The following is a 288,358-nucleotide window of genomic DNA, read 5'->3' on the forward strand; positions in this document are numbered from 1 at the left end:
ATTGGTTAAGCACATCTGATGGCGGTTGTGTGATCCGCTTCTCCCAAAATCTGATTGCCACTTGGAAATTATTTCATATACGTTCGTGTGCCGTGTGTTACGAAGACTACGCGATTAGAAATGTAGACTTGGCCTGTACGTCATGCTCGTAAAATCATTCGTTTGCATTGTGGCATCTGATAATAGATCCGCTTTTCGCGAAGGCTTTGTATTATCTCCCAGGCACTGAACCGAATGCGATTTTAAAAGTCGATGACACTGTGTCGCGAACGCTTTGAGTTATCCCGCCGCAATCAGTTATCTTGCCTTATTTCCTGTTTTGCCATATCTTGGACGGCTCATTTTTCCTATCCAGTCATACAAACGAACAACTGTCTTGACAAAAATATTTATTTATTTGTTCCGCACTCCAATCGGGTTGCTTGTCAAAGACATCTTTTCTTCTTTTACTAAGTCTGGGATAGTGCAACTGATTGAGAAATATACATGCACTGTGGAATTTAATTCATGAAATATGATAAGTTTTCACATGATTAGTGATCCTTTTTGTAATCATAGACCGATGTATCATGTCTCTAAATTTCAATGACCAATCCTTCTCCGGCAATTCTATCCATCGGGTGTTGAATTTGTACAGAGTGTAGTCGAGTGAAACCTATTTGGTGGTCAGGTCTCATTCCATATGAGAATTCTTACACAACTTGTGGAATATTCGTTCCCTTAGCGATCACTGTTCTCAGTCTAGCCATGCTAAACGCAAGGTGTTTTTCATTGTGATGCGTAGAATTTATTATAATGATGACAAAGATTACATTTATTGTTTCAGTTATACACTTGTTTATTTCGATAAATTACAGTTCTATTTCAAACTCTGAAGTTTTCGTTTGTTGTCTTCATTGATGAATTCCGAAGACATTAAATAGTTTATTCTGATTATTTGGCGCTTGAATCCAGCGTTGATGAACGCAGGCGCTATGTTGTCGCCGTGTTTGTATCGCTTCAACAACTTGCACCTTGTCGCGATGAACTTGCACAGTCTCTTATTGATGTTTCCCTTCTTTGTATGAAGACTCTTGAATGGCGTACAAGAGAGTATTAGATGAAAATCGTCTGGTGGTCCACCACAATTGATATGTTTGTTGAGTTTCAACAGGTGATAATACATCAGACCTTGCACGACAATATTGAACTTCTGCTGATTCGACATCACTGAGTGGTAGAATAAAGTAACTGCGATGCCATGGTAGTGGACATATCATGTGATCAGATTTTATGTACAGTGCTGGACAAAAGTTTACGGAACGCGCGAGCGGCGTATTTTCTCTGGGCAGAGACACCCTAGCGGCGAGCTGAAGCGGGCGAGTCCACTCGGTCAGAGGGATGGAAGAGTGCGCTTGTGGCGACCCTCCGTGGTAGTAGTGGTAACTTTGATTTCCAGTGTAACGAACGCCAAAATGGTTTCGTTTTCGGTCTACTGCACCGAGCGCGAGTGGCTAACGCGGGAAGGAAGTCTCTCCGCTATCGGAGAGATAACAGGGCGCTAAGATGTATTAAGGTGACAACGGGCTGCAATGCCAAGTATTTTTCTTTTTTATTATTAGGCAAACACAGAAGAACGCTGTACGCTTGAACACACACACACAAAGAGGCGGGGGAAGCGATAGTGTCAATACCTTGTCGGCCCCCCTTTCGCAGCAATAACTGAGGCCATGCGCACAGGACAGGAAGCCCATAGTCGACGGGCAACGTCCACGTCTTCACGTACCAAGGACCACTCTGCTTCTATAGATTCGCACAGTGCGGCCTCACTCCTTGTAGGCGTCCGTCAATTTTCTCATCCTATTCTTCAGGATGCCCCAGACGTTTTCGATGATGTTTAAGTCTGGGCTCTGCGCAGACCATGTCAGCTGCATTACGCTGAGGTCGTCGAGAAGGCGTGGGACAGTTTTACTACGATGGACGGAGCTGCCATCATGCTGGTAATGGTAGCACCCATCCAGGAACGGCCCATCCAGAGCATAGGGGAGCAGCGTCCTCTCGACGACCTCAGCGTAATGCAGCTGACATGGACTGCGCAGAGCCTGCACTTAAACATAATCGAAAACGTCTGGGGTTTCCTGAAGGTATAGGATGAGCAAGAGACGGACGCCTACAAGGAGCAAGGACGCACTCTGGGAATTTATAGAAGCAGAGTGATCCTTGCTAAGTGAAGACGTGGACCTTGTCCGTCGACTATACGCTTCCCTTCCTGTGCGCATGGCCTGAGTTATTGCTGCGAAAGGGGGGCCAACAAAGTATTGAGACAGTGTCATCTCCCCCGCCTCTTTTTTTTTGTGTGTGTTCAAGGGTACACGCTCTTTTCTTCTGTTTTTGTCTAATAATAAAAAAGAAAAACTATGCACTGCAGCCCGTTGTCACCTGAATTCATCTTAGCGCCCTGTTATCTCTCCGATAGCGGAGAGACTTCCTTCCCGCGGTAGCCAATCGTGCTCGGTGCAGTAGACCGAAAACGAAACCATTTGGCGCTCGTTACACTCAAAAAGCAAAGTTACCACTGCTACCACGGCGGGTCGCCACAAGCGCACTTTTCCATCCCTCTGAACGAGTGGACTCGCCCGCTTCCGCTCGCCGCTAGGGTCTCTCTGCCCAGAGAGAATACGCAGCTCGCGCGTTCCGTAAACTTTTGTCCAGCACTGTACTTCCCATCTCAGATATGTGTAATTTCAACAAATCCGAAATAAATCGTGCGACATAGACCGCTTGTATATGATAATTTGATCCGACTGCTTTCTTGATGAACGCAATGCCCATTGCAATGATTACAATTACATCTGGTCTAGTGTATTTCAAGTCTTCGTTAGCAAACCTCAAAAACTCCGCCGTCAATCCCAGGGGCCCTTCCGACGTTGATGTGCAGATATTTTTATAAGTATTGTAGATTCGGCATATAAATTCTTGGACCTTCAGTTCTGTAGTTTGTACCATATCTCCGAATACGACCATGTCTAGGACGTATTGAAATGCAGCGATAATGAAATCGTTTCGCGGCTCCTCCTTTTCGAAGCAGTTTTTTATCACATCTTCCCATGACTTATGGTATCGAGTACAAAATCTATCCATCTTTTCAATGTAGAGCAATTGTCTCTTCTGTTTTCAAATGCACGTCTACACTTAATTAAAAGCATATCTATGTTTATTAAATTTTATTATCTGGTTTAAAATGCTATAATCTCCACCTGTCGTGAGAATTATTGTTTTGATTTTGTTTCAAGCATTCACTCGACTGATATTCTATGAGTTGTGAACTTACTGCCTGAAATAATTATTGTCATGTATTTGTTTCAAATGTTCACTCGATTGACATAAGTAACTACATCTGAGTTGGGAATGCCTCATAACTCTGAGTTGCATTTCACATTTGATATTTCTGTGTGGTTCATTAGAAATTTCTGTTGCAAGATATTACAAAAATGGATGTAATTAAATTTGTTTCTCGTTTTTGATTGAGTATCGTTGCTACCAATTAATAATTTGAACTTTCTCTACATGTTCAATAACAATATCGCATCTCTACAAACTTAGTCGACTTGTCAACCACTTTGACGAAAGATTTCCATTTCACGGAAAGGATGCGAAAAGATAGTGATCCCCGCAAGTGATATCGACATCTATTTGCGCTGCACAATAAAATATATCGCCTTTGAACTCTCTTATCTGACCTCTAGAGAGCCCCGTTTGCTTGGCGAAGTAATATAGCCCCCTAACCCTTTGAGTGATAAAGCATGCGCGGTGCTATGGTCACATAGATGGAGACATAAAGTCTCCCGGCTTTGAGGAAAAGAGTGAAAACAGTGCATATTTTCTACGTCTTGGATACCTCCATCAAGGTTCGTAGTGATTGTTAGAATGAAAATTGTATTTTGGTCGATTTTATGATGGTTCAATGATAGATTATTTTCCTCTGTTGTTGTTTACGTGTCGCCGCGTGTTCCTCTGTTCTTCAGCGTTATGTCTGTGCTATATTGTAATATTTCGCCTTTTGATAGATTGATTAGCTATTATTTCTCTATGTGTTGAATGGTGCACAGGTTTGGCTCTCTATTAATTGTAGCTGTTCATTGTGGTGTTTCTGGTTATTTCCTTACGTCTATGGTGTTCACTTAATAAGAAATTAAAAGTTGAGTAATGTTGGAATATGAAATTGAGATTCCCTATTGCGCTCGAAATGTTATGACAGATATTCACGCTATTGCAATGATGGTTCTCACGTATAGGAATATTAGACTTTTTATAATACAACTTGTAATTTGATTGTCATCATATTGATTAAGAATATCTTCTTTGTAGTGGTATAGATTTTATTTCCTCTTGTGTTCTTGTCATTCGTGTTCCATGGTCTTCCATACATCTATCGGCACCCGTCTTCAACAAATCAGGGTAGATATCATTAGATCTGGTTGTTGGCTAGGAGCGTGCTATGTGGTGAAGTTCATTTTTAACATGTCTATTTTCTGATGAGTTTGATTTTTTCTTCTGATTTTCTGAGTGATAGATTACTCTGTTGTTTTGATTAAGGATATCTTCTTTGTAGTGGTATAGATTTTATTTCCTCTTGTGTTCTTGTCGTTCATGTTCCATGGTCTTCCATACATCTATCGGCACCCGTCTTCAACAAATCAGGGTAGATATCATTAGATCTGGTTGTTGGCTAGGAGCGTGCTATGTGGTGAAGTTCATTTTTAACATGTATATTTTCTGATGAGTTTGATTTTTTCTTTTGATTTTCTGAATGATAGATTACTCTGTTGTTTTGATTAGGAATATCTTCTTTGTAGTGGTATAGATTTTATTTCTTCTTGTGTTCGTGTCGTTCGTGTTCCATAGTCTTTCATACATCTATTGGCATGCGTCTTCAACAAATCAGGGCAGATATCATTAGTTCTGTTTGTTGGCTAGGAGCTTGCTATGTGGTGAAGTTCATTTTTAACATGTCTATTTTCTGATGAGTTTGATTTTTTCTTCTGGTTTTCTGAATGATAGATTACTCTGTTGCTTTGATTAAGAATAACTTCTTTGTAGTGGTATAGATTTTTCCTGTCTGTTGTTTACACACTGGCAGATGTGCCGTTTAGAGTGTTTCTCTGCTATTCAGTGCTAGCTCCGTGCATGTTTCTCGTTCTGATAGATTCTTTTTCAATTATTTTCCTGCATGTTTCTGTTGTTTACATGTTGGATTGTGCATTGTTTTGGCTCTCTATTAATGCTAGCTCTTGATTGTTTTGTTTCTCATTATTTCTGTATGTCTATGCTGTTTACTTACTAAGAAATTGATTAATTGTGTAATGTTGAAATAATCAACTTATCTTCCCTATTGCGCTCGAAAATGTTCATAACTGTCACAAAACAGCGTACGCCTCGCGCCTTCAACAAATCAGGGCAGATATTATTAGAGCTGGTTGTTGGCTAGGAGCGTGCTATGTGGTGAAGTTCATTTTTAACATGTCTATTTTCTGATGAGTTTGATTTTTTCTTCTGATTTCCTGAATGATAGATTACTATGTAGTTTTGATTAACCAATGTAGTGGTATAGATTTTATTTCCTCTTGTGTTCGTGTCCCATCCCAGCAAACCACAGATATCCCAGCGATATCCCAGTAACATCCCGGCGTGGATGTTCGGATATCCCAGGGATTTGCCCAGAGAGCCCGTAGAAGTCCTTTGTACATCCATAGGACTAGCAAAAGACCCGCTTTTGTACGTTTCAGGAACGTCCTATAAATATCGCGACGGGATATTCGGACGTTCAGAGGATATTCCCGTTTGCATGCTTCTTGTCGTTTGGAATATTTATAGTGGTTTATGCTGACATTTACCCAAAATGAAACAAGAATATGCTGTAACATATCTTTTATTGTACCACACATAATTTTTTGCAGTGTATCGTATAACATTTTTTAACATAGTTACGGGTGCAGAAACTCAAAATCCCGTCACGCTCAGCTTCTCACTGTCCGCTCGGAACGAGAATTGCCCTGTTCCCGATTCACTTCCCGTTCCCGTCCACTTTTGTTCCAATAAAGCGTAACTATAACAGAACTAATAACACACTTCACGTAAGATTTTGAAAATATGGAAGCAGGATAGCGGGGACGTTCGTTAGGCCTAAAGTTTCGGATTACAATTCATCTGCATAGCTCACACACAATTCCTAGTTTGTTTTACACACAACTGTGGAGAGGAACATTTACATTGTTTGCTGCAGGATTCATTCTTGTTTGGCACAAACGGAAATGGATTCTTGAGAAGCACAACACCGAGCACCAATATATGCACATCGTACATCCCGCTCCAAAGTGGTAGAGTGGCAGTGGATTGTGGTGGCGGTAGCTTGCGCCCCCTTGCCTAATAAAGCGTTAGGTAACAGGTGGAAACTGATGATTTTTTGTGTACTCGTATGTAATAAACCTACCAACACATTTTGCGATCACGTAATCGACGCATATGGCACTATCGACGTCTTCAAGCAAACCCGAATGAACCGAAGGTTTCAGTGGTTAAGTGCAAATGGGACTTTTACGAACGAAGAATGGACTACGGAGGCCATCTTCAGTCATGTTGTGTACAAAACGATCAGAGAGTTGGTCTGAAAAAAATATCAGGAATATATAGGCGATTCTCAGAAGAGTGTGTGATGCCACATTCCTTTTCTCGACCAAGTCCAGAAATATCTATCACCACTGCTGCACGCATAACACTATAGGATCAAGGAAGAAATTCACCGTACGTAATGCAAAATAAACAATTCTTATTCATGATTAAAACAGTCCGGGATGTCCCAGGGATGTTCATGGGATGTTGAAATTTTGGAACGTCTGCGACGTATTTGGGATCATGTCATGGATGTCCACTGGACGTGCGGACAACATTGCGACATTCGAGACGTTCGCGACCTATTCTGGACATCGATGGGATATTAGTGGTTTGCTGGGATAGTCTTCCAGAGTCTCTGCTGTTCACAGTTAATTACATACAACTATCAGAACTTCCCGGTATTGCACTGATGGTTCTCACGCATAGGAATATTAGACTTTTTATAATACGACTTATAATTTTGTTTGTAATCATATTGATTAAGAATATCTTCTTTGATTAAATGTTGTGACTGTTTCTCGTTTTGATATGATGTAGCTATTATTTCCTTACATGTTGGATGATTTGTTCTATATTAATGCTATGTGTTGATTCAAATTATTTCCTTATGTCTGCACTATTCACTTCATAAGAAACTGATTAATTGTGTCATACTGGAATATTAAAGTTAGCTTCCATATCATGCTCCAAATTACTTACACCAATCAGGTTCTCACGTCTCAGACTTTTTATAATAAAACTTGTAATTTTGATTGTAATCGTATTGATTAAGAACATCTTCTTTGATTAAATGTGCTACTGCATTCCGATTCATTGAAAACTTGTATGGTTAGAGTTAATAAAAATATTGTGTTTGATCTGTGATACCTATTCAATGCTGTTGTATCATACCTTTAATAAGTATATTCTTCGTTGCGTGTATTGTGTTCCTTCTGCTTCACGTTTTTTGGCTGGGATTTTCCCATTCACACAGAGCCACAGCATAATTCCTTGCACTATTGATTTTAATAAATAAATTTTCACTTGTACTTTTGTGTATGGCTATCCTTTGCATGTCTCTGCATGTAAACCGTTCACCTGTTTTATCAGAAAAAATATGTGAAGTCGGCCCACATATGGCCAAAGAAGTCCGCCCATGCTGAAAAATACGCTACGATAAGCGCACGCGCAGCCCCGCCGATACTCGCGCGGACAACCCTCCGCACACGCGCCGCGCGGGGAAAAATACGCGCAGGGCTCAGGGCAGGGGTCAGGGGTCCAGGTTTCTAAGTTGACCCCATGCTTATACTGCACCCCCTATTACTACTAACTCCCCACCCATCATTTCGCAATAAAGTTCTTGTTGTTGTTGTCGCAGCGTCTCCTGCAATCGATCGCTGCTGCACCATTCACATTCGTAACCATCCTTGGTCTTGGTCTAACCAGATCGACCATCGCCAAGCTCTTGAGTACTCCGATTTTTCTCCGGGACACTGGTCTCTTCCCTACCCTATGATGTGCCCCTGCGTACCTGTGCTGTGTGTGTATGTGTTTGTGTGTGGTGTTTTAGCATAGCGTTCTATTGATCTTGCCGCACTGACTCCATTGGCTCTCGACCCCTCTTCAACGTCGTTCATCATCTCATCATCAGGACACGTCTTATCCTGCCCATTGTGGCTTGGGGTAGTGGCCGCACCTCACGCAGTGAATTTCCTCATTCATCATCTTTAATTTATCTGTTGTTGTTGCTGCTCACGGTTACCAATAGGTATGAAAGGAGCATCCTCTGCTTGTTTGACATGTGTTCAACTATTTTCAACCCAAAGAATCAGTAACTCGTGCTCCGTAAGCCGGTGGTTTGCCCCCAAAGAAATCCCCGGTCGTAACGCATTATCATTCAAGAAAAGTGCCTTAGGTGTGGAGACACTACCTGCAAGATTACCCAAACCTCTTTTGTGCCAAATCTATGTTTCACTTGAATGGTTTCGGAATTCATAAGTGAACGTTCTACAAATAAATTCTCCATGCTTTGAGAGAGAGAGAGAGAAAAAAAAGGGGGGTGAGCCTTGGTGAGCCTTGGTAAAGTTCATCTATGCTGCCGTCTAAACGACGTTTCCTTTCAATGACAAATTATAAACTGAGTCTGCTTTCGGTGGAACTTGGAACGGGGTTACAAGTGCAGAGAAACGACATTTACGAATGTCGAAGCTTTATCTCTGAAAAAGGGAAGTAGCCTTAGCACCTAGAACGGCTAGGATAATTTCCCTTCTATGTTTCCCTAGTATAAACGGCAACATTCGTTCAGATTAGTTTACCAATAGAAAAATGTCAGTCGTCGAAAAAGCCAAAGGGCGGTGGGAATCAAACCACACACCTCTTGATTGCTGCTCACGCGCTAACCACTACGCTACCATGGCCTCTGCTTTTCGTCGGCTTAGGTGCATTAAAGCTGGCGTTGTGTTCGTCAGTTTGTGTGTCCCAGCCTCAGAACGGTTGCTATCCACCTGATTACATGACAAACAGTCAACGACTACTAGAAGTATGTCGTCCTTCCTGCGGGACAAGAGGAGTGCTGAAGGAGAGACAACTTTTGCAGCGGAGTTTGTCTTGCATTCACTGTGGTAATGTTACGCCATGTTAATTATTGATACGGGTATATACGCAGGAAAAATAAGAACTAACATGTGTTGTTCTCAAATAATGATTCGGGAGCTTTGCCTATGGAATAAGAAAGGGGAAAAAGAACACATGCAGAAGTAAACTAATGTAAGTTAGACATGGGGCCTGAGGTGGCTAAGGAGCAGCGGCTGCCCTAACCTTTTACTTACTTCGTTAACTATAGCAGTCAGAAACCACGGAGCTAAGAGAAAACTCTCTGAATCTCAACTTATTTGTAACAGACCAGAAGTGACTCCACAACAAAAAAGATCACATACAAAGCAGACCACAATTGTCACAAAAGCGCACGGTTCAACCCGCTATCAAGGCTGGCATCATAAACGAGAATACATGTAAAAAAAAAGGTATCCTACGGGTATCTTACGTGACACGTTCCCTTTCCTTTCGTAGTTCGTAAGAATAATTGGCTGGATAATAACGTTGCTCGTAATGGTTTCTGGCTGCTACACTGAAATGTGCGTCATTCGATCAGGCCTCAATTACGGTTTCGCGAGAATGAAAGTACACGATGTAATTTCTCCGGCAACAGCTCCGCTATTCATCCACAACTGGTAACACAATACACTATCATACGAAATAGTGACACAATACAGTAGTGACGAAATTGAGCGAAAACTTCCAGATTTCGTGACATTGCCACCTTTAAATTACAGGAAAGGTTTCACGAGAACCAAAGTACACAATCGTTCGCAGAATTCCCGGTAACCGGTCCCGGCGCGCTCGGCTGCTATGCTCAGCTGCAATGCGGGAAGGCGGCCTTGCAGTGGAAAATTGCGTTTATGCCAATTAACGGCGAAACAGAATAAAAATTTTAAAATGTCGTCGTCTAACACGGGAGAACACCATATAAAGAAGCACTGGAAACATGGAAGGCACTAACAGGATATAAATGTAGTGCACCCTGGTCAAATGAATTTTAATGCATTGTGCCTATGGGATTCCGTCTATTTTTGAACAGTGCCCATGTTTAGAGTATGATTTTTCGACAAAGAAAATCAAATTTTTGAAGTGGCCTCTCCCGTCTTGAATAAGTACGTTTCCAGGGGAGATGCCAACCACAGCACGACTTGTAAGTGTTAACCCTGATGTACCCAGGGCCTTCCAAAAGATGCGACACAGACACGACTTCCCTCCTAGGCGCTCCACGGATGAAGTCCCAGTCTTATCGTAATGCGCATGCGGCCGATCCGATGGTGTTCTAAAGGCGTAGGGGCATTGTTTGTGGATCTCCGAAGGGCCCGCAGAATAGAGAATAGAGCCGCCATTGAGTGCTTAAAAGCAAAATCTCTCTATCGCTTTTATACCAAGCTATACAACTTGATAAAATTGTCCATGTGACCCATCAGAGTCAGAGGCGGACCCAGACTCGCGCTTTTGGGGGGTCTCGTCGTCGAAGCACGCAATTGGGGAGGGGAGAGGAGGAAAACGAATGTATAACATAGCGTTTTTCGTGCGGGGACAGTTGGGGGGGGGGCACTGGTCAGAGTGCATGTCTTGGAGGCAATCTTGTCAAACGCTACCTCTCAGGTGGAACCAGAGGAAACAGGTATGCTTGGCACCGTGATTAAAGGGGTTTCGCACGTTTCAAAGGGCTCTGCTGCCGCCTTTTCCGAACTTTGCGGTCGCCTCTGTAACAATCCCAAGCAGTGATGGACAGTACTTGAAGTACCAAGTACTCAAGTGGTACTTTAAGTACATTCCTGTGTACTTGTACTTTACTTTAAGTACATTTTAAATCGTGTACTTTGTACTGTAGTTAAAGTACATTTTTTTGGGTACTTTCCCATCAAGTACTCAAGTACCCAAATTTGGACTCGAGACAAAAAATCTCAAAAGAGTACCAAAGATGCGCCCTACTAAAAGCGCTAAGATGACAACACGAAAAACGAAAACACACAGGTAGCGCTATGTGTGTGTTTTCGTCTTCTTTCCATCATTTTAACGCTTTTAGTGGAATGCACTACCAAGAGTCCCAGCCTGATATTTTACCAAAAAGGATTTGTACTACTACTAAAGAGCATATTTGTTGAAGCAAATTTACCGTTGAGAGGCTTGATATGTTGAAAAAGTATCAACGCTTCTACGATTATGTAAAACGAATGGAATGCAAAGACACGCACACGTTATGACACTGCAACCGGCAGCACAATGACTTAGTAAATTGTCATTTCATTTCTCCCAATGCAGGGTTCTATGCTTTTTTTTATATTGTTTCCTTCATTGGCAATTAATAATCATGGCATGGATTTTATATCACATTGTGTGATTGCATTACATGATGGACACTCTGAACGACACACATGCTTTCATTTTTACATTTTACGTTTTTTTTTTTAATTGGTCTCATGGATTACATTGCTGCAGATCACAGTCATATAAAAATGATGGCTTATATTGTGCTTCATACGTTTTTACTTTCTTCATATTCTTTTTCAAACATGCTGCAATTCAAAAAGCAGCATGGAATGCCGAGAAATATGTAATCTCTGTTGGCCTGACCAGCTCCGGTGGCGCAGCGGTAACGCGTGCGCTTGGAGACTGGGAGGTCCGCGGTTCGAATCCGCGGGCTGGCTGAGCGGTCTGGGGTTTTTCCTGGGTTTCCCTCAGATGTGTAATAGGCGTATTATTTATTTGAAAGATACTGCCGGCCATCTCTTGATGGCCATGGCAGAGGAGGTGAGTACACTACATACAACACATACAACATACAGCTATACACAGTGCAAAATGTCAAGTGTTAAACATCTGAAGTCAAGAAAGAAAATTAGTCTACAAGACCTTGTAAAAACCGGGTTGGTGATGAAATTTGTGTAACACAAGAGGGCAATTTGTTCCATTCTCGTACAGTGCGTGGAAAAAAAGAAAATTTAAACACATCTTTATTGCAACGAAACTCACGGATTAATTTACTATGTTTCAGTCTTGTGGATCGGCTCGAATTGTAAGTTAAGTAATCGCAGAACTTGAGCCCATTAGTACCGCTGACTATATCGTGCAAAAACTTGAGACGCCGAATTTTCCTTCGTTGAGCCAAGGTTGGCAAACCAGATTTAGCATAGAGTGAAGTCGAAGATGTGTGCTGACCATATGCATTATATATAAATCGAAGGGCTTTTTTCTGCACAGATTCTAGCATGTTAGTATGCGTCTGTACGTAGGGATCCCAAAGAATATCGGCGTACTCTAAAATTGGCCGCACTAACGTAGTGTAAGCCGTCAGCTTCGTTGCAGACGTACAGTGGCGCATCGTCCTCCTCAGTGACCAAAGTTTACGGGATGCTTTGGTAGCAACTTGTTCAACATGCTCGGCCCAGCTTAGGTTTGATGCTATTGATACACCAAGGTATTTTTGGTTCTCCACTTTACTCAACACAGTAGTGTTAATGCTATACGGAAAGGACAATGACGTTTTCTTCGTTGTAACACACATGAACACGCACTTTTTCACATTGAGCTCCATCTGCCACATTTCACACCACGTAACAATAGATTGCAGACAGTTGTTTAATTTGACTTGGTCGTTAGTAGTGTTTATACTAGAATACAAAATGCAATCATCAGCAAAGAAACGACACTGGATTCCCGGAATGGCGATGCAGAGGTCATTTATAAAAATTAGAAACAACAACGGTCCAAGCACGGAGCCCTGTGGTACTCCGGAGAGAACTGCCAAGGAATGCGAATGGGCATGTATGCCGGCACAGTTCCCCTGAAGTCGGCCCATGGACGCAGCTATCCTCCCCCCGAGCGGATTCCGCTCGGTCTTCCACTTCGCCCTTTCCTCTCCTCCTCTCCACCACCTTTCCCTTCCCGAGAAACATGCCGCCTAATCAGGCAGGCAGACCTCTCGGGTTCCTCCCAACGACACTCCTCCTCCCTCCTCCTCCTCTGTTGGCCTGTACTCTTTTCCTTTGAAATTTTCTATCCTGTTATAGCAGAATATTAGTACCGGAACACTACACCAAGGGAGGGGGGTGATCTTGGATCAGTCAGGGTATAATACATAATCACAGCACAGCTGACTGATTACCTCTCTACATGTAACTGCAAATTATGTCATTAAGTGATTAAGTTCATATTCACGGGTTAGCACTTAACCCTGGGCTTTATGGCTTTAGAGCGTTTGTCAAGAATGCTCGCTAAACTTTTGCCAAAAAAGCAAGACACAGATACTAAACAGTGAAATACAAAAGTGATACAAATTAAATTCGCAATGTATTGATGAATACTTGAAGTACTTTGCTTAGTACTTTGTATTTTTTATTGCGTGTTAGCGCCGCGAAGCAACTGGGGCTATGAGCGGCGTACAGATGTGGACAGACGGAGAGAGGACAGCAGGAAGGAGTGGGGGACAGGGGGGATATGTTTATTAAGAAAAAGAAAGGAAAGGTCAGCCAGACGAAGGTCCGCTTGCTATTCCAAACAAAAAAAGGCAAAGAAGGGAAGAAGGAAAGAAAAGGGGACGAAAAGAAAAATAAGAAAAGAAAAGGGAAGAAAAGGAAAAGAAGAAAAGAAAAAGAAGGAAAAAAGGAAAAGAAAGAAAGAGTTAAGAACAAAGGAGATCAGGTAAGGAAAGGAAGAACACAAAACTAAAACTGAAAGTCACACACACAGTCACAATGCGTTGACAAGGTTCGAAGTGTGGAGAAAGCGGACGAGCGCTGTGGTGACTGCCCACTGGGTCGAGAGAGAAACACAGGGCTCACAGGGAGCCCAGGAGACCCGTGTTACGCAGAAAGCGAAGCAACGCTTTTGTGACTCTCCACTGGTTAGCTCGCTGCACAGGGGCAAGTAGTGTTGCGAGAGAAACGTCTGTCCGTCCGTCCGTGCACCCAAGCTCTGACAGATGTTGCCAGAGCACGGCCCGATGATGGTGGTGACGCTGACAGTGGAGGAGCTGATGAGAGATATCGTCTTCTACACCGCAGCAGGGGCAAGTGGGAGATGAGACGCGGCCCATTTTGAACAGGAGTGAACGGGTGAGGGCAACGTTGAGCCGGAGACGATGTAGAAGGGTCTCCTCCTCGCGGGTACAGCGGCAGCCGATGACAAACTCCGAGGGGTCGATGGACTGCAGGAACGCATTAGGTCGGATAGTGTCTACAACAAACTGGCGGGTGCCGTCGCCGCAGAGACGCCGTATAAGCAGGCGGCACGCAGACGCCGGGAAAGGGGACAGGGGGATTAGTGTGCGTCCTAGGCCGACTTCAGGGGGAACTGTGCCGACATTCGTCTGGAAAGACGAATGGAAAACCCAGGGAAAACCTCAGACAGCACAGCCGGCGGTAGGATTCGAACCCACCACCTCCCAGCCTACAGCACGACCTTGGTTACCACCAACGAGCGGACGCCTTAGCCCACTCGGCCATGCCGCTGGTGCTTAGTACTTTGTACTTTACTTGAAGTACATTTGGAATTCGGTATTTCGTACTGTACTTGAAGTACTAATGATGCCAGGTACTTGGTACTTTACTTTAAGTATAATTTTGAGGTAGTTTGCCCATCACTGATCCCAAGAAATCAAATTGGGAGTTGATTTATACGTAAGGAATCAGCCTATTTGTGTGGCGACATGCTGCACGTGCCGCATGGTAGGTCTGAGGATAATTTCGACCGCCTGTGGTTCTTTTGACGTGCGCCGGAAACCTCCGACACACGGTGCTGTAAGCAATGTTTACCTCCCCCAAATTTCTACCAATCCGAGTAGAACGGCATAGCACAAGCCGTTGATAATATCCCTTTGGTGCCATAATACAAGTCGTTTCGGTCGCTTAGGACATCTTTAATTTTATTGTTATATCACATAATATTAAGCGCAAAAGTTGATGAAGTTTGCCATTTTACCCTGACCAGTGCAGTTTTGGAAACGATTTCGTCAGACGCGACCTCTCAAGGTACAACAGGGGAAAGTAGTACGGGGCTCAAACTCCGCGATCTTAATGTCACATATCCATATCGCAAAATCAAATTAGTACCAGGGTGTCGAACCGCAAAAAACACGGTTCGGTTCAGGATCGCGTTGCTTTGATTTCGTTCCGGTTCAGTTCTGATTCGGCCACGCCAAAAAACGAACCGGTTCGGAGCCCCGAACCGGTCCAACGCTTCCATTTTATATGTTCCATAAAACTGCTTTTATCAGGAAATGCGTGGATAATAGCTTACTGCTGTTGTCTGCATTGACGTTTTTAGCGGTCAGGTACTCCCTTTAGCGAGAGAAAGGAGAAATGCATGAACGCTTATTGCAAATAGAGTCCACGCTGATGAAGCGGTGTAATCCTGCTACTTGCTGTTCCCGAAATCTTTTTTTCACACGCTAGTGCCAGCGAGATACACTTAAAAGAAGCCTAATAAGATGGACACCGTTACATAAACAACGGTACTTGCCGGCACACTGTATTCGCAGCGTGGATCTATCTGAAACCGTCCAGAAGCATGCCAAAAATAAGCCTGCCAGCCTTACTCTGTCCGCGCTCACTCCAGTGTACTAGACAATCCACAACACAAAGGCGGTGGTGGTGGTGGTGATGGTGATAGGGCTTGCCGTCACAACACAAAGGCGGTGGTGGTGGTGGTGGTGATAGGCAAAGGCAATGTGTCACGACACAATTGCACTACAATAAGGAGAACTGCATTTACTTTTCAAACCACGACCAACCAAACAGGTACCGTTCTGCGTACGCTCTTTCTCCACTTCTCATGTTTCTGACTTGTTTAATTTCTACTGCTCACGTGTAAAGGGCAATGTTGGGCGCTTACTTGATCACATATTCGTCCTAACAACAACAACAACAACTTTATTTCGGGATGATGGGTGGGGAGTTTCATCGCCGGGGACGATACTCTACCCCATTGCTAGAGGTGGTGCGGGGAATGAAATAACGAGCCTCTTCGCAGTAAGGATCGGAGTCCTGTGGTGTCCAGAAAGGTTAAGACTTAAGAGAGCCTGGAGGGCAGAGGGTTGGTGTGCTGGATGTGGCCAGGGACCAAGCAGTTTTGTGAGTGAGAGGGGGCGGGAGTCTAGCTCGTTGAGGGATGCGGAGAGTACGGTTCGGGAAGGTTGGTAGTGCGGGCAATGGAGAAGAATGGGCTCGAGATCTTCAACAGCACCGCAGTGGCTGCAGCGGGGAGAGGCAGCTTGTCTCAAGCGGTAGCGCCAGGGATTTCCCTACACCTCCCCAGGGGGGGTGTACACTTTTCCTGCATTTCTTCAACACCCCCCGTGAAATTTCTCAGGTGACCCCAACCAGCTGGCCATGAACACGTTCTGGTAGTGAGTCCGGCGCAGCGAATTACATTCTGTACTATCAAACATGGGCTGTAGGACCACAGACATGCAGATGATCGTAACATGCATTTGTCCAAAATAATTTGAAAGTGACTGTTCAATGCATATATTGCACGCACATACGAGCAAAAATGCGTGCAGGCACGCAAACTCAATGTGGATCATCAAGAACCATTTGCGCCCAACTCAATCAAGCGAGGTATTCTGCTTTTTTCGTCTAAAGTTTTCACCATTAGTTGCTAGGTATTCATTGAGCTTCGTGAAACAAGGCGCTAATATTTTTTCTTTGTCTGTCGTGTGATTATGCATCTTAATGTTGAAATGCCGTTCATAATGAATCTGTATTCTACTGTACTGTGTTCTAACGTAATAACATGTACAAATAAAACGGGAAAGCTGTCCAGATATGTCAGCATTGTGCCACGATTATTTCCGTGTCTAAGAAAAATTCCGCAAGTGGAACCTTCACCAAGCATACCCCCCCCCCCCCCACCTTGAAAGCTCGGCACCCCCCACCCCCCAGCAGTGAATTTCTGGTGAAATTACTGGGTAGGGCCACTGTGCCGTGAAGGCCACGTTGAGGCGAATTCGATGAACTAATGCGGCATCTTGGCGAGAGATATGTGCTGGCATGCGGAAAGTGAGCGCTGGGTCAACCCTGCTCAGCATGGCAGGGGGTAGAATGTCAGCGGCCCGTTGGCGGGTAGCCAGCGGAGTCACGAGGCGTCGAAGTATGGACCGACGATCTCCTCTCAGCAGTGTAATACGCGTCCGTCTCCGAGACGAGCGAGCTGCTTCGGCGGCGCTGTCAGCCTGTTCATTGCCTTCGACACCGCAATGGGCAGGAACCCATTGGAGAACGAGCCTGTGCCCTGCTTCGTAGACAAGTTTGTAAGCCATTAACGCATCCATAACCAACGGTGCGGAGGAGCCTCGAATGCCAGAGTTTCCAATTGCTTGCAGTGCAGATGTTCAGTCAGTGAAGACCACCCAATTCCGTGGGGTAAAGTGAACGATGTGCTGCAGAAAGAAAAGTATGGCGTAGAGTACCCCAACTGTGGATGAGGTATGATACCAAAGGCGACGTCCTTCAACTACGCCTTCGGAGGGAATGACGAATGCCGACGCGGACTTGCCATTTCGAGGTGCGCCGTCGATTATGCGGGGGCAGAGGTAGAAAACTTCGCGTCTACGAGAGCATAAAAATGGGCAGGGAGGCCTTGAGGGGGAACCTGATCTCTGCGGTCGTGGAATATTCGTCCTATAATGCTACATAACTGGCCTACCCGATTCCTGTTTCATTCGTCCGCGTGGCGCCTCGTCTCTGAAGAGTAGACGCGCAGCGCGAGTGGGGCGCTAGCCGCGGCGCTCACATGGACAGCTGCGCTTCAACGTGTCAAAAAGACGCTGAAAGTATACTTACTATAGGTGCTGGTTTGGCTACTAGGTGAAAATTTCCGAAGTCCGTGGTATGGACGCGTGATGATGAAACCAATGCGTCTTCGTTCGGGGATTCAGAGGAACACTTCTGCTGACTCCTTTTATGTCCGAACCGTTTTGTTGCGAACCGGTTATTATTTTTTTGCGGTTCTCCTCCGGTTCGGGTGCAACAGTGTCATGAAAATTTTGGTTCGCGCAAAAATAACGGTTCGGGTTCGGTTCGACACCCTGATTAGTACATTTTTGATATCATTTCTATATCGAATGATATTCAGCGCTGAAGTTGATGAAATTGGCCATTTGACCCTGACGAGTGCAGTTTTGGAAACGATTTCGCCAAACGCGACCTCTCAGGGTGCAACAGGGGAAAGTAGTACGGGGCTCGAACTCCGCGATCTTAATGTCGCGTATCCATAGTACAAAATCAGATTAGTATATTTTTGCGATCATTTTTATATCAAATAATATTCAGCGCCGAAGTTGATGGAATTGTCCATTTCGGCCTGACCAGTGCCGTTTTGGAAAAATTTTGTCTCTAAGGATGCAGCAGGGTAAACTGTTACGGGGCTCAAACTCCATGACCTTAACTTAACATATCCATTTTACAAAATCGACTTAGGATCGACTTAGGATATTTTGATATATATTTTTATATCAGATGATATTAAGCCCAGAATTTGATAGCATTTTACATATTACACATATTACACGCCTTCGTTAGTGTCGTTTTGGAAGCAGTTTTGTCAAACGCGACCTCTCCAGGTATAAGGTAAACAGGTACGCCTTCGCACTATGATTAAAGGGGCTTGGCACGTTTTAAATGGCTCGATCTGATGCCGCCTTTCCCGAACGTTGCGGTCACCACTGTTACAACCCCAGTATAAGGGCATAGTATAAGCTGTTGGTAGTCTCTCTTTGGCACCATGATACAGTCGTTCGAGTCATTTTAAAGGGCTCTGCTGCAGCTTTTTCCAAATTTTGTGGTAGTCTCTGTTACAACCCCAGTAGAAGGGCATAACATAAGCCGTTGGGAATATTTCTTTGGCACCATGATAAAAGAGGTTTCCCTGTTTTACAGGGCTCTGCAACCGCCTTTTCCGGATTTTGCAGTCGCCTGCATTACAATCCCAGTAGAAGGGCAATAGCATAAGCCGTTGCGAATATGTCTTTGGCACCATGATACAAGTAGTAGTTACTGGACTCTCATAGTGCACAACGGTCAACTGTCCTGAACACGATTTAATTAGCAATTAGAGCTAATTGGGACCCCCACATTAATCAGCACCCTCCAGGGAGCCACCACACTAATTGGGGATCGTCTAACTCGTGTCCAGACCAGCTGAGCGTTGTGCACTATGAGAGTTCATAAAAAAGAAAAAAATAGATAGAGATATAGTGGAGAGAAGGAGTTTAGTTGAAGATCAACGACGCCATCTTGAAGAAAGTGGTCCGGAACCGCCGCTGACCGTCGCTGGGCAACGGAGCACAGAGGCAGGCTGCAAAGCATCGCAGCTATGACCACCAGTTCCGGACATCCTGTGACGTCAGCTGTGACGTCATCATGGCATGTCTGGGCAAGTTAGGACAGCTCTGGACATGCAAGGAGAAAAACACTCGTAATACAGAGGCTGGGAAAGCAAGAGTAAATATGTAAACCGTCAATAGCTAACAAGAAAATAGAACCAGTTACACAACAAATGATCCCACCACAACAGGAGCGCAGAACGATGCGACTGCTCTATCCGACAGCCAGGCAGAGAACTGACTCGTAATGGTTTTCTTCTCCTGTATAAAGCCCCACAGCTACACCCCCTAGCGGTTACTTTCTCAACTAATCTCACAACAAAATTATTAAGAATCACGCCAGCGCTACTCCCGTTCCCAAGGCAGAAGAAGATAGAAAATGGCGGGGATGCCCGGACAACAGCAACCAGCACCCGACGTGCACTGGCACGAAAATCGCAAACAAAGCGGGAACAAAGTTGGCGAAAGCATTAGTTACACAACAAATCAGCTCACCACAGCAGAAGTGCAGACCGATGCGACTGCTCTCCGCGACAGCCAGTGAGAAACTGACTGGGACGCCGCTCCGCGGCCGCTACGCATGCGCGCTCCTAGCACCCTCTGGGGTGACCACCTCCGAGAGGCTAAGAGAGAAGAGCATCCCTGCGCCCCCTGCTGGCCGTTCTCATTGGTCGTGACGTCATCCTATTGTCTCAGGGCTACACTGTTTTTTTTTTCATTAATGCTCCTTTGGAGAAGGTCAATCTACAATGAAGCCATGGCATGACGTCATCATGCACCTGCGTGGCTCAAGGACGCGTGCGCTGTAGACAGGGGACCTATTATTTATTGAATCACTATCCCAAGGTTATCTCGTTTATTCTTCTATAACGATTGAATAGGAAACTACTGCAGAAGAGCACCATGCATGAAAGCTGATCGTAGGAATTCCAAAGTCTTACTAAATGAGACTTGCAAAAGAACAAAATATCCTAACACGCAATTCCATCAACGGCTAATAAGAGGACTAGGCACTCAACACATCAACACAGAGTACGGGTAACAAGGAGCGCAGAACGATGCGTCTACTCCGTCCGACAGCCAGGCACGGAACTGAGTCGTACTGCTTTTTCTCCTCTAAAAAGTCATGCATCTATCCCTCTTGCGGTTGATTTCCGAACTAATTTAATCGCGAAATTATTAAGAATAGCACTTTTCCCATTCAGGGCAGCACTATCGTCAAGACAACAATGTTCCTTGTCAAAAACGAAAAAAATACAAAGCGTCAACAAAGGAAAGCATGCATATCGGGGCATCTCAGAACACGTCAGGACAAATCGCACGACTGCTGGGCAACAGAGGAAAACAAAGAGACACTTGAACAGAGTGAAAAAGACACTCACCATCATTTTTCACGTTCACAGCATTCCCTCATTGTAAATCCGTTCGTCACAAAATCCACCTGCATGGTCGAACACCATTCACCAGTGACGAACCACACATCCGCACCCCATCAGGTGCAGACAGAACCCCAGCGAAACTAAGCTCTTCCACTGACGGCCAACGCAATTGCCAGGAGCAGAATTAGCGTGCCCACACCCGTCAGTGTCCAAGAGAGAAGTGAATCCTTGCGCCCCCTGCAGGCCGTTGTCATTGGTCGTGACGTCATCCTATTATCTCACGGCTCAACTGTTTTTTTCCACTAATGCTCCTCTAGACAAGGTCAACCTGAAACAATAGTGTTGCGGTATGACGTCATCATGCAGGTGCGTGGCTCAAGGACGCTTACGCTGTAGACAGGGGACCTGTTATTTATTGAATCACTATCCCTAGATTATTTCCTTTATTCTACTATAATGATTGCATAGGGAACTATTGCAGAAAAACACCATAGATAAAAGGAGATTGTAGCATTTCATTCCCAAAGTCTTACTCTACAGGAAAAAACGATATAATGGTTCAGCAAGACATGTCCATCCCAGCCAAGAGCCATGCACCTAACTGAATAATGACACTTTGTTCCTCCTGAATAAAGTCACACACCTGTCCCTCTCGCGGTTACTCTCAGAACTAAATGAATCGCAAAATTATTAAGAATAGCTCTACTCCCATTCAAGGCAGCACTATCGTCATCGTCAAGAATATTCCTTGTACAAAAAGAAAAAAACTACATGTAGAAGGAAAGCATGTCAGAACAGGTCGGAGCATGTCAGCGCATGTTTGTCAGACAACAAGGGGGGAAAAGCGAAAAGACACAAAGAAGAAAACCAGCATCAAACTATTTCCAAGCACACGCACTCCCCTTATTCAAAAACAGTGCTCACCATAAATCCGTCCAGGACAATACACACCATTTTTCTATTGCTACACTTTTTTCCAGTAACGGTCAATGCATTGCTACAGACTGCGTGACGTCATCACATCCTGTCTGAAGAAGAAGACAGCGGCAAAGACTCCTATTATTTATTGAAACGCAAGATTACTTCCTTTGTCCTACTCTTAATGACATTCATTCTCTCATTAAAATTCAACAAAAAGCACCCTGCATATTAACGATTTTCACCCCAAAGGCTCATCATGGTCATTAGAATTACACTAAACTACCACTGCTTTTTTAAAATAATAAGTGAGACCAATCCACATCACCTCCAGGCTTATGTAATAGATGACCCTTTCTATTCTCATACATTCGTTGTCTGAGGCTACACCTGCGAGCAAAAATGCGCGAAAGCCGGGAGCAAAGTTCCATTCGCGCACGCCAAAGCACAAGACACAGAACGCCTTTAGGGGAAGATGATGGCATTCCCACCATATTAATGATTCTCTACCTTGCATTGCAGTTTACAAAAAACTACTACAAAACTATAATTTTAGGAGCCCACTAAAATTCTACTTTCTATGGAAACTATAATTGCCCTATTACTTGGATCGCTATTAATGAAGCGCTCCAATTTTTTCTCTCTTCTCATTTCAGCCTTGTCATGCAGTGAAGCAGACTCACATCCAAAATAATTAATTTACACTGAGGGTGCCATACTTCAGGAATTCCTATCCTGCGCTCAGATGCAAGCATTTCTTCACGGATACCTTGAACAGCTGACTTCCTCAACATACCGAGCTCCTAACAACATCTAACAAACAATCAGAGAAACCCTCTTCTCAGCTGCACCATGCGACTTTTTTCTGCGTAAAATCGGTGATTTGAGGAAGAGAGCAGCGAAAAATTGCGCGCACTTGTGCTTGACTTAAAAAACCTGAAGCATATGCTAATAAACTAAGAGAAAGACACTCATGTCTGGTATCTGATAGTGCCACATACACAGACGCATTGCCCTTGCGCAAAGAAAGCACAGGACAGGGATACACAAATTTCCTTAGGTGAGCAGGGAAAAGGCTTAAGACCTCAGGTCACCACACGTCGCCACGCGGCTAGCACAACATGACACCAACAAGATACTAGCAGCGGGAAGAACTGCAACACTGCTAAACAAGACAGACATGCCATGATGACGTCACAAATCAGGAAAAAAGCACACGCACGCACGCACAGAGGACAACGCATTAAACACACGGAGCGCTCAGGAATAATCGTAGCGTTACCGCACATCGCTACGAAGCTCGACGTATAACACAAGACGACAGCAACAAGATATTAGCGAAGGGTAAAAATTGCAACACTACCGATCAAGTCCAGTCATGCGACATCGCATACAAACACTGCTCATCGGGGAAAAGGCCTAAGCCTGCGGCGGATCATCATAGAGCATACTCAACTTCATTTTTTCTATTTTGCGTAAACTAAACGCGGTCTGCTTGGAAAACGACGTGCAAATTTTCTTAGGGAGCAGAGAAATATAGAAATTTCTACTTTGTGCTCAGATACCAGCATTTCTGCTCAAAAACCTGCAAAATTAAGCACTGCTTACTTCGTCAAGATATCGAACATCCAACAAAATCAAACAAACAACCCCACTTCCGCTGATAGAACACTATTCAGTTTTTACGCAGGAGGCTTTCTTCTACATAAAAGTAGAGAAAATAAGAAAAGAGCAGCGAAAAATTACACGCACTTTTGCTCGCATAGCTATAAGAGAGAAAAAATAAATAAAATAACGACGCACAGGCTAATAAACTGCGACAAAGACGCCCATTTCTGTTATCAGATAATTATTGCATAATGCTAAATACTCATTTGCATTGTCCCTGCGTGAAGAAAGCACAGGACAGGGATACACAATTTATCTTAAGCGAGCAGGGAAAGTCACTTCTACTCGAACAGCTTAATACCATAAAGCCTGAATTTTTGCGAAGAAAATAAAGCTTGAACAGCGCTACGAACACAAACAAACAAACAAACAAACAAACAAGCAAACAAACACTTCTATTCATTTCTATTGATAAAGGCGTAAACCACACTACAAGAACAAAGCGCGCTGCTTCAGGAAAGCGTATCAAATGCATCGCAACAGGACCGGCTCTCATAAAATAACCTGCCCAAAACGAAGACTTCACCAGGTTCGCGAGGTAATTCCATTAAAAACGCTCTCGGTCTATCCTACAGATAGCAATGCAAGCGCTGCTACCCTTATTTTTTAAACCACTATTCCAGGCAATAGTACATAAATGTATCACTCGTGTCACATGAAAAGGCACACACAAAGAACTTACTTGTCAAGTGGGATCCCTGGTTCAGGAAAGCGCGCACACCCAAACACACAGTCACATTTTCACACTCACAAACACAAAGTCTATTCTCACAACCACATAAATCCATATTATTCCTCAGGTCAATAATTATCCTACCATCGTCAAAAGATGGCTCACTCTTGTATGCGATCGCAAAGCGATAGGTCCTCGTTCCGGATGTAATAGATATCGCCACTCGACCGACGCGAACCAAAAAAGAAAGAAAGGAATGCACGTTCGCTATACCTCCACAAAGAAAACGGTGCCGTGCTTCTACGCAGCGTTCATCATACAGGAGTGAATAGTCTTCTTCGTTTCCCTTTTATTTTCTTGCACCCATATATTTTGCAAGAATACTATAGAGACCCAACAGAGCAGTGCGCTCCCATCAACACACCTTGGGCTGACCTTACACACCCGAAGCCTTTTCTGAATACATTCTGCTGGCGCTGGAATAAAAAGATTTATCGCCAGGGTACAACAATGTCAGCTCTGCTTCCGTTTAAGTGATAAAACAGTGCGCCTGCTCGGGGAAACGGATCGCGCGCGTCCAAACCGCGGGGCCCGCGTTGCGCTCGCACGGGAATCGCGCGTGTTGCGTCGCGAGAACGGGCCCGCGTGCGGCTCGCGTGGGGCACGGTTCGTGCGCACTGTTTTATCACTTAAACGGAAGCAGAGCTGACATTGTTGTACCCTGGCGATAAATCTTTTTAATCCTGTGCCAGCAGAATGTACTCAGAAAAGGCTTCGGGTGTGTAAGGCCAAGGTGTGTTGATGGGAGCGCACTGCTCTGTTGGGTCTCTATAGTATTCTTCCAAAATATATGGGTGCAAGAAAATAAAAGGAAAACGAAGAAGACAATTCACTCCTGTATGATGAGCGCTGCGTAGAAGCACGGCACCGTTTTCTTTGTGGAGGTATAGCGAACGTGCATTCCTTTCTTTCTTTTTTGGTTCGCGTCGGTCGAGTGGCGATATCCTATTACATCCGGAACGCGGACCTATCGCTTTGCGATCACATACAAGAGTGAGATCTTTTGACGATGGTAGGATAATTATTGACCTGAGGAATAATATGGATTTATGTGGTTGTGAGAATAGACTTTGTGTTTGTGAGTGTGAAAATGTGAGTGTGTGTCTGTGTGTGCACACGGGCGCGCGCGCTTTCCTGAACCAGGGATCCCACTTGACAAGTAAGTTCTTTGTGTGTGCCTTTTCATGTAACACGAGTGATACGTTTATGTACTATTGCGTGGAATAGTGGTTTAAAAAATAAGGGTAGCAGCGCTTGCATTGCTATCTGTAGGATAGACCGAGAGCGTTTTTAATGGAATTACCTCGCGAACCTGGTGAAGTCTTCGTTTTGGGTAGGCTATTTTATGAGAGCCGGTCCTGTTGCGATGCATTTGATACGCTTTCCTGAAGCAGCGTGCTTTGTTCTTGTAGTGTGGTTTACGCCTTTATCAATAGAAATGAATAGAAGTGTGTGTGTGTGTGTGTGTTTGTCTGTCTGTCTGTCTGTCTGTCACGTTCGTAGCGCTGTTCAAGCTTTATTTGCTTTGCAAAAATTCAGGCTTTATGGTATTAAGCTGTTCGAGTAGAGGTGACTTTCCCTGCTCGCTTAAGATAAATTGTGTATCCCTGTCCTGTGCTTTCTTCACGCAGGGACAATGCAAATGAGTATTTAGCATTATGCAATAATTATCTGATAGCAGAAATGAGTGTCTTTGTCACAGTTCAGTAGCGTGTGCGTCGATATTTTTCTTTTTTTTTCTCTGTTATAGCTATGCGAGCAAAAGTGCGTGTAATTTTTCGCTGCTCTTTTCTTATTTTCTCTACTTTTATGTAGAAGAAAGCCTACTGCGTAAAAGCTGAATTGTGTTCTACCAGTGGAAGTGGGGTTGTTTGTTTGATTTTGTTGGATGTTCGATATCTTGACGAAGTAAGCAGTGCTTAATTTTGCAGATTTTTGAGCAGAAATGCTGGTATCTGAGCACGGAGTGGAAATTTCTATATTTCTCTGCTCCCTAAGAAAATTTGTACGTCGTTTTCCAAGCAGACCGCGTTTAGTTTACGCAAAATAGAAAAAAAATGAAGTTGTGTATGCTCTATGATGATCCGCCGCAGGCTTAGGCCTTTTCCCTGATGAGCAGTGTTTTGTATGCGATGTCGCATGACTGGACTTGTTCGGTAGTGTTGCAATTTTTACCCTTCGCTAATATCTTGTTGCTGTCGTCTTGTGTTATACGTTGAGCTTCGTAGCGATATTTCACTGGCTTGCACTGTGGCACGGAGGAGTGCTCAGTCACCATTCCAGGTGTGTATCGCTCGCTGAGTGACCCCTGGTTTGCCAATTCCGAACGATGCGCAGCTACCCAGAGCTGACGAGCCGCAAACACGGCGAAACACGTGTCCTCTGGTGCTGTCGCATCGTTCCATGAGTATCTGTTTCTCTGCGTGCAGCCATAGAAGCCATCTTAATCTGTAATTTTGAATTTCAAACACGTCTAGTGTCATTTACTTGTCTCTTTAATTGCTTTTTCCGCACATTATATTTCACTGGCTTGCACTGTGGCACGGAAGAGTGCTCAGTCACCCTTCCAGGTGTGTATCGCTCGCTGAGTGACCCCTGGTTTGCCAATTCCGAACGATGCGCAGCTACCCAGAGCTGACGAGCCGCAAACACGGCAAAACACGTGTCCTCTGGTGCCGTCGCATCGTTCCATGAGTATCTGTTTCTCTGCGTGCCGCCATAGAAGCCATCTTAATCTGTAATTTTGAATTTCAAACACGTCTAGTGTAATTTACTTGTCTCTTTAATGGCTTTTTTCCGCACATTATAGTTCACTGGCTTGCAGTGTGGCACGGAGGAGTGCTCAGTCACCCTCCCAGGTGTGTATCGCTCGCTGAGTCACCCCTGGTTTGCCAATTCCGAACGATGCGCAGCTACCCAGAGCTGACGAGCCGCGAACACGGTGAAACACGTGTCCTCTGGTGCTCTCGCATCGTTCCATGAGTATCTGTTTCTCTGCGTGCAGCTATAGGAGCCATCTTAACCTGTGATTTTGAATTTCAAACACGTCTAATGTCATTTATTTGTCTCTTTAATGGCTTTTTTCCGCACATTATATTTCACTGGCTTGCACTGTGGCACACAGGAGTGCTCAGTCACCCTCCCAGGTGTGTATCGCTCGCTGAGTGACCCCTGGTTTGCCAATTCCGAACGATGCGCGGCTACCCAGGGCTGACGTGCCGGAAACACGGCGAAACACGTGTCCTCCGGTGCTGTCGCATCGTTCCATGAGTATCTGTTTCTCTGCGTGCAGCCATAGAAGCCATCCTAATCTGTAATTTTGAATTTCAAACACGTCTAGTGTCACTTACTTGTCTCTATGATGGCTTTTTTTCCGCGCATTATATTTCACTGGCTGGCACTGTGGCACGGAGGAGTGCTCAGTCACCGTTCCAGGTGTGCATCGCTCGCTGAGTGACCCCTGGTTTGCCAATTCCGAACGATGCGCAGCTACCCAGAGCTGATGAGCCGCAAACACGGCGAAACATGTGTCCTCTGGTGCTGTCGCATCGTTCCATGAGTATCTGTTTCTCTGCGTGCAGCCATAGAAGCCATCTTAATCTGTAATTTTGAATTTCAAACACGTCTAGTGTCATTTACCTGTCTCTTTAATGGCTTTTTCCGCACATTATATTTCACTGGCTTGCACTGTGGCACGGAGGAGTGCTCAGTCACCCTCCCAGGTGTGTATCGCTCGCTGAGTGACCCCTGGTTTGCCAATTCCGAACGATGCGCAGCTACCCAGAGCTGACGAGCCGCAAACACAGCGAAACACGTGTCCTCTGGTGCTGTCGCATCGTTCCATGAGTATCTGTTTCTCTGCGTGCAGATATAGAAGCCATCTTAACCTGTGATTTTGAATTTCAAACACATCTAATGTCATTTACTTGTCTCTTTAATGGCTTTTTTCCGCACATTATATTTCACTGGCTTGCACTGTGGCACGCAGAAGTGCTCAGTCACCCTCCCAGGTGTGTATCGCTCGCTGAGTGACCCCTGGTTTGCCAATTCCGAACGATGCGCAGCTACCCAGAGGTGACGAGCCGGAAACACGGCAAAACACGTGTCCTCTGGTGCTGTCGCATCGTTCCATGAGTATCTGTTTCTCTGCGTGCAGCCATAGAAGCCATCTTAATCTGTAATTTTGAATTTCAAACACGTCTAGTGTAATTTACTTGTCTCTTTAATGGCTTTTTTCCGCACATTATATTTCACTGGCTTACACTGTGGCATGGAGGAGTGCTCAGTCACCCTCCCAGGTGTGCATCGCTCGCTGAGTGACCCTTGGTTTGCCAATTCCGAACGATGCGCAGCTACCCAGAGCTGATGACCCGCAAACACGGCGAAACACGTGTCCTCTGGTGCTGTCGCATCGTTCCACGAGTATCTGTTTGCGTGCAGCCCTAGAAGCCATCTTAATCTGTAATTTTGAATTTCAAACACGTCTAGTGTCATTTACTTGTCTCTTTAATGGCTTTTTTCCGCACATTATATATATATATATATATACTAGTCTCGAAGAAGGCGGAGCCGAAGGAGCCCGAAGAAATCGAGAACTGGCTTAGGTTAGGTCTTGTCAAAAGTCATAGTCACACTATGTATCCCCAGTTTTCGTTGTTTATCAACCATTCTATCCGTCAACACCACATAGACTTGTTGTTAGTAACCGACTATATGAAAAAAAAAAAACGTCGAAAGAGTGTGTCGCATGCCTCAGATTGATGATACTGCTCGCAATGTGAGCAAAGGGCAATATCTTTCCACTATGGATATAAAGAAAGGTTATTAAAATACTAATATGTGGGAATCTGACCCACACAAGACAGCTTTCAGTACACCAGACGGTCTTTATGAATTCCTTAGAATGCTTTTTGGTCCAACCGGCGCTTCCGCTACTTGACACGCAGTTGTGATGTTCCACACACATTTTGTACATCTAAATTAAGAATTATGATCGTCGTCCACGGCCAGCCGTGTTACGGCTTATGTGTGTGCTCTGACTTACTTGTGGGGTACGGATCCGGCATTGTTTCGCCCTACGGGAAGGATCAACGACGGTCGACGAGCAGGGTTGTCTGTCTTCAGGGAATGAGTGGAGACCAGTTGGAGATCAGAGACAAGTTGCGATCTTAGTGCTTACAACAAACGTGCTCTAGCAAGAGCCTCCGGCACCAGACAATAATACAAGATTTGAACGACAGCCGTCCAGCTGACGTGGTGACGGCTGGCTCAACGAGGACATGAAGAAGCGTGGACAATTAGGGAGGAAAGGAGAACCCGTTGAGCCAATGCCGACCGCTGTTAGCAGAGCCTGCAAAAAGGTCCGGGGCCGAGAGCGAGGTGGAAAAAGGGAAGCGGCGACAGAATCAGCGTCATAGTCTCACGACGCGGTGGAGGAAGACGCCTTGGTTTGTTCAGCTCACATCCGAAGAAGCTGTCCACGGGCATCCCCAACCTAGACTTGCGATGTGGAGCCCCTTGGACTCAGACACCAGCCTTCTCCCTTCTACTTGCGAAGACGCTCGCGGTGACAGCAACGAGGCATCAAAGAGAACCAGCTTCAGCATCAGCTTCCGAAGTACCCGGGGAACCAAGGAACAATCACCGGAACCAAGTACTGCTGCTGAGTCCATAGCGCACTCTGAGTCAGGGCTGGTTATGGCGATTTGCATAGTAAATAAACAGTTCAAGTTTACGAACTGCATTGTCACTTACTCTTGGTCTCACTTAAAGGCGGCTCCACTAAATGTTCTGAATTTCTATAAGGGCTCTATTCACTCGGGATTGGCGACTTTTACACATTGATGGATGAATCATTTCACTCGCTTAAGTGGAAGGACGTTGTAATTGCGTATTTTAATGGCATCTGTATCTACACTTCCGCCATAGACTAACATCTCGATGTTCTTGACCAATCCGTGTCCATACTGGAAAATTATGGCTTCAAAATCGAGATCACTAAGTGTCAGTTCATTCAGGCACACAAAGTTTTTGGGTTACATTGTATCTCATGAGGGTAAGCTGCCAGATCCGGAGATGTCAGCTGCTGTCGATAAATACCCCGATACACTAAACACACTACAAACGTAAATAAATTTTTGGGCTTTGCTTCATACTTACTTTCGCAAGTTCATCAAATATTTTGCTGAAATTGCGCGACCTCTATCACTTCTCTTACGAAACAAGCAAGAGTCCAAGAACACTGGAAAAGCGAAGATTACGTAAGAGTGGACACCTACTCACACTGAGGCTGTTCGTAAGCTCAAATCCCTCTTGAAATCGCCTCCTATTTTGGCTTATTTTGATCCTGACAGGGAAACGCATGTCTAGGTTGACGCCTCGGAGATGCATCTAGGAGCGTTCATGTCACAGAAACACAATGTAAAGGGTATGTTGTAGAATGCGCCAGTAGAGCAAGCAATACTGCAGACGAAAAACTGCATTCAAACATGCGCGAATGCATTTTTCTTCATTGGGCACTTACAGAAAAATTTGGCATTTTTTGTTTACGGGTTGCCTGTCGTACGTGTTTTGACAGACAACTACCGGGTTTCTTTAATGACCAGTGCACAGCAAATCAATAGAAAATTTGCTGGCATGGTTCTCGATCTTCAGGAACTTCCTCTGAATCTACACCGTCGTTCGGGAAAAGCTAATGTTGTCGTTGAATCTCTATCACGAATCCCGCAACCAATGGTTGTGTCACTAATTCCTACAGCCGAGAATTCTCATCTTTCCATTTCATCAGCAATCCGATCCGTTTTTATTGGAGATTTTTGAAGTCTTCAAAAATCCCACTATTTCTTCTCGCAAAGCAGAGAACATGCGGAATACTTTCCTGTTGTCAAATGGCATACTCTGCCATAAAACCAGTTAAGGGTACGGACTGAGAAAAACAAGGACCCATAATCTCTTAGGAAAGAGGTATTGCTTAACTTTCATGATAAACACCGTCACATGGACATGTTCAAGAGCAAAGGCGGTATTCCAAGTAAATACTGGTATAATGGTACTGGTACTACTGGTATTGGTGTCCACTAATACGGACGACAAGGAGTACGTCCAGGGCTGTAAGACTTGTCAGCGCTTGAACAGACAAACATTAAAGCTCGTGGATACTCATAACCTCGATCGATTCCCACACAACCATTCACAACATTTCCTTTTGATCACAGTGATTCGGACACAGGAAATGGAAACAAGTATATAATTGTATGTGTCGATCAAACACTGCACGTTTTGTAGTAACACAGGCTGTCAAATCAACAGCATCGTCCCACATTACACAGTTTATCAAGGAAAAGATAAACACAAGTTTCGGCATTCCCATGACAGTTATTTCTGACCAAGGTTCAGGTTTCATGAGTCTGAACATGGAAAAATTCCTCACTAAAACAGGACAGGAATTGAACACCTATATCTGCTGGTAACACCTATCTAGAGCTTTGTGCATATCCAATGCCCTTTCGGATATGGGAATTGTTTCGTTTCTCGAAATTCATTGACTCTCGACAAATATCCAGTCCTTTTGAGTTTTTTTTTTTTTTTTGATTGCGTGTTAGCGCCGCGAAGCAACTCTGGCTATGAGCGGCGTACAGATATGGACGGACGGAGAGAGGACAGTAGGAAGGAGTGGGGGACAGGGGGATTAGTGTGCGTCCTGCGCCGACTTCAGAGGGAACTGTGCCGACATTGTGCTTGGGCGACATCGACGACCATGATTTTCTGATGCGTGCGCGCCGACTCATGCGCACCTGCGCACGACTGTTCTTGTCACAGTATCGTTGCTACAAGGCAGTTGCTTCCGTTCAATGCTTCCGCTGTACAAACCAGATTGCTGTTTATACCGACACTTGTTACATCACGTAGTTCCACTCAGCAGAACGTCCGACCGAAAATATTAGATTCGAAAGCCGCAGGTAGCGCTGTAGCTCAGGTGGTGTTCGCCATGTTCACGGAAGCACGGTCACTATCATGTATTTGGGTCACCCTGAGTAACCCATCGATTTGAACAGGTGGTACTGCACTTACGTTGCTGTTTTGCAATCGAAGGAGCAACCGAGTTTTCTGATCCCCACAAAATCCTCAAACCTAAACTGAAGGTTTCGTTTGGTACTACTGCTGTAACACCGTAGCGGACAGGTGTAATACACGTATCCACACACGTTCTCCTAAATCCAGACGATACAATGGCTGTTGCCATTTCATCTTTTCAGTTGTGCATGACGGATTGCATCCTGTGAAATACAGACCAAGGGATAGAACATATACGTTCGTAACTGATTTCGTTTAATTTTACGCTGTTGTTCACCTTCCACGACTGCCACCTTTAAAGGCTCAGCGATATCGTCAGACACGCAGAGGGACCGAAGTTGCAAGCAAGCACATTTGGCGAGTGGAGAGTGAGCGAAGAAATGAAGGCTATAGTTGTGTGGCTGTTTGCAGCCGCCGTACCTACAGCTTTTACCGAGGGTGCGTACCATCATTTTTTTTAAATTTTCACCTGTCAAAGCATGCCAACCTGGACATAGGTAGCGTATATCTAATTTGCTGTATAGAGCATGCGTGAGTAGAGAGCTGGCGCTCCTACTTTACTATTTAATTTATTACTTTGTAGTTACTTCTAAATTTTAATACTGTGATGAGTGTGTCGGTGTCCAAGTGTAGTTTTATGAATGCTTAGCTCAAGAAGCTTTGGTAGAAGTTTTGGTTCTGGTTTGGTAGATGTTGGTAGAATGTTTGATTGCGCTTCCGTTAAAGTTGTTCCCAACTTTGATGTATCGTGCCGTGCTGTGTCGGCTTTGCAAGGAGTTGGATATATATAGGGTTCAGCGTTTTCGGTTTTAATTTTTGGGTGAATTCGGCGTATGTTTTTCGATGTTTATAGATTTTCACGAAATAGGCGTTTTTCGATGTTTTTCCTGGCGCGTACATGGTTTACCCGACAGTTTTCGGCGAATAGAAATCCCCATGTAATTTCCGCACGACGCTCATTCAACATGGCGTTGTTCGCTGCGTGGCGCTTTACGGCTAACAAAAAAGTAAACGAACATTTTTCACAACCATCGTATTTCTGTATGGTTTTCTGACCTGCATCAACAACTTGCTGGCCCGGTGCAGCAATTTATCTCCATCATGTCCTGCTATGTCCATCAGTATTCGTCGGTTTTCGAATTAAAACCGAATGAGGGAAAATTTACCCGGCGTATGTTTTTCGGTGTTTTTCGATTAAAACCGAAAACGCGGAACCCTAGGTATAACTTAGCTTAGCTACATCGGTGCGCCTTGCGCACTCAGGGATTTAAGGCGGAATTGCAGTATGAATGTGCCGTAGACAGCGATGAAAACATATTAATTTGAAATTCTGCTAGTAACGGTGCGGGAAATAAGGGTTACTTACGTAGCGGACGCCCCGCTTTTGCAAAACGATCCATGATTTTGGTAATAACTCTCAGCTGCGCACCCTGCGGGCGAACTTCAGCAAAAGCTTCAGAAAGCTGCTCAGAGATAGCTGTACAGAGGCTATGCCTTTTTCTAGTCACTTATTGACACGACATCAATCTGCTAATGTCTTTATTTCATCTACAACGAGGTTCATTACTGAAGTTCCTAGCAGTAGCTTTTCAGGATTTGCATGGTCGTCCCCTTCTATCGCGCTCGCTCGCTGGCATAAATAGATAGTCTGGAATATATAGACTGACTTCGAAGTTAGAGTGCATTCAACTGTAAGTTGCTTGTAGGTGCAATGTAGGCACTTCCATCAAAAGATGACCACCGAAAAATTGTATACTGTGAGACATAAGCGAGCTCATACTCGCACCGTGCTCATCGACTGAGGTGGCACCACGATGCTCACGATATTCGTCTGCTTGATCAGCTTCCACCTCGTCCCGTTTCTGCCAAACAATACCAATTTCCTGGTCCCCCCTATAGGTCGAGCAGCAACTGAATGCAAATAGTAGCAAATATCAAGTAACCGGCGGTCGCTACTAGGGTAGAAGGAATCTCAGCTCTCGCGTGGCTACCTTTGACGGCTTCGCGGCCTCCGTAAGGTTCACGGATTACTGTGTGAATGTGACATGTTGACAGGCATTTTCGTCGTTCATGGGTTTCACGGCGTTCACTGCTGCAGTGTGAACGTAGAATAAGAACGTCCTCACAGAAAAACGGCTCAACTGCATGAACCGTTTGTCGAGCAGCAAGCCACAGCGGCGGCGAGCAATAGAGACGCGAAGCCGTCCAGTCCGAGACAAGCAGATCTATTGCACAGAGTTACACATAGAGATGTTCGCCGATGCCGTTTTTGTCGGCGGAGGCGTTGGGTCCATTTTGGGCCGGCGGCGGCGTTCAGCGCAGATCGGCGGCGTACTCATCCGCGCGTTAACCTAACCTCCATGGCTTGAACGAACGACATTTTAGCGACAAAGCAAGTGTGCTGGTGTGATACACCCAATGGTTTGAAATTAAAAGTGAACACTAATAATAAAGATCCCCCAAATGCAACTAGTTCACTGTCTTCATATTTAACGAAATATATTGTACTGTGAAATGCAGCCTCGTTATGAATTTCTAATACATGAGGTACACTGTGATGTGGTTCTACGTACCGGTGAATCGTTAGAGCCTCAATAAATGAGTTTTCAAGTGCCAGTTTAGCTTTAGTTTTGAGACTTAACGCCGTCCACTTGGACATCCCCTCCAAGATAGCTTCTGCTTGAAGATACGAACCCTAAATCCCACACATTTGATGTACGTGCTTCAATGTAACAATCTTTCCAGAATTATATATTGAAAGAACACAACAAATTGGTGCAACTCGGATTTATTGAAGGTAGAATGGCAGGTAGTAAGAAACTGCAAATAGTAAATGCAAAACGTACACAAAACGGATTACGCAGAACTCATGCTCCATATCGCCTAAGAGTGTACACAAAATACAGGGGTTCCATTGAGTCGCACTACATAATTCTGCATAATTTTGTCACGCAAAAATAAAAAAGGGAACACCATGACCAACACTTACACTGCTGACCTCCCTCCCCCAACAGGAAAGTCATCAAGTCGTATTAAAACTCCATCGCGAACCATATGCTCCAGATCCAAGAGTGTAGACACGCAACAAACACGCAATTGTCAAAGTGTCCAAGCGTACAGGAGCCTGTCCCTGTGTGGCTATTGCCTTGCCTAGAACCTTGCCGAGGCACTGTTTGCAGAAGTATGGTTATTAACGGACAGCGTCTGCTTCGCTGTAGACAACGAAGTATCCACAAACACGGTTGGCATGCAGTGTATAGTGTACGTCACCCGAATAGATTTCGACTAAATGCAAGAGTGTAACTAAACGGAATTGCAATGCGCACGAGAAACGTACCTACTTCCATCAGACGACACTTACGCGTCGAGCGAGGAGCAGGAGTCTTAGCGAGGGGGGACCCCCCTCCCCCTTCAGTCGCCAGATTGGCATTGGCCGAAGCCACTGCGTGACCACCAATGGCGTATCTTTCTCCCCCATATTACTGTTTTCTGTCTCCATTTGTTTATCACTTCGTACACACAGACACACACACATCAGTTCGTACATCCTTCTATGGTCATCCTCCTTTCTGGAATAGCTATACTGGTCCAAACTGGTCAAAACCATTGGACCAAAACCAACGGTTTTGGAAACGCGTGATGTACTAGAACCTTAGACAGACGTCTCCTTTCTGCGTCGGAAGTTGTGGTGGTTATGGGATGGGATGCATTTTCTCTTTCTCGGAGGCACGATGTCGGCAATCTCAATGTGCATAAAAGAGCATCTTTAAGTCACTTTATTCAAATAACATTTTTACTGAGTGCGTTCGCCTCTATGTGAGATTCTCTTTCGATAGATACGAAACATAACAGCAGTCTTTACTCGTGGCACAAAACGGTTATTTATGCCAACGATGTTTCGAACTGCGGGGAAATCAATTCCACAAAAGATATAACACAAATTCTGAACTGTGAAAACTAGTTGGATTATTTCGTCAAACCGTCGTTCAAGCTGGTGCTACATGCGCCGTCTCTATTACAGAGTCAATCAGCCCCCATAGCAGATTAAAAATTTGGTAGTCAGTGCGGTGAACTCAACATTTGTCCTCAAATTTATTTCAGACACTTCGTAGGTCACCAAGCCGCATTTTCATATCAATATTTGTATTTATGCTGGTCGCGTCACACATAAATGCTTCCACCGTGCGCGCTTTAATAGGAATTCGCAGGAATGCGCTGTTACGGTTTCTAATCGCTATACAGAAGCCCTCACGTGAAGAGAGAGAAAGAAAAAAAAGCAAAACTGTAAATGAGCTAAAAGAAGAACCATTACCGCTAGCTATTATTAAAAATCGGACACTGGAATAGTCCGCTAAATGTCGGTTTTTCAAATATCAAGTTTATTAGGCTATGTTAATAACATTTACTCATTCCATCCTTATGTAACGCAATATACTGGAATCTTCGAGACGCGTCCCTCGTTTCTGCGTCGGCAGTTATGGCGCGATGTTTTTTCTCTCTCTTTCTCGGTCGCACAATGGCGGCGCAGCTACTCTCAATGTGCATAAAAGTGCTTTTTGTACTCAGTGCTTTGGTCAAATTACACATTTACTGGCTGCGTCCGCCTCTCTGTGAGTGATTCACACTAAACACACAGTCCGATTCACACTAAACGCAGCAGGTATACAGGGTGTCCCAGAAAACGTGTCATTGAATTATAATAAAAAAAAACTACGCCACCTAGAATCATGCGGTCAACGGCATTTGTTCTTACTAGGTTTTTGCCAACTCCTGATGTGGATGTCGTGTATCGTAAGCTTAATTATGTAAATATTTGCGAACTGAACTCGGAAATTTGCCAAGTAAAGGTAACTTTTTTACCCCAACAATATGAAGAGCGTGCCGAATTCACTCAGGTTCATGGTAATTGACAGTGATATTCAACGAACATCATGCTTTTCGTAGCACCGAACGCGACGACTTTTTGAGCGCAATCGCTCTCAGTCCGACGAAAGAATATTCCAAACCCAGCCCACAGAGTGATAGTAAAAAAAGTGACAGTTCTTGAAAACGGGAGAGGGAGAGTGCGATGCCAGCCAAAGTAGGACGCGATAATATGGTGGCTAGATGAATATTGTCTGGTGTGAGGGGCGCCTCAGCCGGGGCGGCCTGTTCGCGGAAGACACCGTCAGGTGGCGCGCCAACACGGATGTATGCAGTGCCCTGTATGCCAAAGGGAGTCTGGCCATTAGGAGGAGCCCAAAAAAGAGGCTCGACCTGTCAATCAAACTTAGGCGCATTTTATTGGTTACCGTTTTCTATTGGAGCTGCCATGACACCAAATTTTTTCCAGAATGGAGGATGGTGCTTGGAACGGCGAAGCGGAGATTTGGTGACAAAACATTTTCACACACTACTTTAATTTCATAGTGTGAGTATGTATCCTCATGTACGCATGTGCAAAATCAGCTTCAACTTTCGCTGCCGCCATCATTATTTACGTGAAAATCGGATGTTTCGCCGCTAACGTTAGGCCTAATTAAGATCGCGATACCACGAAAAGCAAGAAGGATGACCCCTATACGTAGGATTTTGCATTATATAAGTCCATTTTATTTACGCATACATCTTTGCTCCTTTTTGATTCAATGTACTTACATTACGTGATATAAAACTTCATACCGGCTGTCGTCTGCTACGAAGAAGCGGTTGTACCGCCATCCTGGCCAATCACTTCTGCCAGCAACCATTTCCGCAATTCTGAGCCTTTCCAACATGTCTCTCTCCGTGCAGATGGCGTTGATAAAAGTGGGCGTAAAATCCGTCGTTTTGGTCTGTCACCAGTCATATCCGTTTCAATCCAAATCCATCAATTTTCTCCAAAATGGTAGCGCCCAGCAAATAAGTGTGAGGTATAAGTACTGGATGGATGTAATAATAGACAACTGTATTTCGACCTGTGATTGGCTAGATACCTGAAAAAGTGGGTGGAGCCTCAGGTATAAGCAGGTCCCATTAATGGCCAAACTCCCTTTGGCATACATGGCACTGGATGTATGCGAAGATTCTCCCGAACGCTCCCGAAGCGCGTCTGCTGAACGGGCCGTTTTCGCCCGTGTGGCCGAGAAGTTTTGCGGAGGAATGGTATCTCTTCCTATTATCAGGTTATTTTTCTTTGCTCATCTTTACTTTTTGTTTTGTTCCTCGATGTATAAAGTTTCCTATCAGTCAGTGAAGACACACTTCCAAATTTCAACCTGGCAATGACAAAACAACATTTATTATACACAGCAATAGAAACAACCTGTTTAGTCCACTCATCAATCATGATATATATGTACATACGTATGCACACAATAAAAACCAAAAACATCTGTACACGAGTGTGAATGCTCACATAAGTGTACACTGTAACAACTAACGTTGTACTTTCAGGATGATATTTTACAAAATTAAGATAGCATTACAAAAGATCAGGTTGCAGCGCAAATCTTGCTTTCATTATGTCTTGGATGTCGTAGGTCCGTGCTAATGCATATATGCATCGCTACCTCTTCTCGAGCAAGTGTAAGTGTCAACAATACTGTTCAACAGTGTTGAGATTTTTAATGAGTGAATATTTGGAGAACGGGCAATATGCGAGCAGAAAAAAGTCGTGCATAACCATAATCCATTATGAAATTAGAAAAATTACACCTTAAAAGGCGCCCGTCTTCAGTGTACTCACTGGAGACGCCTTTGAAAGTTTCTGCTTTTTGCTCCGCTCTCTGCGAGAACGGTTAATGCCCTTCACGAGGAAGTGCATTCTCATCATAGCATATAATTTCACAATGTTCATTGTGAGATATTCACTGTGGGACAGGCTTCGAGGCTCCAAGGCTTCCCCTAGCCAGTGATGGGCAATGTTCCTCAAAATTATACTTAAAGTAATAAATACAATATAGAAATCAATCAATCAAGAAAGTACAATAATTAATACAATTAATTTGCTTCAACAAATATAAGCTTGAAGACTGTGTCTGAACAGTAGCGTAGGCCGCACCTATACGGCTGTTTCCTGGAGAGCAGCTATCTTGCTTTACGTATCACAAAGTATGTGTCCTTTCAATCAACAGTTGCAGTAAAAGGATATTGCTAGAGATGTCGCAAGCCTCTTTCAAACTGCGAAGTTCGACGTCGAAGCTTGGGGTTTAATGGATTGACGAACTTCGAACTTTCAAGAGGCTCGCGGAGGTTTGCGTTCATCGAATGCGCCTCGACGTGGCCTTCGCAGCACAGTGGCGCTATATACCGCTTGAGACAAGTTGGCTCTCCCCACTGCAGCCACTGCGGTGCTGTTGAAGATCTAGAGCACATTCTTCTCCATTGCCAACACTACCAAGCTTCCAGAACCGTACTCTCCGCATTCCTCAACGAGCTAGACTCCCGCCCACTCTCTGTCACAAAATTGCTTGGTCCCTGGCCACATCCAGCACACCAACGCTCTGCCTTCAAGGCTCTCTTCACCTTTCTGGACACCACAGGACTTCGATCCTTATTGTGAAGGGGCTCATTATTCCTTTCCCCCCATCACAACCAGCAATGGGGTGAGTATCGCACCCGGCGATGAAACTCATAGCCATATCATATGGAGATCATAACCAGCTTGGAGCAACCTATTACACTGCTTTTCTAAGCTAGAAGTTATACGATGGATAGAGCTATTTGTGGTGGCAGCTCTCAACAACGAAGACACAACACCATTTTTCACAATTTGGGGGAGGGGGAATCTATTTATTTTGTCAGGAAAAGTCAGCCAGAAAGAACGGCTTGCTATTCCTTGTTAAATAATTCCTTAGTGCGAATACTCCAGGGGTAGTTAAGAGTAAGGCGATGAGCGGTCAGAGGTCTTTCGGCGTCCCACACACGATGGCACAGGCTGCTGAGGAGACCGGTATCACGCAGGCAATGGAGAAGCGCCACGGTTACACCACTGCTCCGTGTGTCAAGTATAGCGTTGGAATGGGAACTGGTATATGGGAGCCTTTGCCATACCGCCCGCAGAGACCATCTACGGATATCAGTGTGAGATCAAGAAATGTTAAGCATCCATGAGGTGGGTTTTTCCACGGTAAACTGAAACTCAGGCGCGGAAGAAATGACAACGTTGATTTATAATTTTTTTTTCGTTACAAACAAACAAACAAACAACGCTGATAAGATTATCAACGGATAGGGAATGAGGATGAAATATTACAATCATGTCCTCAACGTAACGTCTGATACAAGTGGCACCGTCATTGCATTGAATGATAAACAACTGTATAGCGAAAGCATGAGCATTAAAGGGGCACTAAAATGCAAAAACAACTTGCTCTCAAATGAAAGTCCGTGTTTCCATTAGTGCATTGCAAGCAAAATTAGTTCACACAGCGCTACCGTTTAGAAGAAGAACGCAATGAAAGCAGAGCCATCTTTGGCTGCAACGAATGGGATCCCCGGGAGGCAAAGATAGGCGGCATCCAATGAGGCAGCAGGAGAAGCGCGCGCATAGCTATCGTGGCCGTGTAGATTTGGAACGGGTCCGATCGTAGTGTTCCGTATATGCGCGGCGTGATGCGCACTACTGCATTTTTGAATACCGATTCACTGAATTGTAGCCCACAACAGTTCTCAAGAATGTTCCACTGACAACATTTATCCTCACATCCTTCGGACAGCGACGCCGGTCCGCCTCGCAACGCGCACTATGTTTTTCACAGAGACTGCTTCATTGCGTGGCACGTGCGTGCACGCGCAGCATGGGCTAAAAACACCGATGCACGAGCTGAAACGCAGTTCACTGCTTAGCACCTTAGGTCACAGCAGGACCCAATGCACACACCATTAGCTTGAATGAAACGGTTGTTTTGCCGGATAACAATCGTGCATTGTAAGTACATGAACGGCTAAAAAAGTGGCACCAGAAATACCTACAGTATTTTGAAAGGCCACAAGCTAATCATGGATGAGGTTGCAAATCTGTTTAAGCAAAAGGGGAACGTTAATCAAGTAATAAAGGTCCTTAATATCCAAAGTCCTTAATATCCAGTTCCCATTCCAAAATTGTAAAAAAATGGTATTGTGTCTTCGTTGTTGAGGGCCACAACAAAAAGCTGTATCCATTATATAACTTCTGACTTAGAAAAGCAGTGTAATAGATTGCTCCAAGGTGGTTATGATTTTCATATGGTTTTTTTCTCGAGCCACCTTAGAAATACTACGATTTTCCTGGTCTTCTTCCACACCACATGACAATGTTGACAAGCGGATGACAACTGTCGTCATTCCCTATTATCATTCGACCTCCCACAATATACTGGCTGTCGCAAGAAACTTTGGAATTAGAACTGTATTCTCAAACACTTTCAAACTGAGCAGGTCGTCGCCTTGTAGTTCTGTGAAGGCCGGTTCTCTGGTCACCCATAAAAGCCCTTTTGTGTGCTGTAAGGAGAACGTCGTATACTCCATTCCTTTGGAATGTGGTTAGGGTTGCCACCTTTCACTGTAAAAAATGCCGGCTGGTGGAGAGGAGGTGGAGTAGAGGGAAAGGCTCCTGGGAAAGGGCAAGTGGGTGAGGTGGTGGACCGGCACACAGAGAGAAAGGCAGTGCTTGCTCGCTCAAATACGAGGACACATAAGTTCCTGTCTGGGGCTGGATTATTGATGTCAGAAATTGCTATAAATATTGCTAGATTGCATTGGAGCAACCGGACTGGATTGCCACTCACTTTGAAAAACGCATCGACGCAAACTTGCAGGCGGGGATCCAATGATGGTTGTATACGGCCTAAGTCCTAGCTGGCTCGACACAACCACCAACAGCTTTGCACAACCACTGCTCTTGGCCCCTCTGAGTAATAAAGGACTAAGAAAACGACTGGTGATCGCGCGGTTGGGTCTGTGCTCCACAAGCTGTAGTGGAATGTTGAAGGGATAACACCGAAAAAGCTCAAGGTGGTGAGCCACAAATACCGGCAAAAGCTGCCGGTATCAGCTTTCTACCGGCAACCGGCAGAGCGAGCAATTAACCGGCCCTGCCGGTGTGATACCGGCAACCCTAAATGTGGTTTTTGTTACGTTGTTCAACCGGGTCGCTGTATCAATGAGCGTCTTAGAGAACACATGCTTAGCACCGAAAAGCACGTTAGCACGTTTCCAGTGAACTTGTGGGCCACCTTCGGGAGTGTAATGGCTGTCAGCCTATTTTCAGTGACACACAGTGACACAGTCACAATCTGCGTACAGAAAGGAGCAAATGGAAACGGTTGTTGTTGGAATCTTGGGAGGTGACCACGGGCGGAAACTGTTTGAGTGGTCCCTCGCTCATACCCCTTTCGCCACTTCGGAGGTTTTTGGGGATATAAGCGTTCGGTTCATAATAAACAGCTGCTGTGTCAGAGAAGATTTCTTTTGTTCTTCTGTGTCTCCGGTTCCAGCCCTGAGTATGCACCAGCTTGTCTGCGCTCTTTCACTTCTGTCGAAGAACCCTATATCCCGTGTCGCTCGTTCTGCTTTGCCTCTGCATGGTAGGGGCCTTTCCGGTGTAGGGGATACCCTTCTGTCGTACGCACTGCCTAGAGGCGTCGGCAGTAATCTCAGGTCCATTGTCGCAGACAGGTACCTTGGTGTTCGCAAACATCTCTCTCTCTCTCTCTCTCTCTCTCTCTCTCTCCATAAGTGCGATGACGCTGTAGGCATTGTGGGAGCTATATCAATAACGAAATTGACTGCTGGCAATGATAACCGTTTACTGGCATAGTTGCAATAATGTGAACTGGGATCGATTACTCGCGGATACTGCTGATCACGACCCGGTCTGTTAGCAACCACGCGTGTACACTCATCGATGGCCAGACGAAGTGACTGTGCTGCTCTGACACCTTCGCATTTCGTTTTAAGTTCAGCCAAGTTAAAGTGGGCCACTTCAGAGGCGACGCTAGAGTTCGTCAGAGTTAGAGTGTTCTGGTAGTGTCATTTCGTGTGTCTGTGGGTGGCACTTGATTTCGTACGTCTGGCACCTCTCGCATGACTGTACATATTGGGTGTCATCCTGTTTCATCTTGATCAAGTGAAGCGTTTGGATATATTTCGGTACGTGCGTCATACACCATCGTGTCCGCCCGGTTCGGGGCTGTCGTGGTACAAGTACAAAATCTTCGGTCGAAGCTTTTCTGGGGCTTCAAATCGACAATTTTTCTCTTCGACAACCTCTCTCCCTTCCCAATCAGCACAATGCACTGAAAGTCGAGTGCAATAGGGGTGGACGGGTTGGTGGAACGTCTTGAACAGACTCGTGAAACTAAAGAACATTCATAAGACACATACCGTCCACCCCTACTGTACTCGACTTTCAATACATTGTGCTGCTTGGGTTCCCAGAAACGGATATCGGCACGAAATTCACGACGTGCCTTTCTGTGGCTAGGCGAGATAACACATCAGCGCCGAGCGTGTGTTTTCCGGATTTATTATGCACCTCCACGTCGAGGTGTTGTATTTCGAAAATCCACCTTGCTAGCCTCTCCTTCAGGTAAGCAGACAGATGATGTGGCAACAGTGTACAATTTGTTTGTTTGTTGTTTGGAAGAGGAATACTCTCAAGAAATGCGTGTCAGTCGTCTTTCGGAGGCGCTGAATTCTCTGTGTGGACTCGTGCTTCGTAGTACTTGTCGGGTCGTCGAAAATGATGCCTCGGTAAACCACACTGGACTGAAGCAATATGTTCTCCTTAGGGTTTGTCTGAAGGTTGGTTTGGCGTAGTAGCTGAAGATCGTGCATCAGATGGGCGCTGTGTTAATCTGATGAGGGGGAATAGATCACTATGCCGTTAATATAGACGCGTACAAATTTTTCAATATATGGCTCTCGCACTGATGTCATGAGTTTCTGAAACCAGGCCGATGAGTTTTTTTTTTCATCCAAACGGCTCTCAGTTATATTCGTGCAGGTCAAAAGAATTAACGGAAGCCGTGTAAAGTTTTCTGTCTTCAGTTAAGGGCATCTGCCAAACGCCCTTGCAGAGATCGATGGTGTAAAATACCGTGCATTCTCCAGTACCATTAATGATGTCATCCGCTCGGGAAATGGAAAAGGAAAACAAAAGGACGTATGTCTCTCAATTTGTTGATTAGCCTGTAGAGTGATTTCATGCCGAGTCAGGCAGGGTTGTCCGGTCGACCTCTCAGATTTTTTTCCGTTCCAATATACATTGAAGCCTAGTGCTTAGGAAGTACATTGGCGGAGAACATGGCTGAAAATATATTATAGTTGCTTTAACAAAAATCTTCAAGAATGACCATTTCGAGCACTGCGCTTCCTCACAATTTTCATGCCTCGTATCTTCGTTACCGTGAACGCTATGCAGTCAATGTTTTTCAAACTTATTGCTTATGTGCTTCTGTACTGTTTGCTCCCTCTTTGAGGTTCTAGGCTTTGCAGATGTCAACATAAAACATCGCAAAGTCGCCTCATTTGCAAAAAATCGCACTTTTTCGGCGCGTAACTGCTTTTCTGCAAATACCAGAAAGTTCACATGAGTGACATCGTTCTGCTCGTCTTTAAAGGCTCTTTCCATTCGTATGAAACACGTGGTTGTAAAGTCTCGGACATACTTCCTAACACGCATTTAGTGAGTGGTGGTAAGGCAAAAACGCGCAACTTTGGTAGCGTACCCTCCATATTCGACCATTTGTGACGTGGTTAGCAACGGGCGCATTAAATTCTGTGGTGCTATTCACACATGCACAAGCGCGAACCAGCTGGTCTCTCGCCTCCTCTGTCTCTCAAAATTGCTTGGTCCCTGGCCAAATCCAGTCCACCAACGGTCTGCCCTCAAAGCTCTTTTGACATTTTTGAACACCATACGACTTATATCCTTATTGTGAAGCGGCTCATTATTTGGTTCACTACATCACTACCAGCAGTGAGGTAGATTATCGCTCCTGGAGGCAAAGCTCCCCATTCATCATCTCAAGTAAAGTTGTTAACGTGAATAAGAGCCAAGTTGAGAGTGTTTGTTCACGGACTATGTATCCGCGTGTCGAGAAACTCTCGGCGTGTCCTATTCTGGGCCGTTTTTTCTTGCACTCGGCTCGTCGTGCAGGTGCGCCCTTTTACACAACCGAATTCCTCGTCCGTGTGCATCCTGATACTGATAAAAGCAAGAGATAAATGAAGGAGAGGAAGAGGGTTTGTTTGTTTGTTTGTTTGTAAGGGAAAAAGAGAGGAGAAATTTAACTCGTCTCCCGATTTGTTCTGCTACTCCTAACATAAATTCTCCCCCCCCCCCCAAAAAAAATACTTCTCATGTGCTCTACTCGCAAGTTCGCTATTCACTATGCACATGTTCGCTATTCAGAAGAGGAAGAGAGTGTTCTTTGACGTAGGCTACCCTCCAGGACTGCGGCCTTGCAAGATAGGCGAGACGCCAGTTTCTGCTATTCTGTCCGTCTTTTTGACTTGCCGTTTCGCCATTCGGTGATTTCAAGCTATAACCACGGTCCCTTGATAGCTATGAAGGGACCGTGCTATAACTCTCAGATCTTCATACCGCATCCAAAACAATAACCACTTTACGTTGCGATGATAAATGCCCATGAATGGGCATACCGCGTCATTTTTGCCTGTGACAAGTGATTTGCGACAAGAAATGTTGCAAGCAGGGAACATCTTTAGTTACAGCCGAGGCAGCACACAATATTGGGCCCACATTGGCTGCGTGTTGGCGATACGGGTCCAATATGGGACCCGTTTTCCCAGGATTTTCCCTCTATTGGTTCAAACGGCAACATGTGACCCATATTCCCAAGCTTGAGCCAGCAATGCGGAAGATGTCGGCAATATGAGACCCATATTGCCCGTGTGCACCCCATATTGACTGAAAATGCGGAAAATGAGGCGTACCCGTATTGGTACTCGTACCAAATGCCCCAGAAGCACGGCACGACTGGACGTTGAAGCGTGTGGAATGTCCTACTCAGTATGTCGTTACATCCAACAACTTCCCGAAGAGGATACACATTGTTCGAAACAGTAAACATATCTGGCTCCAACCGTCATCAGGGTCGGCTATCAGGGAGGCAGACTGCTCATTTAAACCACGGTCCTTCAGAGACCTCCACCACAACCGGGTCGACTACGCGTTAGTTGTAGGCCACGAAAAAACATAGGAAAACATTTTTAGACACGGTAGTGCCACGGTGAACATGCGAGTGGTAGTGCAGCCCATTTATGTGGCACGGGTATACTAGTGAGTTAACAACGAAATGTTTCAAGTGGGACTTGCCGTGAAATAATGACAAAGCGCCGCGGTGAAGTCTTTCCGTGACACTTGTAGTTCCACCCTACAGGGCACAGTGACCACGATGTACCTCAAAGTACCGCCGAAACAATGCCTCACGGTGACGCAAGGGAATGCTGTTGTATTGCTGGTTGTACTGCACTCTCAGAAAAAAGGGAGGAGCAGTTATACCTTTTACGAGGTAACCGGTTTGTCGCATATGTTATGCCAAAAAGGTTGCAACATTACTCCTCTAGTGGCGGGTGTAAAGTTGTACACTATGCCAAGGGAGTAACGTTTCCACATGCAGCAGGTAACCATGCCTCCTCTAGGGAGGAAAGTACCGAGCTGAAGAAGTTTTACGGAACACCGCACATGTGTATTTCCTAGAAAAAAAAAATGACACGACAGCAGCGAATGGAACTGGTCCCACTAGCAGACATGTGACTGGACCTCGCTTACCCAGCCACCCATCTGTAAGTCTATCCAGTCCTATTTAGCGTCTCACTTTAAGGAAGGAATACACTGGTGCAGGGTTCCGTGAACGTTTGCCCAGCACTGTACTTCTATGAATGGCTGTAGCATATTAGGCAATAAGTACTATTCACAGTAATGTCACCTAGCTAACAATATGTCATCTAGCACAGCATTAAGACACAGACAGACAGAGATATGTTCCATGACAAACTCTTTATGTCATCTTGTGGACAGTATAGATCAACAGAAAACTCTGTCGCGTACGAAAATAACTGAACACTATCATAAATAGTCGCAATATAGTTCAATAAAGAAGGCGTTGTACGCTTAATAATATAACTCAACAATACATTTCTATGTTGTACGGTGCACAGTACAACTCTTGTTGTAGGGCAAAATGATGGACAATGTAAGATATTGAGAACTGAAGCAGCTACACTAATAGTCGCATATCGTGGGAGTACGACAGGGACCAGGAGCTACGAAAATTACAGCATTCTGTGCAAGTGGGAAAACTGGGCTACATCATGTAATCTAACAGCTGTTCATTTTCAGACATTTTTACTATAAAATTTATCCTGCATGGTTAGTGCATGCATGATAGTAATTAAAGTGTCCGAACAGTAAAGCATTCTGAACATTACACAAGAAAAATATCCGAACATGGAAAGCTGTTAGACAGCAGGATGCGGTATAGCTGTCTAGGATTTACCGTACGTACCCACATCTATTTCATGCAGCGGGCGACAACGGTATTTGTTTCTGTCCATCCTGTATCTCCATTGTCATGCACCCACCATGCATGGACGAGAGGATCCAAGATGGCCAAAATGCGTTGCATAAGACAATGAGTTCTATCCGTCGTACATACGAAGTGGATATGCAGAGTGCCGTGGGTTGTGATAGGAATACCATTCAGTTGAAAAATAATGGAAAATAGTGGTCCAGTTCAATTGTTTTGGCTGCAATCTTTTGTTGATCAAAAACATATCTATAGGGAGGGCACGCGTATGACAGATTTATCTGGAAGTAAGAACAAAAATATTGAGCACGATGCGATGTGATGTGATGTGAATAAAGAAAAAAATGGGGATGTGAGTTTCGACGAAGTCAAACTGGCTACCCCAGCATCCTTAATACAGCACGAGTTAGGTAAGATTTTGCATGATCCCTATACTACTGCAGGCCATACCAACAGTAGCGAATAAAACATAAGGGAATATCAAATATCAAACCAAAAACATACCTATATTAAGGGCACGCGGACGACAGATTTATGTGGAAGTAAGAACAAAAATATTGAGCACGAGTTAGGTAAAAATTCGCATGATCACTATACTGCTGCACACTACATCAACATTGCCGCATAAAACATATAGGAATGCCGTTATATATATATATAGTGTCAGAGCAACAGCAGCACAGGCTGAAAACATCTTTCAAACCAGCAAAATATGCTGTTGTACACACTACGGCCCTTGAACGTTACCCTTGAAGACCCTGGAAGAAAGGCACGTAATCTGAGACGATATATTGACATGATGATTTAGATGAGATTTGGAATTAGCTTACTCAGAAAAAGGCAGACTGTGCCGCTGAAATAAAATGTAATGTAAGAACATAGACGCTTAAATGGCATAAATCAGCCACCTTGATTTGAAAGCGTTTAGACCAGTCTCGGTTCCCTCTAATAAATGTATATCCCCCACCCCCACCCGAGTCTCGGCTGCAGAGACGCACGGACAGGCTGCAATGTGGCGCTCTGTTCCGCGTTGTTTTGCATTGTTATATCCGCCTAAAGGTAAATGCCTGTTAAAATTACGGCATTTTGTGACAATGTGGAGACGAATGTCATGCATCGCCACTCAGCAAATCTCGAAACACTTCTCAGTTGTCCGCTTCTCGATGCAACCCACTGCACCATTCACAAAGGAATTCCTGCTTACAGCTCCCTGCTGTTGTGGTGGTAACTTGAGCTGTTACACCCTTTTCGATTTTAGCCATCAGAGCGCATGTCTGCTAGGGTGGTAACCACCAGAGTTACCACCTTTTCACACCCTTTTTTCTGAGAGTGTGGGTTTATGTCATACACACTAGACTTTTCAGACCCTTTTTGGTGTCAGCTGGGTGCGTCATATCTCACACCCTTTCGAATGTAGAAGCTACACCCAACAAGGTGGGGGTAATGAAATACACCCACCTCTCAGAGTGTATTTCACAACACCTCCAAACTTTTACACTTAAAAGGGTGTGAGTTATGGTACACCCACATTACCTCTGAAAGGATGTGACATCTACTTAGCGGGTGTGCTGCTTGTTGGTCTACACTGGTAATTGGACGATACTCTGACTGGTATAATTTTTGATGTAGATCAACACCTTAAGCAACGGCGTAATGTGTGCCGCTTTGTTTCCATATTGAGTGTATCTTGCATATCAACCAAAGTAAATGCATAACATGAACACGTAATGCATTCTGTTGTCCCAATATAGCAATTCCAATCTGGTGCCATATTGGGCCAATATACGGGTCTCATATACTGATAAGGATATACGCGCTTAAATTTAGAGATAAATTTGAAACATCACATAAATGGGATGACGAACCAAAAGGTCACTTTGAAAGGCATTTCCTTTCTAAGAGGAAACAGGTACTATATACATTGCCTGTCTTGCGTGCGTCTGCAAATTCGATAGCCCTGCTGGCATTCCAGTCAAAACGAAGGTGAGCTGTCTAAGTTTCCTTTGATTATATACACGAAAAAACATTGAAGTAAGGAATGCTTGGTGTATCAACTCACCATCAAGATAACCTTTGTGTTTCTTACTGGTTTTGGTATAAGGGAAAATTAAGACTCAGTGCACCCACCATTCGTATACCACGACAATGTTAAACATTTTACAATAAGGCAAAACACCCTTAAACCATTGCACCCTTATTACACACTTACCACGCCCTTAACACACCAATGTAGATGTGCACCTAATTCACACCAATCTATGAAAGGGTCAGCCTCGAAGAGGTGTAATATGGGTGTGACCTGTGTGTATATTGCAAGATGCACCCTTCTTACACTAACATAAGTGTAAAAAAATGTAGTATGTACCTGGCAAGACGGGATCATTGTGGAGGGACAAAACGGGGGGGGATTAATGTTAACGCATTTCCCTCGCATAGTCATCGCCCTAAATTTTTCATTTCTTTCTGGCCGTTCACGGTATGCGAGCAAGAGTGCATGCAGTGACATGAAGGAAGTCTGAAAGAGGCGGTTCATTTGGAGACGTAATAAGAAATGAAGTGGATATTTGTTTTTTAAAATAATAATAAAGGTTTTGTTGTGTTAAACTGGGTAGCTGAGGAGGGGGACTCAAGCCCCGAATCCGCCGCGCAGTCTGCGCCTATGCCGACATCCGTGTGGAAAGTCTGCCGGAAAACCCAGGGAAAACCTCAGACAGCAAAGCCGGTGCGGAAATCGGACGCGCGTCACCTCCCAGTTCCGGCGTCGAAACCGGGCATCCTAACCATATGCCGCGGGAGCTGGTATATTCTTATTTTTACATGTACAAGTTATATTTTTGCTTCCGTGTTGACAAAAAACCGCAATAGAAAACGTTCCCTGCTTGCAACATTTCTTGTAAATCGTTTGCCACAGCCACAACAAGCAAAAATGACACAGTATGAAGGTCTGCAAGTCATTGCCTGAATTCACAAGATGGTGAAACGGCAGGCCAAAGAGACGGACCTTACAATTTTACAGAAACAGCAGAAAATGGTGTCTCGCCTGTCTTGTAAGGCCCTTGAGGCTGGCCTACGTCAAAGAAAACTCTATTCCCCTTTTTCATTTATGTCCTATTTTTACCAGTATATAAGGATGCACACGGACGAGGAAGGGCGCACCTGCACGGTGAGCCGAGTGCCTGAAAAACGGGGCCAGAACAGGACACGCCGAGAGTTTCTCGGGACGCACGCACGGTTCGTCAACAAACCTGCGGGTGTGAATAACACCGTAGACTTTAATGTGTCCGTTTTTCACCCGTGAAAAACACGGACGAGGAAAACCTTAGTGTGAAACCTGTCCTGAGGGATTCAGTGGCCCTCCTTTTCTCCTGGTTTTGGGGGTTTTGAAGCATTCAGCACGTTTCAGTACTTCAGCTTTTCAGCACTTTATAGAAGCTGAATTCGGCTTTCTGGGGGCACCTGCGAAAGATACAGCAGTTGGTAAGGCAACGTTCAGACGGGGCAACTTTTTCCAGCAACTATATGAGCAATTTTAGAGTTGCTGGCATTCGGCCGACAGCGGCAATCTCCAGCAACTAAAGTTGCTCGGAATAGCTCCTCGACCGAAATCTTGACAAGTTGCTCGCGCACCGACAAATCAGTGAGGGGATCATTGCCACGTGACTCCCGACAGCGTGTTGTAATTTCGTCAATTTTTTTAAGATAGCGATGAACTTTTGGCGTAATAAACTGTCTGAAATTTGATATACAGCAGCCAAAGAAAAGACACCATCTGTTCGATTCAAACCCACATTCTTTAATTGCCATAAGGTTGCTTGTGGGTGGAGCTACAGAGTTGCTACGTGTGAACGCGGTCTCGAAGTTGCTCATAAGACGTTGGTTCGAGTTGCTGGACAAAGTTGCCCGTGTGAACGCAACCTAAGGGTGGTGACGAGACCCATCTTGACGAATTTAGGTATTTTTTTTAGTTCCGTGGTAGTGCCGCGAAGCAATTGTGACTTTGAGCGGTGTACAGACGTAGACAGATTGAGAGAGGTCAGCAAGAAGGAGTAGCGGACAGGGTGGTTAATATACGTCCTGGGCCGACATCCGTTGTAACTGTCCCGAAATTCGTCTGGAATGTCTTCGGAAAACCCAGGGAAAACCTCAGACAACAAAGCCGGAGGTAGGATACGAACCCACCACCTCCCAGTCCTCAGCACGACCTTGGCTCCCACCAACGAGCGGGATGGGTCAACTCGCTCGACATGCTGTTGGTAAAATTTAGAATGATCCGAGTGGAATGGGAACACCGGTTTCTCCATCTTTTAAATGGTTATCCCAGGAAGTGTTAAACGTGTTTCATTGTGTTCTATTTTTTATTTCTCGATGGAAAGGTTGAAAGTACGACAACGTTTGTGTTAGTCCGTACAACATCTTATTCGTCGCTTCAACAGATTGAAGATGCTAACTGGACGTTGCGTTTTCTTCGTGTTTTCCAGTCAGTGTTGTACGTACCGTATCCGTTAGTTTTTTCGGTAGCGGAGTAGAGACCGCGCTACTTTTTTAAACTGCTAATGAAAGAAGTACTTCCGTTACAAATTTGCGGTTGAGCAATCTTTGAGCGCTACAGCTATTTTCTGAGCTCGGGTTCGTGACAACTCGACTTCGGCCTATCATCAAGCCTCCACTCTGCCTGCCTTCGAACAAGCTGCCCAATATCACAACTCATGCTGGGGAGACCGGAGGAGGGCACAGAGGCCGTTATCTTACAAAGAGGCTGTGTCCTCCACGTGTTCCCTATTTGGGATTAACCTTCTTGAAGATTCGGTGTATGGTCGGAGTTGTCTGCAAACTAACGTCACTCCCACTGCATTCTGGAGCCGTCCCCGCTAGCTATGAGTCATGACATTCCACATGACATTGCACTACGTGCACTACGTACGCTTAGGTGCTTAACTGTTATCATTTCCTGTCCGCTACAATGGAGGGACCATGGCCTGCTACAGCAAGTATCTTTGAGTATAAGGAGGAGAATGAAAACGGTAGCGTGGTGTTCAGATGTCTACTATGCGCCTCGGTGGGAAACCTTTATCTGTGCGTCAAGGAAGTCATCGTCCAATTTTAAAAATCACACCATTGTTTGTTTACTAACTTCTCGTTCCGGGCAATCTGAGTTCATTTTGTGACAAAGCTGTTGAGCCTTTATCGGTAGGCTTGCTTTGTGCTTTATTTGCTTTAGAGCAAGAGAAAAAGATATGCAGGATGTTGACCAAAACGGCTTTAGTAAATCTGTAAAACGGTTTTCTAAATTATAGCCTAAAGGCTACCTACATGTAACCTCCACTGGACGTCGATTTATTATTTTGGGATATTATTTTATTTTACTATTTATTCTTTTGAAATATTATTTAATTTTATTATTCTAAGACTTCCGAAGTACGTCATCAACGATAGCCTTTGTTTCTTTCCTAAAAGGTAGCGCATGAAGTATCGCGTTACTTTTTACGGGTAACGGTAGCGGTATTCCGCTACTTTTAGGTACGAGTAACGCTATCGAGATTTCGTTACTTTTTGCTCAGGTAGCGCGTATCGGTATTGCGCTACCTTTTTCGGATAGCGGGTACAACAATGGTTCCAGTACCTTGCGAAGCAGAATGGCATTCACCACAAGTGGCACTGACCGTATGCATTGATGCAATATATTGTTGATTATATATATTATCGGTGAAAAACACCTCTTATCAAGTCATGCGGAGTTTCTTTCCTTGAGATAGTACGGAAACGCTCGCCTGGAACGCCGTCCACCCACTCTTCTGGAAACACTGCACGCGGTTAGCTTTGGGCCCTTCCCGACAGCCCTGGGAAAGTACTGCATGCCTTTGGGCCTTAAAAAAATACATAAGCGCCTAGCCCTCTTATCGACATCGTATTAAATGTGCTCTTTGACGGTGTAATCTAATGGCGATATCTACTCATCGACCTGGAGCGACTGTTTTGCTTCCCGTCGGAGGATGTGTGTATCACCGCACGGCACTGCTAAATGATTTCTGCATTTCTGCGCCCTTGGTGGCAAGGGTACAAAAAGGACGACGAATAAACGAGCGTGCCTCTGTTTGATTCCTGGCAGCCGCTCAGCGCACACCTTTGTTCTGTCCAGCTTAATCCACAGTTCTTTTTCTGTGTTGTCACTGTAAACTGTGAGAACAGCCGTTCATATCATATTCTGCAGGTCTGGTGCTATTCCAAGTGACACTTTTCACCTACTGAATATCAAAACTAGGATCCCGCGTATTACACCAGGCCAGGAAGGATTCCTCTGCAGAAAGATTGTTCTGTACGTAGTTCACTTATACCAACAACAATGGTGCTCGCTACATGGCCTAGAATGAGCACGATGGATGGTGAAATGTAGAATCCTAAAAAAGTAAAATGTAAAAAGCAAAATCCTAATACACGTTTTGGCCATTGAATAATTCAGTCGTAGCTAGTGCAGTAACTTGAACATGTGGTCATTTTCATGTGCTCGTATAACCAAGGTAGTGTAATGACGACGGTTAGCTTGAACTGCTACGATCAGTTGCTGGCGCACAGCCTGACGGCCGATGGCAAGGATTTAAATTACTTCAAATTTGCACACTACACAAAACTGCCGTAGACGTAGCGTCTGCTACACTAGTAGGCTTTCAGTAATTATCCGAGAGCGTTGCCTTGTTCACGAGAATTTTGCGAAAATGAAACTTTTCCGTGAAATGAAACTCTTGCGGTAAATCAGTTTATAACGATGACAAAAAATTACAAGCGCTGGAATATGGAAGGAATGCATGATGAAACGTGCAGGCTGAGCAATTTATTGTAGCCATCTCATTCTGTTAGCACACCTTGCAAGTTTTCAATAATTGAATATCAATCTCATATCCATGTTCCTCACTTCCATGTAAGGTGCTTCCAAGGTGCATGTAAGGTTAAACATCGGCGTCAAGGTGACTAATGAAGGGTTCGCCCGTACAAGCCTAGACAGCGTCGTGTTAGAAATCATGAGCATGCGCCAGGGAGTTCAGAGCCAGAAAAATACACCCGTACTTGCCTTGAAGGCGGAGTGACTGCCTTTATAACCACAGAGAAGAAAAACAACTGCGTTCTAGGTGTGTGGTGTGACGTTTGCCTTCGAAAACGTGGTCCCCAGCAGCGCAAAGACGCTAAGGCATTTAAGCGTCCGAAGAAACAAGCAAACAAACAAACAAAAGGAAAGAAAAACCGGTCAAAATTTGTGGATGGCATGGAAGAAGCGGTTTCCCCTCACCTGGGGATAAGCGCATGGTGCACAAACTGGAAGATACTTATCAGATCCAGTGAACACGCACGTGAAAACGTCAGGCTCAACTAGACGAAGCAACGCGCCTGGACTATCACAGTGACAGAAGAGGCTGAAATATAATGGGAACTATAATACGCACTCTGGAAGAGAGAAAAATACAATTTGGTACACTGCGATAACACTGTAGCAGATGAAGGGCGATCCTAGCGCTGTGACCGCACATCATTTGCGTGCGGCCAACAGCAAACCCGATCACAGATTAATGTGGACTTCGTGAAGAAACATGGACCTCTCCTGCAGACGCGTTCACTTCTTGTTAAAGTCAACAACGCATTTCTGCATTGGTGCGAATTCCTGCAACGCACTGATGCGCATTTATGAACATCTGTTTTGTGGCACGCTTTGTCGCACGCGACTTTCTGGTATTATCGGCCGCACTCCAGTTACGTTCCTCATTTCTGTCCACGGCGTCTGCATCTCCCACAGCAATGGCGGTACATCTGCGAATTCTATACATGCCCAGACGACGTGGACGACATCACATGAGACGCGTTGTGCAGACAATGAGGGTCGATTCACACGATGGAACTTTAGTTGCGCGCAACCAGGTTGCGCCACCAAGTTGCACCGTGTGAACGGCGAAGCTCTGGTTGCGCAACCCGAGTTGCAGGAGTTGCACAGCCGATCGCTTCACGAGCGATTTCTCCTGCAACTCTAGCTGCAACCTGTCAATCACACGGCTCCGCGTTGCAAGCGCGACCAATCACGAAGACTTCGATGTATCTGTTATTGCAGCGGCAGTATGCGAGACCATGAAATTATCACTGACAAGTGGAAGTTATGTAAAATGACCAAACTCGCAACAGATTGAAGTCGTAACGAGCGGAAGCCGCAGTGCGAATGGACGAAAGTGATGACAATGATGTTTTTTCGCGCCATCTGGCGTGCTCGGTGACCACTACGGCATTCCGAGTTTGTCGTCGTGTGAAAAGGACCTTTTTGTTGCAACTTCGGTTGCGCGGAACTGTAGCGGGGACCAAGTTGCAGCAAAAAGTTGCATCGTGTGAACCGACCCAGAGCCACCAGCAGCATAGTTGAGTGGGTGAAAGCATCCGTTCGTTGGTGGTAGCCGAGGTCATGCGGAAGACTAGGAGGCGGTGGGTTCGAATCCTGCCACCGGATGTTCTGCCTAAGGTTGTCCCTGGGCTTTCCGGCAGACTTTCCAGACAAATTTCAGCACAGTTCCTATTGAAGTCGACGAAGACGCTCACCAACCCCTCATGACCCCCACTCCTTCCTGCTGTTTTTTTCTCTCTCTCTCTATAAGTCACTACACTCTGTGTAACGAACGGCTACGCTGACGTACGGATAGATGGTGAGTCAGTGATGCGGGGGTCGTCTAGGCGGTCTGGCATTCGGCCCCCCCATTTGCACACAGGGCTACTGAAACTGCCAAGGAGGGCTTAGACCTAAATGGCAGAAGGTTTAGGCTTCGCAGGGATAGCAAGGAGCAGAAGAACAATCGTCCGTCCGCGAACGAAGAAGGCAACTTTGCTACTGCAGGAGATGTGCATTGCTTGCAGTTTATCTGTAATGTTACATTTTTTTAATGCCATGCTATTGCTTGTTAGGAGTCTGCACGTTTCACTGGTATTTTCATAATATTCGCAGGAAGCTTCCTGAAAGAGGGCGTCAAGCCATGTGAAGACTTCTATGAAGCAGTCTGCGGTAGCTGGATTAAAAACGGATCTTTTACTGGCGAACCATATGGAAATGTACAAGAGTCGTTCTGGAAGGAAGTCGAAGGTATGACATCTCAACTGATTAAGCACCGTTACTGCACATGTTCATGGGAAGAGTTTGACAGAAGTGCATACATTTTCGACAATGTCATTGATGGATTGAATGAACTAAAAAAGAAAAATCTGGAGATGTGAGTCGGGACAAGTCGGCACAGGTTACTCCAGTACACGTAAATCGGTACGCTGCCTCTAGGTGTGCTCGACCAGAAAAAAGAACCGCCGCTTCCTCGCGGTTGCCATTAAGCTCGCTGCAGTCGCTGTTGGTGCGTGCGGGATGCTCGTCATTTTGAACGACGACAAGGTGGCCGGTGGGCTGTAAACAGTTGCGGGAATGGAATGGGCCTTGTAATTTGAGCCGTGCCGGTAACGTAATTAACGATAACGTTAATTAGCGCAAAATACATTGTACATGTTTATTCGAATTTCTAGTGTATCCTCACGTGTGTCTCACATTAAAAACACTTCATTCACATTTAAAACATTCACTGTGCGTTAGACCTGAGGAGACACTAGAAATTCAAATAAACACGTGTAATGCATTTTGCGCTGATTTACTTTCTAGTTAATTAATGTGTAGTGTTTTTCGAACTTAATTTTTTAAACTTAAACTTGAAACTAAAAAGTTCTTACCGCGTTTCGACATAATTTATATTGTAGAAGTGGAGGAGGAAGATATCAAGGAGAAGCAGAAGGAGGAGAGGGAAAATGCATTCTTCTTGCTTGTTTGGACGAGTAGATAATCTGGTCACAATTACGTACCAAAAAGGCGGCATGTACACGGTTGTATAAACACACGAAAGATAAATTCAGGCTGCCACGAAGTGATAAAAGCCAAGCTCACCTAAAACTACTACCTCTCTCACACGGACAAGACAAATGACATTAAGTGCGTAATGAGTTAAAGTGGTTGTAAGAGGTCATCCCATGTTATTCCAGAAAAACGTAAAAGGCGGTTCCTTGCACCGATGTGAACCTGCATTGAACATTTCACAGCGAAGATAATATGATATAACAAAAGATATATAGCTATATAAGATATCTAAGTAATATAAGATATTAAGATATAAGATATAAATACATATAAGATAAAATGATATAATAAAAGCGGAGAAAACCGGCACTGCGAGTACCGAAACTTGCGCTGCTGTCATCACAGCCCATGCCGCTGCCAGTGAGGCAGGGCACGAGAAGCCGCGTGCAGGGGCGCGAAGCTGTAGTAGAAATCTATTGTAGCTGAAAACTCACGTGACCTCCGGAGCTCGACCAATGACTGAGGACTAGCCATCCTATTTTTTTTTCTTTTTTGATTATGTCGCGAATGACGTAAATGACGTGTCATCCGTTTCTCTCTAACTACTTTCCTCCTCTCTGCTCTGCTTTCCGCCTTCTTTTGTTGTTCCTTTTTTTCTTCCATGCACTTTTTTTTGGTTCGCGTTTGTCGGAATGCAGTGGGAGTTACAGGAATACGACGGAGCCTAGGTTGTTTTTGTCCCATAAAGTATTTTATTGTGTGACATACGGTTATGCCAGCAAGACGTACACAGGATGACATTAATATTGCTCCAGAATTTGCTTGAAGAAGCCTGATAATGTCGGACTGCCTCTGGCAAGGACTGCTACTGGGAACTGGAGCACAGTGGCTGCAAGATGAAAAAAAAATGGTATCAGATATACGGCTATGCATGTGAAAGTTGCAATGTAAATAGAAAGAATAAAGGTGCTATTGAACGCGAAAAATAAGAACGGTGGTAGGGTTGCGAGAAGCTCGCGGCCATGGGGTGTGATGGGCGACCTTAGTACAAAAAATACCTTTTATTGTACTACTTCACAATGATATATTCAGACCGATTAGCCTGACAATCTTGGCTTTGGCGCTACGTACAGAAAAGCTACTAAGTCAACGCGTCTGACGAAACTTGTCGAGCGAAATCACCAAGAATCAGACTTACAGTAGCGTCATACCTTTATACAGTACGACGTGAACGGGTATTTAACCATAACATTTAGATGATATTGTTTCACGAAAAGAAATATAGTCTACCATCGTATCTGCAAAGCTACGCTGTCTGTCTCGATCACCGCGTATTCCGGTAACTGTTAAGCAACTTATTCACAATACACGAAGTGAATGCGGTGTTGTAAGGCAACAAGCAACGAAAAATGACTTACCTCTCGGCAGTCGTTGGCCAGGTATCGGGTACGAGGCGTTCGGACGCTCGAATAGTTTCAACACCAAGAAGCAGAGCACAAATGTTGCGCAGGCATCTTCCCTGGCAGCTGTGACTGTTCGAGGGCACTCACATGATACAGCTTGCGTTTTTAAACAGGAAAAATCAGAATTCATAGTCCAACACGACCGCTACACAACACGAGCCGTCCGATACGGACGCCGGCGACGCCGTGAACGCCGGTTCCAACCGGCACAGCCGCCGCGCTGTCGCCTGTTCGAGCGCTCGCGAACAAATTTGAAAACGGCCAATCATCGCTCAGAAACTCATGGGAACCACTATCAGATCACTAATCAGTAACACAAATCAGTAATCACTAGCCACCGGATGTCTCCATGACGTTCAATTTATGACGTTTTCTGACGTCCGATGACGTGAAACGCATGAAGCGCCTCACTTCATCCCGCAAAGGAACTGGCGAGATTCGGGCCCTTCCGCGTCCATACGATTGCCAATAAGAATAGACGCAACTCTGAGCTCTGTGACGTCTGCGCATTGCTTGGGAGTGTGTTCCAGGGCTTTTTTCTTGCTAAACACGACACGCAGAAGATAAGGGTAATTCTTTTGTCCTTAGTATTCTCGCGTACAGTAGAATGCGTTCATGATGTAATGAACAACATCTGTGAATGTGTCCCAACCCTTTTAAGCCTTACTATGATTCGTGCCGTGCTCTACGGAGACATTTTATGGCATGCGTCTGAATGACTACGCGTAATAAGATCGCCACAACTGATTCGCCCACGAAATGTATTGATCCCATTGTCTGGGTGCAAGAGCAATTCCACAACGTCACTCTGTAACCGGGCTTCGCGCAATTATTTTATGCATTACTCGAAAACAAGCATTATTTTTGGCAAAATGCATGGCGCTGTTAAGGATCGCTTTTTTGAATATTTGCTGTTGGCCTAGATTCCCGCCTCACAAGCAAGATAACAACAGTTTTCCGACATAGTACAGACCATAGATTATTAAATAAAGCAAATTCTCATTTTGTGGGATATTATGAGTATTTTCAATCTCTTTGAACACGTTTACGCTCTTCAAGTACCCCATGTGTTTGTTACGCAGCTAGTGGGAGACCCGCATCGACATCATCGCTTTTATTGTCATTCCAATCTGACGTGTAGCACGACTATCGGAAGAAATGGCATTCGGGACCTGACTGACCTTACACGCTAATGTCATATCTTTTATGCCTCTGTGGCACGGGCATAAAGCTCGAACGGGGTCTCGCCAACGAACAATGCCTTGTGGTGCTACATGCCAGTGCTAAACGCGAAGAGAACTCTGGTTAAGCGAGGCATAAATAAAACCGCCGAGTCGAAAAAGTTCAGAAGTTTAAAAGGCAGTGGACTAAACAAAGCATATTCCGTGTATTGCTCGGAGAGGAGGATCCTGCAACACCAAAGAAGCATTCTCTTACATGCAACGTCGTAGTGGAGAAGGCCATTAAACGTGGAAGGACAAACACAACACAGGCCTCAGACCACCCAGTTGCATACTTCCCTTACATGGTTCTTTGTGTTCCACTGTAGCATGTCCCGGAATATGCATGTCGATTGACTCACGTTACGTGTAGATCTACTCCAACTATATTGGATCGTGAGCCATGCGTGCCTTGTATGGCATTCACCGCACAGATGGAGTGTTACAGCCCGTTTGACAAATTGTAGAGAATCCTGTTGATATCTATTTGCGTATTCTTTTGATCTCGACGTTCATAATATCTATAACATTTCGGTCTAACCTGATGTTCGAAAGCTGCTCGCTCTGCTATGTCTTCGAAAAATAATAGGTAGTGACGGGCATTTTCGAAATGCGCTTTACGTATTTCACTCGTGTCACTTGCAGAACTTCTGACCAATGTGGCCCCTAATGGAGACACCAAGTTTAACAAGATGAAGTTAGCATATCAACAATGCACAAAACAAGGTAAGCGGTCCATATCAGTGTTGCGGATTTGAATCCACGGATTTGATTTAAATCCGGATTTAAATCCACCGGAGGGCTGGCGGATTTGGTTTGCGATTTGATTTGCGCTAAAAAATATGGGCAGGATTTGGATTTGGATTGAATCGCATTTTCCACTAATGATTTGGATTTGGATTCAATCGCATACTCCAGGTATGATTTGGATTTGGATTCAATCGCATTTTCCACGAATGATTTGGATTTGGATTGAATCGCCCCTTTTTCAGCGGATTTGCGCGTGGATTTCGCCAAGCTCCCTCACAAGATGCATGGATTTGAAATTGAGCGAAGCGCCGTTTCGCATTCTACGCGAATTGATGTGACCTTGTCTGAAATCTAGCGGCGTCCTCTCCCCAGAGCGACAGGAGTAGCCGTTTTGCTCCAATCACTTCCCCTCACCGCACCCAGGGAACACCAGGTGCAGTCCTTTGAACGCAGTTAACGTTATTCTGTCGATTGGACAGCACCTTTCCCGTGGACCTCTAGGCGAGTCTTCCAGCACGACCCGTTTCAAGCTTGCCAAATCATGTCGCGAAATTCTTGGTCTTCGCCATCATATTGAACGCATATGGGTACACCCATTCACGAAAAAACAAAGTGAAAACGAAAAATAAATATATCACGTCCTATCATTTCGTGATTTCGGGAAGGCAAGCCTTTCCTACTCGCACGGACAATCATGGCAAGATGTGCCACTCTTTCTCGCATACCCTTTCTTTTCTTCCTTGATTACAACAGCCTGTACTGCGCGAGGAAATTTTTTACAAAGCCCCGAAACGTCAGCATTAAAATAGACCCATGGGCTACATGTTTAGTATAAGTATTCGTAACATGTCCCACGATTTATTAATGATCCATTTAATTGTGACCCTCAGGGTATAGTAACCAACGACCTGTGGTCTTTTGAGTACTGATGATAGAAATCGATGCAGGCGTGTGTTTTTGGGCGTAGCTGAGCCTAGGCCCGCGATAGGAATTCCTTCACTCAGGCGTGTTCGCCCGGTGCTAAATGACGAGGAGGTTCCTGATCCAAAATCCGCTTTTGGGAAGGTGTACCATACCTACCAACTCCACACTGTTCATGCCCTGTGAAGCCCGAGTCAACACCAACACGATACGTGATGATGGAGATGGGGGTTGTGCACCGCCCCTCTCAGAGTGAGCCAATCATCTACGATTCAATACATTTTTATCAGTATCACTTTTTCTATTTTGGTGTAACACAAAAATTTAAGGGCACTTAACGAATTACGTGTTGGCAATGCAACAGAAAGTGCGGCTGATTTTCGATAAAGTTTTACTATTTTCTTTCTGGATGCCTTCAACTCAACTCCCATCATTCATCCATTACATGTATGTTCGTTGGGCTTCCCTTTGCGCCCCTCTTCCACTGACATTGCGCAATTCCGCGCGGCGGAGTGGCCAGCTGTCGGCTACGCGCCGGCGAGGAGAGCCGTCTGAGCCATCGGGGAATTAAATGACGGAGGACGAGTTTTTTTCGTGAGGAGGAATCTAATGCTATCACACTGCAGGCCGACGCAGCTCTGGGCTCGGGCAATGCTCGGGACTGCCTAGCTCTGGGGGAAGTACTCATGCCCTCCAAGACGCGGCCGGTGTTAGTTTCCAGCTAATCGTACGGCGGCTGGTCGCGCGTGAAATACAACATCCACATTCAACGATCCCAACGATCCGAAATGGCTGCGCGTCTTCAACCTCTAAAAGAGAGCACGCTCGGCATGCCCATTGCCCGCACGGGGCGTGCGAACGCTAGAAGTGGTAGAGCGAGCATACGGCTGTAAGTAGAAGCAACTCGTCAAATTGCCCCCCATTCGCCCCCCCAAAACGTCACTTTATACATTGAATTTCCCTCTCCCCCTCCCCCACTACGCGCTCCGACAAAGAACCCCCCCCCCCCCCAAACCGAGCGTCTGGATCCGCCCCTGACACAGGCTGATGCGTGGTGACTGATAGTCTGGTACACGCCGAGCAGGCGTGACCGAAAATGTCTTTCTAAACTCAAAAATTTGTCCTAAAATATGAATAAAATTTCGGCCAGCGAATTGATAGGTTGGCCCTTTATATCCTCGTCAATCAGACGAAATTTATTGCTCTTTGTGCCACGTCACGCTGTTATTTAAGCGTTGTTTAGTGAATACGTGCAGTATTAGTAATTTGTAGACACGGTTATTTATTTATTTATTTCAAAAAACCCCAAGGGTCCGGAGGACATTACATGGGGGGTGGGAACATTATATTGGAACACATCATGGAACATTGAGAATGGAAACAGTAATAACAGAAATAAACAGAAAACAGAAATAAGGAAACAAAATAACAACAACATCTTGGAATAACAGGATAAGAACAATACAAGTAAGTATACAAAGCGATAAACTCAGCAATACAACAGAACGAACACTAGTATTGAAGATGAAGAAAGTGAGAGAGGGAGCTACGGAAAACTGTATGGTCGTCAATGGTAGCGATTGATGATGGGAGGTTGTTCCACTCAATGGTAGTTGTGCAAAAAAACGATTTGGAGAACGCGTTAGTAATACAGAGGAACCGAGTAACCTTGTTAGTGTGATCAAAGCGAGGAAAAATGACACTCGAGCGTGTGATGGGTGATTGTCGAGCAGGCAAGGTGAAAAAAAATCTATGGTAGAGGGTTAACTTGGCGAAGCGACGACGATGTTCGAGCGGCTCGAGGTTGAGACTTAGTTTTAACGCGGAAACAGAGGTAGTGAAAGAGTAATCGTTGACAATGAAGCGGGCAGCTCGATTTTGAATGGCTTCGATTGCATGACAGAGATAGTTTTGAGGAGGGTCCCATATTGCGGATGCGTATTCAAGCTTGCTTCGTACCAGAGTGGTGAAAGTTAGAAGCTTGAGATGGACAGGTGCCGATCTTAGGGTGCGTCTGACAAAGCCCAAGGAGCGAGAAGCATTGGCCACGATGTGATTAATGTGTTCATTCCAAGTTAAGTTGGAAGAGAGATGAACGCCAAGATATTTGTAGGAATCTGCTCTGGTTAATACTAAATCGCTAATTGTGTAGCAGAAGGGAGGGAGATAAGAAACACGTCGGCGAGAAAATGTCACGATGCAGCACTTAGATATATTCAGGGGCATTTGCCACTCATCACACCAGCACTGAATTAGGGCAAGGTCGGTTTGTAAGGATTGTTGGTCAGTAGGAGAGTTGATCTGCCTGTATACAACGCAATCATCGGCGAATAGTCTGATAGTGGAAGATATGCCTGAAGGAAGGTCATTAATATATATGAGGAATAGGAGGGGACCAAGAACTGAACCCTGAGGAACTCCCGAAAGGACAGGGACAGATGGAGATATGCGGTTATTACATGAGACTGCGAACGAGCGCTTATAAAGAAATTGAGTTAGCCAACGGACGACAAGCGGGTCGAGATTCAGGAGAGAGATTTTGTACATAAGCTTCGGGTGAGGCACCATATCAAAGGCTTTGCGGAAATCTAAGAAGACGGCGTCAGTCTGATGGTTGTTGTCAGCGTTTAAAAATATGTCATGAACGAAACAAGCTAGTTGAGTTTCACAAGAATAGTATTTACGGAAACCATGCTGCAGCGGGTAGAAAAACACTTTTTCCTCAAGGAATTTGACTAAGTTTGAGAAGATTATGTGTTCAAGAATTTTGCATGCGATACAAGTTAGAGAAATGGGGCGGTAGTTATTAACGTACTGACTGTTACCGGATTTGAGAATGGGGACGACAATCGCTGTCTTCCAGTCCCGTGGCAACACGGATTCTTGAAGTGACTGTCTAAATATGCAACATAGCAGTTCGCTTGAAATCACTTTCGTGTTGTATAGTACTTTAGAGTTAATTGAGTCAGGACCAGAACTTGAGGACAGCTTGAGTGACTCAATGATCTTACAAATTCCGTGGGGGCTGATATCGATGGGCATCATGGGACAAGAAAGGTTCATGGAAGAAGGGATCACTGGTAATAAAACTTAAAAGTTATAGATCTAGTAATGCTACTGCACGAATTTTGGCTCCCGGATTTGTCAAAAGATTCGATAAATCCGGATTTAAAAGCGGATTTGATTTAGGTCCGGAAAAACAAATCCGGATTTAAAAGGATTTGATTTAACTTCTCAAAATTAAATCCGGACTTGATTTGGATTTGATTTACTACCTTTAGAAAAAATGCGGATTTGATTTAAATCCGATTTGAGCGGCCAAATCCGCAACACTGGTCCATATGCACGCTTTATGATGGTTTTAACCGATATTGTATCGTTGCTTTCTTTTGCCTGCCGCTATTTATATGTCGCAATCGGTCAAGAAAGGAATCGCCTCTCGAATACGTGTCTTCATATGGCCACCATGTCTCTAATGTTAGTGGATAACACCTTTCAACTACTTTCTCTTCCTTTTTGCGAGCAAGCAAAACCCAAACCGCTCGCTCTAAGGCACTCCTGTCATATTGGCTGCCATTTGAGCGCATGAGTTCTAATATGTGTACTTTTCGCAGATTATTGTTTGTGATTATTGGATAGATTTTACGAAAAATCTTCCCGGTAACAGCACCGCAAAGGATGCCCCGACCATCGTTTTATAGGCCGCGCAATCAAACACACATCCCACCCATGGGCGGACCGCGGTATCAAGGGGACCTTCTCGAATATTTGTTTATTTATTTAGCCAGCTACATCGCCCAAGGGGCATCACAGTAGCGGGGAACACAAAAGAAAAGCAATAACAGCAATTATCAATCACGACCACAATATATATGAAGGACCGGCTCCCATTTGCCCCCCTCCACGGTGTACGCTGATTTGAAGGGATACCAGTGCATGGATGAAGGGCGTTTATAAACAATGCGGGGACTTGTCGGGCATGCCCGCGTAATGAGACACACAAACAATACTTGTCTTCGTGGAGAAACAAATATTACGGTTTGCTATAAGACATTTCACTTGAACAATTTAATTAGATTTTTACGGCTTAATAATCGTTTAACAGAAGTACTGTGCGTATGTAAGCATACGTGTGTGAAATATTAGTGGTAATACGTGACAACATAAAACAGTCTATGAGAACAGTACTTTATTGCTTCAGGACGAAGATCTAGTACTAATAGGCTGCACAGTCTATTACGAAAACTTGGTATCCCTAAATGGCCAATGGTTCAAAGCTCGAACGGGGGTCTTGGGTGGATGGACCTTTTCGCCAATATTTTCACCGCACTGGACTTGAGTGTGCTGTTTGACATTACTGTGAAACCAGATGAAATAGATACATCTTCATATGCCATAAAGGTAAGAACCGTAGCTTCCTCAATCAAGTGTATTTGACTGTGTTTGGAGCAGATACGATCACCACTAAGCATCTTATTCTTAACTTTCCAGCGATTTTAGAGAAATTATGTGCATGTTCATTCTCATTCCGCTGTTCCCTACCGCGGATGTTTCCACTCACTTAGCTGGAACGCGAAATCATGACATGGTAGAAGTTTGCCTGACCTGCCATGCAACGTCAACTGATAGCATTGCTCAAGCTGGTTCTTTGCCCTCCGTCCTTGTTTCTGCAATCACCTACAATTCTATTGTATTTCTGTTACATTGTTTTTTTATTACCGACGTTGATATGTGCTATACAGGGTGTTTCACCTAAAGTGATAAAAAATTCTAACTGGCGACGTACTCGTCGCAGGATTGTGGGACTTTCGTCAATTACCTTCTGGGAACTTTTGCCATCATTGAGGAAGGCTTTGGGCAATTTTTAATTGCGGGAAATTAATTTTTTCAATTGAACCTTGAAAATTGCACAGCGGACCTCACTTTCTTTGCAGAAGTACTCCTCGGATAACTGCAGACCCAATCTAAACTATGCAAAGTTTCGCAACAGAAATAGCCGAAAAAAGTAAAAATTAAGTCTTAGCCCCGTCTGCTTGATTTTCGCAAAGAAGTGCGCGCGAAATGTACATCTAGAGGAGGAAGTGTCCCCGCCTGCATTTGCTTTGCCTTCTTTGTGATAAAACGGTTCTTTTGTTTTCTTGGTGATAAGATGGTCCTTATCAGCATCAAGGTCTAAGCGGGGGAAAGAAAGGTAAGACAAGAGGCGGGAACACTTCCTCCTCTCCCCGCACCTTCCGTGCGCTCTTCTTTGCGACTATCAAGCAGGCGGGGCTAAAGCGGAATTTTTACTAACATTTCCGACTAATTCTGTTGCAATACTGTGCGTAGTTTTTGTTGGGTATGTGGTTATCCGTGGAGGATTTAATAATTTCGTGAAAAAAGTGAGGTTCGCTTGGCAAGTTTCAAACTGCAATTGCAAAAATAAATTTTCCTCAATTAAAAATTGTCCAACGCCTTCCTAAGTTGCGGCAAAAGTTCCCAGAAGATAATTCCCGAAAGTCCCATAATCCTCCTGCGAGTTCGCCGCCAGGTAGAATTTTTTATCACTATAGGCGAAAATCCTTTATACTTGTTATGGCACATATGACACCTGGTGCGTAGCTTCGATCTGAAGTATTTGCGAGTCATCGCGGCTAAAAATATATGTCAGTTGTCAAAGAATTGTGTAGGAGCTACGGCTCGACGTTGGCAAAATATTGTTGGTTGTTTCCATTTCCTATAGAATTTTTCTATCGTTTAACGCGATAAGAATTGCCATTCTAAGCACGTTTATTTTGTGAGTGGTTAAAAAATTGAACGAAGCACAAAATTCAATTTTTTAATGTTCTAACCACTGTGTAGGAGATAAGGCCTATAGCACAAGCCTAGCTTGTTAGCACGAGTAATCACTGAAATGTACCAGGTAAGACATATTTCACGCAAATATTGCCTTTTCTTTCCCTTTTACCAATCAATCAGTCAGTCATGCAAATATCAGAATTCTTCGCAGAGTCTATACTATTTTCAAAATTCATGAGGGATCCAGTAGTATCTAGGGGTTGAGAAACTACGACAATGACAAAACTACGACATGGCCACCACGGCAGCGACACCGTCATTCGCGTAGTTTTTCCCCCCGCGGCACGAGTACGGATGGTTGTCCGTGCGCTTATCGGCGGGGGAGGGCTGCGTGCGCGCTTACCCTCTCACATTTTTCATCCTGGGCCGACTTCTTTTATCATTTTTCAATCTGTGTCGACTTCAATCGCAATTTTTTTCCCGCTACAACAGGTGTGCAGTAGGCAGTTTACATGCAACGGATAGCCATACACAAAAGTACAAGTGAAAATATATTTATTAAAGTCATTAGTGTCAGGAATTATGTTATGACTCTGTGTGAAGGAGAAAAACTTAGCCAAAAATCTGATGCAATAGCATTGAAGGGGTATCAAATTTTTTATTAGTGATGATCACACAAATTTTCAATTAAGCAGAAGGAGTAGCACATTTTAATTACAGAAGATATTTTTAATCAATACGATTACAATCAAAATTGAAAAGTTTTATTATAAAAAGTCTCACATTATTATACGTGAGCACTCTAGCGGAGTTTTAATTACAGAGTTCTGACAGATGTACGTAACTTCATGCATAACAGCTAATATTTCATTATGACACATTTAATCAAAGAAGATATTTTTAATCAATATGATTACAATCAAAATTAAAAGTTTTATTATAAAAAGTCTAACATTATTATACATGACCACCATAATGGAGCTTTAATTACAAGTGCCGATAGATGTAGTTAATTGTGGACAGCAGAGAACCTCGAAGACCATGGGACACGAATGAGACAAACAAAAGAGGAAATAAAATCTATAACACTACACTGAACCAAAGAAGATATTCTTAATCGAACCAACAGAGGAGGACAATAATCTATCATTTCAACTATCATAAAATCATCCTCGTCACTTAATCTAGTCAAACCCCATACAATTTTCATTCTAAGAGACACTACAAACCTTACTTTGTTTTATGAATCCAACACAGAAAATATATTAAAAAATGAACTTCACCGCATAGCACGCTCCAAGCCAACAACCAGCTCTAATAATATCTGCCCTGATTTGTTGAAGACGGGAGGCGTACACCTGTTTTGTGACAGTTATAAACATTTTCGAGCACAGTAGGGAAGATAAGTTGATTATTCCAATATTACACAATTAATCATTTTCTTATTAAGTAAGCAGCATAGACATACGAAAATAATGAGAAACAAAACGATCAACAGCTAATAGAGAACCAAAACCCATCACGTAAACAAGAGGTACACAAAGGATTAATAATTGAAAAACAATCTATCAAAACGAGAAACATGCACGGATGAATAGCGGAGAAACACTCTCAACGGTGCATCTGCCAACGTGTAAACAACAGACACATGCAGGAAACAATTGAAAAACAATCTATCAAAACGATAAACATCCACGGATGAACAGCAGAGAAACATTTTGAACGGCACACCATCCACACGTAAACAATAGGTACATGCAATGAAATAATGAGAAATACAATCAACAGCTAATAGAGAACCAAACAAATGCACCACAGCAATCAAGAGGTACACAAAAGGAAATAATTGAAAAACAATCCAACAAAACGAGAAACATGCACGGATGAATAGCAGAGAAACACACTGAACAGCACACCATCCACACGTAAACAATAGGTACATACAATGAAATAATAAGAAATACAATCATCAGCTAATAGAGAACCAAAACCCATCACATAAACAAAAGGTACACAAAAGAAAATAATTGAAAAAACAATCTATTAAAACGAAAAACATGCACGGATGAATAGCAGAGAAACGCTTTGAACGATGCATCTGCCAACATGTAAACAACACACAGGAAAATAATAGCGAAACAAACTATCAAACATTACAAATTGAAATGGAAATAATATATCTTTTGAACTATCATAAAATCAGCCTTGCGGCCTAACAATATAGAATTTTCATCGTACTCGGGCACTATAAACATTACCTTGACATAGGTATCCAAACACGCAGCACAGCTATACTTTACACAGTACAACCAGACTCGAGACCTGTGGGGTCACTCTCTCCCTCTATACACCCCAAAAGCAAAGAATCTGTTGTCAATCTATGGGGTGGGGAAACCCTCTCTCTTTTTCACATTCTTTCCTCCAGAAGGAAATATTCTTAGGACCGGTGTACAGAGACGAAATTTTTTATTGATCGCAAATAGACATTGGAATTATTCGACTCTCAAGAACACAATAAGAATTCTATCAACAAACAATAGCACCCGAAAAATCTAAGAATAGACTTTTATGTCAGTGCAAACTGGTTTTAGAGAAACATTATCTAAGCCAATGAGAAATATTATCGGCGCAAACAATACTCCACCAAAACGAGAAACGATGCATTTTAATATATTTCAGATCTGACACAACGATTATGCATACATTATTCTCAACTCACAATATATCAATCGAGTTAATATCTGAAGCAAAAAGAGAAAGTCAGATTTATTCAATGATAGGAACAATACTCATTCGAAAACGAGAATCGAATTTAATTACATCGTTTTATGATAACTTTGCAATAGTAATTTCTACACGCAGGAGCCGCAAACAACCCATCTGAAATGCAAATTAATGTGTTTGCTACAGCGAAAATCAACGCACACAACTTAAAAATACTTTCCCAACTAGTAGAATATTTTTATTAATATCAGTCGAGCAATCATCTGAAGCAAACTCAAAGCAGTAATTAATTTAGGGAAACACTTTCTATGCAAGCAGGGCGATACATCACAGGAGCCCATCTTTTTCATTCAGAGCCCACTAGAAAAAAAAAAAAACGAGTGAGAGAGGGAAGCTGATCTCCCATGCACTTTCGCCAAGGTTACGCCCCGCAGGGAGAAAGGGGACTCCACAATCGTCGTGGTCAAAGTCATAAACTAACTCCAACAACTCAAGCCGGGAATTGAGGATTCGCGTTTTTCTCGCTCATCACCTCTTTTTTGTAAACTGACTTTGATAATTCTCAGGACAGGTGGAACATTCTAAACACGATAACATAATAAATTTTCAATAAATAAAATTAGCACCGATATGATTTAATCGAGTGTCGAGGCACACTACAAAACAGAACATACAATTGCTATACATTGAAGAGATGGAGGGATTTTGTACTCATTACCATAGGTCATGGGAGGACCTGATAAAAAGCTGCTTCGAAAAGGAGGAGCCTCGAAACGATTCAATTATCGCTGCATTTCAATCGTATTCGGAGATATGGTGCAAATTATGGAATTCAAGTTGCTAGAACTTGTATGCCGAATCTACAATAGTTATAAAAATATTTGCACGTCAACATCGGAAGAACCACTGGGGTTGATGGTGGAGTCTTTGAGGTTTGCTAACGAATAATTGAAATACACTAGACCAAACGTAATTGTAATCATTGCAATGGGCATTGCATTAATCAGTAAAGCAATCAGATCAAATTATCACATACCAAGCAGTCTATATCGCACGATTCATTAGGGATTTATTGAAATTACACCTGACGGTTGAAATGGAAACCACATAAAAAATCTTATCACGTGATATATTCCACCCTAGAGCCTCTACACATTTATTTTATTCTGCCAGTCAATAATGTCGAATGAACAGAAGTTCAATATTGTCGTGCAAGGTCTGATGTGTCATCACTTATTGAACTCAACAAACATATCAATTGCGGTGGACCACCGGACGTGGTCCACCTTCTCTGGAAATACTCTCTTGTACGCTATTTAAGAATCTTCATACAAAGAAAGGAAACATCAATAAGAGACTGTGCAAGTTCATCGCAACAAAGTGCAAGTTGTTGAAGCAATACACACACGGCGGCAACATATCACCCGCGTTAATCAACGCTGGATTCAAGCGCCCAATAATCAGAATAAACTACTTGATATCTTCGGAATTCATCAGTCAAGACAACAAACAGAAACTTCAGAGTTTGGAATAAAACTGTAATTTATCGAAATAAACAAGTTTATAACTGAAATAATAAATGTATTCTTTGTCATCATTGTAAGGTATTCTACACATCGCAACGAAAACAGCTCATGATTAGATTGAAGATTGCTAAGGAGACGTTTATTCCACACTATGTACAAGGATTTTCGCATGGAATCAGCGCTGGTAATCAAAGAGATTTTGCACGAGCAAACTATATACAACACCGACACCCGAAGGAAAGAATTGTAGAAGAATCGCTAATAGAAATTTAGAGGCATATTACATCAATCTTTGTTTACAAAGAGGATCACTAATATTTTGCGGAAGCTTATTTTATGAATTAAATTGCACAGTGTATGTATTTTCTCAGACGATTGGACAGACAATACTATATTGAAAGGAATCTATTATCAAATGACACGCAGGCAGAGTGTACAATTCTAATCATCATAACATGCGGCACACAGTTCCAATAAGATTTTGGGGGAACCGAATCACACAACCGTCATCAGAAATGTTTAACCAATGAAAATGAGCACTATGCATAAGGTACGTAATTATAATAAGTAAATATTCCTTTTGCAAACTTAACCAAAGCAGCACACATAAACGTAGCTCCAATTCACAGAATGTACAGGAGGTTTTTCATTAGCCATACTGAAAAACTATGAGTCTATTCATTATGTCGCGGCATATGAGGCACTACAAATGGGAAGGACATACTTTAATTTTAGAAGATTTGAGCTCATAATGAAACAAAACGCAAACTCCAACACCAAAGGTTCTTGTTTAAATTTTCGAAGTCAAAACTGTACACTCTTTCTTACAATTTTAATATATAGATTAAAAAGCTGTCGACATAGTCACACATTGTATACAATATATTTGTTTGTATATTAATTGCTAAAATTTATCAGATCACATTCCAGAATAGTGGTGACTATCAGTAAGTGTTTAATTAAAATTTGAATTGCTGCCGCAATTTACAAACTGAGTCTTAGAAAGTGTAATTTCACAGCTTGAGCTGGCTCACTTTGATACGCGAAGGTTTTAAGAACTCTTTCACGATGACAAAGAATTTAATCGAGTGTATTGACATTTTTTTATATACTCTATAACGTAATGTGAATTCTCCATGAAGCGGATAGTAAAAGTTTTTCGAACTAAATTTACTTAAAACTCGAAGACATGGTCATCCGTCATACACTTTCTACAACTCAGTTCGTAAATTGCGGCAGCAGTTCAAATTTTAATTAAACACTTACTGATAGTCACCACTGTTCCGGAATGTGATCTGATAAATTTTAGCAATTAATATACAAACAAATATCTTGTATATAATGTGTGACTATATGACAGCTTTTTAATCTACATATTAAAAATTGTAAGAAAGAGTGTACAGTTTTGACTTCGAAAATTTAAAGAAGAACCTTTGGTTTTGGAGTTTGCGTTTTGTTTCATTATGAGCTCACATCTTCTGAAATTAAAGCATGCCCTTCCCATTTATAGTGGCTCATATGCCGTGACATAATGAATAGACTCACAGTTTTCCAGTATGGCTAATGAAAACCTCGTGTACATTCAGTGAATTGGAGCTACGTTTATGTGTGCTTCTTTGGTTAAGTTTGCAAAAGGAGTATTTACTTATTATAATTACGTATCTTGTGCATAGTGCTCATTTTCATTGGTTAAACATTTGTGATGACGGTTGTGTAATTCAATTCTCCCAAAATATTATTGGAACTGTGTGCCGCATGTTATGATGATTAGAATTCTAGACTTCGCCTGCGTGTCATTTGATAATAGATTCCTTTCAATATAGTATTGTCAACTGTCCAATCGTCTGAGAAAATATATACACTGTGCAATTTAATTCATAAAATAAGCTCCAACAAAATATTAGTGATCCTCTTTGTAAACAAAGATGGATGTAACATGCCTCTAAATTTCTATTAGCGATTCTTCTACAATTCTTTCCATCGGGCGTCGGTGTTGTATAGAGTTTGGTCGTGTAAAATTTCTTTGATTACCAGCGCTGATTCCATGCGAAGATCCTTGTACATAGTGTGGAATAAACGTCTCCTTAGCAATCTCCAATCTAATCATGAGCTGTTTTCGTTGCGATGTGTAGAATACCTTACAATGATGACAATAAATACATTTATTATTTCAGTTATAAACTTGTTTATTTCGATAAATTACAGTTTTATTTCAAACTCTGAAGTTTCTGTTTGTTGTCTTGACTGATGAATTCCGAAGACATCAAGTAGTTTATTCTGATTATTGGGCGCTTCAATCCAGCGTTGAGTAACGCGGCTGATATGTTGTCGCCGTGTTTGTATTGCTTCAACAACTTGCACTTTGTTGCGATGAACTTGCACAGTCTCTTATTGATGTTTCTTTGTATGAAGATTCTTGAATGGCGTACAAGAGAGTATTAGGTGAAAATCGTCCGGTGGTCCACCGCAATTGATATGTTTGTTGAGTTTCAATAAGTGATGATACATCAGACCTTGCACGACAATATTGAACTTTTTTTCATTCGACATCATTGACTGGTAGAATAAAATAAATGTGTAGAGGCTCTAGGGTGGAATATATCACGTGATAAGGCTTTTTATGTACTTTCCATTTCAACCGTTGGGTGAAACTTCAACAAATCCCTAATGAATCGTGCGATATAGGCTACTTGTATATGATAATTTGATCTGATTGCTTTACTGATTAATGCAATGCCCATTGCAATGATTGCAATTACGTTTGGTCTAGTGTATTTCAATTATTCGTTAGCAAACCTCAAAGACTCCACCATCAACCCCAGTGGTTCTTCCGATGTTGACGTGCAAATATTTTTATAACTATTGTAGATTCGGCATACAAGTTCTCGCATCTTGAATTCCGTAATTTGCACCATATCTCCGAATACGACCATGTCTAGAACGTATTGAAATGCAGCGGTAATTGAGCCGTTTCGAGGCTCCTCCTTTTCGAAGCAGCTTTTTATCGGGTCCTCCAATGACCTATGGTAACGAGTACAAAATCCGTCCATCTCTTCAATGTATAGCAATTGTCTGTTCTGTTTTGTAGTGTGGCTCGACACTTGATTAAATCATATCGGTGCTAATTTTATTTATTAACAATTTATTATGTTATCGTGTTTAGAATGTTCCACTTGTCGTGAGAATTATGAAAGTCAATTTACAAAAAAAATGTGATGAGCGAGAAAAACGCGAACCCTGAATTCCCGGCTTGAGTTGTTGGAGTTAGTTTATTACTTTGACCACGACGATTGTGGGATCACCCTTCTCCAGGTCACCGGAGCTCACCCAGAACTACCGTCAAACGAAGGATGCCGCCATCAGGCGTCCCCGGGTTGCCCGGCCAGAAATGGAGGAGTCCGCTAGTTTTGACGGAAGAAATCTGAACGATGTGTTTGGTTCATGTTTGACGTTTTTCACTGTGTACGCCAAACAAATACTTGTAAAATGTGCTAATAAATCCATTAAAAGAAGACTGAGCCATATCTTGCATTTTCTGTTTCCGATGTAGTCTTTCAAGCCAGCCTCCCACACAACTTTGTAACTAGAGTCCACTTAGGTTTCGGTTTCTATTCCGGCGCCGTCAGTCCGGTCAAGCCATAAAGCGCGTCAAGGCGACTTTAATTAGTGAGTTTATCCACGCTTTCAATGATTTCCTGGTTAGCGATGCCTTTAAAAGAAGCCGAAATCGGAAAGCTTCCACGTTCAGTTTTGGAAGTCAGCAACGTCAACATGCCCAATAAGTGCATCGTAGAGAGCTGCAAGCACTACAGGGACAAGGGATCAGGAATATCTTTCCACAAGTAAGTAACCAACTTTCATCTGCGTCAAATTCTTCCAATATGTTTTTGAGTGAACTGAGTTCGTGTTTCCTTGGTTGTACAACTTCGTTGTAACGATATAGTATTTTCTCCTTCCGAACCATTCCGTACTGTTTTTCCTTTCTTTTCCTTTCGCTCTTCTTTTTTTTTTTCAGACACCAAATTTTATCGTGAAAGTGAAATGTCTTATTTGTTGCCTTTAGCTAGACCGTAATATCCAAGCAATGTCACTTTAGTTTGATCTGTTTGTAAGCTTTGTGTGCGACGAAAACAAGGCGCTTCGCATATATCCTTCGCGAAAAAAAAAGAAGAAAAAATCATAATTAAACATGAAGGAACTGAAACTAAAGCAATGAAACACTATAGAGAATAATCAACAACGTGTAAATGAAATTACGTTTCAACCCATATATTTTGAGAAATTGCGTGGCCTAATGTGCGGACTTTCGCTCTCTCAAATCGACGCAGAGATTCCGCAGGATTACAAACCGATGATAGCTATAGCCTATAGGTGACCGATACTTGAATATGGTCGCAAAAGCACACCCGAAAGTACAAGCGAGCTATCTTTCTGCTACACTATCTTTCTGCTACAGAATCAAAATAATCGGAAAAAGGGATCATCTGAAATCGGGTGTAGTGTTTGTATATACGCGCGCATCCACATGCTACCGAATTTTTCTTCTTCGTTTTCTTGTGCTGCAAACGGCCGACAGCTACACGCGTGCACGTGATGATCGAATGTTCTCGCGTGTTATAACGGAAGGTACAGCGTGCTACAACATTAAATGTGCGCACTGTTGCATAGTAAATTTCACCCATCAGGCGCACAGATCGCTATGCTGTTCGAAGAATATGAAGTACAAGTGAAAGAACCTAATATGTAACTAGGATTCCAAGAGAAATCGAGGTAAACTGACGTTGTTCTGAAGCAGGAAACAACCCAGAGAGATCGTACCTTAATTAGCATGGTGTACACGTGAGGGTTTAAAAATAAGTCGCAGTTACTGAAAACCAACATATAGGGAAAATAAACATCTCCACTTGAGTTATTCCATCAATTCCAATAACCATATCTAAAAAGTGGTAATGTTGAATCAGAAAAAGAAATTGCATTCCAGTTGTATCCGAATGGAGCCTCTGAAACCATCTACGTACATCAGAGTACCAGCGTATGCAAATATTCACTTATTTTTGTAATATTTACCTGGACTTTAAATTTAAACTCAATAAATTTTGTACTGACAGAACATTGCCTAGATAGGGCAGATAGGGCACATGCCATTGAACACCCCTGCCCCCAGAGCTGCCACCCACCTTATCCCAGCTAGTTATATTGTTTGACCCAGACATTTTCACTCTGCGCATATGCCAAGTAGAAGCTGCAGTATCGCGGCTTTACACGGGAAGGCTCTGTTCCTGTTGTCACGGGGATACATGCACTTGCCTTTTCCGACATATTTTAAGGTGTATTATGCAACCATTACATAAGGAAATAAGGGCACTACTTCTATTGTTTCTGTTGTAATGTTAATGAAATTTTGTCACCCTACAGGCTTCCCCGACAACATACGGAACAATATTCGAAATGGGTTCAGTGGCTTGAGGAAGTGAATGCGAAACCCTACACGTACCGCAAACACGACCTCGTATGCTCAACTCATTTTCATCAATCCTCCTTTTATGGTTGATACAGTCGAGCTGTCCTGAAGCCTGATGCATGCCCTAGCATTCCAGCACCAGGTCAAGAAAGTATACATATTCAGGCGATGGACACTTTACACTATTTCTTTCTTTTTTGTGTCAACATGCCTGTCTGTGCATTTTCTCAATTTTATCCTACTTGTGCTTGTGTGTAGGCCATGCAAGGGTACCTGCAGAAAAGTGCATCCGACATGCAAGCCCCTGGGCCTTCAAGCATTTCCTACGAAGCCGTTACAGAGGAAAAGCTTCACTTGGACCACTCAGTTGAAGATCTGCTTGAGGTACACTTTTTGTTTGAGCAGCGTTATTCAGATCCGTTTGAAACGTGTAATAAAAATACATTATGGGCTGCATAAATGTAATTTTATTCTACTTGTCGTTGTATGTAGGTCATGCAGGGTAACCCACAGCAAAGTGAATCCGAGATGCAAGCCCCTGGACCTTCAAGCATTTGCCACGAAGCCGTGACAGAGGGAGAGCTTCACTTGGACCACTCACTTGAAGATCTGTTTGAGGTACACCTTTTGTTTGAGCAGGGTCTTTCAAATCCAAGGTCTAATAAAAATACCTGATCGCTGCATAGATGTAACTTATAAATGTAATTTTATCTTGCTCGTGTGTAGGTTGTCCAAGAGTACCCACAGCAAAGTACACCTGAAATGCAAGCCCCTGGACCTTCAAGCATTTGCCACGAAGCCGTGACACAGGAAGAGCTTGACGTGGACCACTCAGTTGAAGATGTGCTCGAGGTACACTTTTTTGTTTGAGCAGGTTTTTTTTTTTTTCAAATCTGTTAGGGTCTAGCAAAAATACATGATCACTGCATAAATGTAATATTGCAAATTGTGTTACATGGGTGGGTTTATCTGAGGCATCAGTTTATCTGAGGCATAATCATCCACCACATGATGAATAATTAAAATTCACTAACAAACCATGAAATTATGGCTTAGACTTTCATGCAAAACCAAAACAAGCAAGAACCTCCAGCAAAATGTGCAGACACTACATCTGTCTCTATCAAAGATCCATGTGCTACGACATGTTCTACATCTTGGCTGCTCAGTCGTTCATCTCTTTGATATGTGGGGTAGCTTAGAGTGCAACGTGGCATAGTGAGGGGACCTATGTACAGGGGTGGATCCAGACCCTTGGTGTGTGTGTGTGGGGGGGGGCAGTTCCTTTGTCGGAGCGTGTAGTGGGTGAGAGGAGAGAGAGAAAAATATGTCAATGTAATTATATCTTCATTGAAACAAAAAACAATCATCCCTCGATTTTTGAACTCTCAATTTACAAATTGCCTCATTTTATTAAGCGTGCCCTCTGGAACACAACGTATCCCTTTCCTTATTACAAATCTCGATTTATGAACCTCAGTTAATGGAAATATCTTGCAGGAACATTGACAATTGACAAATTGATGATTAAATAAATCACGATCACCATGCATTTTTTTAATATGGAGGTTCACGTGTGCTTCTTTGCAAGTCAGTGGTAATTTCACATGGGTTTCAATTGGTTTACTTCCTGTGGTAGCCCCTTATTATAGCTCTGTAGCAACTTAGTGAGTGCTCAGATGTTCCAAATGCCACATCAGTGTGCTTCTGATTTTTTTTTTTTTGTTAAGTTCACTCTCATACATGAACATGTCAACGCAGGGCAGCATCTACTCTTTGCAACAAGTGAAAGACATTTAAAACAATTTGTACTTTTTCTATCAGTTTACAATATGCTTGTTCTGCTTTCTTTTCAGACAATGGCTACTTCGAGTGGCATTTCAGAACCTGAGGCACAGAGTTTCCCTTCGAAGAGGCAATTCCATGTGAGTGTATCTTCTACATGTGCATCTTCACTCCTAAGGCAGCACCTCTAATACATCATTTATAATTATAGGAGAGTCACCATTTCATGTCAACTCCTCAGAAGAGAAAGGTCACTTTAGAAGACCATTCCTACTCCTCAAAGACAACACCACGCACAAAATTAAGAGTTATTCATCAACATATTGGCAAAGCAAGAAAAAAGCTCTATGCAACAAAACAAGTCATAAAAAGAAGAGAGAAAAAGATTCAGAACCTGCAGCAACTAATAAGTGACCTGAAGAAGAGGAATCTCATATCGGATGAAGCAGAGAAGGAGCTGGACTCATTCGGTGAACTCCCGATGAACTCCTAAAGGAGTGGAAGAAAAACCATCAGGGCGCCGGTACACTGAAAATTTTAGGAAATTTGATACAACGCACCACTTTTACTCACCAAGAGCCTACAAATTCTTATCTGAGCACTTCCCAATGCCAAGAGAAGAAACAATCAGAAGCTGGTTGAAAGTAGTTGACGCATGGCCAGGTTTCACAGCAGAGTCACTCCATCACATCAAGGAAAAGAACAAGGATGCGACGGAAGAGGAGAGGCTGTGCTCCATAATGATGGATGGGATGAGCATTAGAAAGAAGTGTGAGCTCGACCAAAAGAGTGGAAAGGTTGTTGGGTATGTAAATTTTGGGCAGTCTATGACACGTGAAGACTGTGACGACGTACGGCTAGCAACGGAGTCCCTTGTCCTGATGGCAGTTGGTGTGGCGTCACCATGGAAGCTCCCTATTGCATACTTTCTCAACAACGGCTGCTCCGGGGACCTGCTGAAGTCCATCATTATTGATGCAATTGAGAATCTGGAGGAATGTGACCTTCATGTTGTCTGCATTGTATGTGATGGGCTCGCGTCGAACGTCAGCATGGGAAAGCTCTTTGGCTGCCACATCCACGTCCAGGCATCTGAGCAGTTCCGCACATGGTTCCCGCACCCGACAAGGACAGACGACAAAGTGTTTGTCATCTTTGATGCTGCTCATGCCTTAAAGCTTTTGCGGAATCTCCTAGGAGACAAAGGCAGCTTCTACTGCAACCAGTATGGAGTAAGTTTTCACCAAATGATTCATAGTCCTCTCGAAACTTAAAACAAAATGCCTTGCAGGTGATCCAGTGGAGCTACATCGTGCAGCTGCGTGAGCTCCAAGACAAGGAGGGTTTCCGAGCAGCGAATAAGCTCACTAGGGCACGCATTGACTACCGTAAGCAGATTATGAAGGTACGACTCGCAGCAGAGACTTTCAGTGGATCAGTAAGCCTTGCACTAAAGTTGGCCAGGACACTTGGCTTGCCGTCCTTTCAAGGAAGTGAAGGAACGGAAAATTTTCTGGAAGATGTGAATGAGTAAGTCCAGCTATCTTAAAATCCAAATAATGTATGTACCACTAAGCTGTATATATCATTGTTATTGTAGGGCTTTCGACCTACTGAACTCGTACAAGCCACACGGCACCGGGTCCAAAGCACCTCTTCACCCTGAAAAATTTCCAGAGCAGAAAAGAAGAATGCTCGAGATTTCATCCAGGCTGATGGCGCTGAGACTCCCATCTGGAAGGCTAGCTGTCGAAGATGGCCGGAGGATGTCTGTGATCAGCCTTGCTTTCACGCTTCGAAGTGTAGCAGAGCTGACAGACCATCTTTTCCTTCAAAGCATGTGCAGGTATGGGAGCACAGGAGCTTTTACCGGTAGTGTATAGTGTGTGTATTGCATGCCATTATTGAGAATGTTAGGAGCAGCTGAAATAATTCAAAATTTTTGTTCTTCCACATTGAGCTGATCCCTTTAGTAGCATTATCTATACAGACTTTTAATGGCATTTTTATCTTCTCAGTTGCTCATTTGTTTTGGTTTTGTAACAGTCTTTTATTTAGGACCTTCCTTGACACAAAATACTAAAGCAATATTTAGGCATGTGCAATTTTGGCACTCAGGATCATGACGGGAACATATGATGTTAAATACTTGGCGTTTACGAGGTACAAAACATGAAATGCACCTGAGGTAATTGCACAAGTACTCAGCATTGTACACGTTATGCATAAGTAGGTGTACCCTATTAATGATTTAGTTCATTATGCTGCATTGCAAAAGAGCGTACACATTACATCGCCCTAATGACAATTCCTTGTAGGTACATCTGCACCTATCGCCTCAGCCAGGACCACCTGGAGACGTTTTTTGGATGCGTCCGACAGAGAGGTGGATGGAACAACAACCCCTCAGCTCTCCAGTTCCGCTACGCGTACAGAGCGCTTCTAGTGCATGCTGACGTTAGCAGCTCTGCATCGGGAAATGTGGCTCCAGACCTGGAGGGCATAGTAATGCTGCGACACCAAGGGTCTGAGAGAGAAGCTCATCGTCAATGAGATGATGTCAATGATGTCACAGAGGAGAGCCCTGGTGAACATGCTTCACGAAGTTCAGCTCTGTTCCTCCTTGACCATGACTACGGAAATGTGTCTGGCCTGACAGATTTCAGTGACGAAGTGATGAAGTACATTGGGGGAGTGCTAGTCGGGACTGTGTGCAAGAAAATGACGTGTTCTGGGTGCCTTGACACCATTGTGGACACCAATGAAAGCATCCTCCTCCTCTTTCTCAAAGGTAAGGGAGACGTTATCTACCCTTCCCTCTTCGTGCTGAATGCCCTACGCTGTGCTGAAAGAGTGTTCAAAGACAAAACAGAGGCATGCCCTGGAAAAGCGTCTCTTAACTCGCTAGTGCTGTCATCGTTTCAACTCTTTGTCGAAATGCATCATGCTGCAACACAAGTTGACCACTTCCTTGAAAACCCAGAGCATGTAATAGCAGTGACGAAGGTTCTGATGAAGGAGTATATAACACTTCGGCTGAGAGAACTATCTACAGTGAACCCTCGTTAATATGACCCCCGATAATCTGACATACGAGCTTTACGACCATATTCCTGGGGAACAATGCAGTGAAACCTCTGCAAACCTTCCCCGTTAATATGACCATTCCGCATTATGACCAACATTTTCGGGAACGACTATGGTCATAATAACGAGGGTTCACTGTAGATGGACAAGTGAGAAAGCCCAGGGGTCCTATGTGAGGCATATCTTAACAAAACAAATTTTGTTCAAGATCCAATAAGTGCTAGAAAGGGCTATGTGTGTATATATTGTGTTCTGTATATGTGTATCTGTACATATGTATATATGTCTGCATTTTTCTTGCTGGTGCCACGTATGTAACCGAGATACATGCTTTTGTGAAAACTACATATGTTGTTTGCTAAGCGAGTGTACATTCTAGCCTGCTTAGATGCCATCTCTCTGGTAATGTGAAAAATTTTGCTCTCACATGTATTCTAGCAGACAATGAATCCATGTGCTGGTAGGAATTAAAAATTCAGTGTAAAGATTTTCTTCGTATGCTTTCTAGTCTTGTTGTTTGTCTTGCTGTGTATTTCTACACGCTTTTTACGAGCATCCCCTAGATGCAGCAGAGGCGTGACCTAAAAAGAAGTCCCTTAACCCGCTAGTGCTGTTACACTTTTCAACTCTCTGTAGAAAAGCATCATGCTGCACAATAGAGGTCTGTCACTTCCTTCATAACCCAGAACACTTTTTTGCGATAATGCAGGCTCCCATGAAGGAGCATATTGCATTTCAGTCATGTAACTATCTAAATGGGAAAGTGATCAAGCTAAAAATCCTACACAAGGCACATCCTAAGAAAACAAATTCTGTTCAGGAATCAGTGCATGTACATGTGTAGATTTTTCTTGCTTTCACGGTGTATCTAGTAAACAAAATACAGAAAACGGCACTAGTGTCGGTTTCTGTATTTTGTTTATGTGATCTACAGGACTTGACTCCCCTCTTCGTTTACGCTACGGTGTATCTAGCTGAAAATGACACTTCACAAATGAAACATATAATGTTTCATTCATGTTTGATGCTCAAGTGATGATGTATCCAATCATTTCAGATTCTATATTGTTATAATTTGTCACTTTACGTCAAAGTACACCTATGATCATGAACGACGTCACAGTGGCCAGTATGTGAATTAATCTTGCCCACCTGATGCTTCCTTAACGTGCACTGTAATCTCAGTACATGGCACGCCATATTTAACGCCTCTCACTGAAGACTGCGTATCAAAACAACTTGTACCCTACCACCAAGTTGCTGGCATCCTTAGCCGGGTTAGCTAGGCTGACACGCTACCAATTAAGCACTTTATATGTTTTTGCACAGATTAGCTCGTCCAGTGTAAAAGCAAAGGTGCTGCTATCCTAAGAGGCGCTAAGTCATAAATTTACAATATCCCTGCATGTCTAGCTGTCAGCATTTGTCGACCATAGATCGAATATGTTTTAGGAACAGCTCTGGGAACGCTGTCACCGATGGCTTTAACAGAGTGAGATCCATAATATATAGCTTGGCTATCAGCAGTGGCAAGGGCACAGGTAGTTATTTTTCACAATGCTTCAGGTTAATATTTAGAGTGTCTCACATGTCTGTGAGACATGTGAGACACTTCAATGGATCACCACAAACCAGTCACTGTGCCTGCTCTTTTATGTTAGATGATACAATGGTCACTAGATGTCTTTGTGATTGCATTATGCACTGTGTCCCTTGCTGTGTGCTCGTGTCTCCTGTATTGAATGTTAGGCATGGCCAGTTTAGAATCACATTTCAAACAGCCTGTATAATTATTATATTTATGACATTATATTTAAGGTCTGACTTTGATGGGTTAAACTCAGTAGTATAGAGCCGTTACGCACAACGACATCCTTTTTCTAATCCAGTTCTAGGAATTTCTAATGCACCACCCATTTCTAATCCAGGTCAAGCCAGGTCTAATCCAGGCTCCACCACTTCATGGTGATCCATCCTATTTCTATGTGATTGGCTACCCTTCATTGCCACATTTGCTCACTCGCTCATAGACACCAAAATTATCTATTCTATTCAATTCTAAATTGGCTCATAGGCTTCCAAATCGCTCTTTTTTCTAATCCATTTCAAGGAATTTCTAATCCACCACCCAATTCTAATCCAGGTCAAGCCACTTCTAAGTCCTCTGGTTGGTTGGTCACAGCTCCACCCCTTCATCCATCTAATTTCTATGTGATTGGCTACCATTAATTGCCACAACATCTGGTCACTCGCTCGTAGACACCAAAATGATCTTTCTATTCAATTCTAAGTCGGCTCATAAACTTCCAAATTGCTCACCTGTCTATTGGCCCGGGGGTGGTCACTTCCATTCATTTCTAAAATCTAGTGATTGGCCTATTGGCTGCCTCTCATACATGCTCGATAGACTCATTTGTCATTTCCACTCTCTGGTTACTCGGTCACACTCTTTCAACTGCATATTGCTTCATAATTTCAACCGCAGCATAGACAACCGCTGATTGATCAATTCCATTCATTTCCGGGCCAGCTCACAGGCCCACCAAATTGCAGATTGGCTTGGGATGCTTTCTAGTTAAGCCAGGACAACGCTTCGGAACAGTAGGGATGTAGAAAAACACGGGAAATAGTTTTCAATGTTTATTGAGTACATCATGGCAGTCTCAGAGAGATTGTAGTTCTCTCTGGGGCACTTCCAGGCACACTGGACATTTCCGTTAACATCCATGGCGTTTTTCGCATAAGTACCATGTGGATCACCCAGGCGTTCGTCTTTCTCCATCCACGGCTCAGTCCCAGACCGCACGCGAGAACAGCATGTCACAGAAGTATCAGTTCTCTTCCTGCACATCTTCTGGAGTTAAAAAAGAATGTTATGAGCTTCACTATTTGCATCATCCATTTAAACTTACCATATTCACAGCTTCCGTAAGGGTAGGATTCGATGTCATTGCAGAGGTATCGCTTGTCGTCATATGCCATCAGACTTCTTTTGACATTTCTGATGGTGTACATGCACTGTTTCTTTCCAACTATTGACACTTTCTCATTCGATACGCTCGTGTGATTGAACAAGGTATCGTAGTATGTCTCATGGAGGAGGTGCTTGCGTACAATATTTTTCTTTACCCCTTTAGCTCTTGCAATTTGCTTTTCTCCAGCTAGTTTGATAGAGTACATTTTAGCTTTCAAGCATATTACTTCTTCTATAGGTACACTACCAGTTTCGCTTTTGAATGCCCCAAGTCTTCCACGATTCTTTTCACTGTACAGTGGATGATCCCGATCAAAGGAAGACAAATCTAAGTGGTCGTCGGCGATCGCTCGTAACTGATCTTCGTAGTCCTTGCAGAATAGGCCAAGGATCAGAGAATCCGTGTCAAAGTAACAGGTAATCACCGGACAAGTGAGCTTGCTCAGCAAGGTTTCATAATAGAATGAGTACATGGTTAATTTACTGAGTTCTAAAATTGTAAACCCAATCTGGAGCGGGAAATCGCATCGCACTTTTCTTTTGCGCATTTCGTACATGACACAATCCGGGGACAAAATTTCCATCCTCACGCATTCTGCCCGACTCCCGAGGCGACTCGCCGTCTCCTCATCGAAGGCTACTCGAATGTCCCGCATGTTAAATTTATTTAAAAGCGTTCTCCCGAATACCGCATTATTTGAGAGTTTATAGAAATTTTTTTCGAACGTTGTGCTCGAGGCAACGCGCCTGGCAACATTGTCCTCAATATAGGGACGCAGGAATGGTGCCTGGCGAAATTTTAGGATTCTGTGAATTTTTGTCACCCTCATGCCCAATCTACAGTAGAGTGCGAGCAGTGCGTAATGAACAACGTACTCGACCTTGTCCTTGCACGTGAGCAGCAGCTTTTTGCTGTTAGCTGGCTGATACATTAATTCTTCGAGAAGCCCTCGCTGGAATGGCGAGAGCCATTCCTCCGGGACCACCGCCTTCTCGGGAGCCAGGGGGAAGTATCGCGTTAGAGCGTGGATAGATTTTGGATACTCCAAGTCGCATACATACACGTACCCCACATCAGAATCTGTGGGGTGACGCATAAAATCCACAGAGCTAAAATCCTCGACCCATTCGACCATCACCGACGGGGAGGTGCTTTATCATACTAAATCCATAAAGATTGTTGCAATCTATGTATGATATGTACACCTCCTCTTTATCGGGATCATAGCCACTACACAGAGGGTTGTTAGCCTGCAAATGACGCCTGCTCGCCTGACAGAGCCCACCTCTAACGCCTGATTCGATGGTTCTGTACATGTCCTCTTCGGTGATCAATTCCAATTTTGCCTGCGTGTAATTTAGTGCGCATTGCCACGAATAGGATGCCAGAGAAACACAATGAAGCAATTCCAATCCGCGCGCGCTGTAGCACAGACGTCGGAAGTGCTGCATCAAGTCCGCATGTAATATGGCATCCGTTTTCAGGTACAATGCATTATAATCCCTCAAATTTGAGCACCCAAAATGTTTAAATACGAGCAATGCATACTGGTAGTCCTTCTCACTTATATCCTCCCCCGTGAGATCGTTTCGAAAGAAGGATTTTTCTGGCAAGGTCAATTCATCGTAAACTGCGAAAGAACTGACATAGCTGTACGGGAATACACCTTTACGAAGTAAAATTTCGTAGTCCTTTCCAAATACCTGCTTCAAGCATTGGAATGCCTCGGCTCCCCCCATGGATTTGACGGTTTCCACGAGGTCCCCCAACGACGAATTTAGGTACTGCATGGTATCTCTGAAGAGGAAGGTACCAATTTCGAACGAACAAATTTTTTCCATGGAGCTGGCCACAATGAAGGGAGGTCGCTTCCACCCGAGAACGTGAAATTCCCGTAACAGTCCAGCCAGATCATAAGACAAATTGTGGACCATGATCGGCAATTTTTCTCTGGTAGTGCACGCGACGTTACAGGGGTTGCACAGTGTCGCGATATAATTTGTCTCACCCGCAGTACAATGCTTCGAATGATCATGATGCCGGACACGAGGTAGGTCTTTCGCGAATTCCCGTTTACAATATGCACAGAGGGTAGCAGCTCTGTGCTTGGCCTGTTGTTCATCGCTCAACACCATTGCAGCGGGGCAGGCATTCAAGGCAATCATTTCATCACGCATTTCCATGAGTGCCTTCACACACTGCTTTGCCGCATCTTCCCCATGGTGTGTTCTAATGCGCATCACCTTTGAGTCACGGGTACGCACGAGCACAGCACAGAAGCTAGAGGTAATGTGACGTTGCATGCCAACACCACTGGGTGCGAGTACGCTCTCAGTGTCCAACGCAATGACATAGTTGTACTGTTGCATGTACTGTATTTTAGTAAACTCTACAAAATTTTTTCCCGGCTCGCAAAATTCCAACAGGATTTCGTTTATGTCCGTGCAAAAGCGTCGATGTTTCGCCATGCTCTCTTCCTTCACGAAAGAGCGTGTGCAGCGTTCGCATACAAAATGGTTACTTCTTGTTGTCAACAAGCGTTCGAGGGACTTTATTCCAAAAAAATGCTCATCAACCTCCAAAAGATGAATTTTCTTTTCGAATTCCAGTTTTGCGGGTCGCGACACGTGCACTCCATGATCGACATAGGCGTAAACATACACGGATATCTCGTTTTGGACTTCAAATTCATCCAGATCAGAGAATGAAACAGGGAAGCGGCTTGGCCACCAGTAATCTGCTGCATAATTTTCACATTTTTTCCACGAATTCCTTTCCTGTGGATGCAGGAGAGCGAGTGTATTGTATTTAAAACATTCACCCTCCCCAGCAAACCATCAATATCCCACAGACCTCCCAAATTGGTCTCACACGTCACAGATGTCACGCGTATCCTCACAACGTCCGCTGTATATCCACCATGAGACGTCACAAATATCCCCCAGTGAATATTCTGTGGATATACTACGAATATCACAACAATGACATTTCTTTACCTTACAAGGATGTAAGGTGTACTTAATGTACATAATACTTGTGTGACTTCCCCCGTCTGGACGCCTAAGCCTAAGTTTTTTTTTGCGTGTTAGCGCCGCGAAGCAACTGTGGCTACGAGCGGCGTACAGATGTGGACAGACGGAGAGAGGACAGCAGGACCTAAGCCTAAGTGAAGATGTGCATTGTTTCGCGGACTATTTTTGACCAAAAGCTGTTGGCAGCGCATAAATGCGCAGAGAAACATTTAGCAACATTACATCTTCCACAACTATTGATACAAATGCTTGAAACACGCGTTTCATGCGCATAATGTAACTGGATACTAGTAAACGAAGTTAAGATTTGCACGAACAGATGGCATCCCGCTTGATTTTCCGTATCGGTGGGCCGTTCTCGGTGACTCTTCGTCAGCAAACTAAAACTGCGGACAAGCGCTTTACGAATCATTCCCACCGACTCGTGAGTCGTATCTGTTTTTCCGAGATCGTATCGATTGGCGTGTTATCATAGTGGGAACTAAAACTCCCTGTTGTCAACCTTTATCACGAACGGAAAAGTCGCTGCGTCTTTACTCAACATACTGCGCACCCAATTTGTTGAAGGCCTGTTTGATGTGGTACTTATCTCACTTTTTCCTCGTAATAATAATATTTATTTGATACCCTCATAGCCATAATTTTTGTAATCATATTTGTAACGACTCATCACGTATCGCACCATAGTCAATAAACAAAAGAGAGAAAAAAAAACATATTTTACCTTTTCTGCGGGAACTATAATGATCGGTCACGTATGTTGAGGGATATAACAAGAATGAAGTTTCCAACTAGCGCGAGCCGAAGCGTAACGACGTCTGCCTCATCGCCATCGACATTCCCCAACCGCCGTTTCAAACAGGCGAGGCGTGTCGTCGTAGCGGTTCTGTAGGATATGGCATGTTACACGGAAGGGTCTTTGGAACTTCAGCATCCTGCGTATTTTGTACTGGAATCTTGGGAGCATCGAGGCAGTACTGGCCAGTACTCCGAACAACTACGTTGTGCATAACAACGATTGCCGTGGTGTGCGAGAGCTAGCGTTCCTTTGTTCTCCGGCTTTGGAGTTAAGGTGGGTTCTTTCTTCCTTTTGCCTCACTTAAGATTTGTGCGTTGTTGTTTTTTCAACAATCACATGTGGTAGAGGTGTGGAGCAATGACAGCTTTGTATCTGAGTAAACAGTATAGTTTGCTTTACCTGCGAAGTGTGGTGCGTATCACTGACGAACTCATGCGAACGGTGGAACTGTGTGAGATTGTGTGTGTACAGGTACAAAGTGCAAGTGCATTTCTTCACATCTCTTTGATTCATCTACTATTTTATAGGTCCCTGTGATATCTTGCATTGGGGATGATGAAAGCAATGGTGAAGCAATTCTATGAACTATGCGAAGCCTGCTAGTCGATAATCTCGGCTCAGCTACAGTTGTCTTTCATATAAAGGATAGCAGTTATGTTTTCACGTTTGACTGCACTGTTTTTCAAAGTTCCTTGTTTTTTGCATGACTGCTAATCTTGCTTGAATGTCACATGGACGCGATGTGACTCGAGATTAATAAAACATGACTGCTTTTACAGTATCCACACACACCCATGGATAGCCTCACACATGTGTAAAGTTCCTGGTGTCTCTACAACACTGAAGAGCCAGGCATAAACCAGAAGAAGTCGCTTGGGTCTACCAGTGATTAGGATGCTTCCGCATGTAACCATCTATACTCCGAAAGAAACTGCGGTAAGTCAGTGTCTTGCATTTGTTCCCACTTTTTGCAGAGTGTCTGTTCTTTACGCCTATTTATGGCAGTGTTTGAGCTGCTATCCCAATAGATGGAATTAACTATGTTATTGGTTATCTTTCAGGGATGACGGTTCCGAAGTGGCGTAGCAATCACGTGATTATTATTATTATGACCATTATCGTCTTATTATGCGTCTTATCAGTGTCACCCTATATTGTTAATAGTTAGCCTATTTATGTTGAAATATCATATTTTGTACCATTAGAAACAGCGTTTTTTGCAGTGCATGTAACATTAGTGTACTTGGTTTGTGTTCAATAAACAAGAGTTCGTTGACACGATGTTCTCTGTTGCAGAGTAGTATTTTCCGTAGAATAAGTAAAAATTGCAAAAAAAGCAACAAAATACAATAATAATAACACGTCCTGTATATGTCCTCTATATGTCCAAATATCCCTGAGAGACATTCCTGGAACCTTCCCTGGATCAGCAAATGCGGAAGAAATACGGGTCCTCTGTCTGTCCCAGAGACGTCAACGGGCTATTCAGCCTAGTCCCTGGGATATCCCAAAATCCCAAGTGGGACATCGTGTGGACGTTTCTGAGACATATATGGTTTACTGGGTCCTTGCGTGCTGGTAAATGGATATTCGTTAACACGTTCCTGCGTTTAGCCAAATTTGTGGGAAGTACCCCCTCGCATCCAAACGTTTTAGTTTTCACAGCGGAAATACACATTTGAACTTTTTGGACGTCGGTGGATACAAACCCACTACCCTCACGCTGGTAATTTTCAATGCGCCCGGTGGACTCCTGAATCACGTCCATCAAAGTATTTGCAATAGCTCCGTCGCTGTGGACTTCGCGAGCAAGCGCCATAAAATGAGCTATGTGTGCGGTTATATCCCCTCGATTTTCTTTCATCATTAGAACGTCAGAACAAATGCAAAATCTAAAGGGTATTCTTTGCGCTCGCAAAATAGCAATTATATTGTGGAGGTTGTTCATTAAATATTGTCGCAAGTCCTCTACTCCCTGATCGTGAACAGATGCCAATAGCACAAACGCTTTGACGGTACCTCGAAATGCGCTATCAGTTTGAAAGAAAGGCAGGAAGGAAATGTCCACATAGGGATGTGATCGCTCGACGTGAGCATGCAATGTGCCAGGTGAAATGTCTGGAGAAGATGGTGAATTCTCTTCCAATGGCTCATCATCACCGATATCATGAGGATCAAAAAAGCAGAACACGCATCTAGGCACTGAAAAAAAAAGAAGCAACACTAAGAAAATGTGCGCCACAGAGCGTGGATGAAAAATACTTACTTTTCAAGCGAGCTCCGCACATTCCCGAAGCGATGCGAAGACTGCTGCCTCTTTACACATCCTCCCCACTTATATAGCGGCGACCTCGCTGCATGCCCCAACATGCACGGGTGCGAGGAGTCGTCATAGCCTAAAAATAACTTGCTCTACATGTTCAAGGTCGCAGCTTGCCCTTGGCTTCACGTAATGCTCCGTCCGCCTACACCATTGCCGCACCTGAGCGCAAAGTTCGCTATCATCACTTGTCATTCCGATATGCAAGTTGCTTCCATGAGCAGGCGCACAACCATCCCTTTTTGTTCACAGTGGCTGTGGAATTTCAATAATATTACTTAAATGAAACAAGTTGCAGTGAAATGCAGATTCATCTCAGACAGGAATTTCTACCCTCAGCGTTAAACCCTCAGATACCATCATTTCTGCTCAAATAGCAAAATAGCTATGACTACAAAAATTAAACACATGCTAACAAACTACCATCAACTGACAAAACACCCATTTCTGCTGTCAGATAATTATTGCATAATGCTACATGCACAGCCGCATCGTCGTAAAGAAACCACAGGACAAGGGTACACAAATTCACTTAAGCGGTGAGGGAAAAGGCTTAAGACCTCAGGAATAATCGCAGAGTCACCACACATCGCTACGCGGCTAGCACAAGATAACAACAAGATACTAATGGCGGGTAAAATCGTAACACTGCTAAACAAGCCCCAACATGCCATGATGACGTCACAAACCGGGAAAAAAGCACACACGCGCGCGCACACAGCAGCTCAGAAATGCACAAGGAGAGGTGCTTTGTTGGAATTTCTACTCCTGGCTCAGACTGCTCAAATACCCATAACTGCACGATTAGGCACTGCTTACTTCATCGAGCACCCAACAAAATCTAACAAACAAACAAACAAAAACAAACAAACCCACTTTCCATGATAGAGCACTATTCAGCTTTACCAAGCGATTTTCTTCTGCTTTAGCAGTGAAAGAAGAAAAGAGCCATGAAAAATTACACGTACTTTTGCTTGAATAGCTATAACTGCAAAAAAAAAAGAAAAGAAGAAAAAGCGAAGCACATGCTAATAAACGGGGAAAAAGGCACTCATTTCTGCTATCAGATAATTATTGCATAATGCTACATACACAGTCGCGTTGTCCCTGTGTAAAGAAAGCACAGGACAAGGGTACACAAATCGAATTGGGAAAATCACTTCTACTCGCGCAGCATAATACGATATACGCTGATTTTTTTTTACAGGCGAAAATTGCAATAAGAAGCCACTGCTACGCAAGTGCAACAACCCTTATTTTTAAACCAACATTTCATGCAATACCACATAAATTTATCGCTCGAGTCACACGAAAAGGCGTACACAATGTACTTACTGGTTAAGTGGGGTCACAGTTGCACACACACACACACACACAACACAGACACAACGAGCGACAGTGAAAAATAAGAAATTACACGCACTTCTGCACGAATAGCAAATTGTCAAGCATGACAAAACACATTTTCTACCACCAGAAAATTATTAAACAGAATAATACAATATTCGCAAAAACTAAGCTTGTATGGCAAACACACAACCTGAGGAACACACCCATTCACATCTGCTTTCTGAATTTGTTATACAGGCGTGAGCGATTCGATAAGAATATAAAGCACGCTGCTTGGAGAAAGCATATTTCATGTGTAGCTCAATCTACTCTATTGAAAATGCGATAAACCTTATTTTTCAAACAAAAAAAATCACAGTCGGCATAATATACGGCAATATCGGCAATATCACTGAAGTCAAACACATTGAACTTACTTGTCAAGTGGGGTCCCAGTTGCACAAACGCGCACGCACACTCACACATTTTTAGTGCCTCACAACGAGCAAAAACCCAAGGTCTATTCACAGCCACATAAATTCATATTATTCCTCACGTCAATAATTATCCAACCATCGTCAAAACGGGGAACACGCATATGCCAATGCGAAACAATAGGCCTTCCCGCCGGATGTAATACGATATCGCCAGTCGACCGTCCCGAAGCAGAAAAGAAACACAGCATATCAGGAATGCATGTTGCCTATACATCCAAGAACAGCGTGCAGCAATTATAATACAGAATAGGATTCATTTCTTTGTACTTTTGTTTGCTTGCATATAAATATTTCACAAGAAATATTACAGAGTGTAAACGGAGAACTGCATTCGCTACACCCTGTAGCTCTTATCATTTTTAAACAAACCAGTTTTCATATGTTCATAACCACACTACCATTCACTAAATAGGGGAGTCACTAACGATTCAAATAAGATAAAATATCATTCCATCATCATTGATTGCAAACTTCACGCAAGAATAAGCAACTGCTGCGCGTCGTATTTTTCTTATAAGAAACACCAAATAGATTCAATCTCGCCGCGTTAAACACCAACAGCAACGAAGACTAGGCAATTTTGTATTTATTTTTGTCGTTTCCAGCAGCTCATTACTTTGTGCGAGTCATCAAAAATTAAAAATTTCTGATCTGCTGCTGTTAAAGTGATAAAACAGTGCGCCTGAACCGCGTCCCACGCGAGCCGCATGCGGGCCCGTTCACGCAGTTAGGACACGCTTGACGCAATGACGCGCGCTCCGTTATCGTTTCCACGTGCGGGCACACTGTTTTATCACTTTAACAGCAGCAGATCAGAAATTTTTAATTTTTGATGACTCGCACAAAGTAATGAGCTGCTGGAAACGACAAAAATAAATACAAAATTGCCTAGTCTTCGTTGCTGTTGGTATTTAACGCGGTGAGATTGAGTCTATTTGGTGTTTCTCATAAGAAAAATACGACGCGCAGCAGTTGCTTATTCTTGCGTGAAGTTTGCAATCAATGATGATGAAATGATATTTTATCTTATTTGAATCGTTAGTGACTCCCCTATTTAGTGAATGGTAGTGTGGTTATGAACATATGAAAACTGGTTTGTTTAAAAATGATAAGAGCTACAGGGTGTAGCGAATGCAGTTCTCCTTTTACACTCTGTAATATTTCTTGTGAAATATTTATATGCAAGCAAACAAAAGTACAAAGAAATGAATCCTATTCTGTATTATAATTGCTGCACGCTGTTCTTGGATGTATAGGCAACATGCATTCCTGATATGCTGTGTTTCTTTTCTGCTTCGGGACGGTCGACTGGCGATATCGTATTACATCCGGCGGGAAGGCCTATTGTTTCGCATTGGCATATGCGTGTTCCCCGTTTTGACGATGGTTGGATAATTATTGACGTGAGGAATAATATGAATTTATGTGGCTGTGAATAGACCTTGGGTTTTTGCTCGTTGTGAGGCACTAAAAATGTGTGAGTGTGCGTGCGCGTTTGTGCAACTGGGACCCCACTTGACAAGTAAGTTCAATGTAAGTTCAAGCAGAAGAAAATCGCTTGGTAAAGCTGAATAGTGCTCTATCATGGAAAGTGGGTTTGTTTGTTTTTGTTTGTTTGTTTGTTAGATTTTTTTGGGTGCTTGATGAAGTAAGCAGTGCCTAATCGTGCAGTTATGGGTATTTGAGCAGTCTGAGCCAGGAGTAGAAATTCCAACAAAGCACCTCTCCTTGTGCATTTCTGAGCTGCTGTGTGCGCGCGCGTGTGTGCTTTTTTCCCGGTTTGTGACGTCATCATGGCATGTTGGGGCTTGTTTAGCAGTGTTACGATTTTACCCGCCATTAGTATCTTGTTGTTATCTTGTGCTAGCCGCGTAGCGATGTGTGGTGACTCTGCGATTATTCCTGAGGTCTTAAGCCTTTTCCCTCACCGCTTAAGTGAATTTGTGTACCCTTGTCCTGTGGTTTCTTTACGACGATGCGGCTGTGCATGTAGCATTATGCAATAATTATCTGACAGCAGAAATGGGTGTTTTGTCAGTTGATGGTAGTTTGTTAGCATGTGTTTAATTTTTGTAGTCATAGCTATTTTGCTATTTGAGCAGAAATGATGGTATCTGAGGGTTTAACGCTGTCTGAGATGAATCTGCATTTCACTGCAACTTGTTTCATTTAAGTAATATTATTGAAATTCCACAGCCACTGTGAACAAAAAGGGATGGTTGTGCGCCTGCTCATGGAAGCACCTTGCATATCGGAATGACACGTGATGATAGCGAACTTTGCGCTCAGGTGCGGCAATGGTGTAGGCGGACGGAGCATTACGTGAAGCCAAGGGCAAGCTGCGACCTTGAACATGTAGAGCAAGTTATTTTTAGGCTATGACGACTCCTCGCACCCGTGCATGTTGGGGCATGCAGCGAGGTCGCCGCTATATAAGTGGGGAGGATGTGTAAAGAGGCAGCAGTCTTCGCATCGCTTCGGGAGTGTGCGGAGCTCGCTTCAAAAGTAAGTATTTTTCATCCACGCTCTGTGGCGCACATTTTCTTAGTGTTGCTTCTTTTTTTTTCAGTGCCTAGATGCGTGTTCTGCTTTTTTGATCCTCATGATATCGGTGATGATGAGCCATTGGAAGAGAATTCACCATCTTCTCCAGACATTTCACCTGGCACATTGCATGCTCACGTCGAGCGATCACATCCCTATGTGGACATTTCCTTCCTGCCTTTCTTTCAAACTGATAGCGCATTTCGAGGTACCGTCAAAGCGTTTGTGCTATTGGCATCTGTTCACGATCAGGGAGTAGAGGACTTGGGACAATATTTAATGAACAACCTCCACAATATAATTGCTATTTTGCGAGCGCAAAGAATACCCTTTAGATTTTGCATTTGTTCTGACGTTCTAATGATGAAAGAAAATCGAGGGGATATAACCGCACACATAGCTCATTTTATGGCGCTTGCTCGCGAAGTCCACAGCGACGGAGCTATTGCAAATACTTTGATGGACGTGATTCAGGAGTCCACCGGGCGCATTGAAAATTACCAGCGTGAGGGTAGTGGGTTTGTATCCACCGACGTCCAAAAAGTTCAAATGTGTATTTCCGCTGTGAAAACTAAAAAGTTTGGATGCGAGGGGGTACTTCCCACAAATTTGGCTAAACGCAGGAACGTGTTAACGAATATCCATTTACCAGCACGCAAGGAGGGTGAATGTTTTAAATACAATACACTCGCTCTCCTGCATCCACAGGAAAGGAATTCGTGGAAAAAATGTGAAAATTATGCAGCAGATTACTGGTGGCCAAGCCGCTTCCCTGTTTCATTCTCTGATCTGGATGAATTTGAAGTCCAAAACGAGATATCCGTGTATGTTTACGCCTATGTCGATCAGGGAGTGCACGTGTCGCGACCCGCAAAACTGGAATTCGAAAAGAAAATTCATCTTTTGGAGGTTGATGAGCATTTTTTTGGAATAAAGTCCCTCGAACGCTTGTTGACAACAAGAAGTAACCATTTTGTATGCGAACGCTGCACACGCTCTTTCGTGAAGGAAGAGAGCATGGCGAAACATCGACGCTTTTGCACGGACATAAACGAAATCCTGTTGGAATTTTGCGAGCCGGGAAAAAATTTTGTAGAGTTTACTAAAATACAGTACATGCAACAGTACAACTATGTCATTGCGTTGGACACTGAGAGCGTACTCGCACCCAGTGGTGTTGGCATGCAACGTCACATTACCTCTAGCTTCTGTGCTGTGCTCGTGCGTACCCGTGACTCAAAGGTGATGCGCATTAGAACACACCATGGGGAAGATGCGGCAAAGCAGTGTGTGAAGGCACTCATGGAAATGCGTGATGAAATGATTGCCTTGAATGCCTGCCCCGCTGCAATGGTGTTGAGCGATGAACAACAGGCCAAGCACAGAGCTGCTACCCTCTGTGCATATTGTAAACGGGAATTCGCGAAAGACCTACCTCGTGTCCGGCATCATGATCATTCGAAGCATTGTACTGCGGGTGAGACAAATTATATCGCGACACTGTGCAACCCCTGTAACGTCGCGTGCACTACCAGAGAAAAATTGCCGATCATGGTCCACAATTTGTCTTATGATCTGGCTGGACTGTTACGGGAATTTCACGTTCTCGGGTGGAAGCGACCTCCCTTCATTGTGGCCAGCTCCATGGAAAAAATTTGTTCGTTCGAAATTGGTACCTTCCTCTTCAGAGATACCATGCAGTACCTAAATTCGTCGTTGGGGGACCTCGTGGAAACCGTCAAATCCATGGGGGGAGCCGAGGCATTCCAATGCTTGAAGCAGGTATTTGGAAAGGACTACGAAATTTTACTTCGTAAAGGTGTATTCCCGTACAGCTATGTCAGTTCTTTCGCAGTTTACGATGAATTGACCTTGCCAGAAAAATCCTTCTTTCGAAACGATCTCACGGGGGAGGATATAAGTGAGAAGGACTACCAGTATGCATTGCTCGTATTTAAACATTTTGGGTGCTTAAATTTGAGGGATTATAATGCATTGTACCTGAAAACGGATGCCATATTACATGCGGACTTGATGCAGCACTTCCGACGTCTACAGCGCGCGCGGATTGGAATTGCTTCATTGTGTTTCTCTGGCATCCTATTCGTGGCAATGCGCCCTAAATTACACGCAGGCAAAATTGGAATTGATCACCGAAGACGACATGTACAGAACCATCGAATCAGGCGTTAGAGGTGGGCTCTGTCAGGCGAGCAGGCGTCATTTGCAGGCTAACAACCCTCTGTGTAGTGGCTATGATCCCGATAAAGAGGAGGTGTACATATCATACATAGATTGCAACAATCTTTATGGATTTAGTATGATAAAGCACCTCCCCGTCGGTGATTTCGAATGGGTCGAGGATTTTAGCTCCGTGGATTTTATTTCGTCACCCCACGGATTCTGATGTGGGGTACGTGTATGTATGCGACTTGGAGTATCCAAAATCTATCCACGCTCTAACGCTATACTTCCCCCTGGCTCCCGAGAAGGCGGTGGTCCCGGAGGAATGGCTCTCGCCATTCCAGCGAGGGCTTCTCGAAGAATTAATGTATCAGCCAGCTAACAGCAAAAAGCTGCTGCTCACGTGCAAGGACAAGGTCGAGTACGTTGTTCATTACGCACTGCTCGCACTCTACTGTAGATTGGGCATGAGGGTGACAAAAATTCACCGAATCCTAAAATTTCGCCAGGCACCATTCCTGCGTCCCTATATTGAGGACAATGTTGCCAGGCGCGTTGCCTCGAGCACAACGTTCGAAAAAAATTTCTATAAACTCTCAAATAATGCGGTATTCGGGAGAACGCTTTTAAATAAATTTAACATGCGGGACATTTGAGTAGCCTTCGATGAGGAGACGGCGAGTCGCCTCGGGAGTCGTGCAGAATGCGTGAGGATGGAAATTTTGTCCCCGGATTGTGTCATGTACGAAATGCGCAAAAGAAAAGTGCGATGCGATTTCCCGCTCCAGATTGGGTTTACAATTTTAGAACTCAGTAAATTAACCATGTACTCATTCTATTATGAAACCTTGCTGAGCAAGCTCACTTGTCCGGTGATTACCTGTTACTATGACACGGATTCTCTGATCCTTGGCCTATTTTGCAATGACTACGAAGATCAGTTACGAGCGATCGCCGACGACCACTTAGATTTGTCTTCCTTTGATCGGGATCATCCACTGTACAGTGAAAAGAATCGTGGAAGACTTGGGGCATTCAAAAGCGAAACTGGTAGTGTACCTATAGAAGAAGTAATATGCTTAAAAGCTAAAATGTACTCTATCAAACTAGCTGGAGAAAAGCAAATTGCAAGAGCTAAAGGGGTAAAGAAAAATATTGTACGCAAGCACCTCCTCCATGAGACATACTACGATACCTTGTTCAATCACACGAGCGTATCGAATGAGCAAGTGTCAATAGTTGGAAAGAAACAGTGCATGTACACCATCAGAAATGTCAAAAGAAGTCTGATGGCATATGACGACAAGCGATACCTCTGCAATGACATCGAATCCTACCCTTACGGAAGCTGTGAATATGGTAAGTTTAAATGGATGATGCAAATAGTGAAGCTCATAACATTCTTTTTTCACTCCAGAAGATGTGCAGGAAGAGAACTGATACTTCTGTGACATGCTGTTCTCGCGTGCGGTCTGGGACTGAGCCGTGGATGGAGAAGGATGAACGCCTGGGTGATCCACATGGTACTTATGCGAAAAACGCCATGGATGTTAACGGAAATGTCCAGTGTGCCTGGAAGTGCCCCAGAGAGAACTACAATCTCTCTGAGACTGCCATGATGTACTCAATAAACATTGAAAACTATTTCCCGTGTTTTTCTACATCCCTACTGTTCCGAAGCGTTGTCCTGGCTTAACTAGAAAGCATCCCAAGCCAATCTGCAATTTGGTGGGCCTGTGAGCTGGCCCGGAAATGAATGGAATTGATCAATCAGCGGTTGTCTATGCTGCGGTTGAAATTATGAAGCAATATGCAGTTGAAAGAGTGTGACCGAGTAACCAGAGAGTGGAAATGACAAATGAGTCTATCGAGCATGTATGAGAGGCAGCCAATAGGCCAATCACTAGATTTTAGAAATGAATGGAAGTGACCACCCCCGGGCCAATAGACAGGTGAGCAATTTGGAAGTTTATGAGCCGACTTAGAATTGAATAGAAAGATCATTTTGGTGTCTACGAGCGAGTGACCAGATGTTGTGGCAATTAATGGTAGCCAATCACATAGAAATTAGATGGATGAAGGGGTGGAGCTGTGACCAACCAACCAGAGGACTTAGAAGTGGCTTGACCTGGATTAGAATTGGGTGGTGGATTAGAAATTCCTTGAAATGGATTAGAAAAAAGAGCGATTTGGAAGCCTATGAGCCAAATTAGAATTGAATAGAATAGATAATTTTGGTGTCTATGAGCGAGTGAGCAAATGTGGCAATGAAGGGTAGCCAATCACATAGAAATAGGATGGATCACCATGAAGTGGTGGAGCCTGGATTAGACCTGGCTTGACCTGGATTAGAAATGGGTGGTGCATTAGAAATTCCTAGAACTGGATTAGAAAAAGGATGTCGTTGTGCGTAACGGCTCTATACTACTAAACTCATCTGCCACTTTATTATTCTCCCAAATCAGTTGAGGACCAGTTTAGGTTTAACACAATTCTTGTCGTAACTCCAAACACACATCTACTATTTAGTGACAATGTGAGTGCATATGTGTTATGCAAAATTGTTATAGTGAGAAAATAAATTATAAAAGGCACATTTATTATCACAAGATCTGGCGTTTGTGACTATAGCTTGCGACAAGTGTATATTTGGCCTCTTACTCCTTTACCTGAGATCAAGTTGTTCAGAAAAAAAACAGAAGAAGAAGAAGGAAAAAAAGAAACCAGTAACACCCAAATGCATCAACAGTACCTGATGCCATCCTGATTTACAAATTGGGAACTCGAAACATGGTACCTCCACATTTTTCTTTTGTTACCTAACCCAAAAAAGCCAGACCCAAGTACAGTTAGTTCAAATATAGCCTGTATAGCACCCATGTCTACTGTTGAGTGCACTGTACAGTATGTTTTGGCGTACTCAGCAGCAACGACATGTCTGCCGACTGCCGATTGAAACGGCTTAATTTTGTTCCACTGATATTAATAAACAGATTTTGTTTGCTGCAACAAAGTTCTGTGTACTTCTCTCATTCACCTACACGCATCCCTCTACCTTGTGCAGTCGTTATCCTACTTCATCACGGCAGATTTCATTTCGGGCATCGAGCTCTTTCCCACGTACCCGTCAGCATGCTCAATTCATTTTTCTTTCTTTCTTTAAACTCACGTGTACAAAGATGTTAACTTGATACATCTGTTAATAGTTGAATTGCATGATGCAGCTAGCACAATCATCCATCTGCAACGTAACTCACTTGAATAACTAACGTAACTACTTGAAACGAATTCACAAAAACGAACACAGGTCACTGCTCACGATAAAACCATAAAACCGCTAAATGACACGCAAAGGCAAACACCACAAGACTACTCCAACGAGTCCGACGACGTAAAGAAGGCTTGAAGCGACGAAACCCACAACACCTATTCCACAAAACTCTGCAGCGAACTGGAGATCAAGAACTTCAAAAGACGTCTTGTCCTCAGTACAATACACCACCGATTTCGCATGATCTTCGCCTTCGCACAGTTTGTTTACAGTTGACATTCACATTTAGCTTGGCTTGGACCGGTTGGATGTCTTGGATTGAATCAGTAATCCACTGCGATCCAACCAATGATCCAACTTTGAGCACAATGTGGCCAGACACGTTATACTTTGCACCGAATATGGCAGGAAGAAATTTCTGTGCTAATAACTATGGGACGTCTGATGGCAGCCGCCGGCGTTTGACGCGGGGAATAGGGCGAAATGCATGGGAAAATGGCGACTTACGCCCACCTGCCCTTCTCCCTGCGGGGCGTAACCTTGGCAAAAGTGCATGGGAGCTCAGCTTCCCTCTCTCACTCGTTCTTTTTTTTTTTTTTTTCTATTGGGCTCTGAATGAAAAAGATGTGTTCCTGTGATGTATCGCCATGCTTGGATAGAAAGTGTTTCCCTTAATTAATTACTGCTTTGAGTTTGCTTCAGATGATCGCTCGATTGATATTAATAAAAATATTCTACTAGTTGGGAAAGTATTTTTAAGTTGTGTGCGTTCATTTTCGCTGTAGCAAACTTTTAAATGAATCTGCATTTAAGATGAGTTGTTTGCGGCTTCTGCGTGCAGAAATTACTATTGCAAAGTTATCATAAAACGATGAAATTAAATTTGATTCTCGGTTTCGAATGAGTATTGTTTCTATCATTGAATAAATTTGACTGTCTCTTTTCGCTTCAGATATTCACTCGATTGATAATTTGTGAGTTGAGAATAATGTATGCATAATAGTTGTGTCAGATCTGAAATACATTAAAATGCATCGTTTCTCGTTTTGGTTGAGTATTGTTTGCGTCGATAATATTTCTCATTTGCTTAGATAATGTTTCTCCAAAACCAGTTTGCACTGACGTAAAAGTATATTCTTAGATTTTTGCGTGCTATTGTTTGCTGATAGAGCTATTGTGTTCTTGAGAATCGAATAATTCCAATGTCTATTTGCGATCAATAAAAACAAAAATTCGTCTCTGTACACCGGTCCTAAGAATATTTCCTTTTGGAGGAAAGAATGTGAAAAAGAGAGAGGGTTTCCCCACCCCATAGATTGACAACAGATTCTTTGCTTTTAGGGTGTATAGAGGGAGAGAGTGACCCTACCGGTCTCGAGTCTGGTTGTAAGCATAGCTGCGCTGCGTGTTTGGATACCTCTGTGAAGGTAATGTTTATAGTGGTCGCGTAGGATGGAAATTCTATATTGATAGGTCGCAAGGTTGATTTTATGATAGTTCAAAAGATATATTATTTCCATTTCAATTTGTAATGTTTGATAGTTTGTTTCGCTATTATTTTCCTGTGTGTTGTTTACATGTTGGCAGATGCATCGTCCAAAGCGTTTCTCTGCTATTCATCCGTGCATGTTTATCGTTCTGATAGATTGTTTTTTCAGTTATGTTCTTTTGTGTGCCTCTTGTTTATGTGATGGGTTTTGGTTCTCTATTGGCTGATGATTGTGTTTCTCTCTGCATCCGTGCATGTTTCTCGTTTTGTTAGATCCTTTTTCAATTTGTTGTTTACACGTTGGCTAGATGCGCCGTTTAGAGTGTTTCTCTGCTATTCATCCGTGCATGTTTATCGTTTTAATAGATTGTTTTTTCAATTATTTTCTTTTGTGTACCTTTTGTTTATGTGATGGGTTTCGGTTCTCTATTAGCTGATGATTGTATTTCTAATTATTTCATTGTATGTACCTATTGTTTACGTGTGGATGGTGTGCCGTTCAGTGTGTTTCTCTGCTATTCATCCGTGCATGTTTCTCGTTTTGTTGGATTGTTTTTCAATTATTTTCTTTTGTGTACCTCTTGTTTGCTTTAGTGCATTTCTTTGGTTCCCTATTAGCTGTTGATGGTATTTCTCATTATTTCATTGCATGTACCTATTGTTTACGTGCGGATGGTGTGCCGTTCAAAATGTTTCTCTGCTGTTCATCCGTGCATGTTTATCGTTTTGATAGATTGTTTTTCAGTTGTTTTCCTGCATGTGTCTGTTGTTTACACGTTGGCAGATGCACCGTTGAGAGTGTTTCTCCGCTATTCATCCGTGCATGTTTCTCGTTTTGATAGATTGTTTTTCAATTATTAATCCTTTGTGTACCTCTTGGTTACGTGATGGGTTTTGGTTATCTATTAGCTGTTGATCGTTTTGTTTCTCATTATTTCTGTATGTCTATGCTGTTTACTTAATAATGAAATGATTAATTGTGTAATATTTGAATAATCACCTTATCCTCCCTATTGCGCTCGAAAATGTTCATAACATCACAAAACGGGTGTACGCCTCCCGTCTACAGCCGTCGTACAGCTGGTTGTTGGCTAGGAGCGTGGTATGCGGTGAAGTTCATTTTTTAATATATTTTCTGTGTTGGATTCATAAAACAAAGTAAGGTTTGTAGTGTCTCCTAGAATGAAAATTGTATGGGGTTTGACTAGATTAAGTCACGAGGATGATTTTATGACAGTTGAAATGATAGATTATTCTCCTCCTCTGTTGTTTTGATTAAGAATATCTTCTTAATCAAATGTTAAATGTAGTGTTATAGATTTTATTTCCTCTTGTGTTCTTGTCATTCGTGTCCCATGGTCTTCCAGGTTCTCTGCTGTCCACAATTAACTACATCTGTCGGCACTTGTAATTAAAGCTCCACTATGGTGGTCACGTATAATAATGTTAGACTTTTTATAATAAAACTTTAAATTTTGATTGTAACCATATTGATTAAAATTATCTTCTTTGATTAAATGTGTCATAATGGAATATTAGCTGTTGTGCATGAAGTTACGTACAGGCGTCGCCACCCTTAACCGTAGCGCGGGATCGCGTGGCCTACTTGCATGCCAGCGCCGCCTTGTGTCGATGATGGGGCGTGCTGGGGTGGAGACTTTGGGGCCCTGGTACGTGCGCGCCCCCTCTCGACGGAGACTCTGCAAGCACGCACGTATCACCTATTCAGTTACCTACTCTGTGGGCGCAAGTTGCGCGAATCCCTTCCCCAAGGCGCACTCCGGTAACGAAATGACGCTTGGTCGCGCGGCACTGAGATAACATGCCACTGTAAAGGGAATATTTTTTTGGGGGGCTGAGAGAAGCTCAGAGAAAGAAACAATGCACCTCAATTATGTGACAAGGGGTCTTTTCGGTAACTAATGTTGATGCTGACGAAGAATTATAATTGCACATATTATCCTAGAAAATGATTTATTGAAATCCCTTTTTCCCCCCCATTTCTTTTCAAGTTTTTGTCTCTCAAAAGCGGGTCGGTCCACCCGAGCTTTCTTTAACAATCTTCATTCTCTCAGGGAGGCTGTCGTAGAGGGAACTCACGAGCGTTGGGTGTGCCCTCAGGCGCTCCCATTCTTCGTGGATGGCATCCCATAGCTGGTCCCCTTGGACGATGCTCAGCCCTGGGCGCCTGGACAGTTCAGCTTTCATCGTTCCCCAAACGTTCTCAATAATATTGAGATCAGGGCTACGGCTTGGCCACTCAAGCTGCATGATGGCATGCTCATCCAGGACCTCGCGGGTGGCAACAGCGGTGTGAACGGAGGCACCATCCTGTTGAAACCAGAAGACGCCGTCAGGAAAGGGCCCTTCCAGGACGTAGGGAATCATGACATTCTCTAAAATATCGCAGTATCTTGCTGCCGTTAGTGTTCCCTCGATCCGGTGAAGTGGCCCCAGACCTGCATAACTGACCGCGCCCCAGACGTTGACGCTCGTTCGTCCGCTGGCGCGGACGTCCCACACGTAGCGCTCGCAGTATCTGAAACGACGCATCACACTGTTGACAAAAAAGAAAGAAAGGAAAATATGCGGGTAAACGCAAGGCGGATATGGCTTACCGGAAACAGTCTGGGCGCCAGACTCTCCTCGACTGGTCCCACCGCGTACAAAAGCTAGATTCGTCGCTGAAGACGACGTGTCGCCAGTCCAGGGCTGTCCAGTCCTCGTGCGCAGTTGCGAAGTATAGACGCTGTTGCCGGTGTTCGGCATCGAGCGCCGGTTTCTGAACTGCTACACGACTCTTGAGGCCTGCCGCATGGAGTCGCCTTCGCACTGTGGTCTCACTTGCAGTGATCTCCAGCTCGTCTCGGACTTCGCGGGCTGTAAGGAATGGGTCGTCGACAATCGCAGCAATAATCCAATTGTCCTCCAGCTGGGTTGTTGCGCGGGCAGAGCTACCACGGGGAGCATCCGCGACCCGGTCCTCATCCCGAAAGGCTCTGACGATCCTGTTAACTGTCGCGACCCGACAGCGCATAACTGAAGAAATTTGTCGCTGGGACATACCTCCCCTCGCCATTTCTATTATGGCAATTCGCTGACCTTCTGTAAGTCTGGCAGGCATCGCGCAATATCAGTGCAGAACAGTGACAGATGGGCTGTGAACATGTCCATTTATTTGCCGTTTGTTTCATTTCTATTGGTTGCTGGAGCTATTTCCATATCTGGCACATATTTCAGCGATAAGAAAATCAGTATGCCAGTAAAATATCAGTGTGGGTGACCCTACAGTGTTTGCATACGCCCCAAAATTAATTCATAATATTGTGCCCCTCAAACATGAACTTCCGCGAACCAGTAGTAGATAAAGCATGGTAGATAACGCACACGCGCGATCTGTTGTGCGAGAGCGTTCGGTGACACAACACAGCAGGTGACCCATCCTGCTGCGCCGATTCCCCGAGAACATCCCGTCGAGAGGGGGCGCTCCCGTAATATGGTCCTACAGTCTCAACTCCAGCATCGACGCAAGGTGGCACTGGCATGCAAGCAGGCCACGCGCTCCTGCGCTACGGTTAAGGGTGGCGACGCCTGTACATCTGTCAGAACTTTGTAATTAAAACTCCACTAGGATGCTCACGTATAATAATGTTTGACTTGTTATAATAAAACTTTTTTAGTTTTGATTGTAATCGTATCGATTAAAAATATCCTCTTTGATTAAAATGTGCTACTCCTTCTGCTTAATTCAAAACTTGCGTGATTGTCACTAATATAAAATTGTGATACCCCTTCAATTCTATTGCATCAGATTTTTGGTTTTTCAAGTTTCATCAAGTTTTTCTCCTTTACACAGAGTCATAACATAATTCCTGACACTAATGACTGTAATAAATATATTTTCACTTGTACTTTTGTGTATGGCTATCCTTTGCATGTAAACTGCCTACTGCACACCTGTTGTAGCGGTAAAAAAATTGCGATTGAAGTCGACACAGATTGGAAAATGATTAAAGAAGCCGGCCCAGGATGAAAAATGTGAGAGGGTAGCCGAGCACGCAGTCCTCCCCCCGCCGATAAGCGCGCGGACAACCACCCGCACACGCGCCGCGCGGAGAAAACTACGCGAACGACGGTGTCGCTGCCCTGGTGGCCATGTCGTAGTTTCTCAACCCCTACATGCTACTGAATCCCACAGAGGCTGAAGGCTGATGCATTCCGTTAAGATGCTAGAACAGGAGACTTTATTTTGAGGTTCTTTAGCTGTGTGCTGTTTAGCTATGCGCTTAGAGTAGCCTTGTTCTCCGTTAAGTAGGACCTAGACCTCCCCGTGATCTTACTGCCACCACCATCACCACCATGAGCTCACGTAAGGGCGAAAAATGCACGAGGGATAGCCCAGAACAAATAACGTGAGCGGCGCTTCATATACTGACATGTATGAATATATCGCATGTACATGCTGTACACATGTATATATCTTGTCATGTGCTGCATCTGCGTCTGCAACACGAATATACTCATAGACGTCAATGAACTGAAGCAACACTCGTAATCTCATCATTCACAACGCTTGCCTAGCGACGGACACCCCTGTAACACGAGTGGGATAGTCGAAATAATCTATCCCTTTATTTCTAACAAGCGCCGCAGGGTATCTCTCTCCTTGCTCAGCAGTACGAAGCTGCGTGTAAATTCACTCTGGAGCAGTACAAGTCTGTGCTTAACGTTTTGCAGGTGAAAATGCCAAACCTGGGTATAGCTAAGGAGATCTTGTTGGATTGGTCAGCGGAACGCAGAAAGGCAGCGCTAGATGCGTACAAGGAATACATCGACAAGTCAATTCTATTCATGACATCAAGGAACCGTACTGGCAGGAAGACATCACTGTCCTGCAAGGATATCAGTGAAAACATCGTGCAATTTGAAACAAAACTGGCACAGGTATGACAGCGAGTAACGTTCTGAATGTTTGGCTGCACTGAATACAACGCTATAGGCTGTACTATCTTATTTGGGCTTCACGTATGCTGATCATATGTTTGAATGCACCGCATGCGTAGAGCTTCTAAGAATGCTTTGTACGCGGCGGATTTCGAGGCTTTATTATTAGGCATATATAACAAGAACTTATATCTATGTAGCAATGGCGGGGTAACATGCTTTCAGTAAAGTTCACCGAGCTTTTTTTTATTTCGCGGCGCCGCCGACAGGAGATTTCAGTCTAGCGTGTGCGTGCGTTCCTTTGCCCATTTCGCTCGGCTGTTGCCTGAGTGGAGCACTTGGCTCTAGTTGAGCGAAACCGGACAGTGAAATCTGCTGCAACTACTGTTGCTAGCCTGCCGGTCATGTGTTGCCGGTTGTGTGTCGCTTGAAGGCGTTTCATGGAGAAGATTAGGTAAAATTCCGCGATCCCATCGAATGAACTTGGAACGGGCTCAACTGCGCTCTGGTAACAGCTTGATTTTAAATAATTTCTCTAAAACACTTTTAGGGCCCGAGTGTTCGTGCCTCGTCACCTGCTTGGAGAGATTTCTTTATCGCGCCGCTGGTTCAATAGGGAGGGATATTTAGAAGGATTGAACTAATTAGAAGAGATTTAGCAGATTGGAAGGCCCTTACGATACAGATTTCGAAAACATGATCAGCCAAGCACCTGATCCTTCTGAAGTAGCTGACGTCAAGACGTTGATCATGGATTTGACAGCTTCCTTATCGTAAAGTTTTCGAATGGCGCTTTCGATGTGCCAAATCTCCCTAATGTGTGCTTATTTATGATTCCGTGTTAGCGTCACGAAGCAACTGTGGCTATGAGCGGTGTACAGACTTGGGCAGAGGGAGAGAAGACAGCAGGAAGGAGTTCGCAATTCGGAGTTCGCGGAGGGCGCAATTATAGAGTTCATGAGCCGCAATTGCTTCGGGAGTTGCAGGCGCGGTGGCCAAAAATGAGGAACGTCAGCCGTGTGAGGTCGATAATGCCAGGAAGCGGCGTACGACAAAGCGTGCCGCCATTACACTGGGCCAGATTTTCAGGAATGTGCGCCAACCATTACATGGGTCATATTTCTCTCCGCGTCGGTAGCCCGAACCTGTCGTTCGTGCTACCGACGAACACACGGGCACACGAACCTGTCGTTTGGGAGCGGGCGCACGTGGTATGTGACGCAACATAACGCTAGCGATGCGATGACAATTTGGCATTCTGTGAGCTCCAAACGCGTCGCCCCTATGCGACGGTGTCGCTCCCGGGAATGACAGCCTCACCCCTTTCGTTAAGCGAAGCGAGAGCTGTCAAGATGGCTGCAAGTTACTTCTCGTGACTCCTATCAGCACCGCCACGGTTGGCGCCGGTGTTTAGACCGCGCGACAATGCGTTTGTATCAAATGAGACGTCTTTTGGGAAGCTGCTTCACAGCGGAGGCTACACCTCAGTATCACCCATGTACAGATTATCAGCATACACAAAGGTCTGCTTAAAGCTTACATTTCTCCACTTGTCAACTGTCCTGACAGTTCCTTCGCTGGAATTTAATATCGCGACTAATTCTATCCACTCCTTTTGCCTGTCTAATTGCGTGTAGGACGGCAACAAAATGCCCGCGAATAAATTGCGGTGCTCGATCATGAACTGCAACACCATTTCATATCAGTCGTGTGTGGGGACAGAAGCGCGGAGCTTTTTCTACATTGTCAACATGTCGTCGTCGTCTGCTTTCAATACAAGCGACATTCCACGTGATTCTCCGTCTGCGCGCAATTGGCTGAAAGCGCAGCGTCTCGTTCCCAGACGTCTTAGCTCTGCAGCCAGGTCTAACGTTAAAATCCAGGCGGGTTGGTGACCCATACTAAAAGCAATAAAAACCCCCGAGGGGATAACGAAAGGTACAAAGGACGAGACAGTGCTGTGTTTGTCTCGTCCTTTGTCCATTTCGTTGTCCTCTCGCACTGGTGGTTTTTATTGCTTTTAGCAGGTCTAATGACAGTCAATCGAAAGAAACGCACTATCGTAAGTCACAATGCGAATACCAAAACTGGCAGGTATCGCTTCCGGTAGCTATAATCACTCCCTACGAATACTCCTCTGTCGACACTGTCGGTAGCGCTCGACAGCTGCTCGGAATAGGGCCCCAGGGACTTGAACAACAAGTGAACGCTTTTACAGGTGATACCCCTGTTTCTGCACAAGGCCCATGGCAACCTTTTGGGGGTATACGTCAAAATAAAGTGATCGAAATCTCCTTTGCAAAATAAACTGTTGGAAACAAATATTTCGTGGTCCCTCGACTGCAAATAGACTGCCTAAAATGTATAATCGCACGCGTGGAAATGCTAAGAGCCAATATTGAAAAAAAAAAACCTAAACTGCCTAAAATGTACAACCGCACGCGGGGAAATGCCAAGAGCCAATTTAGACTAACCTGCAGAAAAAGTGCAAACACCGAGCTTGGACTATCCTGATGATAAACTAACTAAGATGCTGTTCAGACGTGTTCACCCTGCTAAGTCTAACGTCCGCTAAAATGTTGCTTTCATTCGCTAAAACGACTTAGACAAACATCGAAAACTCGTGAAGCGGAGAGGTTAAATAGTTATATCGGATCCTTAAGCAATTCATATCATCTTACGAAGTAATCGAGCATTTTCGTTGTTTCGAGGCCGTGAATTTCAAGTTCGGGAATTTCGCAACCGGGAACATCGAGACCCTCCCACCTAGGGTCGAGTTTGCCGTTGGCTCGCACACAAACGATGTGCGGTTGCAGCGAAGGAAGCGCCATTTGTTGCTGACATTTCGTGCGCGTTTGGCAGTGCGACAAAGAGTATTGTGATATTTTTTTTTCTCTTTGCGCTGTAGATGCGCTTCTATTTCACCCTCTCCCATGTTCTCTCTGTCATATGTATTACTCTAAATTTTCGTCGTCTTCCCTCCCCCTCCTCTCCCTCTCACACACTCCTCTCACACACTCTGCCGGCATTTTTCATTTGACCATGTGACTGGCAACCCTAGCTGCCAGTCACTGGAGAACACTGTGTGGGAATAGGTCTGCAAAAATCATGGTTGATCCGTTGGTGGATCCAATGAAAATCCGTTTGCGCTAAAACTTGGAAAAACCGTTTGGGAACTCCGGGCTATGTAAACCCGACGCCTATCTCTCCAGAGTGTTTTTGTGTTTTTGGACAGCCCCTTCACAACGGTACACAACCCTTCACTCGACCCTAGACAACGCTAACGCAAGAGAGCATCCGCAGCCAAAGGAGGCTTTCGGGCTTCCTCTGATTCAGCTTGGCGGCGCCGTCTCGCAGCCTCAGCCTTCTTTCGCCGCCGCTCCTTCGCACAGCTTTCATAACCCATGGCGCGCCAACGCAGACACGTCTGAACCTGTCGACCACCACAGCTGCACTGCCGTCGCGCCCTCTACTTCTCTCCATCGCTCTCCACTCATGCGCGCCGCGCCGTGGCTACAGGCAGACCACGCCGCGATTCCTTCGTAGCGAGGACTGTAATGCTAACGCATTAAAATGACATACCTAAGTGGATCTGTAGTCGTCGGCCAAGACGGATCTTGACGACTCTTCCAACAGGGAACCTGCAGACATCAGAAAATATTTCATTGCTTACATATTTGGATGTCACTATAGGAAGAACGTAGTTGAGACCGCATTAATTTTTTCAATCGAACGGAAAGGAAATAGTGGGCTAAAACATTAAGGAACATGGGCTCACATTTTTCGTGACTCATCGAATCAATCAGCAATGCAAACAGACACCCGACGGGGTCGGGTCTGGCTACACTCCAGTGATCAAAAGACTACACGAATACGTTATTGCGTTAATGGGCTATACGCTCAATACGTGTACCACTCTCATACACAATGGCCCCATTACAATGAGGCGTTGAGCACGTCACTGCTAGCCTAATGTGAGGATTTTGCACAACGTTGCGATTCCCCCTCAGGGTAATGGCTATGCAGCAGGTTTTCGGGGATCTGGACCTTTTTTGAAGAAGACGGGAATGGCGATGACCCAGGAGAAGCGTAGGTTTCAGGATGACATAACCGAATAGAATGTTACGATCGGCTTTCGTGCAGCCTGGTTTTGTCCCTTCGTACCGTGCTCGTGGGTCCAGGAGAGTCACGGGGATGACGATCATAACAACAGTCAATTACGTTCAGAGCAAAGCGTGAGGTCGAGAGCCGACAGTGCAAACATAGGCTGTATACGTGTATGACAGGTGCATCCTATGTACAAGATGTAGCCGGCATACTGCCGTCATTGTGCAACTCGATGCGTATGACATCTTGAAGAAAGCATAATCGAAACCATATTAAGCGTCTGTCATGATGTAATTATAAAGATTAATTGATTGATAGACAAATAAAAATATGGAGGTGTGAGGCCCGACAGAGGCGGGACAGCCTACTCCTGAACACGGGAATAAAAAATATAAAGTAAATTGATTGACACGTAATTCATGGTTTCACCATTAAAAACGATAAAACATCATGCAGAGGAATGAAAAAAGGTCTGTACGAGGAACAAAGCATTTACTGACAAACACGTTTTATTCCAGAACAAGTTGTCTTGTCTATGTAGTTTTACGTTGAGAGGCAACTTTGATGCCCATCCTCCAGGTAGCAATACGAAACAAAAAGATAGTTCGCAACTTTACGCCGCGAGACATTTATACGTATAAGCGACTCCATAGTAATCGGTTTGTGGCTTAATTTTGCCCACCTAGGAATTCTTTGGCTTAAACGGGACACCGTATTTAATGTTTCTCGCAGAAGACAATGTGTCTATGCAACTTGTGCCCTGCCACCACGTTGCTGGCGTACTCGGTCGGGTTCGATCAGGCTACATTGGGATCAATAAGCGAACATGCTATTAACTGATTCACCGAGGCCACTGAAACCTGAAGACTCGATAAAAAAATTCTGTCATATCTTGTATAGACTAACATCCAATCTCTTCCCATCTATTGCCTTGTGCAAGGTGCCTTAAGGATTCATTCGTCTGCACTATCCGCTGCCCGATCATGGCACATGAATACAGTCGTGCGTCGTTAATATGGTCACTTTCGTCCCCGACCAAAATCGTCCATAAAGCGAATCGTCCATATTATCGAATACCAAGGAGATCACAAAAACAATGATGAAGTTTTGTTGAAGAATTCCCGAATTAGTGCCTGCTTGCAAATATACTTGGTTGCACATCGATTTAAAAACGTCGGCAACACGTAGAGGCTGCTACTCATCACCATTGTCCTGAAAGAATTTAAGAGTCGTTTGTAGTCCCGCTTGAGCTACAGCAGATGTGACCTCTGGCTTGGCGTTGCTCAAGTCGTCGACGCCAGAGCCTGACAACATACCTTTACAACTGTACCGCCTCTGTTCTCGTAAGCTGCCGAGCGACTGCACTATGTTTTATGTTAGTCGGCTACCACGACAGTGAAGGTCTGTGCCGGACACGCAGGTACCAACCCAGAAGTTGAGCGCAGGAGGCGTGCTGAACGTAAGGGTGGACGTTCTGGTCAACTGCAGTTTTTTTTTCTGTTTTGCTCGTCCAGCTAAGGTTTGGAGAGTGGCACGTAGCTTAAAAGAAGCCCCTCCTGTGAAGAGCCCTCTCCGAGCTTTGTCCTTGCCTTTGTCCAAGCCAGAAAAATAGGTGGCCCAGGACTTTTGCTGGATTATAGCCAGAAGTTCTGAGGCATCAAACAGTGGAAGGTTCAGTGAATCTGCATCGCACAAGCAAACTGCGATTACGCAATGTTCTCTTGTGGCTGATCCTGCTATGGAAGCGCAGTTTGTAGCAGCCCACATCGCCATCGTTAAGCCGCGGCCTGCACGCTGCACGTTTTTCCACTTTCGTTTTTGGTGGCAACCGCCACTGGAATAAACCCTCAGTTCTTTCCCGCAAATTGTGGTGTGAACACCTTGTTTACTTCACTCCACAATTTCTGGTGACCCGGAGAAGAACACCGCTGCTATGAACCCTGCTGGCGACCAGCAACACCCTCCGCCTGGCGCAACCGCCCCCGCTGCTGCTGCGATGCCTCCCCTGTCCCACGTCGCTGTTCGATTGCCGCCATTTTGGCATCGAGGACCCCACGTCTGGTTCCAGCAGGTCGAAGCCCAGTTCCTGCTCGCTGGAATTACTTCCCAACTCACCAAGTACCGGCACATCGTCTCTTCCCTACCACCAGAGATAGCCATGGACGTTGCCGACTTAATAGCAAGCCCTCCACCTCAGGCGCCCTACGACCAGTTGCGCACTGCTGTTCTCCAGCGGACTATGATATCAGAGCGGAAGCGCCTGCAGCAGCTCTTGAATGCCGAAGAACTCGGTGACCGACGACCTTCGCAGCTACTTCGCGCCATGCAGGCTCTCCTGGCGGATCGCTCAGCCTCTTTCGACGAAGCACTGCTTCACGAGCTATTTTTGCAACGGCTACCCCCAACCGTACAGATGGTTCTCACTACAGCCGCCAGCTTGCCACTTTGTGACTTGGCCGGCCTTGCCGACAAGGTCATGGAGGTCGCTTCCCCTGCAGCAAGCATAAGCGCCGTCGGCCATAACCACCCTACTTCTTCTTCAGGCCTTCTGCAGCAGGGCACGGTGCCGCCGCTTTCACCTGCCGCCTTTGCGAGTACGAGCGACATGGCCGCCGTGAGAGCGGATATCCAACGCCTCTCCGAGACTGTCGCTGCCCTGCGCTACCCCGATAGCCGTCGCCGGTCTCCCAGAAGATCCAGCCGCTCCCGTCGTTTCCGCCACTCTCCGCGAAGACAAGACGGCCGAAGCCAGTCTCCGTTCGACGACTCCAACCCACCACCTTGTTGGTACCATGAGCGCTTCGGCGACGCCGCTCAGCGATGTACGCGCCCTTGCGGCTGGCCGGGAAACTCACCCGGGAACCGTTGATGGCGGCCGGCGTTTCCCCTCCTCAAGCTGCAAGTCGCCTATTCTTCGTTGTCGACCGTTCCACCAAAACTAGGTTCCTTGTCGACACCGGGGCCGCTGTTAGCATCTTGCCCGCATCCCTTAATGAGCGGCGTCGTGAGCCGCTGTTTCACTTGATGGCCGTTAATAACACTACCATACCTGTCTACAAAGAACAGCTCCTCAACGTTAACCTCGGTTTACGAAGAGTCTTCCCCTGGGTGTTTCTCGTCGCTAGCGTCTCACAGCCGATACTCGGCGCGGATTTTCTTCATCACTTCGGCCTTTCTGTGAACGTTTCCCGCCGCCTTCTCGTCGATGACAACACCCACCTTCACGTCCACGCCATATCTGCCGCACAACCTTGTCGCGACCTCTGCGGAACATCCCTTCCAGCCGTTCCTGCTCCCTATGCTGCACTTCTCCGCGAGTACCGATCGCTCACGCAGTCTCCGGACTGGACGAAGCCCGTGAGCCACGAGGTTGTGCACCACATAGTGACGAACGGCCCACCAGTGTTCTCTCGACCACGCCCCTTGGCACCTGAGAAAATGAAGATTGCCAGGGCCGAGTTTCAGCACATGCTGGAGATCGGCATCGCTCGCCCTTCTTCCGCCAACTGGTCCTCGGCTCTCCATATGGTCCCCCAAAAGACCGGGGACTGGAGGCCTTGCGGTGACTATCGCGCCCTAAACCTAGTTACCATTCCTGACCGCTATCCCCTCCCGCGTCTTCAAGACTTCACCGGCAACCTCCACGGCATGAGAACCTTTTCGAAAATTGACCTTACGAGGGCCTACCATCAGATACCCGTCGCCGCCGAAGACGTGCCGAAAACGGCCATTACCACCCCGTTCGGCCTCTTCGAATTCGTCCGCATGCCGTTCGGCCTTCGGAACGCCGCCCAAACATTTCAAAGGTTCATAGACACCGTTACCAGAGGCCTGCCGTTCGTCTTCGCGTACATAGACGATATCCTTGTTGCCAGTCGAGACCCTGCCGAGCACATCGAACACCTCCGGCTCCTTTTCTCACGGCTTGCTGCACACGGGATCATCGTCAACGTCGCGAAGTGCGAGTTCGGAGTACCATCTCTAGAGTTCCTCGGTCACACTGTCTCTGCCGAGGGCATATCTCCGCTTCCGCAGAAGATCGCCGCCATCCTCGATTTTCCTCAACCTCAGTCCGTGCGCCAGCTCCGGCGTTTCTTAGGACTCGTCAACTTTTATCGGCGATTCGTCCCACACTGTGCCCACAAGCTGCGCCCCCTCGAAGAAATGCTGTCCCAAGACCACGTTTCCCGCGGTCGCAAGAGCCGCAAGCGGAAGTCCCGGGACACTTCCTTTCCGCTCTCTTGGACCGACGCTGCTTCTGACGCCTTCACGTCCATCAAGTCGCTGCTGTCATCGGTAACCCTTCTGGCCCATCCCACGCCCGATGCAGCCACCGCGCTTATGGTCGACGCCTCCGCAACAGCTGTCGGCGCCGTGCTGCAGCAGCACGTCGGAACAGGCTGGCGACCTCTTGCTTTCTTCTCAAAGGCCCTGAAGCCCGCGGAGACGCGGTATAGCACTTTCGGCAGGGAGCTCTTAGCCGCTTACCTCGCAGTCAAGCACTTCCGGTACTTCCTGGAAGGCCGGGATTTCACCATTCTAACTGATCATAAGCCGTTGACATACGCCCTGCGATCGGCCAGCAGCCGCTATTCTCCTCGTGAGACGCGCCACCTCGCTTTTCTAGCCGAATTTACCTCTCGCATTGAGCACGTCTCCGGATCGGAAAATGGTCCAGCAGACGCCCTGAGTCGCGTAGCCACCGTCCAGACGCTATCATCCGAAGCTCTAGCCCGCGCCCAGCACAATGACTCCGAGCTTGAGGCCCTGCGTAGCTCGACAACATCTCTGCGTCTTGACGACTTTCCCGTTCCCGGCACAGACCTTCTACTCTCCTGTGACACCAGCACCACTCCACCTCATCCTTACGTGCCACCCGACTTCCGCCGCGCAGTTTTCGACTCACTACATGGCCTATCGCACCCAGGAGCGCGCCCAACACAGCGACTGATTGCTACCCGCTTTGTATGGCCGAAGATGCGCGCAGATATCCGATCTTGGGTAGCCGCCTGTTCCGCGTGTCAAAGGTCAAAGATCACGCGGCACACGTCTGCACCACTGGGACGTTTTCTGCCCCCGGACTCCCGCTTCGAACATGTCCACATTGATATAGTCGGGCCCCTCCCCATCTCTGCTGGACATCGATACCTCCTAACTGCCGTCGATCGTTTTACCAGATGGCCAGAAGCGGCCCCCATGTCCGACGCCACCGCCGCCACTGTCGCCTCGACCTTCCTTTCGACCTGGGTTGCCCGTTTCGGAGCCCCAGCTGTCGTCACCACGGACCGTGGCGCCCAGTTCGAAGCGAGGCTTTTTGCCGCTTTCCTCCAACTCCTGGGCACGCGACGGATTCGCACCACATCCTACCATCCGGCCTCTAACGGTATGGTAGAACGCCTGCATCGCCAGTTAAAGGGTGCCATCATGGCCCACGAGGACACCGCCCACTGGCCATCTGTCTTGCCCGTCGTCCTCCGCGGCATCCGCGCATCCGTCAAGGCCGACCTCGGCTGCAGCGCGGCCGAACTGGTGTACGGCACTACCCTCAGGCTCCCGGCTGACTTCTCTGACGTAACAGAGGTCTCCACTCCCCCCGGAACTTACGTCGACACGCTTCGTCGCGCTTTCGCAAACGTCCGTCCTGCCTCACCTCGTGTTCCCTCGCCCAGATCCTCCTTTGTCCCCCAGCAGCTGTCTTCTGCCTCGCATGTCTTCATGCGCCGTGACAGGGTCCGCCGCCCGCTTGAGCAACCTTACACCGGCCCTCACCCCGTTCTCCGGCGTTCGGACAAGTTTTTTACCATCTCGGTTGATGGCAAAACAGAAACCGTGAGCCTGGACAGACTCAAGCCAGCCTTTGTGGAGCCATCCGAGCCACCAGTAGCCCTCCCGCCTCCCTTCCCCACTCAGCCTTCTCTGAGCGCCACCAGACATGTCACTTGGGCTGACCGCTCCTCTCGGAGTCTGGGGGGGAGGCAGTGTAGCAGCCCACATCGCCATCGTTAAGCCGCGGCCTGCACGCTGCACGTTTTTCCACTTTCGTTTTTGGTGGCAACCGCCACTGGAATAAACCCTCAGTTCTTTCCCGCAAATTGTGGTGTGAACACCTTGTTTACTTCGCTCCACAAGTTCACGCTGGTGGAACTCACGATCGCTATAGCCCTTTCCCAGAAGGCGTCATGCCCTGGTCCTGACAAGGTCTCATATGCAGCTATCGAGAACCTTGATGACAGCTGCCTCCAGGCGCTTCTTGAAGTTTATAATAATTCTTGGAGACAAAGGCGAGTCCCCTCCCTGTGGGAAAATACACAAGTTGTCCCCACACTAAAGCTAGGAAAACACGCATCAGACTTGGCATCGTGTCGCGCGCCGTCCACCGCCGTCGACATACGAGCTCCATCATATTACCAAAAGAGGATAGACGATCTTACCTTACGGCGCTTGCATCAGCAAAGGCCACCCATCAATGGCGTCAAGACATCCCTGAAGGATCATTCCTCCATTCAGTAGATCCCACACTATCCTTCATAATGCCGTCTACCCTTCGTCGGACCCTTACGTCTATCGTCCGTCGACTTCGTTTGAACGTTGCATTCACCCCATACTTCCGTTATAAGCTGGGTTAGAGTAACATAATGCTATGCCCTTGCTGTAATACTCCAACTACCGTCCAGCACATTGGCATCGACTGTCAGCAGTATTCCACTGAGCGACGCGTCCTCAAGCATCAACTTTAAGCCACTGGAACACCCTCACTTGCCCTTCCTTAACTGCTTGGGCCTCCGGCCAACCCAGCGCGTCAGCTACGAGCTCTTCAAGCCCTCATCACCTTCTTAGCAGCAACAAGGCTCCTGTGTGAACTCTGAACATTCATCATCATTCACTATTTTCTCCCTCTCAAGCCATGGGATAGGGTGCCGCCTCAGCGGCGAGACATCCCACTACATCATCATTACTTATGTGTTGTTTTTGCTACACTATGTTTAACTTAGCACAACTCCTTGCACGAGGGTCAGTCCCACGTGGATGTGTTCGGAACAGTCATGATTGATACGGGATTTTCCAGGCCCTTCATGTCCACAGATAACCCCTTTTCCTATTATAGTTCTTGTGAACAGCTGTGAAGGAGAGGGAACAGCTCCCTACGCAACGGAACGTCCGACTTTCAAAAGTTCGTCTGTAGAAAGTGGGGAAAGGGTTGCACTCCATGCAGATACCGTACGTAAGAACGAGACAAAAATACATGGACTGCATATGGTTTGTACCGTGCTGGACCGTCCCTTGTCCGAAAAGCGAATTTCCGTGTTAACGAGACGAAAATGCATTGAAAAAGTTTGGTCCACAAAATCGTTCATACTTCGAGCTGTCCATGTTAACGGGGTTCTTATTAACAATGCACGACTGTATACTGCATAGCCTTCTTCTCTAGATGGAATGGAATAATTTCAGATATCTCCCCCCTTTTGGTTCGACGATACACCTATCGAAGATACGAACACCATCGATTACTCAGATTATGATACCCACTACGACGACAACAGTAGTACTGTCTTCCCACCAGAGGTGGTAAGTTGTTTATCTTTCAGCTAGGGGGGTGGGGGCGGGGGGCGTCGCACCGCAAACTGCATGCGTAGAGCTTTGTCACCAGACAAACTATTTTATTACGTATGATTCAATATAGAGCAGGAACAGCTGAAGGAGCTTCAGTGTAGCTCGCTATGCACTTTCACGAGAGTCAAGAAATTGGCTCTGTACCCTGTCCGCTGATGGCATCCTTTTTCTCAACAATTTTTTTAAGCAGCGAAGAAGCAGTGGACTGCCATAGAGATGCAGGTGCAAATAAATAAAGAAATGTAGATCGAACTGACTCGCATGAGGTTCATGATATATAGGGGATGAGCTTTCCTGGCTGTTCCCAGCCTCAGCTAAAATGGACTCTGATAATGCCAAACTTGGTAACGTGCGGGCCTGATATTTCTTTTGTGGGTCTGGTCCGCGTTTACCGCCTCTTTTAATGATACGGGGGAAGCAGGGCCGGGCGGAAATAGGGCGGCAAGTGTCAGTCTCCAGTAGAACAGCTATATCTAAACTGAAAAGAAGAAAGATTAAATCCAATATGCAAATACACATCAGATATAAAAAGCTTTACAAAAAAGTATTTCAGATCATGTTATTCCACGAGTCAGTATACAACTCGCAATCTTCGTGCGGCTGGATCCACAACTTACAAAAGCATGCAGGGCACGCTGCTGATTCTGGATCAAAGTTCTCGCAGAAAACATGATTGGCGAAAGCGTTCGCTTACCTAGAAATAGAATAGACAAAAAGAAAAAGATTATGCACAGTGGTTGGTCATAAAATATAGGACCTGTCAACCTGCAGTCATAGGCTATTCATTCCTGATATCTCCCTAAAAGTGAACCGCACCAGGAAACTCAGTCACTGTTTTCGAGCATGCAGGAGACCGCGGCCTGTTGCAAAACGGACTCCTGATACCCGATAAAATTTGCAGATGTTCTTGTGTAGATCTGTGCTTATAGGTTCCAAGAGATACAGCACATTTGAGAGTCCTGAAAGAAAATAGGATATATGCATGGGACATTGGGGGAAAATGCAACGCTCCATCGGCACTAGGCGGTACTAAATAGGATACTTTTTCTTGTCAGTTTTAAGTGCAATAGCTAATTAATGGTTAGTGCATAACATACGTAGCGAATGCTGCTTGGTACAGATGCTATCGAGCTTGTATTCCTCTGTGTAGTATGCTATTTGCTGGTGTTTCAGCCCGACACTGTGACAGACGTGCCTGATGTGGACATCACCAAGCCAAGGACGCTCGTGTCGAAAACCGTTGCTGATTTGAGTGGTTTGGCGCCAGGGGTAAGTATATACACGCAGAATATACAAAGGTTGACTGCAAACGATTTGTTCCGAATGGTGGCCGGTGTTTGACGTACATGCATTTTCCCCATGACCATTTCCAAAGTCACAGAGAGCAGAGCGTGTAGCCTATCCGTGGTCTTCCTTAACACTGTTCTGTCTCCCGAGGTTTATAGAACATGGCCACATTTTCCACTACCGACAGGACAAACAATTATGGGAACGGATAGTAAGTCTTCGCTGTGCAGTAATACTACAATGGCTGCCATATGACTTAGCAAATGCCTGCCATATAGGAGGTGTTAACTTGGCTGTGACGAGCGAAAAGCTACCCATAGAGCTACAGATAGAGGCTTTACAAGCAAATTTATGTCCCAGGGACCGTACGTTTGATGAGTACAAGGCAAAAAGTGGAAATGTCCGACCCCGTTAAGTCTTCACTTAAGCCCTGCAGCTACACGCTGCGTGCCCCAAATGTCGAGAAATGGACAACAATTTGCTTTCTTGAAGCCTCGAATCTATATGCATGTCACCTAAGGCTCTGAGACTGAAGTGCAGAACGCACAGACCGAATGGTTTGAACGATTTCGTTTGTATCATGGTTTTTGACAGCTCGTCCCAGCAAGGCCATGCATTAGGGCTTCAGGTAATTTGGAAGTGCCAAGTTGTATGTTGAGACCAAAGCAACTGTTAGGCTTGCAATTCCCAAACGTTTTCCATTGGGCAGTCTCTCGTATTAAAGTTTCCTACATCTTGCTTTCTGTTCCTGTTTCGGTTTCTGTTGTTGTATTGTTATTCTTGTTAAAGTTTCTGAAGTGTGTCTCGACGGAGCGCACATTCTATTGTCATAAATAATACCTTGCTGCGGGAGAGCAGCAAATAGTAAAGGGTAACGTTTTCGTTACACGACGCCACGTTAGAGTTTCTCGAAAGAAGGAATCACGCGGTGCGGAGTGGCATAATGAGGACGCGAGACGGACAAGTGCAATGCTGTCTAGTAAGAGGGCCAGGTAAAGGTTGGGGAGAACAAAATACCTTAGGAGGAGCAAAAGTACGTCTACATGAAAGGTCATGCAGCATTATGGGGCAACATATGCTGTGTAGCGTTACTCTGTTTGTTACTCAGAAATCAATGTATTGGACGTCGTGGATATTCGGCGTCGTTCCCATGCTCGTAACTGTACTGTGACTCATCGTGAACGCAATTTGTTCACACGTTTACTTAGCGTTTGTTACGTACATTTTGTGCATCGGGGTGGAGAGCTGCTATGTCATAAAGAGCAGCCAGCAGCATAAAGACTCACAACTGAACACAAGTGAATCATATAAATAGAGAGGACTATGCAACTCCTCAGGGAAACCGGAGCCAGCTTCGACGGAACTGGCAGGAGGTTCTTCTCCTTAGACCAAACTTCATATTTTCTAGCAAGGCCACACTGGGAGTGCAGCTTGGGACAAAAGTTTACATAACACCAGGGTGTCGCATCTCTCCATTGGGGCGACGACCTAGCGGCAAACACAAGCGGAACGTATTGAGAGATGGATAGAATAATCGGCCACCTCTTTATTATTCGATCTCTTCCTGATAGCTAGCAGGGGCGCTCCGAGGAAGAAATACGCCAGAGCCGTGTTCCGTAAACTTTCGTCCCAAGCTGTACCACCGATCACGATGGACATAGTTGATATTTATGCTGCTTGAAATATTCAGTTGATTTTTAGCTCATAGCTAAGTGTGATTAGCTAAACCGGCATACCGCTCAGAAAGTATAACAAAACCAGCACTTGAACTTAGCCTTCACCAAAGCTGTTTCTAAATATTTACGGCGGTACTACGTACAGCTTCGTCCAAACTTAACTTGAACACGGCGCCGGCCTGCGGAGCAAGAGGGACGACACGGCTCGACGACACGACGACGAGTGGCTCTAACTGGAATTATCGGGAGAGAGCGTTGAGGGCTGTCCTACTCGCATCACGGGGGTGCCCGTCTGAGAACTGGTGCTCCGCTTCGAACAGGGGCTTCCTTTTACGTGGATATTTGTTATCCGCACAGTGTTCCAGTCTGTTCTGGAGATTACTGCGGGTGATTGAAATCTTCGCCATCTGATAGTGATTGTCTGCGCCGTTAGCAACCTTGTCGTTGGTATGCGTCATATTGCTGTAGTGGCGTCACATTGATTGGAATTAAGCAATAGAATGAAAGCAATGGAATAATAATACACGTAAATGCATTATGCTGGAAAGGATATTGTTGCTTAAAGCACCGCATTCCGCGCTACGTTGTATCATATGTTCGCGATGGCCAGCCAGTTGACAGGCCTGTTCCATTCTCCCAGTGATTCCCCTTGTGTCGCAGTGTGCTAGCGAAGAAGCTAAACATGTTAAGTAAATAATATGGAGTAGCCGGCGCTTTTATGAGTGCTACCCTTTATTTATTTCTTCAAACAACAACAATGAGGATGAGCAGCTTGCTATAGGGGCGCGCGCCTGGAGTTTAGCGGAACGACGCCAGTGCCAATTTCTCCCCTGTCGACGGAAGGTGAAACTACCATCCCGTGTATACCGGAGTATGCTGCTGGGCGATTCCACGCGAAATGATTCAGCTGACCTGCTCGGCCCCCACAAAACGATCCCGAATTTTTACGAAAAATTTTTTAGCAGTCGCTAATAGTGCAAAACGACACACCACGAAACATTTCTTCCCAAATCTCAATGTGGCGGGTGCTAGACACGAGCAAAGTTCGCAGCACTGGCGAAAACCGTGCCTGACGTGAACGGCAGGTGCGGCTCATAAAAAGCACCAAGAACTGTGTGGTTTTCTTTTGCAGATAGAGGAAACTATGCTCTACACAGCATCTAAATCCCGGTTGCGTGCTGTAATCGGTGCAGGTATACAAAGGCCGGAAGTTTCGCAATTTTCCTCCTACTTCGCGATTTGTTTGTGGACAATCAAACCATTAAATTTTAATGAATATTTTTTTCCTGCCAAGGCCCCAAGGAATACTTCAACAGGAAAAATCGCCAGACACGTAACATTCATAACCATTGCAGGAAAAAAAGAGGAAGTATGCGATTTTTCCAAAATTCGCTACAATGGAGCGTAAAACACGCAATGAAGAGGTCGGAAGATACGCCTGAAACCAACGCAGTTTTATAGAACGAGCCTTCCATATAAAAAAATCTCGAGGGTGTTTTTTCGTATACAGGAGAAAATATTTTTTTTGTAGTAGAGGGTATTACGACCACAAAAAGAAAAGGAAAAGGCCAACAAACAAAGCTGTCACCAAACTTCATCCACACGGGCGACTTCCTGTCTTTCGTTCTGACAGTGAAAACCCCGGAGCGGCATAGCTTTTGTAGCGAGGACAGGTCCTGAGCGTCCTATCATCAACTCGTGCACTCCAGTCCAACAAATGTATCCCAGTGCAGTGAATATGTCTCTAAACCCTATGGAACGTAATTTCAGTGGGGCTTTAAAACAACAGTGTTGGCACGAGACTGTCCTTTTAACCAATGAAGTCAGTAATACACCTTTGGCTTGCACTTGAGCATCATTTATTCAGTTGTTAGAACATTGCTACAGAATAAAGCAAATGTTGATATTCAGATAACATAAGCCACAAGTTTATTCGGTCTCACTGAGCTCATTGAGGAGATATGTAAAGTAAAAATACCCTAGGCTTTGGGATTAATTCTGAAAGAAACGAGTCACCCCGAGTGAGTACCACAGTGTGTGTCTCCTTCGGACTGTACACAAACAAAACACCCCTGGATAGGTTGAGAACATATAACTGGACTTGGATTTGAGTGTAGTAGCAATGTTGATTCCTTAGTGATACCTGTCCATCACACAGCTCTAGATATTCTACCAAACATCGTGCACCATCTTCAAAAATAACGCTCCTGTGAAGTATGCTACCACGTTCTCCACCTTGCCGAATCCACAAAATAGACGAAACATTGTCATAGCTAGGAAAGCACGGCGGCACAACGCAGAAGTAGCCGTTCACTATCTTTCGCTGGAAACATCTGCGCCTATGGCCTGGCTGGCGCGAGACGGTAATTACTCCGCCACCGCGAGTGGCGCTCTACGCAGTAAACTTGCAAACCACCTGGCCGAGGCGTTTCACCCTATACGTCGAAATAATTTATGGCAAAGAAAGTCTTGTAGAACGTCGTAAGAATGGAATTTTCCATGCGACATCACAATGTGGTTACTTGCTCGCATCATTCACATATTCACTGTCCATTACCACTTCCATGCTGCTTCAAGAATAACTCGGGTTCGTTATGCGAGTGAAGTTATCTTGTAGCGCTTGAACGCACTAAGCTTCTCCGCGCAGTTAATAGCAAGGAAACGGCAGTTTTGAGGCAGCTGATGTTGCTTCACAGCGATCAGCGATATCAGGTGGCACAAGGTCACGTAACCGCTACAAACCAGATGAAGCTTTGCGTCTCCTATCATTGCCCATTCGAAGCGGAGCACCAGTTCTCAGACGGGCACCCCGTGATGCGAGTAGGAGAGCCCTCAACACTCTCTCCCGATAATTCCAGTTAGAGCCGCTAGGGTGTCGCCCCTCTTGCTCCACAGGCTTGCGCCGTGTTCAAGTTAAGTTTGGACGAAGCTGTACCAGGAGTGAAAGCAGGACTATGCGCGTGAGGTAAAGCAGATCACGGGCTCACATAAATCCTTTGTGCCGATTTATGCAGATAGGATGGACAGCCCTGCTATCGAAGTTATTTAACGGAACAGGTAAGGAGGTTAAAGAAAATGACAAAGTCGTTCTTGATGACAAGACATACTACAGTAAACTCGGGAAACTAATCAACGACACAGAACGGTAAGTACACAATGACACATTCGCTAATTGGTGCTGTAACGCCTCTATGCTTTTCCCCAATTTATTATGTTGATGCATGTTCAAACTTATGGTCTGCTGAAGTCATTCGGGGCATTGTTCCTCTTGCAGGAGCATCCTGACCAGCTATTTCGGTTGGCGCGTTATCCAGACGATGGGTCCCCTGATTCACTCTGGGTTGCGTGATGCAAGACAGAATTTTGAGAACGTTGTGAACCAAAGCCAAACATACAAATCACAACGAGAGGTGTGTCTTCAAGAATTTGCCGGCGAATATGGAACAGCCAGGGAATTTATTGGACACCTGTATGCCAAGAAACATCTCTCCAAAGAAGCCAAAGCTAATGTACGTAGAAATATTTCTGTATTCGTAACACAGGTTCCTGGAATCGCTCACGAAGGAACATTGGTCTCATGAAAAGAACATCACTTCGGCGAGAATGCGATATTCTGCAACCATATAGTGAGAAGTAGGTTTGACAACCGTGTATCATTCACCGCAGATCGTTACATATCATGGTACAAATTGGCATCAAAAGTCTATCGACATATAAGCGCGCTGTAAACGTCGGTTTAATCAAATCCTCTTTCCGCTGTTTTCGTGGCGTCGATAACGTGCGCAGGTCACAAGGCTTCACGCCTCGTCAAGCGATCGCGGTCTCCTAGAAAATGATACAACTGATACATACAGTGGCGTAAACACTCTTAACGCTTTTATGGCGTATGTGTGTTACAGGTGACAGTGATAGTGGAAAATATTAGAAGCACCTATAAAAGCATCCTTGAAAAGTCCTCCTGGTTGAGCAACTCTACACGAAAGAATGAACTCTACAAGGCATGTATTCACAATCTTTACTCAATACTGAATCAGCGTTCTTGAAATGCCAGGTTCGGTTTATCGCGCTATTGGAATAACACGTCAGTAGTACTACTGATTAACTCTACAGCCAGGAAATGACGTCATCAAGGACGTATGACGTCACTCCAGGCCGCAGCCGCTCCGCCGCCATAACAGTGAGGTCAGTGGATAAGATAGTTAATCAGTGACATCACATAGTTAATCTTTGTGATATGATAACAATGATAAGATTAAGTAACAATAATGACGTCATGGTGAAACACACTAGGAATCGAACTTGGGTCCTTTAGGTTGTCAGACGAGCATCTTAAGCCACTGGGCCACGGGCTCTACATGTTTACTTGCGTCGCTAATCAGGATAGAATTGTGTGGGGTGGAGACGTCGTTTGATTTCTTTTACGCCAGGTGGCGTCATGGGGAGTTGAGTTCGTTCATCTAGAGATGGCAGCACTTCCAGCAAATTTACCGCCGTTCAACTGATGGCGCTACCTGCGCCCCCAAATTTTATCTGACATTTTAGACAGATGGCGAATTCACTTTTGCCTCAACAGATGAAGCTATGACGAATTTTAAAAATTCCCGCCATTAGTCCATTAGACTCCTCACGACGATTTCGTTCAAAAAAAAAAAAAAATTACGAACCACTTCTACGTCAGTTTACTGTCAAACAGCTCGAGTGATGTATTTCTTAGTAACACAAGGAGCAAGTTTAGAATGAAACTCGCTCACTCAGTGCAATTAGATCGAAAGTGGCAGGTTGCTCTGACTGAGATGAATATTCCATTTGCAATTAACAATAACACGAGGAGAGCCCCTCCTCGATACTGTAAGCATGAGAGAGCAAGCAAAATGTGGGAGAAAACATTATTGTAAATTTTCTCCATCCCTAACGAAAGAGTAAAAAATAACGAGTATAAAAAAGAACAAATTCATTCGCTTTTTCATGACTTATTTTTATTATAACAGTTAGATCACAGTTATCTTTCAAGTCTATAGTCATTTCAAAGAATGAGCAAGGCATAGTGCTACTCTAGTTTACAACAGTTGAGCTTCGTTGACATTTGGATTTTCATACTCTAATTCACTGTGTTATGCAAAGTAAGTAACGGACATATTGTAAGTCAATTACACACATGTCTCGCTGTAGGGATAAATATTCCTTCTATTGACGTTACATGACACAGTCAACCTAACACAGCATCGAATCGACATTTAAATTAAGTCGATCCACATACCGTGTGAGGACGACGATGAGGCAATGTTGATTTTGTGTTGGTGATATCCAAAGCGAACAGAAAGTCCAACAGATCACTGGTCTCTTTGCGGAGATTTTCCGACAAAAGGAGGTCATCACACTCAAGTCTTGACTGATGAAGTTGTAGGACAACTTTCCCGTTGCATGAGAGAGTCTTAGAAAGGCTGTCTCGCTCCGATGAGGAGCAAAGTCGCTCTACACATGATGCCGACGAGCCGCTGAAGTTTCTACAGTGAGCCAGACGGTATGGGGAAGTGACGGAGACAATCATGAACCGTTCGTACTGCATTTCCGTGAATGCTACAATGAACTCGCATACAGCAGCCTCAGATGATTACGCTCGAAGACGACAGAGTCCACTCGTACATCAACTGTCTGACCTGGCTTCTGTACCATGGAGTTGAAGACGGCTGGATGCTATGAACATTGAGTAAAGCTCAGTCTCACGTGAGAGGGGCTCGCAGTGACGGCGAAAACATAAGGATTTGACAGGCAGGCCACATGACTGCCCTGGATTCTGGATTCGACGCTGTGCTAGGAGTTCTGTTGAATGTTTCAGCCATCTTTATGTCAAGGTTTTCTTTCCCATACTTTTATTGACAACTTCCACGTGACAACAGCCTGCCTTGTAGATGTCATAGACACTAATCACCTCTTTCCGCAAACTCATCGCTAGCCTAATCTCACTTCGTTCCGCTTGACAACTTTTGCGCATTCGACATCGTGTTACATCTTTTCCTTCCACGTGATCGCTCCATGCATATGGCTTCGTGTTTCATCGTTGCAGTCAACATCCTTGTTACTCACGGTCCGCAAACTCTTCGTTAACCTTTTTTTTCTTTTTTCCTTTGCAAAGTAGAGCGTGGGTAGCACTTTCGAAATCTGCTTTCGCAAAGGAAGAGATCCAGCGTCGTCTGCTTTTCATCACTTTTCCGAAGAGAGGCGAGCATGGAATGATAGCAACACATGTTAAGAACTAAAACAAAAAAAAAAACAAGTTGAAACGAAATAGTAATGTCGTCAAAGAGTGCTTGATTATTATGTACATATTTCTACTCACTTAAAAACAAAATAAAATAAACTAGTGATTCTCCGATTAAATCTTTTTATTGAGATACTTTAACAACAATATAACAGCCCTCTTCGACAGCGTAATTCCATATTCAGAATGATGTTGGCCATGTGTTCGACCGAGTGTGTATACATTTTGTGGGCAGCGGTGAACTTTTAGCTCCCGATCGTCACACAAACAACATACTTCTACACATTCCTGATCGTAAAAGCTATGACTGACATTCACCAATCTCAAGCACATCTGTAGCTGTTGTGTTTCATTGTGTGTGAGAGTAACTCCATAGCGTATTGGAAGACCAGTCTTGTCCCAAAGTCGTAATGCCAGCAGTGATGCATTAGGAGGACACGTATGGGCATAAACGTATTCTTCCAGCTCAACTTCTTTGCTACAGTTACCTTGTCGAAGTGAAGATGATGACTTCGTTAACTCAAAAGTTATTATGACGAGAAAGAATATGTGACACAGAAGACACAATAGAAAACACACCCTATCCATTTCGCTCTTTTATGATGAAGTGAGAAAGTCTTAGTATTGAGGATGAATTTATTTCTTATTGACGATACATTTTTCTTATTCACAAACAAGTCGATTTTTCAAAAGGTCCAGAGTAAATAAAGTTATGTACTTGGCAGTTGAATGGAATCCATGCTTTATGGCAGTGTCGATAAAACACAGACTCTTTGTAGCAAGTTGCATGGCATCGAAACGAGTCGAATAGTCAAATAGCTCACTCATTTGCCGTGACCATTCGGTTAGTAAAACGAAGGATGAACTTGTTAAAAACGAATCGTCTGTATGAAGCATGGAATACATTTCCTTTGCAGTTTCCCAAATGACTTGATTTGGAGGATTATTCGGTAGAGCTCGAAACAGCACAATGTTCGTCACAATTTGAAAAGCTTCCGCTAATGGCGTCCTCTTGACCGTTGTTAACCCACAATTTGATAGCTGCTTCCAAGAGGTATGTTTCTCATTACATGGCAGATGGAGTTGAAATATGTGGGACCTCCTATTCCATTTACCGCATTCATCTTCTCCTTTTTCCGATTGCTCTGTTTCGTCGTCTGTGGACCATGAATCGCCAGGCTGGGTTTCAACGTCGGACCATGCTGTACTGGTCATTTTTTTTTTCAACCGAGGTAATTTTCTGCTATCCACTTCTTGTCCGCAGTTCCACTGAATCTAACTAAATACTGGAGCTTTCCATTTCTAACTCGTCTTTTTATAATCTTTTCTACTTTCGGTACTTCTCTCACTCTTACCATTTCACTCTCGTAGAAACTACCAATGATATCTTCATTGTTAAGGTCACGCAGTAGGTATGTATTAGGATAACCTATTTTGATTGCTCTCACCGAAAAAATCTCTTTCGTAAATGACTGTAAATATCTCTTTGTTAACTGGTGTCTATATTTGGCAATTCTAACGAGATTACCAAGATTGTAACGTGGTTTCTTTGGGGCTTCAGTTGGGGTGGGATAAAGTCTTTCTCGGAAAATGTGCTCGTTTTCTTTGGTTACATCCACAGGTCTCGCAGAGAGAGTCCTGTGCACTCGGTTGTTGTACGCTTTGATTACTTGAGGTAGAATCTTCACATAACGTTTATGACCCTGATAGGTAAAGATACGGTAAAGTGTAAACACAATACTTCGCTGACATCTCTCAACGATCGCACATTTATAAATAGACATAGAATGATATAACGTTATGCCTTTTCTTTTCAAGAACTCTCGCACTACCTTGTTCGTAAACTCTGTTCCTCGATCACTATGTATCAGCCGTGGAGTACCGATCCTCTTAAATGCAACTTTAAATGCTCGAAGAATCTCAGGAGATTTTTTATTGCGAATGGGTACAACAGCGAGGAGCCGGGAAAAAGCATCTATACAGAAGAACAAATAGCGAAAACCATCATTTTGCCCTTTTAGAGACTGCATGTCATTTAGGTCGATTTGGAACATTTCCTGCTTTCCGAGTGCAATTATTTTCCGAAAGGTCTTGGGTCGCTTGTACTCCTTATGTAAGCTGTAAACATCACTTGTCTCCAGATATTTAGCAACTCTGCCCTTCTTTTCACCGATGGCTTGAGCGAGTCTCTGCACTCCACCAAAACTGCCGGCATGTTCTGGGTCGTAATAGGCGGCCATTAGTGCTTTCTTCTGCTGCGAACTCGAAGAGCGTCAAGGGATAGATAGGCATTTATTGTAGCTGACACGTCTCCTCTCATCCAGGAAGGTTGTCTGTTGTGAAGTTCATACTTCAGCAATTCGACAATGGACGAGTGTGGCACTACCTTCCCGTGACATATAACTCTTCCGTACTCGTCGTAAGCTAGAACAGTTGTTATCAGTTTGAGTATTGCTAATACCTTTTTATGATGCCTTGGAGGGAAGTGCGACAATATGGTTTCATCTTGAAAATAGTCTTTCTGTTCCTCCTGCACAGGCTTCAATATGGGCTCCATGTTAGGTTTCGGCGGGCACGCTTTGCAGCACGTGTGATTGCTGGCGAGGCACCTTCAGGTGTGCTTGCTTCACTTGTAACAGGCGATGCTCGACTGCTCGATGCTCCCGTTACTCTGTGTTTTTTTAAACGATTTGGATGCACAATAAGTGTTGGTAGATTCAGTTTGACCAATAGCGGCAAGATGCGATTGAAGTAAGGAGGAGTTGGAACATTTCTCGCTCTTGAGACAAGATAATAAACGAGATCGATTATATTACTATTCTCCAACGTTTGACCGTCAACGATTACTTCGAAGGTTTGCGCATTCCAGGAGATTGTTGGTTGTGGAAGTTGCAGAAGTTGGTTTGCTCTGACCTTATAACCACTACTCATAAAACCAACAATTGTGTCACTTTTCTCCCCCTCCTCGGCCTGTGTTCCTTCTTCTCGCGATCTAGGAAGTGTTTCACTTGTATGTTGTTTTGCAGCTCTACTTGAATGTAGCAAAGAGTGAAGATACTGAATTATCTCTTTTGCCTTGATGTCATCCGGTTCATCTTTCTTCAATATATTTGGGATGTGATCTTCTCGGTAAGGTACAAGTTCGTATTTCTGCATCGATTATACTCCGATTGCTTTTGCAATCGCTCTTCCACCCAATGAGGAGATGAGACCCAACAAAGGTGGTAATAGAAACTGCAGAAAACCACCTGATTGTTGCAAGACCTTTTTAGCTTTCTTGACCCCCGTTGCGTCTCGTTTTGCCAAAATGCGAATTGATGCTGCGTAAGGTTTTAATTGCTTTCTTACTCTCGGAGTTACTGTGACGTTTCCTTCACAAAGGTTCATACAAATTTCTCTGACCGTATTCAACTGATCCTTTGTAGCATGCTCCAAAAGATAATAACGTTGCTCGGGTGACGTAGTTTCTGCGAGCAAGTGAAGAAAATGAATATTCTTCTTTACACGTTTCATGTTTTATATACTATTTGGCGATGATCGTCGGGAAATATGTTCGTCCACACTCGATAGTGGTCTGAACAATTTTGAGACAAGTCAATTACGATGTATGAATACGGTTTCTTACAAGCATCCTTATATATGCTTGTCAATAAGTCGCTTTTGTTCCGTCCAAACAATTGTCGTGAAAGTACTTGTAATTGATCCACAGTTCGAGCAGAACGACATAGAATTAGAGCACTGCTATTGAACTGAATACATCTATACAGAGGATCATTAACAAATAAATATTGAGTAATGAAGATGGCCGAACAGTTGAGATGGTGGCATCCAGCTACATAGAAGTTACAGATTTCTTTTAGCCTTTTCTTGTCAGCCAAGCAATCGTCAAATATGATTAAAGAATTTCTAACATCCTCCAGGTTAGTGGGAATATCTTGACTGAAAGTTACCTCGGGAAAATCGTCAAAAATAGGTTGCTTGTACAAGTATATGTATAGTATACGATCGAAAGGTTTATCGAAGACAGTGGCTCTATGCTTGATCAAATGTGTAACGAGTGTCGTCTTTCCACTTTGACTTTGTCCAGATATAGTCATTGAGACAGGAGTGATAAACCTATAAGGTCTAACCTCAGTCATCTCTTCCAAGTAAATGAAGACTGGTATAAATAGCACATTACATAAGACTTTTACTCTTTTTTTCTTCAAGCATGTGTGTTTTTTTATGAAAACGATAAATGGCAAACAACACTTAACCTTTATGCACTCCTTTAGTTTGTCAATGTTGGATATGGGAGCTGAGAAACTCATATCTGTATATCTTGTGCAGCAAGTCAGTGTAGAATTCTCAAGTTCTAGCACTTTCAGTTTGTGCAAACACGCAATATGAGTCTGTGACTGTATCTTTTTTTTTTCGGAACAAGTCTGTTCTAGACGGTTTTTTTCTTACTTTTTCCTGTTCAAACTTGTCTAGACATGTGATGAGCACGTGATTGGTTACGTCAGAGAAGGTAACCACCAAAGTCAAACATGTCTATGCATGCACTGTTCGCAAAGCGCTATATAAGACTGCCCTCCATGACGATTCTTCGCACAGATCCTCACAGGAGGAAGGGTACGTTACACTTTTTTCCTTTCGCTCCGATATGTGGGAAAGTGTGCTTATATTTATTCTTATTTTCAGCTTCACTCTGTGTGTAGAAAAGAATAAGTGAGCCAGAGTGAGAAGTCACCACAAGAGAAGGTATGACGTCTATTTTGGATAAGCTCGATAAACTCAAGAAACCTGGAGATGGAAATATTCAGAAAATGAGTACCCTACCGAAGAATGAAAAGCTGGAGGTCTTGGATTTGCGAAAGATTGACACAGTGTACGGCGAAGCGGTCTATGTAGAAGTGTTGATGGAGAACGACAAACGTGTAAAGTTCTACCTTCCTAGTCGCTTTAAGCGTTTGACAGAGGATGATCTAGAGGAGATGAGACAACTGCCAAATCTTAAAATTGAGAAAAAGGAGAGATTCAAAGATGGCAAGAGAGTTGCCTCGCCCGACATTCTATTCACTCATGGGAAGAAAAAGTGATGATACATCGACATATCGGCAGCTCCTATCCTGAGACACTTCTCTCCACATCATGGTGACCTGTCACTTATGTCCTCAACATGAACGTCAGTACTATGCAACAATAGAGGGACTCCAAATTCATCTGGCAAACGTTCACGAACTCCAGACACCCTGCATACCATTTTGTGAGACTCTCTGCACACTACAGAACTACACGAAACGCTTCGAGTTGCATCTACATGACAGAGACGAGGCGGCCCAGTCAAAAAAAAGGAATGGGTCCAATTGGAAATTTGAATTGGTACCAATAGGACTCAACTGGACCAACACGAAAGCCAATTGGATTTTTTAATTCCAACTGGATGTCCAGTTGGAAATTTTAAAACCAATTGGGAAGTCCAACTGGCTCCTTGGACTCCAGTTGGACAGCCAATTGGAAAGTCAAGGTCCAATTGGAAGCTGAAATTGGAATCAACTAGACCAATACAAAAACCAATGGGGACCAACTGGGCACTTCAGTTCCAACTGGGCTGCCCAATTGGAATTCATAAACCAAATTCCAACTCCAGCCGGCTTTCTGGCCATATTAGTTGTACACTGCTCAGTCAATGTTGAACTGGATAAGCCATTAGACGCTGGAGTCACATATAGTTCATGCTAATTGGTAACTGATATTCCAATACTCATACTTCAGAAGGAAAATAAATCTAGTCTGTCACATCACATATGTTTCAATTGACCACCCAATTTGACAAACTGAGCCTTAGTTACTTTGTAATATTTAACTAAGGTTTAATTTCCTAAGTTCCAACTGGACACACCACCATTGCGAACTGGAAATCCAACTGGCACTCCCAATTATTTTTCAAATTTTAAACTGTCATCACGTAAACATTCCATACACGTTGCCGATACGCGGGGATGGTGATTCAAAATATATAATTAAACAAACTAGTTTGTGCATCACAAAACAACCAGATCATCGTCATCAATTAAAATCAACCCTCCGAAGAAGAAAAAAACGGCCGCCATGTTGATATCCAGCCGATATATTGCAGCCATCCTTTTTTGTTCATTTCGTGATACCAATTCTTGACCTAGTGCAGCCACAATGTGTACTTTAAAATACCGCAATAATTAATTAGACGTATATCAGCAAAAGCAATTTATTTTGATCTTGTTCATATGCCATGTTCGCTGCCATTTACGAAACTGTGGTGTAAAGCGGCTGGCTGCAGGGCTGCTACTGGCATTTTTGAATACGCGAGCGACCAACGGCCACGAGAGACGCGGTGACATCTCAGCCGCGTAATTCAGTGTGTTCGTGATAAATGACTACCCCTGAATACTAACCGTGTGCTCGTAAACTTTAGTATCCATGCCGTCGTCGACGTTATATGGTTATACTGACAGGACAGACCCGGACGTCAGCTTCGGCTACCACCGCCCAGCGATCCGGACGCATAGAGGTATGTTCGCCTTTGTTGTTTTTCTCTTTCTGTGACGCGCACAGGGACTGGGTTCGCATGCCTCGTTTTACAGCATGAAGAGCAAATTTACCGAAACCTAGTTTTAGCTCAACTTGATATGTGCCAAAGGGATAACGAATCACAAGTCCCAATGATTGTGATTGAGTGGCATGCAGCATCAACATTACCGCGGCTAACAGTTTGTCAATACGACAAGCTCGGGGAGAAAAATAGGGCAGCCTCATGAGTAACTTTTAAAAGTAAAAGCATAAATAGGTTTAACAAAAAAGAGACAAGGATCATAACGAGGAGGGTATGAGTATCCCCAACGCAGGGGAAAAAATGGTTCCCTTAAACAGTAAAGAGAAAATTTGTACCGTGAAGTCTACAGATTGGTGGGCACCCTGGGTTTGTCCAAAATTGTTGTGTAGCCGCAGCAGTGAGCTCTTGTATTGTTGATTTGTTAAATATTTGGGAACCACAAGTGGATCCCTATTCATAATTGGGTATGTTTTCAGAACCGCAAGGGACACTGAAGTGCAGGAGTGAAGAGGCACACAGAACTGCACCCAAGGCTACAAGGTGTACCCCCATTGGTATCACATGCAAGTGCTATACAAGATTGCAGTGATTTATCCCATAGTATCACATACAAGGTGTACTCCTTTAGAATCACATACAAAGTGTTTTGTTTTATCACAGTACCTAGGAAGCTTATATTTTTTTTATTAAAAACCTCTTTGATTCTCGTGTACCAAGATATCTGAAAATGTCTAGTCAACCAGTCTAGTGTGATACTCACACCACCTTGTGTGTGTGTTTGTGTGATACTCTCTTATCAAACCAATGGCATTTTCAACTGGTCCCCTTGAGATATTCCAGTTGGACCATTTATCACTTCCATTTGCATTTAATTGGTTAGCTGGTACGGGACCAATGGGTCTGCCTGAGGATGCCAGTTCTTTCTAATGGGAGAGCCGATTGCTTTTAATGGGTGGGCCAGTTGCTTTTAATGGGTGGACCAATTGTTTGTAATGGGAGAGCTAATTGCTTTTAATGGGAGTACCAGTTGCTTTTAATGGGTGGACCAATTGTTTGTAATGGGAGAGCCAATTGCTTTTAATGGGTTTTAATGGGAGGACCAATTGTTTTTAAATGGTTTCAGTCCAATTGGGTGACAAAAACACAACTGGAATTCGAATTGGTCCCAACTGGAAATTGTCCAATAGGACCAATTCCATTTTTTCGGCTGGGGGGGCATGAAGTGACAACGTTTTTTCATGAGTATGAACACTATCTTGCTAATGTATTGCGTCACTTTGGATTCCCACTGCGCTACTTCACATTTCTTAAAGTAGAACTTGGGCGACATACGCCCGATGAGGAGTTACGACTTGAGATTCATTTTGTACCTTCTAAAGTGAGAACTGTTTGGTCAGAGGGAGATGTACTGCCTTCGATTGCGCAGTCGAGTAGTGAGATAGCACAAACATTAGAAAACTTAGAAATTCAAGGCTCCGGTTTTTTTCTCTTTCGCATTCTTGCTTGTATTCTAAACATTGGACGTTTGGCTCCTCAACTAATTGGATGTTCCCAATTTGAGTTACCGAGTGAATTGAAACGAAAGTATCGTTCCCTGTTGAATGTGGATTACGGACTACATGAAGATGAAGAGAACATGTGTTTTGCCTTCTCCGTGATTGCTGGACTACATCTTGCCTCGCATCACAGGCGGAGGGCATCTTCCTACAGACCATACATAACACAGTATGTATTTCCTGATACATTTCCCGTAGCTTTCCCAAAAGATGTAGAGATATTTGAGAAACGTAATGAAATTAGCATTAATGTGTACGCGTACGAAAAGGAAGAAAACTACATTTACCCCATCAAAGTTGTTGATGAGGAGCGTCAGAAACATGTGGACTTGTTACTAGTTGACTCTCATTTTGTGCTCATCGCAAATTTTAATGGATTGTTTGTTCCACGTGGACAATTTCATTGTAAAAGATGTACAATGGGCTTCTGCTCAGAGGGAAGTCTGAAGTGTCATTTAAGTATGTGTAAGCAACAGAAAGTAGCCAAGACCATTTACCCAAAGAAGGGAGAGACATTAGCATTTGCAGGGGAACAACTCATGTCAGAAGTTCCCTTCTACTGTGTGTATGACTTTGAAAGTGTGCTGTCACCGTGTCTGGATTCAGAAAATGTGTATGAAGATCACATCCCCTCTTCATTTTGTCTGTTCGTGATACGCGCATCCGACTCATATGTCCTCCAAAAGCATCTGTATCGTGGACCTAATTGTGTCACTGTCTTTATGGAGCTACTGCACAGACTCCATGACGACATTTTGGAATGGATACGTACAATTGCCCCTCTAGAAATGACCGCAGAAAACGAGCAGCAGCATGCCACAGCAAGTCACTGCAACGTTTGCCAGGAATCTTTTGCAAAGAAGCAAAAAGTTTGTGACCATGACCATGTAAGTGGAAAATTTCGACAAACTTTGTGTAACACCTGTAACTTAAAACTGAGAGTGCCTCCTAAGATTCCAATCATTGCACACAATGCCAACTATGACTTAAGTTTTCTTTTGTCTCACTTGCATTTGCTTAAGAAAGTAGACATAAAGGTGATTGCCAGTAGCTCCCAAAAATTCAAGGCTATAGACGTTGGCTCTTATCGATTCCTAGATAGATTAAACTTCCTGAATGCAAGTCTCGAAACATTAGTGAAAAATCTACGTGAGAAAGGTGAAGACAACTTTCATTGTCTTCGTCAATTTTTTCCAAACGAAGAACACTTTCAACTAGTTGTTCGCAAAGGGGTGTTTTGTTACAATTTTGTCACCACTTTCGAAGCCTACAATGAGCTTTCTCTACCTCCTCGGGATCAATTCTTCAACACTTTGAATGGGACAGAAGTAAGTGAAGAAGATTATTGTCATGCACAGAGGGTCTTTGAAAAATTTCAACTCCGTAATCTGGGAGAGTATTCAGACCTATATTTACTCACAGACGCACTGCTTTTAGCAGACGTGTTTCAGGGCTTTCGTAAGTGGACACTTGACTTTCACAAGATTGAACCTTTTCACTTTGTGTCTCTGCCCGGATTAAGCATGTCTTGCGCCCTAAAAATGAGTAAGGTAGAGCTAGAGTTGATTCACGACCCTGACGCGTACCTGCTGATTGAAAATGGCATACGAGGAGGTATTACACAGTGTTCGCTGAGGAAAGCGACTGCAAATGTACCAGGAACAGAGCAGTTTGACCCCAAAAGCCCAAGTAGCTTGATCCACTACATAGACGTTAATGGGCTTTACGGTTCAGTAATGAGAGAACCTACCTTAATGAGAGAGAACCTACCTAGTAATGAGAGACTACCTTACGGAGGTTTCGAGTGGCTCACAGAGGATGAAATCACGAACTTGGATATAACACACCTCCCAGATGACGCACCTATGGGTTACTTCCTCGAGGTAGATCTAGCATATGACAAAGAAATCCACCAACGTCACAGAGATCTGCCAGTTGCCCCCGAGAAAATGTCAGTTCCCTATGATCTGCTGTCAGAGTATCAAAAGGAATTGATGAAGAAGTTTCACCTTCCTGAGAAAGCTACCGATGCACAATTACTGTTGACATTATTCGACAAAGAGAGATATTTTCTACACTATCGCAATCTGCAGTTGTATATGCATTTGGGCTTGCGTCTCACCAAAGTTCACAGGGTTCTAAAGTTCAATCAAAAGCCCTTTCTCCGATCCTATGTGGACTTCAATCACGATCTTCGAAAACGAGCTACGAATGCCTTCGAAAGCTCCCAAGCTAAGATTGCAATTAATAGCGTGTATGGACGTTCGTGTATGCAGGTTAGAAAGTTTGTAAACTGTCGTCTCACAGTAACCGACGAACAAGTGCTCAGACTCCTACGCAAACCAAACCTAAAGGAGTTCCGACCGCTGAGCTCTCATGTTATCCTCTTCCAATTCTCTCAATCTGTGCTCCGCATGAGACAGCCACTGTACCTAGGATTCGCCATACTGGAACTGTCCAAGCTGAAGATGTTTGATTTTTACCACAACCACCTTCTTCGTGTAGCTCCAGATACTAGACTGTTGTATATGGACACAGATTCCTTCATCATAAAGTTGAGTGAAGAGAAAGCGCTTCTTGAACTAGCTGACAAGCATCTGGATAACTCTAGCTATGACCCCGATCATCCGTTATATTCCGCGAAAAATAAGATGGTACTGGGAATGTTTAAAAACGAGATGCCTCGTGATCACATTCTCGGTTTCTGTTGTCTAAAACCAAAACTGTACGCTCTCGAACTGAGTAGCAAAAAGCAGTACAACCGTGCGAAAGGTGTGAAACATTCTGAAGCACACAAGCTTCTTTATTCCCTGTACACCGACGCTCTTGAGTATGGCAGAATACACTCTATTAAACAGAACCTGATCGTGCACAAAGACAATGTAAACAAAAGTGTCTCAGTGACAGAGATTGCTCTCAACCCTTTGGATACAAAGCGTTACATTTGTGCAGATGGAATTGAAACGTTCCCTTTTGGTTTTCCCACCTAATCATATGTATGCATCGGACAAGTCTAAACAAAGATGGAAGCATCAGGATGGTAAATGATGGAAAAGCCAATTACCATCAATATAGATGTTACCCTTTCTTTATTCTTGTGTTTTTTTCTAACAAGTGTTTAACACTAAAGGAGTGTTGATTGTACATATCTTCATTTGACTTATTCAGTGCACCTTTTTTCCTAAGTTTTTTTATGTGAATGAGAGAGTTGTCACTTCCTTAAATAATGAAACTTTTCAAAGTGTTTGCAAAAAAAAAGTGGAGTATGTACTTTGCAAAACAGCTTGTTTCAGTTCTCTTGTTTTCAAAGTGATGATGAAATTGTAACTGTATAATACTTTTCGCCATTTTTGTGAGCTGTGTGATGTAATGTATCCTACTTTTCTTGCTAAGATGACTAAATAAAGGCTCTTTTCAAAAACAAATTTATTCACTTTTAGAGTACACTACAACATGACATGTTATCTGTTTTTCTTGGTATCTGTTTACGCACAAGTATTGCTATCAACCTATCATTGAGTTTAAAGTTGGTGTGTGAGAACCTCCGAGTACACTCTTCAAGTAGAAACCTACAGCAGAGAAGACTACCTACATAGAGACAATAAAGTCCACATGTGGCTGAGCCGTATCCCTGAAGTCGTTTCCTGTTGTAGTGAAATGAAGATGCTGGGTGTATGAATTTGTAGAACTCCTTGTATAGTGGTCGCATTCCGTAGCTATCGAAATAAGAAATGCTCCTATCGTTAGAGATATGGAATAGAGTCCAGTGTTCTCCCGGGGAAGATCTTGGAGCTGTATTCACCACATAAAGACCCGGTCAGCTTTTTGCAATGCAATTTCATCGCGAGCGAAAGTTCCACGAAAGCATGTCCTTGTGCAATGGTTCCGAGCAAAAGCTGCATAAAATTCCCATTCTTCCATTTTGATTCGTTTATACGAATTTAACGCGTCTGTCTTTGTTTATTTCCAGAACACGAGGTGTATCGGAAACAAAGAGCACCGTGGCAGCTTCTGTAAGGTTAGCAGCAAATGTCAATGTGAGACGAACATTAGCTTGAAGCACTGGACTTAGTGACTGCAGTTCCACATCCGGTGTGAGGTGATAATAAAGCATAAATGTCTCTTTTGCATATGCAGCCGGAGCTAGAGGTATATCCTTGCTCTTAAGTTTGTGAAGCAAATTCATGTATCCCTTTGCATAGATGTCTCGTTGAAAGTCGAAGTCGTCGGTGTAGTGTTGACCGCCAACGTCGAGCACTGCTCTTTTGAGTTTAAAATTTTCAAGCTTAAAAGGGTTCCGTTCTCTATGACCCTGATATGCTTCACTCTTGACCATCAATACGGTCAACTTAGAAGGAACTCGTTCACTATAGAGATCATCAAATATTACCTGAGATTGGTTTGGAGCGATTGTCCTATACTTAATCTCTAAACCTCGAAGAAGGTATGTGGCGGGTGTCGTTTGAAGTCTTCTTTCAATGCCAACGAGTACACTTGGAGAAACCTGCACACGTCGGAGGTAGAGCACAATTCGAGAAAACTCTATTGTATGCTTTTCAGTCTCGCTGGGACCAGAGAGGAGCCTAAATTCGTCAGTGCATTGTCTTAGCACCACTCGTATATCGGTGTTATTAAGGACAGATTTTTCTTGCTGACAGATGTTGTTAAAGATAGGAGAATAAAGATCACAGAGAGTTGATCCTTTGGTGCGTTTATAGCGTGCGAAAAGTCCTTTTGCTTCGTTGGGGATAGCAAAATTTTCAGATTCTCCCACTGGATCTGGTTCGTAAAGCATTGCAGACAAGGTGTGAGTTTGAGTAACATTTTTGCATTTGTAACAATGTCCAAGTAAGAACGATAGGCATAATGTTCGAAATTAGATACCAGAGTCGAATTAAGATAAATGTGGACATGATGAAAGAGAGAAGATGCAAATTCTTGTACAGGAATAACGTTGTCATTTGTCACTGTACTGCCAGTTGTAGTCAATGCTGCGTCTCCATTTTTCCGCACAACTCTACATTGAATGTGTAAGAAACTCGACTGGAGATCAAAGAAGCCGCCACCGAGACCTGGAACATTATATTCAATCACACCGCTCGAGGTAGGTGCAGAAATGGGGAAAAACTCCACATATTCTGACTTCTCCAGAGAAAAGTTTGTCGGTGGAACAGAAAACAGGTCCAACTGATTCGTTGTGCAGAAGCAAGAATTTTAATGTACTAAGGTGATGGTAGACATCTTTTTTTTCCTCAGGTGAAAAAGTCAACCTTTCTTCGTTTCTTCGTTGGTTTTACTGATCGATCAATTCTGTTGCCCTTGCTTTTATTACGTTTCCTACCCTTCCCTCTGAGTCTATGCAGCAACTCGTCACGAGTTGAATGGATGGTGCGACCAACCCCTTTCCTTAGTGCCTCCTCCAAACGTTGTTCCCTGTTTCACTTCCTCCGCTATGTGACGTCCTGTGTCAAGAAGTTTCCGACCTACATAGGGCGCTACTTGTTTAGTCAGTATAGGTATAAACCGCTGCACCAACTCAGAAAAAAAGCCAGATCCAACTTGATAAAGAGGAGCTGAGTAATGTGGCAATGGTTGATCTCGTTTACCGCTGCCGAAATGCGATATACAACAGGGTGTCTGAGTTATATGCATTTTCGAAAATGTAATGTTACTCCCACACGACCAGAACCAGCAATGAAGGGAATGAAATCACCTATCTCGTTTGCCAGTTCGATTTGAATGCTAGTCAGCTCCTTGACAGTCACATATTTATAGTAAAGATTTGTGAAAGAGTAGGACATAACCTCATTCTGACTCTGCAGTCTAAATGGGAGAAGTCGAAGAAGGGGTGCGGTTATGTCACCTACAGCTTCACTTTCGATGATATCGCTGTAAACGAAAATGTAATTTTGCGCTGGGAAGAGGCAGACATCACGCTGAGCAACTGTGAAACTGGAGAAGGTTGTTCGTTTTCCAAATCCAAGCATCAGAGCTAAATATGGGTGAAATGTAACGTAACCCTCATTGCGACGTTCCAGTTGACAAACTCCATTATAGGGATTGTAAAATATGAGACGAGCATCTTCTGGTAGGTGTAAGTTTGCTCGATATGCGTGATTTATCGCATCGGCGAGGTCCTTCCCTGACTCATAATACCCTTCTGGAACTTCGTATTTGGTTGTACGTGAACGATACGTGATTAGGGTGACTTTCTCTTCAGTGTCCACCTGATATTTCAATACTTTTACTGGCTGGCCTTCATCCAATTCCGAAGAACCGATAATCTTTTCAGGAAGGCCAAGCTTAGCAGAGAGAGTTGAACTTAATTCCAGACCAGTATTTAGTGGAAGTTGTATTTCATAATGACCACTGACTCGTATTATTTTGGCTTGGTTTTTGAAGTGTTTCGTTAGAAGTTGACGAAAAGGTACAATAATGTTTTCTCCCGCAAGAAACTTAACTTGCTCTGTCGTGGTTATGCCACCGAAGAGGCTAGTCTCCGATATACCATTAACGATATCTGTGACATTATTAATTGCAAATGGGATATTCACCTCCGCCAGAGCAACCTCCCACTTTCCATCTAATTGCACTGGCTGAGCTAGTTTAACTCTGAACTTGCTCATTGTGTTACTAGGAAATACATCACTCGAGGCGTTTGACAGTAAGTTGACATAGAACTGGCTCGCCATTGTTTTTCTTTTTCTAAAATGAAAACAACATGATCGTGAGGAGTTCTTTTAAAACAAGAGCGAAGTCAAATGGGCGCGAAATTTAAAATTTGGGGGCGCAGGTAGCGCCATCTGTTGAACGGCGGTAACTTTGCTGGAAGTGCTGCCATCTCTAGATGAACGAACTCAACTCCCCATGACGCCACCTGGCGTAAAAGAAATCAAACGACGTCTCCACCCCACACAATTCTATCCTGATTAGCGACGCAAGTAAACATGTAGAGCCCGTGGCCCAGTGGCTTAAGATGCTCGTCTGACAACCTGAAGGACCCAAGTTCGATTCCTAGTGTGTTTCACCATGACGTCATTATTGTTACTTAATCTTATCATTGATATCATATCACTAAGATTAACTATGTGACGTCACTGATTAACTATCTTATCCACTCACCTCACTGATATGAGGGCGGAGCGGTTGCGGCCTTGATGACGTCATTTCCTGTTTGACGTCATTTCCTGGCTGTAGAGTTAATCAGTAGTACTACTCACGTCGCTTTTTCAGTTGTCCATGATGGTGGCGAAGATGGGTTATGCTGACCAATTAATGAACGATACCTACATAGACGAAAGATACAAATGGGTAAGAGCAACGTTTTGCACAGTTGTTGACTGATTTCCCGGTTAGGAAAGCATGCGTAATGTGTTACTTGATATCTGATAATAAGAGCACTACAGGAGCCCACACCCCGCAATCGTTCTGGCATCGCTACATTCCTGATGTTGCACTAGCTCGAATTTTGCGAAAACTTACCCTTGCGGTATTGTCCTCTTATGGTGCTCGGTGAAACAATGTATTCATGCACTACACAGATGGGAGGCATCAAAGACAATATGGCACTTCTGGATATACTAAAGATGTTTAGAGCGAAGAAGCGGCTCAATGAGCTAAAGAACCTGCAAGAACACTACAACAGGAGCCGTGACGTGTAAGTGAAAGATTGAAATTCAACGTTCTTTTACATAAAGGATGTTTTACCTAATGTGTCGGAAAACTTTATTTAAAACCTACTTGTCTGAAAACCATGGTATTTACTTTCGGCGAAATGTCGCCATGACTTACGAGCACATTGATAAATTTCTACTCTTGAGGAATTGAATTTTCTGAATTAAACTCCTAGACGGACAGCCCCGACGTAACGTTTTTCCTTTTTTCTTGCCAGAAACAGAAATCACATCTTGCATTTACCTCATACTATCGCAAAATAGATTCCCGTTGAGAAACTCGTTGGCGACTGTTGCAAAGACCGTTACAAGAACCTCAGAAAAGCGCCATTTGTTTGCTACCCTCACTTCTCCATCAACTTAATGCAAGAAATGGTGGAAGAAAAGGGTTGACCCAGATCATCCTGTTTCCTTCTCACCGTAGCATTGTAACCTTCTGCCGCTTTCAGCAGAAGCACCGAAAAGGGAGCTGAAGGCGTCGTTTCTTGATGGAGAACTGTGCGCGGGTGACCAATTGCAGCTTATTTCGCACAATTCGCAGATATGCAAAAAAAAAAAGGTCAAATATGCTCAAAATATGCACAGCAGAATTCTCGCTTCACGAAACGTGGTGCCAAGAGTATGACACAAAAGCCTATTGTATACCGTGAACCTCTTTGTGCAGCAAAATAATGAACAGAAACGGATCACAGAATGTCAAACGTACATTTTTTTATGGAAGCCAACTCTGAACTATACGACATTACAGTACGTAAGCAAAGCCATTTTTAATTTTTCAAATTTGAAAGACATCTTGTTGTCGGACAATACAGTCTTGTATCGAGAAAATGTGCGTTCTACATCGCAGGACGTTATCCTTGCAAACTTGAAATGAGCTAGTTCATCTGCGCTATATGCAGGCAGAGCTTCGGGGTCTTGTTCTTTGGCTTGAAGAACAGCGCCCACGGACTGCAACAGCTTCAGCCCTTTTTTGTCAAGGGCGGCTTCCAGCTTTGCATTAACAACAGATGCACATGCACCTCGAGCCCTTTGCAAAGATCCCTGCACGTACCGAACGATGTCCAAAGCCTCCACGAGAGTCAAGTTGGCAGTCTCCACCTTTGTTATGGAAGCGGGAAGGAACGAGAAATTAAATTCAATAACTTCTAAACCATTTTTCACGCTAACGTCTTCAAAGAGCCGCTGCGCCGAACGAATGCTTGCGGCCGTGTCTTATTTGAGCTTGCTGACCACTTGACGCACGATATCAAAATTTGCGGCATAATATTTTGCAGCTTCGATCCACGTGCTCCATCTGGTCAGCACAAGCTCAGGATGCAAAACCATGTCTGGCGGAGCTGCACGCGCATGGGACTCTTTGCAAACACTTTCTCCGTGTTCTCTATGAGGCCATAAACATTTTGGAAACTTCCTCTGTGTAGCGCGTGAGCTGCGCAGGTGACGTAAATAATTTTTGGGTATATGACACGAAGAGCGGCAGCAACCTTCACGTCACGTCATTTGCATCCACGTACCCGTTGAGCACCTGAACACAGTCTACGAAGAGCTGTGCAACTGTCGCTGATTGACTGTCGCAAATGATTGACTTTGGAAGCTCCTCGACTGCCAGTAGGTAGCTCTTTTCACATGTGTCCAGCCCAAGTGGTCCGACGATAACAGAGGCTACGCAGCATCCTGAAGCGTCTGTTGTTTCATCAATGGATATCCGCACTTTCCGTGACTTCAGATTCTCAAGGATGGTTTTTAGGGTAGCGTGATAGCAACCATGCAGGTAGGCTTTTCGTATTGTTGACTCGTGAGGGGATTTGCCGGCCTCTGTACTTCTCAGATTCCGTAACTCAGCATTTTCCAGCTTCCAAAAGGGAATATTTGCAGCACAGAATGCCCTACGAAGGTCCATCGCAACATCAGAACATTTGGACGTAAAAGTTACACTCGGGTCCATAAGTTGCAGCATGCAACCTGACTTTCGTTGACAGGTATCTGCTTCGCTGTCTTCAAGTGCTGTCGAACAAGGAAATGTCTCTGAGCGTTTACAGCTTCCTCGCATGCCAGGCAAAACAAGACGGATACGTCCGTCATGAATGTGTCGTTGATTCAGCTGCCAATTGCCTCAGACGTGAAGCCGTTGTTTTCGGCATTGCCGCACCTTACACAGGCGGCTAGAAACCAAGAGAAGAGAACGCTTCCGTATTCTGCGTGCGCCCGTCCAACCTTTGTGGGATGAACCAGAAAGTGTGAATGGGAAAGGGAGACGCCTCGCAGCGTCCGACCCAGTGTTGCCGAAGCAGGAAACTCCCTGGAGAAGCCTCAAAAAGTCGCCAGATGTCGCTTTGTGAATTTGTAATTTCGCTAAAATTGCTCCAGATATAAAATTGCGGCGAACCTCTATTCAATGGCAAGCTTTTTTCGGACAACCTGTCAACGTCATTTTTCTGACATCATTTTCAAAGTCTCTGCTTAGGTTCGGACATCAAGTGCTGCTTCACTGCGCGTGCTACTTTTTACTATATATAGCTAGCGGCGCGCGAGCAAGGAACTTCCTGTTGCAAAACACACGAAATATTCGGCAGTTCGCACTGTGATACATTTTAGCGTTGATGGTGTGTTGTGTATTTTGAGACCTCCGAGGAAGAAGAACGTGAAAAAAACCTTGGTTCCGGTGTTCCATGACAGCCCTGAAAAACGCTTTTTGTATTGAGTCAAAATTTAATGCTCTTTCGGACACACGGAACTCAGGAAATTATGCAGGAAATATTTTGCACTGTAAATGGCAATTTTTCAGTCATGTTAAACGGTTCCTGTGGCAAACGGAAAGACCTTACACGGACATATTCTGCGCTACCTTTATGTCCCAGGGCTTTGAATGATTTTCTTATGTTATTTGGTATTGCACCGTACATACGTACTTATTTTTCAGGGGCCTTATTAGCCCAACTGCGGTGGACCAGTATTATTCTGCTCAGGACAACACTTTTGGTGAGCTCAAATCATAATAATGTAGCCATTGTTTCTTTTCGGGCATGAAAACATCCACCGTCATCACCATAGGAATAATAATTGACTAAGTCCTTCTAAATGGTAAATTTTGGCCGCTCCCCTAAGGACCCGGCTTTCAGGCTCAAAATAACATGTGCGACTGCCCTCTCTATTTACGTTTCTGTTTATTTACATTATTTATATTATTCAAATGCAATTTTTAATTGTGCGCAACGTAGTGAGTTCGCAGCAGATCTATGTCACAGGCGCTTTACGTTTTAGCAAATTGTACATTGCAATGCAATAATAATAAAAAAGTCATATTAAGTGTACATGCATCGTACATGCATCGTGTACGCGTATGCATGTAATCGCAATACTCTCGCGAATTTCAGCGAATACTCTCAAATGCGAACAGGATCAAGTAACTAAGGGCGGATAACTAATTGATAGAGGATATCTAGTACATTTTCAGTGCAAGAAACGAACGCGCCTGAGGACAACGAGAACCAATACACGAATACTAACCTGGGACACCTCGTACGCTAGTTTCGGTCATGCAAGCCAGTCGACGCACTGGAGCTGGTGGAATAAGTAATGCCCCCGATACTTAAAACGGAGAGTATCTAATATTGTATATGAATTGGCTTTCACATACCGTGTATTCACACGAGCGACATGTCAACGGAATATCCCAGTATAGAAGAAAACGTGAAAAGTTCACTGTATTCTTTGGTGCACTGCCAGACGCGTACGAAATGCGAAATGCGATAGCATTGCAGCAGACGAAAGAAGGTGCCAACGCTGGTGACCGCACATGATTTCTGTGCGCGCGACAGCAACCCCGATCCTATGTTGTCATGGCCCTCGTGCAGAAACACGGGTGTTGTCTGCGAACGAGCTCGCTACCTGTTAAAGTCACTGTACTCTTTTGTGCGCATCTCTAAACATGTGACCAAGTGTAATGGTGGCACGCTTTGCTCTTTGGCGTTATCGGTCGTACATCGCTTACGTTTCTGACTTTCGGCCATTGCGTCTGCATCTCCCACGGTATTAGCGGCATATCTGGAGCGCATGTCACGATATCCAAGCGTTCAAAATTGCAGATACCAAAATCCCCAATATCAAAATCCAAAAATGCAATATCAAAGCGTATATCTGCGAGGTCTCGGAATGACGTCTCGGAATGTCTCGGAGAGTAGGATATCACTACGGTCCCTCAATAATCTTTCTGGTCAGGAAACTCCGCTCGAATACAATAAGCAATGTCAAAATGGGGGAATAATTGAACTCGTCACCCGGCGAATTCTTTTACTCCCGTATTTGTAAGTTCGCTACCCACGTAATGAACCGCACAGAAAGGAAAAAGAAAAATGAATAGGTAAAAAAAGAAAAACATCATCCCTCCCTTTCCCCGCGTCCGATTCAGCAGAAACTAGTGGGTGTGAGCGGACTTCGTTTGCGAAGCCGTCTTGGCATTACATCTTTCCCCGCAAGTTGTACCCTAAGACAAGTTGTTGTGTTGACATCAGTAGTGATAGATATAGCACTTGTTAACAATGGGCCGCTCAGGTTACATGCGACACGCACACGCACGATAAGATATATCAGAAAACAATGGAAATCATGTATCGATAGTGTGAACAATGGGTTCCCAGGTTTCAATAACATGCGCCGCCAGGATAAGGTAACGGTTAACTCAGGTAAACAATGGGAACTCACGTGTCGATAGTGTTTGATGGGCACCTGGATGCACGTTTAATGACATTTAATAACACGCAATGACATGTAATAACGCACAATGACATGTAATAACACGCAAATGACATGTAATAACACACAAATGACATTTAATAACAGGCAATAACATCTGATGACATTTAATAGTATTTTTCCGATCGGGTTGACGTCAGTCCGTCACCTAGTTTGGTTGCCGCGTCAGAGCGCCAGGTAGTTTCGGTTCCCACCAAGCGCCCTCTAGTTTTCAAGCTTTGGCCGTCTGTAGTTTCGGTTTCGGTTTTAAATGAATGGACGCCAAGCTTGGTTGTTCTACGTGTAGTTCTGGTTTCAGTTTCGAATTCCTAGGTGTTGCCAGATGCCCTCTGGTTTCAAGCTATTGACCGACTGTAATTTCGGTTTCAAACCGCAGCACGCTAGTTTCGCTGTGACAACGTCAACGCAGGTTTTTTGAATGGTTGCCAGATGTCCCTCTAGTTTCAAGCTTTTGACCGTCTGTACTTTCGGTTTCATTTGACAAAAAATAAATGCCGCGTCACAGCATGATTTTTCCCCCCATGCTACTTTGATAAGTACACTCAAATAATGATGTATATCAGAGACCAAACAACACTGTATATATTCCTTTTTTATTTCAGCACATTATTTTACTACTCTTTTATTCAACTAACGAAATATATGTTACAAATTACCAGAGTCTTGCTTGACTTCATCCTTGTACAGAAGCAATCTGCAAAAAACAAAGGGAAAACGAAACATCCTGTGAATGCTCTTCTCAATCAGGACAAAGTCTAGGATGACTCAAATCTCGATCAGGTGCCATGCAAGAACAACAAGCAGCATTATCAAAGAATCGGTTAACGTTTTCCACTTTTCCGATATGTCTCTGATACTGTGTCATGCATTTGCATTGGAGTACGACGTTTGGAAGTAAATAACCCAGTGACAACAATCACTATAAAATAGAGGTGTTCTATACACACGCATTTCCAAACTTGTGTTGCGCATTGCGACAACAGCATACAACGAATCGAGAAGCATTGCATGACTACGTATTGCGGTTACCAGCTGTGATGGTTTCGAAATAAAAATAACAAAAATAAAATGGCATAAAGACAAGAGGTATACTCACATCCTTTCAAAGTTGCGTCGTCGATGAAGGTCTGATCGGTCTCAGTCGTCGACAGCTAGCTTATAAGACCCTTCATTTTTGTTTTATTTCAAGGGAAGGAAGGATCACGTGAATGCATCGTGGACAGCTTCTCCTTTCGGAGGAGCAGCATGTGAAATGCGATACCTCTTGCCGACGCGCTCTTGTTTCTTCTTCTTTTGGTATGATAACACAACCGCGAAACACCCGTCTGGCTTTTTCCAAACGCTCTTTGGGAACACCAGCCACACACACACACAAAAGAAAACGTTATCGCCCTCGCAAGATGCATTTTCGACCGGTCGTATACGTTGTCTGCCACGTACGAGCTTCCAGCAGTGAGTGTGCCACGTAAGAGCCAAGTGATGTGAGTATTTCAAACCATTCTTGTGTTACAGTGTATCTTATAGCTAAATGAAATGCGGGCATGTATTTGTTTTAAATTCTTTTTATTGTTTCGCTCAGATGAGACAGCAGAGACATGGTAGCCGATTTCGAAAGAGTGATACCGTAACCGCTGTGCTTTCCATTCCCAATGAGTCTTGCAATATTGTACACATTGCCGGGACATCGTCCTATTACTTGCCTGGGTTCGAAGCTTATTTCACATAGCTTCGAGCACTCGAAGTTATAATAATTGTGCGCGACATTTGCTTCTTTCAAGCAATGCCATAGTTGACGTGTATCATTTTGCGACAGATTTACTCCGTATCTCGTCGGATGACCATTGCTGAGCCAAAGGCGTACGGCAGTTACTGCAGCTGGACATCGGTGGACGTAGATGTTATGGTCAATCTGAGTCACGGTAGTGCATTTTCCCTGTTTCAGTGTTGGTTTTGTAAATTCTGTTGTAGCTACGAAAACGAACAGGGAAACAGCACTCAGAAAGGACAAGGTGTAGCAGAACATCTCCGGGCATCTATTTACCATGACGACCTACAGTAAAATGAGACAACTCGTCATGGATTTCAATATTTATTGGTAAGCGTCTTTGGGTGACAACCTATTTTGCAACAGGTCAATTGTCATGTCGTTTATTTACACAGCCAGGTAATGGTAGCCAGTCTTCATTGCGTAGTACATGATACATAGACTTTCGGCCACCAGTTGCATTACGTCGACGTCACGATCACCGTAATAGCTGAATATGGAGCTCATCTGTTTTCCCCATTCAGAGACCAGGTCGAACGGGTGGTCGGATAGGTGTTCACACTTCCTGTGCACCCTGGCATACATTGTTTTTGAAGACTCCCACACAGTCTTTTTCGCGGGAAGGTTCAGAGGCAGGGACTGGAACAGGAAAATGTCTCTGGTTATCTTAAATGCTGCGACGAGCACTGTGTCGTCCGTTGACTTCGATGAACCGCATTCTAACACGTCATTCCAACAGGTATGAGGACGGCGACATTTTCCTTGGATTTGATGATCCTGGGTAACGTCCCGCATGCCGCACACATCATCACCCGATTGGGAACAGGAATCGCCAGCGTTGGCTGGCTGTTCGACATCGGACCAGTGATCGCCTGTCATTTCGTCGTCGGTGGTGGCAGGTAGTTCTCCGGAACCCAAGTCCTTCTACGACTTCCAGAAGGTTGCAACAGGTACTGCACCTTTCCGTTCCGAACACGTCTTTTTATAATGCGGTGGCCCTTTCCAGGCTGCACACGTGTTAATTCGCTTGCATAAAATTGACCTTCAATAGGTTCTTCCTGCTGGTCACGTAAGAGATAGGTATTCGGGTAACCAATATTGACTGCTCTCACCACAAAAATTTCACGCGTAAACGAACCAAGATAACTTTTGACTAACTGGTGTCTAGACTTTGCTATTCTGACAAGGTCGCCAACGCGAAAACGTGGCTTCTATGGGGGTTTGCTCGGAGTAGGATAGAGCTTTTGTCTAAATAAATGTTCATTTTCTTTGTTGACATCCACAGGTCGTGCCGACAGAGTTCTATGAACACGATGATTATATGCTTTGACCAGAGGCTGTAAAATTTTCAAGTACGATTTATGTCCCTGATATTCAAAAGCACGATAAAGTGGCGTCATAAGACTTCGAATAGATCGTTCTGCAATACTTGCTTTCGTATTTGAATTAGAGTGGAAGAGAGATATCCCTTTTGATTTTAAAAATGCTCCGACTGACTTATTGGTGAACTCTGTACCTCTGTCTGAATGAATCAGTCTCGGAGTCCCAATACGTCTAAAAGCGAGTCTCAGTCCACGTATAATTTCCGCTGCTCGATTATTCTGCACAGGCACTACAGCAAGCATACGAGAAAATGCGTCGATACAAAACAAAAGATAGCGAAAACCCTTGTTGTATCTCGACGGTTTCTGAAGGTCTTTCAAATCTATTTGGAATATATCCTTCACACCCAAAACGATGGTCTTCCGGAACTGACGTGGTCGCTTAAGTTCTCTGAAGAGAGAGTACACATCACTGGTTTCCAGGAACTTGGCAACCTTCGCCGGCTTTTCACCGATCGCTCGTGCGAGTCGTTGAACACCACCTAGAGCACCAGGATGGTATACGTCCACGTAAGCACCCATTAGCACAATTTTCTTCCATGAACACGAAGTCCGTCGAATGACAAGTAGGCATTTATAACGGCTGCCACGTCACCTTTGTACCAAGAGGGCGATCGATTGTGCAGTTCGTATTTTATAAGCTCGATGACGGAACTACTTGGAACAACGCGAGAATGACAGATAATCCTTCCCTCTTCATCTATCGCAAATACGGTCTTTAGCATCTGCAGAATGGCGAGGGCCTTCTTCCTGTGTCGTGCGGGAAAATGCGCCAGAATGTTTTCGTCCCGAAGGTAACCACAGTGTTCCTGTTGCGTTTCCAACGTGCTCAATACTGGTTCCATTCTCGAAGTCTCTTAGCCGCTCTTGTGATAACCGGAGAAATGCGTCGACGAGGTGTCTCAGGTGTGAACGTAGGACTACTGGCTGATGGCTCTGCAGTCTCCTTTTCAAGTCGAGATGGATGTACGATGTGGTAGGATCCTCTCGAGATACGCGGGTCGCCACACATTTCGCGCTCTTGTGACCAAATAATAAACAAGGTCTACAACGTTGGTATTTGGTATTTGTTCACCATTGACAATGAGCTCAAACGTTTTACTATTCCAGCCGAGCACGGGTTTTAGTAAACGCAGTAATTGGCTTGCTCTCATCTTGTAGCCGCTGCTCATAAAATTAACAATGGCATCTTCCTCCTCGTCCGCTTGAATCTGTGTCTGCTCTCTTGTCGATGCCACATGATTTGTCTCCTCACCTGCTACACTAGGCTGTCTTAATGTGTTCGCGGGAGGATGCAATAGCTTGTGCAAGTACTGGATGATCTCCTTGGCCTTGATATCATCAGGCTCCTGTTTATTCAATATCGACGGAATAGTGCTTTCCCGATAGGGAACAAGCTCGTATTTCTGCATTATTTAAATGCCGATTGCTTTTGCGAAGCTTTTGCCCGCTAAACTTGAAACGAGACCTAACAAGGGGGGCAACAAAAATTGCAAAAACCCGCCGGACTGATGAAGAATCCGTTTAACTTTCTTCACATCTGCACGGTCTTGCCTGGAAGCCAGTGTCCTAATGAGTGTTGCAAAAGGCTGCAATTGCTTTTTAACTTTCGGCGGTACGTCGATGTTTCCTTTGCAGAGGTTCATACAAATCTCCCTGATTGTTCGTAGCTGTTCCCTGCTGGCATGTTGAATCAGGTTGTAACGATCTTCCCCTGTCTTTGCTTCAGCGATCATACGAAGGAAACGAATGTGTTTGTTAAGCCTTTTCATGACCTGTATACGATCTGTCTGTGATCATCCGGGAAAATGTTGGTCCACACCTTATAGTGATCGTTGCTCTGTTGAGACAAGTCGATAACTAAGTATGAGTATGGTTTCTGACAGGCATCTTTATATATCGTGGGCAACAAATCATTTCGCCCGAAAATCTGCCTGGACAGCATACGCAGCTGGTCTGTAGTGCGTGGTGAACGAAATAAAACGAGAGCCGTGCTATTGAATTGTATTGTGCGATACAAAGGGTCGTTGACGAACAGGTATTGCGAGATGAACACAGCCGTGATTGACAGGTGGTGACACCCAGCGATATAAAATTTGCAGATTTCTTTGAGTCTTTGCCGGGTGGCTAAACAGTCGTCAAATATAAATAATGAGTGGCTATAATTCTCCGGATCTGCAGGGATGTCTTGACTGAAATTTACTTCAGGAAGAGTATCGAATACCGGCTGCTTATAAAGATAGATATACCATATTTGCTTGAACGGTTTGTCAGAGAGGACAGCTCTGTGTTTAATTAGTCGTGCCACGAAGGTGGATTTCCCACTTTGACTAGCCCCTGAAATTGACACTGAGGCAGGCGTCACGAACCTAAAAGGTGCTATCACTGTCATTTCGTGCAAGGGAATGAAGTCTGGTCAAGATACGTTTCGTTAGATAAACAAGTCCGTGCTTGCAAACTGCAGGGAAAAAAAGCAAACTGCAAAGGTAGGTTCGACTGCAGAGTTGACGATGTAAAAAAAAAGAAGACTCCTCAAGGTTGCCATGCTGGCAACTTCTTATATAAGAACTGTCTGACGCTCAGCTCCTTCACTCTCGAACCTCCTTCTGAGGAGGTATGGTGTTCAGAATGATGAAATATTTTGCAGTGTTCTAACATGTGCTCCTTTTGTTTTCAGCCGGTCCAACGTGTCCGAAGGATCATCGTCGTCATCATTGCATCAGTGTACAAGTAAGCATCATGTCTTCGTCGATCTTGCATAAACTTGACAAGTTAAAGAAATGTGGAGAGTTTCAAAAAATGGCGACAATTCCTAAAAACATCAAGTATGATGTGGTTGATGTTAACAAAATTGAAACGAGGTATGGCGACGCGGTCTACGTAGAAATTATGAAGGATCACGAGCACGTAAAGGTGTTCCTTCCAGCTCGGTTTCATAAACTAAGCACTCAAGACATCGAAGACATGAGGAACACGAGCGGACTCTGGATGGAGAAGAAAGAGCGAGTTGGAAAAGACGGGAAACGTCTTCTTTCGCCAGACATCGTGTTCGGTCAATCCGAGTAAAAAAATAAAAATAAATGGTGACATGCCACCTTTGTCCTCCGGCCGATCGGCACCACTACACAACAGCGCTGGGACTTCAAGTTCATCTGGCTAACGTTCATAACCTTGCAACACCCTGTATCCCATTTTGTGAGACACTCTGTACGCTCCGCAACTATACCAACCGCTATGAGCTTCATCTACATGACAGAGACGACGACGGGCAGGATGTCAGCACATTCTTTCATGAAAACGGACGCTACCTTGCCGGTGTACTTCGACATTTCGGATTTCCGTTACGCTTTTATGTTTTGCTGAAGGCGGAACTCGGTCGACATACGCCTGAGGATGAGATCATATTTGTCACTCAATTTATTCCTTCGAGTGTGCATACGCTGTGGTCGGAACGAGACGTAGAACGTGCTGTCATTGAAGTAGGCACTGAAGTCACCAACAATTTAGAAAAGCTTGAAATGCAAGGGTCGGGATTTTTCTTATTTCGAATTCACGCCTGCATTCTTCATGTCGGTCATCTCGCACCACAGCTCATTGGTTGTACCGACTTTGAATTGCCAAACGAATTGAAAAAAAAAGTGTCGGTGTCTTCTGAGTGTCGACCTTCACGAGGATAGTGAACAGAACATGTGTTTCGCATTTTGCGTACTTGCCGGTCTACATCCTGCAAAGGGTTCTCACAGACGCAGAGCTTCATCCTACAGGTCATACCTGTCTCAATATGTATTTCCAGAGACGTTTCCTGTAGTGTTCCCGAAAGATGTAGAAATGTTTGAGAAGCAGAACGATGTGAGCATAAACGTGTACGGTTATGACAAAGATGAAAAATATGTTTACCCGATTAAGGTTATCGACGACCAGTGCAAGAAGCATGTCGACCTACTGCTGATTGACTTCCATTTTGTACTCATTACTAATTTCAATGCTTTGTTCACACCACCTGGTTATTTTCACTGCAAACGGTGTACGATGGGTTTCACCACCCCGGGTGTACTCGCCGATCATCTACTAATGTGTAAACAACAAAAAGTGTCCAAGACTATTTTTCCAAAGAAGGGTGAGACACTGTCGTTTGCCGGAGAGCATTTGATGTCGGAAGTTCCCTTCTACTGTGTATACGACTTTGAGAGTGTACTATCACCGTGTTCGGGAGGCGGGAATGTCTACGAGGAACACATCCCTTCATCCTTCTGTCTCCTCGTCATACGCTCGTGCGATTCGTATGTCTTGAAGAAACATATTTACCGTGGTGCAGACTGCGTTTCCGTTTTCATGGAACTATTGCGTAATTTGCATGATGAGCTGTATGCGATGTTGCACGAGACTGTGCCCTTGCAAATGACCCCAGGAGACGAACTCGAACATTCTGAAGCCACTCACTGTAACATCTGTAAAGAACCATTCACTAAGAAGCAGAAAGTGCGAGACCATGATCACGTAAGTGGAGAATTTCGCCAATCATTGTGTCAGGGATGTAATCTGAAACTGCGGATACCACGGAAAGTGCCCATCATTGCACATAATGCCAATTATGACCTCGGATTCATACCCCAAGAACACACTGTCATCCCAGGACTATCCTAAGGTTGTCAGATGGGGACAGGTATGGCATCCCTAGGATGTCAAAATCTGATCCTCAAAATGTCATAATACTGCCACTTTGGCATATGAGATGACGTCCCCGAGGCTGTCCCTCGCCCATCCTCAGGGACCAATTTAGGACAGTTTAAGTACACATGAAGGACAATGCTTTCCGTCAATTATCTGCTTTGATTTGTTTTATGTATTTTGTGTTTTCTGGCACGCACATCCGCCAAGTGCTTACACAAGTTGCACCAAATTGCAATGACACCAAAGTTATGGGAGCGTTTTTGTTGTTCCTGTTCGAAACAGAATCTTCTGAAGGACACTAAGTCTGAGAAATCCTCATACGGGTGGGACAAGCCTTAAGCTTGCCCACTCAGAAACCCACTCCGAAAGGTACTAGAATTCTCTTCCGAAGTCGAAACAGATACCATTTATTAATATAACGCGTCCCTCCGTAAATACGGGAGTCCCGCTAGCCTGCTACGCAAAACGACGGGTGAGCTCTCAATGCTTCTTTCGATTACGCAAATAAAAAATACTCGAAGCAAGGAATCAATTGAAGTATTAGGTTTGCCTCATTCCAAAGTCTATGTTTCTTACTCACGTTGATTTGAGACATTCAGGTAGGAACTTTGAAAGTCAAAAGTAGTGCGACAGCATCGCGCGTTTCTGTTCTTTCCACGAGAAATCGTTCATGTATCATAGACAGTCATTCTTTTTGGCGGCAGGGAATTTTACGCTGGGCCATCCTTTATTTAAGAAAAATCTCAGTCAGGTCCCAGGATCGGCCCAAAAACAAAACAAATGTGTTTAGGGAGTCTGAGCACGTAAACTAAACAAAATACTATTTCTCGTCCCTCTAGCTACCCGCAGGGACGGGCACAGGACGTACCTGAATGACTCTTCACGGACAGTCCGCGAGTGTTATCCTCAGGACGTTATGGGCATACACCTCGAAGGACGAGGACACGATGACACTGTGGGGACATCCTGAGGACCATGTGTGTTCTTGGGGTAGTAGCTCATCTGCACCTGCTTCGGAAGACAGACATCAGAGTGATAGCCTCTAGTTGTCAAAAGTTTAAGGCTATAGATTTGGTGTGTTCCGCTTCATAGACTCGTTAAGCTTCCCAATTGAAATTGGCCAACGGCCGACTCTCGGCAGAAAGTCGGGGACCAGTTGGCAGCCAACTAAGTCGGCCAGCCAGTCATGTTCTAACGTCTGGCTAACGTTAACTGCCAAATACGTCGGCGAGGACCTGGCCAATGACGTTAGGCCAACAGCCCGTGCCGACGGGTCGCCACCGTAGCTTGCCGTCAGTCGGTTAGCGAACTCATCTTCATGTAGTACCAAGGTAAGTGGCCAATGATGTCTCTTTATGACGATTTCAATCAGTTCTCGGGGGTGCACATATTACCTAAGATTGAGACAGTAGACTCTGTTGTAGTCGTTGAAACTGTCACAAAAGAGCCATATACGCCATATGAAAAAATAGAAAGGGTCCTCTAGCGTCCCCTATATGTTGCATGTGATAGGCAGAGCGAGGTTTGGCAAGCCGTCGGCCAGGGCAGATCTGTAGCAAGAAACGAGCTCGTTGTGCAAGCACGGCTCGGTTGGCCAGCCAAGCTCTTGTCAAGCTTGGTTCAATCTCGGTATGTTGCCTCGGGGAGAGTGAACGCGGAATGGTGTAGCACTGCATAAGTTCAACTTTCGATTGGCCAAGTGATTGTCTCAAACCAAAAGCAGTAAGAAACAGAGACATTATCTTCATGGTGAGGTAATACTACAAGCAATTCCTCATTTCAGTGTTGTTTGTGTACGCATCAAATTAAACTTAGACACCTCACCCTTCATTTTGACTCACACGCGAGCAGGACTCTCGAATTTGTGGACGCTCGCAAGACAAACCGATGTATAGTATCTGCTGTTCTTCTTCAGGAAAGAAATGCAATTTCTTTTCTTTATACTGACCTGTTTGATTCTAGTGATCTCGGGCATATTGCGAGCTTTTACGATTCTCCCCCTACGCCGTTACCCCACCCCGCGAGAGAATTGAGTGAGTTAGGCATGCATTTTTTTGCAACGGGCCGTGGTTGGCCCATGCGCAGGTGTTGTTGCATGGGCCATTCTAGGGCCCACGTTTACCCAATCAGTACACAAGCTTGGTTCCTTATTGGCCAGAGATCGGCCCTACATCTGTCAGGTCAGCGCTGTACATTGGCCCGAGCTTGTGCCGGCTAAGTCGGCCCGAGTGAGGCCATTGTCAATCCCCAACCTTGGCCCAAGCTTTTTTGCAAGCTAGGCCCCACAACTTTTAGGTTGGAAGCAGACGTCGGCCCAGTGTTTCGCCAATATTGCTTTTCCCGCTGGGAAGTAGCGTTGTCATGCAAAATTTCTCACTGGGCCGTGATATGGCCATATATTGGTCAGCGTTGGCCAGGTTGGCCAGAAAGGTTGGCCCTATGTTGGTGGCCAATGGATGGCCAGTCTCAGGCCATTGTCAATCCCCAAGCTCGGCCCAACCATGTTGTCTTAGCATGGGCCAAGGTTGGCTTAATTGGCCAACTCCTCTCAGCCGACCTTGGGCCAAGGACGTTTTTTCACTTGGGTTCCTCAATGCTAGTCTCGACACATTGACGAAAAATCTATGTGACAAAGGTGAATCTAACTTCAGGTGTCTGCGTCAGTTTTTCGCAGAGGAGGACTACTTCAGGTTGGTTGTACGTAAAGGGGTTTTCTGTTATAACTACGTTACCTCTTTTGAACGTTACGACGAGCTCTGTTTGCCATCACGTGACCAGTTCTTTAACCAACTGAACGGATCAGAAGTGAGCGAGGAAGATTACCGCCATGCGCAAAATGTGTTTGAAAAATTTCAACTGAAGAGCCTGGGCGAGTACTCGGATTTGTACCTTCTGACAGACGCATTGCTTCTGGCAGACGTGTTTCAAAACTTCCGAATATGGGCGTTGGAGACGCACAAAATTGAACCACTTCATTTCGTGTCACTCCCGGGACTAAGCATGTCTTGCGCACTAAAAATGAGCCGGATTAATCTGGATTTAATCCACGATCCCGATGCCTATCTGTTAATTGAACGGGGCCTGCGTGGTGGTATGACCCAGTGTTCAACGCGAATGGCCACTGCAAATGTCCCAGGGACAGATCAGTACGATCCCGAAAAACCAAAGACCATAATTCATTACATGGACATAAATGGACTCTATGGCACAGTGATGCGTGAACCACTCCCATTCGGAAACTTTGAATGGCTGTCACCCGAAGAGGTTGCAGGTTTAGATGTAACCCTTGTTGCAGATTATGCAGACGTTGGTTATTTTTTAGAGGTAGACCTGGCCTACGTACAAGAGCTCCACGAACGACATAAAGATTTACCGCTCGCGCCCGAAAAAATGAGCGTCCCGTATGAGTTGCTTTCGGATTATCAGAAAGACCTGATGAAACAATTTAACCTCCCACAGCATGATATAGAACCGAAATTACTCCTTACATTGCTTGACAAGATGAAGTATTTTCTTCATTATCGCAGTCTAAAGTTGTACCTACAGTTGGGTCTTCGGCTCGAGACAATTCACCGGGTGCTGAGGTTCAAACAAAAACCATTCCTGCGATCCTGTGTTGACTTCCATCATGAACTACGCAAGCAGGCAACCAATACCTTCGAACGTAACCTGTACAAGTGTTTAATTAACTCCGTATATGGCAAAACATGTATGAATGTACGAAAGTTCGTCGACTGTCGCTTAGCAACTTCCGAGGAGCAAGTGTTGAGATTCTTGCATAAACCGAACCTCAAACAATTCAGGGCTCTAAGCTCTAACATAGTCTGGTTTCAGTTCGCTCAATCGATAGTCCGTATGCGACAGCCTCTGTACCTGGGGTTCACTATTCTCGAGCTGTCTAAAGTCATGATGTATGACTTTTATTATAACAACTTGCTTCGGGTAGCCCCGGACACAAGGCTCTTGTATATGGACACAGATGCTTATATCGTGATGCTGAGCGATGAGAAGGCCCTTGCGGAGCTCGCCGATGCCCACCTTGATACATCTGGTCATTCTTGTGATGACTCGATGTATTCTACGAAAAACAAGATGGTGCTAGGAAAATTTAAGAACGAAATGCCCCACGACCACATCCTAGGGTTCTGTTGCCTGAAACCAAAGCTCTATGCACTAGACCTCCATAGTAAATGACGATACAATCATGCTAAGGGGGTGAAACAATGTGAAGCCCAGAAGTTGCATTATTCAATGTACATAGACTCTCTTAAGCTTGGTGAAGTGTACAAAGTTTGTCAGAACCTCATTGTGCGCAAGGAAAATATAAATAAAAGTGTATGTGTTACGAAAGTAGCTTTAAATCCCCTAGACACAAAGCGTTTCATTTGTGAGGATGGTATCCACACGTTACCCTTTGGGTACGCATCCAATGGAAAGATGTAGACAGTTTTTATGCATATGTTGCCCTACCTGGCTGTTGTTGTTGTAATGCTGTTTTATATATATATATATATATATATATATATATATATAAGATTGTGCCTGTAACGACATGGAAATAAATACAATTTTATTGTGTCAAAGTACACTGCAACATGACATGTTGTCTGTCTTTCTTGGGAATTGCTTCCGTACAAGGACGGGTACCAGCTTGTCGTTCAGTGTGAAGTTCGTTGACGAAAATCTCTGAGTGCACTCTTGGAGCGAGAATCCACAAGCGAGCATGCTGCCTACATACAGGCAGTAGAAGCCACATGTAGCTGATCCATAGCCCTGAAGTCTTTTCTTGTTATAGTAAAATGACCTGGTAGGATGAATGAATTGGTAGAATTCTTTGTAGACGGGCTGAATGCCGTAACTATCAAAATACGTAACCACATTGTCACCGGAAACATAAGTCATGGTCCAGTGTTCACCGTTACTGCTCCTTGGAGCTGTGTTAATCACATAAATCCCGGGTATGGCTTCCTGTCTTGCAATTTCATTGCATGCAAAGGTTCCCCGAAACAGTTCTCTGGTGCAGTAGTGTCTACTGAATGCTGCATAGAACTGCCACTCCTCCATGTTTATTTTTCAGACAAATTTCACTCGTCTGGCTTTGTTGATTTCTAGCACACGTGGTGTTTCGGATTCAAACAACACCGTAACTGCTTCTGTTAGATTGGCAGCAAACGTTAGGGTCAGACGAACGTTGGCTTGAACAACAGGACAAAGAGCATTCACTTCTGCATCTGGAGTCAGATGGTAATAAAGCATAAATGTCTCTTTTGCATACGCAGCTGGAGCTATTGGTATATCCTTGCGTTTTAGTTTGTGAAGCAGGTGTATATAGGCTTTGGAATAGATGTCTCGTTGGAAGTCGAACTCATCCGTGTACTGTTGTCCACCAACGTCCAGTTGTGCTCGTTTTAGTTTGAAGTTCTCAAGCTTGAATGGGTTTCGTGGTCTGCTACCTTGGTAGGCATCGCTCCTGACCATCAATACTGTTAACTTGGAGGGAACTCGCTCGCTGTACAAGTCGTCAAATATCACCTGAGATTGGTTAGGGGCGATGGTTCTGTACTTAATTTCCAGTCCTCGGAGAAGGTATACTGCAGGTGTTGTTTGAAGTCTTCGTTCTATACCAACAAGTATACTCGGCGATAACTGAACACGTCGGAGATAGAGCACGATACGTGAAAATTCCACAGTGTGCTTTTCTGTTGCACCATCAGCTTGCAAGAGACGAAAATCGTCCGACGCTTGACGTAGCACAACTCTTATGTCGGTTCCGTTAAGAATGAGCTTCTGTTGTTGACATATGTCGCTGAAGATTGGGCTGTAAATGTCACACAGTGCCGATCCTTTGGTTCGCTTGTAACCAGCGAAAACTCCTTTTGAATCAGATGTGGGAGCATATACCTCACTCGTGCCTAAAGGGTCTGGCTCGTATAACATTGTTGAAAGGGTGTGTGTCTGAGTTACATTGTTGGCATTCGTAATGATGTCCAAGTAGGAACGGTAGCCATAATGTTCGAAACTCGAAACCAAGGTTGAATTCAGGTAGATATGTACGTGTTGAAACAATGATGAACCAAACGCTTGGACAGGTATGACTGCATCAGGTGTTGTTGAAGTGATTGTTGTAGTTACCGCTGGATCTCCATTCTTTCGAATGATCTTGCACTGAATATGAAAAAGGCTGGATTGAAGATCAAAGAAGCCCCCACCGAGTCCCGGAACATTGTACTCGATCACTCCGCTTGATGTCGGAGCAGATACTGGGAAAAACTCGACGTATTCAGACTTCTCCAAAGCAAAGTTTGTAGGTGGAAGAGAGAAGAGTTCCAGCTGGTTTGTAGTACACAGACAGGAATCTTTATGCACTACTGCAATAGACATTTCTTTTTTTTTTTTTCTGTCAAGTAAAGAAGTCAGATTTCCTCCGCTTCTCCGCAGGTCGAGCTTTTTTAACGGCCTTGCGTTTTCTTCCTTTCCCTGTGAGTCTCTGAAGTAACTCGTCAGGAGTTTTATGCACTGTGCGGTCTACTCCTTTCTTGACGGCTTCTCGAAATGATGCTCCTTGGTGGACTTCCTCGGCTATATGTCTTCCAGTATCAAGGAGCTTTCTTCCAACGTATGGCGCTACCTTCTTGGTCAGTATGGGCAAGAAACCCCTCAATACGTCACCAAATATGCCTCCTCCAATCTGATAAAGCTCGGGAGCAGTATAGTGTGGTAGATGCTCTCGCTTTCCTGCACCAAAATGTGCTATGCAACATGGTGGGTTTGTTATATACATTTACGTAGGTGGATCGTCAACCCGACACGTCCAGAGCCAGAAATGAATGGAATGAAATCACCTATCTCGTTTGCCAACTCGATTTGAATGGTTGTCAATTCCTTCGCAGATACATATTTATAGTACAGGTTTGTGAATAAATAAGACATCACATCATTCCTACCCTGGACTCTGAACGGTATCGATCGAAGAAGTGGTGCTGTCACGTCACCCACAAATTCGTTCTCGATGACATCGCAGTATATGAAAATATAGTTTTGAGCAGGGAATAGACAAACGTCTCGTTCGGCGACTGCATAACTTGAGAGTGGTATTTGTGTAGCTTCACGGGTGACCCTCTGTCCAACTCTCCACAGCCGATTATCTTTTCAGCCATGCCAAGCTTAGCGGCAAGAGTTGCGCTAATTTCCAAACCATAGTTCAGAGGAAGTTGTATCTCATAATGACCGCTACCACGTATAATTCTTGTCTTATACTGCAAATGTTTTGCTAAAAATTGTCTCAAAGACAAGAGAATGTTTTCATTAGCGTTGAACTTGACCTTCTCTGTTGCTTCAATCGTAGAACCAAGGAATGTCGTTTCCGATATACTATTGACTGTGTCAGTTACATTTTTAATCGCAAAAGGGATGTTGATTAAATTAAACAATAAAAAGAATTTAAAACAAATACATGCCCGCATTTCATTTAGCTATAAGATACACTGTAACACAAGAATGGTTTGAAATACTCACATCACTTGGCTCTTACGTGGCACACTCTCTGCTGGAAGCTCGTACGTGGCAGACAGCGTATACCACCGGTCGAAAATGCATCTTGCGAGGGCGATAACGTTTTCTTTTTTGTGTGTGTGTGGCTGGTGTTCCCAAAGAGCGTTTGGAAAAAGCCAGACGGGTGTTTCGCGGTTGTGTTATCATACCAAAAGAAGAAGAAAAAAGAGCGCGTCGGCAAGAGGTATCGCATTTCACATGCTGCTCCTGCGAAAGGAGAAGCTGTCCACGATGCATTCACGTGATCCTTCCTTCCCTTGAAATAAAACAAAAATGAAGGGTCTTATAAGCTAGCTGTCGACGACTGAGACCGATCAGACCTTCATCGACGACGCAACTTTGAAAGGATGTGAGTATACCTCTTGTCTTTATGCCATTTTATTTTTTGTTATTTTTATTTCGAAACCATCACAGCTGGTAACCGCAATACGTAGTCATGCAATGCTTCTCGATTCGTTGTATGCTGTTGTCGCAATGCGCAACACAAGTTTGGAAATGCGTGTGTATAGAACACCTCTATTTTATAGTGATTGTTGTCACTGGGTTATTTACTTCCAAACGTCGTACTCCAATGCAAATGCATGACACAGTATCAGAGACATATCGGAAAAGTGGAAAACGTTAACCGATTCTTTGATAATGCTGCTTGTTGTTGTTGCATGGCACCTGATCGAGATTTGAGTCATCCTAGACTTTGTCCTGATTGAGAAGAGCATTCACAGGATGTTTCGTTTTCCCTTTGTTTTTTGCAGATTGCTTCTGTACAAGGATGAAGTCAAGCAAGACTCTGGTAATTTGTAACATATCTTTCATTAGTTGAATAAAAGAGTAGTAAAATAATGTGCTGAAATAAAAAAGGAATATATACAGTGTTGTTTGGTCTCTGATATACATCATTATTTGAGTATACTTATCAAAGTAGCATGGGGGGAAAAAATCATGCTGTGACGCGGCATTTATTTTTTGTCAAATGAAACCGAAAGTACAGACGGTCAAAAGCTTGAAACTAGAGGGACATCTGGCAACCATTCAAAAAACCTGCGTTGACGTTGTCACAGCGAAACTAGCGTGCTGCGGTTTGAAACCGAAATTACAATAGCAATAGCGGTCAATAGCTTGAAACCAGAGGGCATCTGGCAACACCTAGGAATTCGAAACTGAAACCAGAACTACACGTGGAACAACCAAGCTTGGCGTCCATTCATTTAAAACCGAAACCGAAACTACAGACGGCCAAAGCTTGAAAACTAGAGGGCGCTTGGTGGGAACCGAAACTACCTGGCGCTCTGACGCGGCAACCAAACTAGGGGACGGAGTGACGTCAACCCCATCGGAAAAATACTATTAAATGTCATCAGATGTTATTGCCTGTTATTAAATGTCATTTGTGTGTTATTACATGTCATTGTGCGTTATTACATGTCATTGCGTGTTATTAAATGTCATTAAACGTGCATCCAGGTGCCCATCAAACACTATCGACACGTGAGTTCCCATTGTTTACCTGAGTTAACCGTTACCTTATCCTGGCGGCGCATGTTATTGAAACCTGGGAACCCATTGTTCACACTATCGATACATGATTTCCATTGTTTTCTGATATATCTTATCGTGCGTGTGCGTGTCGCATGTAACCTGAGCGGCCCATTGTTAACAAGTGCTATATCTATCACTACTGACATTATATTGAAAGATCTATCCTTTGAAAATGTTACGGTTCTTAGTGTTTGAAGCCAATGGCGTAGCCACGGAGGGGCTAGGGGGGGGCTCGAGCCCCCACCTACCTGCCACGGACCGACCCACACAAATCGTGCAAATCCGAGAACCTAATATATGTGGGGGAGGGGGGGGACCAGTGTGACGATCGCGAAAGTTCTTGCAGTTCATGGCGTCTATCTAAGAAGCACTCTTGAATGGTTTTCAAAGTATGAGCTTTTTAAAATACTTCCAATCTTGTGACACCACCTCATTGGTCATGACAGCTTATACATGTAATCGTACTGTGAACGTCTAAATCAACTATTTTCGTTGCTTTTTTAATCCTCAGTTTGCAGCGTGCACAAGTATGTGTGTGTTGTCGACACATGATCAGCGGGGGGGGGGGCAGTTTTCGTATCGAGCCCCCCCTACCTTGGAGGTCTAGCTACGCCACTGTTTGAAGCTACACATGTCACACAGTGATCAACTTGGAGGAGCTCAACAAATCACGCCGATCCCAGTACATCTCCACTAAAGACTGTTAGCGAATGTTTCCTCTTTATTCCCGTAGACCAAGTCATTGCTGTTTTGTTGACAAAGAAAAAATGATTCATTTCACGGCTTCCTTTCCACGAAGAACAGTCATCACAATATGCTGCGCGCTCGAGTCAGGCGAAGTCTCCTTGATCTGTCTAGATCATTCTTACATATGAAGAGAGTGCAAAGATTGCAATAAACTTCAAGGATATATAAAAAACAACCTCTGCTCACGCGCGCAAAACGCAAGCACAAAAACAGAAAAAATGTACACTTCCAAACATCCGCAGAAACGCTATGCAAGCCATACGCGCATTCACCGGCGGGCACGAAAGTCTCCCCCCCTGCCCCGTTTTTCTTTACTTTTTGTTTTGCGATAGTCGTGACGATGCCAACTTGTGCGGACAAGAACGGCAAGCTACCTCGACCCCCCCTCCTCCCACCCCACACGACTGATGCGCCGCCACGCGTCGTCGGGGCGCCCTAAGTGAATTTTTTTGCCGGAGTTTCCTGACCAGACAGAGTATTGAGGGACCATGGTATCACCAGGCCCACACAGCTCCCCATAAAGCCCATAGTTTGTAATTTTCAGGCGATGTAATGTGTGTGTGTGGCGATGTGTTTGATGTAATTCAGGCGACACTGGGCATGCAACCAATGAAAATGATTTATGATATCTAGCATTCGGCCAATCAGGAGTCTCTTAGTTTGGCTCGCGTTTCGGCTGATCCTGGCTACCATCGGCTTTTACTTTTACTGCTTTTCATGCGTGACGCTCGTTATTCCGTATTCCGAAACAACTAGGAAAATTTTTGACAAAATGATTTATTTGGTACATCGTATTGACTCAAACATCTTGCACAAATATTCACCGTGCGTACAGAGCCCAAAGCGTTACGTTCGTTGACTGCAATGAAACGAAGCTCCAACTTTCAAAACACACACACACAGTCTACACCTAGAAGCAAGCGACGCTCACTTGAGTGCGTGCGATTTCACGGTGAGCATCTTCTTTCGTTGCTTGCAATGCATCAAAGGTTACAACGAAACGGGAAATGGTTGTGTTGCACCGACACCGAATCCTGTCACCGTTGTCACTGCATTCGAAATTGCGCTCAAAAGTGTTCCTCAGGCGTCAGCGAACCACTGCATTCCAGTTCTAAACTGGACAGACTGTGAATCTTCGTAGGGTACTTGTGGCTGGAAACATCACATCACGCGCACAGTCTCTTGGACACACCAACAAATCGGCGAACATACTTCTTCTTGAACAATACAGTCATACGGTGCTGCCAACCAACATCGTCGAGATGCTGCCACTTCTCTTCTCGTAACTGTCCGCTAGATCGTCTGCTCACGAAAGAATGCTATTTCGAAACTTTACCAACCAATCGCGCAGCCCGCAATGTTCTTCAGTCAATTAGTATCAGCTATGACATATGACGCAGTAATACCACGTGGTTATGACGTGAAACATTTTTTTAGAGCCGCGAAGAGGGGGCCTGTGGGGGGCCTGGTATCACTGAGCAACGTGCTCCGTACTTGAAACATGCCGAAGCAAAGCGAACGCTGTTAGTGTTCGTCCTCCTTGCTCCGACATGTTTCAAGCCAACCCACACGCTCTACGTGTTCTTGCACTTCTGTCCTTCTTTCGGTTCCGGTCATTTGCATTGCAGTATATTGCGATGGATAGGCTGAAAGAGCCTGCTGGTTTCCGGCTTTTTATAATGTCTGGCTCCAATTCTGCCATGTCGCATTCCCCCGAAAATCTCTGATTAAAAATGAATAAGTTTAGGCAAATATAGATGGACATAAAGGGGAAAAAATGGAGACGGGGTTGCGCAGATGCGACCAGCTTCTTCATAACGATTGGTTCGTAACAGTGCTGAGCCACGAGAGCTGAATTTCGAAGAGTGTGCCAGTCTTAAAATGTTGCTTTGGCGTGTGTGTCCTTGAGATAGCGCGCAGGTAATTAGCATAAGTATAGTTAGATGACGTCTCCGACAGAATGTCGGCTTGGCCTCATAACGCAACTGCAAAATGTCATCTCTACCGTTCTCATATATTTTTAATGCGTTAGCATTAGGAGTGTCAAAGTGGAAAAAGCTGTATGTATGTGTGACCGTGTATGGGATGGCGAAGCCTTACTGAGCCAGAGGTATAAGTGGACATGTAAAGGGATAGAAGAGGGTAAATGGAGGTAAATGATTTGAAATTGAAGTAGTCGAAAGTAATTAAAAGCAAGAGGTAAGAGTAAATGAAGGTAATTAGGGGTAATTAAAGCCAATTAAAGCAAGAACGTTGAGTTTAAGGGTAATCAATGTAAGATATATGTAACTAAGAGAAGGATGAAATGAAATTAAGGATTACCGAAGGTAATCGCAGGCAGAGGTGGGCGTTTGTCCTCACTAGCCTCGCCCTCACCTCAATTTTTCTGGAAAAATTTTCCTCACCTCACCTCAATTTTTTATTGAAAATTTTTCCTCTCCTCACCTCAAAAATGTTTTGAAAACTTTTCCTCGCCTCACCTCAGCTCAAAAATTTGTTTCGAAATTTTCCTCACCTCACCTCAAAAATTTGTTTCAAAATTTTCCTCACCTCACCTCAGCTAAATTTTTTTTCGAAATTTTCCTCCCATCACCTCACCTTAATTTTTTAAAGCTATTTGTGTATTCGATGCGCGTTGGCTTTCTTCTGGACATTTAGTTTGTCACCAAATACAAATAGTTTAATCAATTTGCCATTGAAATACATTTTCGAAAGTTAACTCATGAAATTGCTTAGTCAATGTAACGTTATTCTTTTTTTTCTTCTTGCTGGAGGGTTTGGCCTAGTCAATCATAGAAAACGCTTCGTGGAACGATTGTTATACCCGTAAAAGTTGCGCGGAAATTGAGGTTCAGTATCGGGTATGCGAATCACGCGCAAAGTCGGGCGTCAGATCAGCGGCGAGAGAGGAGGGCAGTCCCCGCCCAGATGAGAGACAGAAGCTGCGGAAAGAAGGAAAGATATCTCGTGTACGCGCGGGAAACGTTTTCATAAAGTGCGCGTTCATAAATCGCCTTACTCAAAAAATTTTCCCATTGTTTCCTCACCTCACCTCACCTCAAAAACTTTTTTGACAATTTTCCTCACCTCACCTCACCTCAAAATTTTTTTGAAAATTTTCCTCGCCTCACCTCACAAATTTTTTTGAAAGATTTCCTCACCTCACCTCAAACATCACCAGAAAAATTGGCCCTCACCTCACCTCACCTCAAATATCGTGAGGTGAGGGTGAGGTGAGGGTGAGGAAACCCTCACCCTCGCACTCTCTCGTGAGGGTGCCCAGCTCTGATCGCAGGTTACCGGAGGTACTAAATGCAATAAAGGTAATTAGCGTCAATTAAAGGGGACTTGAGAGTAATTAAAGAAAGTAAATGTAAGTAAAGCGAACTAAATGACATTAAAGTGACCCTAGGTAACCTGAGGTTACCTTCGGTAACTAAAGGGTAATTACAGGGTAATTGAAAGTAATTGAGGCTAATTAAAGGTTAATGAAATAGACTTACATATAGTAATCGAAACTGTCGAACCGGAAGTCAAATATAGACCGCAGGTGGACAATCGGATTTAGGTTAGACCGGAAAGGGAGAACCGAAAGTCGAATTGGGCCGGAAGTGGATACTGGAAGTCAAGAATAGACAGGAAGTGGAGAACGGGAAGTTGGGTTTAAACCGGAAGTGGATACCGAGAAAGTCGAGTATGGACTGGAAAACACGCTTAATGGGGCTAACGCATTTCTCTCACATTTACCGCTACATCGCCACTAAATTTTTCTTCATAAAGAATGTATCGCAAAAAAACGAAGGAGAAATATCGTCCGTAATATTGCGATGACAACCAAGCTCAAAGTACAGAGAAGCAAGTTGTGTTCAGTATATAACAGAGTATCACTTTAAAAACTTCCAGTGTTTCCTGCTGCAACCCTTCAAAAACCCTTCTTCTTTGGCGAACTTCCCAGGTGAGTAGAGCCTCAAGGCGCACATTTATACAGTAGTAGTGCTTCTACTGTCAGTCTTCTGTGGAATGACATACACTGCGAAGAAACACACGTGGAGCCTTCGGTGCTTCTACTCAAAACAAATGTTACTTTCCTTCACACAAAGAGCGCCCCGTTGCGCTGTTTTACACAACACTCCCTAGACGGCACACATGTCAATAGCCTACACTACTGTTTCTTTTTCTGATGTCACACTAAGACTGAGTAGTTCCCAAAAGGTTATGGAACAGTCTCAAACGTCCATAATGTCCACACTGTCTTCAGATTGGTTCACACCAATGTGGTCATGAACTTAAATAGTTTACAAAAACCAGCGGCATGGCCGAGTGTGTTAAGGCTTCCCGCTCGTTGGTGGCAGCCAACGTCGTGCTGACGACTAAAAGTGGCGAGTTCGAATCTTTGCAACGCCTATGCTGTCTGAGGTTTTCCCTGGGTTTTCCGAAGACTTTCCAGACGAATGCCGGCACAGTTCCCCCTGAAGCCGGCTCAGGACGCATACTAACCCCATGTCCCCAACACATTCCTGCTGTCCTCTTTAAATCTGTCCACATCTGTAAGCCGCTCATAGTCACAGTTGCTTCGCGGAGCTAACACGGAATAAGAAAGTTTACAAAATAAACTACGTGGTCATCATGCCTCCTTGGCGTGCGAACCGGTCGCCTGAGTGTGAGTGTGTGAGTGTGAGTCTGTGAGTGTGATAGTGAAGTCTGAGTACTGAGTACAGCTTCATTGCCATTAAATAGTTCTGTGTCTTCCACACTTTTCTTCTCATAAAACATATTGACATGAATCACGTTCCGTCTTCTTAGTATCCCTTCTGTATTTTTACCTAATACAGATGTTCAATTCATTCCAATTACGTTCCATTTTTCTGGGCAATATACTCCGTGCTCAACTTGTGGGACTTTGCCATTCTCTTTAAGAGGACATATCACATACGTCTCAACTCAAAAATGAACTTTTTTCTGCGATAGATGGCGCCACAAGTCGGAGGAGTGAGGAGGGCCCTCACTCCTCCGACTTTGTAAGAAGTCCATCGCGTCTCTGATTGGAGGACACGACAAGCCCACGTGACAGGCGGAGACCTATGAGCTGGGTTGTGTTTCCTTTATTTTTAGATTTTCTCCTTTCCCCGATTTGCTTTTGCGCGGTGGATTTCGTTGTCTCGCGTTTGCTGTTTACGTTTTACTGGCATTTCTCGAACATGCCGTGTGACTGTCGCGTACCGCCGTTACCACCTCGCTTTCTCGTGGATGAAGATTGCTCTGATCGGTAGCAGCGGGCTAAAGCTTTTCACCCGATACGCAGAGACTGTCCGTGGAGGTGTCTATTCGTGATATAGTAATCGTAGTTTTCAGTTTTCGTGGTGTCACAGGATCACGTGTCCCTGAGAGTATCGGGGGACTCCAGTTGAGCTGAATAGCGATTTTTGTCAGAGGCAGCAGTATCCAGAAAGGACGCGGGGTTGTCGACGGTCATATGACACTGCAACATCCCGTTGCAAAACATCCCTGCTTTTCTTGCCAGTGACACTTACGCTGTTGAACCATGACGTTCGTTGCTGTCGATTGGTGTCGTGAAAGCGCTCCCATTATTTCATAGTAGAACTCAAGGCCGGTGCGCTCGCACAGGACTGCTAGCAAATTTCGATAGGGTTTCGCACTCCCCTTTAGAGCATTGCGCGGGCCTTGTCGGGCCGGGCTTTACGTTTTTCGCACGTGCCCGTGCCAGGTTCGGATTCGACAACACATGGTGCGGCATGTACGTCAACAGACTTCATGAGACTCGACAGCTGAATGTTTGTGTCGGGTCTCGGTTCTTCTTCTACATAGGGGTTAGGAGATGTCAGCCAGATGGCTACGGCTTGCTACTCAAAATTCCACACACATGCACTCACACACGTTGGGGCCCACAGGCGTGGTGGGCGCGTTTGAACAGCAGAAGGAGCGTCCTTCAACAAAGCCAGAGAGGAGCAACCGCGTACACACGACACCGCTCTCTCCGTGAAGCAGAGTGAGACGCTGATCAAGAGGAAAGCCGAAGTGCGGAGTTTTCAGGCGTAGTGCAGGCAGGGTTCTGCACGACACGCTCTATCCTGCGGTGCGGATCCCGGTTTGGAGTTTCCCGCGGGTAGCGGGTCGGTTGCGGGTGATATTATTGACACCCGCGCGGGTAGCGAGACTGTTGCGGGCAGCGTTTTTGGCACAAGCACTGCTGGCGGGTCGGCCACGAACAAGCAACGGCTACAGCAACAACAACGAAGAGAAAAGATCATACCAAATAATAAGTAAACAAAGGCGCCGCAGCCCCTGCTGGTCGGGTCCGGTTGGGTGTGGATTTCATTTTCTGGTAGAGCGCGGGTGGCGGGTCTTGTCAGAGGATTTAGGGGTCGGGTATGGATTTCACCCTCAAATAATGGGTTGCACGTCATACGGTCCAAGTGCCCATTTCGTCGAACTACCAAGTGTCCGTCTGGCTTACGCGAACATTTGGGAAAACAAAATGCGTGATAGCGCTTTTCTATAGAAACGGCTGTCTTGTCCCCCGTCCCGAGTTTCTTCAGCTATCAAACAAACCAAACAGTGCACGTATGCACAGGTCATGCGCATTTTGGCACTGTAGTTGCCTCTTGAGAAGGGGTAGAGCACTGCATGGGCCGGATTTTTAGGCCCGTGCCCTGCCCATCCACCAATATTTCTATACTGAGGCCCTATCCAAACCCACCTCTGCTCTAAGTGTTCCCCAGGCTCGCAGCGGGCCCGATGGCCAGTCCCATTTGTCCATTCCAATTTTCTTTCTGTGTTCTCGGGAAGGATAGCTCCATAACATACCCGAAAATCGTGCCAAAATTTTGGCGGCGATTTTGAGTAAATGGCCGCCGGATTTGGCCAATTTCGTGATACAGTGTGCGTGCAGACGGCAGGTATCGATTCGTTACTTCCTTCACTGTATTGTTGTTACTTTTTTATGGGGTTTAATGCTAGCCGGGCCTTCCTCAACCACGATAAAAATTTCATAATTCCAAGATAAAGCAACCTGTCTTCCAGTCTGTTCAGGCTGACGTGTTGAATTGTTTGTCTGAATATTCGATATTTCGGACGCGACTGTTTATCATAGTGTAGTTTGCATCAATTGCGGACTATCCGATTCAAAAATAAAAGAAAGTGTTTATTTCCGCGGCAATCGAACTATGATTTCAGTTTCACCGTCAGAGATCGCAGGCGAATTTCCATCCTTTCCGCGGTGCATATACAGTTCATAAAAGGAAGCTTTTGACCGCTCGATAAATAATTTGTTGTTTTTAGTGTTTAAACATATGATCGTCCCACTACAGCGAAGGATTCTTAGGAATACATGCAGAATGCTCATGACAAATAAATCCGGGTTTGGGTAGCGTGCCGCGAAATCTTGTGGCAAACGTCCCCACCCTCACGGTCATCCCACTATATTTGGTTTTGCTGGTCCATAAGGCCCTAAACCAATGTGCAAAACACCACAAACGCATTTGATTTTATTTATATTTTTGCATGCGATGGGTTTGTTGTGTGGGCCCCGTCACATAACATCCGCGTCTGCACGAGCGGGCTGCCAAAGGCTTGGTGGTCGCGTCGACCTCAGCGAGCAGACGACCAGACAGCTGTGGAGAGGAGGACTACGCAACGGCGCCAACTGCGTCTCGCGCACGCCACAGACGCACGCATGGTTCTCCCTTGCAGCTTCTTCGGAGATCAACTGACTTTGCAGTTCGCCGCACAACGCATTGTGATCCCAGAGAAACGTAAACGATGAAAGGCGCGTTGGTTGGCAGTAGCCAGCTGAAGTTTATGACGCGCGACAGGCTGTTCGTAGACTCTGACGTGGAAATCGTCACTTTTAGCTATCCCGGAGCTACAGCGGCCCGTCTGAGAGAAAAAATCCATCGACTGCACCTAGCAGTAGACTGGATCGTCATGTATATCGGTGGCAACGATATCCAGGATGGGAAGAGTGCCGCAGCTGTTTTGCGGGAAGTCTCAGTAAGTACAGATTGCAACGATTTCAATCTCTGTGCTGCTAAAACCCATTTCCTCTGACACGCCAGGGAAGATTCATTTCCATGAATGGTCTTCTTTCACAGGATACCGTTGAGGTGGCGAAAGGCTACGCGGAGCATATATTCCTGTATAAGCTGATGCCACAGACAAGGCGGCCTGAACTTTCTGGCACAATTCAGGGATATAACGCGATGCTGCGCACGATTCCAGCTGTCCGTGCCGGTGACGCTACGGTGTTGAGCATTGACGTGAGTAGTCGCTTCTCGAACGCTAACTCTGGAACTTCCTGGTGGTCATGGCAGGTATTTTATAATGCTCGTTAATTTTGGAAAAACAGTGCGACAAAAAGTAACTGGGGCTACCTTTGTGGTGCTTGAATTACAAACAGTTGATGGTCTTGATGCGGTACCTGTTTGTAATTCAAGTATCACAAAGCTAGTTTCCAGTTGCTTTTTATCGCGCAATTTTTCCGAAAATAAAATGCGTACGAAGTACTGGCACATGCCTACCAGGAATTCCGGTTTATTTGTATTGCTGTCTTTGTGAAGTGCTGTTTGCAAAAAACATTCCGTATATATGTTCAAATATCTTTTCCAGCACAAGGTCTTTACCAGGAACAAGGAGGTGAAAGAGGGGATGCTTTCACGGGATGGCTATCACATTTCGACGGGACGGGGGTTATCGTGCCTAGCAGGCATCCTCCGCACAGCCCTCGTGAAACGCTACGGACCATGGCTGAAAGCACCGGGTCCGCGTCGTGGCATCGTACTCAAGCCAATGGAGTCGTGTGAAGAGTGTCGTGCTAAGGGACACCCCACGAGTGCATGCAGGCCTGTGCGCTCACCGTGGTGAACGCTCACCATTTTAGCCGCCATGTCATGACGACACAGAACGATGTTACCACTGTTACCTGCTGTATTATAACAACCACGTCATCTGATCCCCAATCCTATGCTCACTTCTGTCAGCAGCAGCAACGTAGTCAAAGCTTTTTCTAACCTGTTCCTCCTGCCATCGCATACTTTGTCCCATGATTAGTGTACAAATGGCCCACATCATACACAAGACCTGCCCGATAAAATTTTGTAAACAACTATCATCATTCCGATGGAAATTTTGTAATGGCTTCATGCCGTCTGCCAGCTTCCGGCTGGGCTGTCTGCTCGTTACCCTAGGCACCCTGAGACCAGTAGTTTCCTTAGAAGTTGGTCCAGGGCACATATGCCCCCCTCCCCGTGATATTTCCTGGAGCAGAAACTCTAAACACAGCGAGGTGGTGCATGATAATGCGTGTGAAATTTGAAATTGAAAGACTACTGCATTGCTTGCCACTATGAGTGCGAGTCACTGATGCCCACTGTAGCCTGAATGAGATGGCTGGGTATTTTCCTACGGGTGCAACTCGTGCAATATATTTTGGTTAATAAAATATATTATGCTTCATAGCAAGCTTTTCAAGAGAAAAAATGTATTTCTCCTCAAATTCGTATTGTGGTCCGTACAGATGTGTTTGCAGTGTTCCCCCGGTCTCAAGTTTTTCTTCAGATGAAATCTGGTCAAGGTGACCAATAGCCATTGTTAGTAACCACTGGTTCACAGATTACTGCAAGCAGAAAATCCTAGACAGCCAGCACCCGAAAGATTAAAAAGAAATCAGTAGCACGTGTTCACTATTGGTAGATTGGAGATATTTTATTGAAGAACGCAGCATGTATACATCGTCACGTTTTCTGCATTACTTATGCGTATCAGCTCATGCTTGTAGCCTCAGAATGTTCATTCGTGGATACAGTATCCAACAGCACATTTCATCATTGGCGATGTGGCATACACACATAATGAAGTACCATACAGTCCGCTGCATGTAGGCGCACTTTGACATGAAGGTCTCGCACATACGGCATCAACATATAGCATCCTGGTGGACAGAGCCAGGTTCATAATATGGGAATAGTAAAAACTTGGAACGTGTTACTCAGCAACGAGTTTCCTTTTTGAGCAATGAAGTAGCAACTGATAGTTGCTTTTGCCATGCTTGTCAGTTGGCAGCTAAAGCCTCAGAGTGTGTGTTTATGGAAAAAAAATGTCCAACAGGGCACCATTCATCATTGGCCACATAATGCTGAACCAGGTACAACACTGGCAAGGGCAGGTGCTTCATAATCAGGGAGAGGGTAGGAAATTTTCAAATGACAGGTAAAGACAGTAACACTTAGGAAGTTTGACCTTTGGGCGTCTGGCCATCATATTTGCAGTAGTACTGGATACCTGAATCTGAAAATACAATTTTCATATGTTGAAATGACACCCAAGTAAAGGCAAGATGGCAAGAGGACGTAACGCAGAGCGACATGTTGGGATGTTGCTCGTGCTCAACAATGCGGGGAACTGGCGACAGTTGGGAGACAGCTCTGCACAATGATACTTACCGACCTTGTCAAAATATCAAAATGGATTCATACTCAGGATGTCGACATCTGAACAGGCTGGTGGAGCTTCAAAAGTGCTAGGAATACCATTCATGTTTCTTTCCACAATTTTCATACACTCAAGCAAAGGTAGAATACCGTGATGGCCTCACACATATAGCATCAACGTGTGGACGTGTTTCAACCATGCCTGGGAAGAACGACGGTTTGGGGACAGCTTTGCTATATCTTCATAAACTCAAGCCAAGGCAGAATACCATGATGGCCTCACACATGTAGCATCAACGTGTGGACGTGTTTCAACCATGCCTGGGAAGAACGACGGTTTGGGGACAGCTTTGCTATATCTTCATACACTCAAGCCAAGGTAGAATACCATGATGGCCTCACACATATAGCATCAACGTGTGGACGTGTTTCAACAATGCCGGGGAAGACGGTTCTACGGTTGGGAGATTGTGCACCATTCTCATACTTAGATCCTCACGTGCTGATGGCTGGATTCAGATTTCACACTCTTACGCCATGTTTAAAATATGACAAGCATCGCACGACTAGTCTGTGGATTTATACATAGAAATATATTAATATAAATATTTAGGAAAATTGAAAAATATGCACAGATATGCACAGTAAAAATGGAAAAAGGTAACTTAAATATGAAACACAAACGTGAAGATATGCAGCCTGAGCCAAAGTCGAAGACATGTATATGGAAAAACATTCAGTAAATTATGAAGCAAAATGGATGAATATGCATTAAAACACTTGGCAAAGGTGGAGCCGCACAAACTAAATGACACGTAAATCCACAGTCTAGCCATAATTACAGAACAGCGGCAGGTGAGTTATCTTTACCAGTCTTCCGTCTCTTTCTGGATGAATCGCCCTGATTGGAAGTTGTTTTGGCGGCATCACAGAGCGAGGCAACCTGATGGTCACTCTTCTTGTTATCTCTGAGCTGCAGCCCACGGGACTGACGAGGGTCAACCAACTCCGGTAGAAGGCTATGCGAGTAGAACAGTTGAAGGTGGCCAATCATTTTGCTCCAGACGCCATCATTTCTCTCGATCTTCTGGACAAAAATTTCCTCGCCAGAATATACCACAAAAAGACAAAACTGACGTCGAGTGATGTGGAGCTGTCCCTGCACCTGATAGTGGTAGTCATGGTTTTCCTTCAACGAAATATTACCAGAGTTATCAATAGTGCAAAAGGTGATTTTTTTTGCCCGCACTCCCTCCACAGGGGTAAGGGGCCGAGCCGAATAAGGGCACTTCACTTCCACGACAGTGTCATCACCGACAAGCCCATCAGGTGTTGCAGCAAGGTATGCAAACTCCTGATCAACAACAAGGCCGCATGGTGAAACAGTCACCCCTAACTCATCCTGCAGCTTAGCAATTGCAATGGGCTCAGTGTCGCGACCATATCGGAGAGCCTCAGTGTCAAAATGACCATAGAGCAAGGAACGAACAGTACTTGCACTGCTCGTTGCATCTCGCATCTTGCATACCTTGCCAAAATTAGAAGCGGTGAGTCGCTTTCGCCTCTCCTGCATCCACAAAGTTCTCCCTTCTTGACCTCGAGTATCAGCCTCGAGCTGCTCTGCATCTGGTTGGGAGAGCACAAGGGAATCGTTGTACGCCGCAGCAGCTTCAACATAGTCATCGTGGTTCATGTCTGGAGCATCCACTATGGAACCATAGTGGTTGTCGCTGGAAGCACGCTTGCAAGGCGCACCTTCAAGTGAACGCTTACAGCGAGCAGCCCCAGAACTCCGATGCCTTATGCAAGCAGCACGAACAGCTGCTTTATGCTTCAGCATAATTTTTGCATACTTCCCAGGGCTGGTGTTGTACACTGCCTTATGTAGAGCACGATGGTACTGCTTAGAGTTGAAAGACACGACAGCTCCTGAAGCCCGCATTCCGAATGATCCCCTCTGGGAAAAGTTTATTCTTTTACCGCCAGAAAACTTTGCAACGAGAGAATTGAAATGTTCTGCAGCATTATTGTTAACGTCAAGGATCAAGCTGCTACCATTGTTTGCCAAACGACTCATCGCTACAAGGATTTCATTGAAAAGTCCGCATTTCCTGAGCTCTGGGACGTGATTGACTTCCCCTTCTTTTGGACCACTGCAAAAGTAACCCGCACATTTTGCGTGGTCGCCGAACACATGGAGTGGCCCATTACGGATATCAGCCACCAGGTTCCGAATCTGATCTTGTTTGCTGAACTCGGCCTGCTCTTTGCGATAGTGAATAGCCCTAGCAACTCCAACTCTTAGTCGAACAGCATTATCCAGAAGTAGCTTCTTCAACGATGGGGGAATGGGGGTTGTTCTCTTTGCCAAAGCAACATCTCGAAGACGACTTACATAGTTTCGAAGAAGGTGGTTGCGACATTCTACCTTCTGAACTACCTGATGCTGGTACGGTGCAGCTTCAAGAATTGACTTGTATGTGCTCGAATCACCGTCAGCGATCAACTGCAAGTACTTTACCCCGTGCAACTCAATGCTGCGCCTGAAGCCTTCAACGACGATATCCTTCTCCATATTGGTAGAGCTGCTGTCCCAGTTCTTGAAGCACAGATGCTTTTTTGGGCTCGACCCTGCCTTGGAACTTGCGCACAGTGTACAAAATTTGTTCCGGACGCCTAGGAACAGTACTTTCTTTGTGCGGTACCCAACAATTACAGCCTGCAAAAACGAAAAAATGTCAGGATTGTATTCCACAAAACTCTACCCCCAATGACAATGTTTCGAGGAATTATGCATTTGTACGCGTATCATACGAATTAATGCCACAGGATGTATACCACTCTAGAAAGTGTGTTTACCAAAAGACAGCAGTGCCACTAATAGCACCAGAGGGGTCAACTTTTTCCTCCAAATAAATGCTCATAGTGTTCTTTCCACAAATGGTGGGCACAGACTTCCTGTATATCCCGTCTGCCAAGCGGTGTGCAAGATAAATCCTCCTTTTTCGGGCACCTTTATTAAGTGTAGATAAAAATTTTTACTTACCAAGCCAGAAAGAGCGTCGTACTTGTTCTTGTATGAACGTTTGCACCAAGCACCATCGGCAACGACCGTAATTATAGGAAAACCGTCAGCATCGACGTCCCCAGCCTCCCTAGCTAACCGAGCTTCCTCAATGCCTGCTTTTCTTATTTCTTCCCAAGCTGTTTCGTCGATTCCTTTAGCAACAATATCCTGATACTTACTGTACGTGCTACCAGCCATGCCGGGTATGTCCAGAGCACCTAGGAGCTCGCGAAGGCCTGAGAAACCAGAACCTATAGACACGATACCGTTCACTGCTGAGGAATTGACGTCCATGCGTTGTTGAACAAGTTGATCAACTGGTGCCTCTGTTGTGACTACATCTTTCCTCAGACACATCCTGCACTTCAAACTGAAAGAGCTACACAGACCTCGCCGATGTTCTGATACAATTTCCATGTCAGCCAGGCCGCAACCAAACGGACTATGTACCGACAAACTTTGCAAAGACGAGAAGAAGTGATCAATCTCCACTATACGCCGACCATTCACACTGCTTGTGCGCTGACTCTGTGTCTGGTGAACATTGCCAGTATCGAAAGATGAAGATCGACTGGGTGTAACAGCGGCAGTGATTGGAACGGGACTTGCTCTGGAACCGGCAAGCTCGTCACAACCTGAACTGCAGGGGACTACATTATCTACCTCAGCTGAATCAGCAAATGACGAATTTGAAGGACGAATTTCGCTTGTGCTCGAAGCGAAACAAGCATTCCGACCGGCATCAGTTACAGTTTGAGGAACAACACTACCACCAAAGGTTGAGCCTACAAGGGTATCTGCGCGATGTGGAGTCGTCGAAGTGCAACGATCACTGGGAACAGCACGGCTGGAGCATCCTGCATTACCAAAATCTCTCAAATCCGCAGGCTCCGTCACATGCCTGCCTCTACCACGTAAATTCGCAAAGTCCTTCTTCTTACGTTTCCGTTGTCCGTAGACGTGACTTCGAGCCATAATGGGTAAATACTATGAACACGCAGAAAACACACAAGGACAGAGAGCAAATGAACAGGACAAGAAAGTGAAAAAAACGCGTAACCTAGCCACGAATTGGTCACTTCAGGACGAACCGCCGAAACCACGGACGCCGATCAGCTGCTGCGCAATACGCGGATGGTTACGAGCGGACTACGTTCGGGCGCTGCGAGCGGACGGCGCCACCTTCCGGAATCAGTGGTAAACGCCTTGGATGCATGCCTGTACTCACTTTTAATTCTTTTTCGGAAAAACAGAATGCTAAAAACACACAAAAAACGCGTCATTTGAATCCTGAAACATGTCCCCGGTTAACCTCAGAAGCGGATTGTTTTTATTTGCTTTCATTTATTTATTTGGATTTTTTGAAGCTGTAGCGACAAAATTCATTTCTTTTTCTTTTAAAAAAAAAATTACAACGCTAGAGCGATATTTCAGTTCCCAGAGTTAAGATGTCTTGACGTCACCTTTGCGATGAAAGTTTCCGCATTCCGATCTGTCTCGTAGTTCAGCCACAAAACCTATGCAAAGTTCACATAGAAAACAGAGGGGTTCCCACCTTCAGGGGTCCGTAAAAAAAAATTACAACGCTAGAGGGATATTTCAGTTCCCAGAGTTAAGAGATCTTGACGTCACCTTTCCAATGAAGGTTTCCGCAATACGATCTGTCTCGTAGTTCAGCCACAAAACCTATGCAAAGTTCACATAGAAAACAGGGGGTGGTATGTCCTCTTAAAAGTACGTAGTCTCGAATTTCAACTAGCTTGCTCATTGCCCCTCTCCTTTCGTTTGCATCGTCCTCTCATACTCTTTCTTCTTGTTGTCACGTTTTACAACTTCACGTACAGTACATGTCTCAGTCTCACTTTCATGAGTCTTCGTTGTTATGTTTCTTCCAAAGATAAGTTCTGCTGGTGCCTTCCTTGTCACACAACGCGGTATGCTCCGATATGGTTGAAGAAAACTCGTGAGAACATCGCCGAGCTTCCGTTTTTCCAGTAGTCCACTCTGCATAGTTTTCGTGAATGATCTATGACAATCATGATTATTTGCGGGAAATGTCACACGGCAAAGCTAACCGCGGTGAAGCGAACCGTCCATTTCCTTCGTTACCTAGCGAAACCGAGGTAGCCAAGCTCGGTTTCCCATAACACTGGCTAGCGGCGGAACCTCCGTTCGGTCGACCGTGTAAATGCGGCAAACCGCGATTACCTGTAACCGCGGTTAGCGCTGCCGGTGTGACAAGGATATAAAAGGCCAAGAGAGTGAGGTTGGGGAAGCTGGTTGCGTCGGTGTGGTGAATCTTCCCACGGTGCTTTGGGTAGTGGCGTCGATACAAGAGGTGGTGGTTGATACTCAACAGTTACTAACTATCTGGCACCCTGTGCACTTTCTGATCATTGCTTGAACGTGCTTTTCCATTCCTGGCCACCATACTTTTGTCCTCAGTAACTGTTCCGTTCTAACGATGCCTTGATGTGCTTCGTGAGCAATGTGTAAGACTCCTGACTGTAAGCTACCACGAGTAACAATTCTTGTACCTCGAAACAATAGCTCATCCTTTTATGAGAGTTTGTACTGTATCCGTTTGTAAACATTATGTCCATCATCATCTTCCCAGACTTCATTTTGCAATTTCTTCATGATTCTTTGCCCTGTACCGCCCCCCTGGTAGCTTTTTATAACGCTTCCTCTGTAAGTGATTATTTTAAAAGTTGCTTCCTTCAATACAAAACAGATATATTCTTCAGTCACGCTCCTCGTTCTCTTACCTTCATCTTATCTTCACAATCCTTCAGAAATGATCTCGAACCTCTTAAAAACGAGGGGGCTCGGGTAATGTCAGGATCGGCTCTCCGCTTTAACACGGTGGTGGTGGTAGTGGTGGTGGCATAAACCGGCTTGCCGCGCTTAAAAACGAACTTCACCCTATAGCACGCTCTTAGACAACCACCATCCCGAATAGTATCGTTCTCGCCCTGATTTGTTCAAAATGGGAGGCTTACGCCTTTTTTGTACCAATTATGTATTGCACAATCGGAAGAAGGAAGGCGTACGCCTCCCATTTTTTATAAATCAGGGGCAAGAACAATGTCATTCGGGATGATGGTTATCTAGGAGCATGCTATGAGGTGAGGGTCGTTTTGAAGAGTGTGGCTTGTATTTAAATGGCATAAAGGGCTGAACTCATGGAGCGTTTTTCCGACGTTTTCAGGACGCGCGAGCGCTCGGCGTACGTGTGACCTCGTAAAAACCAGTTTTTCAACGCGCGCGGAGGGAGTACGCCGGAATCTGTCGACTACAGATATTCGCGCGCGTCTGGGCGCGTTTTCCGAGAAGTAGACAGAACCATGGCCGCCGTGCGGAAGACAAGGTGGCGTATGAGCAGCTCGCATAAATTTTTGGGACATTATCCATCACACTAAATTTATGTGAACATTTTAATGGTATCTGGAATGAAGGAAGGCAGGAACCACAGGAAAGAAGAGCATCTGCACGTTCTAACAGATATTTGTGGTCGACGAATATAGCAACAGTGGCGTGCGTCACTCGCTCCGTACGCGTCCCATGCGTTTCGGGTGGTCGCCTCGCTGGCGTTTCTTCGCCGCGTGTGCAAGGCCATGGCGTACGCGCGACGTTTTGACGCTGAGAAAACGTCCAATGCGTTTCGCCCTTTAGTCTCAAATAGCTCAAATAAATCTCTTTAGCTCGATTCGAGCTGAGGGCTTTGACTTCAGTCCATAAATTTGTGCCCGGTCCGTTATGAGTTCAAAAGTGATACTGTACAAGTACAATCGGAATCCTTCAACTGCCCACGCTACAGTTAACGATTTTTTTTTTTTTTTCTGTTAGCGCATACTTCTTCTCGATGCCGGTCAGTGCTCTGCTCAGGTACAATAATGGGTTGTGCTTTTCTCTTTGCTGGGTCGCGCAAGTATTGCTCCGATTGCTGTGCCGCTTACGTCTGTAACTAACTTCGTCTGAGCATCTTTGTCATAAAATAGCAGCACTGTAACACTGTCTCATGGGCCAGACTATCTTCTAGATCCTTGAGAGCTTTCTCATGTTCAGCTGTCAATTCCCACGTGACTCCTTTCTTTATTAGTACTCTCAACTTTCCAGTCCGCGTTGCAGGGTGAGGGAGGTATGGAGCATAATAATTGATCAGTCTCAAGAACCTTCGTTCATCAGACGCGTTCCTTCGAGTCTCTGCTTCTTTAGGTTTCTTTATCTTTTCTGAGCTTGGTCTAATGCCATCTCCAGAAATTGCGTGACCGATGAACTCAAGCTTGTCGAGTCCCAACTTTCTCCTGCTTCGGTTGAGTGTAGAGTTGTGGTCTCTGAATGTTTGAAGCACTTTTGCCAGTCTGGCATCGTGTTCTTCTTGCAATATTCCAAATACAATAGTGTTGTCCGAAATCTCACGACACTTTCACGTCCCTTTATCACATCCTGTATCAACTTCTGAAATATTCCAAGAGCACATCTTATACCACAGATGAGTCTTTGAAACCGAAAATTTCCAACATGTGTAGAAAATGTTGTGATGTCGCGTGAAGCTTCATCCAACTCGATTTGATGAGAACCTTCCCTGTGGTACAACTCCGGAAGTAGATTTGTTCCGACAATCTCCTCAAAAACTCCCTGAACCATATACTGTTCCCAACGAGGCAGTGAAATGCGAAAGGTGTGTGATACAGATATAGGAATCACACAAGGTTTGCGTTTCACTGCCTCTGTTGTAATCACATCTCTGTGCCGTGGTCATAACAGCGACAGAAGAATACATGTGTTGACCCTACTCGTGACACAAATCTCGGTCATTGACGGGTAAGCGAATTGTCATACTAAAGAGGTGGATTTACATGGCGGCGATACGGTTCGCAAGAAAACCAGCCATAAAGCGAGCACGTCAGAGTAACGGGGGTCATACTAAGCTGTGTTCACTGTATTTGGGTTTTTGTGCTCTAACAAACAACTCAATAGTGACATTGAAAACAACCCCGTTAAGTAGAACGGCACAATCAGAAACAGTGCTTCTGCCGAGTGTCAAAGCGCAAATTTCCTACAAGGCGTTTATGTTAATAATAATAATTTATGTTTCAGTGAAGCGCTCACTGGACTGCTCGGATGGAGCGTAGCGCGAGTCATGACGTATGGTTTAGACTCAAATGGTACGTATATAAACATAGATGTCACGGACATTCAGTGTAGTGGCTGATTCACACTGCTGCCTTTGCGGTCGCCCTGTTACACCCGTTGACAGCGAATCATTGTAACGGAACATCCTTCCGGATGGAACTAAGGCACACGTGCGTAAGACGCTGTACGCAGCCGTAAACAAATAATGTGAATCAGGCTTTACATTGAATACATGTATGAACAAACATAAGGAAACGAACTCCTGAACGGCTATTTGTATTCAAGTTCAATACTATTCCTATTCGCCTAGATCTCTCAAATTTTAAGTTAGTGAAGACAATATAATTTAATCCCTAGAGCTTGGTGTTTGAATGACTGTCGTAGACAAAAGGACACGCGTAGACACCATAACTGCATCTCGCTGCCGGCTACAGGGAATCACGCACAAAGCCTATACCCCAGTGATGTCTTTATTATGTAGTGAAGTTCCAGCATTTACTACGGTTCAAGTGTTCTGAGAAATAATAAGAATGAATGCGAGGTACCCTTAGTATGCAACAGTTCAAAATATAAATAATCCATATCCCTTTTTATCTCTTTATTCACCGTTTTTCCATCCCGTCTCCATCTCGCGGCACTCACATCACACAGAAAAATAACCGTTCCAAAACAACTTTTTTTTAGTTTTTCATCCTGTCCGAATTTTTCAACTGTAAAAGGTTCTTCAAGGAGCGGATGTAATTAGTTCTTCATCATTAAGTGTATAGGCGCTCTTCGGAAGCACTGTTCAGCCTGCGGGAGTTCTACAGTAAGAACTGTTTCGGCGTGCTTCGGAACAACTGTTTAGCGGACGGAAGTTCTTCCCGAAGAAATGTTCCGGCGCTCAAGATGTGGAAGTTCTTCAGCAAGCACTGTTTAATCGCGCTACAGAAGGACCATTTCACTCGCAGAAGTTATATGCTAACAGCGCGTGAGTTTTCTTGGACGAGAAACAGAGCACAATAATTTAAGCTTACTTCGCGAGAATCGCGAAGCTCCGGCCCAGTTCTTGGACAACTTGTGTTGAGACAATGGTAGAAGTGCAAGGGTGCAGGCGAGCTGGTCGTCGTCTTTTTCTGTTGAGGCGTTGTAGAGAAGAACCCATCACCAGTGATGGCCAGTAGTTAACTACATGTAGTTAAACTACTAGTTAAATTACCTGATTGTAGTTAAAAAGTAGTTATGAACTACTTGCAGAAATGTAGTGTGCAACTACTAGTTCTACTACTACTATTTCGAGTAGTTAACTACAGTAGTTAGGTTACTGCAAGCGCCAACTACTTCAGACTGTGCCGCAAGCTTTACGGCACGATTGTGCTTCCGACTTTTGCCTTGAGCTACTTGTTTGCTGAGAACGGAGGTGCAGAGCAACTGTGCCGTGGATGTGTACTAAATCTTCACTTTCACCACTGCTCGTGATTCATACTGAGGTGTCCAAGGACACTATAGAATGGGATTGGTGTTGATGGACGACGTGAAGTAGTTACAGATGTAGTTAAGATACATTGCAGTAGTTAAATAAGTAGTTTTAACTACCTCCCCTGAAAAGTAGTTGAACTAGTAGTTAAACTACTCCATTGCAAAGTAGTTAGTAGTTATAGTTAAACTACTGTAGAAGTAGTTAGTGGCCATCACTGCCCATCAGCAGGTACAAAGTCTGCTAAATGTCTTAAAAGGACTTAAAGCCTCTAAGGACTGCGGCCTCAAAGGCATCTGTCGCGGTATCGGTTAGCGTATAAGGCACCGGATGCCTTATACACTAAGTTACAAGGATGTTCTTTTTTTTATCGTCACTTTCCACCTTTCCAACAAAGGCATGCGTGTCTTATGCGCTGCAGGCTCTCGAAGTACATTAGGAAAAGTGCTGCGTCGTTTTTCTGCGCCAATAATTCGTGTTTCAATGTTGAGGAGATTCTGCTCAATCCGAACCTTTTCTGATCAATTGTTCCAAGGACGCAGCTCTTGCCTCAACTACAAATTGAGGAATTCCTTAAAATTAATAATTGAGTTCATCTCAATTATATACTCTGCAGTGTGCAATATAATACTTCCCTTTCATTTTTGCTATAGAATCCTATCTAGTACACTATTGATGCGCGCGGTCGGTTTCCGACATTGTTTTTTATTGCTGCGACATGGGCCGTGATACTCTGGCTCTCCTCACCAGGTCCGCACATCACTGCCTGAGGATATTTTTCAAGTTCGATGGAACTGCAAACAGCCTAGTTTTGTATCTATCTGCATCATGCGCGAGTGGTAAACCGGGTAGCAGCTGTACATAAGATGTAGATACTGCCACGAATCATCATCGCGAAACTTCCAGGGCAGGCACTAAACGGTACATCTCATCCCGGCGCATGCTGAAGAAGAAGCAAGAAGCTTCCAGACACATCGCCTGCTCTCTGGCCAACGCACGTGCTGTTTCTAGACTTTTCGGCGCGACGCTTAAATGCTTGTGCGCTCCAGGCTGGAGCACTCATTCTTTGGACTCAGTTGTGTTCAGAGAGCTATCACTCTTGTGTTTTGCTACCAAGTAGTCTAATAAACCGTTCGCTGTTTATTCGACGACTCGCCGGCCCATTTCGCTTCGTGACATTTCTGGTGGAGGTGCAGGGCATTCCTTGTCCAACGGCCTGGAAGACCAACTGCGACAAAGCAGAAGACAGCTTGGTTTGCCTGCAGAATTCGGTCCATTAGAACCCCCTAAACGCAAGAAGAAGATGACTGCGGAGACCAGTACCCAAGTGGCGCAACCTGTTGCCACGCCCATAACCCCTGCACGGTCGCCGAAGACATTCAGCGGGGAGTATTACGACGACGTGGACGATTGGGTCGACCACTATGAGCGGATCGCCAAGTTGAACAACTGGAGTGACGACCAAAAGCTCGTGAACGTCTATTTCTCCCTGGAAGGCACCGCGAAGACATGGTTCGAGAACCGGGAGACTTCGCTCACGTCCTGGGACGCCTTCAAAAGCAAACTCCGCGAGGCGTTCGCTTTTCAACAACGAGCTGAACGCGCTGAACATCTGCTCCAGAGACGGATCCAGCTGCCAAACGAAAGCGTTACAGGCTTCGTCGAATATGTGTTGCGGCTCCTCCGGCGAGCTGACCCCAAAGCATCCGAGGACAAGAAGGTTCAGCGGCTCATGAGGGGCGTAAAAGAAGAAATTTTTCGCGCCCTGTCCCGGGATCCACCCGCCACGACCGACGCTTTTCTGGACGCAGCCGTCCGCATTGAGAGGACACTGCTCTCTCGCGCTACCGTCAACGAACGACACCAGGGCTACGAGGCTTTCTCCACAACGGCTGGCCTCGACGTCGGATCGCTCAGACTGCTGATTCGAGAGGTGGTACGCGAAGAAGTACGAGCTCTCCTCTCTCCTGAGAAGGCTCAAGACCATTTGTCTTCGATCGGTGCGATGATTAAGGACGAGGTTCAGCAGGCAATCCAGACATCGTCAACCGCCAACCCCGACGCCGAAGTACTGAGACCAACCTACGCCCCCGCTGTGAGACAGGTGCCACCTACTCGTCCGTCGTACTACGGAAACCGTTGGACGCCTCCTCGGCCTGTCCAACCTACTCCGAGCGTCCCGCCACACTCTCAGCCGTTTCGCAAAACGGACGTTTGGCGGACTCCCGACTTCAGACCGCTCTGCTACCACTGCGGAGAGGCCAACCACGTCTATCGCCGATGTCCCTACCGACGACTTGGCCTTCCCGGTTTTTCACCCGACGCCCCCCGCCTCCAGCGCGGTAGTCGCCCCGCCGCAATTGAAGACTATCTACGGCGGCAGAATGCTTCTGCTGGCTCGCGACGCGACCTGTCCCCGAGCGTCCCCCACCGCAGCAGGTCGCCAGGAAGAGCAAGTTCACCGTCACCGGCAAGACGACCTGTGTGGCGCAGCCCTAACCGGGAAAACTCAAGACTGCAGCTCCGGGAGGTGAAGCTGCGGACCGACGACAAGTGACAATTCCTCCAACTCGACGAACAGCAACGCAGCACCAACACGACGCTCGAAAAATTACCAATAACCTGAAAATACTCATCGACGGCCATGAGATGATTGCGTTAATCGATACCGGAGCCGACGACTCTGTTATAAGTGGTAAGTTGGTTAAGAAGCTTCGCAAGGTGCAAACGAAGTGGGATGAGCCTAATATCGGCACTGCTGGTGGGCACGTCGTAACACCGACTGGCCGATGCACGGCAGTCATACAAGTGCGTGACATCCAATACGTCGTCAGCTTTGCCGTCTTGCCGAACTGCCCACGGGATGTAATACTCGGAATGAACTTCCTAGTCGAAAACGAAGCAATCATCGACTTCACAAATGGAGTTATCTCTTTTAAAACGCCGGAAACAGCAGAAGACAAGTGGTGGGCACGAATAACCCCCGGAGAAACGCGCGAACACGGACGTAACCGCCGTGACGACTCAGCACGTCAACCTGCCTGCCTTGTCGTCAGTCCTTGTGACGGCTACGTGCAAGAGAGTACCGACTGGCTGTTTGTAGGCTGAGGGCAACACGCAACTTCTCCTCGAACGAGGAATTGGGATAGCAAGAGGAATTGTGCCCGTAAGAAACGGAATATTCGAACTCCTGGTCACAAATTATCGCCCGGAGCCACAACACCTGGCGAACGGCACGAAGATTGCCGTCATCGTAGACCAATACTCCACCACGGATGTTTGCCTGACGGACACTGCTCGCATCGCGGTCACCACGGAACACGAGGCCGAACATTTCGACGTAAACCCTCAACTCAATACAACTCAAAAGCAAACCCTTCTCCAGATGCTCAACGATTTCAGTGACTGCTTCGCTGCATCGTCGAAAGTAAGACAAACGCCCATTGCGAAGCACCGCATCATCGTTGACGAAAAGGCCCGTCCAATTCACCGCATGTCGTACCGGGTCTCCTGCAAAGAGCGAGAAACGATCCGAACGCAAGTAGAAGAGATGCTAAGAGATGACATTATCCAGCCGTCGACCAGTCCGTGGGCATCGCCGGTGGTACTAGTGAAGAAGAAGGACAGAACACTTAGGTTCTGCGTCGACTACCGGAAACTCAGTGAAATAACGAAGAAGGACGTCTACCCGTTACCGCGCATCGACGACACGCTCGATCGCCTTCAAAACGCAAAATTTTTCTCTTCCATGGACCTCAAGACGGGGTACTGGCAAATTGAAATCGACGAACGGGACTGTGAGAAGACTGCCTTCGTCACTCTGGATGGACTTTACGAATTCAAGGTTATGCCTTTCGGCCTTTGCCCAGCACCAGCCACGTTCCAGCGTGTTATGGATACAGTTCTCGCCGGGTTGAAGTGGCAAACCTGCCTGGTGTACCTCGACGATGTTGTCGTCTTCGCAAGAACATTCGAAGAATATGTTAAACGACTAAAGCAAGTCCTCGAGGCTATCAGAACTGCAGGGCTGACGTTGAAGCATCAGAAGTGTCGATTCGGCTACAAGGAACTCAGATTTCTCGGCCATCTCGTGAGCAGCGACGGCGTACGCCCCGACCCCGACAAGACGGCGGCCATCGCAAATTACCGTGTTCCTTCTAACGTGAAAGACGTTCGAAGCTTTCTTGGCCTTTGCGCCTACTACCGACGGTTCATTCCGAACTTTTCAAGAATTGCGTCACCCCTGAATGCCCTCACGAAGGACGGATCCACGTTTATCTAGAGTGAAGCCCAGCAACAGGCGTTTGATGAATTGAAGAGGCGTCTGCAGACCGCACCCGTGCTTGCCCACTTCGATACAAACGCCGAAACAGAAATACACACCGACGCAAGCAACGATGGTCTAGGAGCCGTGCTCGTTCAACTTCACGACGGCGTCGAACGTGTCATCGCTTACGCAAGCAGAACGCTAACCAAGGCAGAGAAGCACTATTCGACGACCGAAAAAGAGTGCCTTGCACTCATATGGGCCATCACAAAGTTGCGCCCCTACCTGTACGGACGGCCGTTCAAGGTGGTAACAGACCACCATTCTCTGTGCTGGCTGGCTGGTTTAAGGGACCCCTCAGGACGCCTAGCGAGATGGAGCCTCCGACTACAGGAGTATGACGTAACCGTCACTTACAAGTCAGGAAGAAAACACAACGACGCCGACTGCCTGTCCCGAGCACCACTCCAGCGACAGGACAACAGCCTCGAGGACGACGACGCCTTCCTCGGTCTAATGAGCGCGACTACCATGTCTACCAAGCAGTATAACGACCCCGAATTGAAGACACTCGTCGACTATCTGCAGGGCCGCGCCGACAATGTTCCTCCCATCTTCAGAAGATCACTCCCAAGTTTTTCCCTACGTAATGGTGTTCTCTACAAAGAAAACCACGCACCACAAGGCGCTACGTGGCTTCTCGTTGTGCCTGGGGACATGCGCAGCGAGATTCTTGAATCCTGCCACGACGAACCGTCATCAGTTCATTTGGGATACAGCCGGACACTGGCCCGTATAAGGGAAAAGTACTACTGGCCAAAACTGGCCAAGACCGTACACCACTACGTAAGGACGCGCCGGGAATGCCAACGACGAAAAACGCCGCCAGTACGACCTTCTGGGTACCTTCAGCCAATCGCACCGCCGTCGGCGCCGTTCGAGCAGATTGGGATGGATCTACTCGGGCCCTTCCCACATTCGTCTTCCGGAAATCGTTGGATAATCGTCGCTACCGGCTACCTGACACGCTATGCTGAGACTAAGGCACTTCCACAGGGCACAGCAACAGAAGTGGCGAAGTTCTTCATCGACAACATCGTACTACGGCACGGAGCTCCGACCGCCTTAATCACCGATAGGGGAACGGCATTTACAAGCAGGCTAACACAAGAAATCCTTCGACTCAGCCACACCGCTCACCGGAGGACAACGGCGTACCATCCGCAGACGAACGGGCTCACCGAACGCCTAAACAAAACCCTTGCCGACATGATTTCGATGTACGTCGACGTCGAGCACAAGACATGGGACGAAATACTGCCTTACGTCACGTTTGCCTATAACACGGCTGTCCAGGAATCAACGGGATTCACACCGTTCCGCCTTGCACACGGCCATGACGCGTCGACTATGCTAGACGCGATGCTGCCCCACGAACCCAGTGATGTGGAAAACGACACTCTGGACTTCACACAGCGAGCAGAAGAAGCCCGCCAGCTGGTCAGACTACGGATTGGTCAACAACAACGCGTCGATGAAAGAAGATACAATTTGCGCCGACGAGACGTACGCTACAGTCCAGGCGACTTGGTATGGGTTTGGACGCCGATTCGACGACGAGGCCTGAGCGACAAGCTACTGAAGCGGTACTTCGGTCCCTACAAAGTACTTCGACGCACTGGAGACCTGGATTACGAAGTGGTACCTGAGGGCAGCGTTCCCTCTCGACGACCCCCGAGGACTGAAATAGTTCACGTCGTTCGACTCAAGCCGTACTACAGCAGGTAGAGCTGAAGACTGGCTGGAAGGAAACAACATGAAAAAAAAGAAAAAGAAGGAGAAGAGACGGCATCGAGACGATGCCCCGTCTACGGACCGTCAAATGCCACGAATCATCATCGCGAAACTTCCAGGGCAGGCACTAAACGGTACATCTCATCCCGGCGCATGCTGAAGAAGAAGCAAGAAGCTTCCAGACACATCGCCTGCTCTCTGGCAAATGCACGTGCTGTTTCTAGACTTTTCGGCGCGACGCTTAAATGCTTGTGCGCTCCAGGCTGGAGCACTCATTCTTTGGACTCAGTTGTGTTCAGAGAGCTATCACTCTTGTGTTTTGCTACCAAGTAGTTTAATAAACCGTTCGCTGTTTATTCGACGACTCGCCGGCCCATTTCGCTTCGTGACAATACTAATGCTGCTCGTCCTGTGCTGAAACTAGTCACGTTGTGTTAGTAACTACTTGCCCAATACTGATAAATCTAAAAAAAAAGAACAAGGAGAAAGTAAAAGCCCAAAACTGAAAATGAAAACCATTCTGAATTCTGCGTTGAGATGGAGAGTGGAGAAGTCTCAGCACGCAGAGCGTTGTTGCTTATGGTAACGTTCTGAAAAGAGATTTACGCGGGTCTTTGTGCAATAGTGTGGACTGGGGTCCGCTTTCCGTTTTCTACGCCCGTGTGCGCCATAATTTTCTTTGTTTTTCACGACTTAATTGGGGGTTGCAATCCAAGCCAGTTCTCTCTTTTTAGAGCTTATTGGTGAGACAACTAAATATGTTTGTAAAACATGGTTCTCTGCATTCTCATTCGCTAAACTTTCTACCCCTGGTCAAAAAACAAAAGAAAATTTTAGCAACAAAATGAACGAAAATATATGCCGAAGAGCAATGTTTCAATGACATAAGCAAGCCCGATTGCTATAGTGGCAAGCTGCGCGGTTTGCCCTCACAACTAATATAATTTTCTAAATGCACTATAAACACAAGTACAAGCGGTTCTACTTACCTCCAGACTTTGCGCTGAATTCGACCAAGCCATTCTTGCTCAACCACTCAAGGACTTCTCGTATAGACTATGCGTTAGCCATCGTGCAAGTAGACTCGTCAAATGACTAAAGGGATGATGCTGCACCAGCGAGAACTCACAAAAAGAACGGAGAATTTCACCTTCAAACGCTTGGGCCCTCTGCGACCCCGCACTCATTCAACCTTGACCACACAGCACAGAGGCCTCAGTAGTTCAGTCAGTAATGTGTTGCCATGTCGAGCTCAAGCTCGCGGGTTCGATCCCGATCGAGCAATGTGGAGGAGGTAAACATTATTTCCAGCACCGTGTGTCGGAGATTTTCGGCACACGTCAAAAGAACCCCAGGTGGTCCAACTTATCCGCAGTCGTACTGCTTGTGCAGCATGCCGCTTCCTTTACTAAGTAGGTACTGCACAAATTAAGTAAAAGTCATGCTGCTGGCTGGCAAAGTATCGGCAGTGGAAACCTATCAGTTTTACAGATCCACTCATGAAACACAGAAGACAGCCTGAATTAAAAACAGGTTACCTGAGAGGAAGGGATGTCGATAATTCAGCGGGTATACTTTGACTTTGCAGATGTACTGTAACTGCGAGGACGCATTATCGTCACCGTTGCAAACGTGTTACGCCACGCAACACTTAAATCAAAATGCCCCCAACAATGCGTATTTCAGTGTACGCATGTTCCATCCGGGGGTCCGATACTCAAGTGAACATACCGTCTGTTATCGTTCTTATTCCGAGTTGTCGCGTTCCGAACGTCACGTGACGGCACGTGAAAACTGTTTCCGTAGGCTGGAAATACGAAGAAACGACACGACTGCTCATCGCACGAGAGCTCGTGACGAATCACAGCGAAATCAAACACTTATCGCGCGGTTCAGAATAACGAAAAGCGTTGAGCACCGAGCCGCTGCAGGCCAATGCCCATGGTTTCCCAACACGGAGTGCCCTAACCATAAGTGGGCCAACAAACTCGAAACGGTCATCTCCCTTCAGATCGGCGTTCTAATGATCACCGTGAAGGGAGACACAATAGTGGATGCCTGCTCTTCGTTTTTAGACGAGGGCAGCACAATTTTTTAAATGTTATGTGGGCAAGCTTGCGCTCGTCCCATCCTACAGTTGGCAACACAAAGGCAGTAAGGCGAGGGCAGTACTATTTTTGAAGCGCAATGTTTGCAAGTATTGCGCTTGTCCTATCCTACAGTTGGCAATACAAAGGCAAATGGGTACGGTGTTGTCATATTGTAGGCAGTATTTTTAACACTTTATTTATGTCTAACATTTTTTCCTGCTCTGGTTTCAAGATAAAATGTTCGAAGTGAGAACCGTGTGCTGAATCATAGTAGAGCCCAGATATGTAGCAGGGAGTTTCGGAGCAGCAACCAGATACACAGTACATGAACCTCCAGCGTGCGCCCACATATCCATGAAAGGCATCACATGGGCATCTCTTGGATACCGAAAGAGGCTAAATGCTGCTCCAGGTGATATCCATTAGACGTCGGATGGATGCTCACGGAACTCCAGATGTCCAGAATTTAATATCCATAGGACATTCTCTTGCACGTAGATGGTTTACTGGGACGCCCCAGCAGCGCACGAGCTCGTTTCGTAAGGTATACGTACGACAGATGCTGTGCTTGTAAGGCACTAATGGACATTACAGTGGGACATTGCACGCACACGATAGACATGACCCTAACTACAGTGACAGTACCAGTGATATAACACCGAAGGCAGGGTGCTTTTTGGAGGGAATTGTTCAAATAGGTCGCCTTTTAGAAGCTACGCCATGCTCGTACTGCAAGAAGTAATGTCACCAGAAATAGACCTTTAGAAGAGGGGGGGGGGGGGATACCGAGCTTCCTGTTGGAGGGTATGTATGTATGTATGCATATTTGTGGGTGTATGCATTGGGAGCCGAGTTGTACTGAGTAAACTGAGTAATCTCAGAAATTTGATGGGGGGGGGGGGTGCAAAAACCCAAGGGGAAATCCCTGACCGCAAGACGTCTACTTTTCTTGGCACCACATTTCCTTGTTTGACCACTACAGTGCTCCTAGTCGTGATATCCCAGCGTGCTCCCAGCGTCTGCCGCAGATCGTCGCCGTTCGCCCAGCGGCTTTAACCTTCAAGCTGCCAAGGGTACCACAATCAAAACGTACGGCCTTCGCTCCTTGACGTTGCACCTTGGCATGAGGTGGACATTTCGGTGGGTCTTCACTCTTGCGGACATCTCGCAGCCTATTCTAGGCGCCGATTTCTTGGCTGCCTTCATCCAGTCCGTTAACGTCCGCCATCGACGCCTCCTTGACAACACCACAACGCTTGAAGTGAAGGGCCTGTCTTCTCCGGAAGTCCCAACTGGTATCCGCGCGCTGCGTCCCGCTTCCCCGTATGACGCGCTCTTGGACGAGTTTCCGGACATCACCAAGCCCTGTATCTTGAAGGCATCGGTCAAGCACGACGTGACCGATCATATTACTACCACCGGCCCTCCAATCTCCTCCCGCTTCCGCCGCCTCCACGGTGACCGCCTGGCAAAAGCGAGTCCGACCACATGCTGGACTTAGGTATCATTCGGCAATCAGCAGCAGCTGGGCATCCCCGCTACATATGGGTCCGAAGAAGGACCCAGGAGATTGGAGGCCATGCGGCGACTATAGGGCCCTCAACGCCAGGACTATTCCAGACAGATACCCTCTACCTCACATTCATGATTTTACTGCCAGTCTTGCGGGCTGCACCGTCTTCACGACCATGGACTTGGTGAAAGCCTATCACCAGATTCCGGTGCACCCGCCTGACATACCTAAGACGGCCGTCATAGCACCCTTTGGACTCTTTTAATTTGTCAAGATGCCTTTCGGGTTGCGCAATGTTGCCCAGAGCTTCCAACGCTTCGTCAACAACGTCCTGCGAGGCTTGCCTTTCGTCTACCCCTATATTGACGACCTCCTCATTGCAAGCGCCTCGCAGGAGGAGCATATTGTGCATCTCCTGCATGTATTCGCACTTCTTCAAGACCATGGCCTTATCATTAACGTTAAGAAGCGCAGTTTCGGGCAGAGCGAAGCGAAGTTTCTGGGACACCATATTGATCAGCACGGCGTTCGTCCTCTCGAAACCAAAGTGCAGGCCATTCGTGAATTTCCCCGTCCGCAATCGGCACGGCAGTTGCGACAGTTCCTTGGCCTGCTGAATTTTCATCTGAGGTTCATCCCCGGCTGCGCACGCATTGTCCAACCACTCACGGATCTCCTCCGGGCGCCCAAGTAGGCGACCTCCCAGTTGTGCTGGACGCCGGAAGTCGAGGCCTCATTTGTCCAAACGAAAATCGCCCTTGCCAATGTAACACTGTTCGTCCATCCAGTTCCTTCTGCCCCAACCCGCCTCATGGCTGATGCCTCTACCACGGCTGCTGGCGCCGCTCTACAGCAGTTCGTTGATGGCATGTGGCAGCCGCTTGGTTTTTTCTCCCGCCGCCTCAAGACAGTCGAGACCCACTACAGCACGTTTGGGCGCGAGCTTCTCGCTGTATACGCGGCCGTGCGGCATTTCCGCTATCACCTGGAAGGGCGTGACTTCCACATTCTGACCGACCACAAGCCGTTGTCATATGCGTTCTCTGGCAACCACTCCGGCTACTGTGAGCGTGAGATCCGTGAGCTTGCTTTTATCTCCTAGTTTTGCACCGACGTTCGCCATATCCCCGGCGTTGACAACTCGGCAGCTGACGCTCTTTCACGCATCAATGCAGTTCCCTACTTGCCATCCCCGGTGAGCGTCAGTGACCACCTCAACGCCCAGGCTCATGACGCTGAGCTCAAGGATTACCTCGCTGGCGAATCCTCCCTTGTCCTGCAAAAGGTACACCTCCCTGGGTGCGTCGACCCTCTTTTCTGCGACGTGTCCACTGCGCATCCTCGCCCCTTCGTCCCCGAGCCGCTACGCCGCCGGATCTTCAGCGAGTATCACAGCCTCGCCCACACCGGCGTGCGCGCTACACAGAAGGCCATTGGAACCCGTTATGTCTGGCCAACTATCAACAAGGACGTCCGCAGCTGGACCCGCTCCTTTCTTGCTTGCCAGCGGACCAAAGTTGAACGCCACATCCAGACGCCACTCAAAGCGTTCCCCTCGCCCGAAGGCCGGTTCTGCCACGTTCATTTGCCCCTGGTTGGCCCACTTCCCTCTTCACTCGGCTGCCGGTATCTCTTCACCTGCGTGGACCGCTTTACGCGCTGGGCAGAGGCTGTACCCATTACAGACGTGACGGCGGATACGGTCTGCCGCGTGTTTCTACTCGGTTGGGTCGCCCGTTTCGGATGCCCTGACATTGTGACCACCGACAGGGAACGCCAGTTCACATCCCGCTCCTTCACCTCTCTTCTGAAAGCTATCAGAGCTAAGCATATGATGACGACGGCCTACCACCCCGCGGCTAACGGGATGGTGGAGCGGCTGCACCGCCAGCTAAAATCCGCCCTCTGTTCCCAGCCTGCGCCCACTAACTGTGTTGACCATTTGCCATAGGTGCTCCTCGGCCTACGCTCTTCGCTAAAGCAGGATCTCAAGTGTAGCTCGGCGGAATTAGTCTTCGGCTCCCCTTTGCGCTTGCCAGGTGACTTCCTCGATTAGACCGAAGCCTCCCAGCACCGCTGACGACTTCGCAACACGCCTCCGTCAGCATTTCCAGGCCGTCAAACCCGCCCTACCTCGTCAGCCTTCCCATAGGAATATATTCCTGTCCCCAGATTCGGCAAACGCCTCTCACGCCTTCGTCTGGGTAGATCATGCTAAGCCACCCCTGACCCTGTATATGCTGGCCCTTACAAGATACTGGCCCGCAGCGACAAGACCGTAACAGTCGACCTTAATGGCCGCCGCGAAACCATCTCCCTCGACAGGGTCAAGCCCGCTCATCTTGAGACACTCGTCGCCCCTGTGCATCTACCCGACCTTCCTTCTCACTGTGGAGGCCCTCAACGCCGACGCTCTATCCCTCGGCGCAAGGTTGCATGGCATTCTCCCCTGGTTACCACCAGGGTCTAGGGGGGGGGAGGCCTGTAGCAGCACTGCACTCTAAATCCTGTGACGGACACGTGCCAGTTAAAAAAGTTCATTCAGAAAGTGCAGCCAGTACAGAGCCGTAACCGTCTCGAAACAGCCGTAACGGTTATCAAATAGCAAGCACAGCGATCCTCATCGCCAAATTTCAGCAGGTACAAAGCCATCACGTTGGTATGAAGCGGCTTTGTACCCGCTGAATAATATGTGTGCCTCCTGAACCGTGTACTCGTGTGCTTGTTGTGTGGCGTGTGCCGGCTGAATATGCGCCCCTTCGTTGCAGCGTACTACGTTGCTCCGCGCTCCGCCGGTGAGGAGTGATATGGAACAACGTATTCTCCCGTAGTACGTTCCTTCCCGCTTCCCGCTTTCTTGCCCGCTGTCTGCGTTGCAACGTCGCCTTTGAGAAGGATGACACCTTGCTTTTTAAGTACAGGTCTAATGTTTGCTTAAGGGAAGTCAACCTAGCTGTGATGTATCGTACGACGCGTGCGTTTTACTCGTGTTTAACAATCGAAGTACATTATGTTGCAGACCGTGGACGCATTGCAAATGGCGGCAGGAGAGGATCGGCTGCATCGGTGAAACGACGATGTACCTTACAAGCGAGGTTAATTGTATTCTTTCGTTATAGGTGACCGTGGGACTGTATCGATTCCGAGGAGGTGAGTTACAAAATGGAGTACTATTCCAGCATTCACGTTGGAACAATACCAGCGTGATATTCACTTCGGTTTCTTTACAGGTTATTTCCTGTCTCAACGGTCACACATACGCGTGCAAGATTGCAACTGCTTCTCACGTCGAATTGGTGTCTGTTGCCTCTTGTTTGGACAATTGTTCCTCGGCCATTTCGTTTGAGGAACTGTCGTGTTCGTCACTAAGGATCTTCGTTGAGCTTTGCAGTGCCAGCCTGTTCGAAGTTTCGAGGGCTGTGTGTTCGGCGTTTGGAGGACTGCCTGGTGCATTGGATCATCGGATGGGTTGAGTGTCCATGCAACGTGTGCCCCATATATGTGTGTTGGGATTAATGAACCGTGTATGCTTTCCATTCGGCAAACGTTGATGTACTGGACGTAATTTAAAAGTATGTGCAAGCCAATAAAATTTGGTTCGATGTTCGATTTGGTTCATGTTCGATGTGCTTGGAGCATTTTCTTCCTTGCTTTTTCTTTAAGCCTGGAGGTAATTTTTCTGTTAGAGAACTCGAGAGGCGGAATGTGTTTCGCGTATTTGTGGGTACAAGTAACGCTTCAATACGTCCGGTACACTGTGTCTCCTGGCGTCAGCAGGGATGTCGTTCCAGTTGCTTCAGGTGGCACATGGCACCTGCAGCTCTCTTAGGCACCGCGCGCCCCTTGAAGTGATCTAACACTTTTTTTTTAATGTGCCACCTGATCAGACGGCACCTATCCGTCACTGGGTTTAGAGTGTAGTGGCATCGGATGATGAGTAAGACAGATATCCCACATTGGACACGCTCCGATTTAGCACTGGGAACGGGGCTTAGACGGAAGTGCAGCTGATGCAGCAACGGTTGTTTCGCCTGCCGCAAGGCTTCTGCCATGGCGCACCGACCTAACCAACGGCTTCGCCGTCTGTTAGTCTAACCAACCTAACCTCACTTAGCAATTTACAAGTAACAGCGTAATTTATTACTAGAATACGCGCGACTTCCGGTTAGCCTTGTTCCCAGGAGGGGAGGCCGATATGGGAATTTTCCAATTTCGATCGGATGATGGCAGCTCAGTTTGAACTTGAGCGCGCAGAGCGCTATTGAACCAGTTATTCTCCGCCTGTCACCGGGTACGGTTGTCAGTCCATTCCTGCGCCACAGTATCTTATTCTTATTGCTGCTCTGTTCTGCGTCAGATTACCGCGAGATGCGGTGGAAGAAAACGGTGACCTGTCTCATTCTGTTTCCTTCTAGCTCTTGTTCGAGATAAGTTTGCTTTGTAACCATGCCACGATTTTGGGCAGAAGCGTGGAGACGTGAAATGGGAAGTGATTTTCCATCGCCTCCTCGCATCACTTCTCTGAGATCTGAGCGCAACAGACAATTTTCGGGACTCGCTACGGCGGTTTTCGCGAAGCTTTACGGTTCTAAAAAAAAAAAAAAAAGTGAAGTTGGCGATGCTTATTTGGTGAAACTTCCTGATATACCAAAGGCATGCACCCTGCAATCTAACATACAAGCACACTTTAATTTCAAATGTCTTGCAAAAGAATGTTCATCGTTGAGTTGATGGTTATAAATAAAACCGTGTTCTCCATCTATTTAGGTACCTGTCTCGTTCTTTCTCATGCAGTTACAATCCACTGTACCACGCTTTATGTCACGTCGTATCACATGGTATTTTTCTATAATTACGCCAAATTCAGAATCACTGCAAGGGGGTACGAGTACAAACCACGTGTTTATCATTTGTACAATCCTTTCGGTTCAAGGAGTGCACAAGAAACCACACAAAAAATAAATCGTACCAACAAATAACTTAATTCAGCGCTTGCGTTTGAAGCCGTACCGTTCATCATATGCGTACACTGTCGTAATGCACAAAGGCAATGGGGCACGTATTCCTAATGCCCAACAACGAGGAGTGAGGAAAAAAAAACTGAAGCACTGGGCTCCTCGCGATCACGTTCATCTGCTCTGGGCACACTCGAAGACTCCCGGTTTCCGTTTAGCTCGCGTGTCTTGTGGAAAAGCGCCATCTAACTTCGCTGAGATTCAGTGAGTTTTCACCATCCAGTCGGGGAAAATGCTTTAGCCAGTCTTGTCTGGCGCTTAGTACGAAGTTAACCTAGAAATACCATCTGAAGTGACAGTGCTACAACAAGTTGTTAGTGCAAGGTAGGCATCGCAATATACGAGAATCACATGCCGTCTTTTTTTTTCTTTTTTGCAACACGGACGGGATAGCCTGTTTATACATAAGCGAGCTCCGATAACACCGGGGGGGGCATCAGGATTTTATTCCGTTGCGTCAATCACGATATGTTTTTCTCACACTTTCCTGAGGTCACTTTTCGATCGGGTGGATGCCTCTTGTGTCACATCAGGATGCTTTCAGGACACCAGAGCAAAAATCAACATGCTTCGACGAACTAAAGTGGTACATCAGGTTTTTTTTTTTTTTTTTGCTGTTACATCGGGGATTCTGATGTTTACATCAGACTGTTGTGATGTCAGTCTTTGTTCGGGTAGTACATGTCAGAGAGTCGAACCGAACCCGAACCTGAACCGAAAACCGTTTTAACCGTTATTTTTGGCCGAACCGGAACTGAACCGAACCGAATCAGTCGACGCCATCTTGGAGCTGAACCGGAACTGAACCGTTAAAAAAATACCGGCAACCAGTTCAAATAACGGTTCGTACGGAACCAAGGGCGGAACTTTGCATGTTGTGAAGGAACATAACTATTTTTTTTCTCCTTTTTGCTTCTTTTATTAGCTTCGTACCCTTCCTCTTGCTTGCCGAAAAAGTCGTGCCCTGCAGGAATGCTCTGGATTTTCTCGAGTCGCGAAATAACAACAACAACCTTATTTTAAGATGATGAATGGGGAGTTATGACTGAAAACTGTTATGACTAGGAATGTCTAAGACATACACAAGAGTATACAGGGTTGCAGCAGAAAAAGTCGCCCCATAACGCCATACGTGCATGCATGTGGGGCTACTGTATCTGCAACAAACCCTGGTTATAAGAATTAGGGATCAACAGACTTGTACGTAGCGGCTAACGGGTTATTGCGTCACTCGTAACCAATTACTTTTTGAGTAATTTGTAATGTAATCGATTACTTTTCTGGTCAAGTAAATTTTTGAGTTACAATTTTGAGTAATCAATTACCAAGTAATCGATTACTTGGAGGCTAAAGAATCCACATTGTTCGGGAAGACAAAACCAACTGTGTTCTGCAAATGCCAAGACAGCCGTCTTATATCTAGGATTTCTTTTTTTTTTTTTTTCAACAATTTCATACCCGATTTCAATTGCCACAATGTTCTGCACGTGTAGTGTATTTTTGAGTGCACTATCCTCTCCCTATTCATGTGGGCTGTCTCTCCGTAATCCGGCATGCATATAGTAGGTTGGACTGTGGGTTATATCATGAGCCTGATTAATCAATTGTGGGAGTCCAGTTGGAATTCTTTTGTCTTCTCTCACTATGCGAAATGCACAGAGGACACAAAACTCTCGACCCCGATAACCTATTGCGACTCTTGTACATTCATGAGCTTCTGTCAGTCTTGTGCGGAATACTCTCGATGTCACAACGACGTCGACGACTCGCAATGATTTGTCGCCATGGCCTAGCTACCTGGCATGTTCAGAGCGGTGGAGAGAAAGGACAGACAAAAAATCTTGTTCAAATGCAGGCTGTGCGTCCCTCAAGCAAAATTTGTCAGCTTTGCAATTTCTCGGTGCCTTGCAACTTGCAGTGCTCGCGGTTATGCACGACGGCGTTCAGACACTTCTGTTTGTACTTTTCCCCCCAGATATCGAAAGTAATTGGCAAAGTAACGCGCTATACTTTTCTAGACGTTACTACATTACGTTTTTCCGGCCAGTAATTTGTAACTGTAAAAAACTGCTTTTTCGTACAGTGCAACGGTAACGGTAATCAATTTTTGTGTTAGTAACGTATACAACTCTGGGGATCAACGACAGTTTTTGGTAGCATTCAGGAAGTGGTATATATCATAATAATATACCAATCAACCTGACCTAGACAGTGTGTCCACCGTCACTGCTGAAATGATCACTGATTCATAACGCTTTTCAAGAAAAAGTGACTGCTCTGCTGGGGCGTTTGTGTTACAAAGCGGTGCTGCACTGCAAGATCAGCCCGTTTGTAAAACAAACGGCATAGGAGAGATTTTCTTTGGTATCCTTTTGTGTTAGAGATCGTTTCTACGGTTATGGTGGATATCCTGTATATAAATGTGAGTAGGCGGACCAACCGATGGATATGTCGTCGGCTGTGCAACTTACGGTCTTTCAAATTTTCTCTGCTTCGTTTGTTTTCTGTTATTCTTTCTTTTGTTCCTTTTAGTGCAGTGCAGTGCATTGCGAAAGCAGACTATCTGAGCTCAAATACAGCATGCGTCCGTCTGTACGACGCTCCAGGATAAACTGCCAACATGCGTGTGTGAACTTACAAAAGAACATACGAACCTGGTTTTCTGTGTGCATTTGAAATAAAAAAGGCAAAAGCAACCATACTGGCATCGTATTTAAAAATCGTGAATCGGTCGAAAATGAGTCGAACTCTCTGTTTGCAGTTGCTCTTGCCCGTGCTCTGTCTCTGTTTCACAGACATTTCACTCAAACGACGATATGGTAGCACGGCGGCGGTCAGTGGTGAAGGCTGACGCGCCTTTTAGATAAAGACTGCGGGCTCAGAACCGCACCATTACTATCCTACTACCATGAAGCGTCGTTTGCTGATTAACGTGTACTCGCGTCTCCTCACTGGTAATCAATATGTCAATATCAATGACTTAAATGACTTAGGCCAAGGTAGCAGGCTTGGTTGACTGTTATATTCCTGCCGAGATTCTGCGAACAACCCGGTGCTGGGGCAACCAACCGAAACCGGTAATTCACGGTTATGTTGCTATCGTAACCACTACTAATCTTGTGTTTCCCCCATAACGCGCAAAATCTTTCAAAATCTTAAACGACCGTCGATGTCTTCCTGTCCACTGTACCGCAGCCCTGTACCACGCATGACAAGCCTTTAACCCGCCTGTTGTGCTCCATTCCCACCTGTGGCCCCTGAACCGGTTCGTTCACCGAACCGTTCCGGAGCTGAACCGCAACTGAAAACGTCGAACCTAAACCCGAACCGAACCGATAGACGTTTTGATTCGACTCTCTGGTACATGTAAATACGTGTTTATGTGGCTAAGGTGACGTGGCCCCGCCCAACAAATTGATCAAGCCGCTGTCTGTTTCGAATCGCTCTGTCCTGAGCTATTACATATTATTATTATTATCATTTTAGGCGGCTGGTCTGGAGGAGACGGTGCTTGGCTTGAATACACTTACTGGTCAAAGCACTCGACAGAAGAAGAGGAAAGAAAGAGAAGCTGCTTCAAGTCGCTATACAACAACTATTCTGCGGAAAACTCCGAGGTAACCTTATACCTTTGTCCAGGGAGCTCAAATACACGGCGCGCGGGCCCTTGTCCACCAAAGATAACAAAGCTACCATCTCAAATAAATTAATGCGGAATTAATAATAAAGCCAGATTTTCAAGTATTGTTTTTAGCCTTGCCCATACTGCTGCCCGTGTCCGACGGCACATTTTTCGCATGTGAGAACTTCTGGCGGCTGATGAACCTCGCCAAGTTACGGAGACGGCAACCTGGTCTTCGCGTGCACTTTGATAAACTACCCCTGTAACTCATGTGAAGATTAAGGTGGGCCCAACTTAATTATCGCAGTAAGTGAAATAGTGACACATTAAGAAAGAACAGAGACAGAACAGTTTTGTACAAAGACCATTTAATTTTTAGGAGTCATTAAATATTAATATTAAAGTAGCTAACACGAATTCATCGATTGTCATCGATTGTCGATTGTGTCACTCTGTCTTTTTTTTTTCAATTTGTTTTTACAACTTGAAGCTGTAACAAAGTCAACATTGAATTCTGTAAATATGATATTATTTCAGTGCATTTCAACATTGTCATCATTTAGTTTGTGAAGCGCTATATATTTTTCTCGAATCGTTTTTTTATATCTTCAGTACTCGATTTGAAAGGCATCATCACTTTCTGATCCCTTCCACAAGCGCAATGGTGCAGTGTACCGCCATAACGGCGGGGAATGACCCACTACATCATCATCCCATTTATGTGTGTGTGTGTGTGTGCGTGTGTGTTGAAGGGCAGCTTATTTATTTCTCTTGATGGGTCAAGTCAAGCTTTTAGTAATAAAATTCTGCACACATCGTCCGGCTCCACAATAACTACACCGCTCCTGTTTTTTGTGTACATTTTATTTTATGGTATATCAGGGCATTTTACGGTAATTACCGCCATTCCTTTCTGTGTGACCGTCCATGATGTGGTATAAGTGTCAGTGTGGTCCGCGACTTGATCTGAGTTTGAGGTCCCTGCCCCACAGTCAGACGTGCACATGTAAGGCCTTAAAATAATGATGCCGTAAACAAGAACTCAGAATGATGTCATGCTAGACGGCAGCGTTTAGACCTTTGAAGGGCGCTGCAACCAGGCGACCAGGCGCTGCAACGCTTCTTAATTAACGGTTAAAAACAAACAAACAATGAAGCAGGAAGCACTCAGGAAGACGGAAAATTTGACCCTGAAGTACGTAAAAGTAGGGATCCGTCGGTTCAAACCGTATTCGTCTCTGCTCCGGAACTCAACATGAACCTAACCAATATACTTAGATCCGACCCAGAACCGAACGTAAAAAATAACTTCATAGTGGTCAGAACGCACATTAAGCAAGGGCTGACATGGATAGCGGAGGTACCTGGATGGCAAAAAAGAAGGGACTCCCAAATATAAAGTTTCATTTCGGACAAATGTACTTCAGTGAGAACCTAACTGCGCCTAATAAATGCTTGCGCTACCAAGCTAGAACAAAGACAAGGGAGATGGGTGTATCCGATGCTAGGAGGAGATGCGGAGACAAAGCTATTCTTGTGGACTCATTTTCGGACCTTAAAAAGGTCAAGTAATTGTTCTTTTGTGTTTTTCTTCGTTGCAGCTATGAGTATAATGATTAACGAATGCCCGTATCCAAATGACCTTCTGAAACGCGTCACGACTGAGCACTTGTCAATTATTCATATTAGTGTTCGCTTAGTTGTCGATAAAAAACAGAACGAAAACTGCTGTTTCATAATATCTATGATATATATATGATATATTCTTACTAACTATCACGAAATATTTATTTTAATGTCTGATCGCTATATCTACTCTGTTGTATATCGACCACCTGGGTTTCCTTCAATTTTTAGAATATTACTTACGTTTTTCATCGCCTGAGAAATGTTCGACATTTATTCCTGGGCATTTCAATATTAATACGTTGTCAAGCTCTTCTGTGTCAAATGAATTTAGTGTTACGTTAGCAGATTATGGTTTCCAGAATTTTGTTTGTGCACTTACACGGGTAACACCATTGTCATCTACGTTATCTGATTTCATAATTAATAACTATCAGTCGCCGACTTTAATACCTGCTGTCCCTTAGAATGACATTAGTGACCATTTACCGGTTTTTCTACTTTTTTTCCATCATGCAAAGAAAGATCATCAGTATGCTCTGTTCCAATCTACAGGGTGTCCCAGATGACAGGTAACTGAATTATAAGAACAACACTACGTCACTTAGAATCACGCAATCAAACGGCGTTTGATCTTACGAGGTTTTTGCGACCTCTTGATGTGAATGTCATCTAGCTTGAGTTTTATTATGCCTATTTTTACGAAATGAACTCGAAAATTTGCCACGTACAGGTCGCTTTCTACCCCACCAATGTAAATGGCGTGCCGAATTTAGTCAAATTCATGATACCTCACAGGGATATTGAGGAGCTATCCCTTCGGAAAAAATAGCGGAATGTCATGCTTTTCGAAGCGCCAGAGCAGCGCTCGACCACTTCTTGACCGCAATAGTTGTCAGTCCGACGAAAGTAGGTTGCAAACCCAGCCCACAGAGGGATAGTAAAAAAGTTACTGTTCTTGACATTGGGAGAGGGAAGGCACGATCTCAGCGGAAGTCGGATGCCATAAGCCATGCCTGTGTTTTATCTCTTTCTACTATCACTGGGTGGGGTGAGTTTAGCAACTTTATTTTGTCGGACTGTACAACGATAGCGTGCAAAGACTCGTCGAGGGCTATGCTCTGGGAGGTTGAAAAAGCGTGATGTTCGGCTATTTTCTCCGTATTTTTTCCGCTTCTCAATATCCGTGAGAATTATCACGAACTTGAATAAATTCGTCACGCGCTTCACATTGGTGGGGCAAAAAAACGCTACCTTCATTTTGCAACTTTTATGCCCGTATTCACGTGATCTCGTGATCTCTCCGGCTCTGAAGCCCTTTGACCACAACGCATGCGCATTATTCACATTGTCACGAGATGGTTGAGGGGAGGGAGAAATTAGCAGACGACGGAAAAACCGCAAAGAGGGAGACGCCCGTTTTTTTTCTTTTCTTTTTTAGTTTTTGTTACAAGGTTGATCAAGGAAAGTTCAGGCGGCGCTAGTTGCGGGATGGTTTGTGGTGTGTGGGTAGCCGGCGGTTAAGCCTGCCTTTGTGTTTGTTAAGATGATTGCTAAAACAACGTACAAAGAGCGCGTTTGACAGGTTATTGAAGAGGCAGGGCTACGTATTCTCGTAGAAGCGATCGTTGTACTTTTGTCAGTGTTCGGTTGTCGATTGTGGTTGCGTATAATAACTGCACCTCCATGGACCATCGCTTGTTTATCGTTTGTTGTGCGGCCTGTGCTGGTGAATTGCAACGATCAAGATAGCCTTTCGATCGTTGGGGCACGTCAGCAGCGTGTTTTTACGCATTCCAGTCATACGGTGTCATGTGCGTAGCGTGTGTGCAGGCGCATCATCACGGAAGGCTGCCCTTAAAGTGACAGTCCGGTCGAAAACATAGGTCTGGGAAACAGCGCCTTATGATTGCTAATACTCCCTGTGCAAAATATTTCAGAAGAAATCGTATCGCACGATTTCTAATCGACTTTTTTCTATGCCGCAGTTGGTCCCGAGTAAAGGCCGCAGCGAGCTCTCGCGTGTCGTGCATAAGAGCAATGCCGCATGTGACTTGCGCATGCGTGTTTGCGCGACAGTTGATTGTTGCGTGCTAGCATTTGTCCATTATGATGTTTTTGAGTAGCAATCACGCGTTATGTAGACTAAAATGCAGAGTAGCGTCAATGTAAACACAGGTATCACGACGTAGCCTTCTGTTCAGTACACTCATAGACAAAAACACCTCTCTGCATTCCCAGCAACGGCGCAGTCCTCCGCTACACTTTGTCCATTGGGGACGTCATGCTCACGTGACGGCTGACGTACATAGAGGATCCTTGGGGCAAGGAGTATGCGAGGGAGAAAAACGAAACCGGATGTCTTCAGAGGAGTATTTTTTATTCGATATCTCGAAAACCACGCCATTCATTTTGTGAGCTGAAACTTTCCACCCAGCATGTAAGCTTCCGTGGCAGTTGGAAAAAATCAACTTCTGGTTTTCCCGGACTGTCCATTTAAGTAAACAGCAATAACATTGATGCAACGGTGGCCATATCCTGCATCGGACTCCCACACGCATAACTTTTATAGTGTTATGGTTTCAAGAAATTGACGTGGTACTTTACAAGGTATCACAAATCTGCAACGCGTTAAAGCATCGCTTCGCTGGCTGCGTCTGTTCGGGCGCACAACGGAAAGCGAACTGTGCAGTCCTGTTTACATCCGCGTCCTGTGAGTGTGTTTTAGCTCTGTTTTCGTTATGTTACCCATGGTGCCCCTGCCTGTGAGTTGTGTGGAAGTTGGCAATGTCGTGACCTCCTGTCGTTCTACCAGTGTGGTGCTATGGTTAATTGTGACCCCCTTTATCTACGTGCCTCTGCATATTACATTCCTGTACAAATCATCCGGCACTGAATTGATTTATTCTGTTCAGCTAACAAAGACTGGCTGTGCTGTGACTGTCACTTGCTCGAACTTAATATAATGGGAATGTACACACTTGGCCTACGGTCATATATTGAGCGCACTTGACATCACGGATGCCATATCTGCAAAAATAAAAAGGCACACTTTAGTGTCGTTACAATAGGTTCGAGCCATTCAGAGTTTGTTGTTTATTGAGACCACATACACAAAATACAAACAATCTTCTCTTTGCTGTTAAAATGGATCAAATATCTCGTACAGAAGGTCTTATTTGTATCAGTAATGGTGTTTCAAGGGTGGAGTAAACATGCCATGGACAAAGGCGAACACATACAACAACAGCTGCAACATCAGCTACAAGGAAATCCGTGCTGCTATTTGCATTGCGCCTGCTTGTTCAGAGCAGGGCCGGCGATAGGGTAAGGCGACCGCCTTAGGCCCCGCGCGCAAAGCCCTTAACCAGAGATTACTTTTCTTTAAATATCAAGTATGCGCTTAATCGCACGCGGCATGTTCGACTAAAACAGAAATGAGAGAAGAATGTGTTATGTGCCATTCTGTCATGTGATGAGAAGAAGTCCCACTTTTAAGAAAATCCACCAACCCTGCAAGCTATACCGAGGATTTCGCACCCTTCTCTCCTGCTGCCATTTCCCGTACTGCTAAAGTCTCCCACTGCGAAAATCTTACCATTTCTTATCTTTTCATTCCTGCTGGTGTGAAACAGGCCCCGCGATGCACCTTTGCCTCACGCCCTGCGCACCCCCACCACCGGCCCTGGTTCAGACTCATATATTATTGAGGAAACCCTTTTACATACCTGGTGAGGGACTTACGTATTTTTCTGCACTCATTCTTTATAAGCTCCTCTCTTGACTTCATACTAGCATTGTAAACAACCTCGCTTCCATTATCATTGCACCATTACATGCCAAACAATCACCACCACCAATGCCTAAAAACTCCCCACAGCTTATGCCACGCTATAATATGCCAGCAGAGACTTTCAGTTTAGGCTTTTTGTTCAGAAAGAACTTCTATGGTGATGCAGTTGCAGTTACCACTTCACCTTGACATAGATAGCTGAACTTGGCAGAAAAATCACATGAGAGACCCGTGTAACCTCTGCTTCTCCTTTGGCAAGGCTGCTCTGAGAACTGCCACTGTCCAATTGTGCAAATTAAGGTATTGCACGATTACATCAGCAGCTCTATACAGCGTTTTTGAGAATTAAGTCATGCTATAGGTCTCTGACTGTTCCCAGTTTTCTACACTGTCCTGTATTGCAGAAAACCTGAAATGCAGATGGTAAAGCTCTGAAAAAATTGTGCATGTGCCTCATGCATTTGTGCACTGCGTAGTTATGCAGTTATAAACTGCACAGCTGTGTGATGAGAGATTGTGCTATTTCTGGAGAAACAACACCGTGGAATATCAAAGCAAACAGCAGCACTGACCATTGCCTGCTAGCTTTCTGTATTGATATGTAATGGACAGTAAGTGGAAGGCTGCAATGGACAAATGAATGCAATGCAAATAAGCTCATATAAAGAAAAGAATGAAACTTGAAATCAGGTGCATCTTATTTACAATGAGCTGCTATTATTTTTTAGGAAATACAGGATTGTATATCTTTCTTCCACACTTTCTGTTGTCTTTTGAGACACTTTGGCAGTTGTAACTTTGCAGAAGCCGACATATTCATTCAGCTGTGTCAGCACAAAGCTACGCAACCAGACAGTATATTAGTGTAGTGAATCCGGTGTACCGCATCATCAAGGACAAAGTCTGGGAGCAGAAATGTGGGACATTGCTTAATATGCAGAAAAATAACATAGATGTTTTTGCATGGCTGACCACCTAACGTCAATAGCCAGTCATGAACATGAGGTGTCTTCAGCTGGTGTATTCTGGAAATTAATAGGTGACGTATGGGGAGGGCGGGATGGTTTGCAAGTTAACAGCAACAACAGTTTCACAGATTTTGGGCAAACACATCTATGTTGGCACACATGAAGGGCATATAGTTAGTTCATTACACTTTATTGAACTTTATGTACACATAAGTGTGCATTACAAAAAGAAAGTGGGAGGGGGCAGGGTTACACAAAAGAAACAGAGGTAGAGGTAGTGCGAAACTCCTCTTTAGAAGAAAGGAAAAATACCGCACACACAACCACAATCTTCCTGAAGCAATGGTTTGTACTGTTACAATGACATGTTTTTCATGCATTTAAGCAGGGTTAGTCACGTCACAGCCACATATCTGTACGACAATTAGTTTTCTTCACGCATTGCATTGAAGAACTGCTTTCCTGAAATAAACTAATTAAGAAGGTGAAACATATGTCACAGGCATTTTATGTCTGTTATGCACTAAAACTAGTACGCTTGAGGTGCCACATATTCTCCTGGTGATGATGTGAAGGAAGGAAGCTTCAACCTTTCCAAATGTTTTTCCAAATGTGTTTCCAAATGTAAATGAGTGCCGTGGTGTCTCGCATTGCAACAGCATCTGGGCACTCTTTCCTGTGGGCTTTCGAGTGACAGATTCATACATATTAGAATCATTTGTAAGGATGCTGATAACAACACCCTTAATTACATTAACTCCCTAATTAACTCCCTTTCTACATCTCTACCGGTTCGCTGGATTTCTACCCATCTACTTCCTTCCTTCCTTCCTTTATTACATCATATTTTTGTGACGCTAGTATGCCCATATTGCGTTCATACTGCACTCACTGGTGTGCATTTAGGGGTGGAGTGTGAGTCAAGGCAGAGGTGAGCTAGTACGAAATGGGAGTACCTGTTCCTATCAGGTAATATAGAGGACATGTCAAAAGGAAGAACCGTGGACACTTAGCACGTACCTGCACTGGTGTAAGGAGAACAAAGTTGCAACATAATTGAAAGTGCAGTGAAGTGAAGTGTATATTAGAAGTGGACATTGGTTTGGTTCATGCAGTATTACTACGATTTCTACTATTCTATACTTATTGCTCGAACTCAGCTATTTAGAACACATTGAAGACAGACACAACAGAACGAAATTGCAGGCATTTGGACATTCATAATAAATAGAGGCATGGATGCAGTGTGAATATGAATGTAGATGTATATAATAAATCTTGTGACCTGATTACACAGGAACGTGTTTTTCTATTCTTCAAGGTTTGCCTTACAGCATACGAGACTTCACAACAAGTGCACAGATCACACCAGTGTAAAGCTGGAGTGTCGCTGACATCCGTGTCGCCACCATGTCATGACATCAGTGTCATGACAGCTGTCAACAATGCATATCATGTGAGATTTGCCAGGAAATCTTGCAAGAAAATGAGCATGCCTGTGTTCTCAGATCACGTGATCTGTCATACATCTGCATGATACCCATGATTTAGCACAGACGATACAAATGTCAATCTGCCACGTGGTGACTGACCTCAGCATAGCTGCGTTTCAGACAGATTGATGTACTTGTGCGCCGCAGTACAAGCTTGCATCTTTCTGGGCAAGCAGATCAAGCTTCCAAGGGGATCAGAGCTTCCTCCATATAGTGCCCTTTCCAGAGTCAGATCTGAAATATTGTACCTTGTTAATGCACTGGGACATCCAACATATAACTCCAGGTACCCTCTCAATGCTGCTATTTTGGAATGTCACTCGCACATTTCAAAGGCGAGCTACGTGTTTGATATCCTGATCCTCTGCTCCGGCCTGGTCCTAGCTGGGTTACGCCTCGCGTACGTACAAATTATGGCATACAGACTTTAGATGTTACACTGTCCCGACTGTTAAATTGCACCGAAAATAAGATTGATATTGTTTATGGTACGAAAAAAGATGTTCTGGAATATTTCATAAGGGATTGAACATGTGCGCACGGTGTGGTGATTTGTGCTATGAAAAGGGCATTACCGTCCTTTTGTGTTTGTAAATACTATTCATCGATGAAATTCTTTACCTTGTTAATGTGTATGCCTTTGCTGCTGTACTGTTGTAGGAGACGAGCCTCGTCAAGCTTCAAGTGAAGCTTTTTGCTCGCTCCTTTTCACATCTTTGTGAATAAAGGAATATTATTATTATTATTATTATTATTATTATTATTATTATTATTATTATTATTATTATTATTATTATTATTATTATTATTATTATTATTATTATTATTATTATTATTATTATTATTATTATTATTATTATTATTATTATTATTATTATAATAATAATAATAATAATAATATTTGTGCCTTTACATGCTGGGTAACATGTACCATACTCCGCTGTATAGCTGTAAGGCACATGGAGGTATAACTGCTCGATGGAACCCCCCTCCCTCTTGTGACCTCCGTTTAGTTTAGAAGACAAACATGACGGATACATTTTTAACAGGAAACACTTAACAGTAATCTAGGAACACAAAGCTCGTTCAGAAGTACCGGCGATCACTGTAGTGTGCAGCAAGTCGTTAAATGTATCAATCAGAACCAGCAACGGTAGCACAGCACAAACTATTGTTAGTGGTGTATAACAGAGGCACTAGGGGCTGTATTAAAAGTACTACGCACAATCAGCGTCGTTTTTGTTGCTGGAGGTAGCTGGAATCAATCTATAATCCCTATGAGAATGGAATGCGGAGCACCGCAAGGGAGCATATTGGGGCCTCTCCCTTTTAACGCCAATCTAAATGATATTGTAACTGATATGAGTTCTGATGAAAGATTTATAATGTATGTAGACAATAGCAGTATTCACGTCTGCGGTACCGAAGGTGATGCTCTGGTAACACAAGCCGATATGCTTCTACATGAAGTATATCTATTGACAGAATCAAACAGTTTGAAATCAATACAAAAAAAAAAAACGGTACTGTTTAAAGCGAAGGATAAGAAAGTTCTTTTGACGTCAAATGTTCAAATTGGAAACGACGTCATTGGAATGTGTAGCGTGGTTGAGACTCTTGGTTTGTATTTTACAGAATCGACGTCCTGGTTATATCACATCGAGTGCGGGAGACTGAGAATATTTTATAAGGGTTATTCGTGCATTACATAGATGTATATCTTACTCACTCCAGGAATCATTGCACACACACACACAGACAGAACGATACGATGATCAGATGAGGAGGATGCCGGCCAAGAATCATTAGAATAATACATTCAGCCTTAATGCTCGTACAATTGCACCTCAATTACTGCCATTTGGTTTGGGGCACGGAGAGTGGACATGTCAGGCTATTCTTCGCACAACAAAGGTACTCATTATACTAGAAGATATTCCATTCCGTCATACCACAAAATATCTTTTTCTAAAAATAATATCTGGAAGCTATACAATTACAGGTTGTCTATGACATGTCGCGCAGCAATTAAAACAAATAACGAAGCAGTTTTGTCGGTATTTAAGCACCCATTCTCAACGCACCATTATCCCCTTCGCCTTTGCCGCGGGTGGGTTATTCCCCAGCTCTGAACCAATTACGGTAAACAAATGTTGGAATTTACTGTGCCTGTGCTTTTTAATTCAACTGAACATGTCGATATTGATGTTGTGTACTGTCAGAAGGGTGACGAATATTTTTTTGTGTTTTTGAGTGTTTTGTTATTATGTTTTATCATTATGTGTTAGTGTGAATCACATAGCGGTTATATTAATGTGAGCCGCGGTGTTCTATTTGTTGTCACCAGTTGCTTTCTACCGCTCCACTGCTGTATGGCAGATGAGCCTGATCAAGTAGCATCCTGCGACTTTTCGTTCACTTCCATTTCACGCTTTCGCGGATGAATTGCTATTATTATTATTATTACTATGTATTACCAAGGCTCCGGCTGTTCTTGGGCACGTTAATAAAGATATTATTATTATTATTAAAAAGGAAGGAGAAAAGCTGCTCAAATGGACCGGTCAAATGCTTCATGAAACTCGCCTCATTTTCAGGTAAACAAGAGATACACATCGCGCGTCGTAAGCTGAAACAGCATACCCATTGGCAGGTGAAGGATCCTGTGCGGGCAGTCAGAAAAAAAAATCGTTAAAGGGAAAATGAAGAAAGGCAACGCAATTTGTTCAGTTATCAGACGTTTAGGACTGAAAAGCAAGTGTGTCATGATTCTCGTGCATCGCAGAATCTTAGATGGGGTTCTCCATGTTGATGCTACTAAATATTTTCTTATGGTCCCTTTCTTCATTTCTTTCGTAGAACGTTCGGGATATTACTCTCGCAAGGGACGTGGTAGACAATGCTGGACTTCAGGTTGCTTTCAAGGTAATTATTTATCGGTGCTGCCATCACTGACATAGATGTATTCTGGGGTACTGACCTGAGTAGAAAATGAAGAGATAGCGATTTGTCGTATATGTAATTACTCAGGGTGTTTCACTTAAGAGTGACCCCTAATTATTAAAAAAAAGTACTTGAGATAAAAATTAGAAACCTCCGTCATACTTGTGAATGTTTTTGCCGCCCAAACAGGTGGCTTCCATCAGTGTACCTGATTAATTTGTCTAATTAGCTTAATTGAACTAAAAAAATTCCAAGGAAAGGTAACTTTTTTGCGCTAATTAGAAAGCCCATGCCCACAACACATTATTTCAGTCACAATTACAGGACCTTTCACGATCTTTCCACAAAAATTCGACACCCGAAAACTTGCCATCTCTGCATGCCCGTTTTCGGATTTCATGAGTGGCGGCGCTATCAGCAAGGCCCGAAGACACTCTCACTGCGCATCGACACAGCATGAGAAAAACAGAAAAAAAAAAAAAAAGGAGGGCAGGGACCGGCCCAACCACGCATTTTGTCTTCGCAAGCTTATCTGTTCGCAGCCATCAGTTACCGATAATCACCGACACCGGATCTTCTGTGGTGTTTCCTGTGTTGTCCTTTCCTCATCCCCATACCTTAGGCGGGGCAACATGAACGATCGCGCCTTGATGAGCGACGGTTTTTCGGGCAATTTTTACGTGTTTTCGGGTGTCAAATTTTTGTGGAAAGATCGTGAAAGATCCTGTAATTGTGACTGAAATGGGGTGTTGTGGCCATGGGCTTTCTAATTAGCGCAAACAAACGTTACCTTTCCTTGGGAATTTTTTTAGTTCAATTAAGCTAATTAGATAAATTAGTGAGGTACACTGATGGAAACCACCTGTTTGTGCGACAAAAACTTTCACAAGTATGACGCAGAAGGTTTCTGAATTTTATCTCAATTACATTTTTTTTAAATAATTAGGGGTCACTCTTAAGTGAAACACCGTGTATATATTTTTGAGTCTTTAGGTCACTTACGCAGCTGAATGTGTTCGCCTGTGTCGGATTTTCACGTTTGGACCAGAATTGCAATAGACAGTGAGACGAACATTTATTCCACTCGGGTTGTGCTTTGCTTAGGAAATTAAAAAACAGCCCGAATAAGCATACCTAGACGGCAGAGCAACATAACGGAAACGTCACATGACAAGCGCTTCAATGAATAATAGTCGGTAGGAAGACCATGTTGACAATGAGGACTCGATGCTAATAGACCATCTCGCAGCAGCTCTGACAGCATAAGGACCCATTTTGTGAAAGTTATGCTAACTGTAAGCTTTGGAGAGCAACCGGTTTCGAAGATTGTAGTAAGATAGTCATGTGTAGTGTAGTAAGTCTAGTAATTACACATATTCCTACACGTAGTATGTGCAGTAACCAGGGGTGGGCAGTAACACTCATATTTTGTGCAGTCGACCCCGTTGATCCGGGCTTGACCGTTCCCAGCGAAAATGACCGGATAGCGGGGCATCCAGATAAGTGAAACACGATATTGAGCTGTCCGCGAGGTCCGTATTTATTTGGTAATAAATATGAAACTGTCCATACTCATTTGGGCAAGATTATTAAAGCACCAAGCTCTCGTAAGCTCTTAGTTGTGGCACTAACTTCAGGAACGTTACTCTTTTTCTCAAAAAACACCAGAGTTTACTTCGGGGCCTCTTAGAGTGTCACCACACGTGCTTCTTCAGTGTCGTCATCTGATTCACGGCTGTCGTCATTGCAATTGACAATATCAACGACGACTTCATCAGAAACGATGGCGCACGTTTCATCACATCGAGGTGCTCGAAATCCGCTGGCGGACTTTTTGACTGACTTTCTTACTTTCGGACTGAAGGTCCTTCCTTCCTCTGCAGTTAAAACGACTGGGCTAGTCATCACCCCGCATGGGTACAATGGGTTGTCGCCCACGCTGGTGAAAACGTATGTCGCACACTGACTCTGACCCAAGACGGGATAAGTGAGGCAGGTTGTTGGGTACTTTCCTATAGTGGTTCCTGGAAATTCTTGTCCGGATCCGGAAGCTGAAGCCCGGATAAATGAAGCTAAAACGCGTGGACTGAAATCTGTCCCCACGGCTTCTGTCCGGATAGCGCGGGATCCGGATAAATAAAGTCCTGATCAACGGGAGTCGACTGTATTATAATACAAATACATAATACTTGCCAGAAATCAGTATTATAATACATAATGCCTTGACTTTAAGCTAGTATAATGCATAATACTAATACTTCTGCATATTACAACGGTAATATTGGTAATAACTTAACCTAGAAACTCAACTCTAAGACGCGGATTATCGCTAAAGAAAAGGCAGAATTACGGCCACAAATACACAATTTGCGGTCCACTTGAGGCGTTCATTATATTCTTCAGTCATTGTTTATTGGAGGCATTTACATTTTAACAGCAGCATTTTCCCGAAGGGACAGTCCCCTAGTGCGCGTCTGTTCGCTTTATCCTTTCATACTTCAGATGAGCAGAAGGTTGCATTTAGGTGGACCACGAGGAACCCATTTCCGCAAAGAAAACGTTAGGTTGACTTGGGAAATTTCGAAGTTCACTTCGAAAAATTAAAATTCTATCAATTGAAATGAAATGAAAATGGCATCAATATGTGCCAAATGTTCATGACAAAAAAAAATCCCTCGACCGCATGTCTCTCTCTTCCCTACGTTATTTAGTATGAATTTCTGTTACGGTTGGTGGAACACCTTGTATGATAAAAATCCCTGTTCCAGGCCCTAGGCGGAGGTGAAGACTGTTACATGGAGGGGATGAACCGCACCCGCAACCAGCTCTTCTTCATATATGCAGGCCTTGTATGTACAAACATTTATTTGATTGTTTTTTTTGTTCTTCTTTTTTTTTTTGTTTTTTGTTGTATACGTTCAGACCGCTGTATTAGAAACGCACAGCCCTTACTGCGTGTATGATATCTCATTTTAACTCCGGGAGGAATGAAAAGATAATTCCGCGAGAAGGTGACATTGACTGTCTAAACTGATGGGCCAACGCATGGAGCATCGAAAAACATCACTCTGCTTCGGTGCGCTGGAACATTCCAGTGCACCATAAGTACGGGGTGCACGAAAACTAGCACTCGAGTATTAGGTTAGCCCAGTTGAGGCAGAAAATTGGAGTCCTACCCAATAACTTATTTAGTAGGTATAGAATGGTAATCCATATGCACCACAGCACCATGTGTCGAAAAAAGATGAACGTGGTACTCTCTTCATGCTTCATGCATATATCCTGTGTTGCAGGGCATGTGCTTAAATACGCGTGAAATTCTTCTACGGAGACCGGAAGACGCCAAGTACTTCAGTTCAGCAAAGCAACGGTGAGTTTATTGAGATGAAACCATGAATACCAAAAGAGAAAACAACTGCTTTTAGACAATTCACAGAACGCTAAATCGATTGACTTTTAGCCGTATTAGAAGCAGTTGACCGACTGAACCAGTACCAACTTCGATGTTCGTGCTATGCAAGTGTCATCTGCGCAGCATTCAACTTTGAATTATTTGTCTCCCAAATAATTTATCATACCCTGCACGAGCATGAACTAGGTACGTGTAGTTTTTTTTTTATCCGTTACAGATTTCAAAAACAGTTGTGAGAGCAGCACTAATGCCATTTTGTTGCAGCGGTGGCCCTGTGGGATAGAGCATGTAACTACTGAACGACTACTTGCCTAAAATTAATTCATTACCGTTTTAATTGGGTGTTTTCGCGAAAATACGAGATAGCAGAAGTGGAGGCGACCATTACGTGAATATAACCTTTTTCTCAAAAATCCTTAAACGAGCACGTACTTTGAGATATAAATCGCCAAGTTAAGGTACGCAAATGAGGTGAAACCGGAACTACGCATTCCTCGAGCGCAGAAACGACATCGCTTCGGCTTGTCTGGGCCACAAAGCGGTCTATCTGGCCAACAGATCAGAGTGTATTCCAATTAGGTCGGTCGCACGTGGCCCACCGACGCGAACACCCTTCTCCCTCTTTTTGCACTCAAGAAGTGCCTAGACCTGGTTTCCGTTTTGTACGCAAAGTTCAGTGATTTATAGAGTACGTGCTGGTTTCAGGATTTTTGAGAAAGGGGTGCACTCTTAAAAATGAACTTCACCACATAGCACGCTCCTAGCCAAGCATCACCCCGAATGACAACGTTCTCGCCCTAGATTTGTTGAAAACGGGAGGAGGAGCCTATTTTGTGCCGTGCATAATGGCACAAAATAGGCTCCTCCTTCCGTTTTCAACAATCAGGGGCGAAAACGTTATCATTCTGAGTGATGGTTGGCTAGGAGCGTGCTATGTGGGGAAGTTCATTTCTAAGAGTGTGGATTAAAAAAAAAAGATCGCCTCCCATTTTGCTCGAATTTTCAATAAACCATTGAATTAAAAAGTTAATTAATGATATTTTGATAATTAGGCGTTGAGTATTTACACGCTCTTTCCCACAGGACGTCAGCCCGGACGCGTAACCCATCCGTAAAACTGGCATCAGTGCTGCTCTCGCAACTTTTTTTAACAAATCCGTAACGAATAAAGAAAACACGATGTATACAGGGTGTCTGCTCTAACGTGTCCAGAAATTATATTTAAAGCGAGTGATAAAAGAAAAGCAAGTGGTACTCTTCTGCTACTTGAGTAAGAAACAGGTACTGCTTCAGTAGTAGCACCTTTTTCTTAGTCAAGTAGCTGAAAAGTAGAGCTCGTTTATCTTTTATCGCTCGCTTTACATACAATTTCTGGACACGTTAGAGCAAACACCCTGTATAAGCATACAGCTCAGATTATGTGCAATTTTTAAAATCGAAATCCTCAGAGAACGGTGCTTCACATGTGGTGACGAAGTCACGGTTTAACCGCTTCAGCTGGTTTTCACATCTGTCCTGCTGGTGGGTTGCCAGATGATGGGAGACTTCTCGAGTTTGTTGAGAGCTAGGATTCGGTGTTCTGCGTATGGAGAAGCCATGGATAATGATGATGTGGCCAATCTGAGAATTATTTTCGCGCACGTCCTATCAAAGAGGCAAACACAATGGAGACGAGATTTCTATGTCCCTTGCTATCTCCCCCTCTACTTTTTACTCTACTGTGCCGTTACACTCTATAACATTTCCTTAAAGGGGCACTAAGGCTAAAAACTATCTCTTCGCGATACGAAAGATTTCGTTATCATGAGAATAATGCAAAAGGAACGCGATTCACGCGTTGCGCTGTTTGTAATTAAAACGTGAATAAAGGTGCCAGTTTGGAGGTTCCTTTTTCCTTCCCCCGAATCGGGCGAAAAACGTCAAGGGCATCCAAGCGCATCCAATTATCAAAGCAAACATATTGCGGGAACTGCCCATTCCCGCCTTTCTTTGTCCAATCAACGCGGTGCGAGGGAAGATTCGACTTGGCTGTGACGCGTAGGGATACACACATCGCCGTGGCGCATCTGTAGTAGAGCAAGCGTTCGCTAATACCGCCACACAACACGGTAGCAAGAACAGAATCAGGCAGCGTTCATGCGGGGTAACTTTCTTCAGCAACTATGCTGGCAGTCTGCCGAAACCGGGAGCCTCCAGCAACCCGAGTTGCTCGGCATCGTTCCCACAGTGAAACTTTCAGAAGCCGTTCATGCACCCGCCAACCAGTGACGGAGCATTGCCATGTGATTCCCGATTTCCTTCGTGGTTTCATGGGTTCAGATGCTGCATGGTCGACTGAGAAAAACGTTATTTTATTTTTTCACTAATGCCACACCAACATGTCAATAACCATTTATTAAAGATAATGGTGATCTTTTGGCGTATAAACCGGCTAAGATTTGGTAAACAGCAGCCCTAAAAAAGAATAAAAAAAGAACATGCGATCAGTTGGATTCGAACTCACATTCTCCGATTTCCGTAAGGTTGCAACATTTTCCGTGGGTGGAGCTACCGAGTCGCACGTGGGCGATCTCGAAGTGGAAAGTGGGACATATTACGACACATCCCTATTCGTCATTTTGACGTGAAACTCCTCATTACACGCCCCTCACAATCAGCGCGCATCGCGAAATAGCGCGCGCTTGTTATTCTTCTTACGTTGCATTTCGAGTGTATTCGAAACAATGAACGTTGAGTACAGAATGTACCTCCTTCCAGTATCCTATGAGACCCACAAATACCAACCCCTTTAGCGCCCCTCGGTCACTACCTCTTTTCTCAAAGGGATAGCGTGCAGCAACTTGCTTTGGGGAATATCACTGTTCGATTGCCCGTATAGCTTCAAATGCACGACTGCAAATTATTTCGCGAAAAATCGGTATTGTTATTCAACAAATGAAATTTGAATTCTTCACACAATATTTCGAATAAAAAAGTCAAGTTGGCAACACAGCCATCAGTGAGGTCACGGGGAATCGCCGCTGATTGGTTGTTTGAAGGATCGCCGCTCGTGCGCGGGCAGACGACGTACGTCTAGCATTTCTGTCAGCTTCTGTGATGCTTTTCGAACTTTGAATCGTGTTCTTCGGTTTCCGAAAGCAGTATTTTTATCAATATGCTGTGTGGTAATCGCTACAGTGTGCCCAGAATACCGCGGTGAGGAACCCTGCCATTTTGTCTTATCATCATCGGGACGATGCTGGAACGCTTCTTATACAAACTCACGAGTGCGTATCCATGGGAGAGAGTAAAAGGAAAGGAATGTTTTCAACTGAGCACCGTTTCGAAATGGGTGGTTTACTCGGGCGATTCCCAGAACAACTGATCGTCATCGTCACTCTCAACAGCCTCTGTTCTTGAAAGTCAGCTTAGTTCCTATAACTGGCGGTCTGCTGTATACGGCTGCGTGCGTGCTAGAAGCGCTGCGTCTAGCATCTGTGTCTAGACACTTCTCAATCCTATACTCCAGTTGTTCGGGCGCTGACGTACTCGAGTAAGGTGGCGGTGACTACTTAAGGTTACGTTTATGCTTTGGACCGTCCTGAATTCGATGTTCATTTCTATTTTCTTTCGCGGTACCTGCTGAAGCGTCACTACGCCTGTTGCTAAGTGAGACGGAATCTACACTAAGATGCGTCCTGCAGCAGTCTGGCATAGGACATTAGATAAATGTGATAGCATCATTAGCATTCACTTGTATGCGAATGTTTGCTGCATTGTCCTTTAATGCGTAGCTTTAAAGTTTAAGCGCGTTTAAGCTTGAGCTGCTGACTAGTCCTGCACAGAGGTAAAAGGATGGATTCGTGAAGTTCGCGTGGAATTAAACGCAACAACGCCATGCTAATATGTGATGTAGGAATTGAGAGAATGGTTCTCTTGTTTTACAGTGTTAACGTTCCGTTTGGAAACATGCGGGAATTCGCAGAGGCTTTCGAGTGTAAGGATACCGACAACATGTCGTTCAAGAACAGGTGCTCATTCTGGTGAACATCATCATGGCCAAGGAGTGAAGACAACGGTATATAGCATGGTGCATGCACGAGATATTTCACATTTACTGGTCGAATGACAACGCTCTGACTACAACAGTAAGCAGCAAATCAAATAAATCAATAAAGATATTCATTGGAATCAAATTGAATTGACATTTAGACTGTACAATGACAGGTGCTACTCCACAATGAAGTTGCAAATTACTCTTCTGTTCCTATAGAAAGTGAGTTGTTCTTCACGCACATGCAGATGTGTCTGGACGAGCACTCATTTTGTCGCGATGTGGCGCTGTTACTCTTCATTAAAAAGTCGCTAGAGTGCATCCTCTTCGTGGTATGAAAGATCCCGTCACCATGATAGGAACGCAAAAGAAACGGGGTTCATCCACCTCGCCGTTTGTAATTAAAGCGTGAAGAAATGTACCAATATGGAGGTTCCTCTTTCCTCCGAATCGGCGAAAAGCGTCAAAAGGACGTTACCTCCAGCGCACGCAGTTGTCGAAGGAAATATGTTGCGGGAACGTCCCATCCCTGCATTTCTTTGTCGAATCACCGCCGTACGATGCACCTCGCCGAGACACATACTCTGAGGGCGCATCCATGATATTTTTGAGGATGGTGTTCAGCCAGGGACAGCATACTAGTAACGTGACCTAAGCTCAATTAAACACTATGTGAAGACAGCAGTTGGGGAGGGAGTAAAGACACCCGGACCCCCCCCCCCCCCCCTCTAGACCCGCCCCTGCGCATAGGGTAAGGTGGTCTATGTTGAAGACAGTTGAACTATTTTGTTCATAGCAGTCAGCATAATCGCCTAAATTGTATCATAATTCGTTAACAGAATACCCAAACCTTCGAGAAATGATCCACAAGTTACTGTGGTGCAAAACCAGATATTTATTTCGTACGAGCCAAAAATGGCAGGCTACATATTTTCATCAACTTACCACACCCTATGGGTAAGTTGAGGACATCAAAAAGTTAATACCGGGTTAAAATTTTGTCTTTTGTTTGGGCCAGCCGAAACGGTGAGCCACGAGTAGTGTACATGGAAACACAGGGCAGTGACACAGCATCACAACGGTGAGATCATATTTTATTAGCCGAGGAGCAGAAATGAGCGAAAGTTACACATAGGACAAAAAAGGGCCCCTGTTACCTCGAACACATCTGCAAAACAGCGTCTCACGTCTTTCTAAAAAGTCACGTGCAGAACGTCAACGCGTTACTTCAAAGCCTAGACAACTGTCTGTACCGTAGACAACAAGTTTGTGCTCACCCTGGTGTCACAGACAAGAAAAAATATTGCTAAGAAAATTCCACGCGAAAAACCCAAACTGTCCTCAACTTGCCCCCGTCTTCAAGTAGCCCCACTTTACCCTACTCTGTAGTAGCGGCAGGCCCCCACAGCTCCCCATAGAGCCCTAGTTCGAGATAATTGAGTCAACAGTGGGCATGCATCCAATGAAAATAAGCTATGATGCCTACTATTCGGCCAGTCAGGAGTTTCAGTTTGGCTCGCCTTCTGGCCGGTCCTGGCTGCCATCGAGGTTTACTGGTTACGCTCGTTATTCTGTATTCCAAAACAACTAAGGCAAAATTTTGACAAAATACATATTTATTTGGTGCATCGCATTGACTCAAAAGTCTGACAGAAATATTCACCATGCGTACAGAGCCCAAAGCGTTGCGTTCGTTGACAGATTGAAACCAAACCAAGTTCGGACTCGCAAAAGACACACACAGCCTACTCATGGAAGCGAGCGACGCTGACATGAGTGCATGCGATTTCACGGTGAGCATCTTCTTTCGTTGCTTGCAGTGCATCAAAGGTTACAACCAAACGGGAAATGCTTGTGTCGCTCCGACACCGAATTATGTCTCCGTTGTGACTACATTTGAAAATTCGACGGTGCTGAAAAGTAGGCGTCAGCTCACCAGTCACCACTGCATTCCAGTTCTGAACTGGAGAGACTGTTCGGCATAGGCGCCGACTGAGGGGGGGGGGGGGCTTGGGGCCTGAGCCCCCGGGAACTTTCCCAGGGGGGAGGCAGGCCCCCCTGGGAAGTCTACCCAGCTGACACAAGATGAAAGTTTCGAGGGATATCCTAAGAATCACGTGTTTCATGCAAGTGATCATGAAAATCCCGTAAAAATTTGACTCACAACGTAGCAACACCGAAATCCCGACGCCCTGCCCGACCTCTGCGCATGAAAGGGGAGGGGGGAGGGGGGGCGACGTTGTGCTTGAAAATTCGATTGAAAATTCGCTTGATACGATTGAAAACTCTCCGCCTATGGTTCGTAGGATGATACGAGGGTGGTTCCATAAGTTTCCGGCCCGAGGTAGAAAATGCGCGCGAATTTGAAAATGCGATTAAGGACGCGTGGCGGCATCTGTTGGAGGGGCCGGAGCACTACTCTCAACCCTCTCCGTGCTTTTGTCGGTTGGAGAGCGGCATTTCAAACAGCCAGGGTGCACTCTTCAGTTAAAATGGAAAAAAATCGAGTAAGGCGCTGTGATAAAATTCTTGACAAAAGAGGGACTTTCGCCTAAAGAAATTAAAGCACGACTGGACAACGTGTACAGGGATGCCTCTCCGTCGTACACAACGGTAAAAGACTGTGCTAAGCAGTTTCGACTGGGGCGAGAGTCCATTGAAGATGATCCACGCGATGGTCGTCCAGTGGAAGTGGTGACACAAGAAAATTTGTCTCTTGTCGAGGAGGAAGTGCTGAGCGACAGGCGTCTGAAGGTGAAGGAAATCTCAAAAAAGGCTGGGGCTTTCCAAGACAACCGTTTCTCGCATCATCGGCGAGGGCCTTCACGTGAAAAAGGTCAGTGCGAGATGGGTGCCACGACTCCTCTCGTCAGTTCAAAAGCAACAGCGCGTCGTCTGTGCCAAATAGTTTTCGGAGCTCTGTCAAGAGAACGAAGAAGAAATGTTGAAGTCAATTGTCACAGGGGATGAGACTATGGTGCTCTACTATGATCCCCTCTCGAAAAAGGAGTCGATGTAATGGCGCAAACCAGGAGACGCACCCCCAAGAAAAGCCAATGTCACACAATCCACAAAGAAGATCATGGCAACAATATTTTGGGATTGTCACGGGATCCTCCTCATCGACTGCAAAGAGAGGAACACCACAGTGAATGCGACTTATTATGCTTCACCCCTGCACCGACTGCGAGACGCCATCAAGGAAAAGAGGCGCGGCAGGTTCAGTCGAGGTGTCCGGTTGCTCCAGGACAATGCCCCTGTCCACATGGCTTCTCTTGCCAAGGCTGCATTGAAGGAGTGCGGCTTCGAAGAAATCCATCACCCACCCTACAGTCCAGACTTGGCACCGAGTGACTACTTCCTGCTCTGAAACTTGAAGAGGGATCTCAGAGGACGGAGATTTCAAAACGATAGTGAGGTGCAAGAGGCAGTTTTCCAGAATTTTGCGGACAAAACTTCGGAGTATTTTTTCAAGTGTATAAGAATGCTGGTTGAAAGGTGTCAAAAGTGCATCCAAGTCAAGGGTGACTATGTCGAAAAGTGATACACTTGTTTCGTATCTAAGACTATTAAAAGTTGGTCGGGCAGGAAACTTATGGAACAACCCTCGTGTATATATATATATATATATATATATATATATATATATAAGCAGGAAAAATCAGAAGACGACAAAGAGCTTACAGGAAAACACAAAGGGGAGTTTATTAACACATATAGGGATAGGGGTCGACGTTTCGGCAGTCAGCGCTGCCTTCGACGAGACTGGGGTTTGGTGACAAGAACAAGCTTTATATATGGGAGAGGGTTATGTACAAGGGAAAGAGAGCAGCGCATGCGCTTTTGTCATGACTAACACAGGTTGGTGACTAAGTGAAAGGGGAATGACCGGGTCTGTGCAGCAGGACCTTGAGGAAATACCCGTGAGCCTGAAAAAGAGACAAAAGAGCGTATGTATTGTGCTGGATTAGGAATGCAGGTCGCGAATAGTAGAAAGGATTCCTGGATCTTCGTTTATCTGACACTGGAATTTATGAATGAGATAAGACTCGCGCTGTTCCCTGAGCCGTTGGGAAGGAAAGCCTGACTGCAGGATGAAAATAGATATATTGGTGATTGAGTGTCCTGGTTTACTGAAATGGCGCGACACTGGCAGATTAGGTTTCTTCGCGACGTCAGATTTGTGGTTATTGAATCGCGTTCTAAATGACGTGGTTGTCTGTCCGATATATTGGGCGTTGCATTCATTGCATTGAAGAAGATAGACAACATTGGAAGAATTACAGTTAAAGGGACTATGAAACGATTTTTTTCTTCATTTCGTTCGAAAGAAGACATTTTTCTGAGTCTAGAACCGAAATTTTACTTTCGCCGCGCGAGCGGATTTCTCGGGAGCGAATTTAAACGGAGCGGCGAAGGGAGGACAGCTGGCGCCGCGCCGTGACGAGCTGCCGAGCGGAGACACAACGGGTAACTTGACGCGACCACGGCCGGCTCAGCAACACGTCATCGTGACGTGTTGCCGAGCCGACGAATCCCGCCAGGAGCATGCGCCGTAGGATCCCGCGTATGCGTTCATCGGGAGTGGAAATCTCCATGACAGCAGCTTTCGCGCGATCGGCAGATTTCGGCAGTGGCGGCAGCCACAGCGCGAGCTCGCGGCATTACTTGCCATTGTGCAACACCGGTGACGTAACGGGGAACAGAAGAGCGGTCCGTCCAGTTACACCATCGGCAGGGAAATATGCGCGGGAGAGAGGAACGCGGAAGAGGCATTTCCAGCGCGCGCTCCTCGCAGAGTGGAGCGATTTCGTCCGGAAAAATTTGTGGCATATTAGTTTCTCTGCGGGAAGAACAGTTTCCATCGAAAAAAAGTATGGGGGTTCGGGAAATTTCATAGTCCCTTTAAAGTCGCCATTAATGTTGACCCGATAATTAGAATTGGTACTATCTGCAGAGTTAGCGGCTTGCATTGATTTACAAATTTGGCATCTGGTTGCATTACAAGGGTGGCAACCAATGTTATTTTCTGGAAGTTTGTTAATTTTGGCATTTACTAGTCTGTCTTGGATGTTCCGCGCCCGGCGATAACTTACGCGCGGTGGCTGTGAGAATATTTCCTTCATCCGATCAGATTGTGAAAGAATTGTGTAGTGGCGGTTGAGTATCCGGCTAATGTTAGGAACGCTGCCATTGAATGTGACAGTGAGATTTACTGCAGAATTTTCGTTGGCTCGAGGAGATCTTTGGAGCAATTGTTGGCGATCCGTGGATCTTGCTCTGGCTATAGCGTCTTTAACAAGTTTGTCCGGGTATTCACGATCAATGAAGGTTTGTTCTAGTCGTTGGAGATGGTTGTCTAGTTCGGCATCGTTAGTGCATATTCTGCGGTAGCGCAATGCCTGACTATAAGGTATGGCTAACTTAGTATGCCTTGGATGGCAACTGCGGAACGATAAGTATTGCTGAGCATCGGTAGGCTTCCGGTATAAGTTGGTTGAGGTGCCGCCGTTTTGTAACTTGACTTCCATATCCAAGAAGGTAACAGTGGAGGCGGAGTAGTGGGAGGTAAATTGAATGTTAGGGTGAATTTGGTTGAACCGGTTGATGAACGTGAGAAGGTCGCTTTCAGAATGAGGCCATATGATAAAAATATCATCTAAAAATCTCTTGTACACAAGTGGTTTCAACACGGAACATTCGAGAAATGTTTCCTCCAGGGATGCCATGAAGATATTTGCATAGTTGGGGGCCATTCTCGTGCCCATGGCTGTCCCGTTAACTTGCAGATAGTGCTTGTTATCAAATTCAAAGTTATTGGAGGTCAAAATCAGTGTTAGCAGTTCGGTGAGGACAGTAGGATCATACGGCTGGTCAGGTTGATTTTTGTATGCTGAAACGGCCGCTGCTATACCATCTGCGTGGGGAATATTAGTGTAAAGGGACGTGACGTCTAACGTTGCCAAGAGACAGCTTGAGGGAACGGTTACTTGCGATACAGTTTGAAGGAAATGGTTGGTATCTTTGACGTAGGAAGGTAATTTAGAGGGGATAGATTTGAGAACGTGATCGACGAAGGACGATATATTTTCGCTAGACGTGTTTGAAATTCAAACTTACAGATTAAGATGGCTTCTATGGCTGCACGTAGAGAAACAGATACTCATGGAACGATGCGACAGCACCAGAGGACACGTGTTTCGCCGTGTTTGCGGCTCGTCAGCCCTGGGTAGCTGCGCATCGTTCGGGATTGGCAAACCGGGGGTCACTCAGCGAGCGATATACACCTGGGAGGGTGACCAATCACTCCTCAATGCCACAGTGCAGGCCAGTGAATTATAAAGAGGGGAGAAAAGCCATTAAGAAAAAAGTAAATGACGCTAGACGTGTTTCAAATTCAAACTTACAGATTAAGATGGCTTCTATGGCTGCACGTAGAGAAACAGATACTCATGGAACGATGCGACAGCACCACAGGACACGTGTTTCGCCGTGTTTGCGGCTCGTCAGCCCTGGGTAGCTGCGCATCGTTCGGGATTGGCAAACCGGGGGTCACTCAGCGAGCGATATACACCTGGGAGGGTGACTGAGCACTCCTCGATGCCACAGTGCAAGCCAGTGAATTATAAAGAGTTGAGAAAAACCGTTAAAGAAATAAGTAAATGACGCTAGACGTGTTTGAAATTCAAACTTACAGATTAAGATGGCTTCTATGGCTGCACGTAGAGAAACAGATACTCATGGAACGATGCGAGAGCACCAGAGGACACGTGTCTCGCCGTGTTTGTGGCTCGTCAGCCCTGGGTAGCTGTGCACCGTTCGGGATTGGCAAACCAGGGGTCACTCAGCGAGCGATATACACCTGGGAGGGTGACTGAGCACTCCTCGATGCCACAGTGCAAGCCAGTGAATTATAAAGAGGGGAGAAAAACCATTAAAGAAATAAGTAAATGACGCTAAACGTGTTTGAATGTATATATATACATATATGGAGAAGATGGAGAAGATATATATATATATATATATATATATATGGAATATATGGAGAAGAATAAAAGTTCAGAAGGCCACGAAGTAAATACAGTTATGAAGGAATGAAGGGCAAACAACGAAGTGGGGGGGGGTAGATGAATTAAAAAACGGGGCGATTTATTACAATTTAAACTAATAGAAAGATATCTAGGGGTATGGTCAACGTTGCGGCGGAAGCTCCGCCTTCTTCAGGACTAAGATATTAGAAGGGTATCTTGAAGCCTTTGTACATGTGTAGCATGACGTCACAGTCGGGGTTTGCGCCACCTGGCGGTCGTTCGGGTCAAGCTCGGTAATGTTGTTGTCTCAAGTCCAGGCGTGAGGTCATCGTCCTTGGGGTCGGAAGGGTGTCAGGAGTCCGGCTGAAAAGAAAAGAAAAGAAAGCAGTACCTTATCTTACCTTCTTATTGTTGACAATATACCAGGGTCCTCGTTAATGGCGGACTGGAATTTGTAGATAAGGTAAGATTCCCGTTGTTCTCGTGATCTATCGGATCAAAGTTTGATTGGAGAAGAAAATTGAAACTTGGTTAATTGAATGGCACGGTTGGCTGAAATGGCGCGAAACTGGGAGATTTTTTTTTTTTTGTCACGTGTGATCGGTGGTTATTAAACCTAATTCGAAAAGACGTTTTCGTCTGGCCTACGTACTGTGACTGGCAAGCGTTACACTGAATTAAGTAGACAATGTTTGAGGAGTTGCAATCTAGATCTGCGCTGATTTTGACGGAAAAGTTGGAGTGGGTGCTCTTAACGGATTGAGCCGTTTGCATTAGTTTGCAAATCTGACATCTACGACCGTTGCATGAATGGCAGCCAGTTGGTAAATTCTCTGGTTCTGTTACTTTAGAGCGAACTAAGATATCTTGTAGGTTGCGTGCACGTCTGTAGGTTCACGTGGTGGGTCGGGGAAAATTTCCTTAGTGCGTGCGGACTGGTCATAGGCTGGTCAGGTTGATTTTTGTATGCTGAAACGGCCGCTGCTATACCATCTGCGTGGGGAATTATTCTTTCGACAGTGGCACTGTCTCGGTCAGGTTGTCCTGACGAAGACAGTGCCACTGTCGAAACGTCGACCCCTTGCCCATTTTACTTTTTAAAGTCTCCCTATGTAATAAACTAGTGTTTGTAACTTCCCTAAAATCTGTTTCCGCGTCTTTTTTGGAACTTCTGTAAAGCTTCGTGGCCGTTTGATAATCCTTTTACCTCACCCTATAGATAGATACTCATGGAACGATGCGACAGCACCAGAGGACACGTGTTTCGCCGTGTTTGCGGCTCGTCGGCCCTGGGTCTCTGCGCATCGTTCGGAATTGGCAAACCAGGGGTCACTCAGCGAGCGATATACACCTGGGAGGGTGACTGAGCACTCCTCAATGCCACAGTGCAAGCCAGTGAATTATAAAGAGGAAAAAAGCCATTAAAAAATAAGAAAAATTACGCTAGATGTGTTTGAAATTCAAACTTACAGATTAAGATGGCTTCTATGGCTGCACGTAGAAAAACAGATACTCATGGAACGATGCGACAGCACCAGAGGACACGTGTTTCGCCGTGTTTGCGGCTCGTCGGCCCTGGGTAGCTGCGCATCGTTCGGAATTGGCAAACCAGGGGTCACTCAGCGAGCGATATACACCTGGGAGGGTGACTGAGCACTCCTCAATGCCACAGTGCAAGCCAGTGAATTATAAAGAGGAAAAAAGCCATTAAAAAATAAGAAAAATTACGGTAGATGTGTTTGAAATTCAAACTTACAGATTAAGATGGCTTCTATGGCTGCACGTAGAAAAACAGATACTCATGGAACGATGCGACAGCACTAGAGGACACGTGTTTCGCCGTGTTTGCGGCTCGTCGGCCCTGGGTAGCTGCGCATCGTTCGGAATTGGCAAACCAGGGGTCACTCAGCGAGCGATATACACCTGGGAGGGTGACTGAGCACTCCTCAATGCCACAGTGCAAGCCAGTGAATTATAAAGAGGAAAAAAGCCATTAAAAAATAAGAAAAATTACGCTAGATGTGTTTGAAATTCAAACTTACAGATTAAGATGGCTTCTATGGCTGCACGTAGAAAAACAGATACTCATGGAACGATGCGACAGCACCAGAGGACACGTGTTTCGCCGTGTTTGCGGCTCGTCGGCCCTGGGTAGCTGCGCATCGTTCGGAATTGGCAAACCAGGGGTCACTCAGCGAGCGATATACACCTGGGAGGGTGACTGAGCACTCCTCAATGCCACAGTGCAAGCCAGTGAATTATAAAGAGGAAAAAAGCCATTAAAAAATAAGAAAAATTACGCTAGATGTGTTTGAAATTCAAACTTACAGATTAAGATGGCTTCTATGGCTGCACGTAGAAAAACAGATACTCATGGAACGATGCGACAGCACCAGAGGACACGTGTTTCGCCGTGTTTGCGGCTCGTCGGCCCTGGGTAGCTGCGCATCGTTCGGAATTGGCAAACCAGGGGTCACTCAGCGAGCGATATACACCTGGGAGGGTGACTGAGCACTCCTCAATGCCACAGTGCAAGCCAGTGAATTATAAAGAGGAAAAAAACCATTAAAAAATAAGAAAATTGACGCTAGATGTGTTTGAAATTCAAACTTACAGATTAAGATGGCTTCTATGGCTGCACGTAGAAAAACAGATACTCATGGAACGATGCGACAGCACCAGAGGACACGTGTTTCGCCGTGTTTGCGGCTCGTCGGCCCTGGGTAGCTGCGCATCGTTCGGAATTGGCAAACCAGGGGTCACTCAGCGAGCGATATACACCTGGGAGGGTGACTGAGCACTCCTCAATGCCACAGTGCAAGCCAGTGAATTATAAAGAGGAAAAAAGCCATTAAAAATAAGAAAAATGACGCTAGATGTGTTTGAAATTCAAACTTACAGATTAAGATGGCTTCTATGGCTCCACGTAGAAAAACAGATACTCATGGAACGATGCGACAGCACCAGAGGACACGTGTTTCGCCGTGTTTGCGGCTCGTCGGCCCTGGGTAGCTGCGCATCGTTCGGAATTGGCAAACCAGGGGTCACTCAGCGAGCGATATACACCTGGGAGGGTGACTGAGCACTCCTCAATGCCACAGTGCAAGCCAGTGAATTATAAAGAGGAAAAAAGCCATTAAAAAATAAGAAAAATTACGGTAGATGTGTTTGAAATTCAAACTTACAGATTAAGATGGCTTCTATGGCTGCACGTAGAAAAACAGATACTCATGGAACGATGCGACAGCACCAGAGGACACGTGTTTCGCCGTGTTTGCGGCTCGTCGGCCCTGGGTAGCTGCGCATCGTTCGGAATTGGCAAACCAGGGGTCACTCAGCGAGCGATACACACCTGGGAGGGTGACTGAGCACTCCTCAATGCCACAGTGCAAGCCAGTGAATTATAAAGAGGAAAAAAGCCATTAAAAATAAGAAAAATGACGCTAGATGTGTTTGAAATTCAAACTTACAGATTAAGATGGCTTCTATGGCTGCACGTAGAAAAAATTTCAAACACATCTAGCGTCATTTTTCTTATTTTTTTAATGGCTTTTTTCCTCTTTATAATTCACTGGCTTGCACTGTGGCATTGAGGAGTGCTCAGTCACCCTCCCAGGTGTATATCGCTCGCTGAGTGACCCCTGGTTTGCCAATTCCGAACGATGCGCAGCTACCCAGGGCCGACGAGCCGCAAACACGGCGAAACACGTGTCCTCTGGTGCTGTCGCATCGTTCCATGAGTATCTGTTTTTTTACGTGCAGCCATAGAAGCCATCTTAATCTGTAAGTTTGAATTTCAAACACATCTAGCGTCATTTTTCTTATTTTTTATTGGCTTTTTTCCTCTTTATAATGCACTGGCTTGCACTGTGGCATTTAGGAGTGCTCAGTCACCCTCCTAGGTGTATATCGCTCGCTGAGTGACCCCTGGTTTGCCAATTCTGAACGATGCGCAGCTACCCAGGGCCGACGAGCCGCAAACACGGCGAAACACGTGTCCTCTGGTGCTGTCGCATCGTTCCATGAGTATCTGTTTTTCTACGTGCAGCCATAGAAGCCATCTTAATCTGTAAGTTTGAATTTCAAACACATCTAGCGTCATTTTTCTTATTTTTTAATGGCTTTTTTCCTCTTTATAATTCACTGGCTTGCACTGTGGCATTGAGGAGTGCTCAGTCACCCTGCCAGGTGTATATCGCTCGCTGAGTGACCCCTGGTTTGCCAATTCCGAACGATGCGCAGCTACCCAGGGCCGACGAGCCGCAAACACGGCGAAACACGTGTCCTCTGGTGCTGTCGCATCGTTCCATGAGTATCTGTTTTTTTACGTGCAGCCATAGAAGCCATCTTAATCTGTAAGTTTGAATTTCAAACACATCTAGCGTCATTTTTCTTATTTTTTAATGGCTTTTTTCCTCTTTATAATTCACTGGCTTGCACTGTGGCATTGAGGAGTGCTCAGTTACCCTCCCAGGTGTATATCGCTCGCTGAGTGACCCCTTGTTTGCCAATTCCGAACGATGCGCAGCTACCCAGGGCCGACGAGCCGCAAACACGGCGAAACACGTGTCCTCTGGTGCTGTCGCATCGTTCCATGAGTATCTGTTTTTCTACGTGCAGCCATAGAAGCCATCTTAATCTGTAAGTTTGAATTTCAAACACATCTAGCGTCAATTTTCTTATTTTTTAATGGCTTTTTTCCTCTTTATAACTCACTGGCTTGCACTGTGGCATTGAGGAGTGCTCAGTCACCCTCCCAGGTGTATATCGCTCGCTGAGTGACCCCTGGTTTGCCAATTCCGAACGATGCGCAGCTACCCAGGGCCGACGAGCTGCAAACACGGCGAAACACGTGTCCTCTGGTGCTGTCGCATCGTTCCATGAGTATCTGTTTTTCTACGTGCAGCCATAGAAGCCATCTTAATCTGTAAGTTTGAATTTCAAACACATCTAGCGTCATTTTTCTTATTTTTAATGGCTTTTTTCCTCTTTGTATATATATATGTATATATATATATATATGTGTGTGTGTGTGTGTGTGTGTGTGTGTGTGAATAAATCAATGAATAAATCAACGAGCCTTAAGACGGAAACGAATAGGAATAAATTAAAACTAAGATTTATTATTATACAAAATAGGGATAAAATTTAGCTATTACAAAATCGACGTCTCGGCGGAAACTCCGCCTGCTTCAGGGATGGAGGGGACCACCAGCGTGTGTCCATTTTAAAGGAGCTCTGAAAGCCATCTCAAAAATTTTCCGGTCCGAACGCGTTGTGGAAGCAGGTAACTTAACTTGATCATTAACACGAAAATTTTCTCTGTGCGCGATGTTTTTCGTAGAAAAAAAGACACTTCAACATCGCCGCGCGTGTTCCCACTCGACTCGCTCCTCCGTGTCAAACGAGGAGGAGAAAGAAAAAAAACGTCGTTGGTGACGTAATAAAAGTGGAAAGCGGCGACCGCGCTTCTATCCGGGTCAGTGCTGACTGGTTTTCTTTTCTTTCTTTCCGTTTTCTTTAACCCTGCTTTCTCTCTGTCAAAGGATGAATAAGGGAGGACTTCGATATTCATGGTCGTGAAACCCCCGTTCTCGAAATTCATGTTCTGGAAACAAGGAAAAGGGGAAATGCTGATTCGTTAGACGTTATGCCGCGATTAAGAACATAACATCACGATTTAACCACTCAAATTCAGGAATTTTCTATATGTGTTCAAGACGCCTTAGCGAACGAAAGACACATTTAGAAGCTATTTGGCTTAGCAGGGCGGCATGTTGGTTGGTTAGTTGTGTGCTTGCAATATTATGGGTGGGTTAGTGACAGTTTGCCGTTGGCAGTTTTCCGCGCGCGACATGTGCATTTTATATTGAGCTAAAATTTACGCTAGTCACGCGTTGTTTCAGTGCACGCTGATATGCCGTCGGACGCAAACTTAACCGGCGTTGTCGGTCACTATATGGTGGATAAAACTGATGCCCTATATGGTGACAAAACAAATGGCTCCGAGCACAGATGAACTCAAACTTGCGTGTCTCCACACGCAAGTCGTCCACATTTGTAGTCTGCATCGGCCAATTCTCGTTTAGCTCGATGGTTGGTAAGTTGACCATAAATTGTGGTGGTCTTATGACACTGCTTGGCTATGTTGGTGTGTAACTCAGGCAATGAATGTTCAACTCCTGATGCCACGATGTGCCGGCGACGGCATATTGCGATAGATTTCACTGGATTGTATCTGACAACGTATGGGCAAGAACACTCCTCCAGCTGAATAAGGAATTAACTGAATGGCTAACAAAGTTGCTAGTCAAAGTGACGGGCACTAGTGATCATAGCGAATTAGTGATATAGCGTATATTGATATAATGACATAGCGGACGGAATTAGTGGTCATAGCCATGCAGCGATCATTTCGAGGCATGAAGTGAAGCAGCGCTTAGTGCCGCACTGTGTTTATACGTATTGCCACCAACAACACAACAAGAAACAGTCACCACGATAACGAACAGCATACAAAACACAGACACGGACAGAACAGCGTTCAACTGGCACCTGAAGTTTATTTTCATAATCCACCTACTCCGGAAGGTCGCTTTAGGGAAAGCAACGTCAAGCGGGGAGAGGTTGACCGATTTTTGGTTGACTTCGCTCGGGGAGTTCAATGAGGAGGCCTCTACAATCTCACGGTCTAACCTTGAACAGTGTCTGTAGACCAGTCTTTGTTTACTGTATCTGATAAGCCAAAGAAAAAGCAAAAGAAACGTCTTCCACCGTTGCAGCGGGGTTCCGGGTGAAAAATAGCAGACGACGTTCTTCGAAACCAATCAGGGGCTCCACCTTTCTCACCCAGGGCCGACGAGCCGCAAACACGGCGAAACACGTGTCCTCTGGTGCTGTCGCATCGTTCCATGAGTATCTGTTTTTTTACGTGCAGCCATAGAAGCCATCTTAATCTGTAAGTTTGAATTTCAAACACATCTAGCGTCATTTTTCTTATTTTTTAATGGCTTTTTTCCTCTTTATAATGCACTGGCTTGCACTGTGGCATTGAGGAGTGCTCAGTCACCCTCCTAGGTGTATATCGCTCGCTGAGTGACCCCTGGTTTGCCAATTCCGAACGATGCGCAGCTACCCAGGGCCGACGAGCCGCAAACACGGCGAAACACGTGTCCTCTGGTGCTGTCGCATCGTTCCATGAGTATCTGTTTTTCTACGTGCAGCCATAGAAGCCATCTTAATCTGTAAGTTTGAATTTCAAACACATCTAGCGTCAATTTTCTTATTTTTTAATGGCTTTTTTCCTCTTTATAACTCACTGGCTTGCACTGTAGCATTGAGGAGTGCTCAGTCACCCTCCCAGGTGTATATCGCTCGCTGAGTGACCCCTGGTTTGCCAATTCCGAACGATGCGCAGCTACCCAGGGCCGACGAGCTGCAAACACGGCGAAACACGTGTCCTCTGGTGCTGTCGCATCGTTCCATGAGTATCTGTTTTTCTACGTGCAGCCATAGAAGCCATCTTAATCTGTAAGTTTGAATTTCAAACACATCTAGCGTCATTTTTCTTATTTTTAATGGCTTTTTTCCTCTTTATATATATATATATATATATATATATAAAGAGAGGGGAAAAGACATTAAAAAATAGGTAAATGATGCTAGACGTGTTTGAAATTCAAACTTACAGTTAAGATGGATTCTATGGCTGCACGTAGAGAAACAGATACTCATTGAACGATGCGACAGCACCAGAGGACACGTGTTTCGCCGTGTTTGCGGCTCGTCGGCCCTGGGTAGCTGCGCATCGTTCGGGATTGGCAAACCAGGGGTCACTCAGCGAGCGATATACACCTGGGAGGGTGACCGAGCACTCCTCAATGCCACAGTGCAAGCCAGTGAATTATAAAGAGAGGGGAAAAGCCATTAAAAAAATAGGTAAATGATGCTAGACGTGTTTGAAATTCAAACTTACAGTTAAGATGGATTCTATGGCTGCACGTAGAGAAACAGATACTCATTGAACGATGCGACAGCACCAGAGGACACGTGTTTCGCCGTGTTTGCGGCTCGTCGGCCCTGGGTAGCTGCGCATCGTTCGGGATTGGCAAACCAGGGGTCACTCAGCGAGCGATATACACCTGGGAGGGTGACCGAGCACTCCTCAATGCCACAGTGCAAGCCAGTGAATTATAAAGAGAGGGGAAAAGCCATTAAAAAAATAGGTAAATGATGCTAGACGTGTTTGAAATTCAAACTTACAGTTAAGATGGATTCTATGGCTGCACGTAGAGAAACAGATACTCATTGAACGATGCGACAGCACCAGAGGACACGTGTTTCGCCGTGTTTGCGGCTCGTCGGCCTTGGGTAGCTGCGCATCGTTCGGGATTGGCAAACCAGGGGTCACTCAGCGAGCGATATACACCTGGGAGGGTGACCGAGCACTCCTCAATGCCACAGTGCAAGCCAGTGAATTATAAAGAGAGGGGAAAAGCCATTAAAAAAATAGGTAAATGATGCTAGACGTGTTTGAAATTCAAACTTACAGTTAAGATGGATTCTATGGCTGCACGTAGAGAAACAGATACTCATTGAACGATGCGACAGCACCAGAGGACACGTGTTTCGCCGTGTTTGCGGCTCGTCGGCCCTGGGTAGCTGCGCATCGTTCGGGATTGGCAAACCAGGGGTCACTCAGCGAGCGATATACACCTGGGAGGGTGACCGAGCACTCCTCAATGCCACAGTGCAAGCCAGTGAATTATAAAGAGAGGGGAAAAGCCATTAAAAAAATAGGTAAATGATGCTAGACGTGTTTGAAATTCAAACTTACAGTTAAGATGGATTCTATGGCTGCACGTAGAGAAACAGATACTCATTGAACGATGCGACAGCACCAGAGGACACGTGTTTCGCCGTGTTTGCGGCTCGTCGGCCCTGGGTAGCTGCGCATCGTTCGGGATTGGCAAACCAGGGGTCACTCAGCGAGCGATATACACCTGGGAGGGTGACCGAGCACTCCTCAATGCCACAGTGCAAGCCAGTGAATTATAAAGAGAGGGGAAAAGCCATTAAAAAAATAGGTAAATGATGCTAGACGTGTTTGAAATTCAAACTTACAGTTAAGATGGATTCTATGGCTGCACGTAGAGAAACAGATACTCATTGAACGATGCGACAGCACCAGAGGACACGTGTTTCGCCGTGTTTGCGGCTCGTCGGCCCTGGGTAGCTGCGCATCGTTCGGGATTGGCAAACCAGGGGTCACTCAGCGAGCGATATACACCTGGGAGGGTGACCGAGCACTCCTCAATGCCACAGTGCAAGCCAGTGAATTATAAAGAGAGGGGAAAAGCCATTAAAAAAATAGGTAAATGATGCTAGACGTGTTTGAAATTCAAACTTACAGTTAAGATGGATTCTATGGCTGCACGTAGAGAAACAGATACTCATTGAACGATGCGACAGCACCAGAGGACACGTGTTTCGCCGTGTTTGCGGCTCGTCGGCCCTGGGTAGCTGCGCATCGTTCGGGATTGGCAAACCAGGGGTCACTCAGCGAGCGATATACACCTGGGAGGGTGACCGAGCACTCCTCAATGCCACAGTGCAAGCCAGTGAATTATAAAGAGAGGGGAAAAGCCATTAAAAAAATAGGTAAATGATGCTAGACGTGTTTGAAATTCAAACTTACAGTTAAGATGGATTCTATGGCTGCACGTAGAGAAACAGATACTCATTGAACGATGCGACAGCACCAGAGGACACGTGTTTCGCCGTGTTTGCGGCTCGTCGGCCCTGGGTAGCTGCGCATCGTTCGGGATTGGCAAACCAGGGGTCACTCAGCGAGCGATATACACCTGGGAGGGTGACCGAGCACTCCTCAATGCCACAGTGCAAGCCAGTGAATTATAAAGAGAGGGGAAAAGCCATTAAAAAAATAGGTAAATGATGCTAGACGTGTTTGAAATTCAAACTTACAGTTAAGATGGATTCTATGGCTGCACGTAGAGAAACAGATACTCATTGAACGATGCGACAGCACCAGAGGACACGTGTTTCGCCGTGTTTGCGGCTCGTCGGCCCTGGGTAGCTGCGCATCGTTCGGGATTGGCAAACCAGGGGTCACTCAGCGAGCGATATACACCTGGGAGGGTGACCGAGCACTCCTCAATGCCACAGTGCAAGCCAGTGAATTATAAAGAGAGGGGAAAAGCCATTAAAAAAATAGGTAAATGATGCTAGACGTGTTTGAAATTCAAACTTACAGTTAAGATGGATTCTATGGCTGCACGTAGAGAAACAGATACTCATTGAACGATGCGACAGCACCAGAGGACACGTGTTTCGCCGTGTTTGCGGCTCGTCGGCCCTGGGTAGCTGCGCATCGTTCGGGATTGGCAAACCAGGGGTCACTCAGCGAGCGATAGCGAGGATAGCGAGCGATAGCGAGGAGTGCTCGGTCACCCTCCCAGGTGTATATCGCTCGCTGAGTGACCCCTGGTTTGCCAATCCCGAACGATGCGCAGCTACCCAGGGCCGACGAGCCGCAAACACGGCGAAACACGTGTCCTCTGGTGCTGTCGCATCGTTCAATGAGTATCTGTTTCTCTACGTGCAGCCATAGAATCCATCTTAACTGTAAGTTTGAATTTCAAACACGTCTAGCATCATTTACCTATTTTTTTAATGGCTTTTCCCCTCTCTTTATAATTCACTGGCTTGCACTGTGGCATTGAGGAGTGCTCGGTCACCCTCCCAGGTGTATATCGCTCGCTGAGTGACCCCTGGTTTGCCAATCCCGAACGATGCGCAGCTACCCAGGGCCGACGAGCCGCAAACACGGCGAAACACGTGTCCTCTGGTGCTGTCGCATCGTTCAATGAGTATCTGTTTCTCTACGTGCAGCCATAGAATCCATCTTAACTGTTAGTTTGAATTTCAAACACGTCTAGCATCATTTACCTATTTTTTTAATGGCTTTTCCCCTCTCTTTATAATTCACTGGCTTGCACTGTGGCATTGAGGAGTGCTCGGTCACCCTCCCAGGTGTATATCGCTCGCTGAGTGACCCCTGGTTTGCCAATCCCGAACGATGCGCAGCTACCCAGGGCCGACGAGCCGCAAACACGGCGAAACACGTGTCCTCTGGTGCTGTCGCATCGTTCAATGAGTATCTGTTTCTCTACGTGCAGCCATAGAATCCATCTTAACTGTAAGTTTGAATTTCAAACACGTCTAGCATCATTTACCTATTTTTTTAATGGCTTTTCCCCTCTCTTTATAATTCACTGGCTTGCACTGTGGCATTGAGGAGTGCTCGGTCACCCTCCCAGGTGTATATCGCTCGCTGAGTGACCCCTGGTTTGCCAATCCCGAACGATGCGCAGCTACCCAGGGCCGACGAGCCGCAAACACGGCGAAACACGTGTCCTCTGGTGCTGTCGCATCGTTCAATGAGTATCTGTTTCTCTACGTGCAGCCATAGAATCCATCTTAACTGTAAGTTTGAATTTCAAACACGTCTAGCATCATTTACCTATTTTTTTAATGGCTTTTCCCCTCTCTTTATAATTCACTGGCTTGCACTGTGGCATTGAGGAGTGCTCGGTCACCCTCCCAGGTGTATATCGCTCGCTGAGTGACCCCTGGTTTGCCAATCCCGAACGATGCGCAGCTACCCAGGGCCGACGAGCCGCAAACACGGCGAAACACGTGTCCTCTGGTGCTGTCGCATCGTTCAATGAGTATCTGTTTCTCTACGTGCAGCCATAGAATCCATCTTAACTGTAAGTTTGAATTTCAAACACGTCTAGCATCATTTACCTATTTTTTTAATGGCTTTTCCCCTCTCTTTATAATTCACTGGCTTGCACTGTGGCATTGAGGAGTGCTCGGTCACCCTCCCAGGTGTATATCGCTCGCTGAGTGACCCCTGGTTTGCCAATCCCGAACGATGCGCAGCTACCCAGGGCCGACGAGCCGCAAACACGGCGAAACACGTGTCCTCTGGTGCTGTCGCATCGTTCAATGAGTATCTGTTTCTCTACGTGCAGCCATAGAATCCATCTTAACTGTAAGTTTGAATTTCAAACACGTCTAGCATCATTTACCTATTTTTTTAATGGCTTTTCCCCTCTCTTTATAATTCACTGGCTTGCACTGTGGCATTGAGGAGTGCTCGGTCACCCTCCCAGGTGTATATCGCTCGCTGAGTGACCCCTGGTTTGCCAATCCCGAACGATGCGCAGCTACCCAGGGCCGACGAGCCGCAAACACGGCGAAACACGTGTCCTCTGGTGCTGTCGCATCGTTCAATGAGTATCTGTTTCTCTACGTGCAGCCATAGAATCCATCTTAACTGTAAGTTTGAATTTCAAACACGTCTAGCATCATTTACCTATTTTTTTAATGGCTTTTCCCCTCTCTTTATAATTCACTGGCTTGCACTGTGGCATTGAGGAGTGCTCGGTCACCCTCCCAGGTGTATATCGCTCGCTGAGTGACCCCTGGTTTGCCAATCCCGAACGATGCGCAGCTACCCAGGGCCGACGAGCCGCAAACACGGCGAAACACGTGTCCTCTGGTGCTGTCGCATCGTTCAATGAGTATCTGTTTCTCTACGTGCAGCCATAGAATCCATCTTAACTGTAAGTTTGAATTTCAAACACGTCTAGCATCATTTACCTATTTTTTTAATGGCTTTTCCCCTCTCTTTATAATTCACTGGCTTGCACTGTGGCATTGAGGAGTGCTCGGTCACCCTCCCAGGTGTATATCGCTCGCTGAGTGACCCCTGGTTTGCCAATCCCGAACGATGCGCAGCTACCCAGGGCCGACGAGCCGCAAACACGGCGAAACACGTGTCCTCTGGTGCTGTCGCATCGTTCAATGAGTATCTGTTTCTCTACGTGCAGCCATAGAATCCATCTTAACTGTAAGTTTGAATTTCAAACACGTCTAGCATCATTTACCTATTTTTTTAATGGCTTTTCCCCTCTCTTTATAATTCACTGGCTTGCACTGTGGCATTGAGGAGTGCTCGGTCACCCTCCCAGGTGTATATCGCTCGCTGAGTGACCCCTGGTTTGCCAATCCCGAACGATGCGCAGCTACCCAGGGCCGACGAGCCGCAAACACGGCGAAACACGTGTCCTCTGGTGCTGTCGCATCGTTCAATGAGTATCTGTTTCTCTACGTGCAGCCATAGAATCCATCTTAACTGTAAGTTTGAATTTCAAACACGTCTAGCATCATTTACCTATTTTTTTAATGGCTTTTCCCCTCTCTTTATAATTCACTGGCTTGCACTGTGGCATTGAGGAGTGCTCGGTCACCCTCCCAGGTGTATATCGCTCGCTGAGTGACCCCTGGTTTGCCAATCCCGAACGATGCGCAGCTACCCAGGGCCGACGAGCCGCAAACACGGCGAAACACGTGTCCTCTGGTGCTGTCGCATCGTTCAATGAGTATCTGTTTCTCTACGTGCAGCCATAGAATCCATCTTAACTGTAAGTTTGAATTTCAAACACGTCTAGCATCATTTACCTATTTTTTTAATGGCTTTTCCCCTCTCTTTATAATTCACTGGCTTGCACTGTGGCATTGAGGAGTGCTCGGTCACCCTCCCAGGTGTATATCGCTCGCTGAGTGACCCCTGGTTTGCCAATCCCGAACGATGCGCAGCTACCCAGGGCCGACGAGCCGCAAACACGGCGAAACACGTGTCCTCTGGTGCTGTCGCATCGTTCAATGAGTATCTGTTTCTCTACGTGCAGCCATAGAATCCATCTTAACTGTAAGTTTGAATTTCAAACACGTCTAGCATCATTTACCTATTTTTTTAATGGCTTTTCCCCTCTCTTTATAATTCACTGGCTTGCACTGTGGCATTGAGGAGTGCTCGGTCACCCTCCCAGGTGTATATCGCTCGCTGAGTGACCCCTGGTTTGCCAATCCCGAACGATGCGCAGCTACCCAGGGCCGACGAGCCGCAAACACGGCGAAACACGTGTCCTCTGGTGCTGTCGCATCGTTCAATGAGTATCTGTTTCTCTACGTGCAGCCATAGAATCCATCTTAACTGTAAGTTTGAATTTCAAACACGTCTAGCATCATTTACCTATTTTTTTAATGGCTTTTCCCCTCTCTTTATAATTCACTGGCTTGCACTGTGGCATTGAGGAGTGCTCGGTCACCCTCCCAGGTGTATATCGCTCGCTGAGTGACCCCTGGTTTGCCAATCCCGAACGATGCGCAGCTACCCAGGGCCGACGAGCCGCAAACACGGCGAAACACGTGTCCTCTGGTGCTGTCGCATCGTTCAATGAGTATCTGTTTCTCTACGTGCAGCCATAGAATCCATCTTAACTGTAAGTTTGAATTTCAAACACGTCTAGCATCATTTACCTATTTTTTTAATGGCTTTTCCCCTCTCTTTATAATTCACTGGCTTGCACTGTGGCATTGAGGAGTGCTCGGTCACCCTCCCAGGTGTATATCGCTCGCTGAGTGACCCCTGGTTTGCCAATCCCGAACGATGCGCAGCTACCCAGGGCCGACGAGCCGCAAACACGGCGAAACACGTGTCCTCTGGTGCTGTCGCATCGTTCAATGAGTATCTGTTTCTCTACGTGCAGCCATAGAATCCATCTTAACTGTAAGTTTGAATATCAAACACGTCTAGCATCATTTACCTATTTTTTTAATGGCTTTTCCCCTCTCTTTATAATTCACTGGCTTGCACTGTGGCATTGAGGAGTGCTCGGTCACCCTCCCAGGTGTATATCGCTCGCTGAGTGACCCCTGGTTTGCCAATCCCGAACGATGCGCAGCTACCCAGGGCCGACGAGCCGCAAACACGGCGAAACACGTGTCCTCTGGTGCTGTCGCATCGTTCAATGAGTATCTGTTTCTCTACGTGCAGCCATAGAATCCATCTTAACTGTAAGTTTGAATTTCAAACACGTCTAGCATCATTTACCTATTTTTTTAATGGCTTTTCCCCTCTCTTTATAATTCACTGGCTTGCACTGTGGCATTGAGGAGTGCTCGGTCACCCTCCCAGGTGTATATCGCTCGCTGAGTGACCCCTGGTTTGCCAATCCCGAACGATGCGCAGCTACCCAGGGCCGACGAGCCGCAAACACGGCGAAACACGTGTCCTCTGGTGCTGTCGCATCGTTCAATGAGTATCTGTTTCTCTACGTGCAGCCATAGAATCCATCTTAACTGTAAGTTTGAATTTCAAACACGTCTAGCATCATTTACCTATTTTTTTAATGGCTTTTCCCCTCTCTTTATAATTCACTGGCTTGCACTGTGGCATTGAGGAGTGCTCGGTCACCCTCCCAGGTGTATATCGCTCGCTGAGTGACCCCTGGTTTGCCAATCCCGAACGATGCGCAGCTACCCAGGGCCGACGAGCCGCAAACACGGCGAAACACGTGTCCTCTGGTGCTGTCGCATCGTTCAATGAGTATCTGTTTCTCTACGTGCAGCCATAGAATCCATCTTAACTGTAAGTTTGAATTTCAAACACGTCTAGCATCATTTACCTATTTTTTTAATGGCTTTTCCCCTCTCTTTATAATTCACTGGCTTGCACTGTGGCATTGAGGAGTGCTCGGTCACCCTCCCAGGTGTATATCGCTCGCTGAGTGACCCCTGGTTTGCCAATCCCGAACGATGCGCAGCTACCCAGGGCCGACGAGCCGCAAACACGGCGAAACACGTGTCCTCTGGTGCTGTCGCATCGTTCAATGAGTATCTGTTTCTCTACGTGCAGCCATAGAATCCATCTTAACTGTAAGTTTGAATTTCAAACACGTCTAGCATCATTTACCTATTTTTTTAATGGCTTTTCCCCTCTCTTTATAATTCACTGGCTTGCACTGTGGCATTGAGGAGTGCTCGGTCACCCTCCCAGGTGTATATCGCTCGCTGAGTGACCCCTGGTTTGCCAATCCCGAACGATGCGCAGCTACCCAGGGCCGACGAGCCGCAAACACGGCGAAACACGTGTCCTCTGGTGCTGTCGCATCGTTCAATGAGTATCTGTTTCTCTACGTGCAGCCATAGAATCCATCTTAACTGTAAGTTTGAATTTCAAACACGTCTAGCATCATTTACCTATTTTTTTAATGGCTTTTCCCCTCTCTTTATAATTCACTGGCTTGCACTGTGGCATTGAGGAGTGCTCGGTCACCCTCCCAGGTGTATATCACTCGCTGAGTGACCCCTGGTTTGCCAATCCCGAACGATGCGCAGCTACCCAGGGCCGACGAGCCGCAAACACGGCGAAACACGTGTCCTCTGGTGCTGTCGCATCGTTCAATGAGTATCTGTTTCTCTACGTGCAGCCATAGAATCCATCTTAACTGTAAGTTTGAATTTCAAACACGTCTAGCATCATTTACCTATTTTTTTAATGGCTTTTCCCCTCTCTTTATAATTCACTGGCTTGCACTGTGGCATTGAGGAGTGCTCGGTCACCCTCCCAGGTGTATATCGCTCGCTGAGTGACCCCTGGTTTGCCAATCCCGAACGATGCGCAGCTACCAAGGGCCGACGAGCCGCAAACACGGCGAAACACGTGTCCTCTGGTGCTGTCGCATCGTTCAATGAGTATCTGTTTCTCTACGTGCAGCCATAGAATCCATCTTAACTGTAAGTTTGAATTTCAAACACGTCTAGCATCATTTACCTATTTTTTTAATGGCTTTTCCCCTCTCTTTATAATTCACTGGCTTGCACTGTGGCATTGAGGAGTGCTCGGTCACCCTCCCAGGTGTATATCGCTCGCTGAGTGACCCCTGGTTTGCCAATCCCGAACGATGCGCAGCTACCCAGGGCCGACGAGCCGCAAACACGGCGAAACACGTGTCCTCTGGTGCTGTCGCATCGTTCAATGAGTATCTGTTTCTCTACGTGCAGCCATAGAATCCATCTTAACTGTAAGTTTGAATTTCAAACACGTCTAGCATCATTTACCTATTTTTTTAATGGCTTTTCCCCTCTCTTTATAATTCACTGGCTTGCACTGTGGCATTGAGGAGTGCTCGGTCACCCTCCCAGGTGTATATCGCTCGCTGAGTGACCCCTGGTTTGCCAATCCCGAACGATGCGCAGCTACCCAGGGCCGACGAGCCGCAAACACGGCGAAACACGTGTCCTCTGGTGCTGTCGCATCGTTCAATGAGTATCTGTTTCTCTACGTGCAGCCATAGAATCCATCTTAACTGTAAGTTTGAATTTCAAACACGTCTAGCATCATTTACCTATTTTTTTAATGGCTTTTCCCCTCTCTTTATAATTCACTGGCTTGCACTGTGGCATTGAGGAGTGCTCGGTCACCCTCCCAGGTGTATATCGCTCGCTGAGTGACCCCTGGTTTGCCAATCCCGAACGATGCGCAGCTACCCAGGGCCGACGAGCCGCAAACACGGCGAAACACGTGTCCTCTGGTGCTGTCGCATCGTTCAATGAGTATCTGTTTCTCTACGTGCAGCCATAGAATCCATCTTAACTGTAAGTTTGAATTTCAAACACGTCTAGCATCATTTACCTATTTTTTTAATGGCTTTTCCCCTCTCTTTATAATTCACTGGCTTGCACTGTGGCATTGAGGAGTGCTCGGTCACCCTCCCAGGTGTATATCGCTCGCTGAGTGACCCCTGGTTTGCCAATCCCGAACGATGCGCAGCTACCCAGGGCCGACGAGCCGCAAACACGGCGAAACACGTGTCCTCTGGTGCTGTCGCATCGTTCAATGAGTATCTGTTTCTCTACGTGCAGCCATAGAATCCATCTTAACTGTAAGTTTGAATTTCAAACACGTCTAGCATCATTTACCTATTTTTTTAATGGCTTTTCCCCTCTCTTTATAATTCACTGGCTTGCACTGTGGCATTGAGGAGTGCTCGGTCACCCTCCCAGGTGTATATCGCTCGCTGAGTGACCCCTGGTTTGCCAATCCCGAACGATGCGCAGCTACCCAGGGCCGACGAGCCGCAAACACGGCGAAACACGTGTCCTCTGGTGCTGTCGCATCGTTCAATGAGTATCTGTTTCTCTACGTGCAGCCATAGAATCCATCTTAACTGTAAGTTTGAATTTCAAACACGTCTAGCATCATTTACCTATTTTTTTAATGGCTTTTCCCCTCTCTTTATAATTCACTGGCTTGCACTGTGGCATTGAGGAGTGCTCGGTCACCCTCCCAGGTGTATATCGCTCGCTGAGTGACCCCTGGTTTGCCAATCCCGAACGATGCGCAGCTACCCAGGGCCGACGAGCCGCAAACACGGCGAAACACGTGTCCTCTGGTGCTGTCGCATCGTTCAATGAGTATCTGTTTCTCTACGTGCAGCCATAGAATCCATCTTAACTGTAAGTTTGAATTTCAAACACGTCTAGCATCATTTACCTATTTTTTTAATGGCTTTTCCCCTCTCTTTATAATTCACTGGCTTGCACTGTGGCATTGAGGAGTGCTCGGTCACCCTCCCAGGTGTATATCGCTCGCTGAGTGACCCCTGGTTTGCCAATCCCGAACGATGCGCAGCTACCCAGGGCCGACGAGCCGCAAACACGGCGAAACACGTGTCCTCTGGTGCTGTCGCATCGTTCAATGAGTATCTGTTTCTCTACGTGCAGCCATAGAATCCATCTTAACTGTAAGTTTGAATTTCAAACACGTCTAGCATCATTTACCTATTTTTTTAATGGCTTTTCCCCTCTCTTTATAATTCACTGGCTTGCACTGTGGCATTGAGGAGTGCTCGGTCACCCTCCCAGGTGTATATCGCTCGCTGAGTGACCCCTGGTTTGCCAATCCCGAACGATGCGCAGCTACCCAGGGCCGACGAGCCGCAAACACGGCGAAACACGTGTCCTCTGGTGCTGTCGCATCGTTCAATGAGTATCTGTTTCTCTACGTGCAGCCATAGAATCCATCTTAACTGTAAGTTTGAATTTCAAACACGTCTAGCATCATTTACCTATTTTTTTAATGGCTTTTCCCCTCTCTTTATAATTCACTGGCTTGCACTGTGGCATTGAGGAGTGCTCGGTCACCCTCCCAGGTGTATATCGCTCGCTGAGTGACCCCTGGTTTGCCAATCCCGAACGATGCGCAGCTACCCAGGGCCGACGAGCCGCAAACACGGCGAAACACGTGTCCTCTGGTGCTGTCGCATCGTTCAATGAGTATCTGTTTCTCTACGTGCAGCCATAGAATCCATCTTAACTGTAAGTTTGAATTTCAAACACGTCTAGCATCATTTACCTATTTTTTTAATGGCTTTTCCCCTCTCTTTATAATTCACTGGCTTGCACTGTGGCATTGAGGAGTGCTCGGTCACCCTCCCAGGTGTATATCGCTCGCTGAGTGACCCCTGGTTTGCCAATCCCGAACGATGCGCAGCTACCCAGGGCCGACGAGCCGCAAACACGGCGAAACACGTGTCCTCTGGTGCTGTCGCATCGTTCAATGAGTATCTGTTTCTCTACGTGCAGCCATAGAATCCATCTTAACTGTAAGTTTGAATTTCAAACACGTCTAGCATCATTTACCTATTTTTTTAATGGCTTTTCCCCTCTCTTTATAATTCACTGGCTTGCACTGTGGCATTGAGGAGTGCTCGGTCACCCTCCCAGGTGTATATCGCTCGCTGAGTGACCCCTGGTTTGCCAATCCCGAACGATGCGCAGCTACCCAGGGCCGACGAGCCGCAAACACGGCGAAACACGTGTCCTCTGGTGCTGTCGCATCGTTCAATGAGTATCTGTTTCTCTACGTGCAGCCATAGAATCCATCTTAACTGTAAGTTTGAATTTCAAACACGTCTAGCATCATTTACCTATTTTTTTAATGGCTTTTCCCCTCTCTTTATAATTCACTGGCTTGCACTGTGGCATTGAGGAGTGCTCGGTCACCCTCCCAGGTGTATATCGCTCGCTGAGTGACCCCTGGTTTGCCAATCCCGAACGATGCGCAGCTACCCAGGGCCGACGAGCCGCAAACACGGCGAAACACGTGTCCTCTGGTGCTGTCGCATCGTTCAATGAGTATCTGTTTCTCTACGTGCAGCCATAGAATCCATCTTAACTGTAAGTTTGAATTTCAAACACGTCTAGCATCATTTACCTATTTTTTTAATGGCTTTTCCCCTCTCTTTATAATTCACTGGCTTGCACTGTGGCATTGAGGAGTGCTCGGTCACCCTCCCAGGTGTATATCGCTCGCTGAGTGACCCCTGGTTTGCCAATCCCGAACGATGCGCAGCTACCCAGGGCCGACGAGCCGCAAACACGGCGAAACACGTGTCCTCTGGTGCTGTCGCATCGTTCAATGAGTATCTATCTATATATATATATATATGTGTGTGTGTGTGTGTGTGAATAAATCAATGAATAAATCAACGAGCCTTAAGACGGAAACGAATAGGAATAAATTAAAACTAAGATTTATTATTATACAAAATAGGGATAAAATTTAGCTATTACAAAATCGACGTCTCGGCGGAAACTCCGCCTGCTTCAGGGATGGAGGGGACCACCAGCGTGTGTCCATTTTAAAGGAGCTCTGAAAGCCATCTCAAAAATTTTCCGGTCCGAACGCGTTGTGGAAGCAGGTAACTTAACTTGATCATTAACACGAAAATTTTCTCTGTGCGCGATGTTTTTCGTAGAAAAAAAGACACTTCAACATCGCCGCGCGTGTTCCCACTCGACTCGCTCCTCCGGGTCAAACGAGGAGGAGAAAGAAAAAAAAACGTCGTTGGTGACGTAATAAAAGTGGAAAGCGGCGACCGCGCTTCTATCCGGGTCAGTGCTGACTGGTTTTCTTTTCTTTCTTTCCGTTTTCTTTAACCCTGCTTTCTCTCTGTCAAAGGATGAATAAGGGAGGACTTCGATATTCATGGTCGTGAAACCCCCGTTCTCGAAATTCATGTTCTGGAAACAAGGAAAAGGGGAAATGCTGATTCGTTAGACGTTATGCCGCGATTAAGAACATAACATCACGATTTAACCACTCAAATTCAGGAATTTTCTATATGTGTTCAAGACGCCTTAGCGAACGAAAGACACATTTAGAAGCTATTTGGCTTAGCAGGGCGGCATGTTGGTTGGTTAGTTGTGTGCTTGCAATATTATGGGTGGGTTAGTGACAGTTTGCCGTTGGCAGTTTTCCGCGCGCGACATGTGCATTTTATATTGAGCTAAAATTTACGCTAGTCACGCGTTGTTTCAGTGCACGCTGATATGCCGTCGGACGCAAACTTAACCGGCGTTGTCGGTCACTATATGGTGGATAAAACTGATGCCCTATATGGTGACAAAACAAATGGCTCCGAGCACAGATGAACTCAAACTTGCGTGTCTCCACACGCAAGTCGTCCACATTTGTAGTCTGCATCGGCCAATTCTCGTTTAGCTCGATGGTTGGTAAGTTGACCATAAATTGTGGTGGTCTTATGACACTGCTTGGCTATGTTGGTGTGTAACTCAGGCAATGAATGTTCAACTCCTGATGCCACGATGTGCCGGCGACGGCATATTGCGATAGATTTCACTGGATTGTATCTGACAACGTATGGGCAAGAACACTCCTCCAGCTGAATAAGGAATTAACTGAATGGCTAACAAAGTTGCTAGTCAAAGTGACGGGCACTAGTGATCATAGCGAATTAGTGATATAGCGTATATTGATATAATGACATAGCGGACGGAATTAGTGGTCATAGCCATGCAGCGATCATTTCGAGGCATGAAGTGAAGCAGCGCTTAGTGCCGCACTGTGTTTATACGTATTGCCACCAACAACACAACAAGAAACAGTCACCACGATAACGAACAGCATACAAAACACAGACACGGACAGAACAGCGTTCAACTGGCACCTGAAGTTTATTTTCATAATCCACCTACTCCGGAAGGTCGCTTTAGGGAAAGCAACGTCAAGCGGGGAGAGGTTGACCGATTTTTGGTTGACTTCGCTCGGGGAGTTCAATGAGGAGGCCTCTACAATCTCACGGTCTAACCTTGAACAGTGTCTGTAGACCAGTCTTTGTTTACTGTATCTGATAAGCCAAAGAAAAAGCAAAAGAAACGTCTTCCACCGTTGCAGCGGGGTTCCGGGTGAAAAATAGCAGACGACGTTCTTCGAAACCAATCAGGGGCTCCACCTTTCTCACGTCAAAATGACGCAAGCGGCTCGACGGCTCGTTCCGGGTATTGCCACCGTTGCGCACGGTCGCGATTTTCAAAATCGAATTCTGCGATATTTATGCACCTGTTGATAGTATTACTTCGCATGGTGCATTTGAATATGCTCATTAACCACTTGGTTCAAAAAAATGCTAGTGATTAATGCGCTTTCCTAGCTCCTTTAAAGCCACGGGACTGTTCGTGACATCAGACGCGCTTGAGGCGGATGCCGCGGTACTAAACATGGAAACTTCCAGTAGCTGTGTTCCAAGGTATCTGCTTTCAATGTCTGTAGGGTTGGAGGAGGTCATCGTCGGTCGGGGAGTCTGGCTTTTGTGTTCGTCGGCGGGTGTCTTCTATGTCCTGGAGGATATTCCGGGAACGACCTTTTAGGGATTCCCTGCTTGTTCTTGGTGATGTCTGGATGGCGCGTATTCATACCGTGGTGAACTGAAAAATAAAATATTTGTCCGAGTGAGCTGCTGGATTGTAAGAGCGAATCGCGGTATTTTATTTTGTGTTCATGTTACGAACCGTTGATTGAGAGAATTAAACTTATATATGCGAAAAGATTCGCGTTGTTCCCTCGTTCTGTCTGACCGAAATCTTGACTCAATGATGAAGACCGATACATCATCAATGGAGTGCCCCGGCTGCTGGAAGTGGCGTGAAACTGGGAGGTTTGGTTTTTTCATGATATCTGATCTATGATTGTTGAATCTGATTCTGAACGGGGTTTTTGTCTGTCCGATATACTGTGCATTGCAGGTGTTACATTGGATAACGTATATGACGTTGGCCGAGTTGCAATCGAAGTTTCCCATTACCTTTGCTTTGAATCTTGAGTTTGTGCTCGGACCTGTTTCGCACGCTTTCATTACTTTGCAGATCCGGCACCTTTTGCTATTGCATGGTTGACAACCCCGAACTTCATCTGTTGGTTTGTTGACTTTAGCCCTTACTAATCTATCGTGTAGGTTGCGGTCGCGACGGTAAGTGACGCGAGGTGGTTCAGCGAATATTGTTTGCATGCGTTCAGACTGCAAGAGTATGGAATGGTGGCGCTTCAGAATTGGCAGGTTTCCGTTGAAAGTTACGGTGAAATTTGTAGGATTAGACGCCTGACATCTCTTTCTTTGACTACCAAGCGATTGTCCGTCGGTTTGTTTTGCGCGGGCGAGGGCGTCCCGTACTAGTTCAGGAGGGTAGTTACGACACACGAGAGTATTCTCAAGTTGGTCAAGGTGTCCCTCCAGCTTTTGATCATCTGAACAAATTCTACAATATCTAAGGGCCTGACTATACGGTATTGCGAGTTTAGTGTGTCTAGGATGCGAACTGTGGAACGAGAGATAGTGTTGGGAATCCGTGGGTTTACGGAATAGGTCCGTTACAATTTTACTGCCCTCAATTATGATTTGTACGTCTAGAAATGTTACTGATTTCCTCGAATAAGGAGATATGAACTAGATTATTTCGTGTACAGAGTTGAAGTTATCAATGAACGCCAATAGCTCATCTTGAGAGTGAGGCCAGATCGTGAATATGAGTAGGAAGGGGGCGGTCAGAAGGACCATGGGTGTTAAACTACGGCACCCCTGCCCCTGCGCGTATTTTTCCCCGCGCGGCGCCTGTGCAGAGGGTTGTCCGCGTGCTTATCGGCGGGGGGATGGCTGCGTACGCGCTTACTCTCTCACATTTTTCAACCTGGGCCGACTTATTTCGACATTTTTGAGCCTTGAGTCGTGGCCGACTTGGGTCGCGTATTTTTTCTCGCACGCGGCGGGCGGCGCTCGGGTGGACGCGCTTACCGGTGGATGGCGCGTGGCCGGAGGGCTGCGTGCGCGCTTACCACCTCACGTTTTTCAGCCAAGGGCGACTTCTTTCGTCATTTTTCAATCTGTGCCGACTTCAATCATTTTTTTTTTTTCAGCTACACAGGTGTGCAGTAGGCTGTTTACATGCAAAGGATAGCCATACACAAAAGTACAAGTGAAAATATATTTATTGAAGTCATTAGTGTCAGAAATTATGTTACGGCTCTGCGTGAATGGGAAAAACTTAGCCAAAAATCTGATCTAGATGTAAGTAATTTCGAGCACAATATGGAAGCGAAGTTTAATATTCCAATATGACATAAATTTAATTAATCAATTTCTATTGAAGTGAATAGCGCAGACATAAGGCAATAATTCGAATCAACACGATCAACACATAGCATTAATATAGAACCAATCATCCAACATGTAGGGAAATAATAGCTACACCATATCAAAACCAGAAGCGATCACCACATTTAATCAAAGAAGATATTCTTAATCAATATGATTATAAATAAAATTATAAGTTGTGTTATAAAAAGTCTAATATTCCTATACGTGAGAACCATCAGTGCAATAGCAGGAAGTTCTGATAGTTGTATGTAATTAACTGCGAACAGCAGAGACCCTGGAAGACTATGGGACACGAACACAAGAGGAAATAAAATCTATACCACTACAAAGAAGTTATTCTTAATCAAAACAACATAGTAATCTATCATTCAGAAAATCAGAAGAAAAAATCAAACTCATCAGAAAAAAGATATGTTAAAATGAACTTCACCACATAGCACGCTCCTAGCCAACAAACAGAACTAATGATATCTGCCATGATTTGTTGAAGACGAGAGGCGTACACATATTTTGTGACAGTTATGAACATTTTCGAGCGCAATAGGGAATCTAAGTTGATTATTCCAACATTACACAATTAACCAATTTCCTATTAAGTGAACAGCATAGACGTAAGCAAATAAGGAGAAACAAAACGATCAACAGCTAATAGAGAACCAAAACCCATTGAACAGCATAGACGTAAGCAAATAACGAGAAACAAAACGATCAACAGCTAATAGAGAACCAAAACCAATCACGTAAACAAGAGGTTCACCAAGGATTAATAATTCAAAAACAATCTATCAAAAACGAGAAACATGCACGCACTTAATACTGAATAGCAGAGAAACACTCGAAACGGCGCATCTGCCAACGTGTAAACAACAGACACATGCAGGAAAACAATTGAAAAACAATCTATCAAAACGATAAACATGCACGGATGAATAGCAGAGAAAGGAAGTTCTGATAGCTGAATGTAATTAACTGTGAACAGCAGAGACCCTGGAAGACCACGGGACACGAACACTAGAGGAAATAAAATCTATAACACTACAAAGAAGATATTATTAATCAAAACAACAGAATAATCTATCATTTGAAATATCATAAAATCATCCTCGTGACTTAATCTAGTCGAACCCAATACAATTTTCATTCTAAGAGACACTACAAACAGTACTTTGTTTTATCAACACAGAAAATATATTAAAAAATGAACTTCACCGCATAGCATGCTCCTAGCCAACAACCAGCTCTAATATTATCTGCCCTGATTTGTTGAAGACGGAAGGCGTACACCTGTTTTGTGACAGTTATGAACATTTCGAGCGCAATAGGGAATCTATGTTGATTATTCCAACATTACACAATTAACCAATTTCTTATGAAGTGAACAGCATAGACGTAAGGAAACAACGAGAAACAAAACGATCAACGGCTAATAGAGAGCCAAACCTGCGCACCATCCAACACATAGAGAAATAATAGCTAATCAATCTATCAAAAGGAGAAACATGCACGCACTTAACACTGAAGAACAGAGGAACACGCGGCGACACGTAAACAACAACAGAGGAAAATAATCTATCATAGAACCATCATAAAATCGACCAATATACAATTTTCATTCTAACAAACACTACGAACCTTGATGGAGGTATCCAAGACGTAGAAAATATGCACTGTTTTCATCTCGGTTTTCACTCTTTTCCTCAAAGCCGGGAGACTGTATGTCTCTATCTATGTGACCATGGCACGGCGCATGCTTTATCACTCAAGGGGTTAGGGGCTATATTACTTCGTCCAGCAAACGGGGCGCTCTAGAGGTCAGATAAGAGAGTTCAAAGACGATATATTTTATTGTGCAGCGCAAATAGATGTCGATAGCACTCGCGGGGATCATTATCTTTTCGCATCCTTTCCTTGAAACGGAAATCTTTCGTCAAAGTGGTTGACAAGTCGACTAAGTTTGTAGAGATGCGATATTGTTATTGAACATGTAGAGAAAGTCCAAATTATTAATTGGTAGCAACGATACTCAATCGAAAACGAGAAACAAATTTAATTACATTAATTTTTGTAATATCTTGCAACAGAAATTTCTAATGAACCACACAGAAATATGAAATGTGAAATGCAACTCAGAGTTATGAGGCATTCCCATCTTAGAGGTACTTATGTCAATCGAGTGAGCCATTGAAACAAATACAAGACAATAATTATTTCAGGCAGTAAGTTCACAACTCATAGAATATCAGTCGAGTGAATACTTGAAACAAAGTCAAAACAATAATTCTCACGACAGGTGGAGATTATAGCATTCTAAACCAGATAATAAAATTTTAATCAATAAAATAAACACAGATATGCTTTTAATTAAGTGTAGATGTGCACTTGAAAACAGAAGAGACAATTGCTCTACATTGAAAAGATGGAGAGATTTTGTACTCGATACCATAAGTCATGGGAAAATGTGATAAAAAACTGCTTCGAAAAGGAGGAGCCGCGAAACGATTTCATTATCGCTGCATTTCAATACGTCCTAGACATGGTCGTATTCGGAGAAATGGTACAAACTACAGAACTGAAGGTGCAAGAATTTATATGCCGAATCTACAATACTTATAAAAATATCTGCACATCAACGACGGAAGGACCACTGGGATTGATGGCGGAGTTTTTGAGGTTTGCCAACGAAGAATTGAAATGCACTAGACCAGATGTAATTGTAATCATTGCAATGGGCATTGCGTTCATCAAGAAAGCAGTCGGATCAAATTATCATATACACGCGGTCTGTATCGCACGATTCTTTACGGATTTGTTGAAATTACACATATCTGAGATGGAAAGTACATAAAATCTTATCACGTGATATATTCCAATACCACGGCAACGCAATTATTTTCTTCTACCAGTCTCTGCAACGATGTGGAATCAACAGAAGTTCAATATTGTCGTGCAAGGTCTGATGTATTATCACCTGTTGAAACTCAACAAACATATCAATTGCGGTGGACCACCGGACGATTTTCATCTAATACTCTCTTGTACGCCATTCAAGAATCTTCATACAAAGAAAGCAAACATCAATAAGAGACTGTGCAAGTTCATCGCGACAAAGTGCAAGTTGTTGAAGCAATACAAACACGGCGGCAACATAGCGTTAATCAACGCTGGATTCAAGCGCCCAATAATCAGAATAAACAATTTAGTGTCCTCGGAACTCATCAATGAAGACAACAAACGAAAGCTTCAGAGTTTGAAATAGAACTGTAATTTATCGAGATAAACAAGTGTATAACTGAAACAATAAATGTAATCTTTGTCATCATTATAATGAATTCTTCGCATCACAATGAAAATCACATTGCATTTAGCATGGCTAGACTGAGAACAGTGATCGCTAAGGAAACGAATATTCCACAATTTGTGTAAGAATTCTCATATGGAATGAGACCTGACCACCAAATAGGTTTTACTCGACTACACTCTGTACAAATTCAACACAGTTTCACAGAGTTTAATTACAATTTGAACAGGTGTTGCGATTTATGATCAGTGTTGTAGAATGTGTAATTTCACAATACGCAAGCTTTAGCTCGCTCACTTGACGAGCACTTTTTCACGATGTCAGAGAAGTTAATCGAATGGATTGATATTTTCTGTATACACTATAACCTAATGCGAATTCTTTATGTCGTGGATATTAACAGTTATGAATATTTTCCAAACGGAATTTACTTAAAACTCGAAGAAAGGGTCGCCCGCGTCCTCGAAGACGTTTCTGCAACACGCCGGGCCGCGTTTCCCCAATGCCATACCCGAAACCGAACGCGATTCTGCGCCCGACGCCTTAACGCGGTACCGCACGCGAGCGTGTTGCTTTTTCCGGAAACGGGTTTGTCGACGCGGGTGACCCTTTCTTCGAGTTTTAAGTAAATTTCGTTTGGAATATATTGATAACTGTTAATATCCACGACATAAAGAATTCGCATTATGTTATAGTGTATACAGAAAATATCAATCCATTCGATTAACTTCTCTGACATCGTGAAAGAGTGCTCGTCAAAGTGAGCGAGCTAAAGCTTGCGTATTGTGGAATTACACATTCTACAACACTGATCATAAATCGCAACACCTGTTCAAATTGTAATTAAACTCTTTTTGATGTGTGGTAGTCACCACTTCTCCTGAATGTGAATCGATAAATTTTAGCAATTAATCCACAATCAAATATCTTGTATAGTATGTGTGAGTATATTCACAACTTTTTAATCTATATCTTTAGAAAAATGCAAGAAATAGCGTGCAGTTTTGACTTTGAAAATTTAAAGAAGAAAATTATCTTTAGTGTGGAATTTGCGTTTTACAATGTTATGAGCTAAAGACTTATAAAATTAAAGTATGGCCTTTCAATTTGTAGAGCGCGGATGCTATGACACTAAAATAATGTGATAGTTTTTCTGTATGGTTACGGGAAATCTCGAGTATATTTTGTGAATTGGATCTACGTTTATGTGTGACCTGCGCTGATCTGGTTATTATAATTAATATATAACATATCTTCCATTGTGTTTATGCATAACGCTCATCTTCATTGTATATTGGTTAAGCACTTCTGATGGCGGTTGTGTGATCCGCTTCTCCCAAAATCTGATTGCCACTTGGAAATTATTTCATATACGTTTGTGTGCCGTGTGTTACGAAGACTATGTGATTAGAAATGTAGACCTGGCCTGCACGTCATGCTCGTAAAATCTTTCATTTGCATTGTGGCATCGGATAATAGGTCCGCTTTTCGCGAAGGCTTCGTATTATCTCCCAGGCACTGAACCCGAATACGATTGTAAAAGTCGATGACACTGTGTCGCGAACGCTTTGACTTATGCCGCCGCAATCAGTTATCTTGTCTTATTGCCCGTTTTGCCCTATCTTGGACGGCTTATTTTTCCTATAATATACAAACGGACAACTGTGTTGACAAAAATATTTATTTATTTGTTCCGCACTCCAATCGGGTTGCTTGTCAAAGACGCCTTTTCTTCTTCTTTTACTATGTCTGGGCTAGTGCAACTGATTGAGAAATATACATGCACTGTGAAATTTAAATTATGAAATATGATAAGTTTTCACATGAGATTTGTGATCCTTTTTGTAATCATAGACTGATGTATCATGTCTCTAAATTTCAATGACCGATCCTTCTACGGCAATGCTACCCTTCGGGTGTTGAATTTGTACAGAGTGTAGCCCAGTAAAACCTATTTGGTGGTCAGGTCTCATTCCATATGAGAATTCTTACACAAATTGTGAAATATTCGTTTCCTTAGCGACCACTTTTCTCAGTCTAGCCATGCTAAATGTAATGTGTTTTTCATTGTGATGCGAAGAATTCATTGTAATGATGACAAAGATTACATTTATTGTTTCAGTTATACACTTGTTTATTTCGATAAATTACAGTTCTATTTCAAACTCTGAACTTTTCGTTTGTTGTCTTCATTGATTAATTCCGAAGACATTAAATAGTTTATTCTGATTATTTGCGCTTGAATCCAGCGTTGATTAACGCGGGCGCTATGTTGTCGCCGTGTTTGTATTGCTTCAACAACTTGCACTTTGTCGCGATGAACTTGCACAGTCTCATATCGATGTTTCCTTTCTTTGTATGAACATTCTTGAATGGCGTACAAGAGAGTATTAGATGAAGATCGTCCGGTGGTCCACCGCAATTGTTATACAGGTGATAATACATAAGACCTTGCATGACAATATTGAACTTCTGTTGATTCGACATCGCTGACTGGTAGAATAAAATAAATGTGTAGAGCCTCTAGGGTGGAATATATCACGTGGTATGATTTTATGTACTTTCCATCTCAGATATGTGTAATTTCAACAAATCCGTAATGAATCGTGCGATATAGACCGCTTGTATATGATAATTTGATCCGACTGCTTTCTTGATGAACGCAATGCCCATTGCAATGATTACTATTACATCTGGTCTAGTGTATTTCAATTCTTCGTTGGCAAACCTCAAAAACTCCGCCATCAATCCCAGTGGCCCTTCCGTCGCTGATGTGCAGATATTTTTATAAGTATTGTAGATTCGGCATATAAATTCTTGCACCTTCAGTTTTGTAGTTTGTACCATTTCTCCGAATACGACCATGTCTAGGACGTATTGAAATGCAGCGATAATGAAATCGTTTCGCGGCTCCTCCTTTTCGAAGCAGTTTTTTATCACATTTTCCCATGACTTATGGTATCGAGTACAAAATCTCTCCATCTTTTCAATGTAGAGCAATTGTCTCTTCTGTTTTCGAGTGCACATCTACACTTAATTAAAAGCATATCTGTGTTTATTTTATTGATTAAAATTTTATTATCTGGTTTAGAATGCTATAATCTCCACCTGTCGTGAGAATTATTGTTTTGACTTTGTTTCAAGTATTCACTCGACTGATATTCTATGAGTTGTGAACTTACTGCCTGAAATAATTATTGTCTTGTATTTGTTTCAATTGTTCACTCGACTGACATAAGTTAGTACCTATAAATTGGGATTGCCTCATAACTCTGAGTTGCATTTCACATTTGATATTTCTGTGTGGTTCATTAGCAATTTCTGTTGCAAGATATTACAACAATTGATGTAATTAAATTTGTTTCTCGTTTTTGATTGAGTATCGTTGCTACCAATTAATAATTTGGACTTTCTCTACATGTTCAATAACAATATCGCATCTCTACATACTTAGTCGACTTGTCAACCACTTTGACGAAAGATTTCCGTTTCAAGGAAAGGATGCGAAAAGATAATGATCCCCGCGCGTGATATCGACATCTATTTGCGCTGCACAATAAAATATATCGCCCTTGAACTCTCTTATCTGACCTCTAGAGCGCCCCGTTTGCTGGACGAAGTAATACAGCCCCTAACCCTTTGAGTGATAAAGCATGCGCGGTGCTATGGACACATAGATAGAGACTTAAAGTCTCCCGGCTTTGAGGAAAAGAGTGAAAACCGAGATGAAAACAGTGCATATTTTCTACGTCTTGGATACCTCCATCAAGGTTCGTAGTGTTTGTTAGAATGAAAATTGTATATATGTCGATTCTATGATGGTTCAATGATAGATTATTTTCCTCTGTTGTTGTTTACGTGTCGCCGCGAATTCCTCTGTCCTTCAGTGTGAAGTGCGCGCATGCTTCTCCTTTTGATAGATTGATTAGCTATTATTTTTCTATGTGTTGGATGGTGCGCAGGTTTGGCTCTCTATTAGCTGTTGATCGTTTTGTTTCTCGTTGTTTCCTTACGTCTATGCTGTTCACTTCATAAGAAATTGGTTAATTGTGTAATGTTGGAATAATCAACATAGATTCCCTATTGCGCTCGAAATGTTCATAACTGTCACAAAACAGATGTACGCCTTCCGTCTTCAACAAATCAGGGCAGATAATATTAGAGCTGGTTGTTGGCTAGGAGCATGATATGCGGTGAAGTCCATTTTTTTAATATATTTTCTGTGTTGATAAAACAAAGTAATGTTTGTAGTGTCTCTTAGAATTAAAATTGTATTGGGTTCGACTAGATTAAGTCACGAGGATGATTTTATGATATTTCAAATGATAGATTATTCTGTTGTTTTGATTAATAATATCTTCTTTGTAGTGTTATAGATTTTATTTCCTCTTGTGTTCGTGTCCCGTGGTCTTCCAGGGTCTCTGCTGTTCACAGTTAATTACATACAGCTATCAGAACTTCCTTTCTCTGCTATTCATCCGTGCATGTTTATCGTTTTGATAGATTGTTTTTCAATTATTTTCCTGCATGTGTTTGTTGTTTACACGTTGGCAGATGCACCGCTTAGAGTGTTTCTCTGCTATTCAGCGGCAGCTCTGTGCTGTATTAAATTCATTATGTGCATCAAAGTGTTTTTCTGCTGTTCATCCGTGCATGTTTATCGTTTTGATAGATTATTTTTCAATTATTTTCCTGCATGTGTCTGTTGTTTACACGTTGGCAGATGCGCCGTTTAGAATATTTCTCTGCTATTAAGTGTTAAGTGCGTGCATGTTTCTCGTTTTTGATAGATTGCTTTTCAATTATTAATCCTTTGTGTACCTCTTGTTTACGTGATGGGTTTTGGTTCTCTATTAGCTGTTGATCGTATTGTTTCTCCTTATTTGCTTACGTCTATGCTGTTCAATGGGTTTTGGTTCTCTATTAGCTGTTGATCGTTTCGTTTCTCGTTATTTGCTTACGTCTATGCTGTTCACTTAATAAGAAATTGGTTAATTGTGTAATGTTGGAATAATCAACTTAGATTCCCTATTGCGCTCGAAAATGTTTATAACTGTCACAAAATATGTGTACGCCTCTCGTCTTCAACAAATCATGGCAGATATCATTAGTTCTGTTTGTTGGCTAGGAGCGTGCTATGCGGTGAAGTTCATTTTTAACATATCTTTTTTCTGAATGGTAGATTACTATGTTGTTTTGATTAACAATAACTTCTTTGTAGTGGTATAGATTTTATTTCATCTTGTGTTCGTGTCCCATAGTCTTCCAGGGTCTCTGCTGTTCACAGTTAATTACATACAACTATCAGAACTTCCTGCTATTGCACTGATGGTTCTCACGTATAGGAATATTAGACTTTTTATAACACAACTTATAATTTTATTGATAATCATATTGATTAAGAATACCGTCTTTGATTAAATGTGGTGATCGTTTCCGGTTTTGATATGGTGTAGCTATTATTTCCCTACATGTTGGATGATTGGTTCTATATTAATGCTATGTGTTGATCGTGTTGATTCGAATTATTACCTTATGTCTGCGCCATTCTCTTCAATAGAAATTGATTAATTAAATTTATGTCATATTGGAATATTAAACTTCGCTTCCATATTGTGCTCGAAATTACTTACATCTATCAGGTTCTCACATCTCAGACTTTTTATAATAAAACTTGTAATTTTGATTGTAATCGTAATGATTAAGAACATCTTGTTTGATTAAATGTGCTATCCCTTCTGATTCATTGAAAACTTGTGTGTATGATTAAAGTTAATAAAAAATGTTGTGTATGATGTATGATACCTATTCAATGCTATTGCATTATGCCTGTAATAAGTATTGTTACGTGTATTGTGTTTCTTCTGCTTCAGATTTTTGGCTAAGTTTTTCCCATTCACGCAGAGCCATAACATCATTTCTGACACTAATGACTTCAATAAATATATTTTCACTTGTACTTTTGCGTATGGCTATCCTTTGCATGTAAACAGCCTACTGCACACCTGTTGTAGCTGAAAAAAAATTATGATTGAAGTCGGCACAGATTGAAAAATGACGAAAGAAGTCGCCCCTGGCTGAAAAATGTGAGCTGGTAAGCGCGCACGCAGCCCTCCGGCCACGCGCCATTCACCGGTAAGCGCCTCCACCCAAGCGCCGCCCGCCGGGTGCGAGAAAAAATACGCGACCCAAGTCGGCCAAGGCTCAACAATGTCGAAAGAAGTCGGCCCAGGTTGAAAAATGTGAGAGAGTAAGCGCGTACGCAGCCATCCCCCCGCCGATAAGCACGCGGACAACCCTCTGCACACGCGCCGCGCGGGGAAAAATACGCGCAGGGGCAGGGGTGCCGTAGTTTAACACCCATGGTCCTTCTGATCGCCCCCTTACTACTAATATGTCATCTAAGAATCGTTTGTAAAGTACCGGTTGCTTGTTACAACGAGCCAGAAATGTCTCCTCCAGGGATCCCATGAAAATATTTGCGTAACTCGGAGCTATTTTTGTTCCCATGGCAGTGCCGTTGACTTGAATGTAATGTTTACCGTCGAATTCAAATTTATTGTTTGTGAGGATTAGTTCTAGAAGCACTTTTAGGCAGGGTGTCGAACCGCAAAAAATACGGGTTCGGTTCGGGTTCGGGTTCGCGTTGTTTTGATTTCGTTCCGGTTCAGTTCCGGTTCGGCCACGCCAAAACTCGAACCGGTTCGCAAACCGGTTCGCAGCCCCGAACCGGTTCGCGAACCGGTTCAAAGCTTCCGTTTTATATGTTACATAAAACTGATTTTATCAGGAAATGCGTGGCTAATAGCTTAGTGCTGTTGTCTGCATTGACGTCTCTAGCGGTGATGTAGCCCTTTAGCGAGAGAAATGAGAAATGGATGAACACTTATTGCAAATAGAGTCCACGCTGTTGAAGCGATGTAGTCCTGCTACTTTCTGTTTCCAAAATCGCTTTTTTCACACGCACAGTGCCAGCAAGATACACTTGAAGGAAGCCTAATAAGATGGACAGCGTAACATAGACGACAGTACTTGCCGGCACACTGCCTTCGCAGCGTGAATCGACCTGAAACCGTACTGAAGCATGCCGAAAATAAGCCTGCCAGCCTTATACCTAAGACACACGGCCGCTCCAAAGGAAAACGCTCGTTGCGCCCGTTATCGTCTAGCAAGCGAACCTTCTGATAACGGCAAAATGGAATGGTGTTTTCATGGTTCGCTTATCAAACGATAACTGGAGCCACGTGCGATTTTCAGCACCCCTTTTGCAGAAAGGCCCTTAGAGCGTGCCGTGTGTCTTAGGTATTACTCTGTCCGAGCTCACAGCAGTGTACTAGTTAATCCACAACACAAAGGCAATGTGTCACGACATAACTGCGCTACCAATAAGCAGAATCACATTTACTTTTCAAACTACGACCAATCAAACAGGCACCGTTCTGCGTACGCTCCTTCTCTACTTCTTATGTTTCTGACTTGTTTAATTTGTATTGCTCACATGTAAAGGGAAATCTTGGGCGCTTATTTGATCACATATTCGTCCTGTAGAGCTATATAACTGGCCTACTCCATTCCTGTTTCATTCTTAGGCGTGGCACCTCGTCTCTGAAGAGTAGACGCCGCAACGCGTGCGGGGCGCTAGCCGCGGCGCTCTCAAGGACAACTGTGCTTCAACATGTTAAAAAGACGCTGGAAGTATACTTACTATACGTCGTCGTCTGACTGCTAGGTGAAAATTTCGGAAATCCATGATATAGGCGCGTGATGATGATACCAACGTGTCTTCGTTGGGGGTAGAGAGGAACTCTTATGCTAACTTCTTTTATGTCCGAACCGTTTTGTTGCGAACCGGTTACCGCTAAAATTTTTTACGGTTCTGCTCCGGTTCGGGTTCAACAGTGTCATGAAAATTTCGGTTCGGGTTTGGGTTCGGTTCCGGCAAGAATAACGGTTCGGGTACGGTTTTCGGTTCGGGTTCGGGTTCGGTTCGACACCCTGCTTTTAGGGCAACGACTTCATAGTTTCCGTCCGAATGGCGTAAGTATGCACTTGTAGCAGCTGCGATTCCGTCAACGTGGGGGATATTAATATATAAAGCATGAAGCATATATGAAGCATGAGCTAGGGATTGTGATATCCTGGATAATATCTAGGAAATGGTTAGTAACCCTAGCATAAGAGGTTATTTTAGGAGGGATATCCTTAAGGAGGTGGTGGACAAAACTGGATATATTTTCAGTTGCGGTGCCATTGCAAGATACAATAGGTCTCCCAGGATTGCCGGCTTTATGGAGTTTTGGGAGCATGTAGAACCTACCGGGTTTGGGGTCCTTGGGTAAAAGGTATTCGTATAAGTTAGTACTAATTTTTTGACGTGATTTTAGAGACTTAAGTGCTTTAGTTAACTTGACGGCAATTTGTGGAGTAGGATCAACATCCAGAGGTCTATCGAATTGGTCACATGTTAGCTGGCGGGCGCCCTCATTGATATAGTCTTTCTTATCCATAATGACTATGGCCCCTCCCTTGTCTGCTCTTTTTATGACCAGGTGGTCGCGGTTCTCCAGCTCGGCTAGACTACGTTGCTCTTCTCTTGGAAGATTAGACTTTCGTCTCTTGAATTTAGGACTATCGTAGGTCTCGAGGATATCCTTCTGGACAGCTTTGATATACATATCCAGGGATTTATCGCGATTAGATTCAGGAGTAAATTCTGATTTCGGAGCGAATGGGTCGACGGTAAACATTACATCCAAATCAACGGCACTGCCATGGGAACAAAAATGGCTCTGAGTTAGGCAAATATTTTCTTGGGATCCCTGGAGGAGACATTTCTGGCTCGTTGTAACAAGCAACCGGTACTTTACAAACGATTCTTAGATGACATATTCATGATCTGGCCTCACTTTGAAGATGACCTATTGGCGTACATTGCTAACTTCAACTCTGTACACGAAACCATAAAGTTCACATCTACTTATTTGAGGAAACCAGTAACATTTCTAGACGTACAAATCATAATTGAGGACAGTAAAATTGTAACGGACTTATTCCGTAAACCCACGGATTCCCAACAGTATCTCTCGCTCCACAGTTCGCATCCTAAATACACTAAACCCGCAATAGCATATAGTCAGGCCCTTAGATATCGTAGAATTTGCTCAGATGATCAAAAGCTGGAGGGACACCTTGACCAACTTCAGAATACGCTCGTGGGCCGTAACTACCCTCCTGAACTAGTACGGGACGCCCTCGCCCGCGCAAAACAAAGCGACGGACAATCGCTTGGTAGCAAAGAAACAGATGTCAGGCGTTTAATCCTACAAATCTCACTGTAATTTTCAACGGTAACCTGCCCAGCATTAACGCCATTCTGAAGCGCGACCGTTCCATACTCTTGCAGTCTGAACGCATGCAAACAATATTCGCTGAACCACCTCGCGTCACTTACCGTCGCGACCGCAACCTACAGGATAGATTAGTAAGGGTTAAAGTCAACAAACCAACAGATGAAGTTCGGGGATGTCAACCATGCAATGACAAAAGGTGCGGGATCTGCAAAGTAATGTAAACGTGCGAAACAGGTCCGAGCACAAACTCACGATTCAAAGCAAAGGTAATGGGAAACTTCGATTGCAACTCGGCCAACGTCATATACGCTATCCAATGTAACACCTGCAATGCACAATATATCGGACAGACAAAAACCCCGTTCAGAATCAGATTCAACAATCATACGAGGGGTGTTCAAGTCAAACCGGGACTTTCTGTCTCCTGAGTGTACAAATGGCTCGCGCTACTTGTTTTTTGTCATTTTCACACACGACAGGCCTCCGCGTTCCCCACGTGGTGGTCCAAAGTTTGTGCAAAACAGAAGACACGTGCTGGACAAGATGGCCGACTACGAGGTCAGCGCGCACATAGAACAGCGAATTGTCATGAAGTTTCTCGTGGATGAAGGCGTAAAGTCATCTGAAATTCACAGAAGAGTTCAGGCTCAGTATGGCCAGGATACACTTAGCTGCAGCAAAGCGTTTGAGTGGTGCAAACGGTTCCGAGACAGCTGTACGTCAGTGCAGGATGATCCCGGCCGGGGCGGCTCAGAGCCCAGTGTGTGGTGGAGCGCCTGATCCTCAAGGACCGACGGATAACATGTCTCGATATCAATAGTGCATATTACCGCCAGGTTCTCAGGGATGTGCATAAGGCGCTGAAGCAAATGCGGCCGGGCGTCATCACAAAGGGAGTCCTCCTCCTACAGGACAATGCACGCCCACATACGCGCATCTCACGACACGCACCTTACAGGAACTTGGCTGGGAGTTGCTGCCACATCCCCCTTACAGTCCAGACCTCGCCCCCAGTGATTTTCATCTCTTCGGGCCACTGAAGGAGTGCCTTAGGGGCCGCCAGTTCAGCTGCGACGGCGAGGTCAATAATGCGGTCCGATCATGGCTGCTATGCGCCGGTAGGGATTTCTACGCTGTTGGCATCCAAGCCCTCGTGAAACGCAGGGACAAGTGAATTAGTGCAGCTGGAGATTACGTTGAAAAACTAATTTCTCGCCTGTAAGTTCATTTTACTTTTGCGAAAAATGAAAAGTCCCGGTTTGACTTGAACCCCCCTCGTAGATCGGATATTATGAAGAAACCAAATCTCCCAGTTTCAGGCCACTTCCAGCAGCCAGGGCACTCCATTGATGACGTATCGGTCTTCATCATTGTGTCAGGATTTCGGTCAGACAGAACGAGGGAACAACGCGAATCTTTTCTCATACATAAGTTTAATTCTCTCATAAACGAAGACCCCGGCACTCTATCAACGGTTCCTAACATGAACACAAAATAAAAGACCGCGATTCGCTCTTACAATCCAGCAGCCCACTCGGACAAATATTTTATTTTTTCAGTTCACCACGGTATGAATACGCGCCATCCAGACATCGCCAAGAGCAAGCAGGAAATCCCTAAAATGTCATTCCCGGCATATCCCCCAGGACATAGAAGACAACCGCCGACGAACACAAAAGCCGGACACCCCGACCGACGATGACCTACTCCAACCCTACAGACACTGAAAGCCGCGACCTTGGGAAACATCTACTGGAAGTTTCCATGCTTTAGTACCGCCGCATCCGCCTCAAGCGCGTCTGATGTCACGAACAGTCCCGTCACTTTAAAATGGACAGACGCTGGCCGTCCCCTTCACTCCTGAAGCAGACGGAGTTTCCGCCGAAACGTCGATTTTGTAATAGCTAACTTTCATCCCTATTTTGTATAATAATAAATCTTAGTTCCTATTCGTTTCCGTCTTAAGGCTCGTTGATTTATTCATCTATTCATACATATATATGTTGTAGAAACCCGTGTTTCCAGAACCTCGGGGCGTCAGCCCGTCCGTTCCATCGCCGAGGAAGACACAGCCATAAAACCAAGAACCCCTCGTACCGCGCGTTTATCTCTCTTATGCCTATCACTCGAACACGCCCCTTCTTGAGCACATGACACAGCCCCACCAGGGCCATCTACCGAAGTCCTATCGAAGGAAGTTTTTGTCCACAATACATATATATATATATATATATAAAAGGAAAAAAATAGCCAGAGCTCTTTGGCTGCACCTATAGCATATGTTTGTAACTCAAACGTCGCCATGCCAGTACTGGACAGCTGTTTCGGCCTTGTTGGGCCTCATCAACAGTACGCAGGCAGGCAACGTTTGAGTGGATGGCGTCAGAAGGTCACCTAACACGTGATTCCTCCCGTCAGGGTGAGATAACTCACTCACTGGAAGCCCAGTGCAAAGCCAGTGAAGTATAAAAGGAAAAAAAATAGCCAGAGCTCTTTGGCTGCACATATAGCATATGTTTGTAACTCAAACGTCGCCATGCCAGTACTGGACAGCTGTTTCGGCCTTGTTGGGCCTCATCAACAGTACGCAGGCAGGCAACGTTTGAGTCGATGGCGTCAGAAGGTCACGTAACACGTGATTCCTCCCGCCAGGGTGAGATAACTCACTCACTGAAAGCCCAGTGCAAAGCCAGTGAAGTATAAAAGGAAAAAATAGCCATAGCTCTTTGGCTGCACGTATAGCATATGTTTGTAACTCAAACGTCGCCATGCCAGTACTGGACAGCTGTTTCGGCCTTGTTGGGCCTCATCAACAGTACGCAGGCAGGCAACGTTTGAGTGGATGGCGTCAGAAGGTCACGTAACACGTGATTCCTCCCGTCAGGGTGAGATAACTCACTCACTGAAAGCCCAGTGCAAAGCCAGTGAAGTATAAAAGGAAAAAAATAGCCAGAGCTCTTTGGCTGCACGTATAACATATGTTTGTAACTCAAACGTCGCCATGCCAGTACTGGACAGCTGTTTCGGCCTTGTTGGGCCTCATCAACAGTACGCAGGCAGGCAACGTTTGAGTGGATGGCGTCAGAAGGTCACGTAACACGTGATTCCTCCCGTCAGGGTGAGATAACTCACTCACTGAAAGCCCAGTGCAAAGCCAGTGAAGTATAAAAGGAAAAAAATAGCCAGAGCTCTTTGGCTGCACGTATAGCATATGTTTGTAACTCAAACGTCGCCATGCCAGTACTGGACAGCTGTTTCGGCCTTGTTGGGCCTCATCAACAGTACGCAGGCAGGCAACGTTTGAGTGGATGGCGTCAGAAGGTCACGTAACACGTGATCCCTCCCGTCAGGGTGAGATAACTCACTCACTGAAAGCCCAGTGCAAAGCCAGTGAAGTATAAAAGGAAAAAAATAGCCAGAGCTCTTTGGCTGCACGTATAGCATATGTTTGTAACTCAAACGTCGCCATGCCATTACTGGACAGCTGTTTCGGCCTTGTTGGGCCTCATCAACAGTACGCAGGCAGGCAACGTTTGAGTGGATGGTGTCAGAAGGTCACGTAACACGTGATTCCTCCCGTCAGGGTGAGATAACTCACTCACTGAAAGCCCAGTGCAAAGCCAGTGAAGTATAAAAGGAAAAAAATAGCCAGAGCTCTTTGGCTGCACGTGTAGCATATGTTTGTAACTCAAACGTCGCCATGCCAGTACTGGACAGCTGTTTCGGCCTTGTTGGGCCTCATCAACAGTACGCAGGCAGGCAACGTTTGAGTGGATGGCGTCAGAAGGTCACGTAACACGTGATCCCTCCCGTCAGGGTGAGATAACTCACTCACTGAAAGCCCAGTGCAAAGCCAGTGAAGTATAAAAGGAAAAAAATAACCAGAGCTCTTTGGCTGCACGTATAGCATATGTTTGTAACTCAAACGTCGCCATGCCATTACTGGACAGCTGTTTCGGCCTTGTTGGGCCTCATCAACAGTACGCAGGCAGGCAACGTTTGAGTGGATGGTGTCAGAAGGTCACGTAACACGTGATTCCTCCCGTCAGGGTGAGATAACTCACTCACTGAAAGCCCAGTGCAAAGCCAGTGAAGTATAAAAGTAAAAAAATAGCCAGAGCTCTTTGGCTGCACGTGTAGCATATGTTTGTAACTCAAACGTCGCCATGCCAGTACTGGACAGCTGTTTCGGCCTTGTTGGGCCTCATCAACAGTACGCAGGCAGGCAACGTTTGAGTGGATGGCGTCAGAAGGTCACGTAACACGTGATTCCTCCCGTCAGGGTGAGATAACTCACTCACTGAAAGCCCAGTGCAAAGCCAGTGAAGTATAAAAAGAAAAAAATAGCCAGGGCTCTTTGGCTGCACGTATAGCATATGTTTGTAACTCAAACGTCGCCATGCCATTACTGGACAGCTGTTTCGGCCTTGTTGGGCCTCATCAACAGTACGCAGGCAGGCAACGTTTGAGTGGATGGTGTCAGAAGGTCACGTAACACGTGATTCCTCCCGTCAGGGTGAGATAACTCACTCACTGAAAGCCCAGTGCAAAGCCAGTGAAGTATAAAAGGAAAAAAATAGCCAGAGCTCTTTGGCTGCACGTATAGCATATGTTTGTAACTCAAACGTCGCCATGCCAGTACTGGACAGCTGTTTCGGCCTTGTTGGGCCTCATCAACAGTACGCAGGCAGGCAACGTTTGAGTGGATGGCGTCAGAAGGTCACGTAACACGTGATTCCTCCCGTCAGGGTGAGATAACTCACTCACTGAAAGCCCAGTGCAAAGCCAGTGAAGTATAAAAAGAAAAAAATAGCCAGAGCTCTTTGGCTGCACGTATAGCATATGTTTGTAACTCAAACGTCGCCATGCCAGTACTGGACAGCTGTTTCGGCCTTGTTGGGCCTCATCAACAGTACGCAGGCAGGCAACGTTTGAGTGGATGGCGTCAGAAGGTCACGTAACACGTGATTCCTCCCGTCAGGGTGAGATAACTCACTCACTGAAAGCCCAGTGCAAAGCCAGTGAAGTATAAAAGGAAAAAAATAGCCAGAGCTCTTTGGCTGCACGTATAGCATATGTTTGTAACTCAAACGTCGCCATGCCAGTACTGGACAGCTGTTTCGGCCTTGTTGGGCCTCATCAACAGTACGCAGGCAGGCAACGTTTGAGTGTATGGCGTGGACGTGACCTTCTGACGCCATCCACTCAAACGTTGCCTGCCTGCGTACTGTTGATGAGGCCCAACAGGGTCGAAACAGCTGTCGAGTTACAAACATATATATATATATATATATATGTGTGTGTGTGTGTGTGTGTGTGTTTACAGTTTGACCGTTCACTCCCAGCCGAGTACAGCTGTTTCGTCCTACTTGGGAGTCGCCAGCCCAGCGTAGGGAAGTGACACGGTCTTGGGTCGGCACTAACAGTGCGTCTCGGCGAGACGTCAATGTTCCACGGTGACGGCGCCACCTGTGGAGGCCGCAGTGCGACCTAGCAAGGACATATACAAAGGGAAAATAGCCGATGCTCTGTAGCTGCACGTTGAGCATATGTTTACAGTTTGACCGTGCACTCCCAGCCGAGTACAGCTGTTTCGTCCTACTTGGGACTCGTCAGCCCGGCTGTACTCGGCTGGGAGTGCGCGTTAATTTTGGCATTTACTAGTCTGTCTTGGATGTTCCGCGCCCTGCGATAACTTACGCGCGGTGGCTGTGAGAATATTTCCTTCATCCGATCAGATTGTGAAAGAATTGTGTAGTGTCGGTTGAGTACCCGGCTAATGTTAGGAACGCTGCCATTGAATGTGGCAGTGAGATTTACTGCAGAATTTCCATTGGCTCTAGGAGGTCTTTGGAGCAATTGTTTGCGATCTGTGGATCTTGCTCTGGCTATAGCGTCCTTCACAAGTTTGTCCGGGTATTCACGATCAAAGAGGGTTTTTTCTAGTCGTTGGAGATGGTTGTCTAGTTCGGCATCGTTAGTGCATATTCTGCTGTAGCCAATGCCAGACTATAAGGTATGGCTAGCTTAGTATGCCTTGGATGGCAACTGCGGAGCGATAAGTACTGCTGAGCATCTGTAGGCTTCCGGTATAAGTTGGTTGAGATAACGCCGTTTTGTAACTTGACTTCCATATCCAAGAAGGTAACAGTGGACGCAGAGTAGTGGGAGGTAAATTGAATGTTAGGGTAAATTTGGTTGAACCGGTTGATGAACGTGAGAAGGTCGATGAGGCCATATGATAAAAATATCATCTAAAAATCCCTTGTACACGAGTGGTTTCAATACGGAACATTCGAGAAATGTTTCCTCCAGGGATGCAATGAAAATATTTGCATAGTTGGGGGCCATTCTCGTGTCCATAGCTGTCCCGTTAACTTGCAGATAATGCTTGTTATCAAATTCAAACTTATTGGAGGTCAAAATAAGGGTTAGCAGTTCGGCGAGGACAGTCGGATCATACGGCTGGTCAGGTTGATTTTTGTATGCTGAAACGGCCGCTGCTATACCATCTGCGTGGGGAATATTTGTGTAAAGGGACGTGACCTCTAACGTTGCCAAGAGACAACTTGAGGGAACGGTTACTTGCGATACAGTTTGAAGGAAATGGTTGGTATCTTTGACGTAGGAAGGTAATTTAGGGGGGATAGATTTAAGAATGTGATCGACGAAGGACGATATATTTTCTGTAGCGGTACCGTCATTGGACAAAATTGGTCTTGAGGGATTGCCTGGTTTATGTATCTTAGGGAGCATGTAAAATGGCGGCTCAGGGAACAGCGCGAATCTTATCTCATTCATAAATTCCAGTGTCAGATAAGCGAAGATCCAGGAATCCTTTCTACTATTCGCGACTTGCATTCCTAATCCAGCACAATACACACGCTCTTTTGTCTCTTTTCAGGCTCAGTATTCCCTCAAGGTCCTGCTCCACCGACCCGACCTTTCACTTAGTCACCAACCTCTGTTAGTCATGACAAAAGCGCATGCGCTGGTCTCTTTCCCTTGTCCATAACCCTCTCCCATATATAAAGATTGTTCTTGCCACCAAAGCACACTCCCGTCGAAGGCCAGCGGTGACTGCCGAAACGTCAACCCCTATCCCTATATGTGTTAATAAACTCCCCTTTGTGTTTTCCTGTAAGCCCTTTGTCGTCTTCTGATTTTTCCTGCTTACATATATATATGAGAGGGGAATAGCCATTAAAGAAACAAGTAAATGACGCTAGACGTGTTTGAAATTATTAATTTAAATGAATTAATTTAACTACTTATTGAAATTTATAATTATTTGTTTGAAATTATTTGAAATGTATGAAAGTATCTACAGGGTGTCCCAGCTAACTGCAAACATATTTTTTTTAAATATATACAACACTTTTTCCAAGATGAAATCAATTGCAATATAGCATATGTTGAAGGGCACTCCCTAGGAGAGCATTAGCAAAGTCCTAAGACAATGTCTGAATTAACTTTCATTAATTAACTTTTTAATTATAGAAACTACAAAGTTGTCCCGATGAGAACATCTGTTCCTTTCGGTATATATATATAAATATATTTATATATAAATATAAATATATAAATATCAATATATATATATTATATTTATATTTATATATAACGGGGAAAATATTAGCAGGAGCTCTTTGGCTGCCTGTATAGCGTATGCTTGTAAGTCAAACGTCGCCATGCCAGTACTGGACAGCTGTTTAGGCCTTGTTGGGCCTCATCAGCAGTGTGCAGGCAGGCAACGTTTGAGCGGATGGCGTCAGAAGGTCACGTGTCACGTGACGCCTCCCGTCAGGGTGTCCTAAGGCACCACTGAAAGCCCAGTGCAAAGCCACTCAAGTGTATAAGGGAAAAACATTAGCAGGAGCTCTTTGGCTGCACGTATAGCGTATGTTTGTAAGTCGAACGTCGCCATGCCGGTACTGGACAGCTGTTTCGGCGTTCTTGGGCCTCATCAGCAGTACGTAAAAAAAGTAAATAAAATGAACTTACAGGCGAGAAATTAGTTTTATTTTTTAACGTAATCTTCAGCTGCACACTCTCACGAAGAAACCGGATAGTAAGGGTCAAAAATCTAATTTACCCCTATTTTAAGCGGTGTCCGATGCCGGTTATTCTATGGGCTGTTTGGCTACCCTTGTGATACCGCTTACTGCACCTAAAAATACCACATAGTATGCGTCAAACCTGAGCACCGTAGACGTCACGTGACCTCACGGTCCTTGTACTGGCAACGGCTGCAATTCTGAAATGACCCGCAATGCGGTTTTTCGGCGGCTGTTCCGGAAAAGGGTATGTGGTTCCCGATTGCTAAAAGCATCAGAAAGAAGTTTCCAGAGCAGTAGCAGGAAAATCGGATTGCCTGTCCATTTTGCATTTCAGCTATGGCGTGCTCAAGGGACGCTGACATCACGCGCCGCCTAAGGTTCCCAGATATGATGCGTACTGTGCGGCATTCTGGCGGTGCAGTTCTCTCTGCAAAGACGGCATACCATGCGAAATTGTTTCATAGGAAAAAAAGAACAGCTGCTACAACAGCATCTGGATGATACGAATCTCACTGGGCATGAAAAAACAGCTCGTATCATCCGAGACTCGTCAGCAGTACCACATAGGTGCACGAAGCATGTATACGGACGGAAGCCTGTTCACTTTTATATGCTGTCGCTTAAAATATATCCATGGTATAGGCATAGCGTGTTGCTCATCCAAAAGACTTGGCAATTGACAGTACGCCACAATAGCTAGGCCCACTGCACTGCAAAATCGCATGACACAGACAAACGCATCAATCACGTGAATAACAGATATAAAAGGCACGTTCTTGCGCATGGCAAGCAATGTACAAGAGTTCTCGAGACAGTCAAAAGGAAAATGAGAAGCACGAGTGCGTCACTTGAACCGGGTTCATCGTCTCACTATTCGCCTCGAGATCGAACAGTGTCGCCACAGTGCGGCTGCTCCATGAACTGCCCTTAGTGGGGAAGAGCTGCATCAGCCGGTGCTTGTGCTGTGGTCATAATGCTCGGTAACGTGCATGTCTGTCCGTTTGACTTTTTCAAATCGCTTCAAAATGAGTGAAAAAGACTTCGTGGATACCTTTTTCAACTTTTCTAGTTCCCTGCACAAGCGTGCTTAGGAAGGAAGAAAACTACAGAACGTGCATGTTCCAGCATACGGATTCCACTCGGCCTTTGTTATATTTGTCGTGGTTCTGTGGGTCGAACAAAATATACCGAAGGCTAACGTCAATGTTGTAACTGGTTTTTAATCGTGTAACAATGTCACAGTTATTTATGGAATGGTTTCTGTGCTAGCAATTTCATTTCACGTAATGCCCAGTTATATCCTACGCGCGCTAAAACACGTTTTGGAGTAGCCAGTTCTGACTGGGTCGGGACTAACCTCTCCATATTTTTCTTTCTTTTTCCAATCCAATCCAATTCATTTCATCTCATTTTATCTGACCGTATTGACTTTTGTCTTTCACATACGTAACCATTGGAACACACGCAGTCAAAGTAAAAATGATACTATCACCATCCCTGAACGTTCATTGTTGTTTGGTGGGGTATGAGGCACGTGTGCAACGGCATGTTTCAGAATATACCTGCCGCTGGAACCAAAAACTTAGCTTTTATGTAGTTCATACCTAACCAGTAGTACCCCATACAAAGTCAAGTCCACCCAAACAGGTGTGGTCATCACGTAACATATTTTAGCACCGTTTAACCAATGCCTGCACAGAAGACGAATCAAACCTCTAACCTCTTCCAGACTCGCACGACGTGAATCACCACCGCTGTTATACGACGCAAAAATTAGAGCGGAGGGCTTCAATACTTATTGGACTATTCTGCCCTTACGTTGTGTTCGTGCATACTTTTACATTTAGATTGCCAAGACCAATGTAGACAGGGATTTTTTTTTTTAAATCCTTGTTTCGATCTAAGATAGAAAGGTAGAGGGAAACACAGCTATACGAACGACGAATAAATATCCGAGTGAGAGCAGGCAGAGATAAAAACAAAATCTCGCTTGTAACAAAGGAATGGCATGGCAGTGTTTCCCTTCGAACGCACAAAGGAGATTCTCTTTTCACAATTTCGCGACTTCAACGTTTCGCAGTGCAGCACTTATTGTCAAATTTCACATTTTATCAGCGTTCTAAGTAGCGCATTTCAACACATTCGCAATATGTGAAGCACTGACAGCGACATTTCATCCAGAAACACTGCCATAGCCGCGTAGAAAAGCTTGCGTCTGCTGCGCCGGATCATGCCGTATCCCCACTAGAGCTCCGCCGCAGCGCCACCTACAGTTCGATCTCGAGGCGAATAGCCCGCATACGCCGCTATCTCATTTAAATCAGAACATCTGAATACATGGAAGTATTTCCCACAGCGTTAGTAGCACGCATCTAAACCATAATGCAACAAAAACTCACCAAATAATTCCACTTTATTGCAGGAAAGAGCCCAGAATAATAGATACATGCATGTGTTTATAAAATATTGCATGTATGGCCTGAAAACGACGTGGCATAAGGCGCACGTGACCAAACATTAAAAAAACGGGAACAGCATACTAGCCATAAACCAACAGGTTACAACACCTGCAATATTTTAGAGAATTATGAACTATTAAATTATGAACTATATATGAACTATATATATGAACTATAAAATTATGAACTATGAAATGACATTTGTGCATCTTCACAACACTTCAACACAACAAAATATAAATTGTAGACTAGCTATATGTGATAGTAATTGGATTAAATTGCGTGTATAATGTAAAAACATTTAATGAGCGTTATATCACAGGATGAGGCATCGAGGTACAACGAATATCAGACATATACAAAAAGAAATCCATAGCAGACAGGTCGTAAACTAATTATATAAAGGGTAATTCCATGCCGGATCAGGCAGGGTGGTCCGGCCGACCTCTTCGATTTTTTTTTGTTTCAAACACATATTAAAGCCTTGGCCCTAGGTGGCATATTGGCTCTGAAAGTAGTTGAACATAACTGGTGGGTATTTTTAATGAATTATCATTCAGATGTGGGCTTCCTACGCAGCTTGACGCCACGCATCTTCAAACTATGTGACATACTGAGGTTATTCTTTTTTTTTTTTTTTCACGTATTGTCTGGGGTGGGTAGCATTGAATCCTAAGTTGTGAAGATCCTAAGGTTTGCCTTCGAGGAGATAAAATGTCGCAAATTTGCCTCATTTGTAAAATATGGTACGTTTTGGGAACCTCACAACTCGTCCCCCACTTCTGATACCCGAAAGTAATCTACATAATTGTGTTCGTCTCGAAATGCCCTTTCTTCGCCGCATAGCGAGTACGTCGTATTGTGAATTGGGACAACACCCCCAATAAGCTTTTTGTGAGGGATATCTACGGAAAATACGTAAATTCGACACCGCGCAACCCATATATTCCTACTCGTAATATCGTTCATTTTGCTCGCAAGCGTTCAGCCAGACTAAACAGCAATAGGTTAGGTGAGACATGAACAGTGAACGGTATAGTAGTAGCTTAATTCGAAAAGGAAACATGTGTCTATGTCTAGCGGTCATGCCTAATATTTTACACAGTTTATTCTGAACGTATTCAAAGTGAACGTAGCGTGTCTCTCGTGTTTGTCCTCGTTCCTGTTTCGATGCATCAAAGGATCATGTATCAACCTGCCCACCTAGTAACGGACGTATTCAATGTGTTCATCCCATAGCAACTGTTCGTTAAAGATGACACTCAACCATTTGATGCATTTTACAATATCAACAGGACTATTAAGATGTGCTATCTCTTTATTTAGACTAACACTCCCGTTTTTGGTCGAAATATGATTGCTTCAGTTTTACTACTATTAATGCGTGAAGAGTTTAAATTAACCCATTTTTCCAAGTTGCAAAGCATCTCGTTTGCAGTAGTGGCTATTACATCAATATCAGAGACACTGGAAAACACGCTTGCATCGTCCGCATACGCAATAAATTCACATAAATGTTAATTATGTCATTTAAATATCGGGTATCAGATCCGGGTATTTCAACTGGGAGCCGAGTTGTGAGGTTCCCAAAACGTACCATATTTTACAAATGAGGCAAATTTGCGATTCTTTATCTCCTCAAAGGCAAGCCTTAGAATCTTCACAACTTACGGTGCAATGCTACCCACCCCAGATAATATGTAAAAAAAATGTTAAATAGTTATGAAGATACGTGGCGTCAAACTGCGTAGGAAACGCAATGGTCGAACTGTCCACATCAGAATGATAATTCATTAAAATAGAACCACCGATTATTTTCAGCTACTTTCAGCGCCAATACGCCTCCTAAGGACGATGTTTTAATATGTTTGAAAGAAAAAAATTCACCACCGTGCATGATCCGGCGTGAAATCACCGTATAATAACTGAAGTATATAATTCAGTGTATTGCCGACGTTGCATTTATCGAGCAACGCATCATTACTCATGAAGCAGTCACAACTTACAAGTCATCTTTACAGGTGAGTTGTACTGCTTGTACATGCGTGAGGGAGTAGAGTCTTATGTACTTCTTCCCAGAATGTGTCGCACAGTAGAAATTTTAGGAGCACCACCTAATGCAGCTGAGGGTGCATGCGTGGTATTATGCAGTCCAGCATGGCTACGAAGAGCGTGTGGTGTCCTGTTCCTTGGGATGCTGGACATTGAAGTTTATTGTCATGAGCGCAAAATAATGTGCTTGCTGATATTGTCAAATGGCTACGCATGTCCGTTCAACAGTAGATTCCAAAGATATGGTATTGCATTTCGATATAGAAAGCGAATCTCGAAAATGTGCTACCGCCATAATACGTGATGCAGATAAGGTCTTCTTCGCCAGACCAGGGTCATCTCCAAAGAACTCCCACATGAAATGGTCACAGGCTGCCAAACATTGTGAAATCTTTCTCGTCCTTTAAGTAGCATTCAACTGAATTTTGTTAGACCCGTAAATAATTTTATCATGTCATTGATGTGATCCGTGGTACTGTCAAATGGGTGCACGTGTCTGCGCAGCAGTATATATCGCGGAACTGATACTGTTTCTGGTGTTTAAATGGGAACGCTAATCTCGTAAATATGGTAACGCCGAAATAAATCATGCCGATAAGGTGCTCTTTGCCACACCCGAGTCCATCCCCGCAGAGGCTGCTTACATGAAATAGTCATAAACGTAACATGGGCTTCAAAAACCACTTACTATAACTGGAAACACTCTAGTCCTTTAAGATAACAGTTAACTGAATAATGTTAGACGCGTAACTCATTTCAGCTGTCTCAGAAGTGGCGTTCCACACGTGTTTTGCAGCACCACCACAACCACCACCTGCACCACGTTATCGAAAATAGTGACCGTCAGAAAATCGATTTGTTTCATGTCAACACATCATGCTGCTATATAATCAGCAATAATCATCCGAACTCCTATTACAAGAACGGATTGGGGAATCGTTAACACAGATGCTTCAACGGGGAGAAACGCACATCCGAGAGAAACGAGAACAAAAAGAGTAAATTTATCCGTTTCGTTTCTGAGAGTGCACTAATGCACTTGTCCCAGCGTTTCACGAGGGATTGGATGCCAGCAGCGTAGAAATCCTTACCGGCCGTAGCAGCCATGATCGAACCGCTTTCTTGACCTCGTCGTCGCAGCTGAAGTGGCGGCCCCCAAGGAACGCCTTCAGTTGCCCGAAGAGATGGAAATCGCTGGGGGCGAGGTCTGGACTGTAAGGGGGACGTGGCAGCAACTCCCAGCCAAGTTCCTGTAAGGTGCGTGTCGTGAGATGCGCGGTATGCGGGCGTGCATTGTCCTGTAGGAGGAGGACTCCTTTGGTGATGAGGCCCGGCCGCTTTTGCTTCAGCGCCTTATGCACATCCCTGAGAACCTGGCAGTAATATGCACTATTGATGGTGGTCTGTCTTTCGAGCCAGTTCGAGACATGTTATCAGTCGGTGCTTGAGGATCAGGCGCTCCACAAGTTGGGTGTTCTCAAGAACTCTGACACGGGGCTCTGAGCCGCACCGGCCGGGATCGTCCTGCACTGATGTACGGCTGTCTCGGAACCGCTTGCACCATTCAAACGCTTTGCTGCGACTAAGTGTATTGTGGCTATACTGAGCCTGAAGTCTTCTGTGAATTTCACATGACTTTACGCCTTCATTCACGAGCAACTTAATGACAATTCGCTGTTCGATGTGCGCGCTCACCTCGTAGTCGGCCATCTTGTCCAGCACGTGTCGTCTGTTTTGCACAAACTTTGGACCAGCGTTACTAGATACTGTCAGTTGGCAAACTCGGCTTGGATAGCCAGAACAAAACGTGACCCCCTTGCGTTGCCGCTCAAGAGATGGCGCTGCACTCGCTGTTTGCCCGAAATTCTGCCGTTTTGCTGCGTGTTCGCTCGCGCGCGAGTAACGCCATTGTGTCAGCCCATTCCATTGCACGGCAACCGTGTTCCACAGTGTGACAAATTGACTTGAGGACATGTAAGTTAGCGGGACATGATGTCGAGCTAGTTGGTTCAAGAGAGGGAATGCAGCGTAACATGTTAGGTGAGCACCGGAGAGACGTAGAGTGGACGGGCGCATGTCCCCCTTCTCACCTGTGCACGTCTTACCCGTTGTGTTAATTCGCCGTACCCTTTTTGGTTGATTTCGGCAAGGATAGTGAGACTGGTACACACGAAGAAGTCTGGTTCAGTACTAAACAGAGCGGAAAACAAGACGAGCACGAGCGTTGCGTCATCCACCCTCCCGCTGTTTAGTTTTGAGTAAGGATGAGCAAACCGAATCCGCGAATCCTAGGCATGGATTCGAGGTTCAAGTAGCCGAATCCCAGTGCCCAAAACGGCGAATCGAATCCACGAAGCACGTTTGTTTGTTTCTTCTCAATATTGGCACCCCAAGAGTCCGCGGCTCAAGAGCTCAAGAGCCAGATTGGCTTTCAAATTGATTGGCACCAAAAACGTTCCGATTTTAGGAAACTGTCGACAAAGTACCTGATCACACCTCCTCGACAGTAATGTCAGAAAGACTCTTCAAAGACTGCTTCAAAACACTTTTCAGTAGAAGTGTTGCCCCTGGCTTTTCAAAATTGATAAGAATGATTCAAAGTTCATAAGATTCATGGATTCACAGAACCTTGGTTTCGTATTTGAAAAATTCAGGATTTGTCCCATCTCTAGTTTTGAGTTTGTAAACATCGATTCTGAAATCGTACCACTTATCAGGTGGTCACTGAAGAACACAGAACTAGTGGTGTCCAGTAACATGCTTTTTTTTACTTATTTGTAGTTACTTTGCAAGACATGAGCAATTTCCTATAGTGATAACAAATGGCATGGATCAATTCATGGATTTAACAGAACTCTACAGGAGACGAACTTTCTTTGTGGCAACAGCAGCCTTTTCGCTACTCTCTAGGCGTCGATTGACATCTCTCGTATAGAAATGCATGCGGGTTATTAAAAGGAAGTTGAGTATCTCACACGTAAATGACGACATGTGCTGGACACAGCCGAGACGGGGAAGATTGTGCTGCTCGAGGTTGTCCAACACTTTCCAGAAGAGGTCTGCACAAGGGCCACATTCATCAAGAGATGCCGAAACAGTGCTGTTTACAATTTTCATTACATCCAACATTTTTGCAGTTGGATGATTTAAGCAACCTTCCTTGAAACTTCTGTAAGCTGTTAAGTATGCATCACATGTAACTACTGGCACTGCACAGCTAATATCCCGATTACATTGGTCACATGCTTTGTGCTTTGAAAATTTATGGATTATGTACCCGCACAAATAGTACACAACACTGTCCTCAATGTTTCCTTTGCCATATGCATGGTCGTCGTCTCTCGGAACAGAAGAATCCGTGACATTTGACACAATCTCCAACAATTTAGCTTTAATGGAGTGATGCAAAGATGATTGCTGTGTGCGACATGTTGCCTTCGTTGTCTTCAGTGTATCTTTAATGTGAACAAGAACATTGCTTGGGGAACCTTGCACACTGCCATGTAGAGCTGTCTTGATGGGCGTGTACAGGCTGAGCAAACGAAATATTTGAGTGAAGTTCACCACTGTGGGATGTGACTCGTCGCCTACGAATGAACGCACCAACCTGAAATGTCGCTAGAAAAGATTCCAGTGTCATTGCATTGTAGTGAATTGACTGTAATACACGAATGGCAGTATGTTTTCACCTCCAAAGAAATTGGATTCAGCTTGGCCGTCAGAACATAAGTAGTATAGTTTAATACGGCTTAATAACGGTGCCTGTATAAGAACCATGCGGCATAAGAACCGTGCGCTATAACGACATTCGTTTTCTAATCCAAGATGGCCGATTCTAAGCCAACACAATCCAGTTCTAAGCCAACACAATCCATTTGTAATCCACGCACAAGCCAAATCCAAAGCCATCTGATTGGTCGCCATTAGCTCCGCCCACTTCACGTTGATTGGCCACCGCCGCCCCCCACTGATTGGTTGACTGTAGCTCCGCTCCTTCACGCTAATTAGTTGGCTTGGCTCCGCCCACTTCACGCCGATTGGCCCATGCTAAGCCTACTCAGCGTTGATTGGCTGACCGTAGCTCCACCCCTTTATGCTAATTACTTGGCTCCGCCCCACTTCAAGTTGATTGGCCACCTCGCTAAACCTACTCATCGCGTTGATTGGTTCACCATAGCTCCGCCCCTTTTATGTTAATTACTTGACTCCACCCCCCTGCTTCACGCTGATTGGTGCACGCCCCCGCCGTTATGCTAATTAACTGGCTCCGCTGATTGGTCGTACTGTCCAGGCGCGGCCCCGGCGGCAGCGGCCACGCTGCGGCTTTATCTCAGATGTTCGAACTTACCCATGCCCCGAGCTAGCGGGTGGCCCGCTGAACATAGCCTTCACCGGCGCCCGTCAGATGGTGCGCGGATCGCCCGGCGGTGGCTTCAGATGGTTCTAACCCAATGTCTCTATCTCATACGTCCAAACTTATCTCGTGCCACCAGACGGCGCGACTCAGGTGCATCAACTCCGCGCTGTTCCGCTTCGAGGCGTCACACGAGCGAGAGAACTTCGTCGAGATGTCCTGCCACATATTGCGCTCCCGTATCACCGCAAACAAGTTGCGGGAAATCATACGTGAAATCTTGGACGAGTACCTGTCGGCTTACAGGGAGCAATCACTGCGCGAGCTTCAGGAACTATGTCAGGAAGAAATAAGAGTCCTGGAGACGATCATCAATCGCTCTAGGAGCTATGGATGAAAATAAAGATGCATCACACCTCGCTACACAGTCTGCTCAAGTTATTCCACGATGCGCATGCAGTTCCAGCACCCTGCTCGAATTCTCATCTCCGGCACGTCATTGTGTGGCAAGACGGTGCTCACGCAGAATATAATGAGACACCCCGAGTTATTTAGCATTCCACCGCAGAAGATACTCTACGTACGAAGCATACAGCCAGCTGGGAAAAGGATTTCGACCGTGTGGAGTTTATAGACTGGATACCCTCAGATTGGGATGAGCGATATCCCACTCTCATAGTTATTGACGATCAAATCACGGAAAATGGGGTTCTATCGGAGGTAGAGTCGTTGTTTGTACGTGGTAGCCACCATAAGAATGCATCCGTGATCCTGATCACACAAGCCTTGTTCTATCACAACGCCGCTTTTCGAACGATATCGCTGAACGCCAGTTATATCGTATTGTTCCGGAATGCGCGGTCCATACAACGAATCGAAACCTTCGGACGTCAGGTATTCGGGAAACTGGGGCTCTCCTATTTTCTCGACGCATATAACCAGGCGACGGAGAAGGCGCACGGTTATTTAGTTGTGGATCTGCATGCGCAAACACCTCCCTCTCGTAGCCTGCGAACGGGTATTTTACCGCACGACCGGCAGTTTTTGTTTACGCCCGCGAAATGACGGCCGATCTTAGAAGACATCTCACGCTCCTCAAAGTATTGGCCGCCAGCAAACCGACGCTCCGCACAGAGTTACTTAAAGAGCTCAGCTGCGATGACATTCGAATCCTTTCGGAAATCTGTCTGAACATTCTACGCGGAAATATCCCACTTTCGACGGAACTTCATAAAAACCTGAAGAAACACAAAAAAATCCTCCGCTTCCTCGCCTACAAGTCACTTCATAAGTGCCCCCGGCAGTTGAAGAAATATATTAGGGGACAACGAGGTGGTCTCATTCCCATACTTCCACTGCTTCTCTCAGGGCTATCAAGTCTCGTGGCGGCACTCGCCGGGCGAGCGATATCCAAAGCCATCAGTCATGGCTCATAGAATAGAAATAGGTGAAGTTCTGAAATGTAACGATTCGGACGATGTAAAAGTGGGCAAAATACTGGAAGCCCTCTATTACTTGCTGAAGCGCGCTCACTATCATCCTCCTCCTCCTCCTCCTCTGGAACCTGTCCATTCGGAGCCTGAACAGTAAGCCAATCCATTCGATTTTAATCTTCTGCCCTCCGGCGTTGATAAAGCACGCGCGAAATCTGTGCTAAAAGAATTGAAGAAAGTTTTCACTTGGCGGGCGGATAATGTGCTAGTATATAGAGGGAAGCGAATCAATCGCTCAAACATTGTGGCTCTCGTGAGCTACTTAGCACGTCGTAGCACGCTCATCAAGAAACCCAGCTGGTACAAAAAAGTATCGAAAATTATAAGCGCTCTGAAAATACACCGCATTGCTCGCTGGAGCAAATATGGGGCCCTATAGAAAGATCAAGGAGAAAGGGTTAGGTGGAGTGGATCGGTACCGACGTTATCACAAGCTCACGCGTGCAGAAGCCGTGGAACAGCAGAAAAAAGAAGATGCTTACACCCTTCACAAGCCAGTGAAGAAAAAATTTAAGCGACGCTCCATCATCGCAACTCACGTGCGGGATTTATATCAGGCAGACCTTCTGGATATGCGTAAATATCAGAAATTTAACAAGGGCTTCAGGTACATCTTAACGGTCATAGATACGCTATCGAGGTACCTGTACATGGTCCCCATTCGCACAAAGCGCCCGCAAGACATAAAGAAAGCCTTCCAACGAGTTTTCCGTCACGGAATTCCGAAGAATTTGCTCACGGATCGCGGGAGCGAATTTTGGGGTTCCCCCGTTCGTCAGTACTTTCAGTCGCTACTAAATCTCTATAGCACGCAAAGCGGAATGAAAGCGGCCTCCTGTGAACGCGTGCAGAGAACAATTAGAGAAAGAATAGCCAGGCATTTCACTAGTACGGGGAAGTTTAATTATATCAACGCGCTGCCGAAGATAGTGGCCGACTATAACGACAAAGTACACTCCGTCACGGGCGAAAAGCCGAAAAATGTGAACGCCGGAAATGAAGTAGCTCTGTTCAACAGATTGAATCGTAAGACGACCCCGCGCGAGAGCAAGTATAAAGCGGGGGACCAGGTGAGGCTCGCGTTAGATCGCGGCGTGTTCGCCAAAGGCTATGATTAAAGGTGGACGGCCGAAGTGTTCGAGGTGTCGCGAACGAGAAAGACCGATCCGCTCGTAGTGTACGTGAAAGATTCGACGGGAAAAGAAATACTGGGATCATTCTACGAGCAGGAGCTGCAGCCAGTCCACCATCTTTCCTCGTACGATAAGCGACTCATATCTGCGGTGATTAGAAAGAAGAAAATTAACGGGGTATTGCACTACTTGGTTCGTTGGTTCGGATACGCCAAAGATCACGATTCTTGGGTGCCCGCCAGTGATGTCAGAAAATGAATTTTATGTGTATCTGCTCTCGAACGCCAGCATGGACCTGTACCCGTCCAACACGCTGAATGACTTCACTATCGCGTTAGATAAGCCGCTACACCTGGATGATTTGTACGTCGTCGGTCTAGAGGGATTTTCCATTCCCAACAGCTTCCTGAACGTGAACCAAGCGCCTGATAACCTGATAACGCTATCAACGGAGAAGTGGCAAACAAAACAGCTCATGTTCGAAGACACGGACGCGCTATTGAATAAAATATTCCCCGAATATGGGATAGAGTGGACTTACGAGGAAGATCACTACGTGTTTAAGCTACCGTCGCGCGTGCGCTCGGCGAAACTAATCGACAGACCGCTGCATCTCGCCTTTGGAATCGTCGACATCGACGGAGATCACCCAGAGGGCGGTAAAGTACGCGCCGTCCCAAACGTGTTACCGCTCGCGGAGGAAAGAGCCGTTATGATGCGAGTTCGCCGGGTGATAGTGATCAATAACGATCTAATTTTAGAACCCCGATCGCTCATTACCGACACATTCAACGAATTCTTCAGAGCGACGAATGATACAGAATCACGGGTGGAATACAAAGACAACACTTACTCGCTTTCTCTCCCGACGAATTTCAACTTGTCGACCGAGTTCCTGGACCTCATTCAGGTGAAGCACATCCATGTTGAAGGATCCCGAAAGCGCATCACATGTAATCCCATAGTGAAGACGTACCGCATCCACATAAACACTCGATAGACGGAAAGTCGGCACATTTCACTTCCACCAAATTACTACGAAACACCCGAAGCTCTCGTGAGCGCCATCCATGAGCGTCTGCAGCCGGAGGCTTCCCTCACGTACGATGCGTGGGCGAGGAAGTGTTCGTTGAGCTTGCGGGAA

The 288,358-nt window shown here is 44.9% G+C and overlaps 4 protein-coding genes and 2 long non-coding RNA genes across 7 annotated transcripts; 3 read left to right on the forward strand and 3 right to left on the reverse strand.

The window, feature by feature from the left end:
- Nucleotides 1–32,618: 32,618 nt before the first annotated feature.
- LOC135385482 (neprilysin-1-like) lies at nucleotides 32,619–223,701 on the forward strand. The gene is made up of 20 exons (XM_064614821.1): nucleotides 32,619–32,767; nucleotides 56,792–56,926; nucleotides 61,002–61,082; nucleotides 66,229–66,428; nucleotides 107,566–107,772; nucleotides 119,329–119,445; nucleotides 120,664–120,759; nucleotides 125,468–125,598; nucleotides 125,728–125,962; nucleotides 126,353–126,451; nucleotides 144,076–144,153; nucleotides 144,384–144,499; nucleotides 147,436–147,494; nucleotides 170,823–170,874; nucleotides 185,535–185,602; nucleotides 205,192–205,322; nucleotides 216,067–216,132; nucleotides 218,919–218,999; nucleotides 219,444–219,520; nucleotides 223,489–223,701. Exons 1-20 carry the CDS (start codon nucleotides 32,710–32,712, stop codon nucleotides 223,586–223,588), a joined length of 2,187 nt encoding a protein of 728 aa, XP_064470891.1. The 5' UTR covers nucleotides 32,619–32,709; the 3' UTR covers nucleotides 223,589–223,701.
- Nucleotides 85,157–91,666, reverse strand: LOC135383602 (uncharacterized). The gene is made up of 3 exons (XM_064612997.1): nucleotides 91,461–91,666; nucleotides 85,301–91,396; nucleotides 85,157–85,242 (listed from the first exon to the last, which is right to left on the reverse strand). Exons 2-3 carry the CDS (start codon nucleotides 86,496–86,498, stop codon nucleotides 85,220–85,222), a joined length of 1,221 nt encoding a protein of 406 aa, XP_064469067.1. The 5' UTR covers nucleotides 86,499–91,396; nucleotides 91,461–91,666; the 3' UTR covers nucleotides 85,157–85,219.
- Nucleotides 95,700–98,263, forward strand: LOC135383603 (uncharacterized). The gene is made up of 2 exons (XM_064612998.1): nucleotides 95,700–95,845; nucleotides 95,910–98,263. Coding segments are annotated over exons 1-2 (2,169 nt in total). The 5' UTR covers nucleotides 95,700–95,844; the 3' UTR covers nucleotides 98,078–98,263.
- On the reverse strand, nucleotides 119,921–122,666 carry LOC135385484 (uncharacterized). Its single transcript, XR_010420433.1, has 4 exons — nucleotides 122,597–122,666; nucleotides 120,307–120,449; nucleotides 120,108–120,184; nucleotides 119,921–119,968 (listed from the first exon to the last, which is right to left on the reverse strand). It is a non-coding gene; the product is annotated as an uncharacterized LOC135385484 (long non-coding RNA).
- On the forward strand, nucleotides 150,388–156,293 carry LOC135385483 (uncharacterized). 2 transcript variants are annotated; one of them, XR_010420432.1, is made up of 4 exons: nucleotides 150,388–150,748; nucleotides 151,081–151,362; nucleotides 151,772–151,982; nucleotides 155,092–156,293. It is a non-coding gene; the product is annotated as an uncharacterized LOC135385483 (long non-coding RNA). The 2 variants fall into 2 exon arrangements; XR_010420431.1 differs by lacking the exon at nucleotides 150,388–150,748 and having other exon boundaries at nucleotides 150,755–151,362.
- Nucleotides 176,619–181,324, reverse strand: LOC135385480 (uncharacterized). The gene is made up of 2 exons (XM_064614818.1): nucleotides 180,411–181,324; nucleotides 176,619–180,083 (listed from the first exon to the last, which is right to left on the reverse strand). The coding sequence occupies exons 1-2, from the start codon at nucleotides 180,846–180,848 to the stop codon at nucleotides 178,203–178,205; spliced, it is 2,319 nt and encodes a 772-aa protein (XP_064470888.1). The 5' UTR covers nucleotides 180,849–181,324; the 3' UTR covers nucleotides 176,619–178,202.
- Nucleotides 223,702–288,358: the final 64,657 nt, after the last annotated feature.

The sequence above is a fragment of the Ornithodoros turicata genome, chromosome 2 (genome assembly GCF_037126465.1).
Source record: "Ornithodoros turicata isolate Travis chromosome 2, ASM3712646v1, whole genome shotgun sequence".
Lineage (NCBI taxonomy): Eukaryota > Metazoa > Arthropoda > Arachnida > Ixodida > Argasidae > Ornithodoros > Ornithodoros turicata.

Excerpts from the sequence above, each read along its gene's own strand:
- LOC135385480 (XM_064614818.1), bottom strand. The coding sequence starts at position 180,848 with ATGGAAATTGTATCAGAACATCGGCGAGGTCTGTGTAGCTCTTTCAGT. Across the intron at positions 180,084-180,410 it reads ACGACGCTCTTTCTGGCTTG|GCTGTAATTGTTGGGTACCG; the intron begins GTAAGTAAAAAT and ends TCGTTTTTGCAG.
- LOC135383602 (XM_064612997.1), bottom strand. The coding sequence starts at position 86,498 with ATGGTCGAATGGGTCGAGGATTTTAGCTCTGTGGATTTTATGCGTCAC. Across the intron at positions 85,243-85,300 it reads TTACGGAAGCTGTGAATATG|AAGATGTGCAGGAAGAGAAC; the intron begins GTAAGTTTAAAT and ends TTTTAACTCCAG.
- LOC135385482 (XM_064614821.1), top strand. The coding sequence starts at position 32,710 with ATGAAGGCTATAGTTGTGTGGCTGTTTGCAGCCGCCGTACCTACAGCT. Across the intron at positions 120,760-125,467 it reads TGAGTGGTTTGGCGCCAGGG|ATAGGATGGACAGCCCTGCT; the intron begins GTAAGTATATAC and ends CGATTTATGCAG. Across the intron at positions 125,599-125,727 it reads CTAATCAACGACACAGAACG|GAGCATCCTGACCAGCTATT; the intron begins GTAAGTACACAA and ends TTCCTCTTGCAG.